This window comes from Schistocerca gregaria, chromosome 1 (genome assembly GCF_023897955.1).
Source record: "Schistocerca gregaria isolate iqSchGreg1 chromosome 1, iqSchGreg1.2, whole genome shotgun sequence".
Classification (NCBI taxonomy): domain Eukaryota; kingdom Metazoa; phylum Arthropoda; class Insecta; order Orthoptera; family Acrididae; genus Schistocerca; species Schistocerca gregaria.
The window spans coordinates 578,825,162-579,085,441 of record NC_064920.1 but is presented as its reverse complement, the minus strand read 5'-3'; the positions used below and the strand labels follow the sequence as shown (position 1 = coordinate 579,085,441).

Genomic DNA, 260,280 nt, shown 5'->3' with positions numbered 1-260,280 from the left:
CGACTTTTTACCTATTTGCTCCTCTGCTGCCTTCACTATTTCATCCCTCAAAGATACCCATTCTTCTTCTACTGTATTTCTTTCCCCCATTCCTGTGAATTGTTCTCTTATGCTCTCCCTGAAACTCTGTAAATCTCTGATTCTTTCAGTTTATCCAGGTCCCATCTCCTTAAATTCCCACCTTTTTGCAGTTTATTAAGTTATAATCTACAGTTCATAACCAATAGATCGTGCTCAGAGTCCAAATCTGCCCCTGAAAATGTCTTACAATTTAAAACCTGGTTCCTAAATCTCTGTCTTACTATTATATAATCTATCTGATACCTTTTAGTATCTCCAGGGTTCTTCCATGTATACAACCTTCCTTCATGATTCTTGAACCAAGTGTTAGCAGTGATTAAGTTATGCTCTGCACAAAATTCTACCAAGCGACTTCCTCTTTCATTTCTTCTCCCCAATCCGTATTCACCTACTACGTTTCCTTCTCTCCCTTTTCCTACTACCGAATTCCAGTCACCCACGACTACTAAATTCTCGTTTCCCTTCACTATCTGAATAATTTCTTTTATTTCATCATACATTTCTTTAATTTCTTCGTCATCTGCAGAGGTAGTTGGCATATAAACTTGTACTACTGTAGTAGGTGTAGGCTTTGTGTCTATCTTGGTCACAATAATGCGTTCACTATGCTGTTTGTAGTAGCTTACCCACACTCCTATTTTTTATTCATTATTAAACCTACTCCTCCATTACCCCTATTTGATTTTGTGTTTATAACCCTGTATTCACCTGACCAAAAGTCTTGTTCCTCCTGCCACCGAACTTCACTAATTCCCACTATATCTAACTTTAACCTATCCATTTCCCTTTTTAAATTTTCTAACTTACCTGCCTGATTAAGGTGTCTGACATTCCACGGTCTGATCCATAGAACGCCAGTTTTTTTTCTCCTGATAACGACGTCCTCTTGAGTAGTACCCACCCGGAGATCCAAATGGAGGACTATTTTACCTCCGGAATATTTTACCCAAGAGGACGCCATCATCATTTAATCATACAGTAAAGCTGCATGCCCTCGGGAAAAATTGCGGCTATAGTTTACCCTTGCTTTCAGCCATTTGCAGTACCAGAACAGCAAGGCCATTTTGGTTAGTGTTACAAGGCCAGATCTGACAATCGTCCAGACTATTGCCTCTGCAACTGCTGAAAAGGCTGCTGCCCCTCTTAAGGAACCACACGTTTGTCTGGCCTCTCAACAGATACCCCTCCGTTGTGGCTGCACCTATGGTTCGGCTATCTGTATCGTTCAGGCAAACAAGCCTCCCCACCAACAGAAAGGTCCATGATTCATGGGGGGAGGGGTCCATGGTTCTTGGGGGGAGGTACATATAGCCCTGCAGAGGTTGATAATATTTGATCTGAGGCTTTTCTGGCGTATATGCTGTTTGAAGGGTTATCGGGTGTACAGCCGTGTACGATCGTCGAATGTCCATGATATTTTGGTGAATAACCATTCTGATTCTGCCTTCATCAGATGGTGCTGATGAAATGTTCCATCCGCTCTCTGCCACTACTATTCATCCCTTGCGGGTCCAGGCGTGATTCTGTGCTCTGACGGCACGCGGAGTTTTTGGTGGTGGGGGAAGTGCAGGCTGTGGTGGTAGGGACAACAGTACCTCTTCAGTGGCTGTGGTGGATGATCACGTGTCTGCTTGCAGCTCTTTGACAGAGCTTAGTATTAGTTCCACAGCCCTTACTGAGTTGGTGAACAGTGTCCCCAGTGACGAGTTTGTCTGCTACGCGAATTTCTATGGCCTCTTTGAAGGAGCACGTATGATCTCAGATGAACAGAACCTATCGATGGAACTCAGATACCTGGAGACTGTGTTTTGCAAGAATGGATATGACAACCACCAAATCCCAAGGGCCTTCTACATTTACATATTCGTGATTTCTCTGCTATTCACAGTAAAGTGCCTGGCAGACGGTTGAATGACCACCTTCAATCTGTCTCTCTACCGTTCCACTCTCGAACGCCGGCCGGGAAAAACGAGAACTCAAATTTTTCTGTGTGGGCCCTTATTTTATCATTATGATAATTTCTCCGTATGTAGGTTAGGTGGCTGCCAACAGAATGTTTTCGCAGTTGGAGGAGAAAACTGGTGATTGAAATTTCATGAGAAGATTCCATCGTATCGAAAAACACCTTTGTTTTAATGATTGCCACTCCAATTGACGTATCATGTCTGTGGCACTATCTCCCCTACTTCGCTATAATACAAAACGAGCTGCCTTTCTTTGTACTTTTTCGATGTCATCTGTCAGTTCCATCTGATGCGGATTTCACACCGCACAGCAATATTCCAGAACTGGGCGGACAAGCGTAGTGTACGCAGTCTCTTTAGTAGGCCTTAGTAGACCTGTTGCACCTTCTAAGTGTTCTGTCAATGAATCACAGTCTTTGGTTGGCTCTACCCACAACATTATCTACGTGATCGTTCCAATTTAGTGTATTTGTAATTGTAATTCCTAAGTATTTAGTTGAATTTACAGCCTTCAGATTTGTGTAACTTATCGCGTAAGCGAAATTTAGCCGATTTCTCTTAGGACTCATGTGAATAACTTCACACTTTTCTTTACTCAGGGCCAACTGCCACTTTTCGCACCATAAAGATATCTTATCTCAAGCACTTTGCAAGTCGTTTTGGTCATCTGATGACTTTATGAGAGCATCATCTGCAAACAATTTAAGACGGCTGCTGATTTTGTCTCCTATGTTGTTAATATAGATCAGGAACAATAGAGGGCCTACAAAACGTCCTTAGGGAACACGAGATATTATTCTTCTGACAACAGAAGCACAGGAGGGCGCAAGATTAGGAACAAATGGAAAAAGAGAAAAAGAGAAAAAAGGCCTGGCATTTCCACCTGCTGCAGGCAATATGTTGTCCAAAGTAGGAAGACTATTGAGGCAACACAAGATCGATACTGTCTTCTGCGCAGTGGCTAAGACACGCACCTTACTAGGTACAGTGGAAGACGCTATACGCCTCAAGAAAGTGAACATATAAAAAATTCCATGCAGCTGTCACACCAAAAAAATCATATGGTGGAGGCCAAACAATTCATATGGTGGAGGTTTGATGCAAAGAACACCAACGCTACAACCGCCTGGGCCAACAGAGCCAATCTGCCCTTGCATAACATTGTATAACCTCTCGGCACACAGGGAATTATGATGAGACAAAAGTATTAGTCTCCACAAATAACTACTGTGACTGCAGCTTCAAAGAGACTATAGAAATTAGCGTAATAGACAAATTCATTAACAGGAACACGGGTTACCAATTCAGTAAGCCCTGGGAATCAGTATTAAACTATATCAAGGAGTGACAATGCAAGCAGACACGAGATCATTCCGCCATGGCCGCAGAAGAGATACTGCGCCCCCTCTCCCTCAACCCAACCACCTACCGCAGTCTACGCTCCCCTCACCACTGGACGCGCTACACGTTGTTGGAGCATGTAATCGCACCTGGATCCGCGAAGGATAAATACTAGCGGCACAGAGCGGATGGACCATTTGACGTTGGCAGAACGGTTATTTGCCAAAATATAGTGGGCATTCGACGATCGTATCCAGCTGGACACCTGAGAACCATTCAAACAACAAACTTTATCTTGCCAAGAGATTTTGAAATTGCTATAGGGAAGGAAAGTAATGATCTATTCCTCTAGAATCTAGCTACAGACCGGTAACGATAAATGGTAAAACTTGGCTCCATTGCGTCTTCCTCTGATGTGCTCATTTGTGCATTTAAGTAAATTTCCTTTTCAGTTTTGTTTCAGTATTTCCTTATATTGTTGCTTTCCAAATTTCCTTCTGGGCTATTGTTAGTGTTCTTTTCTGACTATCTTGTATCATGCAACAAAGAAAATTTACATCAGTGTTGTATGAACACTGAAGTTCTTCACAATGGTATGAACAATAGCAGTTATAACGTCCGATTGGCACAGTCCCTGTGAGGTCGCCAGTCTAATGAACAAAAAACATATTGATGTCATCGTATTCTAGTGGCACCAGAGTTTAAGATAGGAAAGTTAGATTTGGTGCAACATTTCTGAGCACACAAGTTACAGCCAGGCGTGGGCCAGTTGACAGTAAGTTATGCTGACCAGCAGTTGCGAAGTAGAATGGAGGCTAGAGAGCCGTTGAACTGAAGAAAACAGTAAATGCAGGGGTATGCATGGCGCAAGTTACAGACAGAAGGGACCCACTGGCGCAACCCAGATGTGGTGAGTATGTGACACGGAGTGGTGTGTTACCAAAACAGGGGCGCACAGCAAAGTATAAATATGTGCCATTTTGTAACGAGAGTCAATCAAATGTGGCAGCTCTCCTTGATGGTAGGACGTGATCTCAGTCAGCGAGGTAGGATGCAGTGGACCGGTCGGTGGCCCCCAACCGAGCATTGCTGAGTCAATGGGGAAGAAGACAGCTGATCCGGCTGCTGACGCAGCCCTAATGACGCGGTCCTATGAGGCGGACACACAGCAGTGCATTGCACTGGTTCGTTGGGGTGGTGGCCTCAGCACTGCAGGACCCTGTGACTTAGACCAAGGTGTATGGGGCACTGTGGTGGAAACAAATAAATCACGTGGAAAGTTCTTGGACGAGTCTCAATATGGTGCCTTCCACCTCATTCCGCTACATTTGGTGTCAGAATAGCGGATGTCGTCTGTACAGTACGATGTTCGAGCATACCGCCTGCATTACATTCACAAGATGTGGTGAGTTTTGACCAGTTTTCTTCTGAGTATTGGACGTTTTCTTGCCTTTTTTTTTTTGTTTTTTCGAGTATGGGTCCTGGCAAGCCACATTTTAGATGTTTTGCTTGGGCATAGCATTTTTTGTTGTCAAAGTAAGTGTTAGTGTATTTGGGGCAGTAAATTTTTTTGTGGCATTTAATTACTTTTGTGTTGGTTTGAGTATGATGTTACCGAGTGTGATGACATGGCGCTGTAGGAAGTCAGGTTGTTCTTGTACTTAAATGTATTTTTTTCGGAACTAACTGGGAATGAAAGCAACACAAGATGTGTCTCAACCACAAGCAGTATGGATTTTGTTGGAAAAAGTAGCACAATTGACAGCAGACAATATGCAGTTGAGAAATGAATTAACATCTGGAAGTGAGCGGGAAACTGCAACTGATCAGTCGTTGTTGCCTAGGGTGCAGGAGATTGATCCAGCTGCTGCGAGTTTGATTATTCCGTTTTCTGGCAAAACATCTGAGGAAGTGCGTTCGTTTGTGGAGGACTTGGAAATTTCAGCTGTGATGAATGGTTGGTGTGATGAACAGTTGTTACGAAAAGCCAAGATTAGATTAACAGGTGAAGCGAAAACGTATGTAAGAGGTAAGGTGTTCTGAGGAATTAAGGAAAGCACGACAGTTTAAGCAGTTAAACGAAGGGCTTTTACAAAAGTACAAGAAACAGAATAGCGCTCAATACTTTAGAGAGAGGATAAGTACAGTGACAAAGAGACAGGGGGAGACAATGGAGAAATTTGCGGACAGGATAAGGGAAATTAACGAGTATACTTACGAGTTGGGTCAGAGCGCTGAGGCTAATGGTATTCTGTTGCAGTAGGCCGAGCAAAGGGTACTTAATGTATTTTGGAGGGGGTTACCGATCCATATGTCACGGAAAGTGCGTGAAGGGACTCCAAATGATTTGTATTCGGCCATTCAGCTAGCAATTCAATGTGAGTAAATGTGGGTACATGGTGGTCAAACAGTGTTTACAGTAGGTATAAAATGTTATAAGTGTGGTTGTACGGGACATGTGCAGAGGCAATGTAGCCAGTCACCAAGGAGTAGAGGAAGGGGTGGAAATCAGCAGCGGGGAGGATGGAGAAGTGGAGATAGGAGAGGTGGACAAGCGTAAAGCGGCAGAGGGGGCCCAAGACCAACCTAAGGGAGCTCCCATTTCAATGCTACGAATACATATGCAGAGGTGGAATGTTCAGTGGTTGGATCCATAGGAACTAAAAAGTTGAAGATTTTGTTGGACACAGGGGCGAAAGTGCCAGTGACTACTAGCAATATAACGGGACGAAGAAAGCTAGAACCAGCACGTTATAGGTTGCGTGGAGTGGGGCATAAGGAGGTCACGCCTTTGGGGTCGGTGACAGCTGACTTACGAATACAGAAAGTCCGATTTAATGCATGCATGGAGGTAGTACTATGGGTAAGCGAGGGCTACGAATGATCTTAGGAGTAGATTTCTTCCATCATCATGCCAAAAATTGACCTTGGATAACGAACTGTGGAACTTGGTGGAATGTTATTTCAGCTAGGGGAAACTGTTGTCAGTGCAGAGCTGTCGTGAGGGGCGTTCAACGTAATGAACTAACCAAGTGAACCGCGTAAATTAGCATTAAGGCTTAATTCGCATGAGTGTGTGTCTAGTGGCACCAGGAAGTCGCTTTGGGTAAGTATGGAGTCGAATCTACCTGTGGGTACATTATGTGTTATTGAACCATTGGAAGATAATGAAGTTTTGGGTCCACTGGGTTGTTTTGTGAAAGGTAGTGTTGTACGTGTACAGGAGGGGAACAACGGGTGAATAGTTCCCTTGGACGTGGATAATTTTAGCGCTGTAGACGCAAATTTGAGGAAAGGAATTTTAGAAGCAAATTTAGATGTTCCAGATGACGAAAACTGGTGTTCGAGAGGTAGGCGAAGCGAACAACCACTAACTGCCGATAGAACTGCATTGCGTGACAAAATTAAGCATTTGAAAGGATGAGAAAGAGAGTATATTGAAGAATTATTGTGGGAATTTAAGGTATTGCTTTTTCCTCAAGCGCTGTTGCCAGCAACTCCATTAATTCAACATAGGATACCTACCAACAGGGAATGAAGCCTCTGTTTACAGTAAACCATACGGAATACCTAGGTATTTGCAGCCGATTGTGGAGGATTTCATTGATCAGCAGCTTGTGGACTGTGTTATAGAGCATAGTAATAGTTGCTCGCGAGCGGGCATTGCGTTGTGCCTAAAAAATCGACGGATGGAACTAAGAAATAAAGGTTCTGTTGTGGCTACTGATACCTCAATAATAAGACGGTAAAGGACGCATACCCCATTCCAAACATATCAGAAACTTTGGATCACTTAGGACAGTGCCAGTACTTTTCTACGACGGATTTGACAAGTGGTTATCATCAGTTATGGGTGGCTCCAGAGGATCGTCCAAAAACTGCTTTCTCTACACCTGGAGGCCGTTACCATTACATTAGAATACCATTCGGTTTGAAAAACGTTCCAGCAACATTTCAGAGGTTGCTGGACAGTATCTTGAAGGGTTTGAAACCACGGCAGTGTCTGGTCTATTTCGATGACATTATAGTGTTTTCAAGTAGTATGGAGCAACATAGACAGTTCCTGAAGTATTTTGAATATTTCGCACAGTCGTCGACGCGATTGTTACAGAAGGATGTGAAATTTGAGTGGACAGAAGAGTGTCAGAAAGCGTTTGACAAACTGAAAGAAGTGTTAACATCAAGTCCGGTTCTTGTGTTTCCAGATTTTGAAAAGAAGTTTATATTAGCATGCGATGCATTGAATCAAGCATTAGGGTGTGTTCTTAGTCAGGAAATTGATGGGAAAGAACATCCTGTAGCCTAAGCGTCTAGTCAGTTGAATGCAGCAGAGAGGAATTACTCAACAATGGAGAGGGAGATGCTTAGCGTAATCTATGGAATCACCTATTTTAAATGTTATTCATATGGGAGAAGATTTCGAGTAGTGACAGACTGTGCTACGTTGAAGTGATTGTTGGGGTTGAAGTATTCGTCCACTAGACTCGCTCGATGGGCTGTGAGGCTTAGTGAGTTCGACTACGAGGTGGTGCACAAGCCTGGGAAGAAGGACGGTAATGCGGATGCACTAAGTAGGAAGGTAGCAAAAGTAGAAATCATAGGTTATGACCAAGCAGTATGGCAAGAATTACAGGACGCGGACAACGGTTGTAAATTGTATCGGACTCAGCCACTTTAATATGTACGACAGTCTTCTGTGCAGGTAAACGAAGTGAGGGCAAAGGGTAGCAGTGCCAGCGAAGTTGAGAGATGAGGTTTTAAAGGAAGCACATGATCATGTGTTATCTGGTCATGGAGGGTGCAGAGTGACGAATAGGAGAGTGGCGGAGAGGTATTGGTGGAGAGGTAGGAAATGAGATGTGAATCAGTATGTCAAGAGTTGTATACCATGTGCGCAGAGAGCAGATTTGAGTCGGAAACAGATACAGCTACAACGATTACAGGAAGCGACATGTCCACTGTCTTTGTTGGGGACTGATGTCTTGGGACCTCTTAGGCGAACACCATTGGGGAACAGTTTCGTTCCAACAATAATAGACCATTTCCGAGACATGTGGAGATGGCAGCTATACCAAATCAGAAGGCAGCAATGCTCGTGCAAGCGTTTGTAAACAACTGCATTTTGAAGTTTGGTGTACCAGAGACAATAATTACTGACCAAGGGACCAATTTCATGCCAGATTTAATGAAGGAACTGTGTAAATTGTTGAATGTAAAGAAGTTGAGGATGAGGCCATTGCATCCACTGGCTGAATGGAAGGACAGAACAGGCACACAGAACAATCGGGATGATGCTGAGATTTTATGTGGATTCTCATCACCATCAGTGGGACGAGTATTTGAGGCATATTATATGCGCATACAATGCAAAAGTCCATACAAATACTGTTTTGTCTTCATATGAGGTAGTGTATGGGCGAAAAATGCCGTCATCGTTTGATTTAGTGAGGCTACAGAAAGGAAGGGCTGGTGAATCTGTACGTCAATTTGCAAGGATAATTCGGGATGTTTGTAAACGGGTACGAAAGGCGAATGCAAAGGCTCTGGAAAGGCAGGAAGATGCAGTAAAGCGGAAAAGAAGTTTACTGCAGTATAGAGTGGGGCAATAGGTAATGCTGTCCAGCCCCTATACCGTACGCAAAAGGGGAAAACGAAAAAGTTCCTCACGAGATACCAAGGATTGCAGGCGTGTCACAGAAAGGAAAGAGGAAGAGAGACTGAAGAGAGGTGCTAAGCACAGAGAAAACCAGGAAGATAGGGTATAGCATGAAGTACCGTATGCTTTACGATCCAGAAAGTAGTAGAGTGTTTGTAGTTTTTGTTGTTTTTCTGGTTATATATCATTGGGTTTGCATAGATTAATAAGGCATTGTATTTTATATGTGTTTTCGAGTATTGTGAGGCTGCTAGGGGCAGCCGTCTATTTGAAGAGGGAGGGAGGGTGATGGTCATGCCTGTCCTCAGGTCACTGAAAAGGGAAGTGTAGCGTCTGACATATGTGGAGTGTTGTTAGAGGAGAAATCAAACGCATTTCTGTAGAGATAAATGTTTCGGAGTAAATTTTGCTGCAAACCCGTAATAAATACGTTTGAACGATGTCAGAGTCGTACGATTTCCTGTTTAAATTTTTAGTTATCGACGATGCTGCGTCAGGAAAGTCATGTTTATTGCACCAGTTCAAATAATGTAATTTAAGGATGAAAGTAGTCACACAATCGGTGTTGTGTTTGGATAAAAAATAGTGAATGTTGGAAAACCTGTGAAGCTACAAATACGGAACACGTGCACGGTGCAGTTATTTTTATCCAGGGGGAAAGGAATAGACTGTCCAAGGGACATCGTGAAACCAAAATTGAGCTTGCAACAGGTCGGGATGCATTGGATCTTCTCCACCTATGAGAATTTGTTAGTAGTAGCAAATTGTTTTGAGTGGGGAGTATGCGGAAGCAAAACGTATAGAGCTCGATGGGAGCAGAATTTTAATCAATGGAATTAAGTGTAACATAATAGGACCAACCTTCCATCTGCCAGCATCAATTTGAAGAGTCACACAATTGAATGTTACACGGCCACAGTTGTACTGGCCAGAAGCAACTTTAGAGGTTTTGCCAAGACAGAAATTGAACTTGTTAAATCAAACTCTGGAGTCAGGTCTGTTGAGATCCATAAACCAGTTCATTTTAGAGTAAGAGTAGGAGGGGTTTGTGCAACATGTAGCTCAGTATAGGGAAAGGCAACGCCAAATAACGATCATTTTGAGGACATCTGTGCCAAGTGTCATTGCAGCCTTAAGGGGTTGATCGAGCAGTGGTCATGCAGTAAGATATTTTTACGTTTTGTTTCATGTCATGGTTTCAAGGGGCACTAGACCACATTTAAGTTTTCTAATAGTAAGGAAATATACCATAGGTGCTGACCCAAATAAATTAAGAGCTAGTTAAGGGTCGAACCGGGGACCGGGTCGGGGGGGATAATGTAGCGGAACCACAGTTTAAGATAGGAAAGTTAGATTCGGTGCAACATTTCTGAGCACACAAGTTACAGCTAGGTGTGGGGCACTTGACATTAAGTTGCGCTGACCAGCAGTTGTGAAGTAGAATGGAGGCTACAGGGCCATTGATCCGCTGAAACGACTAACTGCAGTGGTATGCATCGCGCAAGTTACAGACAGAAAGGGCCCACTGGCACAACCCAAGGGTGGTGAGTACGTGACTGAGAGTGGCGTGTTACCAAAACAGAGGTGCACAGCTGAGTATAAATAGGTGTTGTTTTCTAACGAGAGTCAATCAAGTGTGGCAGCTCTCCTGGATGGTGAGGCTTGTCACACCACCAGCTACACGGACCAGCACATGGGGCACCAGCCTTCCAGTCCATGGCAGGTTGCTGCTTCGACCCTATGAGGCCAATGCGGGGTCCGTAGCCAGCCAGCCAGCCAGTGGTGGGTCACTCCATGGCTCGCTACTGCCGGCAGGTGTCCTGGCTTCCAACACACGCCGGAAGCATCCCTAGGTAAGGGCCAAAGATTCGGATGCCGGATCGCAGGCACTTGTGGTCGCCACGATCTCAGCTACGCCATCGAGGAAGAACGCAATGGGCAGTTCCGCTGCTCCCAGCAGAGCAGCGCTGAGTCAACGGGGCAGAAGACCGCTGACCCAGCTGCTGGCGCAGCTCTGACTATGTGGTCCTACAAGGCTGACACACAGCAGCGCGTTGCACAAGGTCGCTGGGGTGGTCCCATCAGCATTGTGGGACCCTGTGAGGCGGACCGAGGTGAAGGGGGCACTGCGGTGGAAACAAATAAATCATGTGGAAAGTTCTAGCTGAGTTTTAATATGGCACATCCTGACAACCAACCACTACAATAATAGAAAGTGAAAGAAATATTTGGTACAAGTTTATACAATGACATTTTCTAGAGAAAATGTTAACATATGTGTATTTTCCTCCCCCCATGAACCATGGACCTTGCCGTTGGTGGAGAGGCTTGCGTGCCTCTTCGATACAGATAGCCGTGCCATAGGTGCAACCACAACGGATGGGTATCTGTTGAGAGGCCAGACAAACGTGTGGTTTGTGAAGAGGGGCAGCAGCCTTTTCAGTAGTTTCAGGGTCAACAGTCTGGATGATTGACTGATCTGGCCTTGTAACATTAACCAAAACAGCCTTGCTGCGCTGGTACTGCGAACGGCTGAAAGCAAGGGGAAACTACAGCCGTAATTTTTCCCGGGGCATGCAGCTTTACTTTATGATTAAATGATGTTGGCGTCCTCTTGGGTCAAATATTCCGGAGGTAAAATAGTCCCCCATTCGGATCTCTGGGCGGGGAGTACTCAAGAGGATGTTAATATCAGGAGAAAGAAAACTGGCGTTCTATCGATCGGAGTGTGGAATGTCAGATCCATTAATCGGGAAGGTAGGTTAGAAAATTTAAAAAGGGAAATGGATAGGTTAAAAGTAGATATAGTGGGAATTAGTGAAGTTCGGTGGCAGGAGGAACAAGACTTTTGGTCAGGTGAGTACAGGGTTCTAAACACAAAATCAAATAGGGGTAATGCAGGAGTAGGTTTAATAATGAATAGGAAAATAGGAATGCGGGTAAGCTACTACAAACAGCATAGTGAACGCATTATTGTGGCCAAGATAGATACGAAGCCCACACCTACTACAGTAGTACAAGTTTATATGCCAACTAGCTCTGCAGATGACGAAGAAATTGAAGAAATGTATGTTGAAATACAAGAAATTATTCAGATAGTGAAGGGAGACCAAGATTTAATAGTCATGGGTAACTGGAATTCGGTAGTAGGTAAAGGGAGAGAAGGAAACATAGGTGAATATGGACTGGGAGAAAGAAATGAAAGAGGAAGCCGCCTGGTATAATTTTGCACAGAGCACAAATTAATCATAGCTAACACTTGGTCCAAGAATCATAAAAGAAGGCTGTATACATGGAATAAGCCTGGAGGTACTAAAAGATATCAGATAGATTATATAATGATAAGAGAGAGATTTAGGAACCAGGTTTTAAATTGTAAGACATTTCGAGGGGCAGATGTGGACTCTGACCACAATCTATTGGTTGTGACCTGTAGGTTAAAACTGAAGAAACTGCAAAAAGGTGGGAGTTTAAGGAGATAGGACATGGATAAACTGAAAGAACCAGAGGTTGTACAAAGTTTCAAGGAGAGCATAAGAGAACAAATGACAGGAATGGGGGAAAGAAATGCAGTAGAAAAAGAATGGGTAGCTTTGAGGGATGAAGTAGTGAAGGCAGCAGAGGATCAAGTAGGTAAAAAGACGAGGGCTAGTAGAAATCCTTGGGTAATAGAAGAAATATTGAATTTAATTGATGAAAGGAGAAAATATAAAAATGCAGTAAATGAAGCAGGCGAAAAGGAATACAGACATCTCAAAAATGAGATCGACCGGAAGTGCAAAATGGCTAAGCAGGGATGGCTAGAGGTCAAATGTAAGGATGTGGAGGCTTATCTCACTAGGGGTAATATAGATACTACCTACAAGAAAATTAAAGAGACCTTTGGAGATAAGGGAACCATTTGTATGAACATCAAGAGCTCAGATGGAAACCCAGTTCTAAGCAAAGAAGGGAAAGCAGAAAGGTGGAAGGAGTATATAGAGGGCCTACACAAGGGGGATGTACTTGAGGACAATATTATGGAAATGGAAGAGGATGTAGATGAAGAGGAAATGGGAGATACGATACTGCGTGTAGAGTTTGACAGAGCACTGAAAGACCTGAGTCGAAACAAGGCCCCCGGAGTAGACAACATTCCATTGGAACTACTGACGGCCTTGGGAGAGCCAGTCCTGACAAAACTTTACCATCTGGTGAGCAAGATGTATGAGACAGGCGAAATACCCTCAGACTTCAAGAAGAATATAATTATTCCAATCCCAAAGAAAGCAGGTGTTGACAGATGTGAAAATTGCCGAACTATCAGTTTAATAAGTCACAGCTGCAAAATATTAACGTGAATTCTTTACAGACGAATGGAAAAACTAGTAGAAGCCGACCTCGGGGAAAATCAATTTGGATTCCGTAGAAATGTTGGAACACGTGAGGCAATACTGACCCTACGACTTATCTTAGAAGCTAGATTAAGGAAGGGCAAACCTACGTTTCTAGCATTTGTAGACTTAGAGAAAGCTTTTGACAATGTTGACTGGAATACTCTCTTACAAATTATAAAGGTGGCAGGGGTAAAATACAGGGAGCGAAAGGCTACTTACAATTTGTACAGAAACCAAATGGCAGTAATAAGAGTCGAGGGACATGAAAGGGAAGCAATGGTTGGGAAGGGAGTGAGACAGGATTGTAACCTCTCCCTGATGTTATTCAATCTGTATATTGAGCAAGCAACAAAGGAAACAAAAGAAAAATTTGGAGTAGGTATTAAAATCCATGGAGAAGAAATAAAAACTTTGAGGTTCGCCGATGTCATCGTAATTCTGTCAGAGACAGCAAAGGACTTGGAAGAGCAGTTGAATGGCATGGATAGTGTCTTGAAAAGAGGATATAAGATGAACATCAAAAAAGCAAAACAAGGATAATGGAATGTAGTCGAATTAAGTCGGGTGATGCTGAGGGATTAGATTAGGAAATGAGACACTTAAAGTAGTAAAGGATTTTTGCTATTTGGGGGGCAAAATAACTGATGATGGTCGAAGTAGAGAGGATATAAAATGTAGACTGGCAATGGCAAGGAAAGCGTTTCTGAAGAAGAGAAATTTGTTAACATTGAGTATAGATTTAAGTGTCAGGAATTCATTTCTGAAAGTATTTGTATGGAGTGTAGCCATGTATGGAAGTGAAACGTGGACGATAAATAGTTTGGACAAGAAGAGAATAGAAGCTTTCGAAATGTGGTGCTACAGAAGAATGCTTAAGATTAGATGGGTAGATCACATAACTAATGAGGAAGTATTGAATAGGATTGGGGAGAAGAGAAGTTTGTGGCACAACTTGACCAGATGAAGGGATCGGTTGGTAGGACATGTTCTGAGGCATCAAGGAATCACCAATGTAGTATTGGAGGGCACCGTAGAGGTAAAAAATCGTAGAGGGAGACCAAGAGATGACTACACTAAGCATATTCAGAAGGATGTGTGTTGCAGTGGGTACTGAGAGATGAAGAAGCTTGCACAGGATAGAGTAGCATGGAGAGCTGCATCAAATCAGTCTCAGGACTGAAGACTGCAACAACAACAACATGTGTGTTTTGTCTTTTCTTGATAAATTTTGGTTAAGATTGGCTTTTACCTCAACATTTTGTAGTATCTTGGTTCCTGTATATTAGCTGTGGTCCGCCCAACACATCTAATATTGTTTTCATGTAGCCTGGATAAAGCAGTTGGAAGTGATTTTGTGTTCTGCTTTCCTTTGGCTTTTGTACACCAATAATTCTTCCTTCATATTTTCAAAGAGAAATAAAAATGCTTTTGCTTTCAAAAATGTTGCCGATTATATTTTGCACTTAAGCATGGCAGTACAAAAGTTGTGCACTGAGAGTGCATAGCACATAAACAGTCCAAAGAGATCACAGTCAAAGATAGGGTGCTCTATGCCAGAGTAGCCACAGAGCCCCCCCTCCCCCCCCCTCCCCCCCTCCCCCCCCCTCCCCCCAGAAGTGTATAACATTGCGGAGGGAAGCTACCTCACACGAACTCATGCCACTGCGGCGGTTGAAGATGGCGGCTGGCGCAAGAAGTAGGAGCATTGAAAACTGTGTTGCAAGAGTCCCATGCTGCTGCGTAGGCGGTGGGATGTCACTAAAAGTCAAACCCGCAGCATCAGGAGACAGAGTGGCAGCAAAAGCAGGCAGATCATAAGTGTTGGAATGCAGGTTGGAGAGGGACCATGCCGACTTCAAGTGGTTAACAGATGCAGTCTGTGGTCGTCCATTTAGATGAATTATGAATGTATTCACCCCTCGAAATAACATGCGGTGAAGGCCCGAATAAAGTGGTTGCAAGGATGGTCTCACGGAGTTGTCATGCAGCAGCACAAATTCACATGATGCAAGGTCCTTGCGGACAGACACCAGTGGGGCGGAACGAGGGTGTGGTTGGGGGGGGGGGGGGCAGGGGTGCACAGGTGTGTGACTTGCATATGAACTCATTCAAGGGCCAGAATATCCACAGTATCATATGATGGTGTGTCCTCCACGAACTCTGCTGGAAGGAGGAGGAGCTCTCCATATAGGATGTCAGCCAGTGATGCATTCAAGTCTTCTTTATGGGCTGCCCGGATGCCAAGCAAGACCGATAAGAGGGCCTTGGACCATAACCCACTGTGGCACATCAGCGCGGCCTTGAGGGTTCTGTGCCACCATTCTACAAGGCTGTCCACCTGTGGGTCGTAGACAGTGGCGTGGAATTCAGCGACACCGCAGAGCTCACACAGTTGAGCACAGATTCGAACTGTTATCCCTGATCAGTCGTGAGGGAAGGGGACAGCCGAACCGCACGATCCATACAGATAGGAAAGAGTGAGCAATGCTCTCGACTGTTATGCCAACGAGAGGGACCACCTAGACCCCGCAGGTCACGTGGTCGATGATTGATAATATGTATCTGTACCCCTCAGAAGGGGCAAGCAGACCAACCCCATTGATGTGGATGTGCCGAAGGCGACCTCTTGGAATGCTGACCTTTCCTAATGAAGGTTGGCCATGGGATGCACATGCTGGTCCAAGTGCGGCAATCGTGCTTCACGCCGGAGCAGACAAAGTGTTCAGTAACCAGTCTCACCGTGACCTGTGTTCCTGGGTCGGTCAAGTTGTGCAAAGCATTAAAGACCCCATGCCAAAGACCCGAAGGTACCAAGGGGTGGGGAGTGGCCATAGAGATGTCCCAAAGGACCTGGTCATCGATCTGAGCAGGACATGAGATTGCACAGTGAGCAATGACTCGTTGTCTGAAACAAATCACTGTATATCGATGTCTTCGGTCTGAAGTCAGGCGAGCTTAATCAAGTTCAATGGTGCGGTTAGCATGCAGATGCAAATAGGTAGTCTGTCCAACATTCTCCATGCTGCAGATATAGCATGCATCAGAAGAGTGTTAACAGATGTAGTCCTTATGGCGGAAACATCTAGGTAGAAGGTCCTTAGATTATGAATGGCATCCCCAAGAGGCTTGTGATCAGAGTAGATGATTGAAGGTTGCCCCTCAAGATCACTATGGATGTGTTTAATCGCCTTGTACACTATGAGAAGTTTGAATTCGAAAGTCGACCACTTACACTGGCTCTTAGTCAGTTTCTTGGAAAAGAAATGGAGCAGTAGGGTGGAGTAGGCGGTGTGCTACTGTAAAACAGCACTCACAGCTGAGTCACTGGCATCAGTCGTGATCGAAACACGGGCCTCAGGGTCAGGGTGGGAGAGAGTAACGGCTTTGGCGAGTGCAATTTTAACGATACCAAATGTGTCGAGCATGAGTTTGGTCCAGTCCAACTTCTGTTTCTCCATGGTGTTTTTGCTGGAGAGGGCGTCGGTGAGGGCCAATTAAACGGAGGCAGCCTGAGGGATATGGCGGCGGTCAAAGTTTGCCATAACCAGAAAACTATGGGGTTAAGCATAGGCTTCATGAAGAGGGAGATTAAGTATGGTTCCGACACGAGAATACGTCGGTCGGAAGGCCATCAGCAGAGACAGTATGGCCTAGGAACATAACTGATGTGGAACAGAGTTGAAATTTATAATGGTTGATCACCACGCCATTGGCAACGAGGGCCGAGCAGACTGCACTGAAGTGGGCTTGATGCTCCTCAGCAGAGGAGGAAAAGATCAGTATGTCATCTAAGTAAGCATAAGCAAATGGCAGAGGTAGCAAAATGGAATGATGAACCACTGCCACATCTGTGCAGCATTTTTCAATCTATAAGGCATGTAACAGTATTCAAACAGGCCAAAGGGTGCGATGATGGCCATATTCAAAATATCCAGCGGATGCATAGGGAAATGATGGTACACCTTCGAACAATCTAAAACAGAGAAGAACTGAGAACATGTAGTCATTGCTTGAAATCTTAGATATGAGGAAAGGGATAGTTATTGATAATTGTACAAGCATTAAGTGACCTGTAGTTCCTGCACATGCATAAGGAGCCATTCTTTTTAGGAACAAGGTGGATAGGTGAAGACCAGTTGCTATCGGAGGGGCAGAGCATGCTTGAAGCTAACAAATCCTGAACAATTTCTTTTGTGCACAGAAGTTTGGGAGCGTTAAGGTGCCCAGCCTTATAATGTACAGGTGGACTGTCTGTGGTGCGAATCCTATGACGAGTGCCATTACTGATGGCAGATACCTGTGGAGGGAGACCAGCAAGAGGGGGAGGAGCGGGGTTAGGAGGAGTCCACATGCAATGACGGTACACTGACCTTGCTGGGGTGGGGCAGCATGGGTCGGGCGTCAGCTGTAGTCAATGAAGGAAGGCGTGGCGCAGTAGCCACGTGGTGCAAGGAATCCTGAGTAGTGTGAACAGGTGTGTCTTGGACATTTGTGTGCGGCGATGTGGAAATGATAGCAGTCAGTGGAATGCTCAATGCAGGAGCAATGTGGTGAGGAGACGCAGTAGAAGCATGTGTTGGTTCACCTTGCTGCAGTTCTGCAGATACACAATGTATTGTACACCATGTGTGTGACAATTCAGCAGAGGCAGAGGCATTGTGGGTATGTAATACATCGTTCTGGGTGCGGAGTTCGTCGATTTGTGTGCGAACGTCCAACAAATTAGAGAGCTGTGTAGTAATATGCTCAAGCAGAGAAGCACATGTGGAAAACATAAGCAAGGAGGCATAGAGCAAAGTCAGGCTGCACTCGTTCGAGCATGGAACAGTAGAACCAGATGTGTGGCAGAGCATGGCGGCCTGCAGGTCTGGTGAAAGTTCATAATGGTGTAGAAAGTCCAACCCAGTCACAGGTTTATCCACGTCAGTGATGTGGAAAGTCTAAGGCAAGGTGTGGACTGATGATAGGCGAAGTGCCATCTTGATGGAGCCAAGGACCACGATAGGAGAACGATTAGCAGCGATCGAAGCGAGGTTAGGAGGTGAAAGCATGTTGCCTGCGTGCTTGGCCAGGATAACACTGACGTCGGCGCCAGAGTCAACGAGAAAGGGAATGCCCGATGACCAGTCAGTGATGTAGAGGTTTCGCACCACTGGAGCGAGTGGTGCAGCATCAGACAGTAGGTTCCGTGAAGGAGTGTGATGGGACGTGGTGCTTAAATGTGACCACCAGAATCGTTTTGGTAGGTGCAAGGCAGCAGACAGTTGTGTGCAGCATCCCCGTAAGTAGCATGGTACCAGCATAGCAGTTAAGCTTGGAGGCGAGGTGATGTGGAGTGAGCGGGGGCCGCAGCTGGCTGTGTCATTGCTGGTGGCTGCTCAGGCATTTGTTCAGGTGAGGTCAGCTGCTGTCAGGAGACTACATTCACTACCTCCTGTAGGCCACTAAATGGCAGCTCCTGACGTGCAGCTGAAGTGCTGAGGCGGGTGCACTAGTCTCTGCATGCAGAGAGCAGAACCAAAGGTGCAGGCGTGCTAACTGAGGGTGGTGGTGATGTCCATGACAGGCGGTGTCAGTGACGAATTAAAGAGTAACCTCGGTAGGGCATGTGTAAGTGAACCTTGAGAGGGTCAGCAACGTGTGATAGCAGGTGAAGTTGTAGATCCGAAGTCAGTTTGGCCATCCACTTGTGTGAAGCAGGCAGTAAGAGGAGCAGATCGCTGATGAGGTCGGGATGAGCATGGATGTGACTCACCAGGTAGAAGGAATGTGCGTCGTCATATGAAATACCGTGGATATCCAGTAGGTGATCCAATAACGCGAACCAAGTGTTTGGGTTATTTTTTTGCGAAGCAGGCAGCCTAGGAAACCTGCTGGGTAACACATGTTGATGGAGCACTGGCAGATGTAGATCCATGTGTGCTGCACAGGAAGTCCCTGACACCAAAAGTGCAGTAGCAGTGGACGGTGCATTGCCCAAGGTCTGTGTCGGTGGGTGGCTGCATGTCGAACACGGTGTGGTGGCGGCAGGTACAAAAGTTGGCACGGTGTGTCCCAACTGCAGGCCCAACGATGAACACAATGCTGGTGAAACAGCCGGTGCCGTTGCAACAGTGGGCTAAATGCAGTCGCGGTGCATCCACGGATGGCTGACCCAGTAACCGGCGCGAGCGGAATGGCTGGTGCCGTTACCAAAGCGGGCAGTAGGTGATCATGGTGTAACCACAGAACGATGGTCGCGGAAACAGGCGTGGTCGATGCGACCAGCGTCTCCAAGATGACGTGTAGGGGGTTTCCACACTAAGTATATAAGAAGGCGCAACACTGTGCATAGGAATGCTGGAATCACAGTTCTGGAACTTCGTCGGCACATCAAACCAAACCGAAGGTGACTGCGTAGGTGAGGGGTAAACCACAATGTCCTTAACTGGATCATGGTCCACGACGTCATTAGGCTGCGTGCACTGTCCATGTTGTGGCTATTGTTGAGCTGCTACACTTGAAAGTGGCCATGTTGAGCCGGTTAAGGTTAGGTGACTGGGCGTAAATAATTGTTCACTTTTAACCAAACCCGCAGTACGTACATGTGTATATACGCAAGCACAGTTAATAGGGTGCACGGCACTAGCACAGAAAGACACTGGCAGATCCATTGTTCCAAAGACAATGTGGGCTGGCACAGGAAGTCCATTAATGATGAAAAGAAGAACAAAATAACTCGCGATCATAAGACGACGATGTCGGGGTCACGCTGTTGTTATCACGTATCGCAGGTCGGTAATAACACACTGTAGATACCGTAAATGCATTTATTAGACACTGAAGCTAGCGTGGATACACATAGCAGTACAAAAGTTGCACGCCGGGAGATCATAGCACACAAGCTGTCCAAACAGATCATATTCAAAGATAGGGCGCTCTACGTCAGAGGCGCCACAAGTTTACCACTGTTATTTTCTCGGTTCCGATACTATAGTATGAATTTTTGTATCGCGCAAGTTAACACATAACTTCATTTTCACCTTTCGGTAGTGGGCAGTGGTCTCTGAGCTATAGAGGTCACTGGTACTGGGTTAAATGAATCGATGTGACGTGACGCTGCGCTACTGTCGTTTGAAGTGACAACCACTGTTAGCTGGGCTTAAAGTCTTCTCCACTGATGACAGTACGGCAACTTACATGCTAGTGTACTTATGTTGCCCTTAAAGTTTTCGGCTACATCTGAGATTATCAGTGGTCGTTAGAGTTGAGATTCCATTCCGTTAAAGGTCTGTTTGAATGTCGCTATTTTCAGTGTAACGTTGAATGTTTTGATGTACCCTTCACGTCGAGTGTAAATCGACCTAAATAGTCCACCTGCTAGAATAGTCCTTCACTGTATAGTCTTCACTAATGCTGAAGATCTTTGTATTGAGGCAAAGTGCCCTCATATTGTTCAAAATGTAAATATGTGTGTTGACGTGCGAAAATCGTTGCAAATAATAACTTATAAAATGTAACAAAAACAAATTATTAACTTCTTCTGTCGCCTGCTGCTTGGCGTGTTAAAAAATAACAGTGCAGAATCATATGGAAACTGACTAATTCTCATTTTAAAAACTGAATTATAGTGCTGTAAATATGACTTCAGTTTTTCGGAAACTCGCTGCTGTTAAGATAAAAAATGGGACATTTAATAAAGTTGGCGTTCAGAAAGTCAGCACGTGGTCACCCCTTGCTACAGCTTTCAACAGTAGACCAGCAAGAAAATTAAACTTCAGCATTTCACAAGATGATGTGGTGAGTGTTATGCTTTCTGTTTACCTTTCTGTTTATAGCTGTGCCATTAGTTGAAGATGTCATGTCACACCGAAATATGGATCTCGAGAACAAGATTAGACTAATTACAGCGCACACAGAGACGTATAAACAATCATTTTTCCCGCTCACCGTACGTGAATGGAAGCTTTTAATATCTGATACACTAAGAGCACCGTCTGCCATGCAGTTCGCAATGGTTTGCACAGTATGGGTGTATAAGTAACTGTATATTCTGCAACCATGTGTTGACTAATTCGCAGCACACTTTTGGTTAAATCGGCTTTGTTCATACATCGAATATTTCCTTTTTACCAAAGTGCCAATACACGGCTTCCAAGTCTCGTTTTTCGAACCAACTGTTTTCAATGCCACATTAACGAATCATTGTAAAAAGTACTATGATGTCGGTAAGTTTGTAAACAACGTCAGATTTAGTAGCACAGAACTATTTTATTTGCTACCACACTCACATTCGTTAGCTTCGACAACTCGCAACCAAACTGTTAGCTTTCAACCTAAACGAGACACAATCAAGATTTCAGAACGCAGGGGGAGGGATGTCATTCCAGTTCCATACTCTAACCTCGTCCTGTGTGTATTTGACGCCAGTATTAAACGCTTCTTCGAATATACCTCTTGCCATTCATAAACATATGATTAAAAATTCACACAACTTATTTCTTAATTTTTGTAACACAAAAAAATGGGTGGTTTTGTCAGTATAACAGGATGTCGAGCCGTAAACTTTTTATTTCCAAGGTATATCTTTTTTGTAAGACTTGTAGCTATGGAGTTCTTCAGAACGGTTATTTTATTTTTAAGTTATTATTTATAAAGCAGATTCTACCAGACACTTTCTTTACTCCATGATTCTGTAGAATAGAAGACCCATCCCCACCGAAATTTTGGTAGGTCCTCTATTTACTGTAACTTCTCAAGTCTAGTGATGAATAGTTTGATGTTATCTAGTTCCATTTCTCTGTGTTTTCCTACTTATGCCGACTTGATGCAGCCTGATACAGAAGGATCAGTCATGTCATCATGCTCCATAATATTTTACTCTTATAGAATTTAATACAGGTGCCGAAGTAGCTAGGAATGCTTTTCGTTTCAGACATACTGATCAAATTTAGCTGCTGCAGAATGCTTTCAGTAAGGCTGATATATTGACAGCCCACTACCTCTCACATCACAGTAGGGCACCTGACTGACTAAAAGTGTGGTATACAAACCTACCAATGAATGTATAGCTAGTACTAAATCTTGGCAAGCAGTGCTCAAACATGTCACAGGGCCTTCTCTGACTGTTTCATTGTGACAGAGCTCAGTGCCTACACAGACAATTGACATGCGGAATATATACCAGAATGATATTGTGTGATTATGGTTAGTGACTGTATCAGTTTTCATGTGTAGAGCACCTGCACAGCTAATTGACATGTTGAATAGCTATCAGAATGAGATTGTGTGATTATATTTAGTGAATATGCCAATTTTCATTTCTAGAAGGTAACACGCTCTTCCCAGAAGATTGCAGACGTTTGACTTTGTACTATGTCCAATTCTTTAAGGAGAGTGCCTCTTTCATATTGAAAGGATAATGGATTGACCTGGTAATGACATTGTTGCATAGGTAATTTGTAATTTGATACCAGAGATGACAAAGGATGCAATCAAATGGAGCTAATCACAAATCCAGTTTTATTGAATAAGGTAATTTTAGCATAAAGTAAAACTAATAAACAAAAATATGAAAGATGACATTATAAGTTCATTACATGGCAAGTGATGAAGAGAAGGATAGATAGAATGGTACTCAATAACAGAAGAATTATTAAATAGGCTATTGGTGAAAAGAAGAAGAACAACGGAAATACGGAAGCGTCCGATCCCGCCCGTCTGCTTTCACACATGACGTCACAAATATGGCGGAAACGACCATAAACCACGATTCCAATATAACACATATAAAGTAATTACGTACACATTATGAGGACGAAGATATATCGAAAAACGAACCCACACACTTTCCACAAAGTGCCTAATGACACTAACGGGACAAGCGCGGGAAATCGGGTGTATTTGGATGGGGGGCAAACTAAATATAAACAAATTTAGACACCCACCCCCATACAAAATCACACAAAACGACGAAAAAACCAACATCACAAAACTCCCCAAATACCACCAAACTATCATCTGGAATTGGACACTTCCCTTTGACCTATATAGCTCAACAGCAGCTCCCGATCCCATAAATTAGGATCAAACACTTCCCTTGGCCTACATAGCTCAAAAACATATACCGATACCAATACCAACATACACAGCCACACATTGGGATCAAACACTTCCCTTGCTTGCACACTTGTTTTTGTTCAGGAATGGATATGACGGATAAAATTAACAACCGATTAATTTTACTAAAATTACCACATTATGTACAGCGAACAACACTAAATTAACCTTCACACAAAATCGTTAAAACTCACTGAAACGAATTCCACTATAAACACAGCCGACACTAACAATTCTGGATAATGAGCAAAAGCAAACTGAGACCATTACACCACACAAACGAAAACCCTGAACATACCACCAGAGAGCACAACAAACCACAACACGATGACATCTACAAACATGCCACACTCACAAACCAAACTCCGCGCCGTCATGGCGTCACACACAACACCCTTACGTCACGGGTCAAAGCCGATGCTTGGGGTCGGAAGCTTCTGTCGAGCCGAACAACCACATCTTAAAATCGATATTTTTATGCTGTATAATGATTTTCAATTGGTCAGCTAAGATCTTGGATTGAACCATCAAGACCAGCTATGTGTCATAAAAACTGCCTAAAATATTTCTTATAAGTTCTTAATAGATGATGAAACAAAATGCAAAGGCAACTGAGGGCGAGAATAGATGCAGCCATGAAATACATACATCCATTTAACATGTACAAAAAGGAAATACACTTGTAATTGATGTGTTACCAATAAATAATGGAGGTGATAAAAAGTGACTGCTTACCATATAATTGAGGTGCTGACTAATCGAGAGGCAGGCAAATAAGACTGAGAATGTTGGTAATGTTTTGTATGGATACCTCCTCACAGCTAATAGAAAACCTCCACCTTCTCAGAACAGTATACTCATGTGTACGCTGGCATGGTTTTAATTGTGCAAGTGTGCTTGTTCGAATTACCTCTGAAGAAGGATCGGTCTGAAAGCCTAGGATTATTCCGTCTTACAAAATTGTTGAGGCTTTTGTGACTGACTGTTGACTTATTGCCGGTTGGCTTTTGTCTTGTGATCTTCAACTGTCATTTATTTAATGATATTTCTGGTGTTTTGTCACTGTGACATCTAGAGATTACATGTACCTGTTGTGCTAGTGTCTTGAGATCTTTCCCTTGGTCATTACCATTGTGGTTCTCCTCGTTGTCATCTGCAACATGTGGAAAAGTGTATGTTGGAATGACCGGACACTCCATCAGTATAACTGAACATAATGTTATTAGATATTGGCACAGCTGGGGAAATTAGTCATTGTGGAACAAGCACTGTGTTCGGGTGACTATTTGATAAAATTCACTGACACGCAGCTTCTTACCGTGGAGAAGAGCGATCTTGGCTGTTTGTTCAGGGAGGCCATTGAAATTCATAAACAATGCCACAGTTTTAAGAAGAAAGACTCAACCCAAACGGGTCCTGGATTCTCGTGCGGCAGTGAGTGATTGTTACAGGTAACAAGGGGCGAACCAAAATGTCCAGGGGAAGGATCCCAGATGTGGTGTGGCACATCCATAACCTTTAACTATATGCTCACCCCTAGTCTGTTACCAGCGATGTGGTGCCAAACATCAGTCAAAGATCATGAGACGAAAGCCAACAGCCAGTATGAGAGGGTGCCCAAAAGAAACCAAACTTTTTTATATTATTTATTAAGATTTTAAGCACAAACCTTCAGTCCCTGTCAAGTACTCCGCACTTGCAGTTTTTACTATTTTTTAAACATTGTTTAAATTCGTTTTTTGCATTCCTTAACAGTGCCTCCACAATTTTTTTCTTCTCCTCAGTAATATCAGCAAAATGCTTTTCCATTATGTGTCTTTATCATTCTTGGAAACAAAAAAAAAAAGTTGGACAGGGCAAGATCGGGTAAGTATGGGGGGTGAAGAACAGAGGTCATACCATTTTTGGTGAATAATTGTACAGACAGAGCTGTGTGAGTGGGGACATTGCCATGTTAGAAAAATCAGTCACCTGACTGCTACAAATCAGGCCACTTCCGTTGCACATTGTTGCACAATCTTTACAAACCTTCAAAGTGGAAGACCTGGTTATCTGCCAGACCTTTTAGTAGAAACTATTGATAGCCTTTGCACATTGAAAAAACAAATAAGCACTTTTAATGTTTGATTTCACCTTTTGAGCATTCTTGGGGCGAGGGGAATTTGACGTCTTCCACCGGCTTGACTATTGCTTTGGTTCAGGATTGTAAGAATGGCATCAGTTTCATCATCTGTGATAATTTTTGGATCATTTCAGAGCACAGAGAGCTTCCATGTTTTTTTTGCCAATCATGGCACAGATTTGCAACCAGCCTTTTCATTCCCAAAGGGTGTGTCACAATTTCCTGCACTGAACTGCTTGTCACTACCTACAGCTCCATAATTACAGTAGTCTATATTCGCTCTTTGTTGGTGATTGCATGAATGTTTCCAACACTTCCGAACACTTGACCTGTGCCCAGATCATTGTCTTTATAAGCCGTTTTTAAAATTCCAAGAGTTTCTGTTCCACTTTTTCGAAGCAAAAAGCAAAAGTTCACTGCCACACACCGTTAATGAAAATCAGCCTTTACAAAAACAGTTGTCACTGTAAACTCTGTCGAAACTAATCCTGACCTCTTTCAGTGACGACACGTGGCTTACTGACTCTGAAATGTGTGCTGTATGTGCCTCTAGTGGCCAATCAAGGTACTACAAAAAATTAGTTCAGTTCCTTTTGGGTACACCCTCCCCCCCCCCCCCCCCCCACTTCCATTATTTATAATCCACCAAGAATTTTAGTTAAAGTTTATAACAGTGGAGATGAATGATGAAATTGAAACTTTCAGAATTATTTACAGGTTTCCTATGTATGAAATCATAGCTGAATAATTCCTACAAGGTAATAATAATTTTGATTTAAAAGTTAGGGCACAAAGAAAATTTAAGGAACTGTAAAAGCCCATTCCCCATGAATGTTACTGCGATGGAGTGGTTTGCATGCCTCAACTATACAAATAGCTGTACTGTAGGTGCAAGCACATTGGAAAGGTATCTGTGAGAGGTCAGACTAAGAGGAGGCAACAACCTAATGAGTAGATACAGCGGTAATTGACTGATGTGGCCTTGGAACTTAAGCCTGTTGGTCTTGTTGTGCTGGTACTGTGAATAGCTGAGAAGAATGGGAAACTACAGCTGTTGTTTTCCCAAGGGCATGCAGCTATACTGTATGGCTTGATGATGGTGATGGTGTCCTCTTGGGTAAAATATTGCAAGGGTTTTGTGGAGGGGGCAGGGGAAAAAGAAATGGCATTCTAAGAGTTAGAATGTGCAATGCTAGGCCTCTTAATTGGGACAGGCAGTTACAGAATTTAAAAAGAAATGTATGTAAGTTGAAGAAGTTATAGTGAGGATTAATGAAGTGCAGTGGCAGAATGTTAAGCAGACAAATGTAAACAGATGTCTAAAAAAAGTGAGGCTGACAAAAAGAAATGGGAAAGCAGAAATAGTTATTGGAGAAATGCAAAGCTGTAGAAGCAGACATGGGCATGGGAAAGGGGAAAGATAAAATAGATACCACCTATACAAAAATTAAAGAACCCTTTGGAGAAAAGAAGTATCTATATGAAAGTTAAGACTTCAGCTGGCAAGCCAATGCCAAGCAAAGAAGGAAAGGTCAAAAGACAGAAGGAAAATATATAAAGGCACTACAAGGAAAATTAAATTGGAGTCAGTATTATAGACTAGCAAGATGGAGTAATTAAGATGACATGGACAATATACTGTGCAAAGAATTTGACAGATGACTGCAAGACTTAATCCAACATAAGGCCTGTGGACTGGATAGCATTCTCTTAGAACTATTGTCGTTCTTGGGAGAGCTAGTCTTGACAAAACTATTCCACCTGATGTAAGAGACAGTAAAAAGTACCACCTGTCTTCAAGCAGAATTTAATAATTCCAGCCCCCACCCCAAAAGAGGTCCTGACAGTTACGAGTATTAGTGAACCACGATGTTAATAAGTCATTGCAAAATATTAAAATGAATTATTTATAGATGAATGGGAAGACTAGGAGTTGCTGACCTTGGGGAAGGTCAGTCTGGGTTTTGGAGAAATGTAGGAACACATGATGCAATGTTGACCATGTGGCTTACTATAGAAGACAGGAGGAAGGAAGGCCAACCTATGTTACATCATTTATGGATTTAGAGAAAGCTTTGGACAATATTGACTCAAATACACCCTTTGAAATCCTGAAAGTAGCAGGAATAAAATACAGGTAGCAGAATGTTATCTACAGGTTTTAACCAGGTGGTAGTTGTAGGAGTCAAAGTACATGAAAGGGGGGCAGTAGTTGAGAAAGGAATGGCACAGAGTTGTACCCTATTTGTTGTGAATGTTGAGAAAACTTTGAAAGAAGCAAAGAATAAATTAGGAAAGGGAATTAACGTTCATGGAGGAGATGTTACAATTTTGAGGCTTGCTAATGACATTGGAATTCTGTCAAAGATGGTAAAAGATGTAGAACAGCAGTTGGATGGAATGAACAGTGTCTTGAAAAGAGGTTTTAAGATGAATGTTATCATAAATAAAACAAGGGTAGCAGAATAAAATCAAATCAAATCGGCCAATTCCAAGGGCCATGCAAAGACTGCCAAGCAAAGCAGATGGTATTGTTTTCAGGAGAATGGCTCAGAATATGACATTTGTGGACAACATACACTGTGTGATCAAAAGTTTTTCATATTAGGTGCATTGTGCATCACCTACTGCCAGGTACTCCATATCAGTGACCTCAGTAAGCATTAGAATTTGTGAGAGAGCAGAACGGGGCACTCCGCAGAACTCACGGACTTCGAACGTGGTAAGGTGATTGGGCGTCACTTGTGTCATACTCCTATATGTGAGATTTCTGCACTCCTAAAAATTCCTAGGTTCACTGTTTTCGATGTGATAGTGAAGTGGAAACGTGAAGGAAGACATACAGCACAAATATGTACAGACTGATTGCATCTATTAATTGACAGAGACCGCATAGAGTTGAAGAGGGCCATTATGTGTAATAGGCAGACATCTATTCACACCATCACACAGGAATTCCAAACTGCATCAGGATCCACTGCAACTACTGTGACAGCTAGGCGGGAGGTGAGAAAACTTGAATTTCATGGTCGAGCAGCTGCTCATAAGCCACACATCACGCTGGTAAATGACAAACTACACCTCGCTGGGTGTAAGGAGCGTAAACATTGGACGATTGAACAGTGGAAAAATGTTGTGTGGAGTGACGAATTGTGGTACACAATGTGGTGATCCGATGTCAGAGTGTGGGTATGGCAAATGCCCGGTGAATGTTATCTGCCAGTGTGTGTACTGACAACAGTAAAATTCAGAGGTGGTGGTGTTCTGGCATGATCGTGTTTTTCATGGAGGGGGCTTGCACCCCTTGTTGTTTTGCATTGAACTATCACAGCACAGGCCTAAATTGATGTTTCAAGCACCTTCTTGCTTCCCACTGCTGAAGAGCAATTCGGGGATGGCGACTGCATCTTTCAACACTATCGAGCACCTGTTCGTAATCCATGGCCTGTGGCGGAGTGGTTGCATGATGATAACATCCCTGTAATGGACTGGCCTGTGTAGAGTCCTGATCTGAATCCTATAGAACACCTTTGGGATGTTTTGGAATGCCAGGCCTCACCGACTAACATCGATACCTCTCCTCAGTGCAGCACTCCTTGAAGCATGGGATGACATTCCCCAAAAAACCTTCCAGCACCTGATTGAACATATGCCTGCAAGAGTGGAAGCTGTCATCAAGGCTAAGGGTGGGCCAACACTGTAATGAATTCCAGCATTACCGATGGAGGTCTCCATGAACTTGTAAGTCATTTTCAGCCAGGTGTCCGATTGCTTTTTATCACGTAGTGTAACATGCTTGGGTGAAATAGTGTGTATTTGCTGGAAAACTATGTAGTTTTTCAAATGTGAAGTAGCTGTACTTGGCCTGGTCATACGTAAGGGAAAAAAAATGCAAAATATATGGTCAATGCCAGAAAAAATCAAGGTGGATAGGTGCTGACCAGTTTGAAGGGTCTTAAAGAGTTGACCACTTCAAGCATTTGAGAGGAATAGTTATTGAAGATAATATGGTATCATCAGAGATAAAGGCAGGAAGCTGTAGGTAACAGGTGCTGTTACAGCTTCTTCAACTCATTGAACTCCTTTAAAATTTCAAGATAGTTGAAGATGCCAGTTTACGAAATAATTATTAAACCAATTGTAATGTATGTATCCGAAATGTGGACCATAACACAGCAGGTCAGAAATGCCTTGGATGGGTGGGGACAGAAAGTACAGTGCAAGATATATGAGACAGTATTTGAAACTGGTATCTGGAGAATTATTACCTGTGCAGAACTATACGAAATCTAAAAAAATCCACTGTCACCATAGATGTAAAGGCACAGCGATTACTGTGGTTTGGGCACGTGCAAAGAATGGAAGAACAGCAAGTGCCAAAGAAAGTGCTAACGGCAAAGCCAGAGGGTAGCCACTCAATGGGGAGACCTAGATTGTGATGGCTGGATGACATAGAAATGAATGTGAGAAAGTTGGGAATACATAACAGGAGAAGCCTGCTAAAGTATAGAGAAGACTGGAGGAGACTGGTGGTTGACAAAGCATCGGCCCTTCATGGACAGTAGTGGTTGGAAAAGGAGGAGGAGGATGTTCTGAAGGTATGACATTAGGAAAAGAAGAAATAAAACTGAACTGGGCAGCAAAATACATCTACATCTACATTTATACTCCGCAAGCCACCCAACGGTGTGTGGCGGAGGGCACGTTACATGCCACTGCCATTACCTCCCTTTCCTGTTCCAGTCGCGTATGGTTCGCGGGAAGAACGACTGACTGAAAGCCTCCATGCGCGCTCTAATCTCTCTAATTTAACAATCGTAATTTCCTCGGGAGGTATAAGTAGGGGGAAGCAATATATTCGATACCTCATCCAGAAACGCACCCTCTCGAAACCTGGCGAGCAAGCTACACCGCAATGCAGAGTGCCTCTCTTGCAGAGTCTGCCACTTGAGTTTGCTAAACATCTCCGTAACGCTATCACGGTTACCAAATAACCCTGTGACGAAACACGCTGCTCTTCTTTGGATCTTCTCTATCTCCTCCGTCAACCCGATCTGGTACGGATCCCACACTGACGAGCAATACTCAAGTATAGGTCGAACGAGTGTTTTGTAAGCCACCTCCTTTGATGGACTACAGTTTCTAAGGACTCTTCCAATGAATCTCAACCTGGTACCCACCTTACCAACAATTAATTTTATACGATCATTCAAATTCAAATCGTTCCGCACGCATACTCCCAGATATTTTACAGAAGTAACTGCTACCAGTGTTTGTTCCGCTATCATGTAATCATACAATAAAGGATGTATTCGCAATACATTACATTTGTCTATGTTAAGGGTCTGTTGCCACTCCCTGCACCAAGTGCCTATCCGCTGCAGATCTTCCTGCATTTCGTTGCAATTTTCTAATGCTGCAACTTCTCTGTATACTACAGCATCATCCGCTAAAAGCCACATGGATCTTCCGACACTAACTACTAGGTCATTTATATATATTGTGAAAGGTAATGGTCCCATAACACTCCCCTGTGGCACGCCAGAGGTTACTTTAACGTCTGTAGACGTCTCTCCATTGATAACAACATGCTGTGTTCTGTGTGCTAACAACTCTTCAATCCAGCCACACAGCTGGTCTGATATTCCGTAGGCTCTTACTTTGTTTATCAGGCGACAGTGCGGAACTGTATCGAACGCCTTCCGGAAGTCAAGGAAAATAGCATCTACCTGGGAGCCTGTATCTAATATTTTCTGGGTCTCATGAACAAATAAAGCGAGTTGGGTCTCACACGATCGCTGTTTCCGGAATCCATGCTGATTCCTACAGAGTAGATTCCGGGTTTCCAAAAACGACATGATACTCGAGCAAAAAACATGTTCTAAAATTCTACAACAGATCGACGTCAGAGATATAGGTCTATAGTTTTGCGCATCTGCTCGACGACCCTTCTTGAAGGCTGGGACTACCTGTGCTCTTTTCCAATCATTTGAAACCTTCTGTTCCTCTAGAGACTTGTTGTACACGGCTGTTAGAGGGGGGGGGGGGGCAAATTCTTTCGCGTACTCTGCGTAGAATCGAATTGGTATCCCATCAGGTCCAGTGGACTTTCCTCTGTTGAGTGATTCCAGTTGCTTTTCTATTCCTTGGTCACTTATTTCGATGTCACCCATTTTTTCGTTTGTGCAAGGATTTAGAGAAGGAATTGCAGTGCGGTCTTCCTCTGTGAAACAGCTTTGGAAAAAGGTGTTAAGTATTTCAGCTTTACACGTGTCATCCTCTGTTTCAATGCCATTATCATCCCGGAGTGTCTGGATACGCTGTTTCGAGCCACTTACTGATTTAACTTGAGACCAGAACTTCCTACGATTTTCTGTCCATTCGGTACATAGAATTTTACTTTCGAATTCACTGAATGCTTCATGCATAGCTCTCCTTACGCTAACTTTGACATTGTTATGCTTCTGTTTGTCTGAGAGGTTTTGGCTGCGTTTAAACTTGAAGTGAAGCTCTCTTTGCTTTCGCAGTAGTTTCCTAACTTTGTTGTTGTACCACGGTGGGTTTTTCCCAACCCTCACAGTTTTACTCGGCACATACCTGTCTAAAACGCATTTTACGATTGCCTTGAACTTTTTCCATAAACACTCAACATTGTCAGTGTTGGAACAGAAATTCGTTTTGAATTGTTAGGTAGTCTGAAATCTGCATTCTATTACTCTTGCTAAACAGATAAACCTTCCTCCCTTTATTTATATACCTGTTAACTTCCATATTCAGCGATTCTGCAACGGCCTTATGATCACTGATTCCCTGTTCTGCACATACAGAGTCAAAAAGTTCGGGTCTGTTTGTTATCAGTAGGTCCAAGATGTTATCTCCACGAATCGGTTCTCTGTTTAATTGCTCGAGGTAATTTTCGGATAGTGCACTCAGTATAATGTCACTCGATGCTCTGTCCCTACCACCCATCCTAAACATTTGAGTGTCGCAGTTGTTACATTACAGAACATATTGGGACATATTGAAGTATTCGATACTGTAGACTTTTAGGGGATGTCGATACAGATTTGCAAAATGTAAAGGGAAACTTTGGTGATGTTTAAATTTTGTACTGTGTCAATATTAGGACTTTTTCACAGAAAGAACAAAAATAGAATTAATGTAAATATATGTTAGTGTTAGTAACCTATTTTCATTCAATTTTGTAATTATATTTCATTTTGTAAAAGAAAGACTCACTGTTTGCTGTAGCTCTGATTAATTGTATAAATTATCAGTTTTGAGCTAAATTATTTCGTATAATATGGACAAGATACTTTTAAAAACTCACCAGCTAAAGAGAAAGTCTGTAAATGAACGTTTAATGCACACTTCTGGAACTTTCTATGGAGAAATTCTATATTATGGTCGCGAAAATATGAAAACTTGTGAAAACTGTTTCATGGCCTAGTTTTGAAAGACGATTTGTATCAAGAAATATTGCTAAAAAGATTTATTTATGTTTTGAAACACGATTTAAATCATTTTACATATAAATAGTTGTTCTAAATCACTCAAGAAATATCCAGAATCAAATGTCAAGATATTTCTGGAAACATCGGTACAAATCTGGTGAAGGTTATCCAGAAGCTGGTAGAAAAATGTTATAAAATCTATTTGGAAATTATGCTTGTAAGAATTTATATGTACTGATCCTTTCACTTACTTTAATCTGTACTAAAATTCTGTAATGTCTAATTTGGTTTTAAGCCGTGAATTGCTGTCGTATTGTAAGCAAAACATTGTCAAAGACTCTCATTGTTTGGAAAGATATTAATACACCTAGGAGTTGTCAGTTGCCAGTTGGGATATGCAGTGCGGTTAGCTCGGAGAGTCAGTTGTTGAGTCTGTGAAGTCTGTCAGCTCTGTTTGTAAATAAACGTCTGTAATGAAGAATTACTTGTTGTCGTCAGTATGAACTCAAGACCTTTTGCACGAAGCAGACACCTCCTAATGCAACATTTTATTTGGTTGAGGAAGCTGGGATCACTATAAGTGCAAACAAATTGAAGTGGAACGTTTTAATTTTGTGTTGAGGAGCTGAAATGTTAGAGTCTATATCTGGTAAATTGAAATCTCCACCTATGACTATAACATGCTGAGAAAATTTATGTGAAATGTATTCCAGATTTTCTCTCAGTTGTTCTGCCACTAATGCTGCTGAGTCGGGAGGTCGGTAAAAGGAGCCAATTATTAACCTAGTTCGGTTGTTGAGTGTAACCTCCACCCATAATAATTCACAGGAACTATCCACTTCTACTTCACTACAGGATAAACTACTACTAACAGCGACGAACACTCCACCACCGGTTGCATGCAATCTATCCTTTCTAAACACCGTCTGTACCTTTGTAAAAATTTTGGCAGAATTTATCTCTGGCTTCAGCCAGCTTTCTGTACCTATAACGATTTCAGTTTCGGTGCTTTCTATCAGCGCTTGAAGTTCCGGTACTTTTTCAATGCAGCTTCGACAATTTACAATTACAATACTGATTGCTGCTTGGCCCCCGCATGTCCTGACTTTGCCCCGCACCATTTGAGGCTGTTGCCCTTTCTGTACTTGCCCGAGGCCATCTAACCTAAAAACCGCCCAGCCCATGCCACACAACCCCTGCTACCCGTGTAGCTGCTTACTGCGTGTAGTGGACTCCTGACCTATCCAGCGGAACCCGAAACCCCACCACCCTATGGCGCAAGTCGAGGAATCTGCAGCCCACATGGTCGCAGAACCGTCTCAGCCTCTGATTCAGACCCTCCACTCGGCTCTGTACCAAAGGTCCACAGTCAGTCCTGTCGACGGTGCTGCAGATGGTGAGCTCTGCTTTGATCCCGCTAGCGAGACTGGCAGTCTTCACCAAATCAGATAGCCGCCGGAAGCCAGAGAGGATTTCCTCCGATACATACCGACACACATCATTGGTGCCGACACGAGCGACCACCTGCAGATGGGTGCACCCTGTATCCCTATCAAATAATTGATGATGGTTGAAGTATAGACTATGTAAAATGTGGACCGGCAAGAAAAGAATTTATGAAAAACAGGAATTTGTGAACATTGTACATTAGTGGTTCCCTTTCTTAGGCCATTAGCCCTGAGTGCAATCAGACATTAGCTAGTACCCCAGGCCCCCTCCCCCGCATTATCACTTAACTAAACTGTAGATTGAAAGACTTTTCTTGGAACACTTTTATTTTTAAAAGAATTAAAGATGAATGATATTTAATTTTTGTGTGTGTGTTTTTTTTAGAATGAATGATGGAGGAATTCATGGTGCATCGAAACTGCTGCCCACAAGTCCTCCTCAGAAAAGAAAGCTAACTGTGCATAGTGAGGGTAAACAAGTTCAGATGTGTGCACTACACGTACTGTTTGTAAATCACTTCTTTGCCATACTCCTTACTTCTGGACTGGCAGAAACTGGACAACTTCAGTCTGTTAATGCTTTGTGCCTAACCACTCATATAATAATAATAATAATAATAATAATAATAATAATAATAAAACTGTGTACAGCACTATAGTAGCCCTTATGTAGATAGTGCTGTGTTGTACTGCTCATTAATTCATTTATCTGAATCAATTTCTGGACTATTGTAGGTACTACCTACAACTTCGAAAAGACATTTTCTGGAAATATTTAGCATTTGTTATGTATATGTCTCACTTTTATTATCAGCAATGTATGGGACAAAGCTCAACATATGTGTGTAGTGGCTGAACTATGTGAGGAATCTATAACCTCCACCTCATTAATGTTACTAATTGAGAAAAAGTAATTATTTATAATGTATATAATCAATATTAGTCTTACAGAATTGTGAAAATCGGGGGGTAATTACCCCCAGGTTGGGAACCACTGTTGTACATGAATATAAGTAATGGAATATTTTGGATAGAATAACAACATAATGGAAAGAATAGGACCCCTAACGTAGTATATGAATTATAATAACTGATGATGGCAGAATTAGAGATGATATGAGATGCACACTAGCTATAGCAAGAAAAGCATTTCTGAAAAAAAGAGGATTTTTTAACAACAGTACTACAAAAAATGTAGATTGCTAATCACCAAGTAGAAGAGATGTTGAGTTGCGGACAGGCACAGAAAAAGATTGCTGTACATGTGAGCTTTTGGCCAAACGACCTACTTCTAACATAGAGAACACACATGCACATTCACGTCAGCACAACTCACCCACACATGACCAATGTTTCTGCCCACAGAGGCCAAAATTAAGAATCAGACGAAGACTAAGGTTAAAGTATAATATTACAGCTCTGCTGATGGCAATAATCAAAATGTTGTAATAAATGAAAATATATTAGGCTAAGTGATCTAGATGGCTTTGTTCTCAAAAGTCCACAAATATTGTAGACTCTTTTAAGGAATTTATTTCTTTTATTAATAATTGCTGCATATTGACATTAATAATATGCGCGTCCTGAATGAGGGGCTTGGTGGCCTTTGAATAGCACAGCAAGGCTGCATACTTAAGATGTGATAAGGGGCAGGAGGGTATAGTCCAATATAGCAAAGACAAGCTTGATCCTTACAAAAAATTTATACAAATAGAGAAACACAAGGATTGCAGAGATCAGCTTTCAGTTCCAATAAGCCTCAGCTTGTGTTTCAACTTTTTAATTTTGTGATAGTTTGTTTCCAAGTTATACATACAGTATTTACTGCTGATCTCATTTACAGCTACTACACTTCGCTTAAAACAACACTGTGATTGGCATTTCAGTGAGCCAGGTGAAAGAGGTCTGGTGCCAGTCAACTGCAGCTCTATTGCAGACTGTATGATGCACTAGCTATTTTTTTTTTAAAGCGATGAGCCTTGCCAAGTTAGGCAGTTACATAGGGTGGATGGGAAGACCCAAATATACTGTAATTAGTAATAGTTGTAGACCACATGGTTTGCTGCTAATGCTGGGAAACACTGCCACCTACTACTTACATCTACCAGTTACATAGTTATTTTATTTAAGCTACACTGCTGTTTCTTTAACAGCATGTAGCTGCACAGGATGTGACACTCCTTTAGAGCTTTATGATTGAGATAGTTCCATATGAAACAAATGTGTAGCAAACAGAACGTGTTCTATGTAATTTCATCTGTATTGTCATGTTGCTTTTCTATGACGTTGTACCACTGCTTTCAACTAAATGTTTTTATCTGAATGCTTATTTTCCTTTTCTGAAAGGGTCTGTTTGGACTGCCAGAACTACGAACCTATGACGGGTTTTATTCCATGAAAGAGAATGCTGTTTTGGAAACAGACAAACTAATAGCTGAGTCATGTGATCCAAACAGGTAAATATATTTTGAAGTATATTATGTAGGTGTGGAGAATACTTTTTATGAATGTATACAGAGTTTCAGGAAGAAAGGTACTTGCTTTGAGGGATGATAATCTTGGTGGATCTAAACAAAAAACATAATATAGACATGTGCCCTCTTCTGAATGGTTTCTGAGATAGAACACCTTTAATGTCAGTTTTGTACGTTTATCTAACTTAAAAACTGCAACCTGCAGTGAGAACCTGTCACTGCACAAATTTAAAGTACCATAAATTTCGTATAAAAAAGACCCATTCATTTTTTTCTCTAGGGCTAATAGTTTGAGGTAGTTTCCTGACTTAATAGACCACAAGTAACCTATATCAAATTGTTCATTTTGAATTTGTTCACACTACTGTGGTACATTGTAAACAGTGATAATGTGCTGGATAGCGTAGAAAGTAAATAACAATGTCCATTAAACTTGTTCTATCTTGGAAACCATTCAGAACAGGGCATATGTCTATATGAAGTTTTGGTGTTCAGAATCACCGATACTGTCATCCCTGAAAGTATGTAGCCTTCCTTCTGACCATTGTGTATGAAACTGCTCAGCATTTTTTATTGGAAATTTAAAATTTAAGTTATAAATTCATACTGAAATTAGTAATTCAGAATTGTATGAACCAAGGGCACCTGTATATGACAATTTGGGGACGGGTCGGGGAGGCAAGACCTAGGGTTAGGGGCATTTTTAATATTTTGGAATACAAATGATGACTTGTAAGTACACATAAAAATATCCCCTTTCTGACGCTATTAAAAACCTGCGTAATATCAACTTTTAAATCATTTTCTTGACATAATAACACCTGACTGTACCATATTTCCTTCTTTTCCACGAGAGGTGTGGCGGGAGTGGGGTGTATGGACTCCCTTGCCCCTCCGGTATGGGCACCTTCGATATCTACATTTTTTGTATGACATGTAGTTTATGGATTGGTTAGTTCTGTAAGTAAAACAAAAGTTTTCTGTTTTAGCGTTGCTGTGTCTAATTAAAGGGGTGTTATGTCATAAACTGCAGTAGTAACTATACATTCGTTTAAATTATGGGCATTCTTTAAAATAGTAAGAGGGTTGTATATTCAAACATCGATGCCACATAAAATGAGCATGAAATGCACAACCATAAAACTGTGAGTACGGAGTAAGGATGTATAGACTCAATCAGTTTATAAGTTTTTAGTAATTTCCCTGAATTACATCTTGTAAATGCTGAGTTGGTTTCTCTACTGAGATGACATCTTAAGTTACTGGTGCACCTTAAGTGACGTGACTATTAACAGGATGCTGGTAACACTGCAGTAAAATTTTATTTTGTGTAGAATGTTTTTAAGCCAAGTTTTTGCTTGTATCACAAAATGATAATTCTTATGGACTTACTATTTAAACAAACATCTTTGGTGTGAAATGTGGCTTGACTATGCATGGGGGAAATGCTAGCGAATTTATATAGACTCAATTTCCTTGTATAAACTACTACATTATTGATTTGTAGAGCATGGCTATCTGGGAGTCAAAGACAAGGATCATATTTTGAATCAAGCTGCCATAGTCACTTGTCACATTTCAAGCCGGAGCAAATGATATTTATAGCAGATGACTTGTTGAGAGCTTGAGGGTATTGAACATTCATTTCAGCAGACATCTCAGAAATGTCTGTAACCTTAAATTATTGTTTGGAGAGTGCTATTATTTCTTATGTTTATAACTTAGCATCACAGTATTAAAACATAAAAGAAACTGTTGTCCCAGAATGAAGCAAGAAAAGTGGTTCACCATTTTGTAGTAGTAAGTGACAATGGTATTCTCCTGAAGTAATAAGTCTTGAATACAGTAAAATCTGCCTTAATCAGATTATGTAATTTTCTCAAATCCAACACATTAATATGGTTTCTAACATTGAGCAGTAAGTAATAAAAGTACTAAAACACCTGAGTGGGCTGGAAATGCAGTGAATGGACAAAAATATGGAAATGCCAAAAATACAACACATTACCTAATATGGTATAGCAAAACTATTGGCATTCGAAACAGGTTTCAGTTGTCTTGAAATGGGTAACTACAAGTCTGGTATGGTTTTCAATGGAATCTTATACATTCTTCCTGAAAAATAGTGGCAAGTTCTGGTAATGGATGATGGAGGTGGATAACAATCGCACACGCTTCTCTCCAAAGTAGACTGCAGAGACTCCATAATATTGAGATCTTGTGACTGTCGTGACAAGGGAAGGTGGCACAATTCATCCTTGTACTCGCAAAACCAGTTTTGGATGATGCATGCTATGTGAAGAGGGGCATGTTGCCTTGGAACACAGTATCACTATTGGGGAACAAACACATCACCATGGGGTGGATTTGATCAGCCAAAATAGTCACATAATTTTTGGTGGTAATGTGACCTTGCAGAGTAGCCATGGGCCCAAGGAATACCATGATATGACTGCCCGAATCATAAGTAAATCACCAAATCTCCACAGTATTTCACTCTTGGGGTGTATATTCAGCTAGATGTTGATTACAGTGACTTTCTTCACTTGCACCATAGGTTTTGTGGTTTCAGCACCACATTTTCCTGTTCAGGCATTTGCATCACTGATGAGTAGTTTTGGAATCTAGCTTGCCTTTAGTTCCCAGTTTGGAGAGCCCCCTTTGTTTTGTTTTAGTGCAGACAGCACCCACAAGTGTGACACTCAGTTCTGCAGTGACCTTCACAGCTCTTGTCACAATCCTTTTCAGTGACTACGTGTCATAATCACTCAACACACACTTTTGTCCATGATGTGACTTAGAGGCTAATGTATTTCTGCTTTCTCTGTATGTGGTAAAAATCTTTGATATGCTGGTTCTTGAAACACCAAACACTTCTGCTACCTTGGTAGAAAGACCGAGAGTGCCAAGCACCGGCTAGTGAGATACAACTCAGGAGACTTGGTATGAATTTTTACACCTGTGCAGAACGTGGTAGTACTGGTTGGAAAAGTTACCAAAGTGCTACTGTGGGCTGTATTGTATCCATTTTCACTTGTTGAACAGCAAATGCAAAGTCATGACATATGGCATTTCACAAAGAAGAAAAAAGAATATTCCACATATGAAGCCCTACTACAATCCTGAGATGCCAATTGACAATGTGGGCTTCTTGTTCCACAAAACTGAAACCTGCTCAATTGCAAGGGGCTACCTTCGATAGTCGCCATAACAAAGATGATGTGACTAACACAGCCAGAATGTCAGGACCCACCTGTACTGCCATAAAGTCTGCCATTGACAAGATTTGGATCAGGGATGACTAAGAATTTTGCATGTGTGCGGAGTTCTGTCTCCTGGCTGTACACTTCCCCCGATTTCACGCTGTGCTGTCTGTGTGGGCACAGGGCTAAACTGTGAATGTGGCATCATTTAGAAGGCAGTGCAACTTCACAAGAAATACTTAATGTCTCGTAAGATGCTTGATTTCGTATTTCATAATAATGTGTATCACGAACACTAAATTTTCAGTATTATGTAATTATTTTTAGCATACTGAAGACATAAAATTTATATCTCATACAATCTGTCTTCATACTAACAGTTTATCACTAAGGTTGCCATGTAATTTTGACTCAATTAGTTTCATAGTCAAAAATAGCCTTCTGCATACATTTGTTGACCAAAACATTGTACCATGTTTGCAACGTCATTATGGAAATGATGGAAATGTGGACGCTCCTTCTGAGGAAAACAATGTAGAACTCCTAGGCAGTTTTATTGGAAAAGAATTGCTGTTTTAAACAGCAATTGCATTGCAGATCGATCGGTTCCATCTGTGCTCGTATAGGTCCACTTTCAACCAAAACACTACCTAAAACAGCTGGGAAATAGATATGAGGCAGCAGCCAGCTGAGACAGATGCAGCAACAGGGAGGTAACCGATTTTGTTAATTTTATGGGTTCCTAACAAGGAGTAAATTTCATAATATCATCTATGTGCTTTAGTTTCTCTAGTTTCTGCATGTCAATTTAATATCTAATAGGCAAAGTTTTCACATTTTCTTTTGCATCAGAAAAGTAAACTAATTTTGTGACATATTACAAGTTCGTAATCAAGGGCGAATTATTTAGTTTCACCTGAGTGCTTCAGTACTTAGGTTTTTCAATCTCTCCGTATTAATCTAATTTATTAGACACAGCTCCTGGGTTTGCGCTAGTGTCTAGAGTTCCACAGCAGATGCAGATAGTCCGCTTATCTGGATAGTTTAGTTTTCCAAATGATTTAGTATGGGCAGGGACTGTGATTGTTGTGTGCAGATGCGAGCCGAGTTGGTAAAACTTTGCTCTCAACTCCGGTTATGATGGCATTGGTTAAGCAGCTTGAGGCTGCAGTGGATGGGCACCATTGTTGTGGGCCGGCCATGGGCATCCAGTGGATGTCCAGCACGTCTTGAGTTCTCCAACCGGTCCTCACTGGTGGACAGCCCAGTTACTACTCCCATTGAGATTGACCCCTCACCTGTGGTCGAGTGGGAGGTTGCCCTGGGGCACAGCAGGGAGCGAAAGACTTCCAGGTGGCCACATGTAGGGCTCCCCGGTTTGTCTTAGAAACAGGTTCCAGGTGGTGTCTGTGGCCGACATTGTCGCTGAGCCAAATGCCGTCCCCTATCCTGGTTCAGAGGAAACCTTTCAGCCTGCAAGATCCGGATAGTCACAGAGGGTGGGATTATTGGTAGTTGGGAACCCCAAAGTTAGGCGCCTTATGGGGCACCTTAGGGACATGGCTGCCAAAAAGGGAAAGGAAACCAATTTACACTCTCTGTGCATACTGATGGAATCATTCCATGAAGAGCACAGGATACAGCATAGTCGACAGGACCGATTGCGGACCTCTGGTACAGAGCAGAGTGGAGGGTTTGAATCAGAGGCTCAGACAGTTCTATGACCGTGTAGGCTGCAGGGTGGCTGGGTTTTGGGTTCTGCTGAGTAGGTCAGGCGTCCACTATATGCAAGAGGCAGCTACACAGGTAGCAGAGGCTGTGTGGTGTGGACTGGGCGGTTTTTTAGATTATCGGGTTTCGGGAAAACACAAGAAGGGCTTCAGTCACAAAGGGTGCAGGCCGAACACAGGAAGAACGTAGATACAGGAACCATTGGTATAACAGTTGTAAATTGTCGTAGCTGTGTTGAGAATGTACCAGAGCTTCAAGTGCTAATAGAAAGCACTGATGCTTGTATTGTTATAGGCACTGAAAGCTGGTTAAAGCCAGAGATAAGCTCAGCTGAAATTTTTGTGAAGAACCTAATGGTGTTTCGAAAGGATGGGCTAAACACAGTTGGCAGTGATGTGTGCTGTTAGGAGTAGTTTATCTTGTTGCGAAATTGAAGCAGATAGTTCCTGTGAGTTAGTATGGGCAGAGGTCATTGTTGGCAACCAGAATAAAATAATAATTGGATCCTTTTACAGGCCTCCCAATTCAGATGATACAATTGCTGAAAGGTTCAAAGAACTATGAGTTTGATTTCAAACACATACTGCTTATACGGTTATAGTTGGTGGTGACTTTAATTTACCCTCGATATGCTGGTGAAAATACATGTTTAATTCTGGAGGTATTCATAAAACATCATCCAAAATTGTGCTAAACATATTTTCTGAAAATTATTTCGAGCAGTTAGTTCATGAGCCCATGTGAATAGTAAATGGCTGTGAAAACATGCTTGATCTCTTAGTAATAAATCATCCCAAGTTAATAACTAGCCTCAATATGAATACAGGGATTAGTGAACAAGGAGTTGTAGTGAGACTGAATATTGTAACCCCCAAATCCTCCAAAAATAAATGAAAAATATACCTATTCGAAATAACAGATAAAAATTCACTTGATTCCTTCCTGAGAGACAATCTCCACCCCTTCCAAATTAGTAATATAAGTGTGGACCAGCTGTGGTTTGAATTTAAAGAAATAGTGTCAGCAGCAATTGAGAGATTTGTACCAAATAAATTAACAAACGACAGAGCTGATCCTCCTTGGTACACAAAATGAGTGAGAATACTGTTGCAGTGACAATGAAACAAAAATGCCAAATTTAAATAGACGCAAAATCCCCGAGATTGGCCACCTTTTCCTGAAGCTCAAAATTTAGTGCGGACTTCAATGTGAGATGCTTATAATAGTTTCCACAGCGGAACTTTGTCTCAAAACTGGCAAAAAATCCAGAGAGATTATGGTTGTATGTGAAGTATGTCAGTAGCAAGAAACAATCGATGCCTTCTCTGCGTGATAAGAGCTGCCAAAGCAGTGTTACAAAACACAGCCTTCCGAAATGCCTTCACAAAAGAAGACAAAGAATTTGATTCCACATGAGTAACATAGAAGTAAATATCCTCGGAGTAGTGAAGCAACTTAAATCACTTGATAAAGGCAATCTCCTGGTCCATACTGTATACGAATTACGTTCCTTTCAGAGTATGCTGATGCATGAACTCCATAATTAACAATCATATATAACCGTTCACTTGATGAAAGATCCATACCCAAAGACTGGAAAGTTGCACAGGTCACAACAATATTCAAGAAAGATAGTAGGTGTAATCCACTAAATTACAGGCCCATATCATTATCGTTGATATGCATTGATATTGTGTTTGAACATTATGAATTACCTCAAGGAAAATGGACTATTGACACAAAGTCAACGTGGATTTAGAAAACATTGTTCTTGTGAGACACAGCTAGCTCTTTATTTGCATGAAGTGTTGAGTGCTATTGACAAGGGATTTCAGATTGATTCTGTATTCCTGGATTTCCGGAAGGGTTTTGTCACTGTACCACACAAGTTGCTTGTAGTGAAATTGCATGCTTATGGAATGTTGTCTCAGTTATGTGACTGGATTTGGATTTCCTGTTAGAAAGGTCGCAGTTCGTAATAATTGATGGAAAGTCATTGAGTAAAACAGAAACGATATCTGATGTTCCCCAAGGTAGTGTTACAGGCCCTTTGCTGTTCTTTATTTATATAAACGATTTTGTAGACAATCTAAGCAGCTGTCTTAGGTTGTGTGCAGATGATGCTGTTGTTTATCGACTAATAAAGTCATCAGAAGATCAAAACAAATTGCAGAAAGATTTAGAAAAGATGTCTGCGTGGTGTGAAAATTGGCAGTTGATCCTAAAAACAGAAAGTGTCAGGTCATTCACATGAGTGCTAAAAGGAGTATGTTAAACTTCAGTTACACAATAAATCAGTCAACTCTAAAGGCCGTAATTTCAACTAAATACCTAGGAACTACAATTATGAACAAATTAAATTGGAAGGAACACACAAAAAATGTTGTGGGGAAGGGTAACCAAAGGCTGTGTTTTATTGGCAGGACACTAAGAAAATGTAACAGTTCTACTAAGGAGACTGCCTAGACTACGCTTGTCCATCATCTTTTAGAATGTTGCTGCACGGTGTGGGATCCGTACCAGGTAGGATTGATGGAGAACACTGAAAAAGTTCAAAGAATAGCAGCATGTTTTGTATTACTGCGAAATTTGGAAGAGGGTGTCAGTGAAATAATACGGGATTTGGGCTGGGCATCATTAAAACAAAGGCGTTTTTCATTGCGACAGAATCTTCTCACGAAATTCCAATCACCAGCTTCCTCCTCCTGAATGCGAAATATTTTGTTGACACCAACCTACATAGGGAGGAACGATCACCACGATAAAATAATGGAAATCAGAGCTCGTACGGAAAGATATAGGTGTTCGTTCTTTCGGTGCGTTATAAAAGATTGGATAATTGTGAAGGTAGTTCGAGGAACCCTCTGCCAGGCACTTCAATGTGATTTGCATAGTATCCATGTATATGTAGATGAGATTGGCAGTGTGTTCAAAACGTTTAGAAAATTATTCCTCTAATTCTTTCAACGTGACAATGAATTCTTTAAGATTTGTGTTTCATTCAATGCCAGTGAGCACAGGGAAATGAATGGTTTGTTTGTCAGTAGTTTCCCCTTTCACAATGTGATTGCGTTAATGCATCCCCACCAAATAAGAAATGAGATCTTTCTCAACTTGCAAGGTCTTACTGTGGATCGTGTGCACTCAAGTGCACTTGAAGTGAGATGTCTGCAATCCATTCTGGATGTTCTAATTTCCAGTCCTGCTATCCTCTTTCCTTTAGAAACTCATCAGTTGAGGATCTAAAATCGAAAAATCATTAAAGGCATTCCCCTTGACTTAACCAGCATTCTTTACAGTAGTATAAAATGTCACCATACCCTTCACTCATTTCCATCAAAAACTGTTGCAACTGACTATGTAAAATTTACTGTTTGCACCACCATTTTCATCACGCTCTCTGTACCTGCTAATTTAGTATGAAATGCTTATTGATGTACAGACGAATGAATCTCATACAAATCATCTGTTGATTGTTGTAATGTTTTGCTCTTTTATTGTCTACTAAATCTTTGAATTCCTCCTGCATAGTGTTGTAATGTGTTGCATAGTGAATTTGTGGCATCCGTCGATTGTGTGACTGCGTAATAGATATTGAGAATCCTCATTCTTCCCTTCTGTGATTTCCATTCATATTAAAAGTTGGGATGATGATTTACTAGAATGCCTATTTTGTGCAAAAAACCACTGGACCTGTGAATGTCTTTTACATCACAAATAAATAGCCAAGGATAAACAGTGCTGACACCATGATTCTGCAGAAGTGAAGAAAGTCATGCCAACTGCAAAATGCCACACCAAATGCTGGAAGAAACAAGTGCTGCATTGCGCTGCTAAATGAAGTATTGTGCTGTACTGAGTAGTTCAGAGGACTGAGCTAGATGTGTTGGGTGGATGTGTGGTGTAGCAGTTAACGTCTCTAGCTGGCATGCTTAGAGTTACCAGTTCAAATCCAACCACCAGCAATTATTTGTTATTTCGTATTTATTGTCTCTGGAATATTTTGAAACATGGGGCTAATGCAGGAGTAGGTTTAATAATGAATAGGAAAATAGGAGTGCGTGTAAGCTACTACAAACAGCATAGTGAACGCATTATTATGGCCAAGATAGATACAAAGCCCACACCTACTACAGTAGTACAAGTTTATATGCCAACTAGCTCTGCAGATGATGAAGAAATTGAAGAAATGTATGATTAAATAAAAGAAATTATTCAGATAGTGAAGGGAGACGAAAATTTAATAGTCGTGGGTGACTGGAATTCGGTAGTAGGAAAAGGGAGAGCAGGAAACATAGTAGGTGAATATGGACTGGGGCAAAGAAATGAAAGAGGAAGCCGCCTGGTAGAATTTTGCACAGAGCACAACTTAATCATAGCTAACACTTGGTTCAAGAATCATAAAAGAAGGCCGTGTACATGGAAGAAGCCTGGAGATACTAAAAGGTATCAGATAGATTATATAATGGTAAGACAGAGATTTAGGAACCAGGTTTTAAATTGTAAGACACTTCCAGGGGCAGATGTGAACTCTGACCTGCAGATTAAAACTGAAGAAACTGCAAAAAGGTGGGAATTTAAGGAGATGGGGCTTGGATAAACTAAAAGAACCAGCAGTTGTACAGAGTTTCAGGGAGAGCATAAGGGAGCAATTGACAGGAATGGGGGAAAGAAATGCAGTAGAAAAAGAATGGGTAGCTTTGAGGGATGAAGTAGTGAAGGCAGCAGAGGATCAAGTAGGTAAAAAGACGAGGGCTAGTAGAAATCCTTGGGTAACAGAAGAAATATTGAATTTAATTGATGAAAGGTGAAAATATAAAAATGCAGTAAATGAAGCAGGCAAAAAGGAATACAGACGTCTCAAAAATGAGATCAACAGGAACTGAAAATGGCTAAGCAGGCATGGCTAGAGGAGAAATGTAAGGATGCAAAGGCTTATCTCATGAAGGGCAAGATAGATACTGCCTACAGGAAAATTAAAGAGACCTTTGGAGATAAGAGAACCACTTGTATGAACATCAAGAGCTCTGATGGAAACCCAGTTCTAAGCAAAGAAGGGAAAGCAGAAAGGTGGAAGGAGTATATAGAGGGTCTATACAAGGCCGATGTACTTGAGGACAATATTATAGAAATGGAAGAGGATGTAAATGAAGATGAAATGGGAGATATGATACTGCTTGTAGAGTTTGACAGAGCACTGAAAGACCTGAGTCGAAACAAGGCCCCCGGAGTAGACAACATTCCATTGGAACTACTGACGGCCTTGGGAGAGCCAGTCCTGACAAAACTTTACCATCTGGTGAGCAAGATGTATGAGACAGGCGAAATACCCTCAGACTTTAAGCAGAATATAATTATTACAATCCCAAAGAAAGCAGGTGTTGACAGATGTGAAAATTACCGAACTATTAGTTTAATAAGTCACAGCTGCAAAATACTATCACGAATTCTTTACAGTCGAATGGAAAAACTAGTAGAAGCTGACCTCGCTGAAGATCAGTTTGGATTCCGTAGAAAGGTTGGAACACGTGAGGCAATACTGACCCTACGACTTATCTTTGAAGCTAGATTAAGGACAGGCAAACCTACATTTCTAACATTTGTAGACTTAGAGAAAGCTTTAGACAATGTTGACTGGAATACTCTTTCAAATTCTGAAGGTGGCAGGGGTAAAATACAGGGAGCGAAAGGCTATTTACAATTTGTACAGAAACTAGATGGCAGTTATAAGAGTTGAGGGACATGAAAGGGAAGCAGTGGTAGGTAAGGGAGTGACACAGGGTTGTAGTCTATCCCCGATGTTATTCAATCTGTATATTGAGCAAGCAGTGAAGGAAACAAAAGAAAAATTTGGAGTAGGTATTAAAATCCATGGAGAAGAAATAAATACTATGAGGTTTGCCGATGACATTGTAATTCTGTCAGAGACAGCAAAGGACTTGGAAGAGCAGTTGAATGGAATGGACAGTGTCTTGAAAGGAGGATATAAGATGAACATAAACATAAGGAAAACGAGGATAATGGAATGCAGTCGAATTAAGTCGGGTGATGCTGAGGGAATTAGATTAGGAAATGAGACACTTAAAGTAGTAAAGGAGTTTTGGTATTTGGGGAGCAAAATAACTGATGATGGCCGAAATAGAGAGGATATAAAATGTAGACTGGCAATGGCAAGAAAAGTGTTTCTGAAGAAGAGAAATTTGTTAACACTAAGTATAGATTTAAGTGCAAGGAAGTCGTTTCTGAAAGTATTTGTATGGAGTGTAGCCATGTATGGAAGTCTACATCTACATCTACATGACTACTCTGCAATTCACATTTAAGTGCTTGGCAGACTCTCTCTACTATTCCACTCCCGAATAGCGAGGGGGAAAAACGAACACCTAAACCTTTCTGTTTGAGCTCTGATTTCTCTTATTTTATTTTGATGATCATTCCTACCTATGTAGGTTGTGCTCAACAAAATATTTTCGCATTCGGAAGAGAAAGTTGGTGACTGAAATTTCGTAAAAAGGTCTCACCGCGCCGAAAAACGTCTATGCTTTAAAGACTTCCATCCCAACTCATGTATCATATCTGCCACACTCTCTCCCTTATAACGTAATAATACAAAACGAGCTGCCCTTTTTTGCACCCTTTCGATGTCCTCCGTCAATCCCACCTGGTAAGGATCCCACACTGCGCAGCAATATTCTAACAGAGGACGAACGGTGTAGTGTAAGCTGTCTCTTTAGTGGACTTGTCGCATCTTCTAAGTGTCCTGCCAATGAAACGCAACCTTTGGCTCGCCTTCCCGACAATATTATCTATGTGGTCCTTCCAACTGAAGTTGTTCGTAATTTTAACACCCAGGTACTTAGTTGAATTGACAGTCTTGAGAATTGTACTATTTATCGAGTAATCGAATTCCAACGGATTTCTTTTGGAACTCATGTGGATCATCTTTCACTTTTCGTTATTTAGCGTCAACTGCCACCTGACACACCATACAGCAATCTTTTCTAAATCGCTTTACAACTGATACTGGTCTTCGGATGACGTTACTAGACGGTAAATTACAGCATCATCTGCGAACAATCTAAGAGAACTGCTCAGATTGTCACCCAGGTCATTTACATAGATCAGGAACAGCAGAGGTCCCAGGACGCTTCCCTGGGGAACACCTGATATCACTTCAGTTTTACTCAATGATTTGCCATCTATTACTACGAACTGCAACCTTCCTGACAGGAAATCACGAATCCAGTCGCACAAGTGAGACGATACCCCATAGCTCCGCAGCATGATTAGAAGTCGCTTATGAGGAACGGTGTCAAAAGCTTTCCGGAAATCTAGAAATACGGAATCAACTTGAGATCCCCTGTCGATAGCGGCCATTACTTCGTGCGTTGCACAAGAGCGATGTTTTCTGAAGCCATGCTGATTGTCAATAGATCGTTCCCTTCGAGGTGATTCATAATGTTTGAATACAGTATATGCTCCAAAACCCTACTGCAAACCAACGTCAATGATATAGGTCTGTAGTTAATGGATTACTCCTACTACCCTTCTTGAACACTGGTGTGACCTGCGCTATTTTCCAATCTGTAGGTACAGATCTATCGGTGAGCGAGCGGTTGTATATGAGTGCTAAGTAGGGAGCTATAGTACCAGCGTAATCTGAAAGGAACCTAATCGGTATACAATCTGGACCTGAAGACTTGCCCGTATCAAGCGATTTGAGTTGCTTCGCAACCCCTAAGGTATCTACTTCTAAGAAACTCATGCTAGCAGATGTTCGTGTTTCAAATTCTGGAATATTCCATTCGTCTTCCCTGGTGAAGGAATTTCGGAAAACTGCGTTCAATAACTCCGCTTAAGCGGCACAGTCGTCGGTAACAGTACCATCGGCACTGTGCAGCGAAGGTATTGTTTTTTCCGTTGCCTCTGCAACAGCGTTCGGACCTTTTTTGTGTACCACGGGGGATCCGTTGCATCTCTTACCAATTTATGAGGTATGAATATCTCAATTGCTGTTGCTACTATATCTTTGAATTTGAGCCACATCTCGTCTACATTCGCATAGTCAGTTCGGAAGGAATGGAGTTTGTCTCTTAGGAAGGCTTCTAGTGACACTTTATCCGCTTTATTAAATAAAATTATTTTGCGTTTGTTTCTGATGGATTTGGAAGAAATGGTATTGAGCCTAGCTACAACGACCTTGTGATCACTAATCCCTGTATCAGTCATGATGCTCTCTATCAGCTCTGGATTGTTTGTGGCTAAGAGGTCAAGTGTGTTTTCGCAACCATTTACAATTCGCGTGGGTTCGTGGACTAACCGCTCGAAATAATTCTTGGAGAAAGCGTTTAGGACAATCTCGGAAGACGTTTTCTGCCTACCACCGGTTTTCAACAATTATTTTTGCCAACATACCGAGGGTAGGTTGAAGTCCCCACCAAGTATAACCGTATGAGTGGGGTATTTATTTGTTACGAGACTCAAACTTTCTCTGAACTGTTCCGCAGCTGTATCATCGGAGTCTGGGGGTCGGTAGAAGGAGCCAATTATTAACTTAATTCGGCTGTTAAGTATAACCTCCACCCATACCAATTCGCACGGAGTATCTACTTCGAATTCACTACAAGATAAACCACTACTGACAGACACAAACACTCCACCACCAATTCTGCCTAATCTATCTTTCCTGAACGCCATCTGAGACTTCGTAAAAATTCCTGCAGAACTTATTTCAGGCTTTAGCCAGCTTTCTGAACCTATAACGATATCAGCTTCTGTGCTTTCTATTAGCGCTTGAAGCTCAGGGACTTTTCCAGTGCAACTACAACAATTTACAACTATAATTCCGACTGTTCCTTGATCCAAGCACGTCCTGTAATTGCCATGCACCCTTTGACATTGCAGTCCACCCCGTACTTTCCCGAGGCCTTCTAACCTAAAAAACCGCCCAGTCCACGCCACACAGCCTCTGCTACCCGTGTAGCCGCCAGTTGAGTGTAGTGAACTCCTGACCTATTCAGCGGAACCCGAAACCCCACCACTCTATGGCGCAAGTCAAGGAATCTGCATCCAACACGGTCGCAAAACCGTCTGAGCCTCTGATTCAGACCCTCCACCCGGCTCTGCACCAAAGGTCCGCAGTCGGTTCTGTCAACGATGCTGCAGATGGTGAGCTCTGCCTTCATCTCGTAAGCAAGACCGGCAGCCTTCACCAAATCAGATAGCCGCTGGAATCCAGAGAGAATTTCCTCAGATCCAAAGCGACACATGTCATTAGTGCCGACATGTGCCACCAGCTGCAGCTGGCTGCACCCTGTGCTCTTCATGGCATCCGGAGGGACCCTTTCCACATGAGGAATGACTCCTCCCGGAATGAACACGGAGTGCACACTGGATTTCTTCCCCTCCTTAGCCGCCGTATCCCTAAGGGGCCCCATTCCGCGCCTAACATTGGAGCTCCCAACTACCAGTAGGCCCACCCTCTGCGATTGCCCGGACCTTGAAGGCTGAGAATGATCCTCGGAAACAGGGCAGGCAGCTGCATCTGGCTCAGCCAGGGACAGTGCCTGAAACCGGTTTGTCAGACGCACCGGGGAGGCTTTCTGATCAGCCTCCGGGGACGCCTTTCGCTGCCTGCCACACCTTGGAACGACCTCCCAATCAACCACAGGCGAGGGCTCAGCCCCACTGCGGGCAGCAACCGAGGCAACCACAGCGGCAGACCGATCTGGGGACAGACGGGACGAGGTTTACATCCCCGTGATACCCAAGTCCGGCTCCCCACAGTGGTGCCCATTGGCAACAGCCTCAAGCTGCGCGACCGAAGTCAGCGCCGATTGCAGCTGTGAGCGAAGGGATGCCAAGTCAGCCCTCATCCGAACACAGCAATCGCAGTCCCTGTCCATTCTAATCGATGTTGAACAACAGTTACCGAAACACGAGTCCGTGCCTAGATAACGCAAGCGAAACACGCAAAGAATGTATCAACTAACCTGTACAAATGCCTAACGACTGCACTACAATCTGCTGAATTTACGATTACTGTAACTAAAACTCGAAATTGCACCTCCTATACGAAACTCACACGCAATTTAAATAAGTATCTACGAAGTAAACACTAAAGCGCTATGCTACAACTGTCAAATACTATAATACGCCCGAAATATATGAATTAAACAATGCAAGTACCCCAAAACACGCAAAGAAATTAATTAAACTATCTAACAAACAAGTAGGCTAGGGTTATACAACTTGCTGCTGCAGCTGCTTATCCAACGGCGGCAGGGAGCACATGGACGATAAATAGTTTGGACAGGAAGAGAATAGAAGCTTTCGAAATGTGGTGCTACAGAAGAATGCTGAAGATTTGATGGGTAGATCACATAACTAATCAGGTGGTATTGAATAGGATTGTGGAGTAGAGAAATTTGTGGCACAACTTGACCAGAAGAAGGGATCGGTTGGTAGGACATGTTCTGAGGCATCAAGGGATCACCAGTTTAGTATTGGAGGGCAGCGTGGAGGGTAAAAATCGTAGAGGGAGACCAAGAGATGAATACACTAAGCAGATTCAGAAGGATGTAGGTTGCAGTAGGTACTGGGAGATGAAGAAGCTTGCACAGGATAGAGTAGCATGGAGAGCTGCATCAAACCAGTTTCAGGACTGAGGACCACAACAACAACAACAACATTATATTTGTAATGTTTGATTATTCTCAAACATTTGATGTTTTGTGTAAATAGCAGCAGTCTCCATTCAGGAGATCTGTTCTGTTCTGGGCGTTAGCTGGTGATCGTAATAAACATGCTTTCAGTGTTAAGTGTTGTATTTAATTGCCATTTGATTTTCACTACTATATGACACTGTCGTAAGCCTTTTTGAAATTTACACTGAATTCCCACACTTTCTCAGTAATGTGTCTGAGGGGGGACAAATGATCTAATGTGTCTCTGTGTCTGTGGAAATTGCTTAGGTAGTCCTCATGTAGTTCTTGAGGTATGGAGATCAGCCTGTTCAATAGGCACATTGATACCATTCCTCAGATGTCTCCATCCAGAATTGAATCTTCATGTAACTTTTGCATAAAGCACAATAATTCAAGCAAAGATTTGCTTTTCTTCAGGAGTCTCCATGTGCTTTCTACCTCTATTTGTTCTTTTGAACCAGTCAGGTTTTGTCACGTTATTTTCCATTTATTTGTAATTTTTTCTTTTACTTCTTCCACCAGATTTCCTAAGTTGTATCTAGTAATTTCAGCCTCTTTTCTGTTTAATTTCCATTTGAATTTTATTTTCATTTTTGGTATTATTAAGAAATGAAATAAGTACTTATGGCCGTAATCAGTAACTGTTTATTTCTGCTTGTGATATTCTATGGATGCTCTCTGTATTTTACATTAACATTTATTTCCTTTATGTGTGTAGAGTTGACATGTAGTTTATAATTAATTTATATTTCTTTTTTGTGAAATGCATGTGGTCATTCAACTGAACCACCTGTTCTTAGCATATATTCAGACACACAGGAATGGTTCATGTGAAGTACTGCATCTATCGTATGTAGAAGCATTCATGAGGCAGTATGTCCTAATTGTAGTGAGAAACAAATTTAGGTAGTTGTAATCCACACAGACAGTGAATGCATTGTTCTGATCAGATGTTATGAAATATGATATGTACCATAATAATAACACAAAAGATTAACAAGCATATATTTAGAAAGGGGGAATGGACTCCTAGCAGCGAATAGTATTTTGTTTTTCCTTTCAGGAGGCTGGTGAAAGTCGAGTGCCAAAATGCTCAGTAGCTCTTATTATTTTAATCTAACTAGCTGTGTGTGGTGTTATTAGATGCTTAATGAGGATGTATTTAAGGACTGTAATCTTCATGTAATTTGTGAAAAAGCACAATAATACATACAAAGAAAGAGAGAATTTCCATTCCTGGAAGCTTTCAGTCCAAAAATTTTACTATTATTTTGGCTGCCAATAGAAACTATTGAATTTATCACTTGGAATGAAGGTGAAACTTAACTTGGTGAAACAGTTTTTCAAAACACAAAGTGCAAATCATGAAAATATCCCTTTGCATTCATAAATTGCAAAAGACTAGATATCTTCTTTAAGTTCATAATGTACTGTCTTATGTTTTTTGTGTGTTTCAGAGGATTGTTGACTATAATTATTACTCAGATTTATCTAGCATTGTTGTATCATATGTTTTTCTTTTTTATATGAAGGTCACGAAAGATGGTTGAAGTTTTTGACGAACTGTCAGATACGTTGTGCAAAGTCGCAGATCTGGCTGAGTTCATTAGAATTGCTCATCCAAAAGCAGCATACTCACAAGCAGCAGAAGATGCATGTGTTAGCATCAGTGGAATAGTTGAAAAGTAAGTTTGGATGGCTGTTATCTTTGTTAGGAACTGCATGAGCATAATGTTGTTGTGATGTGTAGAGAATTTGAATACTATTTAGACCTAGAATTTGTTTCTGGCACTTGAAGTTCTGTGTTTGTGGATAATGCCAGTGTTTCACTGTAATTTGGATTCCACATTAAACCCAACTACTTCTTGATTAATGACTGACTGTGCAGGTTCAAGCATCGTGCAATGTTGTTGCAGGTTTTGGTATATCACTGTAGGTATACCATTGAGGTCCCCTCCCACCATAAACTCCTTTTACTCCCTACATATCTATTCAGTGCTTGCACAACTATTTTTCTAAACTTTACCCACAGTACCTTTATGTGCTCCTACATGTTTCGAATTCCTCATTTCTCTTTGTCTAGTTTATTGAACATACGAATATTTCTACTTTTTTAGTTGCTGTTTGTACTTTGGTAATCATTGTGTCACCACACTAACCAGAGTGGGAGATGTGAGTCAGAGATACTGAGTGACTACTGCTCTGTAAGTTCTGACTCTACCATAATCCAGCACAACTGAAGAGTGTGTGAATGAATTAATCTGCATTCTCCAGGGTTATATGCACACAATTATAATTACCTGTCTCTAAAATAGCAGCAATGAGGTGAAAGGTTAAGCGAATATATGGACCAGATTATATAATTTAATGTAATTGGATAGATAAAATATCTATTCACCAAGTGGCGACAGAACCTGCACATAAAAGGAGGTTATAATTAAGCAAGCTTTTGGAGCTAGTGTCTCCTTCTTCGGGCTCAAAGATTGAAGGGGAAGGAAGAGGGGCAAAGGAAAAGTCACCCAGAATAGCAAGTCTGGGGAGACTGTGTGGTAAGTCTCCCTGGGACATAGTTCTGGATGACTTTTCCAGAATCCATCCTGTCACCTAGCTCTCTCCAGTAATTTTCCTTTGCTCCTCTTCCTTCCTCTTCAATCCTTGTGCCGGAAGGAGAAGGCACTGGCTCCGAAAGCTTGCATAACTATAACCACCTTTTTTATGTGTGTTCTGCTGCCACTTGATGAATAGATTTTTTTATCTATCCAATTACATTATATTGTCAAAAATGATTGTTTTCATTGTTAGACTATATAATTTAGCTGATAGATGTATTGGTGTAAATTTTAATTAGAGTTTATTCTATTAAACCTGAATCAGTTTGACCTTTCAAAACCAGGGAACATAGACTTCTTGTTCATGCAACCAGGAGCGTGATAAAATGCCAATGATCAATTCTGCTGAATATTAAAGTTCACTTAATACAATTGCGCCATTACTCTGTGGAAATTCTAATAAAGTTTCATTATTGTTCATAGTAGTAATTCAGTATTCAGCATAACGTGCAATTTTTATGAAGTCCCACATGAAACTAAACCCAAAAATTTATAAGTATAAAAAATTTAGAATATAAATGATTGGTTGCCTGATTTCTGCAGGGAGACAAAACAACAGTGGTCTTAGCCCACTGTTACACATACTTAAGCTGAGTTTACTGTATGGTTTCTTTCCCTGTAAGCGCAGTAGCAGGAGGCCTTTTACACAGGGACAGTTTCTTCAGGAATTAATGAGCAAATATTCTGTTTCATTTGGTCTCCAATTCTTCACATTGGAAGGTAAAATGTGGCGCAGTTTTAAACCCCTTACAACACAGTGTGCACTTAGAGATTTCTTTCTCTATGCCCATCATTGGTGTTTCTCAAAGTTTCCATGGCTGGTCATCAGTCCTACCATGAGTTTAATCTGTCTCTTGTTCAAAATCAGGATTTCAGAACTTCTCTAGAAACATTGCTGTGGCATCATTAGTTTGCTGTGTTTGTTTTTGGTATCTTAGTCCAGTTTTTTGTGTGCTGCCTCCTAATCCAGCTACACAGTTTTCATCTTACCACCACCTTAGTGATGGTTAGAACAGGTTCCACTCCAACAAATGGAGTCATTGTACCTGTCTTAGGTAGCTTATCAGCTTGTTCATTGTCACTGATTCCTAAGTGACCAGGGGCCCACAGCATATTTACCGTGTTGCTTTATCCTTGGTTCACTCGGGTTTCATGGCATTTGGCAGCAATATTTGGTCTTGTTGCAGTGGCTCATAGAGATTTTGGAGCTGCTTGTTAATTAATGTAGATGGCATTATTCTTGTCACACCTATGCAGATTATCTTCCATGCATGGTAAATATTTGCGACTGGAATATTGTGGTCAGCTACCCTAAAGAGATTACTCTCTCTAGTGTAGGCTGCATCCCATAAACCCCAGACCCAGCACTTTAATATGTTTTTGATCCTTCAGTAAACTAGGCTATATCAGTATTGAGGTTTGTTCTTCCACTGCTCACTACTTCAAGTTGTTATCTTGAAAGGTTTATTGAAGCAGCTGAAAGTTATTCTATAGCTGACAGACATATCCCTGACCACTCTTTTATTCACCACACACACTGTTTGGTGTGGGATTCTGGCTTTCCTAAAGCTTTTAGTTATTTCCAGTTGTTAATCTGCCACCTCAATTGTTACCCAAAGGTGCAATGGGGGATGTCCAGCATGGTTTCCATCCCAACAGTGGCCGTGCTGCTAATTTCCATCTGTTAACCAAGCAGGCCAATCTTTGTACCTCTCCAGGCTCTTTAGTAGCCACCTTCCATTGTTCTTTGTTCTACCATATGATAGCCCCATAACTTATCCAGGCTCTTTAGTAACCACCTTCCATTGTTCTTTGTTCCGCCATATGATAGCCCCATAACTTATCGTTCCATGGCAACAAACAACCCTTACTAAGCTGGCGATCCGTCTTGGCATGTAGGTCAGAAAGCATTTTACTTAAACATTGCATGAGAATATTGAAAGGAAAAATTAGAAATAACATAAAGATTTGAAATACCAATTAGACTGGCTGAGTGACCTACACAATTTCTTCCCCTTTCATTTGTAGTGGGGCTGACCTGTTTTGAGGGCTTACCTGTGTAGCTGGGGATAACAAAGTCCTACCCTGCTATATTTGCCAGTTGGCTTTATTTACTGGCTTACACTATGGTCAGATGATGCAGTGCTGGTGGCTGAATGGTGGCCAAACATTTAACAGCACAACAACAGATACAGTTAATCATATGCGACAGTTATGTGACTAATATTAGAGGTGGCCCTGAGGAAAATGTTACAAATTAATATGGCTTTTGGATACTGGGGCTGAACATTGTAAGCAATAGTTTCTTTTAATTCTTTCAGTTAACGTTGATCAAAATTCCAAGTATTAAAGGTGACACAAAACAAAATCAAAAAGTGAATATCAACACTTCCAAAAATTAGAATACTATTAGAAGGTGGCTGAATTTTCAAGATTAGTTCCCATTGTTTAATCCATAGTACTTTTATGTAAGAAAAAGACTTTTTAGTAAAACTTGCCCACCTGTTGCCAAGATTGTTTTGACTATATTGCAGAAGTTTCGCCCAGAAACCCTTACCCATCCTCAGTGCAGTCTCAATCTCTCCCCATGCAATTTCCGTAGTTTTGGAGCCCTCAAGAAAGACATATGTAACGACTGGGTAGCTTTGAACGAACAGGTGCGTGTGTGGGTACAATCATGAATGTTTTTGCTACAATTTCTGTTGTCGATTAAGCGATTGGGAACAAGATGAAGAAACATGAGACTTGATGAATGGTCAATAATATGTACTTATTTTCCTGCTTTGTTTGTGGAAGTGTTTGTTGGATATCCAAATTAATATTTCCAAGGGCATTGAAGCTTCGGGCAGTGTTTGCAGCAGAATTTCAGGCTTAGTCTGTTGTGGACGCTATACACAAGGAATACATGTGTGTGTGTAATCTTCTATATCTATCATGCCATTGACCTTTCCCCCAATATTTAGCTTCCACATCAGCATTTTTTGCACACTATAGCAAGCTAGAACATGTAATATTTCTACAATTTCCTCGTAAATTCTAGAACCATTTGCCCTTCCACTGTCTCAAACACGATATTTTAGATGTGAGTGGGAGAGAGGAACCCTCTCTACTGCGCGTCACGTGTCTGTGTGTGCAGGTGTGAAGTCAGTTATGAGCAAAAGGTTGACGCAGCGGTTGAACAGCACCGACAAGTACTTGTCAGGTGATCCATGGAAGTCGTACTGAAAGCACACCGAAGAACCAAGTAACTTCTGTGTTATTCTGTGTTTGTAATTGTGGCTATTGTTAGTGAAAAAAAGAACAGTTGGGATTCGGAATTGTGAATAAACTCTTATCTTGGGCTTGCTGGAGGCAAGACGTATTTTACGATTTGTTTGTAATAGAGTTATGGTTGTTAATTCAACCCTTTGTTAAATGAACTTAAATCTGTTTCTAATGTGGGATGATATGAGTGACTTACAAGAAGTGCGAAGTGTGAATTTGGTTCATTATGTAGCTCAAATATACTGATAGTTGTTGAAAAGTATTCTTCAAGTATCTAATTTTTTGCAAGTGGAGAGAGAGAGTCTTTAAGGTTCCTGTAACTAGCATCTTCTTCGGAGAAGAAGTTAATAGAAATTCCAGAAGCTAGCTGTCGAGAGAAGAAGATCGGCTGTGTACACCAAGTAAGTCGACTCATATAAGAGAAGTGGGAAGTTTGCACATACACTTCACACACTCTGTCGTCAAAACGCTAGAAATGCTGTCATGACAATGCACAATTATATATTGCTGAATTGCTTTAGGTATCACCAGTCGGTTTCCTTGCAAGGCTTTACCATATGAAATGCCTCTTCAGACACAAATTCTGGCAGGGAAGCAAGTTGCTAGCATTGCTCATCTTTACCCTGTGCCTCTTCGAATTCACCTGCTAGCATTTTATCTGCTTGCAACACACTGACTTTCCTGCTTAGCACATTGACATTTTAATGAAGTTTTCCTGGACTTAACGTCGGACTTCATAACCATACTCGCTAAGTTTTAGAGCCCCTATGTGATTCAACTACAGTATAACCCTCCTTTAACGTTCCTAGAATTAGCGTTTCCCTGCCGTTTACATTTGGTATTGGTCCTGTCAAATTTCCTATGGCCACAATGTTAATTCACACCTGATTTTGCATCATCATATTTATAATTTTCCTGCAATTTATGCAATATGAAAAAATGTTTGTGGAGAAAAAATGATGTTGGCTGTGCAGTAGTGTTTACAAATATTATGTGGTTAAGTTTCTGGACATCAGGGCACATTTTTTGTTTAAACACAGTATCGGTTAGATACTTTATTCATGCTGAGCAAAATGTGTTTCGATAATTTATTCTCATTGTCAAGTGCGGTATTTGTGTACGTATTTTTTGTGATGCTACACAAACAATGTGAGTGATAGTCAAGTGCACGCACTTGTGTGTGTGTGTGTGTGTGTGTGTGTGTGTGTGTGTGTGTGTGTGTGTGTGTGGGGGGGGGGGGGGGGGTTCTACATTACTGATGAGGCACAGTGCATGATAACCTCAAAAAGACGACTACAGTGCAAGAGATGCAGAATAACACACATTCAAACACCAGACAAAGTACTTATTTACATATTTACACTTGACAATGAGAAAAAATTCTCGAAACGCGTCATGCTATGCATGAACAAATATGTGACTAGTGCAGAACTTCATTATTTAAATAATGAATAACAGCTACAGGCTTTCAAAAACATCGATTATGATATACAAAATTGAGTCAAACGTTCCTACTTCCCAGACAGTTGTCAGTTCCACTTACATCAGTGGTTTTTATTGGACAATAAACAGGTCCGTGACAAGTCTTTTGATGGCTGTTATGTACATAATCATACATAAAATGCAAGTGATTATGCTATACACAACTTTTACAGCTTAAAACATTATTTCCCACATTTTACATTTTCCCGCATTTTACACCGTTTTTTTGAAGTCCCTTGAAAAGTGTAAAAGTGGGGTTTCACTGTATTTGTAGATTTAGAAGCCATAATAGTGCGGTATGGTCACTGATTACTGTAAAACATCTGCCCTTAAAGATAGCACTTAAAATAATTTACAATGGATACCAGAGGTTAGCTCCTTTTGATAGTACTGTACTTAACTTATTAACCTGTGAGGTCACATGTCTAATTGATTTCTTGACACCGTCTTATTCCTGACATTGAACAGAGTAAGTAGCACAATCATTGGTGTCTCATGACAGAATAAATGGTTTTTAAAGGTCTGAATAAGCTTATAGAGGGGTTGTATCAAAACACATTTAATTTGCTATATTACCACATCACATTCTGTGGTTCAGTGGAGAGGTACTACCTTTTTCAGTAATTTAGTAAAAGACTTCATGACCATGGTGTAAACTTGCATGAATCTGCAATAACAGTTTGCATGACCTAGAAATGATTACTGTTCTCTTACATTTTTCGGAGCAGGAAAGTCATTAACGGCTTCCATGAGATGTGTATTAGGTTTAATATGTGCAGAATTTATAATGATTTGGCCAAGGTGTTGCATTTGAGACTTTGCAGAAGAACACTTCTCTAGTTTTAAGATCAGGTTTGCATGCGATAGTATGCTCCTTAGTAGTGCCTCTATTCACAGAAAAAGACAGTGATATTGTTGATGTACACCAAACGAATAGTGGGCTTCAGTCCACATAACAGGAAATTTCCAAACTGCTAACAAGTAGCTGGCACATTTCTTAAGTCTGAAAAGTATTCTGAGGAATTCATATCGCTCTGTAGGATGACAAATGCCATCTAGGGTCTATTGTGAGGGTCTGTGACTATCTGATGTAACTTGACCTCATATCTGATTGGTAAAATACTTGCAATTTCCCAAGTGGTTGAGTGTTTTGTTGACTGGGAGGACTTGATAAGTGTCAGGTGTCGTAACTCAATTTAGTGGTCATGTATCAACACAGAGGTGTAAGTTTATTCTCCGTTGAAGCTCTTTTTAGGTACTTTGACAATGGGCAATGATCAAGGACTGGAGGAAGGCTGAGTTATACCCACATCAACTGTGGTTTAATGCTTTTTCTATGACATAATGCAAATGATAGAGCATTTGATAAGGCTTCTGAGCTATTGATTGTGCATCCTCAGTTGGAACTTTGATCTTTGTTAAATCCATTACTGGTAAATACTGTCTTTCATCGAACAGCTTTGTGAATTCCTCTAACGCGGGGTACTAAAAGTTTCTGTCTTGCTGTGACAAATGCTTTAATTTACCTCTCAAGTGATTTTTGACGGTTGACATTGTTGCATATACTGCTCTGTTCAGCAATGTTTTCTGTTTCTTCATGAATAATTTTTTTACGTAATGATGGGTCCTCGAAGTTTCCCGACACCGTATTTTTTCCATCTTAAAATGTTCAACATTTACTGCTTCTATTTCTGGTCCATTGGCCAATAATGTTCCATCTGGATAAACAAAGTTGATGTGACTTACCAAACAAAAGTGCTGGCAGGTCGATAGATACACAAACATACACACAAAATTCAAGCTTTCACTACCAACGGTTGCTTCTTCAGGAAAGAGGGAAGGAGAGAGAAAAACGAAAGGATGTGGTTTTTAAGGGAGAGGGTAAGGAGTCATTCCAATCCCGGTAGCGGAAAGACTTACCTTAAGGGGAAAAAAGGACAGGTATACACTACCTTTAAATATGTCTGCTTCTGTCTGTATATGTATGGATGGATGTGTGCGCGCGAATATATACCTATCCTTTTTTCCCCCTAAGGTAAGTCTTTCTGCTCCCGGGATTGGAATGACTCCTTACCCTCTCCCTTAAAACCCACATCCTTTCGTCTTTCCCTCTCCTTCCCTCTTTCCTGAAGAAGCAACAGTTGGTTGCGAAAGCTAGGAATTTTGTGTGTGAGTTTGTGTGTTATTTTGTTGTGCCTGTCTACTGGCGCTTTCCCGCTTGGTAAGTCTTGGAATCTTTGTTTTTAATATATTTTTCCCATGTGGAAGTTTCTTTCTATTTTATTTACATCATTAATTTGAACCCAACAATTATGTTTGTTATTGTCTCTGTTGCATTTCGAAATCTTTTCTATCATCTTACTTTCTCTTTTTCTTTGTACCAGTAGTTTCACTTTGTATTCATCTTCCCTATGTCCGTTATCTACCATACATTTTATCCTACCTAATTATAATAATACGTAATTTACTTCCAAACCATAACCTAAAAACTTTAACGCTTTCAACATTACCGCTGCTATAAAATCCACTGTTCCAAATTTACAAACATTTTGTGTAAACTTGTGAATACTATTTCACAGCTTCAGTTCTTTCACCCATTAAACAACCATCTCAGCTATTTCCAACAACTTTCGTTTTATTTCCATTCCCGTTTTTCCCACATAACCGATCATTTTTTAGCAGCTCCCCACAGGTTCAAACGTTATTATTTCTTCGTCAAACAATTGTTAGCCTCATTTTCATAACCTGCCTGTACATAACCAGTCCTTTAAATACATTTACACTCATTTTTTCGAAATTTTCCTGAATTTCCCCACCCTTTAACGTGTTTTGGAGACAACACAACTAGCTAACCTTTGCACCCATTGTTGTTCACCAACCTAAGTTCAGCACAGGATCAACAAAGCTCATCTCAAACCAACACTTTTTCGACTTTTTTCGCACCTTTGTCTCTCCCTATATATATATATATATATAATTTATTTTCACTTTAACCTCATGTTACCCTTTCCACCTTCTAATACCATGTCAACCTCACAACATCCCTACAACGACCACATTAAATTTTATTTACATTCCCTCCGCAAACATGCCTTCACCCTAGCCAGATTATGCTCCCATATTTTATTTACTCAGGCTTGTCTGACATTTGGCATTACCCCCAAAGGCCTCACACTTAAATTTCCCATCTCTGGCTGCAATCCTTCTTTCCATCAGTCCTTATACCAGTTCCAAACAGCACAATCCATAGCCCTCACCCTCCTAATCCTTCACCTATACATCGACTCGGCCAATGAACACACCCGTCAACTCCTATCCCAAATCAAAGTCCTCAATCTTTCCTCTCCCACATCCACACCGGCTGTTCATAGCATCCTCCTACAGGCCAACCGCAAATTAGAACAGCATGCCACCCTCCACCTCAAAAAACTATCCAATCTCCTGGTTTCCCACCTCCGGAAAGGCAACTCACTCACCCTTCACAACCTTTCCAACAAACCTCAACCGCCTCTCATTGCACACAGACCCATCTACTCAATGTCCCATCTACTCAATGTCCCACTTCCAGCTCCACTCCCCCCAACACCTCAAAATTCTAGTCAACACAATCTGGAACTACAACACCCCAATTCAGTAGTTAACCTTTCCTCCAAACCTCTCTCCCAATCCGAAACCTCTGTCCTATCCAAAGGCCTCACTTTCAGCCCCACTCCCAGATTCAACCAAACTGCCCTTGTCAAAGATTTACTGTCCTACACTCGTAGTCTCTGCTGGAAATATCACTTAGCCACGAAGGAAAATAATCCTGATCCCACTCCTAATGATCCAACTCCCCAAGACACTATCCAAATTGAACCCTGCCTGGAACAGTTCTGTCCTCCATCACAGTGGGACCCACCTCCTCTTCCTCAAAATCACCCTCTCCAAACCTTCCAGGAATTTCTCGCTTCCAGCCTTGCCTCTCAATCTTTCTTGAAAAACCTTAATCCTACTCCCAACATCACCACAGCCAAAGCCCAGGCTACCCGTGATCTGAAAGCTGACAGACCCATCATCATTCTTCCGGCTGACAAGGGTTCAACGACCGTGGTACTTGATCGTCGGGAGTATGTGGCTGAGGGACTGCGTCAGCTTTCAGACAACTCTACATACAAATTTTGCCAAGGTAATCCCATTCCTGATGTCCAGGCGGAGCTTCAAGGAATCCTCAGAACCTTAGGCGTCCTACAAAACCTTTCACCTGACTCCATCAAACTCCTGACCCCACCGACACCTCGCACTCCTACCTTCTACCTACTTCCTAAAATTCACAAACCCAAACATCCTGGCCGCCCCATTGTAGCTGGTTACCAAGCCCCCACAGAACGTATCTCTGCCTACGTAGATCAACACCTTCAACCCATTACATGCAGTCTCCCATCCTTCATCAAAGACACCAACCACTTTCTCGAACACCTGGAATCCGTACCCAGTCTGTTACCCTCGGAAACCATCCTTGTAACCATTGATGCCACTTCCCTATACACAAATATCCCGCACGTCCATGGCCTCGCTGCAATGGAGCACTTCCTTTCACGCCGATCACCTGCCACCCTACCTAAAAGTCTTTCCTCATCACCTTAGCCAGCTTCATCCTGACCCACAACTTCTTCACTTTTGAAGGCCAGACATATCAGCAATTAAAGGGAACAGCCATGGGTACCAGGATGGCCCCCTCGTATGCCAACCTATTTATGGGTCGCTTAGAGGAAGCCTTCTTGGTTACCCAGGCCTGCCAACCCAAAGTTTGGCACAGATTTATTGATGACATCTTCATGATCTGGACTCACAGTGAACAACAACTCCAGAATTTCCTCTCCAACCTCAACTCCTTTGGTTCCATCAGATTCACCTGGTCCTACTCCAAATCCCATGCCACTTTCCTTGACGTTGACCTCCATCTGTCCAATGGCCAGCTTCACACATCCGTCCACATCAAACCCACCAACAAGCAACAGTACCTCCATTATGACAGCTGCCACCCATTCCATATCAAACGGTCCCTTCCCTATAGCCTAGGCCTTCGTGGCAAACGAATCTGCTCCAGTCCTGTTTCCTTGGACCATTACACCAACAACCTGAAAACAGCTTTTGCATCCCGCATCTACCCTCCCGACCTGGTGAAAGCTTTCCCCTCCCGGGATTGGAATGACTCCTTACCCTCTCCCTTAAAACCCACATCCTTTCATCTTTCCTTTTCCTTCCCTCTTTCCTGACGAAGCAGCCGCCGGTTGCGAAAGCTTGAAATTTTTTTTGTGTGTGTGTGTTTTTGTGTGTTATTTTATTGTGCCTGTCTACCGGCACTTTCCCTCTTGGTAAGTCTTGGAATCTTTGTTTTTAATATATTTATCCCATGTGGAAGTTTCTTTCTATTTTATATATATTTTACTAAATTGTCTAAGCAAGTAGGAACAAATGTTTTTCTGGTAATAATTTTGGTTCTGAAAATACATGTACTTGGAGATGGTCTAGAACTTTGTGGTGAGCAGATTGACCAGAAAGATAGTTCCTGCGGGATCTTGCATCTCGGCTGTTATTCAGATAACTCTTACCATTCCACTATTAATGAGTTCAGGGCTGTGCTCCCTCAACATTAGGATACATGGTTTATTGTGACCTTGAGGATTAGACCTTTTTCTGGATTACTCTGACCTTTCCAATGCTATTGCTGCCAAATCTATGCTCCATCACTGAGTCGGACAATTTGTGAAAGTGGTGTTGGAAATTATTCCCAAGAATAACATCAAAGTCCTATCTTCTTTTCCTAAGGTCTTCCTGATCAAATTTATATTTCTCTTCATCAATCTCCACCTCAACTCTCATGTCCCCAATGGACTAATAGTTTCTGTCTCCAGTTCACTGATGGAGCAGCCTAGAAACTTTAATGGTGTTTATCACTAGGGGATGAAAGTAATATGGTCATCTGATTACCCATGTCTATTAAAGTTCCTACCAGTATATTACCTTTGTCACCTCGGTTACTCCTTAAAACTAATAGAAATAAAAGATTCTAATGAGAGCTCAGGATGATAGCTACACTGTCTCCTATCCCATTCCCATATCCTCTGCTGCCTTTGTACCCTTGGAATCCTCTGCAGTTTCTGCTTCAATTATTCTATGAATGGTCACAGTTGGCACTTAAGTGATCAATCTCTCCACAGTTAACACAGCAAGGGGCACAATACATTTCGGCTGGGTGCAACAACACCTACAGTATGTCTCTGTAATGAATACATGACAAGAATCATTACCAACAGAGGGAGATAAGGCAAAACATTTAGCTTCTTCTGTAATTGATGTAAGGTGCACAGGTTCTTGTAAAGACAAAAGTGATCCTACAATAATTTCTCCATTTGCAGATTTATCCCCTTGTTATACTCATTCATGGCTCTCACCTTTGCCTCTTCAAGGAGCACATCACTTTTCCCTCTGTCCAACCACAGGATAGTACAACTTCAAACTGGTCAGCTTTAGTCGACAAAATCCTCAAAATCTTCCCTGATGTGCTGGTGGTGGGTGGAGAGCTTGTCATGAAAAAAACTTATTCCCTTTTTGTCATTGTATTGGTCAGATATCCTCTTGGTCAAAGCTACACTTACACCCTTTGTGTCAGTGAATTGGACAGATAACCTCTTGGTCAAAGCTACGGGCATTCCATAATGATTCAACAAAGTCTTCATAGCAGTTTGCGTCTTCGACCCTCTTTAGACACACTATACAAGTGTTAACACGAAACTCGTCAGGCCAAGGATGTATTCTGCAGTGGTGTTTGCTGACATCTTCTCCAAGATCAGAGGTATGAAATTAACAGTAGGAAAACTGCCTTTGGGGGGGAGGGGGGGGGGGGGGGGGGGGGAGGCGGTGGACTATGATACAAGAGAAGGAATTTCAGAGTGTGTAATGGATTTCTCATGAGTTGCCTGATTGTTTACATCTACTTTTTGATAAAAAGGTGACTCTAGTTTTTCTTGCAGCTTTTCCTGCAATTACAGATTCCTAAGGACAAGGGCCACTATCTGATCTTGCAAAGCTTTAAGCGGATCACTAAAACCTGTCTGTGGAGCATGTTAAATTTGTGAGTGAGTAATAGATATTTCATCCACTAAAGCTAGTGCCAATTTAGAGGGTATGAGATTTTCACTATATAGTTGGTAAGGACTTCAAAAAGGAAACCATGTGTTTAAAAGGAAAATTCTGTACTAGCTTGATATATAAATGAACAAGCGTGCATAGTTCTGAATTGTGGTACAGTTGAGTAAAAAAAATCATTTTGAGAATTAGTATCTTTATTATGGATGGAGGTTTGCTATGGAGGACATTCCCTCGTAGTTGTATTTATTTGCATGGAAATTTTGTGGTGATGAGAATTGGAGCACTGTGCTTGATGTAATCGCAAGCACAGCAGTCTGCTGCACTGTGGATGGCTCCAAGGAGTATCAGTGACTCAAGTAATGTCAACACGTATAGAATCTTTTTGAAATAGCATCTTTTATTACAGTGAAACCCCTATTTTACATTTTTGTGCAGTCCAGACTTTAAAAAACGCAAAATTAAGGAAAATCTTAAAACTCGTAGAATGTGAGCAAAAACGCATCTAATTGGCATATATGATTAAAAATTGCAGTCCTTTCCAATAGTTTGTGTAAAATCTGTCTAAAGAAGGAAATTAAATGTGCAAGTCTGTTTGTACAATAATTTTTGGTAATGAATTTCATCAGTTCTTAAAAAATCACGGATGAGTAACAGCAAATGAAAACTCCTCAAAAATTTTAAATTAGTATCTGGGTACAAGGCAATAGAGCTCTTTATCTGATATGCTGTGACTGCAAATTATTTGTTCAGAACACTTGTTTTTGAGAGCTCATCATTTGTACTCAGCAAAAAGAAAAAAAAAAGATGATCATATTGAATTAAAAAAAAAATTTCACAATAGCTAAGTGGTTAAACCATAATCTTAACTGCGGACATCTGCTTAATGACCAACTGTCACCATTTATGTTTTTGTTTAATGATTTCCTTATGAGCCACACTTATGCTCACAACCATTAAAGTATTATTTTAGGCTTGATAAGAAAAACAGAGAAGTGAAAAATGATTTTATACTTCCCCAGTTGACATTACAAGCTTATTAGAAGTCAGCTCAATGAATTTCTGTACACTGTGTAAAAGTAAATTTGAAAGAAAGCTCAGGTGCTACTGTTACACTTCATGCCCTCTATCACTCCTGCCACTCTTGAAGATATACAGTGTGCAATGTGTGTTGTGCAAAGTATGTACATAAGCAGTTTATGTAGTTGTTGCAACTGTATCATTACAGATTTGAATACAAAAGTCTTTAAAATGTGCGAATACAAAACCCTTGTTCTATTTCCATGTGACATCGCAGACATAACACATTGCCTGCACGAAAAGTATATATTCAGCACTTCACAAAATGTTTTCACCCCTACCTGCACTCCCGTTGCTGAAGGGACACTCCCCCTCTCCACACATCCAGTAGGTGAGCTCATTTTACATGTGTGGTGTGGTGGCTGCACAGGCTATTGGGTGACTAAAGTCACGAGCCAATAACAGTTCACTAGCTGGAAATGGGCGACTTTTTCTCGATATGAAAGAGAATATTCTTCAAGACGGAGTGTTTAAATTTAAGAGGTTGATGATTGATATTATTGCTGAATACAGTACATCGGAAATACATGCAAAAATATGAAAGTGAGTTATAAGTGGCACAAAAAAAGGTGCCTGGGCCCCTTCATCACTTGTTGGCTCAGTCTGAGTGTTGACTGTCTTGTTTTTCCATTACCACTGCAACTTAACAGTAGTTGTATCATAATTGCACTGTGAAGCTAATGTTGCAAGTTGTGTTTGTAACACCGATCGTGGATTATGTCAGCATTTCCTCTCTCACATTTCCCTTCTCCACAATGGCGTAAAATATTACCTTAATTCTCCCACCACCTGTGGTGCAAACCATCTGTCTTTTGAGCCACTTATATTTTGTTCAGTCACATCAAATGTAAATGGGAAGAAAATTGGATGAAGTCAAGTGAGATGTCGAGTAAGAACTTATGATTGAGGTAAACTTTATTAGGAAGAAATGTAAAATTGGGGAATTTTTAGCATTGGTCTTATGGGTTTTTCACGTGGGTTATGAATTTATGGTGTACAACCGAAGTTCCGCTGTAATTGGTTGAATGGCATAATCTCAATTGGATATCTGTCTAACATAAAGACGCATGCTAATCTCTTGTCTGGTGGAAAGTCAGTGTGTAATGAAGTCTAATTTTAACTTGTAAGTTGTTGGAATAGCCTACTGATTTAGTAGAAATTGGTGTCATTTCAAGATTTAAGAGTATTTCATCTAGTCGGGAGTTCAATGACTATCACAGGGTAGGTATTTATCAATAACACACACACATTGACTGAACTATAGCACGTGGTGACATCAGTGTACACAATACCTGAAGTAAAGTTTAAATACCAACCCTTTTACAGAGAACTCACTATAAAATACGTCCTCACTATTATTCCCTACTGGTAGCAACTTTAGACTATTGCTCCACACTGATGGATTGTACCTATGTACAATGATACAGAATCATATGTAAATAATTATAAGCTTTTTATTAGACAAACTGTCCTCTAAGAGTGATATAAGTTCTGAGAAAATACTTCTTAATACCATGAATTTTGAGAAATGTGATTCCTGCTACTTACTATTCCCTCGCTCAGTTACAAATGGCCTCAAATCTTGACTGTAATACAGGTTTTTATCTCTCCTGTTCCTGGGTCAGAAAATACTACTGCTTTTGGGTACTAAAAATGACCTTTCATACAATGGATAAAATTAAAAATAAATTTTTAATTAAAAGTAAATTCCAATCTAGCACTGTATTGGGATACCTTTCTCCTACTCTTTGTTCCTTTTCTCTGCCTCCCTTGTTAGCAATTCATTGATATTATACTGGTTGAATGTTAGCATTCTCTTGTGGCCTTTCAACCAAAGAATTTGGATTCCTACTAGTCACCATCCAACTGTTTCTGCTGGAGACACTTTTGTGACAGAATGTGATTGCTCATTCAATAAATTTTCAAATTCTACTTCTTACCATCTGCCTCGAATGTCTGTGTGCACAATAGGTCCAGCATAATTAGTCCAGCTCGTGCATGAATTCTTTCAGAAGGATTGCTTTGCAGATGGCATCTCGAAATTAAAATATGATTTATGTTTTCCCCTGTTAGAAATTCTGTGAATTATTTGGTTGTGAAACACATTCCATTGCTGGATAGTAGGTTCTTAGGTTTACCAACATTTTTAAAAGAATGGTCTCTTAAAATCATTTTCACAGTATTAGTCATTGCTCGTTTAAGTGGATATAGTTTAATCAACTTAGACCAGCACTCTAAAACAACAAAGATGTATCACATTCCTCCTTGCCCTTGAGGTAGTGGACCGTAGGTGTCCACTGCTGATAACTCCTGTAGCTTGCTTAGAATACATGTAAATGGATACAGCGTCATGTGTACTCCAGCAGTTTACACTTTAACTTTTTGACAAGTCTTGCAAGATTTTAATATTTTCATTGCATGTCATTGTTGTTGTGGTCTTCAGTCCTGAGACTAGTTTGATGCAGCTCTCCATGCTACTCTATCCTGTGCAAGCTTCTTCATCTGCCAGTAACTACTGCAACCTACATCCTTCTGAATCTGCTTAGTGTATTCATCTCTTGGTCTCTCTCTACGGTTATTACCCTCCACGCTGTCCTCCAATACTAAATTGGTGATCCCTTGATGCCTCAGAACATGTCGTACCAACCGATCCCTTCTTCTAGTGCAGTTGTGCCACAAATTTCTCTTCTCCCCAATCCTATTAAATACCTCCTGATTAGTTATGTGATCTACCCATCTAATCTTCAGCATTCTTCTGTAGCACCACGTTTCAAAAGATTCTATTCTCTTCCTGTCCAAACTATTTATTGTCCATGTTTCACTTCCATACATGGCTACACTCCATACAAATACTTTAAGAAACGACTTCCTGACACTTAAATTTATACTGGATGTTAACAAATTTCTCTTCTTCAGAAACGCTTTCATTGCCATTGCCAGTCTACATTTTATATCCTCTCTACTTCGACCATCATCAGTTATTTTGCTCCCCAAATAGCAAAACTCCTTTACTACTTTAAGTGTCTCATTTCCTAATCTAATTCCCTCAGCATCATCCAACTTAATTCGACTGCATTCCATGATCCTCATTTTGCTTTTGTTGATGTTCATCTTATATCCTCCTCTCAAGACACTATTCATTCCGCTTTTCCAAGTCCTTTGCTGTCTCTGACAGAATTACAATGTCATCGGCGAACCTCAAAGTATTTATTTCTTCTCCATGGATTTTAGTACCTACTCCGAATTTTTCTTTTGTTTCCTTCACTGGTTGCTCAATATACAGATTGAATAACATCGGGGAGAGACTACAACCCTGTGTCACTCCCTTACCCACCACTGCTTCCCTTTCATGTCCCTCGACTCTTATAACTGCCATCTGGTTTCTGTACAAATTGTAAATAGCCTTTCGCTCCCTGTATTTTACCCCTGCTACCTTCAGAATTTGAAAGAGAGTATTCCAGTCAACATTGTCAAAAGCTTTCTCTAAGTCTACAAATGCTAGAAACGTAGGTTTGCCTGTCCTTAATCTAGCTTCTAAGATAAGTCGTAGGGTCAGTATTGCCTCACGTGTTCCAATATTTCTATGGAATCCAAACTGATCTTCCCCAAGGTCGGCTTCTACTAGTTTTTCCATTCGTCTGTAAAGAATTTGTGTTAGTATTTTGCAGCTGTGGCTTATTAAACTGATAGTTTGGTAATTTTCACATCTGTCAACACCTGCTTTCTTTGGGATTGGAATAATTATATTCTTCTTGAAGTCTGAGGGTATTTCGCCTGTCTCATATATCTTGCTCACCAGATGGTAGAGTTTTGTCAGGACTGGCTCTCCCAACGTTGTCAGTAGTTCTAATGGAATGTTGTCTACTCCCGGGGCCTTTTTTCGACTTGGGTCTTTCAGAGCTCTGTCAAACTCTTCACGCAGTATCATATCTCCCATTTCATCTTCATTTACATCCTCTTCCATTTCCATAATATTGTCCTCAAGTACATCCTCTTGTATAGACCCTCTATATACTCCTTCCACCTTCCACCTTTCTGCTTTCCCTTCCTTGCTTAGAACTGGGTTTCCATCAGAGCTCTTGATATTCATACAAGTGGTTCTCTTTTCTCCAAAGGTCTCTTTAATTTTCCTGTAGGCAGTATCTATCTTACCCCTTGTGAGATAAGCCTCTACATCCTTACATTTGTCCTCTAGCCATCCCTGCTTAGCCATTTTGCTCTTCCTGTTGATCTCATTTTTGAGACGTTTGTATTCCTATTTGCCTGCTTCATTTACTGCATTTTTATATTTTCTCCTTTCATCAATTAAATTCAGTATCTCTTCTGTTACCCAAGGATTTCTACTAGCCCTCATCTTTTTACCTACTGTATTCTCTGCTGCCTTCACTGCTTCATCCCTCAAAGCTACCCATTCTTCTTCTACTGTATTTCTTTCCTCCATTCCGGTCATTTGTTCCCTTACGCTTTCCTTGAAACTTTGTGCAACCTCTGGTTCTTTCAGTTTATCCTGGTCCCATCTCCTTAAATTCCCACCATTTTGCAGTTTCTTCAGTTTTAATCTACAGTTCATGACCAATAGATTGTGGTCAGAGTCCACCTCTGCCCCTGGAAATGTCTTACAATTTAAAACCTGGTTCCTAAATCTCTGTCTTACCATTGTATAATCTATCCGATACCTTCTAGTATCTCCAGGATTCTTCCATGTATACAACCTTCTTTTATGATTCTTGAATCAAGTATTAGGTATGATTAAGTTGTGCTCTGTGCAAAATTCTACCAAGCGGGTTCCTCTTTCATTTCTTCTCCCCAATCCATATTCACTTACTACGTTTCCTTCTCTCCCTTTTCCTTCTACTGAATTCCAGTCACCCATGACTATTAAATTTTCGTCTCCCTTCACTATCTGAATAATTTCTTTTATTTCATCATATATCTCTTCAGTTTCTTCGTCATCTGCAGAGCTAGTTGGCATATAAACCTGTACTACTGTGGTAGGCATGGGCTTCGTGTCTATCTTGGCCATAATAATGCGTTCACTATGCTGTTTGTAGTAGCTTACCCGCACTCCTATTTTTTTATTCATTATTAAACCTACTCCTGCATTACCCCTATTTGATTTTGTATTTATAACCCTTTATTCACCTGACCAAAAGTCTTGTTCCTCCTGCCACCGAACTTCACTAATTCCCACTATATCTAACTTTAACCTATCCATTTCCCTTTTTAAATTTTCTAACCTACCTGTCTGATTAAGGGATCTGACATTCCACACTCTGATCCGTAGAACGCCAGTTTTCTTTCTCCTGATAACAATGTTGTCCTGAGTAGTCCCCGCCCGGAGATCCAAATGGGGGACTATTTTACCTCCGGAATATTTTACCCAAGAGGACGCCATCATCATTTAACCATACAGTAAAGCTGCATGTCCTCGGGAAAAATTACAACCGTAGTTTCCCCTTGCTTTCAGCCGTTCGCAGTACCAGCACAGCAAGGCTGTTTTGGTTAGTGTTACAAGGCCAAATCAGTCAATCATGCAGACTGTTACCCCTGCAACTACTGAAAAGGCTGCTGCCCCTCTTCAGGAACCACACGTTTGTCTGGCCTCTCAACAGATACCCCTCCGTTGTGGTTACACCTACGTTATGGCTACCTGTATCGCTGAGGCACCCGAGCCTCCCCACCGACGGCAAGGTCCATGGTTGTATGGTGACTCATATTTCTAAAATAATAGTATTTATTTACATGCATGATAGTAAGTAGTAAGTAAGTTAGTTTTACTTGCAGAATAAGATACCCTTGTGCAGTGTCCACTGGTCACTGGTATTTGCATTGTTTTGTTGTAAGTTATCAATTTGAGTTCTTAAATGTACATCTTGCCTTTTTCTGTTTCTAAATTGTAACAGAAAGTTCGTATGTATTACCCTTTAAAAAGTAAAGTACAAAGTTCCCTTCCTGTTACATATTGATTTGACTGAAGGCCTACAGGTAGTCTATATAGTGCACCTGATTGCTTGTGTCTGTGTGTGTTCGAGTGTATACCTGTCCTTTTTTCCCCCTAAGGTAAGTCTTTCCACTCCCGGGATTGGAATGACTCCTTACCCTCTCCCTTAAAACCCACATCCTTTCGTCTTACCCTCTCCTTCCCTCTTTCCTGATGAAGCAACCATTGGTTGCGAAAGCTTGAACTTTGTGTGTATATTTGTGTCTGTTTGTGCGTTTATCGACCTGCCAGCACTTTTGTTTGGTAAGTCACATCGTCTTTGTTTTTAGATATATTTTTCCCACATGGAATGTTTCCCTCTATTATATCCTAAATCTAAACTCCTGTAGAAATGAGCCTGTCTTGTGAGTCTATCATGTTGTAGTTTGCTTTTCAATACAAATGTTAATGCACTATGAGTAGTGTGTATTATTGTTTCGTTTCCTTTGACTAGATATTTAAATTTCTTAAACTCCCATACTACAAATATAGTTTCTTTTTCTACTGCAGTGTGATTCTATTTGTGTTGTGTAAGTATTCTGCTAACAAAAGCTATTGGTCTGTGTACTGTTGTATTGTGTATTATATATCCGAAATGTGTGACATGCCAATTTGTAGTCTGATGCGTCCACTACTGGATGGAAAAATAGACTGAAATTTGGGCGAATTAATAATTACTAGTTTGTGAAAGTTTCTTTTATATTGTTAAATTCCTTTTCGAAGCTTATATTCCAGTTCAGTGTTGTGTATTGTTTCAATACTTTCATTATATTAGATGCATTAAGCACTGCATTTGCAAGACATTTTCTGCAAAATCCTATCATTTGTAGATAAGATTTAAATTTTTTTATTATAATGTTCTTGTCAGAGTTTAATTGCATCTAATTGTGTGGTCAGGTTTAATTCTTATTGTATTGATAGTGTGTTCCAAAAATTTAACTTCATTTCTTTGGAATTGTGATTGCGTATCTTGGGAACTTAATCCGAGGAAAAACATTAGGTGTTGTTAACATATTGTGAACACTACTACTATAGCACCCACCTGTAACAACACTTGATCCCTTAATTCATTACCTATCTATCGCCTTATCAAGCACATTGATGACTACAGATACAGAAATATTTAGACCAAAAAGGGGGGGGGGGTAGTCATTGAATTAGTATTATCATCCTTTTCAAACAAAAATGCAAAAATGCTTTGTATTTTCTTTAACCATTGTGTAGTGTGACTTACCAATATACGGCCATTAAATCTGCTGTGTTAATTTATCTTGCCCCTGACAACTTTGTTAACATTTCTTCTATTATTAGTGGTCTCTCTCTTTCTGGTCCAGTTATTTTATTGACAGTGCATGCATCTAATATCTGTCAAACAGTTCCTTTTTTTTAACTACTAAAGGATTGTTGTAACAGCTATCAGATGCCTCAGTTATATTCCACTGTAATATTGTATTAATTTCCTTTTGTACCAATGGCTTTGTAGAATATTGTCTTATGTAGAATGGACTGGGTTTTAATCTTTAAAGTACATACAAAATCTTTCATGATCTCTGGTTTCATTGAAAAGACATTTATGTATTTCCATAATAAAGTAAACATGCCCTTTTCATTCATGTTAAGGTTTTTTTGATTTATTTGTACTGATTATATCATTTTGGTCTACCTCTAAATTGTAGTAACATGCTTGACATTTTGTCCTAGTTCAGCTTCTGTAATAAGAGATAAACCCAGTCTGTGTGTAGTTATTTGCTCAAAGTATTTCGTAAACATTCCTTCTTGCTGTCCATAAGGAAATGTTGTTCCATTGTGGAAATTTAATAACACTTCCTGTTCTGATAGCCAGTCTGTGCCTAGGATTACAGATACATTTAAACCTGCAAGAACGAACATTGATTGCTGAATTGTGTAACTATTTAATGTGAATATAATGAATAACTCCTCATGTACTGGTTTACCCATTACTCCTGTTAATGGTAATTGTGGCAATACATCCAGAAAGTTATGTTGTTCCAAGAAATAGTGATCAATCACTGAAATTTTGCTACCAAAATCTGAAATTAGTCCTACTTTTACATTGCCCACTATGTCTTTAAATTTTGGTTTTATATATTCTTTTATTGGTTGTATATTCTCTTGTAATAATTCTTCTGTTACTGTAGTGTCATGGTCATACTTGATCTGCTTTGCAGCAAATTCTTGCGGCTCATTTTGCATTGCCTCAGAGAACCGACCCCTCCCTCGGCCCAGGATTTTATCAGTTTTCCATTTCTGTTTTCCATGTTCATGCTTTTGCCAAATGCACTATTCTCATACTTTCTGTTATTTTTGCCATTTCTGTATCTACTTCTAGATCAAATATGATCCTGACCACTGTGTCCTCCGTTTCCCACTTCTTTGGTGTCTTGTCTTTTCCCCCATTCCATTCAGTACCTCCTCAATAATTATGTGATCTACCCATCTCATCTCTGGCATTCTTCTGTAGCACCACATTTCGAAAGCTTCTATTCTCTTCTTGTCTAAACTATTTATCGTCCATGTTTCACTTCCATACATGGCTACACTCCATACAAATACTTTCAGAAAAGACTTCCTGGCACTTACATCTATACTCAGTGTTAACAATTTTCTTTTCTTCAGAAATGCTTTCCTTGCCATTGTGAGTCTACATTTTATATTCTCACTACATCGACCATTGTCAGTTATTTTGCTTCCCAAATAGCAAAACTCATTTACTACTTTAAGTGTCTCATTACAATGCCATCGGCAAACCTTAAAGTTTTTATTTCTTCTCCATGGATTTTAATAATTCCTACTCCAAATTTTTCTTTTGTTTCCTTTAGTGCTTGCTCAATATACAGATTGAATAACATTGGGGATAGGCTAGAACCCTGTCTCACTTCCTTCCCAAACTGCTGCTTCCCTTTCGTGCCCCCTTGACTCTTATTACTGCCATCTGATTTCTATACAAATTGTAAATAGCCTTTTCCTTCCTGTATTTTACCCCTGCCACCATCAGAATTTGAAAGAGAGTATTCCATACAACATTGTCAAAAGTTTTCTCTAAGTGTACAAATGCTAGAAACGTAGGTTTGCCTTTCCTTAACCTATCTTCTAAGGCAAATCAAAGTGTCAGTATCGCCTCATGTGTTCCACCATTTCTACGGAATCCAAACTGATATTCCCCGAGGTAGACTTCTACTAGTTTTTCCATTCATCTGTAAAGAACTCATGTTAGTATTTTGCAGCCGTGACTTATTAAACTGATAGTTTGGTAATTTTCACACCTGTCAACACCTGCTTTCTTTGGGATTGGAATTATTATATTTTTCTTGAAGTCTGAGGGTATTTCGCCTGTCTCATACATCTTGCTCACCAGATGGTAGAGTTTTTTCAGTGCTGGCTCTCCCAAGGCTATCAGTAGATCTAATGGAATGTTGCCTGCTCTTGGGGCCTTGTTTTGACTTAGCTCTTTCAGTGCTCTGTCGAACTCTTCATGCAGTATCATATCTCCCGTTTCATCTTCATCTATATCCTCTTCCATTCCCATAATATTGCCCTCAAGTACATTGCCCTTGTATAGACCCTCTATATACTCCTTCCACCTATCTGCTTTCCCTTCTTTTCTTAGAACTGGGTTTCCATCTGAGCTCTTGATATTCATACAAGTGGTTCTCTTATCTCCAAAGGTCTCTTTAATTTTCCTGTAGGCAATATCTATCTTACCCCTCATGAGATAAGCCTCTACATCCTTACATTTCTCCTCTAGCCATGCCTGCTTAGCCATTTTGGACTTCCTGTCGATCTCATTTTTGAGACGTTTGTATTCCTTTTTGCTTGCTTCACTTGCTACATTTTTGTATTTTCTCCTTTCATCAGTTAAATTCAGTGTCTCTTCTGTTACTCAAGGATTTCTACTAGCCCTCGTCTTCTTACCTACTTGATCCTCTGCTGCCTTCACTATTTCATCTCCCAAAGCTACCTATTCTTCTTCTGCTGTATTTCTTTCCCCTGTTCTTGTCAATCATTCCTTAATGTTCTCTCTGAAACTCTCTACAACCTCTGGTTCTTTCAGTTTATCCAGGTCCCATCTCCTTCAATTCCCACCTTTTTGCAGTTCCTTCAGTTGTAATCTACAGTTTAGCCCCTGAAAAAGTCTTACAATTTAAAATCTGGTTCCTAAATCTATTTCTAACCATTATATAATCTATCTGAAACTTTCCGGTGTCTCCAGGCATCTTCCATGTATACAACCATCTTTCATGATTCTTATGTTTTCACTATGATTAAGTTATGCTCTGTGCGAAATTCTACCAGACGGCTTCCTCTTTCATTCCTTACTCCCTTCCGTATTCATGTATAACTTTTCCTTCTCTTCATTTTCCTACTACCAAATTCCAGTCTCCTGTGACTATTAAATTTTCCTCTCCCTTCACTATCTTAATAATTTCTTTTATCTCATCATAGATTTCTTCAATCTCTTCACCTGCAGAGCTAGATGGCATATAAACTTGTACTACTGTGATAGATGTGAGCTTCGTATCTATCTTGGCTATGCGTTGACTATGCCGTTTGTAGTAACTTACCTGTGCTCCTGCTTTTTTTATTCATTATTAAAGCTACTTCTATGTTACGCGTATTTGATTTTGTATTTGTAACCCTATATTCACCTGACCAGAAGTCTTGTTCCTCCTGCCACTGAACTTCTCTAATTCCCGCTATATCTAGCTTTAACCTATCCATTTCCCTTTTTTAAATTTTCCAACCTACCTTCCCAATTAAGGCATCTGACATTCCACACTCTGATCCGATAGAGTGCCAATTTTCTTTCTCCTGACGACGTCCTCTTGAGTAGGCCCCACCTGGAGATCCGAATGGGGGACCATTTTACCTTCGGAATATTTTACCCAAGAGGATGCCATCATCATTTGGCCATACAGTAGAGCTGCATGCCCTCAGGAAAAATTACGGTTGTAGTTTCCCCTTGTTTTTAGCCATTCACAATACCAGCACAGCAGGGCAGTTTTGGTTAATGTTAAAAGGCCAGATCAGTTAATCATCCAAACTGTTGCCCCTGCAACTACTGAAAAGGCTGCTGCCCCTCTTCAGGAACCACACGTTTGTCTGGCCTCTCAACAGTTACCCCTCTGTTGTGGTTTCACCTACGGTACGGCTATCTGTATCACTGAGACACACAAGCCTCCCCACCAACAGCAAGGTTCGTGGTTCACAGGGTGCATGATACTGTATGTATGATTTTTTTTTTTTTTTAAGAAATGGCATGATTGAGATAAACTTTTAATACTTCCTCTGCGTGAAACACATTATTGTATTTTACATTAGTCTATGTGGGCTAAATTGTTTCGCTTAATGAGTGTTTTGCACTACGAGTAAGATTTTGGAACAAATTATGTTCACTAGGCAAGGTTCTGCTGTACAAGTAAGAGACGAGAAATAGATTTATCTAGTTTTTAAAGGTTAAAATGATAATCGTATAGTAGCTAAGAATAGCCACTCTAGTAGGATGGTCTTGTTTTACAGATTAAGGATGATAGTAATTTTGCTACAGAACCAGTCTAGAGCAAGGCCCAAGGGTCTGCGTCTTCTCTGTGGAGGGAGTGGGGTGGGTAGTGTAGTGACGCTACCCAGTCTTTTAGCAAAGATAATAAGAAGTAGTGAGAAAGCCATGAGGAAGTATTGCATTAATAGTTGCAGTGTAGCAACATGTGGGTCAGAATAATGTGCACGTAAGGGGATTGCGAGATGAGATTAACTGCACTCAGTGCAAAAACCACACTGCAAAGTGGTAATAATCATAGCAGGTGGGTCGATGTCAACACACTAGGACAAGTCTTTTGTTATTGGTACGTGTCTAGGTGCCAGGTTTTAGTGAAAAAAATTCACCTTGGAGTGATACAAATGGGTCTGAATTTTGAGGCAGAAGCATTCTGATCACCAGAGCCCAGCAGCAACACCGTGATGCCAGGGTCATGCCAGACAGTGAGACGATAGGGCATTGCCAGGAGCATCCTTGTGTTTGGGATTGGGCTGCACCTGTCACTGCCAGAACTAAATTCCTCAGTGCCACATCACTGTCATCCTTCCATCCACACATGCTGTTACCAGCACTGAGTTCCATCCTGGGACACAGCTCCAGCCACTGGCCGACTTTTGCCAGAGAGCAGTGGGTCGAATCCTGCATGCAGAAGTCTCCGTGCTGCCACAATGAACACTTGCAGAGAAATGAACCATATGACATCAAGCAATTATGCAGAGATTTTGTTAAAGCAAATGGATTGCGTATATTTTGACCCTTACACCTCCTCCTTGAAGTGCTTTGTTCAGACTTTATGTACATATAAGGAACACAATACTACATATTAGTGCTTTACTGTGATTGAAATATGAAAAATTGACAAGTTGGTGTTGATATACTCTGTTTACAAGAACAGTGGTACAGAAACAATAGGCTCCCACATTTTCTTGGGAGTATCTTACAATTACTGCCTGTGATTAGGCAGTTTGTGGCATCGTCATGAAGACTAGGAAATTCACTGTGGGTAAGTTGGCATAGCTATGCGACAAGCATATGGCGACAATTGAAATGAAGGACACACAGACGAAGAGGATTGTAGTAATCATATACAATACAGTGTTCATATCCTGTAGGATATTTTCTAGGTAACCTCAAGGTGGTAGCTCTATGCAGATGAGGTCCATGTTTCCTTGTGGCAACAGATGCAAATGCAAAATCTACACTGTGATGCTGTAGGCAAACTGATGAATGAGGTAATATAGTAGAGGATGCTGTATAAGAACTAGACTTCATTGTTTTATATCTAGAGCATCATCTGAGTACATTCAAGGAACGAGCAGTGTTGCTAGTCACGTAAATGTCACTTTAGGAAACCATGTACCAGCATCTAAGGTTAATTGCTGACATAAGCTGCAATACTTGATGTTCAGTGATTGTAATGCAATTGTCAGGAACCCAGTTAGTAGCTGTGCACCATGTCTACCAGAAGCAATTACGTTGGGAATGCTGCAGTTTAGACAGTTAAAACCATCCCAACCTGTTTTCCTGATTTCCAAGACAATCACAGTTTCCTCTATCTGCAACAACAAAGATAGAGGAACTGTGATTGTCTTGGAAATCAGGAAAACAGTTGGGATGGTTTAATTGTCTAAACTGCAACATTTCCAATGGAATTGCTTCTGGCAGACATAGTGCACAGCTACTAACTGAGCTCCTGCAAAGAATAAAGGACATTTATATCCATAATAAAAAGAGAAATTATCAGCTTATAATCCTGTGGAGGCCAGAATATTCCATGCTGAGGTGAAAGTAAAAATCAAGAAACAGCTGACCAGAGCATGCTGGAAGGCTCCATGAATACAGGCTAGTTAAGATGTACTATAAAACACTGCTTTAGTAAATTGAAAGAATACACTGAGAGAAGTATCTTCAAAGGCAACTGTAATTTGACATTTGGGGAAGACCATATACACTGAGGTGGCAAAAGTCTGGGATACCTCCTAATAACCTGTTGGACTTTCTTTTGTCTGGTACAGTGTAGCAGCTCAATGTGGCATGGAGTCGACAAGTTGTTGGAAGCTTCCTACACAAGTACAGAGCCATGCTGCCATTATAGCCATCCATAATTGCAAAGGTGTTACTGGTGCAAGATTTTTTTTTGCGTGAACTGACTCTTTGATTATGATGCATAAGTATTTGATGAGTGGCCAAGCCAGATCATTTGCTCGAACTGTCCATAATGTCTTCAAACCAATTCGTGAACAGCTGTGGCCAGGTGACATGGCGCATTGTCATCCATAAAAATTCCATTATTATTTGTGAACATGAAGTCTATGAATAGCTGCAAACTGTCTCCAAGTAGCTAAACGTAAACATTTCCAGTCACTGATCAGTTCAGTTGGATTGTGCTCCCTGCCGCCGTTGGATAAGCAGCTGCAGCAGCAAGTTGTATAACCCTAGCTTACTTATTTGTTAGATAGTTTAATTAATTTCTTTGCGTGTTTTTGGGTACTTGCATTGTTTACTTCATATATTTTGGGTGTATTATACTATTTGACAGTTGTAGCATCTCCCTTTAGTGTTTACTTGGTAGATTCTTATTTAAATTGCGTGTGAGTTTCGTATAGGAGGTGCAATTTCGAGTTTTAGTTACTGTAATCGTAAATTCAGCAGATTGTAGCGCAGTCGTTTAGCCATTTGTACAGGTTAGTTGATACATTCTTTGCGTGTTTCGCTTGTGTTATCTAGGCACGGACTCGTGTTTCAGTAACTGTTGTTCAACAGCGATTAGAATGGACAGGGACTGCGATTGCTGTGTTCGGATGAGGGCTGACTTGGCATCCCTTCGCTCACAGCTGCAATCGGTGCTGACTTCGGTCGCGCAGCTTGAGGCTGTTGCCAATGGGCACCACTGTGGGGAGCCGGACTTGGGTATCACGGGGATGTCAACCTCGTCCCATCTGTCTCCAGATCGGTCTGCCGCTGTGATTGCCCCGGTTGCTGTCCACAGTGGGGCTGAGCCCTCGCCTGTGGTTGATTGGGAGGTCGTTCCAAGGCGTGGCAGGCAGCGAAAGGCGTCCCCGGAGGCTGATCAGAAAGCCTCCCCGGTGCGTCTGACAAACCGGTTTCAGGCACTGTCCCTGGCTGAGCCAGATGCAGCTGCCTGCACTGTTTCAGAGGATCATTCTCAGCCTTCAAGGTCCGGGCAATCGCAGAGGGTGGGCTTACTGGTAGTTGGGAGCTCCAATGTTAGGTGCGTAATGGGGCCCCTTAGGGATACGGCGGCTAAGGAGGGGAAGAAATCCAGTGTGCACTCCGTGTGCATTCCGGGAGGAGTCATTCCTGATGTGGAAAGGGTCCCTCCGGATGCCATGAAGAGCACAGGGTGCAGCCAGCTGCAGGTGGTGGCACATGTCGGCACTAATGACATGTGTCGCTTTGGATCTGAGGAAATTCTCTCTGGATTCCAGCGGCTATCTGATTTGGTGAAGGCTGCCGGTCTTGCTTACGAGATGAAGGCAGAGCTCACCATCTGCAGCATCGTTGACAGAACCGACTGCGGACCTTTGGTGCAGAGCCGGGTGGAGGGTCTGAATCAGAGGCTCAGACAGTTTTGCGACCGTGTTGGATGCAGATTCCTTGACTTGCACCATAGAGTGGTGGGGTTTTGGGTTCCGCTGAATAGGTCAGGAGTTCACTACACTCAGCTGGCGGCTACACGGGTAGCAGAGGCTGTGTGGCGTGGACTGGGCGGTTTTTTAGGTTAGAAGGCCTCGGGAAAGTACGGGGTGGACTGCAATGTCAAAGGGTGCATGGCAATTACAGGACGTGCTTGGATCAAGGAACAGTCGGAATTATAGTTGTAAATTGTTGTAGTTGCACTGGAAAAGTCCCTGAGCTTCAAGCGCTAATAGAAAGCACAGAAGCTGATATCGTTATAGGTTCAGAAAGCTGGCTAAAGCCTGAAATAAGTTCTGCAGGAATTTTTACGAAGTCTCAGATGGCGTTCAGGAAAGATAGATTAGGCAGAATTGGTGGTGGAGTGTTTGTGTCTGTCAGTAGTGGTTTATCTTGTAGTGAAGTCGAAGTAGATACTCCGTGCGAATTGGTATGGGTGGAGGTTATACTTAACAGCCGAATTAAGTTAATAATTGGCTCCTTCTACCGACCCCCAGACTCCGATGATACAGCTGCGGAACAGTTCAGAGAAAGTTTGAGTCTCGTAACAAATAAATACCCCACTCATACGGTTATACTTGGTGGGGACTTCAACCTACCCTCGGTATGTTGGCAAAAATAATTGTTGAAAACCGGTGGTAGGCAGAAAACGTCTTCCGAGATTGTCCTAAACGCTTTCTCCAAAAATTATTTCGAGCGGTTAGTCCACGAACCCACGCGAATTGTAAATGGTTGCGAAAACACACTTGACCTCTTAGCCACAAACAATCCAGAGCTGATAGAGAGCATCATGACTGATACAGGGATTAGTGATCACAAGGTCGTTGTAGCTAGGCTCAATACCATTTCTTCCAAATCCATCAGAAACAAACGCAAAATAATTTTATTTAAAAAAGCGGATAAAGTGTCACTAGAAGCCTTCCTAAGAGACAAACTCCATTCCTTCCGAACTGACTATGCGAATGTAGACGAGATGTGGTTTAAATTCAAAGATATAGTAGCAACAGCAATTGAGATATTCATACCTCATAAATTGGTAAGAGATGGAACGGATCCCCCGTGGTAAACAAAAAAGGTCCGAACGCTGTTGCAGAGGCAACGGAAAAAACATGCGAAGTTCAGAAGAACGCGAAATCCCGAAGATGGGCTAAAATTTACAGACGCGCGAAATTTGGCATGTACTTCGATGCGAGATGCCTTTAATAGATTCCACAACGAAACATTGTCTCGAAATTTGGTAGAAAATCCGAAGAAATTCTGGTCGTATGTAAAGTACACAAGCGGCAAGACGCAGTCAATACCTTCGCTGCGCAGTGCCGATGGTACTGTTACCGACGACTGTGCCGCTAAAGTGGAGTTATTGAACGCAGTTTTCCAAAATTCCTTCACCAGGGAAGACGAATGGAATATTCCAGAATTTGAAACACGAACATCTGCTAGCATGAGTTTCTTAGAAGTAGATACCTTAGGGGTTGCGAAGCAACTCAAATCGCTTGATACGGGCAAGTCTTCAGGTCCAGATTGTATACCGATTAGGTTCCTTTCAGATTACGCTGATACTATAGCTCTCCCTACTTAGCACTCATATACAACCACTCGCTCACCTATAGATCTGTACCTACAGATTGGAAAATAGCGCAGGTCGCACCAGTGTTCAAGAAGGGTAGTAGGAGTAATCCATTTAACTACAGACCTATATCATTGACGTCGGTTTGCAGTAGGGCTTTGGAGTATATACTGTATTCAAACATTATGAATCACCTCGAAGGGAACGATCTATTGACACTTAATTAGCATGGCTTCAGAAAACATCGCTCTTGTGCAACGCAGCTAGGTCTTTATTCGCACGAAGTAATGGCCGCTATCGACAGGGGATCTCAAGTTGATCCCGTATTTCTAGATTTCCGGAAAGCTTTTGACACCGTTCCTCATAAGCGACTTCTAATCAAGCTACGGAGCTATGGTGTATCCTCTCAGTTGTGCGACTGGATTCGTAATTTCCTGTCAGGAAGGTCGCAGTTAGTAGTAATAGATGGCAAATCATTGAGTAAAACTGAAGTGATATCAGGTGTTCCCCAGGGAAGCGTCCTGGGACCTCTGCTGTTCATGATCTATGTAAATGACCTGGGTGACAATCTGAGCAGTTCTGTTAGATTGTTCGCAGATGATGCTGTAATTTACCATCTAGTAACGTCATCCAAAGACCAGTATCAGTTGTAAAGCGATTTAGAAAAGATTGCTGTATGGTGTGTCAGGTGGCTGTCAGGTGGCAGTTGACGCTAAATAACGAAAAGTGTGAGATGATCCACATGAGTTCCAAAAGAAATCCGTTGGAATTCGATTACTCGATAAATAATACAATTCTCAAGGCTGTCAATTCAACAAAGTACCTGGGTGTTAAAATTACGAACAACTTCAGTTGGAAGGAACACATAGGTAATATTGTCGGGAAGGCGAGCCAAAGGTTGCGTTTCATTGGCAGGACACTTAGAAGATGCAACAAGTCCACTAAAGAGACAGCTTACACTACACCGTTCGTCCTCTGTTAGAATATTGCTGCGCGGTGTGGGATCCTTACCAGGTGGGATTGACGGAGGACATCGAAAGGGTGCAAAAAACGGCAGCTCGTTTTGTATTATCACGTTATAGGGGAGAGAGTGTGGCAGATACGATACACGAGTTGGGATGGAAGTCATTACAGCATAGACGTTTTTCGTCGCGGCGAGACCTTTTTACGAAATTTCAGTCACCAACTTTCTCTTCCGAATGCGAAAATATTTTGTTGACCCCAACCTACAGAGGTAGGAATGATCATCAAAATAAAATAAGAGAAATCAGAGCTCGAATAGAAAGGTTTAGGTGTTCGTTTTTCCCGCTCGCTGTTCGGGAGTGGAATAATAGAGAGATAGTGTGATTGTGGTTCGATGAACCCTCTGCCAAGCACTTAAATGTGAATTGCAGAGTAGTCGTGTAGATGTAGATGTCATGTAGATGTAGATCAGACAGAGGACATAGTCCATTCCATTTAAACACAGCCCACACCATTATTGAGCCACCACCAGCATGCACAATGCATTGTTGTCTACTTGGCTACATTATTTCGTGGGGTCTGTGCCACAATGTAACCTACCATCAGCTTTTTCTCTCTCCCAGTCTAGGGTGCACTCGGTATGGTGATAAGTCCAGGAGACATGCTGCAGGTGATGCCGTTCTCTTAGGGAGGGTACTCACAGTAGTTGTCTGCTGCCATAGCCTATTAATGCCACATTTTGACACAGTCACCTAATCGATACATTTATCGTATGTTCGACATTGATTTCTGTGATTATTTTATGCTGTATTACTTGTCTGTTAGTACTGACAAGCAAATGCTGCTGCTCTCGGTCATTAAGTAAAAGCCATCGGCGAGTGCGTTGTCCTTCGTGAGAGATAATACCACACTATTGACACTGTAGATCTCAGAATATTGAATTCCCTAATGATATTCAAAACAGAACATCCCATGTGTCTAGCTCCAACTACCATTCCTTGTTCAGAGTCTGTTAATTTCTGTTGTGTGGCCATTATCAAATCGCGAACCTTTTCACATGAATCACCTTAGTACAAATGACAGCTCTGCCAATGCACTGTACTTTTATACCATGCGTATGTGATACCATCACAATTTGTACACAATGTGATCAAAAGTATCCGGACACGTGGCTGAAAATGATTTACAAGTTCGTGGCACCATCCATCGGTAATGCTCGAATTCAGTATGGTGTCGGCTCACTCTTAGCCTCGATGACAGCTTCCACTCTCGCAGGCATACGTTCAATCAGGTGCTGGAAGGTTTCTTTGTGAATGGGAGACTATTCCTCATGGAGTGGTGCACTGAGGAGAGGTATTGATGTCAGTAGGTGAGGCCTGGCACGAAGTCTGCATTCCAAAACATCCCAAAGGTGTTCTATACAATTCAGGTCAGGAATCTGTGCGGACCAGTCCATTACAGGGATGTTATTGTTGTGTAACCACTCCACCACAGGCCGTGGATTGCGAACAGGTGCTCGATTGTGTTGAAAGTTGCAATCGCCATCCCCATATTGGTCTTCAATACTGGGAAGCAAAAAGGTGCTTAAAACTTCAATGTAGGCCTGTGCCGTGATAGTGCCACACAAAACAACAAGGGGTGCAAGCTCCTCCGTGAAAAATGCGACCACACCAAAACACTATTGCCTCTGAATTTTGCTGTTGGCACGACAACACTGGCAGATGATGTTCGGCGGGCATTTGCCACACCCACACCCTGCCATTGGATCGCCACATTGTGTAGCGTGATTAGTCACTCCACACAACCGTATTTCGCTGTTCAATCATCCAATGTTTACGCTCCTTACATCAAACGAGGTGTTGTTTGGAATTTACCGGCGTGATGTGTGATTTATGAGCAGCCGCTTGACCATGAAGTCAAAGTTTTCTCACGTCCCGCCTGACTGTCATAGTACATGCAGTGGATCCTGATGCAGTTTGGAATTCCTGTGTGATGGTGTGGATAGATATCTACCTATTACACAGTACGACCCTCTTCAACTATCGGCGGTCTCTGACAGATCGGCCTGTACGCTTTTGTGCTGTACATGTCCCTTCACGCTTCCACTTCACTATTATGTTGGAAACAATGGACCTAGGAATGTTTAGGAGCGTGGAAATCCTGCGTGCAGACCTATGACACAAGTGACCCCCAATCATCTGACTACATTTGAAGCCCGTGAGTTCTACGGAGTGCTCCATTCTGCTCTGACAATGTCTAATGACTACTGAGATTGCTGATATGGAATACCTGGCAGTACGTGGCAGCGCAGTGCACCTAATATGAAGCATGTATGTTTTTTGGGGGTGTCCGGATACTTGTGATCACATAGTGTATGTGTACATACCATTACCCCATGATTTTTATGAGTCTAGTGTAAGTTGTAAGTTTGTAGAGAAGATGGCTGAATGATGGTTAGGTGGAGTGAGTCAGCTGAACACCTGCTAACTGCCATAGTTCCTGATGGTAACACAAACAAAGATTCTGAAATAAATGCACATCTTCGAAGAAAACTAGGTAATGGCTACAACCACCAGATGTAGGAGTTACCTCATGCTCAGGAAGGAGCTGCTTTTTCAATTTCCAAATTCAAAACTGGAAAGGCACCAGTTCGGGGTGGCGTTAAACCTGAGGTAATACAGATGATAAGTCCACCAGCAGTGCCTTATTTGATACTATTACTGAATTCGGCATTGCAAATAAAATTGGTTGGATACTGTCAATTTAGAAAACATTTCAGGCACTAGTGATTAAAAAGAGAAAGGATAAAAAAAACCAGCATCACTCTAAAGTTACAAATCCCTTTACTTATTAAATGTCTGTGCCTAAGTTCAGGAACTCTTGCTTTGTGACTCTTTGCAGGTGCACACAAAACTCTTGGGTGTGAATCAGTGCCAGTATAGATTCCGAAAAGAGACGTAAATAGATTATGCAGTAAAAGAGCTATTCTGACTGCAGAAAATGTGAGTCCGAAATATGCAAATGCACTTACGATTGAAATTGTAGGATCATTGAATAATCTGTGGTAGTTTGCAGTGTTCACAAGCCCAAGAGATCTTGGGGTGTCGAAATTTCTGTACAAGAATTTTATCGATTGTTTTAGTGGACATAGCATCCAGTGGCTCTCAGGGCAGAGTAGGGTAATCAAAAAGATTACCAAATGCTGCCCTCAAAAAGGTTTCCAAGAGCTGTCCTCAAGGCTCCATGAATGGTCCACTGTTCTGGGATGCTAGTACTGAACCCCTGTTACTTCTGCTATGTGAGGCAGATATGTTGAAGGTGTTGTTGCAGAGGCGGATGACTTCCTAGTAGTTATGTTGGGAGACTAAAGATGAGACTTGAGGAAAAGATGAATGTTGTGCTTGTTCAGGTGCAATTGTAATGCATCTGTAAAGAGCTGGCTATAGCTGTCCATAAAACCACTTACATACTACTGAAGAGAAGGCTTTCTCTTCCCAGGAATTCTGAAATGAGGCTCGATATAATCCCTGTAAAATGCAGCACCGTTTGCATGTATCTAGAAATTCTGTTTGATGAGAAAAAGAACTTTCTTGAACCTGTAAATCCACTACTCAGAAGGCGGTTAAAAATTATTCACAAGATTGCCTGTGCTGACATTGTCAGCTATAAATTACCGTTGTATGTTGTTTGGTCATTTCGTGAAGTTATCTTCAACATCATTATGGGATTCACTACCACCATCACGACACATTGCCTTTGACTAGAGAGCTACAGAACAATACTGTAATGGATACAGCAGAGTGTTCGCCTCAAGCTCACTGGTAGCTTTCACAGCATACCTGTCGAGGGTACTGGCGATTCTCATATTATATCCAGTGGAGATCATAGTATGTTACAGGGAACCATTGTATTGGTTGGGGCATGAACTGTCAGAGTGTACAGGACTGCAGGAGCTCATATTTCTAACAAAAGACACTTACAAACCTGGAAGTTAGATGGATGTCAAGCTGATTGGGACACAAGGGTATACTGCATATTCCCAAGCATTAAGAATGGATTCGGTATGCATGACATTCGCCTTACCTAAGATATGATGCACCTATTAACAGATTGTGGTCCACATCCCAAACATCTATATCGAGTGGGATTTACGAACACAACACTCTGTGAATGTAGATAGGATGGTTTCCTCTTGTCATGTCATTTTCACTTGCCCCTATTCTTAGGTAGGGAGTTAATACAGGCAACTGAATGTTGATTTGCAAACAATTGTAAAATTCAGGTATAAAAGTTAATATTATTGCACATCAAATACCAAAAAAATGAACGTCTCAACTTTAAGTCTTCAGGATTAAGTAGGTGCTCTAAATATCAAGATAAAGTCAACAGATCAGAGGAACAAAGCAGAAGACTAACAAAAATTGCTGCCTCTATAACAGAGAATGATAGACATGAATAAAACATAATTAAGAGAAACTGTCAAGTAATAAAATGTACAGTGGCTACCCACATGGGTGTGCATAGAGACGAGTATTGTGGAGGCATGCAGATTCCTGGAGAAGGGGGCCAGCCAGCAATAGTTATAAGGGTAAGTACAGTTGTAATTAGTTGGCAAACATCAAGTTTTTCCAAAGCTGCCAAAAACTGGTGTAATAATATAAGCTGGAAGTTATTCATGTAATTAAATTCCTTTTATTTATTGTTTTTAATTAATTACATTTTCAGTGGTGTTTTATTTCTACATTAATTAACAGCAACAGCATTAACAGCACAATAGTTGCTCCCCTTGTAACTCCCTATTGTAACTACACTACTCAAGACAATTAGAGGGACAAGCATTTGATTGAATGTACCATGTACATAATCCCTTATTAAGATATATACTGTTGCTTTTAGTCTTCAGATGTGTTGTAATAATGAGAGCAGTCCTCCACAATACATTTGAAAGCCGTGACTAAGTGGAAGTATTCAAATTTATCATGCTACGCGTAAGAGTGAAATGGATGAGCAATTTTTCACTCTGCCACCTATTGAGTGTAAGTAAAAGTGTGTCTCTATACTCTTTGTGTAGATTTCAGCAGTCAACATGAGGCATCTGACAGAGGCAGGACATGTCCGGGCAGTGACATTACTGCAGGAAGGTTGGACTATTCGTGCATTATTTGTACGACAGGGGAGAAAACAGAAAACATCGGCCAGAGATGACTGATATTTGGTTAATTGTTCTCTCCACGAATGCACTGCAACTGCTCAGGACCAGTGACCAAACGATATGCAACAGAGTCCGAGATGCTGGTTTAAGACCGACAAGACCTCATCACATCCCCTTGATTAACTGCTCAGCACATGGAAGATCAACTTTGGTTCGTTGAGGAACATAGGCAGTGGTAGCTGTGTCACTGGTACAGTGTATTATTTACAGATGAGTCCTGCTTTCATGCAACATGGAGCGATGGATGTATACCTGTAGGTTGTTGTTGTGATGAACACTGTGATGTCAGCTGTGGCTCAGACATGGCAAGGAGTGGCATCATAGTGGATGGCTAGTCGGGCTTTCAGATGCTCAGAGGCCAACTTAATGCTCAAAGGTACATCCTTGAAGTAGTAGTGGGTGATGTTATGCCCATTACAGTGTAATGGGTCCCCAGTGTATCCTGCAACAAGACAATGAGAGAGTGCCTTGAGCAGCAGCCACCATGGAAATGTTACAGGATCTTGGTATTCAAACATTAGGATGCCCTGATCTGAGTCCTGGCCTCAGTCCTATTGAGCACTTATTGGCTATGCTAGACAGACAACTTTGGGTCTATCCTGTAGCACCTCAGACTCTTGAACAACTTGTAGAGGTCCTTATTGAAAAAGGGAAAAAATTTCACAAGCAAATGTTCGCAGACTTGTCAGGAGCTTGCCTTGAAGATGGTGCATAGAGGGCCTACATACTTTGGCGGCTTATGACACTGTATTATATTTCTGGTCTAAGCACCAACATATGTTGTAAGAAGAGAACAGGATATATATGTTTGTGTTAAATAAAGGTTTCATTTTTCAGAACGAAATTCTGGCACCAAACAATCATGAAAAAATAAAGCAGATGTTTAAAATGTTGTCTCTCTGACTTTTTATAGCGGCATATATATATATATATAATACAAAGCACTGTGTATAGTGTTTGTTGAGCGTGTACAATCTGCTGAGAGTTTCCAGGTAATGGGTCTAAAATTTATCACAAAGAATTGAATTGACTTGGACTGCATTGCGTTGAATTGAATGTGTACATATCAGTATTTTATGCTCAGTCCATAGTGCGATGCATTCAGTCATTGTATCTTGTCCCTTACACCAGTGTCCCCCTCTAACATGATGATTTTAAGATACATCTTGTAAGTTGTTCAGTGCAGTTTCCACTAGTGTTCATAAACAGCCTGTGTTATGGTACTGAAGAGAATAGTGAATCAAGTTGTAATGACATTCATTTTTCTGTTGTGTGAAGTTACTTAGGCCGACTGAAATGAGTCATTTTCTGTGTGTTCAAATGGTAAAAAAAATTGAGAAGTGTACTTACCTAGAATTATAACCTTGAGTATATTAGTAAATAATATAACAGAGTTTGTAAATGTGGTCATGTCTACTAGGATTGAGATGAAGTGATTCACATTTGCTGCATTATTCGCACTACTTGTAAAGGACACAGTGATAAATGTCCAATTCATTTTGAGAATTGTTTTCTTTCCAATTTGCTGTGCCGGCCGCGGTGGTCTAGTGGTTCTAGGCACGCAGTCCGGAACCGCGCGACTGCTACGGTCTCAGGTTCGAATCCTGCCTCGGGCTTGGATGTGTGTGATGTCCTTAGGTTAGCTAGGTTTAAGTAGTTCTAGGTTCTAGGGGACTGATGACCACAGATGTTAAGTCCCATAGTGCTCAGAGCCATTTGAACAAATTTGCTGTATGTCAGTAACATGTTGTGAAATCTCATTTTTCATGTTCATTCCATTATTTTTACTTCAAGGATAATAATATAATTTTTGTTTGTTTGTTTACTTGTATATGTAAAACTTAACTGTAACTTGCTTATTTATTAGGTTAAACACCCACCGAGAACTGTATTCAGCTCTAAGAAATGTTGCAGAAAACAAGGATAAATTTGAAACTACGCCAGTGGATGAACATGTAGCACAACTGTTCCTCTTTGACTTTGAGCAGTGTGGTATACACCTTCCAGAAAGTGACCGGTGTCGTGTTGTGGAGCTCAATGACTATATTCTGCAACTCGGCCAGAGATTTATGGCTGGTGCTGTAAGCCCCCGTGCTATTCCGAAAGAAGTTCTGCCAAAGAACATCAGACATTTGTGAGTAACTTCTTTGTATTTATATTGTCAGTGGAAATATGTATTTTATTTGTGTACAGCAGAGAATAATTATTATGATAGAAATAGGAAGAAATGTTCTTGCCAGATTGATATATGGCAACAGGGCAGTGAATGCAGGTAAATCAGTGCAACACATTTATATTGTGTACTGTCTAATTTTTTTGGTGTCTTGTTCATCTTCAGATTCACTATCGATGGTGACCAGGTGCTAGTGACTGGTCTTTATGCTGACTCTCCAAATGCAGCTGCACGTGAGGCAGCATACAGGATATTTCTTTATCCAGATGGACACCAAGAATATTTACTGGAAGAAATGTTGAAGGCTCGACATGAACTTGCCAAACTTTGTGGATTTCCAACATACAGCCATAGGTATTGTATAACTGTAGCAAGAGAAAATGTATTACATTGATCATAACATAATTTTTTAAACTTTTTGGGTCTGATGTAGATATTATTCTGACTTAACTGTGTATGTAGTCAAACTGGTTTCTGCCTTACAAAGAAACCTGTAGTGCAGAGATTTATGGAATTATTTTTCTCTCGATAAAACGAGTAGTGCATCATAATAGTCGCTTATGACACTGAAGATTCTTTGTATACAGTTTGATAAGTAGGCAACCTTTACACACTCAACACATAATCCTTTGTAGAATCATAATCAGGAGAATGAACAATTCAAGTGTACCAATTGATGTGGAGCAGTGGTGAAGAAAATGGACTTATCTTAAGGAGGAGTGGATCTAAAATCTCTGATCATCCAGATTAATTTTTCACAGCCACAAATACAAATGGCAGGATTCTTCTTTCTAGAAGGCTGCAACCACTTTTCTTCCCTGTCCTCATCAGCAGCACTAATGCTCCATTGTTAATGATTTTTTTATGTTTATATTAAATTAAGCTTTCTTCCTTGCTTGTAGTTTAGTATGAAACATGACTGTGATCCCAGGTAGTATATTGGCATCGATGAGAATTGGGTTGGTTTGGCTGAGGTGACATCTACTAAGCAGCCACATAGGGCCGCAACTTCGATGTTAGCTGGGATTTTGTTTAGTAATTTGGCATTGAGCAGCAGATAGGTGAAATACAGTGCAAAAAATTGCTCACAAATAAATAAATAAAATCATATGATGAGTTTAATTACACTGTTAAACAATGGACATGATAAATAAATAATTTCAGTTGATTCATATTTATTTTATCTGCCATATCTGAAAATGAAGTCAGAAGTGTTCCATCAGCCACCAGCTTTTTGTAATATATAAAAAAGAACTGTTATCATGTATATTAGTATAGAGCGCTAAACACAGTTAGTAAAATAATATGATTTTATTTAGCTCAGTCATCAGTTGACATATTTGTTTTGGGTGATGTGACTTCAGCAAAGCCAACAATGTTCACCGATGGATTTCCCACTCAGGTGAACGTTTGTAGCAACAACAGATAAGGAAGAAGACTTGGTAAAGAGAGAAAGTGTCCTTTTTGATTGCCAGAGACGTAAAAGATTTATTTAAAGAAAGAAGCTAATCTCGTGTGTTCTTCAGCTGTGAACTGACAAATGTAGTGTTGCATAATAGTGTGCTTTCTTAAGCATTGCATTTTAGAGTGAGGAACATGTCTCAAAAAAGTGTAAATGATAAAAACAATACTTGTTGCGTTTGTGTCGATTTCACTTTAAAAGCACAGAGGCAAAATTTGTCTCCCCAAATTAAAAGAGCTTACACATGTTATTTTAACAATAAAATAGATTAGATTAAGTTTTCTACTCCAGAAACATGTTTCACCAAATGAGTAACATTATTAACTGGCCGGTAAAAGGATCTTGACATATGCCTTTTGCAGTTTCTATAATGTGGCAGAACTTTTAACAGACTGCTACTTGTGCTTGTCAAATATTTTTGCAATTAATTCAAAGTCCAAACATACTGTTAATTATACAGCAATTCGACCAATGCCCCATGGATCGTCTCCAGCAGATGACCAAAAATGTGACTGGAGATTTTGAAACTGTGGATGGCAGTGAATTACAACAGAATGGTCCAGATTTTGTGGAAGGAATTATTACCAATGCACCTCACTTTCTAACACAGGGGGATTTAAATGATCTGGTTTGTTATCTTGTGTTACCTAAAAGCAAAGCAAAATTATTTGCTAGGCTGAAAAGCTGATACTGATACCTCCTGCAGGATTGCACGAAAGTAAGTTCTTTTTGTGAATACCAAAAGCAGTTTGAACATTTATTTTCTAAACAGGAGAACCTATTTTTCTACAACAATGTTGATTCTTTGATAGTCACTGTCTATTGAACTGAAAGCTGAAGATGGGTGTGTGTTCATTGGCTCCTCGAAAACTAGGCTGAAAGGAGTTTTGCTATATAATGGAAACAAGTTTCCATCCATGACTTTAGCTCATGCAGTTGGTATGACATAAACATGCATCTTTTGCTATTTATTATCTGATATGATCATTCATGGCAGATTATGAAGTGAGACCTTTTCTACTAGGACTAGTGTGTGTGTGTGTGTGTGTGTGTGTGTGTGTGTGTGTGTGTGTGTGTGTGTGTGTGAGAGAGAGAGAGAGAGAGAGAGAGAGAGAGAGAGAGAGAGAGAGAGAGAGAGAGAGAGAGCCATCATTGTATTACAAAAGGCTGCCCAGATTATTATTCTGTGCAGGACAGGCAGATATTGATGACCAGCTACTTGTAAGTGGTACAAAATCTGGTGGCTGGTGGATTGAGGATGCAGAGGAATGTCGCACGATACTATTCAAACAATCAGAAGTTCCCAAATTGCTGTATTATGGCGCCCTGCCATGGTTTGATAGAGGAAGCAGGTTTGTGGCTGAGGCATCCAGCAGCGTCCTGTGTGTTGCCCCCTAGTAATGCTGACAAAGTGCAACATTGGCTGCGCAGCAGCTCGTGACGCAGCTGCCTCTGTCAGGGGCCACTTTGGTCCTGGTGGCCTCAGCCAACTACGGCTGTGAGAGTGATGGTGTGACTCCTGCCCCAGCACTGTCCAGCAGGTGGCAAGCAGGTGACATAACAGCAGTGACCCCACTACCCTGCGTAGATGGCCGGCAGACTGCTTCCCAGGGCCGGTGCTGGTCCAGTGTGATGGCGAATCCAGCTTTCATTGTTTCAAAGCGAACTGCCCTGTCACAGAACTGAACTGTGGTTCCGCCTTCTGCTTAGGTACTGCTGTGTAACCTGTTTCCACATCTCACTGGGCTGTCTTGCCTCTCAATGTTGTAACAACGATGATATATTTTATGAAGCACAACACCTGCACTCGCCAGCTGCTGGCATTGCTGCAATCTACTTCCTGCTCAGTGCATTTTTGATCAGATATGGTTGGTGCACTAAGTTGCCCTCCACTTTAATAAGACCTGGTCCCAAGGATCAGCTTAAGCTAGGTTATCCTTATGCAAAACTAGTGACAAATTCAGTGGCAGCTGGTGGAGTTGGCTCTGGTCCACTTCTTGCTCAAGATTACTTTTGTCACTATGTTCTCTTATGCACTGCTTGTTAAAGTTCTGTCAGTTCCTTTCTAGTTTAACATAGTTATAATTTCATACCTCCAGTTCATTGAGTTTGTCTATGGATTGAATTAACAAGGGTGCTAAAGTATGATTCAATGGAGTCAGATTCACAACTGATAACACTTCTGTAGCTCTCTCTGGCTAATACAGTTGAGGCTGCGTGGTGCTCAGATGTGTTATTCCCAAAATTGTGGCAGGTAGACAGAAAGTAGGTCCCACTGTTTCCATCGTGTCCCATTTATCAGTAATCCAATTCCATCTAGCTCTAACCTTTTTGCTGTTGTGAGCTTTCCCTTTGTGAAACAACTGCCTACTATTATCACTTTATTGAAGTTAGAGGTACAAGCAGTGCCTCTACCAGCTTTAAGCACAACTCGGGTCTGATCATTTCTTTCTTGCAGTCCTTTTCTGTTTTCCAATCCATCAGTAACTTCACTGTGCAGGAGTTCTGACCTCCTTTCATTACCCTGTTCAGACAAACCGTAACATCACCACATACTCTTTGCCTTCCTAATAATATTTTTAAGCACTTCACAATTCTGTTTGTAATAGGCTACTTCCAACATTTTGATATAATTCCTGCTTTGTTCTACGTTTTATCCTTATCCCACTAGTCCACCACCCAGGGTGCCTTATACTGCTAGTACCTGGTTTAGAACGTTCTAATGAAAAGCAACTCTCAAAGAACATGAGAAATATGTTAAGGGAAGCATTACATTTGTCATCTATGTTATCGGCACTATAAACATCCTGCCACTTTTGTTCCTTGACGAGCTTTAAAAAATTCTCTATTACCGAAGGATTAGCTTTCCTACATAATTTGTAATTATATGTGACATTTGTTTGAGTACAAAAGCCTTTTAGTATTAAAATTTGTGCATCATGTTCTGAAAGGCCATACGCCCTTTTACTAACAGAATGCCCTTTTATGGGTACGTGTGTGGTGCGCATGGGGCCTCGAGCTATTGCAGTCTCCTTCCTTTTTCCAGATTGCATCAGCATCCCTGTTCCTCTCCTTCCCTGTCCTTGCTCCTTTCTCCCTGCCCCCTCCTTTCCCTCTTGGTGGACTTCTTTAGATCGACCTGCTATCCTTCTGGCTTTGTTTTGGTATGTGCTATTGTTTAGTCTGCTCTTTCCATCCCCTTTTGGCGTTTTTGGTCCACTTGGGGTTTGACCTCCATTTCCAACATTTTCCATTCAGTGTGAGCTACTTGGGGATGAACTTCCAATCTAGTTTCCATGGTGCAGGCTCCTCTCCCCCTCCCCTCCCTTTTCCCCTTCAACCCTGGCCCCCTTCCTGCTAGGTCACCAGTATGGTAGCCAGTCCATGTGGTGGGGCTGTTAAGTACACCCCCCCCCCCCCCCGTCCGCCCCCCTCCCCCTTGCCGGAGGAGCACTGCCCTTCTTCAGCAGCTGCTGGTACTGGAACTCCCTCCTGGGATTCCTCTTCCTGGCACCCCCCTGAAAGGCCATCTGCAGCAATACATTGACCACTTGATCCGTGGCCAACAGGCGCCAGGATTCCCAAGTGTAATTTCGTGCCCAACCTCGCTTCAGTCTGCCAAGAACAAGGGCAAGGCCCCTCCGGTACCCCCTGTGGTGCCGTCTTACCCTCCTTCAGCCAATGAACCAACAGAGTCTGACCCCATCTATATGGACAGTACCCCATCCTTACCGGTGATGTGATTTGGCCGCATGAGCAGCTTCGGTCCATCATGGGCGCTACAGAATGCTGTCTACAGGGGGCAATCTACCAGGCACAATCTTGGGCTGTCTCCCATGGCTTTCAGTTTTCAGTGGCCAAGTCTTGTGTCTGTTCCCCGATGGCCAATCCCTCGAGGTGGTTGACACCCACTGCTTCTTAGGTCTGGTCTTCGATACCTGGTTGACGTGGCTCCCTCCTCTTTGCCAGCTGAAGAGAATGTGCTGGTTACATCTCAATGTTCTTAGATGACTGTGCAATACCACCTGGGGTGCAGACCGCTCTATTCTTCTGCGATTGTACAAAGCGCTGGTCCTGTCTCGTTTGGACTACAGGAGTCCTGTCTATGACTCTGCGTCACCTTCGACATTGCAGATACTAGACCCTATTCACCATTGTGGGGTACGATTGTGACTGGTGCCTTCCGGACTAGCCCCGTGATTAGCTTTCTCACTGAGGCGGGGATTCCACCGCTGTGAGTTTTGTGCCAACAACAGCTGATATCTTTTGCGCTCCACATTCGCTGCACCACAAAGCACCCTAATTACGGTCTCCTTTATCCAGTCATGGAGATCAACCTCCCGCGGCGGTGGCCACCATTTGGGCTTACTGTGGCTGCCTGCATTCAGTTGCTCTTTTCTTAGCTCCAGCACCTCCCTTTAACACCTCTTTTCTCCACTTACGCACATACCCCTTCGTGGTGCATTTCTCAGCCACAGCTCTGTCTTGATCTCTCCATCAGTTCAAAGGATTCTGTCCCTCCTGAGGCCCTTCACCACCAATTCTACTGTCTCCTCAGTTCATTCCAGGCTTCAGAAGTTATTTATGCTGATGGCTCCTTGGTTACTGGTCACACTGGTTATGCTTACATCTATGCGAGGCACACAGAACTTCTTTCCTTGCAAGATGGCTGTAGTGTTTTTACTGCAATATTGGTAGCCATCTTGTGCACACTGGACCATGTCCATTTCTTCTCAGGACTGTACTTCACTATCTGTAGTGACTCCTTGAGCAGTTTGCAAGCTATTGGCCAGTGCTTCCCTCGTCACCTGTTGGGAAATACACCTTCGCTCGGCATTACGTCGTCAGGTTTTGGGACTTGGGAATGCAGAATGACACACTCTTTCTTTGCCAAATGAGCTCAGGGTGATAAAGGATTCTACAACTATGTGGCGGTCCTCCTTACGGGCCTCTCGTAAAGCCTCTGTCATCCTTTGCCAGCTCCGCATCGGCTATACTAGGCTGACTCACGGTTATCTCCTCCATCGTGAGTACCCCCCTCTCTGTCGTTGTGGATCAATGTTGACTGTGGTTCACCTATTACTGGACTGTCCTGACTTAGCCGCCCTGCAACAAACTTTTAGCTTTACTAACTCGCTACCCCTGGCGTTAGCTGATAGCGCCTCAGTGGCTGATCTCGTTTTACAATTTCTTCGTGATGGGGGTTCTTATTGCTTTATTTAAGGGTGGAACCTTCAACCTTGTTGGTGGGTGCAGGTTATGGCAGGCTGTCTTGCTCCTCCCTTTGCCCCGATTGGGCTGGTTTCGACTGGGCTTTGTGGTTCACTCCCACCCTCTGCGCTCCTACCCCTTTCTTTATGGGGTCTGTTTTATCTTGAGTATCTATTTTGTCTACGTATGCTTCCTCCTTCATGCCCCTATCATTAGTCACTTTCTTTTTCTCCTCTCTTCCGCCTTTTTCCTTCCTTCTCTGTCAATAATTTGTAATTTTATGGCCATTGTAGTTCCCTCTTATAGTGTGAGGTTTTATCGGTTTTAATTATTCCAAGGTCGGAGGGACTGATGAGCACGTAGTTTGATCCCTGCACAACATTCAAATATCTGTTCAGTGGAGTGCCGTGATATGTCTATGGACTCGAACAGAATACTGTTTTTTTTTTTATGTACATGGCCATTACCCCCACTCTGAAGGGAACTCCTTGAAAAACGGCCAGCTAATCTGTATCCTGGTAAAGGAAGGCTCTGAATTAACAAATTATTTAAGTGGTGCTCCAATATACCAGTAATTTCAGAGTCAACATCTGTAAGCAGTTCACTAACTTTATCTCTAGTACCTCTTATATTGATGAAATATGCTATCTCCTTCTCTACTTGGAAACATGACGTCCTCTGGAGGTGATTGCTTAGTTAGGGGGACTTCCTTTAAGTGGGTGTACCTATCAGCTGACTTCAATCTAAAAATAGGTGCCGCTCTAACACCAACTACTACAGGAATTTTTGCATGAGTGATCCCACCACCACCCACTACACTGTCGCCTGTAAGCTTTGACAGTCTCCCCTTCCCACACCTATTGAGGTGTAGACCATGCCTAGTGAAACCTGATCTACTTATAGACTTAACTGGCACCACTGCAATGTGGCCAATGCCCTCTGCCATCAGTGCCTTCTCCAGCACCATGTTAACACACCTAACAGCTGCATTAAGATGAGGCCGATCATGACGCCAAAACAGTAGCATGAAATTCACATTAGTGCAACCAGTTTTAGTAGCTATCTTTACTAGGTCACCATCTACATCATATTCCCAGTCCCTATCAAGACCATTCCCTGCTCCACCCACTATCACCACCTGATCACCCTCTGTAAAATTCCTACATAACTCCCCTATGCTGTCAGTCACTTGAGCCAACCCTGCACTAGGCTTCACAATGCTGCTGACCGGGCACTCGCTCCCCAGCACTTCCTGCAACTGTTGCCCCACACCTCTACAGTGTGAATTACGTAACAGCAGAACCTTCTTCTTTCTGTTTGACTTTGCAACTGACTTAGGCCTCCCAACTGTTGAGGTTTCCTACACCTACAGCTACAAGAGGCTCCTCTCTACTCAACCCTGACAGTTGGTCAAATCTATTGTGTGTACGCAACGTACGACTGTCTGAATACCACCACCTCCTCCTCCTCCTCCTCCTCCTCTTCCTCCTCTTCCTCCTCTTCCTCCTCTTCCTCCTCTTCCTCCTCCTCCTCCTCCTCCTAGCTGCCCTCTTGCTGACTGCCAGTTCCCATTCCCCAACTTTGTCATAGTTCGTATAGTTTACAGAACACACATTTCCTCTGTAATATACATCTTACATATATCAAGGGCATTTAGATAAGCATGAGTTTCATTTACATTTTTTCATTTTCGTCATGTTTTGACATGCATTACCATTTTTACAAAGCTGGTCATTTTATTTCTCTTCAGGTATATGGAACTGTACTTGAAGAAATAGGAAAAACATCAATAAATATTACAACATCATTATTTTTGACTGTGTCCCACTTATCAGTGTTGGAAATACTGCAACTAGGAAACTCAAAGAAAAGGGAAGGAAAGTTTCTTGGACTAACGAATCATTTTTGATGCTAGGGTATAAGGTGGAGAATATTTCAGCCAGTATGATGCTGTTTAGGAAATTGGAATATGGCAATATTAACATGGATTAAATGTCTACCATTGCCCCTTACAGATGTAGTGTACAGTGTCTCAGTTGTAGGGTTGTTATATCATGGAAGCATGATATCCACAGATTGTCTGGTATCCGTGTGGTGAACGAAGTGACAGTACAGACACATTGCAATATATTGCAACACTGGGAGAATTTTTCCAAAATTTGTTCAATGCACTACTCCATCCCTCTTTCCCCTCCTCGACACACACACACACACACACACACACACACACACACACACACACACACACACACCCAAATCTAAGGCCATTATGAGCTCTTCACAAACTAGTGACTAAATATGATAAAACTCACAATGTAGGTTTGTAGAGTGACCTAAACAAACGAATTTTAAATTTAGGAATACCTGCAGCTATATGTTTTAAGCCTGTAATATTTTATCTCTTTCAGTAATCTCAAAGAAAGCAATATCTTCTGCAGGGAAAATGATGTACAAGAACAATATTCACAACAATCAAAATATGCTATCCGATCAAAAATATCTGGACATGCATTAGTGGACATTAATATGGGATGTGTCCACCCTTCACCTTTACAGTGATATGAACTCTGCTGAGGACACTTTCTGAGTGTCACCAGAGGAATGGTTGACAATAGAGAATTAATGATGTTGGGCACTGGGACACGGAGCAAAGTCAATGTTCTAACACATCCCAAAGGTGTTTCATTTGTTAGGTTGTTGGTATTCTGGGCAAGCCAGTCTGTTTCAGGAATGTTATCATCTGCTTACCATTTACTTAAAGATACTACTTCATCACAGGGTGTCATTTTCATGCTGATACAGTCAGTAATCTCCAAACTGTTTCTGTACTGTACTGTACTGTAAGCAGCACACAATGCTGTAAAATGTGAGCATATCCTTCCAAATTTTGCATCATCTTAAGGCAATAAGGGGAAAATACCCTAACCAAGGAAAACACCATCTGCTTCATACTTCACTGTTGGCATTAGACTTGGCACCAGGTAATATTCTCCAGGCACTTGCCAATCCCAAACTCTTCCATTGTATTGCTACAGGTTACAGTGTAATTCGTCAATGCAATGACTCATTTCCAGTTATCCACTCTTCAGGGGCCTCACTTTCTACACCATCTCAAGTGTTACTTAGCATTGATTACAGAAACTTGTGGCTTATGCAGAGCTGCTTGCGTGTTGTGCCAGATTCTTGTTAAATCCCTATGCTCAATCGTCGAGCTAGCTGAACTGCCAGTAGCACTTGTGAACTCACGAGTGGTCCCTTCCACTGATTGTATGTGACTTCTTACAACCACCCTCTGCACTGATACTCCATGGTCACTGTCTGTCAGTATGTGAAGTCTACCTGATTTTAGTGTAAATAATTAATGGAAAATCTCATATAAAGATGTGAAACAAATACTAACAAAGAGATAGAAGGGCTGGCCAGTACTTACCTCAGTTCAATACAGCCGATAGATACACAAAAAACAACCGAAAATGTACGTTCCTAAGTAAAGAGGTGTATAGTATAATATAGTATAAAGTATATACTTCTATATACCTCTTTACTTCTGTATGCATCCTCTTTGGTTTGAAGCTGGCGCAATACTTACAGTAGAATATCTTAGGCTTCCCTCTGACAACCATGCCTCCATCCTTGCTACTCTCCCTGTTTTCCTTTCCCTGTTGCTTCATAGCCTGGGTTGTGAGTAACTAAATCCACTTTCCCTTCTTCCCTTTCTTTCCCCTCTCTCCTCCCTGATGAAGGAACATTTATTCCGAAAGCTAGGAACGTAAATTTTCGGTTGTTTTTTGTGTATCTATTGGCTGTACTAAGCTGAGGTAAGTACTGGCCAGCCCCTCTAGCTCTTTGTTAGTATTTGATTTTAGTGTAACTATGATTATTCTTTGGCATTTACACTTTACAATCACATCACCAGCAGTTGAGTCGGTGACTTTAGAAGGGTTGAAATGTCCCTCATGGCTTTACTACTCAGCTGGCATCTAGTGCGTAGTCCACGCTCAGTCGCCAAACAATCTTGATTGGCTGATTCTACTTTCACAGCTTCTCTACTGACCACACAATATCCCCCCCCCCCCCCCCCCCTTCCTTTTATATTGACAGGTCCACTTATAGCGACATCTAATGGTGAATTCTTCATTACTTTAGTATGTCTGGATACTTTTGATCAAATAATATTATATTTACAACCAGCACAGCAATTTGCCAGTCAAATGACAGTCAAATGAATACGGAAGCTATCGAGTAGGATCGTTATCCTATGAATTTTACCTAGAAAGGTGGCACAGTAGTTAAGACACTGGACTGGTTTTGGGAGGTGGCAGGTCAGATTTAGGACGTTATTTTCATAATGTGCTTAAGGCTAATGATAGGATGGTTCCTTTGTAAAGGGTGTGATTGTTTTTCTTCCCATCGTTAACACAGTCATTTGTCACGTCATTGACAACTCCATGTTAAACCCTAATCTTCCTTCTTTCTTTTTTATGATCTTCCAGGTATACACTTTTCCTGAATGAAATACTATAGAATAAAATATTGCAAACTCCAGTATTATCTGCCTCCACAGCTGAGGTCGGTAATGGACACTTGTGCAGTGGTGCTTGATCTGGTGGTAAGGCAGTCCAAACACTGGTGGTGGCAAACATTTTCACTGTTAATATTTGGCCAGCAAGACACACACACACACACACACACACACACACACACACACACACACACACAATACATACATTCAGTATTACAAATATGTGTAATGGAGCATGTTGTAAATAAACAAGCAAAGTAAGTGCAGTTTTTCAATTACAGTTTATTAAATGAAAAAAACGTTGAATTTTGTACTAAACAAAAATAACCAATTAACATCTATGAAGTCAGATGGTAATAACAAAGGGTTATATATTTAAAAAGCTATAAAGTAATCAGTAGATGTAGTAGTAGGAAAAGTTGCCAATGAATTAAGAAACAAAGTTTTAACATTTGGTTACAAAGAAGTGAAGGTGTAATCTTAGTTTAAAAAATCCTTGTATCAAGTGTCTCTTGAATAACATCATTTCAACCAACCATGCAGTTTTTAATGGGAAAAAGAAACAAAAAACTATGGGAAACATAGAAAATAATATTCACGGACATCAAAAGAAAGTCCATGAACATCAAAAGGTAGTTAATTTTTCTCTAAAACCCTGAGGAGAACTAAAAAGGACATATATTGAATAGTGACACAGAGTACAATTGGAAAAGAAATTCAGAATTTTTTGTGCTATTAAAATATTCATGAAAGCAGAAGAATTCAAATGCAGAAAAAATGCATGCTATTAATATGGAAAAGCCAGCAACAGTATCAAAAGCCTTAAAATGTTATAAGGTCTTTGAAAGCTACAGTGTCAGACATGATGATCGTACATGTCTCATTCCAAGAGTGAACAAAAACTTTGATAGTCAGAATAAGCAAATGCCAAAGAGGACTCAGAATTAGCAAATACCAAAGAGGGCTATCACAAAGAACCAAAAAGTTAATATTACTCAAACTGATGGCTTAACTCTGAAACTATCCTAGACATGCTTTTTCTGCAGTCTCATCATTACATAAACAGAAAATCAGCAGCTGAGTGGAAACCTCACTTGCAATTTTCCTGTTGATTAGCAACCATTAACACATTGGAGGAATGGCAGCATTGATTAAAGAAGAAGAAGAAGAAGAAGAAGAAAAGCCTTTGAACACATCCTTCCATTGTACACCATCGTTGTATAACCATAATTCTTCAGAATTGGTTATGCTGGAATGACATATATGTGGAAGAAACTTCATTCTGAATACAATATTGCCAATTGCCCCAACAACTGTTGTCACTTGATGACGGTTCGAGAACTCTTTAATTTTTTTTTTTCCAAAACTGTATTCAGTAGTCAGCTGAAATATTTTATTGCGCATGACAGGTTTCAACAGATTAATCTGTCTTCTTGACAAGTCTTTTAGGACTTAGGAAAATATAAATCGTTAGAACATGGCCATACATGTATACAAAGTATGAGAAGTGTGTCAAAAGAAAAAAAAAATTACTCAACAGACATCAATACCTTTCAGTGAAAGGTAAACATTCCACGCGGAAAAATATATATAAAAAACAAAGATGCTGTAATTTACCAAACGAGAAAGTGCTGGTAGATAGACACAATAAAAAACACACGCACAAATTTCAAGCTTTCGCAACCCAAGGTTGCTTCATCAGGAAAGAGGGGTTGCTTCATCAGGAAAGAGGGGAGGAGAAGGAAAGATGAAAAATATATCCATCCGCACATATACAGACACAGGCAGACCCACAACCTTTCATCTTTCCCTCTCCTTCCCTCTTTCCTGGTGAAGCAACCTTGGGTTGCGAAAGCTTGAAATTTGTGTGTGTTTTTGTGTGTTTTTTTATTGTATCTATCTACCAGTGCTTTCTCGTTTATATAACTTTTACATGTTTTGTGATGCATTTAGATAAAAAGTAATCATTTTATTTAATTTATTTTTAAATACCACTGTTGTTTTGTGTTCTAGGGCCCTTAAAGCTAGCATTGTTGAAATGCCCAGTGTTGTAAATGAGTTTTTGGACATTTTAACTGAACAGTTGTGGGATAGAGCAGCAGCTGATTTCCATACTATGATGAGAATGAAATGTGAAGAAGATCCTCTGTCACAAGTAAGTTTAATAACAGCATATAATCTTATATAATCTTACGTATTTTGATGAGTGAAGACAGTAAACAAGTTTTGTTTTATGTCTGAAATGTGTACTACCTAAATGTGTTCCCCTGTTTTGTAATTTACATTGAGTGCATTAACATTTTCTACTTCCAAAATGAGGTTTTAAATTATTTTACTCAGTTCATTGCTTGTAAACAATGATTTAAGTAGCTTTTCCATAGTATGCCAAACTGTTATCTGGCACTGTGTGCTAATTATTGAAAGGAGGTTGCAACAGGAGGATTTAACAACAAATAACAGTTGTTTGTTGGTGCCCAGTAGAAGAGTATGTAAACCATTTAAGCTCTTCTTCTTCTTCTTCTTCTTCTTCTTCTTATTTATCTTTTTTATCGTTCTTCTTTTTTTAAACAAGAACAAGGATGGGGGTGCTCCATAAATTCTTCCGATAATTGTCAGGCATATTGGTCTAGTGGTAAAGACCGTGGCTGAAAACTGGAAGGCCATGGCTCAGTTTCTGGGTGGGGTATGGAATATTTCAGTTTGCCTTTAACTGAGCCTTCACCTTTCAGTGAGGTTAGCTTTCATTAGGAGCAACACATTTTTCAGATTCCACTTTTAAACTGCAAGTTTTCTTTCCTCTACAGGATCATTGGAGTAGGTTAGTTGCCAAAGTGGTGTTCAATTCAAAGACTTGCACAAGGCCTTTGAGCAACATGGCATTATTATTATTGTTTGTTATTATTATTATTATTATTATTATTATTATTATTATAGTTGGAAGTTGGTACCAACTATTAAGACTATAAAGCTCATCATCATATTTCATTTATTAATTTTGCATCTGTTGGATTCGACTATGGGAACTTTACGGAGGGAGTATGCTTCAATACTAAATGAACTTAACTGTCTCTCTTGTACTTTGTGAGTATCAAAGTTTCTCAGTTATAAAATGGAAAAATGACACTTTAAAATAACATTACAGATGATATTACTTTGTTTCATTGACCTTTAGGCATGTAACACATTCCGTAACAGTGGCTAGACTCATCCACACTTTTCTTAACATTCAGTATTGCCAAAGATAATTTCTGATATTATTATGGAGTATGAATTATAACTACTTTGAACATATTTCCAAAGCTAAACAATTACTGTGCTTCAAATGTGTCCCGTCTCCAACCATCATGATTTAGGTTTTCCGTGATTTCCCTACATCGTTTCAGGCAAATGCCGGGATGGTTCCTTTGAAAGGGCACGGCCTATTTCCTTCCCAATCCTCCCCTAACCCGAGCTTGCGCTCCATCTCTAATGACCTCATTGTCGACGGGACGTTAAATGCTACCAACCTACCTACCTTCAGATGTGCGCTATACATATGCATTGGTCAGGATATCCAAACAAAATCTCTACTTTCATGACAATTATGTAGGTGACTCTGTAAGAGTGAGCAAAAATTTAACATGATGTAGAGAATTTGATGTAGGGAAACTGGGTCGGCAAAGCCAGTTTAAGGAACTAATAGGAATAAAATCACATTACTTTGTACTTTTAATTTACATTAGTTACATTTAACTGCAATTACTATCATTGACACAATGATCATACCATTTGTACTGTATCTTACAAAATGTGCTGAAACTGATAGGCATCAAACTCAATGGCAGCATGACATCAGTGAACAAGATTCTGATGCTCCCTGACAAATATCCCTGGTGTGTTTTGAATCACATCAAGGGCAGCTACAATTCTGGCAACTAATTCCATCTCCATACTCACTGGGATCTCATACTCAAGTGTCATTAGATATCACCATGAAAATAATCAAGGGGATTCGGGTCAGATGACCTCACAGGCCATGGAATAGAACCTCCCCTTCCAATCCAGCAACCAGGAAATATAGCATTGAGATTGCTGCAGACTTCCACACTGAAGTGAGACAGTGCTCCATTGTATTGTATCCACATCCTCTCACGAAAAGCCAAGGGTACCTTCTGCTACAACTCAAGTAGATCTCTTTGCACGACTCTCAAGTACAGGTGGCCATTTAGACAGCCAAGTAGAAGATTTGGCCCAATGAGATTGTCACCTACAATGCTGGCCCAGATATTCACAGCAAAACGTACTTTATGGTGTGATTCTACAACAGTGTAAGGGTTTTCCTCATTCCACACATGGCTGTTCTTGCTGTTCAAAATACCATCATGATCAAATGAGGCGTCATCATAAATCAGCATGAGTTGCAGGAAATCTTGTCAATCAATCCCTTCTTAGAGCAGCCACTGACACAGTGTGAACCTTGGTGCGAAGTCAGTCACAAGCATTGCATTGAGTCGCCTTGGGTGGTATAGGTGTAATTGTTGTTTGTGGAGTACTTGCCACACGCTAGTGTGTGCAGCTCCCATTTCATGTGCAAAATGATGAGTACTTGTAGTGGGGTCTGCTGCAACACATTCCAGCACCTCCTTTTGAGAATCAGATCTGCAAGTGGTCCTCATGTTGTGAGGTCCTTCGTTTCTTCTTTCCAATGAACCAGTCTTCTGCATTCGTTGATCAAGAGAAATAAACACTCATCGTGACGGATGATGCCTGTTAGGAAATGGTTCACTGTACAGACTTTCTGCAGTGAGAGCATTGTAATATACTTCCCCATAGACAAGGTGCATGTTAGTGAGTTCTGCGAAACTGTAGTGGTACTGCTCTATTGTATTGTACTGTATGTCTCTGAGTAGCACTGAGTAATGAATGGGTCTGCCATTGATTCATAGCACATTCTGTCATGGGACAACATACATATGATACAACGGAGCCACCTTATGGACGGCGTTCTACATTGAAGCAAGCAGAGGAAACATACACTTTCATCAAACTCGAAAGCTAATTAGTTATCAACTGGTTGCTTAAGGTTGTCAAACACCGTAAGCCTATATAAAAAATAGAGCATAAATTTTCAGGTGGAAAATGAGATCAGTTTACCATGGTTATGCCAATATAGGAAAACTCTAAAAACAAAACAAAAAACAAAACTATGTGCCATGCTTCTAACCATGGAGAAGAAAGTTTTACTTTGTTTCACTGACCTTTTGCGTATATATAGACACACACACACACACACACACACACACACACACACACACGTGCAAAAGCAAAATTGAAAAGTGAAAATAATTATACCTCAAGGGTAAACAGTGTGACGTAAATGTATACAGTGTGACCTTAGTTCAAATAAATTAGCTAGTGTAAAATATTTGTAGCAGAAAAAGTTGAAAAACATAAGAACTAAAAAAAAAAAAAAAGAAAAAAATCCTTACAAGCACACGCACAATCAACATCTTAACTTTACCGCACATCTTGTAACTGATTTTGTTGTTTACTACTGCTGAGAATTCCTGGGATGGTGTGCCTGTTTGCATGTTGAAGCACTGATTATCTCATTGTGGCAGCAAGCTGCTGGCGTGCTCGGTAGTGGCATGCCATTTCGGCTCTGCCTGTTCCGCTTCACGCAGGTCTGCATGTTTATGATTGAACTTAACTGCTTGCTACCCTGTCATTTGATTCTTCCTGTGTCACTGTCTGTAATTAAGTGAGCAGTAATCATTTAATCTCACACACATTTGTGGTGGTAATTATGTCTGCTTTTGCTTCCTTCACCAGTGTTTCCTCTCACCTCTCCTCTCTTCCAGTTGGTGGAGATACTTGTCATATCTGCTCTTCAGTTTCAATTTTTGTGCCAAACAGATGCCTACAGACTTCACATGGCAGCCATTGCACCATCCAGCATACCATGTGACATTCCTCATATGGTGCTTCGTAATACTGATCTCTCTCTGATCCCTTTTCCAAAAATTCAGAGTATGTTCAGTCATACCTCTGGTTGTATGGGTGGTTGCAAATTGAATTTAAAATCTTGTCTTCTTTGCTTTGAGATCCATATTTTGTCAGGAACATTGTCTCTAACACATTTTTTTTTTCCTAAGCATGTTCCCGAATTATGAGCCTCATGTTCCATCTCATTTACAATGTAAACAGTTTTGGCCATCTAGTTTTCAATTTCTGACACTAAACTGCAGAAATTGCATGTATGAGATGGCACTGTTACAGGAGAAATGTGTCTGCATTAAATTTTGTGTGATACTCAAGAAAATCTTTACAGAGAAACACTAAATGATGCAGTAAGACTACAGTGATGAGTGCTTAAGCTGTAGTTGGTGTTCTGAATGGTTCACATAGTTGAAAAATGGCCAGATGGAAGTTAAAGATGACACTTGTTCGGGAAGCTCTTTGACGACTACTGACAGTGCTCATGTAAGGAGTGGAAACGGAATTGTGTGTGCCAATCGAAGACTGAATGTCTGAAAGATTGCAAAAGAATATATCATTTCAGTTGGATCAAGTCATGAAATCTGTACACAGCATCTTGGAATGCATCGTGTTGCCATCAAGTTCGTCCCTTGGCTCAGAAGTCGAGCCCAGAAAGACCTTCGCCTCGAATCTGTGAAGAACTTTTGGATTGCACAAATGGGAACAAGATGTTCCTTAAGAGAGTCATAACTGTTGATGATACATGGTCTATGATTGTGATGTTGAGTCCAAGGTTCAATCATCACAATGGGCCAGGAAAAGTTCTCAAAGACCAAAAACAGCTTGTCAGGTCAGGTCAGGTGTCAAAGCCATGCTGATAGTTTTCTTTGACTTTGAAGGATTAGTTCATCGTGAATCCGTCTCACAGGAACAAACTGTTATGGTATAATTTGGATGTGTTGCGATGCCTGTGAGAAAATGTGAGAAGGAAACAGCCTGAAATGTGGCAGGACAATTCATGACTCTTGTTTCATGATAATGCACCCGCACATTGAACTCTGTTTGTGCATGACTATTGCAGTAGAAACAAAATCACTATGCTTTCTCATCTTCTTATTCTCCAGATCTGATCTCTGTGGACATTTTTTTATTTCCAAAGTTGAAAACCCTGTTGTAAGGACTAAGATTTGCAATGATAGATGAGATAAAAGAAAATTCACAGACAGAGCTTTGCATGATCCAGCGAGAGATGTACCAAGACTACTTCCGGAAGAGGAAACAGTATTGTAAATGGTGTATCAATTGTGGAGGGGAGTATTTCAAAGGTAAGCATAGAAAAATTTTGTGGACAAAGTTCTAGAATTTTTTGAATGGACCTTGTATGCACAATTGAATGTAGTTTGCCTCTTGGATAAATTTTACTGAATTTGCGGCTGGTTACCAGATTCCACTTGTGGGTCTCCTTTCACCCTGATTTTTGATATGACTTGCAACACACTGCTCTTCATTCCTCATCCTCTTGCTAATTGTTTGCTTAGCATGACAGTCAGTATTCTGTTTTATATTTTTTACTACTATGTGTAGGGTATCTACGCTTTTTATGTCATCTTTTAACCATATAACTACTTTTTCCTGCCCTTTCAAATGTACTTCCATTACTTCTCTTTGTACAAACCTTTCGGCATGTTTTTTCCATGTCTTTTTCTACCACACTTAAATCCTTATTATGTGTCTTTTTGACATCTGCGACCTTTCCCCGTTTGGCAGTGTATTGCACTTCTGCTTCCATGAGTTCCACAATTACCTTGTCCTTCTTATCTCAAAAATCTACAATTAACTTCTCTTGACTTTTTTTAAACAGTTAACATTCTATCTTGGCTGTTTCCTGTCAGTCTTTTACTTCCGTTGCAGTTTCCTCTTGACTTTCCTTTTGTACTTTCTCGATTTTCCTTAGATTCTTTTGTTCTTTCTTTTATAGCATTGAAACGTGCTGCTGTATCCAACTGACTGATACTTGGAGGTTGCTGATGCTTGGTTTTGCTACTAAGTGAGGTCTTCTGTAGCTCTTCTCGCTTTTGTATTTGTGGCACTGAAGTTTTACTTGCACTAGATTTCACCATTAGTTTCATATAACAGATTCTTTAAATCCAGGACTGTCATTGTCTTCCGCGTTACTGAGCTGAGCTTTCACAACACTATTTACTGGTGTTTATTCTTTTACTGACAACATTCTTATACTTGGAAGTCAAAAGTATAAAACACAAGCCTAACTGATTTCATTTATGCACAAATGTCAGTATGTTCTGTCTATGGAAATTACAACCAAAAATCATGTTGTTTCACCCACAAATTTCATAAATGATTCTACTACTACTACTACTACTACTACTACACACACACACACACACACACACACACACACACACACTTGCCTCTGACCAGAAGCATTTGGACCGTGGTGACTATAAATAGCAAGACAATGCCCCTGCCAGAGCAAATACATTTCTGAACTTTAGAAGTCTTAGAAACCTGTGATTTGTAAGGAGCAAAATATACTCTGTTGTAACATCATACATAACAGTACTACTTAAGAGGTGAATAGTATGTGGGGACTGTTTGATACATTTATGGAAGACAGTGTATAACAGTTAGAAAACTATTTTTTTGTTTTGTTTTAATAACTAGATGGTAAATGCAGTATTTTAGTATCATGGCAATCTATTATTATTTTGCAACTACCCAATATCTTTTTTTATTTCTTTTTATTTCTTAATTACCGCAGAGAAGTGTTACTTTATGACAGTACTATCTTCACAATGTAGCATGCAATGTATGGACTACATCTGGAAGCTTGCTGTGCACCATTGGGTGGGATAATATCATAATTGTTAGGAACGGTATTTTTTATTTTGTTCTGTGGTATGAACTGTGGAAACTTTGAGTCGTGGAACATACTATGTATATTTAGCAGTGTTCTCCAACTGATACAGGTACCGTTCTTTATCACTTAATGCACCCGCACATTCAACCTTGTTGGTGCATGATTATTGCACAAAAAACAAAATCACTATGCTTTATCATCTTCTGTGCCCTCCAGATCTAATCCCTATGGATTTTTTATACTTCCAAACTTGAAAACCTTGTTGAAACGACTAAGATTTGCAACGATAGTTGAGATAAAAGAAAATTTGGAGATGGCGCTTCGCATGATCCAGCAAGAAGTGTACTGAGACTGCTTTTAGATGTGGAAATGGCATTGGGAGTGGTGCTTTCGATGTGCAGTTTTCACAGAGTGTATTTGTAGTCAGGGGCTTATGTTTTTAGCCAATAAACTGATTGTAATAATAATACTTAGAAAGTGTATTTTTTTAACAATGCAGGAAAAGCTGACACGCTCGTGGGGTATGGAGAGTGTACGAAAAATGCAGTTCATTCTTGTACAGTGTGTGGGGCAAGATGTCCCAATAAACTTCAATCATCCCAGCAATTATTTATCAACCTCTTCAACTGGTTACATGAACACGGTAGTGTAATATGTAGACAGCGTAACAGGAGACTGCGGCAACGCGGTTCCTTCCATCCCTTGACGGACGAACCTGCACCTACATGTGAACATTGTCTCAGCAGATCATCAGTAGGGAAGGCGAGCGAAAACCTACTGTACTTTGACGTGAACCAGGCTGCAATTAAAGTCACTAATCTACGTTTCGAGAGAAAGTTTTCACACGAAATGAAAGGTTGGAAATTTTGTCCTTAATTAAAATATTCTGAAACTTGGGTGAACAAGTATCACTGCCAAGCCCGTGCTAGTCTTAACACGGTCACTCACAATCTCTTTTACTCACATTAGCAAGTTTATGGGGTTTCATTTCCTGAAAACATAATAGCTACAAAAATATGGATTGTTTTTGATTGAGAATGCTCGACAAATATTAAGTCTGTCGGTACCCAATGCAGTCACAGTTTGTAGCCACTGACCTGCTCAATACGCCAAGCGGAATTTGTCTTTTCTCATCACAAAATTCACTTAAAAATTCCAAAATTTCTACACACCCATCGGAATAATTATGCTGTCACTTTACAACACTTTTGATGTATGAAACACTGCTAGATCCGGCAACTTATCATTTCCATCGAAACTACTACTACTACTACTACTACTACTACTACTACTACTACTACTACACGCGTCAAAACTGTTTCATGGCTAGGCTCCGACTCCTCTCTAGAATACTCTCTGTCTTCCCTACCAGCAGAGAAAGGCACATGAAGAATATTGCTTTACCTTTGGTTAGTTTACTCAACAGCCAATAGCAAAACAACATTCTCCCGCGTCAGTCCGCACTTTTCATCAATAACCAATCGCAAAATAGTAAACCTAAAGACTGCACTGTTTACCGACGTAATTATTTAATATGCTGAAGTTTTGTTTGTGCATAAAGTTATTTACTATTGTTATTTATACCTGAATTAACTTTCCCTCTAGCATAAACTTACTTTACAAATCTGTTCTACTAAAATCCCCTTTGTCCACATCCATACCTCTTCGAAATGTTCCCACACAAAATCCCACTACATAACTTGTTAAACAATTATCTTCATATTAACCTTAAACCACAGTCATGCATAATTCATACTGCTAAAACACATTTATAACATTTTACATACACAAAAAGACATAATAACACTTTATGAAAATACTAGAACAGTTTATGAAAAACATTCTATTACTTTAGTGCACTCTAGTGGGCACAATCGAAACTAAATCACAGTCATCTATCGGCTGATACATAAACTATGTGCGTGTCCAGTCTCGCGTTACCATCTGTCACGATCCAGCTCTGAGACACATCCCCCACTTAACCATCTCCAAGGCAGGATCGGTATATGGCACTACGCTTCAAGACAAGTGATGACAGAAGAGGGGGACATTAATGTTCTTGCTGCCGTTGCAGTTGATCAACTCGTTAGCTCCCATGCAATCACATGAGGATGAAACAGGCAAATATCCTATGCATTTTTCATCAACATAGATAACATCCCTATCAAATGTCTCTCCATCAAGAGCTGCAGTTATGAGGATTGTGTTAACTTCTGTACATGGGCATTAATATAGGATACTCCAGATACATCATGTGTCCTGTTTAGTGATGAAGCCACTTGTGCCAATCATGGCCTGTTATACTGCTGAAACATGCATTATTTGTCTATTGACAATCCCCATTGGCTTTGCCAGGTGGATCATCAGCATGTATGGAGTGCAAACGCGTGCTGTGGAACACGGTTGGTCTGTTGACAATGCCGTCAGCATCCATGGAGTGTAAATGTTTAGTGTGGGGTAGTGAAGAATCAGCTCATAGGCCTATATTTCATAGGTGGAGCACTGAACACATACAAGTATTGCAGCCTCCTAATAGACCATCTTCCATAAATGCTAGAAGACATTCCTCTCCTGAGTGAAGGGATGTGTGGTACCAACATGATGGCTGTCCAGTCCAAAGTGTACAAAGTACTACAGCATATCTTCACGAATTGTTTCCAAATTGTTGGACTGGACACTGAGGACCTGTAACTTGGCTGGCCCTTTCCCCAGAATTGATGCCTGTAGACTTTTTGTCTATAGGGAAAGCTGAAAGAAGATGCTTTCTACAAGATATACCAATCACACTCAATGATATGCGATGACATATTGTGCAGCCTGCTCGGACATCTCTGCTGAAATACTAGCAAATATACATCAGTCATTCCATACCAGACTGGAACTGTGCATTGCCTTTGCCGATGGTCAGTTTGAACTGATGAGAATACACATTACTAGTGTATGCACTTGTGTTTTCCTTTAGTGTTTGCTACCACAGGTATTGTATTAAGTTTTGGTGTGGGAACTTTTCAAAATATGGTATAATTCAAAATGCAATGTCTTGTAATTGACTAGCACTAGAATCCTGCAACAAACACCACTAATGTTCTAATTTGCCCGGATTTGTTTCTTAATGACAATAGGAATTGTTCCATTAAAAGAATTGTATGTTTGAACAAAAAAATACACTTTCTAAGCATTATTACAGTCTGTTTATTGGCTAGCAATATGAGCCTCTGACTACCAGACCATTTTGTGACAACCACACATCAGTAGCGCTTTCTGTATCTGCAATATTTGCAGTGAAAGTTTGGAAAAATGGAAATGCAGTCCCATGTCTCTTGACAGAGTGTAAGGGAATAATGTGGGAGACCCACACCACCATACTAGGCAAGATCCTAGTGGAAGTGGTTTGCCATTACCTCCCTCCAACTGTAATGGGGATTAAAAATGTAAATGTTGTGTGACTAGGGCGTCCTGTCCGGTAGACTGTTCGCCTGTGGCAAGTCTTTCGATTTGACGCCACTTTGGTGACTTGTGCATCGATGGGGATGAAATGATGATGATTAGGACAACACAACACCCAGACCCTGAGTGGAGAAAATCTCCGACCCAGCCGGGAATTGAACCAGGGCCCTTAGGATTGACATTCTGTATGGCTGACCACTCAGCTACTGGGGGCGGACTGTAATGGGGATGAATTGTGACGATGAAGAAGATGACAAAACACCAGTCAGTCATCTCGGGGCAGGTGAAAATCCCTGACGCTGCTGGGAATCGAAGCTGGGACCCCATGCTCGAGAAGCGAGAAGGCTACCGCGAGACCACGAGCTGCAGACGAAGGAAAAGTTAGAGGACAAAAATATGTTAGCAAAGTTAAAATCTACAAAAGTGCCACTCCTCTTCAAAGTTTTTTTTATCTCACATATAACATACTAGTATTGAGACAATTAAAAGAAAAATTAACAATTTCTCAATCAGTCATAAATCAAGAAAATGAACCGCACATTCAGGAATCATAAAATACTGTCAACTTCTTTCTTCTCAAAGAAGTAGTAAGCTTTGCAGAAATAGTTTGGTGTATTCAGACACTGATAACTCACAAGTCTATGCACTCAACTGGAAAAGAAATATAATTATTTAAAAAATCTTTGACATTAGTGAAGTAGCTAGAAGGATGGAACTGCAGTGTACTAAAATTGTGCACTCAATTCATTATGGGACTGCTCCTTATTACAAAGATAGACTGAGGGAATCTGTTACTTCTTGTAATCATTTTGCTATAGGATTTGGTGAATCACTCAATAAAGTTTGTCAGGAAACTCAAATGCACGTAAATATCTGATTTTGGATCAATGAAAAAATTGAAGTTTGTGCAAAATTCTTAACATATACTTTTCTTCGCCGTATGTGGGCTTCTGATCTTCTTCTGTCATTCAAGGAAATCCTTCTTCCTTTTATATGCCTTAATAAAATTTCAAAATCTTGCTAGCTGTATCAAATGTTAATCATAAATTTTTCAGAGATCTGAAATCAAAACTGCAGACTGCTAAAGCAATCGGTGATTCAATGATTCTTGATATGAGCAGTTGCAGTTTTCATATCATGCATGGTGCCTTTAAACATGGAATTGAAGCCACTGATTGGAACATTGTTCAGTTTTTAAGGCCAGTTTACTTCCTGTTTAAAGACATATCAACTTACCGCCTTCAATTAACAGAGTATTCAGGATAAAATGTTTATCCTAAAAAAATCTGAGTCCATTGGGTAAAAAAACGAAAGTGTTGCTGCTCGTGCTGTTAAAATTATTTGGAATCCTTAAAAAATGGCGCAGGATTTATAGTGTGACAAAAAAGACTAGACAAGCACCAGCTACAAAATTGTAAGAGGAGCTCTTTCAGATCCTTTGCTGCCAGTGAAATTAGCATTTTTTTCAGTCATTAGCAAGAATCATAACCATTCCTACAAGAATATCAAACTAATACTCCTGTGGCACTATTTCCGAATAACTCATCAGTGACTCATATTCAAAATATAATGTGTAGGCATATCAAAGCAGTTGTATTGGAGTTCGCTGATTTCTTATCAAGTATACACTTAATTGATAAAAGCAATTGGCTTCTGTACAGTCAAATACACTTCAGATTTGTTGTTAGAATGCTGTCAAAGAATTAATAAAATAACAAAAAAGTCACCAATCTTATGACTTTAAAATTTAGAAAAGATGCCGAACTGATTTCATAATACCCTAACTTTGTATGATTACTGAAGCAGTCTCTTGTTTTGAGCCAGGTCTTGCACATTTTCCTAAAGTCATAAGTGAGGGACTGAAAAGTCTACTCACTATTTTGAATGATGATAATTGGGGATCAGTGTTATTGCAGCTGATGAATTTATTCAAGATTTCAATGATTTATGCTCTCAGACTTCAGCTAGATGATTAGAATGAATTAATTGTTGTGCATACAAGTCCACAATCATTAGTAAAACTGTTAAAGATAGTTATTATTTTATCTCTTGGCAATCCTAATATTGGTCTTTCCTCCTCATCCTGTTTGGTAAGTCTACTCTGAACCCTGGGTTCCATGCAATGTTTCTGAATGCTACCTCTTTTTCGTAAACCCTGCCAGTCCTTATCCTTCATCGCTCTTCCTTCTGCTTCAACCTTTCTGCCAGAAGAAAGAGCCACTGGGTCCCAAAGCTTGAAGACCGAAATACCTCTTATATGTGTGTTCTCCCACTGCCAATTGGTGAGTAAAATTTTTATCTATGCAATTGCATTATATTTTCAGAAATTGATTATTTTCATTGATATATTAGCTTGTGTGGCCATCGTTCCTTCTTATGTATCCCTACTTTCAGTCTTTGTTGTCATCTGTCTTGTTCAATCTGTCATCTCTTTTCTACCTTATGTGTCAGTCCACTCAGTTATTTATCTGTACCACCTAGATTAACCAACATTTTGCCTCTTCTGACCACCAGCGCCCTGTTGTTGCCCAAACTTGAATTATTCATTTTTGAAGTAAATTACTGATATTTGGGTGGTTGGTCACATTTCAGTGCTTGCTACACTGAGACACCGATACACTGCGGTGAGAGATAATGCCGATTGAATTTAAATAACCAGTTTTATTAATAATATCCACCTTTTTTGTTACTCTACTTTGTTGTGAGTTGAAGGCTCATTATCAATTTCCTTTCTTTGGTTTAATTTCATATGATTGTTTAGAGATGATTGGGTTGCTTCAAATGAAATCATGTAAGCACTGGTGAACTCTCTGGTAAATAAGACATATATTTTCAGTCATTTCACTTTACAATACAATTCAATTTAGCACACACAACTTGTACTCCATCCTCACACATTTAACACATACAACCAACTACACAAAAAACAAAGATTTACCTCTAACAACATGTACCAAAGAAATTATCATATATCGATCTATTTATGCAGAATCATATTATGGGACATATATTTCATAATAAAATGTAGCTAATTGTTTATCATTTTTTGAGAAGTCCATAATCTTGATGTAATTACATTAAGTGTGTAGAAAAGTAGCAGTTGAAGATTTTCGCTTAGCTAGGTAGTAGTGGGTATTTGATTTTTATGTTTCCAATATGGTATCAGTTGTTTCATATGATACAAGATCTATTAGTACATTTACCTCACCATAACCAGTTTTATTACGCTCTGCATCTTTTCTAGTACTGATTTACGTGCACATAAATGGGTCCATTGTTATTTACGAATTTGCATGTAATGATTTATTTATGGTTCACTACACAGCAGGACCTTCTCCCAATTCTCTCTCACCAATTTATTTGCAAATTTGACAGCTGTTTTCTTTCCCACTCTTCATTTACCTTGCTTACATGGAATTCTTTCGTGTTTTTGGCCTTAGTTTTTTTCCAAACCATTCTGATCGACTTTTACTCGTTTCCTACATTACTTTATTTGCCATTCACAATAGATTATATTTTCTCCAAAGATTTCCTCTTTCTTTTTGCCAGATTTTTTAAATTTTGTCTGTTTTCACAACTTTCCCTAACAATTTTTTTCTTTTCCAATCATTTATTCATATCCTATAGGCCACTTTTCCGACAAGAAATTCTCGCCCACTCGTTACCTCTTGTTAACCGTTGTAAATTCTCATGATTTCTTGTATGAATTTTTCTGACTTTCCTAATAATTTTCCCTGCTTTTTTCAGTTTTTCTATCTTTTTCCACCTTCTGATTCTCTTTTTTGCCACTCCCATAGTCCCTAACATTCCAAACCCTCCTCCATTGCTGTGACGAATTCTGTCACATATTACATCGATTCCTTTCTAAAACATACTTTTGCACTGTCGAAACTAATGTCCTGCATTCTGTTTCTTGAAACTTGCTTTTCCCTTGGAGTTACTCCCAAAGGCCTAACAGTGAAAGGTGCTGTTTCAGGATGTAATCCTTCTCTACACCAGCCTGTTTTACAGTTTCAAATACAGCAACCTCTTCCATTCCACTTCCCTGTTAATATATTATATATTTGCCTCATCTGCCAATTTCCACTCCACCAGAACTCTCTCCTTCTACAAAATCCTGCAGTTATCTGCCCCTCTTGTTTTCTTGAATGGTACCATCCAACAAGTCAATTTCAAATTGCAACAACATGCCAAACTTTACCTCAGAAAGCTCTCACACTGTCTTGTAAATTACCCCAACAGTGGTGTTTCTCTTCCTGCCCCTCTGCAGCTCTCTAAACAGCCACACCATCAACCATTGCTCCCCTACAAATCGAGCTTGGCCCACCTCCTTAATGCCCCCAGCTTTCACCACTGTGTCTCAGACCAATAATAACTCAATCACAAGAATCAGTCACAACAGTACAGTGTTCTCAACCTCTCTTCTAAAGCACACCCCTCCTGAATTATATGTGTTATCCAACGGTCTCACTATCAGCCCTAAACCAGCATTTAATCATGGTGCTTTGGTGAAAGACCTACTTTCCTTTTCATGTAATGTCAACTGAAAATATCACTCTGCAACCCAGTCCCAAAAACTTCCCAACATCAAACCTGGCACTGAACCCAGGTCTTTCCCTCTCATCCCATCTGGTAAGTCTCCTCTGACTGGGGGCTCTGGGCAACTTTTCTGAACTCTGCCTTTTTTTCTAAACCGCGCCAGTACTTTTCTTTCATGTCTTCAGTGCTTCTGCCAGAAGAAGGAGCCACTGGCTCCAGAAGCTTGCAACTGTAATAGCTTTTATGTGTGTTTCTCGTGTCGCCACTTGCCGAGTAGGTTTTTAATCCATCCCATTACATTGTATTTTCAAAAATTCATTATTTTCCCTAATATTTAAAGAGGTTTTCCATTCAATTCTGAAAGCTTTGTTGAGAATTTGAAAAATTAAATTTTAATTGTTCACCGATTAATATATGACTATATCCTAAATGAATCAAATGGAGATGTTTCAACTCTTAATGTATAAAAATCTTTAGTTCAACGTCACTGGAAATCGCTTTGAAAATTGTCAAAAGAAATTGAACACCAGAAAAAAGAAGCTACAATAACTGAATCGAAAAGAAAATGTATTGCAAATAAAAAGATTTGGTGTCAAGAAAAGCTAAACTTATAGATTAGTCAGTAGTATTGATGAGCATGTAAAAATCTTCTATAATTCGATCTACCAAATATTAGAATTTTAATTTGTGTACTACTTCATACAACAAGTTATTAGCTTATTTTTGTGTTACTCATTTTAAATTAAGTTCATTTTATAGGACTGTCAAATTACCTATAAAATACCAACTACGGAAATGTACTAAAAAGAATAAAATAAAAACTAACTATTTAAATGAACATCAAACATGCCATCTTAATTTTGGTGAGATTTGTACCACGTTTAATTACCAGCAGAAAACAATCACACATTTAATTGTGTAATGAAAATAAAATTTGAAAATTGTGGAAAACATTACTGGAAAACCCAGAAGTATCAGTGAATTTTTGAATCATTCCTTTGTGTCCATCCTGTCTCATTTCTCCTCTTTGGATGACACTTCCCCTCCATATTGTGATACCTATCACATACTTGTAGCAATTTATCCCTACTGCTTACTGTATATACTCTGTTATTCTCCTAATGCATACACAAACTTTACACTTTTAAAAAATTACAGATGTGGAATTAATCTATTATTGTATGTGAGATATACGGAAAAGAAAATTGAATGAAATTGTACACCATGCGAATAGCAGTTTCCTGGAACTAATAAATGTGAAGAATGTTGTATGGTAGGCTTTGTTGTCAGTTTGACAAGGTCATATAGAAATTGAAAGTGTTGAAATGTATGTGCTGTATAAAGTACCAAAATTGGTGTTAGTATTTGAAACTAGGCAATAAATCTGTGAAACAATCAAAAATCCAGGATGGCCTGTAACAATATTATGAAAGAGATAGTTGCTACTCACCATATAGCGGAGATGCTGAGTCTCAGATAGGCACAACAAAAAGCCTGTTACAAAGTGAAATTTCATGCAAAAAGGCTTCATCAAAATTAGACAGCCAAACACACACACACACACACACACACACACACACACACACACACACACACACACACGGAACTCACTCACACATGACCTCAGTCTGTGGCAGCTGAAGTCACACTACGAGTAGTAGCAGCATTTCATGATAGGAGAGGCGACTGGGTGGAGGTAAGAAGGAGGCTGGGGCAGGCAGGGGGGCAAATAGCAGGGTAGGTATGGGGGATAGTTAAGAGCTGCCAGGCAGCTTGCAGGGACGAGGTGGAGAGAGGGTAGGGCAGCTAGGTGCAGTCGGCAGGTTAAACGGAAGGTGGGGGAAAAGTGGGAGGGTGTGGGGGCGGAGTTAGTTGAAAAGGAGAGAAGTAAAAAGAAAGTTGAGGCCAGGAGGGTAGCCGACACACACACTCACGTACGCATGCACACACTTACGCAAACGCAATTCACGCACACAAGACCACAGTCTGTGGCAGCTGAAGCCACACTACGAGTAGTAGCAGCAGTAAGTATACAAAACCATTAGTATCTCTTGCTGTATTTCATTTTAAGGTAGAACAAGGTACAGAAGAATTAAATGTTCATCAGTTACTCCTGTGCCATCAATAAACACTTGAGACATAGTATGCGGTTCTTATTCTGCGACAGTGAAGAAAAATCTCAGTGTATTATAGTTTAATATTTGTAGTATGTATCTGAATGGAACAATGCATTCAAATGTGATGAAATCTATATGGACCCAAAATGAACTGAAAGAAAATTTGAAAGAGAACACTATGTTTGGTGAGAGTTGTCTATCACATCTTAGTGCTGTAAATGTAAAACAAAAATTGAAAAATAATAGCAAATTTTTTTATGTAAAAATGATATTGCTGTAATATTCGTCCGTTTTTTTTCCTTTATCCACTTCTAGTAAAGACATTCATATGAAAGGAAATAGATGTCTTGTGCAATATTTTGAAAGATAGCAAGGAGAAGAAAATTATTTTGTAGTATGGAAAACGTGGCTGTTAAAATTTTTAAATGATTTCACTCCATTTGTATTTGCCAGCTTTTTGTTTATTTGTTGCACTGTCGTACAGTTCTGTCCTTGGACCTTTTCCAACACTCATGTTGGTCATCAAGATGATAATGTCAACAAATAAGTGTACAACAGTAAATCCCAATTCTTTAAATAACTGAACTCCCGTTTATAAAACAGCTTTAGAGTTCTGATTACTTTAGGAGAGAGTTAGTGTGTTAGTTATTTGACATTAAGCATATAAGAATGAAGAAGTTTATAAAAGATTTGATATAAAATGCTCTCGCTATCGTACACTAGTTGAGTCTAGTCTGGGTACTTGATGCTCTGTTTTAATCAGAAACTGGTTTTTTACATATCTCAATATTTGACATTGTAGCTCTTGAACTTTACAGGTACTTTCAGTGGTATATGTGGATACTGTCTCCAAATTGTGTTGCAAATAAAGTCGACAGTAAGGAAATAGTGAATTACATTGTCATTTCTAATGCTCAAGTTTTACTGCATGAACAGCAAAAATGTAATAAGTAACAAAATTTTTTCCTCTCATGATCTTGTGTGTGCATGTAGGGGGGGCTGTCAATGAGGAAAACGGTTCGTAGAGGTCTGAAAGTATGTTTAAAGTTTGTTGCAAGTCAGTAAGTCCCTCATTCTCAAATAGCGAATCTATATAGTCTGGGTATTTACGCGTGGTGAGTTATGCTGCCTCAAGACATGTACACAGTTTCTAATTGTAATACTCAGCTTAATGTGTTAAAGCTGTGACATAAGATTATACTTCTTAATGAGTGTATTATGAAAGTATATTATATTTAAATTTCATCATTCATGCGAAAAACTGAAAGTAAAACTTTTGTTTCCCTTGGAAGCTGTTAGCAAGGCAACCTAGAACTGGGATTGTGAACTAGGAACTGAGATAGCCTTTTATTAATATAGATATCTGAAATTGATCGAAGGCCAAAATTGTGCAGTAGTACAGAAAATAAATTAAAAACAGACAGTTGCAGGCAAAATGGAATCATTTAAAATTTTTATAGGAACCATGGACCCACGTTCAAAGAAAATCATGACAATTGAAGTTAATGTACTCCAGCACTCTATTTCTCCAATTGGATCCCATAGATGTATATTACTTTGAAATGCATATAGATATAGTAGAACACACAGGTATAGTGGAAGTACTAAGAATGCCATAGTAATAGCAGATTGAGTCAACAACAAGTAAATAAATTAATTTGGGAATAGTGCATCAAATTCATGAGAACTGCAGTTCGTATCTACCATATAACTGAATTATATCTAAAAACAAAGATGATGTAACTTACCAAACGAAAGTGTTGGTATGTTGGTAGACACACTAACAAACACAGACAGACACACAAAATTCAAGCTTTCGCAACCCACAGTTGCTTCATCAGGAAAGAGGGAAGGAGAGGGAAAGATGAAAGGATGTGGGTTTTAAGGGAGAGGGTAAGGAATCATTCCAATCCCCGGAGTGGAAAGACTTACCTTAAGCAGGAGAAAGGGACAGGTATACACACACACACACACACACACACACACACACACACACACACACACACACACACAGAGCAGACATATGTAAAGGTCCAACTGAATTAATTTGACAATTCTCTTACAGCAAAATTTAGCTCCATGGGACACTCCATATTTTACCCAGAAAGTGAAACGTGATTGGCTCCAGGTTGGAAGCTCAGAATTTTCACCATATCTTTCCCTGGGAGCATGTATGGAGGGTCTGAATACATTGACGAATAGTCTTTATAACATTAGCTTAGTGAATGATGAAGTACGTCCAGGAGAAGTTTGGTCTCCTGATGTCTACAAGCTTGCAGGTAAAGTAATGCCAATAAATTGTAGTCTTGTGTGTGTTATTAGAACAACTGAGGCAATAAAAATATGATAACAGAAAGTTCGAAGCTTAAATAATTGGAGTAAAGGTAACAACTCACTGAGTAGATGAGGCCCTAAATTGTGGATAGACATAAACAAGCCTGAGAATTTTACTACCTTTGAACAGACCCTGTGTGTGTGAGACTCAGTACTTCAAACAGTTGGTGAGTTGATACCTGCCCTTACGCTATTTAGTACCACTGATGTCATTATAGTTCTTAATTGAGATTTATTTCTGTAAAACATATGTAATTACAAATGCTGAAAAAACTCTGGATGGAATACGAACAATGGAAGAAGTTAAGATAACAACTCACCGTATAGTAGAGGTGCTGAACTGTTGATAGCTACATAAACAAGAATTTTACACATTCTTTGACTTTTCTATATCGATTTGAGTGACACTAGAGTATAATCTTTACCCCTTCTTGCACCTGAGGAAAGTTTACTTGAATTTGTGATGTATTTTGTTTTATTTTCAGCACAAAGAAGGGATATTGTCTATATTTTCTCAAATTTAATGATAAGTCTTTTACATTACGGCACTTTTATGTACACCAGAAAATGTTTTTGACAGATTTACATTGACTGCCCTTACAGGTGTAAAACTTTCACATTTTTTAAATTTTTTTAATTTGTTCCATAGTGGTACACAAAGATGAAGGACTTCTGGGACATATATATTGTGACTTTTATGAAAGACCAGGAAAACCAAATCAGGACTGCCATTTCACTATTCGAGGTGGAAAGGAGTTACCTGATGGATCTTACCAGGTAAATATAGATCCCTGTGGCTAAGAACAGTTTAATGTAGACATTTGGTTACTTCATATTTTATACTGAAGATAACATGAGTGAGTAATTAATTGTTGTTATGTATCTAATGCTGTGCTCACCTCTGCTTACTGTAATATATTGAGTCACTCTTATCTTGTAATCAGGTGTTGGTAATCATATTTTGATGTGGCCAGCTATGCTGGCAATCTCAGTATGGAACTGATAGATGTATTAGTTAAGCAAATGTGCCATTCCATGAATTGCAAGTAATGCTCAGTAGGTTTATTTTGTTAGCCAATTTGTGAACAGTGCATGCTGCTTCAGCTCTGTGCTGTGGCCCATCCTGATCTTGTCCAGCAGAAAAGAAAACATTGCTGACTGCAGGGTATCACGATAAAATGTGTGTCCCTCGCAGTATGTGAATTCACCTAGCTATCATTGTTACAGTAGGAACTTGGTGCATTCGCAAAAACATGGGATTGAAGTATTAAATTTTACAAAATGGGAGCATTAAAGCTGAATTAAATTGTTTGTTTTAATTATAATCATAATTTGTAAGAATTGAATACTACAAATATTATAAACACAAGTCTCCTTTGATGGCTGATCACAGGATAGGCAGCTGCACACGCACGTGCTGATGATTGGTGCTGCCACTGGCACAGTTTGCCCAGCTTCAGATACCAATTTTTCAGAGTTGCCACAAGTTCTGGAAATCAGGGAAATCAAGGAATATCAGGGAATTTCAAACATGTCAGGAAATTTCAGGGAAATTTGAAAAAAAAAAAAAAACCACTGGGAAAATCTCATTTTTGTCTCAGCAGATGAAATGATTTGTTTGTGATGTCATGCAGCATCGCTTGCTGGGTGCTGCTTCCCTACCTCCTCATTCTTACTGTTTCTCCCCTTCCTACCAATCCTCTCAGCTTGCAGTCAGTACTGCCACCACTACTTGTCGCTAGCCTAGCAGCTGCCAATGAGAGGCAGGGATTCATGAGGAGTGGTTTGTTTGGATCCAGTTCACAGAGTGTGTTGATGCAGCAGGCAGTATATCAAATAAGACTTTCATAGCAGTGTGTTCAATTAACAATATAAATATTGCAAACTTTAGGGAAAGCCTACAGCACCTAGACTGGGATGAAGTGTATAAGGAACCCGATGCAAACTTGAAATATAACTTATTTCACGATACATTTTTAAGGGTATTTGAAAATTGTTTTCCCAAGAAAATAGTTAAACATAATTTCAAGAAAACATATAAAAACCTTGGCTAACTAAAGGAATAAGAATATCTTGCGACCATAAAAGAGAACTGCATCTAACAGCAAGAGGGAGTACTGACCCCAAAATTGTTCAATATTATAAAAACTATTGTGTGGTGGTAAGAACAGCTATTAAAAAATCCAGAAGCATGTGTATCATGTCTGAGATCAGTAACTCTGATAATAAAATTAAAGCAATTTGGAATATTATTGAAAGGGAAACAGGGCAACCAAGAGCACAATGACAAGTGTACTAATAAACAATCAGAAATTGAAAATATTTTTAATAATCATTTTTTAAATGTTGTGGAGAAAATAGGATCTAGATCTTCACTAGAAGAGGCAAGGCTACTAATAGAAGAGGCCATACCTGTGCAGTTTGAAACAACTGTAATTCCACCAACCTCTCCCTCTGAAATTAGTAAAATAATAAACTCACTGAAAAGTGAAAGCTCTTACGGAATTGATGGCATTTCCAGCCAGGTACTTAAAGCTTGTTCCCCACAGATAAGTAGGATTCTCAGCCACATATGTAATAGCTCTTTGGAGCAGGGTGTTTTCCCCGATAGACTGAAATATGCCATTGTAAAACCAATGCATAAAAAGGGGGACATGTTGGATGTCAACAACTACCACCCAATCTCTCTTCTGACAGCTCTATCAAAAATTTTTGAGACAGTAATGTATTCAAGAGTAGCCTCCCATATTCGTAAAAATAAAGTACTAACAAAATGTCTGTTTGGTTTTCAGAAAGGCTTTTCAACAGAATACGCTATATACGCTTTCACTGATCAAATATTAAATGCTCTGAATAACCGGACATCACCCATTGGTATTTTTTTGTGATCTCTCAAAGGCCTTTGATTGTGTAAATCATGGAATTCTTTTAGATAAGCTAAATCATTATGGTTTGAGGGGGGCAGTGCACAAATGGTTTAATTTATACTTAACTGGAAGAATGCAGAAAGTTGAAATAAGTGGTTCATGTAATGTTAAAACAACAGCTGCTTCCTGAAACTGAGAGGCTATCAAGTACGGGGTTCCACAGGGTTCGGTCTTAGGTCCTTTACTGTTTTTGATATACAGTAGAACCCCTCTAATCCGTCACCTTCGGGACCGGGACCATGGTTGGAACAAAAAAAAGGTCAGATTATCTGAAAAATCTAATATTTATTGGAAAAAATATAAAAAGACATTAAGTACAAAAAATTAAACGATTTAAGAACTGAAAGATGTCTACAGTACTATAAAAAAAATTTTTACGCAGTGCTAAACAATGTATTAACTAAAAAAGGCTACACACACTGTAATATGTATTGTTTTTAAAAGAAAAAACGACAAACAAATTATAGTACTGTACTGTACTTAATAACGTATAAACTAAACTAAAAAATGTTTATACCACTGCGTATATAAAAAAGGATTTTCATACAAAGAAATAAACTACTGTATGTATAAACTAAGAATGATTATACTGTATGCATTGTTTTGACAGTAAAAATGAAAACAAATTACTTGGAAAAAAAGTCAGTGATACATTTTTGTTCAGCAGATGTTATTCTAGATTTATCTACAGTGTCCTTCCATTTTTTTATCCACAAAAAGTCCATTGGAGTTGAAGTTGGATTCTGTTCGATGTATTGAAGGCCGATGTCAAAAGCGTTTTTTGCGTCGTCGTGTGAAATCCTGGGGGGGGGGGGGTTTGTAGTCTTTGCCGTCAGAGTCCTCATTCACAGTTTCCTGGCTAACAGCAGCAACAATCTGGTCGTCATTGAGCTCTGTAGAAGTGTCACAGTCTTTGTCACATTTGTTGATCCACTCTTCAACTTCGTCGGCAGGGACGTTCGGCTCCAGGGTTTGTAGATCTTCAATGATTTCCAGTGTGTCGTTGTTTTGCTCATCTTCGGTATGCTTATTTTCAGTCATAACTTGTGGCCAAAGCTTACGCCACGATGTCCGCAGTGTGTCAGATTTCAGTTCATCAGCGATTGTGTAGATAGGATCTTCAATGTTCAGGGATTTTTTCGCCTCAAATAAGTTATGACCTCCTTCAGATTTTTTCGAGATTGAGCTGATATACTTTCTGCGATAACGCCTTTTTAACTATCCGATAACGCCCTGATTCATTGGTTGGATGAGTGAGGTCACATTAGGAGGCAGAAAGAGAGCTTTTATTTCCCCTTTCACCAAATCTTCCTCAGATGGATGTGATGGTGCGTTATCTAAAAGCAGTAGAGCACGAACAGGCAAATCTTTTTGCTTCGTCTTTTTCGACCGATGGTACAAACTCTTTGGAAAACCAGGATTTAAAAAGTTTGCAGTCCATCCAAGCAGATTTTTGATTGCGGTAATAAACTGGCAAGGAAGATACGTTTATATTTTTGAATGCCCTTGGCTTCTTAGATTTGCCAATGACGAACAAGGGGAGCTTGTGGGTACCATCTTCTGCGTTGCTAAAAGGAATGACAATGTTAAATCAGGGGATTTTGGAGTACAGAGACGTGTACTGATAAGTCTGCCTTCAGAGAACACTTTGGTGATGTGGATCATATATTGGTTGGATGTGTGAGGACTTGCTTCATCTTATTGGAATACTGCATACAGCTTCCTACATATGTAAACATGCGTAAAAAGATTCAAAGATCTCGAGATATCGGGCACTGTTTAAGGTTTAATGGAAAAATATGGGCCAATAATGTGAATTCCAGACAACTGAATGGAGAGGTTCTTCATGCAGAATATGTGGGTTGTCCTACAATCAGTAGCTGCAATTCTTGGAATTTACATAACCTGACAAATGAAACCAGGCCACGTCTGACACAATGTAAAGCAAGGGGTCCAAGTAATCGCAAGCAATTGATGTTAACAGCCAGTTAGAATAATGAAGTTTTTTCCAGCAAATTTCAACTCTGGAACGCACTCACAAGACAGGCTTTTAATTTCATATCTTTTAGTACACGATGACATGATGTATGAGATACACCAGCCTGCTGCAGTAACCACCTCACTGGCTTGTGAGGACTTTTCATAATGTTTGTGCGAATTCTGTCTGTAGTTCCAAGGGTACTCACTGTCAGTTGCCTATGCCTCTGCACATACTGGACAGTTCCTACGGCCCTCCATTCCTTGTACAAATCTTGAATAACCCAGGTTGTGAGGAGTTGCCTAAGTTGCCTACAGGATACTTCAGTTGAAATATTTCTTTACATTTCTCGATGGAGCCTGTCTGTATGTAAAACTTAACAATATCAGTTCACTGTTCTAATGCAAACAGTCCCATGAGGTACTCTGTATCTGTTCATCAATAAAAAGTCCAACAATAACCATTTAAGTACCATAAGTGTACTAAAACTTAGTACTGTATGTTTCCCCAAATGCTTTGTATGTGCTTTAGCACATTAACCTGCCTTACCCACAGTGCTGTAGATGTGCCGTTGCTCAGATACCTGTGTACTGTGGACGTATTAACACTCACAGATGTATTTTTGTTCTGACCTCCAAGTAGCTGTTTAAAATTCAGGTTGTGTTGAAGTATTTGGTATGAAACTGGAAGATTAAGACTGTGTGCTGGACTGTGACTCAAACTCAGGACCTTTGCATTTTGTGAGCAAGTGATCTACTGAACGATCTACCCAAGCACTATTCATGACCCACCCTCACAGCTTTACTTTTGCCAGTACCTTGTCTAATACCTTACAAACTTCACAAAAGTTCTCCTGTGAAACTTGCAAAACTAGCACTCCTAGAAGAAAGGATATTGCGGAGACATGACTTGGCGACAACTTGAGTATGTTCCCAGAATGAATTAAGCTGTGAGGATAGGTTGTGAATCATGCTTGGGTACCCAGTCAGTTGAGCACTTGCCCATGAAGGTCCCAAGTTTGAATCTCACCCTGGTACGCTGTTTTAATCTGCCAACAAGTTTCTTACCAGTGCACACTGTGCTGCAGAATGAAAATGTCATTCTGAACATTTGCTAGTCTGAACCATGACTGACATTACTTAAAACAGTTGTACTGTCTCATAATAACTGAACTTGATGTTACAAGCAATTACAGCTGTCCATGTGCTATCAGTTGTACTTCATATGTTTGATGAGCTATTAAATAGGGTGAGAGAATGTGTGTCATTGTGACTTGTTTTACATGTTGAATACCTTACAGATAATTAATATGCTCACTTTGCTACAGTCTAAGGAAGAAATAGTCACTTAACTCTTCCAAACAGGCCTTTTTCAGCAAAGTGAAAAATTGTGTTTACTGTTTGCAATAATTGCTGATGTGATAGAACTCTAATGCTCTTGATTAACTCCTTTATTGTGCAGTATGGAAGACATTACTTGAACACTGACACAATCAAAATAATAGCCACGACTGTGACAAGCAAGGTCATCAAATGATCAACTTTAACAAGTTCACAAGGAAGATTCATCTATGTCTGTAATACAAAACTGAGAATCATCATTGAAATCTTTGTGCACATATTCGAGAAAGAAACCAACATCAGTCCAATAATGAAAGCCAGTCTGACATATGATATAACACAAACATAAACAGAGCAGTGTTATAGTGCTATGACATTGACCCATATATGCTAGCTATGGATTACAGTGTTTGCCAGTGAGACCTAATTCCTGGAGCATGGTATCACCAGCAGTCATTTGTGATTTCTCTAGCTGTAGCAGTGACTATGCTGTCATCACTGACTGTGTTGAGCCACTCTTGGCATGTTGCAGTAGGCAGTCTATCGACCATTCTACATGGGAAGAGCAGTATTACAGATGGGTAGTGTATCATGCAAGTAGAATGTTAAATGATGCTGTACACAACAAAACATAGTAAAGTAAACTTTGTTACGGATTATTCCCAGTCCCAGCAAACATAAAAAATTGTAAAATTTGCACCTTATCAAACACTGGCCTCAGATGATAAATCTAAAATTATCTGCTTCATAATTGACAGATTTATTCATTATTAGTTAGTACCATGAGGAATATCAGGTAATATGTTTGGGTTGCAAAGAAGTGACAGATAACAGATTAAATGAAGTGAAAGTAGTACTTCATTTTTGTTAGAAGCTTGAAAAATAATTTCAAAAACTGCCAGTAAGTGCATTATTATGAATCTCGAAAACAATTTTTGCACTTCTGCGAGTTATGCAATACAATAACTTGTTTATTATGAACATCAAAGTCATAAATTAACTATTTGAGTAATGTTTATGGTCACAGTACTTATTTTGCCTTGGACAACAAGACTTGCTAGATCTTCAGACATACTCAACATCGACCAAAGCAGGCTGCTCAAGTAACTTTGCAGCAGGTAGAAGCCCAAATTCAAATCGTTCAGAGCAGATTAGACCATAGTTGCTTAGCACTTTATACAGTATCCAATAAGTTTGTCTGCAGCAATTAAAGGATTAATGTGTATTTCCTTTCCTGACATACAGGGTGTTTCAAAAATGACCGGTATATTTGAAACGGCAATACAAACTAAACGAGCAGCGATAGAAATACACCGTTTGTTGCAATATGCTTGGGACAACAGTACATTTTCAGGCAGACAAACTTTCGAAATTACAGTAGTTACATTTGTCAACAACAGATGGCGCTGCGGTCTGGGAAACTCTATAGTACGATATTTTCCACATATCCACCATGCGTAGCAATAATATGGCGTAGTCTCTGAATGAAATTACCCGAAACCTTTGACAACGTGTCTGGCGGAATGGTTTCACATGCAGATGAGATGTACTGCTTCAGCTGTTCAATTGTTTCTGGATTCTGGCGGTACACCTGGTCTTTCAAGTGTCCCCACAGAAAGAAGTCACAGGGGTTCATGTCTGGCGAATAGGGAGGCCAATCGACGCCACCTCCTGTATGTTTCGGATAGCCCAAAGCAATCACACGATCATCGAAATATTCATTCAGGAAATTAAAGACGTCGGCCGTGCAATGTGGCCGGGCACCATCTTGCATAAACCACGAGGTGTTCGCAGTGTCGTTTAAGGCAGTTTGTACCGCCACAAATTCACGAAGAATGTCCAGATAGCGTGATGCAGTAATCGTTTCGGATCTGAAAAATAGGCCAATGATTCCTTTGGAAGAAATGGCGGCCCAGACCAGTACTTTTTGAGGTTCCCCATATGCGCCAGTTCTGTTTATTGATGAAGCCGTCCAGGTAAAAATAAGCTTCGTCAGTAAACCAAATGCTGCCCACATGCATATCACCGTCATCAATCCTGTGCACTATATCGTTAGCGAATGTCTCTCGTGCAGCAATGGTAGCGGCGCTGAGGGGTTGCCGCGTTTGAATTTTGTATGGATAGAGGTTTAAACTCTGGCGCATGAGACGATACGTGGACGTTGGCGTCATTTGGACCGCAGCTGCAACACGGCGAACGGAAACCCGAGGCCGCTGTTGGATCACCTGCTGCACTAGCTGCGCGTTGCCCTCTGTGGTTGCAGTACGCGGACGCCCTACCTTTCCAGCACGTTCATCCGTCACGTTCCCAGTCCGTTGAAATTTTTCAAACAGATCCTTTATTGTATTGCTTTTCGGTCCTTTGGTTACATTAAACCTCCGTTGAAAACGTCGTCTTGTTGCAACAACACTGTGTTCTAGGCGGTGGAATTGCAACACCAGAAAAATCATCTGTTCTAAGGAATAAACCATGTTGTCCACAGCACACTTGCACATTGTGAACAGCACACACTTACAGCAGAAAGACGACGTACAGAATGGCGCACCCACAGACTGCATTGTCTTCTATATCTTTCACATCACTTGCAGCGCCATCTGTTGTTGAAACTTTTAACTACTGTAATTTTGAAAGTTTGTCCGCCTGAAAATGTACTGTTGTCCCAAGCATATTTGCAACAAACGGTGTATTTCTATCGCTGCTCGTTTAGTTTTTATTGCCGTTTCAAATATACGGGTCATTTTTGAAACACCCTGTAGGTGCTTCACCAACATCTCTCAAGCCTGTCTGCTTTTGACATATTTGACCCTGCATTAACATCTGGTTGCATAAATTGCGATTTCAGTTCATCATACACTTTTACTGGGTCAGTTTCTAGTTCTCCCAAATCCATTTTTGTTTAATTTTTGCTATATGCTGTGATGCCTACTTGTTGTTTGTTCTGCCTCATCTTAGCAGTTTCCTTCGATATTGTCTCTTGTAATACCTTTATGGGCTCTTTTTTCTCTTTTGATTGCAAATAGCAACATGGTTAAGTGGAAAATGTAATAATCAAATTAATTGAATGTTTAACTTATCCTGATCGTAAGACCTATCAGTTAATTGCTTTAGTGCCCGTACTTTCGGCAAGCTGCAGTGCCACTACAACTTAGTTGGCTGGGACAGTAGCTGTGCAGGTGTATGGGTGTTCTGTGTTATTTATCACTAAATAAGGACATCATTTGAGAACTTAGCTATGTTTTCAGTCTTTACGTGGCTATCAAACGCTTACTTCAACTATATGGCTCATTGTTACCTTTACTTCTTCCATTGTAGAATTATTGGTTGGTTGGTTGGTTTGTGGGATTGAAGGAACCATAGAATTATTGTTCATTAACATATGAAATAACTCAGTATCCATGAAATGTATTTATAGTTGTGAATGTAGACAATGATCAGCGGTGTAATTGAATGATGACAATGAAAATTTGAGCTGGACGGGACTCAAACCAGGATTTTCCACTTATCGCAATTAGTTGCCTTACCATTACACTATCATTGCACGCTTCATCACCAGACCCAAACTTCCACATGTCATCAACTGTGTGTCTGTATCCTGCAGTGGCACATCTATTACTTATATTCATGTACAGGTGAGACATTTTTATTAAAGGTCACTTGCCTGGTGTTGGCAGATAGATATGATATTGCAGGGCCTATGTTGTTCAGAAGTATGATGCAATGCTACTTTGGAAATGCATGCATGTCTGAAGGAGCAGGCACTGCAGTGACTGCAGTTGTTTTGACACACAGGAAATGTATTCACAGTTGCGAATGTGGACAATAACCAGCTGTGTAACGGAACAATGACAATGGAAAAGTTGCCGCCGACTGGGACTCGAACCTTGATTTCCCACTTATTCTTTCATATGTTGTTAACCATGTGTCTATAACCTGTACTTGTACATCCATTATGTTTATTTCTGTACAGGGGAAACATTTTAATTGAAAGTTGCTGACCTGGTGTTACCAAATAAACACGATATTGCAGTGCCTGTGTTGTTTAGGAGTATGATGCGATGTTCCTTTGGATATGCAAGCATAACGAGTATTTATGCGGACTTGGCCCTACATTGTTTTGCCACAGCAGTTGTTTCTGTTGAATAAGTCACAACAAAACCATATTTTGAATGTGAAGTAAACAGGTCATCGATGCTGCAGTGGCCCCATCTTTCTGCTAGGTTTCTGGTATTCCAACTCTGGTTCCTCAGGTGTCCATTAATGTTGTTCTTGCGTGGTGATGTAGCTGCAGTTCTTGTCATATCAGCTGGTATTACCTGATGTAACAATGTTCTGGTCTGACCTCATCCATAGCTTGTCATGTGAGCCATAGCAGCACTCAGTTGTGCCCAGTACATTATTTTGCCATGCAACAATATTTTGTTTTTAAAAATTAATATGTTCTCAAATTTATCACCTTTACAGAATCCTGTTGTTGTACTGATGCTGAACTTACCTACTCCACGATGGTCAAGCCCCAGCTTGTTGACACCTAGCATGGTTGATAATTTGTTCCATGAGATGGGACATGCCATGCACTCAATGCTTGCTCGTACAAAGTATCAGCACGTTACTGGAACTCGCTGCAGTACTGACTTTGCTGAAGTTCCTTCTGTATTGATGGAATATTTTGCTGCAGATCCTAGGGTTTGTACATTTTCGGTTTATTATGATTTCCACTCTGTGAGTATTATAATTTTTCTCAATATACAGTTGGTATGTGTGATGTATTCTGCTGCTGAAAAATTGTAATTTTACTTTGTTATGAGCTTATGCATTAGAGTAAACTATGTTTGGGTAGTGGCTGCAACTAACAGTGTGTAAACAGGCAGATACTACAGGGATGATATGTGCTGTTCGCTCATTGTTTGAATTGTAATGAATAAGATCAAACATTAAACAACATTAGACAGACATCTACATATAACGTCTTTCTGATAATTTCTGAGAATTGTCTCATTGGACAAAATACACACTGGACATAGAGTGGAAAAAAAATATTGTTCTACAAGTACAGGATAGTGTGCACTGAGTTTGGCAGCCTAAGATTTTTTCATACTACTAATATTGTTTTCAGGCATATGCTGTGATGTGTTTTTTTTATTGAGTATCCACTTAAACACTTTTACACTGGAATATATAAACACATTCTCATAATACAAGTCGTAGTCAAATTATTTACTGCTGATTTGTTATTTTAGATACCATTGAAGTACAGAAAACCTTTTATTCTTTAGCATTGGTTTACAGTACAGTTCATAAGTGTTCTGCCACAGAAACATTATTTCATTGTTTAGAACAGAGCTTTGTTTTAAATGCCATATATTGGGTTTATAGGAAATTAAACTATTACCTGAAGTAGTGACTTGTGCTTAATAACAAAGTCCTGTTATGTAGGGAGCCTATGCAGAAAGAGAGAGAGAGAGAGGGGGGGGGGGGAGAGGGGGGGGGGCAATGATCCGTGGATACAGATAATGCTGTCAAGTGGCCACCATGTATTTTCCAGAATTCATGTGGAATTGCTGTACCTGTTGACTATCACAAGACATGTATTTGACATGTGGCAGGTCAGCGGAACATGTAGCTTGTTGTTAGTATATGGCTACTAAATGTTCAATATTGGGTAAATTAAAGTGTGGTGCGATGCAGTGTACAAGCCTTTTCTTACAGGGTTCTGAAAAAATAGGAATCAACCAACAAAAAATGAGTTTCATTTATATTATTTCAGAAGCTCTGAAGTGACTTTATATTTTCTTGCTTGGATATTCATTGTTGACATTAGTAGCCTTTAAGCTTTATATATATTTTTCCCCTCTCAGCATATTTGCTGTTTCGATGAGATCATTGTGGATGTTCAGTGAGATCATTGTGGATAAAAATTATGATTCAGTATTTGTTAATTGACATATCCTACTACTAAAATAACTGTATAAAGACTATTTGGTAGTAAAAATGTCACTTTTCTTTTGGTTTTTCTGCTAGCACCATACAAATTTTACATCCCAAACATTGACAGTGCTTTGAAGAACAATTGATACTACAAAATATTAACATCAGACCACCAAGTACATACTTCACACAGAAAAGAATAAATCATCGTTTTCCACAACTTGCCTTTACGATTCACCCCTTCCTGCTTAACATTCAGTGACCACTGTTTCTGTCTTGTAAATACCAGCATCATGAAGCCAAGTTCACTTTGGATTTTATAATCATAGTGGCATGAAATGGCATTGCTATTGATTGTCCATCATAAAGAGGCAAATAAGTTTAGCTATATTTAGTAAATTCCCCTCAATCAACATTTTATCTACAAAAACTGGTGTGTAAAGCCAACTTGATACTTATTGCTGCAGATACGTCTTACAGTTTGACCTTTTTTTAATCAATATTAAATTGCATTAACTGAACTGACAAAGCACATGCAGAAGTGTACCAATACTTACCGTATTTCTGTCTGAAAATCTTGGGAACATCATAATTTAGTTCAGAATAGTACCGCGCACACTACGACAACAGAAGTAATCACAAGACAGGAAAAAAACATGGTGTTGTGAGCTCTCAGCCAATCCGTGTTGCACTGACCTCTCTCCCTCTTTCTCTTTTTCCACCCTCCCCCTTGCCCCTCCCATCCCTCTCACCCCTCCCCTTCCCCCTTCTCTCCCTCCCCCTCCCCCACTGTCCTCTCTCTCTCTCTCTCTCTCTCTCTCTCTCTCTCTCTCTCTCTCTCTCTCTCTCCCCCTTTCCCCCTTTCCACCTCTCCACCCTCTCCCCTCACTCACCCCCTCTCCCCCTCCCTCTCCTACTCACCCCCTCCCCCTCTCCCTCTCTCTGTGCAGGTCCAGGGGTTAGAATAGGCCTGAGGTATTCCTGCCTGTCATAAGAGTCGACTAAAGGGAGTCTATCACATTTGAGCCTTTATGTCATGGTCCTCTGTAGAGTTTGACGGCCATTTCTCAAAATTTTGCCCGAAGAGCAAGCCAATTGGGGAAAAGTGCCTTCCATGGTGCATAGTGTCCATCATGTGCTGAGACCTCTTGCCTCCTTCGTTGACATGGATCTGCACTTCCGCTCATTCTCCAGCTGCTGGGTGAGGCCACCCCCCTGTGATGTAAAGCCATACATCCCTCCCCCTATGCGGTGATTTAAGTGCTGGAAGTTCAGTCATATGTCTTCATGCTGTACTTCCAGCATCACCTGTCGGGATTGGGGACGTCCTTCACATCCCAATACTCCCTGTGTCTCACCTCTCACGTGTGTCAAGTTCAGAGAGCACCATTTGTCTTGCCAGACTGATTCTCCAGAAAGAAAGAAAAATAATGGAATATGAGACCCTGGACCGACTGGCCTACACTGAGGTTAAAAGAAAGTTTGAAAGGTTACATCCTGTGCATATGACGTCAACCTACACTGCTGCTACGACAACGGTTCTATCATTGTCCATTCCACCACGTACAGTTGGCTTTCAGAGCCACAGGCTCCACCTACTTCAGGAGCAACACCCCCCAACCATCGGGGACGATAGTCCCCACTTCTCAGCTGGAGAAGCGTAAGTCTTCTTTGGCTTCTCTCACCAGGAAGGGATCCCTTGGGTTACTCCCTTCCCAGGTTCCTACGAGTGGCAAAGCTGACACTTGGCAGTGTCTGAAGCAATGACAGGTAGCTTGTCATCAGGCTTCACGGTCCTCCTCAGTCCCTGAGACTGAATCAGTGAAGCCCTTCCACCCAGACAAACCTAAGGAGCAGAGAGAGAAATCTAAAAAGAAAAAAAACCCCGAGTACCAAGGCACTGTGGTGGCACACACACCACCACTACCTACATGCTCTGTGTCTGAGGATGAGGTGGAGATTCTGGCATCCGCTGAGGGCCTAGATCTCGCTGGGCCCTGAGGCACAATGGATGTCGATTGCACAGGTACTCATCTGGTGGCATCAGGTGACCCTGAGGCGCAGACTGCCTCATTGAGTGTTTCATGCCTTCCCAGTCTCATGGTCACGTAATCGTCCAGTGGAATTGCGGCAGTTTTTTCCATCACCTGGCTGAGCTACAGCAGCTGTGAAGCTTTACACCTGCTTTTCGCATTGCCCTCCAGGAAACATGGTTCCCGCGGCTATAAGGGAAATTACAGGAGCCGTAGTGACTATAATAGAGTGTCAGGTGGAGTTTGTGTCTATGTAGTGAATCTCTGCCCCTTCTAATTCCCCTTGAAGCTGTGGCTGTCAGGATGAGTATGGCACAGGAAATAACTGTTTTCCTCCAGATGGTTTGGTGCAATACCCCTGAACGTATCGGCTGCACTGATTGATCAACTCCCTAAACCTTTACTACTTTTGGGAGATTTTAACGCTCGTAACCCCTTGTGGGGTGGTGCCATGCTTAGTGGCTGAGGTAGGGAGGTTGAAAATTTACTGTCACAATTTGACCTCTGCCTCTTAAATACAGGTGCCTCCAAATATTTCAGTGTGACCAATGGCACATATTCAGCCATTGATTTCTCGGTTTGCAGTCGTGGTCTTCTCCCATCTATCCACTGGAGAGCACGTGATGATGTGTGGTAGTGACCTCTTGCTCATCTTCCTGTCACTCCCCTCGGACGCCTGCCCAGATGAGTTTTAAACAAAGCAGACTGGGAAGCCTTCACCTCTGCCATCACCACTGAATCTCCCCAACATGGTGCCATCGATTTTGTCGTTGAGCAGGTCAATACAACGATCATTTCTACGGTGGAAAACACAATCCCTTGTTCTTTAGGGTGCCCCTGGCGAAAGACAGTCCCTTGGTGGTCACCGGAAGTCACTGAGGCAATTAAAGAGCGCCGGTGAGCTCTACAGCGACACAAGCGGCGCCCTTCCCTATAGCACCTCGGCTCCGCGCCCACATTCGCCAGCTTATAAAACGACGCAAACAGAAGTGTTGGGAGAGGTACGTGTCGACCATTGGGTGCCATACATCACCTTTCCAAGCTTGGACGAAGATCAGAGATCTTTTTGGGTACCAGACCCCAACAGGTGTCCCTGGCATTAACATCAATGAAGTGTTATCTACTGACTCAAATGCGATTGACGAGCACTTTGCTGAGCATTATGCTCGAGCCTCTGAGTTGGAGAATTACCCCCCAGCCTTTCGCACCCTCAAACGGTGGATGGAAAGGAAAGTCCTCACATTCATTACGTGCCACAGTGAACCCTATAACGCGCCACTTACAGAGTGGGAGCTCCTTGCACCCTTGCAGGTTGCTGTGACACAGCTATTGGGCCGGATCGGATCCACAGTCAGATGATTAAACATCTCTCATCTGACTACAAGCGACATCTCCTTGTCACCTTCTACCAGATCTCATGCTATGGCATCTTTCCATCGCAGTGGCGGGAGAGCACCATTAATCTGGTGCTCAAACCCGGTCAAAACCCGCTTGGTGTGGATAGCTACCAGCCCATCAACCTCACCATCTTCCTTTGTAAGCTGCCGGAACGTATCGTGTGTCATCGGTTGGGTTGTGTCCTGGCGTCGCGTGGCCTACTGGCTCCATGTCACGGCGGATACCACCAGGGTTGCTCTACCATTGATAATCTTGTGTCCCTTGTGTCTGCCATCTGAACAGCCTTTTACAGACGCCAACATCTGGTTGCCATCTTTTTTTCACTAGCATAAAGCATATGACATGACCTGGCGACATCATATCCTTGCCACATTGTATGAGTGGGATATCCAGGGCCTGCTCCCAGTTTTTATCCAAAACTTCCTGTCGCCCCGTACTTTCCGTGTCCAAGTCGGTGCCTCCCATTGTTGCCCCTGTATTCAGGAGAATACAGGGGCAACAGTTCCGTATTGAGTTTCTCTTTATTTTTAGTGGTTATTAATGGTCTAGCTGCAGTTGTAGGGTCGTCGGTATCACCTTCTCTGTATTCGGATGACTTCTGCATTTTGTACTGCTCCTCCAGCACTGGTGTTGCTGAGTGGTACCCACAGGGAGCCATTCACAAGGTGCAGTCATGGGCTCTAGCCCACGGCTTCCAGTTTTCAGCCGCAAAGTCGTGTGCCATACATTTCTGTTGGTGTCACACTGTTCATCCAGAACCAGAACTTAACCGTAATGACGATCCACTCACTGTAGTGGAGACATATCGATCCTTAGGACTGGTTTTCGATGCCTGATTGACTTCGCTACCTCACCTTTGTCAGCTTAAGCGGAAGTGCTGGCAGCACCTCAATGCCCTCTGCTGCCTAAGGAACCCCAACTGGGTTGCAGATCTCTCTACGTTGCTGCAGCTCTACAGAGCCTTTGTTCAATCCTGCCTTGAGTACGGGAGTCTCATTTATGGTTCGGTGGCACCCTCAGCATTGCATTTACTTGACCCAGTGCACCACTGTGGTGTTCGCCTAGTGACGGGAGCATTTAGAATGAGTCCGGTGCAGTGTCCTGGTGGAGGCCGGAGTCCTTCCCTTGAAGGTGAGCCAGCCATGGTAATCTGCTCTCTTGTTTTGATCTCTTCTACATGTTTCTTGGGTCTCTCTGTGATTTTCTTGTCCGATTTTGTCCATTTTAGTGTTTATTTGATCTTCTGTCATTCTTGTGGTTTTCTCCTATCTTCCAGCTGTGTTTTGTATGTCTGAGTTATTTTACACCCAACGTTGTGGAATTATTTTAAGGGGAACAAGGGACTGATGATCTAGTAGTTTGGTCCCTCTTCCCTCTTTTAACCCAACCAACCAACCAACCAATCAATCCTCCCGCTCCCTCCCCTCCCCATCCCTATCCCTCCTCTTCCCTCCCCTCCCCTTCCCTGTCGCTCCCCATCCCTATCCCTCCCATCCCCTTCTCCCTCCCTCCCTCCCCCCCCTCTCTCTCCCCCCCTCTCTCTCTCTCTCCCTCTCCCTCTCCCTCTCCCTCCCCCTCCCTCCCTCCCTCCCCTTCTCTCCCTCCCCCTCCCTCCCTCCCTCCCCTTCTCTCCCTCTCCCTCCCTCCCTCCCTCCCCTTCTCTCCCTCTCCCTCCCTCCCTCCCTCCCTCCCCTTCTCTCCCTCTCTCTCTTTGTCTGTAATTGGTTCTCTAATGTGCTGTACATGGAAATATTGCATATTGGGTTTAAAGCAAATGACTGCCAGAAGTGCTGCTATTGAATTGATACCAAAATTGACTGCATATAAGTGATAAACAAGCATGAATCTTTGAACTTCTGCAACTGTTGAAAGCTCCATAGGCAGTGCGGACATGAACTACTGTAATAGTCCATCATGTATGAAGCATAGAGGTCTTCAACTTCTCTGAAAGAGCTCTGCAATCAAAGTGTTAATTATTACAGTTCAGTTAGGTGGATTACTTTCAGATAGGAGATTTACTCTGGAATTATCAGTATCTTTTCTTTCACAGTCTCTTTAACTTAGACGCATATTTGTTTACATAATTTCACATCCTTTTAATAATGATAATTGTTCACAGTAACATTTGCCTTGCGCAGTCCAGAACCGTGAGACTACTACGGTTGCAGGTTCGAATCCTGCCTCGGGCATGGATGTGTGTGATGTTCCTAGGTTAGTTAGGTTTAAGTAGTTCTAAGTTCTAGGGGACTAATGACCACAGCAGTTGAGTCCCATAGTGCTCAGAGCCATTTGAACCATTTGAACATTTGCCTTGGGCACAAACTTCTGTAAGAAACTGCAGTGAGGTGTTGAAATTTCAGTAGTTATCTGGGTACATTGTTAATCAGAGAATACTTTTTAAATAACTTGTCAGTTTGAATGGGAGTTTGATTTTGGTGGAAATTGAAAGTATTTGAATTTAATTGTTGTATATTCTCCACTTCAAAAGTTCCAGTGCATTCATAAGTTACCAGTAGAAAAATTAAGAAAATAAAAGACGAGGAGGATCATTCACAGTATAACCTTGTCTCTGATGATCTAATAGGAGAGAAGTATATTGCTGATTGTGGTGTAATTTAATTGGATAAATAAGAAATCTACTCACCACTCAACTGCAGAACAACCACATAAAAGAAGGTTGTAATTAGGCAAGCTTTCATAGCCAGTGGCTCTGTGTGCAGGCAGTAGGGTTGAAGGGCAAGGAAGAGTGACGAAGAAAAAGCACTGGAGAGGTCTAACAAAAGGGGTACATTTTGCGAAAATCACCCAGAACTGCGGGTCAGGGGAAACAGGCTGCACGGGATGAGAAGGAAAGACTGGTTATTGGAGATTGCATTGGACAATATTTGAAAACCTGAGACCTTAGAGGTGGAAGACAGGACAGAGATTACTGTTTAAATGGCATGCATGAGTTAATAAGAGTGAAAAGCTAAGTGCATCATACATAACAGAGGTGGGAGGAGGGCGGCAGTGAAATATAGACAGGTAATAAGACAATGAAAGCTGTAGGAAACTAAAATAGAGTGAAGAAAAGAGTAGTTACTGTGAAGAAATGCCAAGATGGAAGAAATTAATGTAAATTAAGGCCAGGTGGGTGGCAAGAATCAAGGTAATTGTGTAGCGCTGGTATATGACGTGTCGTTTCACAGGAGGCTCCCCGTCCTCCATGAAATGACGCATGTTATGTTAACACTGTTCGGCCTTTTACATTGGCATGACTACCACCAAATTATCAATTAGGATAAATGGGCAAATGCAGAGGGTGTACAGTGGCAACACACAATATCCTGTTGCGGAGCACGTTCTACAACATGTCACTCATGGCCTCGGTGCCTGTTTCACCACATGCACCATCTAGATTCTTCCGACAGACACCAGTTTCTCAGAACTCTGAAGTTGGGAACTAGCGCTACAACATTACCTTCCACCCATCTGGCCTTCATTTACATTAATTTCTTCAGTTTCATCATTTGTTCACAGTAACTATTCTTTTCTTCACTCCATTTTAGTTTTCTACAGCTTTCATTGTCTTATCCTTCTATTTTTCACTGCCCCCTCCCACCTCTGTTACATACAATGCCATTGGCTTTTCACGATTATTAACTCATGCATGATGTTTCGACAGTAATCTCTGTCCTGCATATTACCTTTAAGCTCTAAGGTTTTCAAATCTCTTCTGATGCAGCCTCCAACAAACAGTCTTTCCTTCTCATCCCGTGCAGTAAGTCTCCTCTGACATGCGGTTCTTGGTGACTTTCCTGAAATCTAACGTTTTTCCTAAACCTCTCCAGTCCTTTTCCTTCACCCCTCTTCCTTCCCCTTCAACCTTTCTGCCAAGAAGGAGCCACTTGCTTCAAGAGCTTGCCTAATTACAACCTTCTTTTATGTGTGTGTTCTACTGCTGATTAGTGAGTAGATTTTTTTTATCCGCCCAGTTAAATAATTCTATCAAAAACTGATTGTTTTCATTGTTTAGACACTCATGTGTAAGAAACACGAGTGTCTAAAATGAAGAAGGGTCTTTGTAAGTGGAGAATGTGAAAAAGTAGTGAACCTTTAATATCTGGATTGAGAGACAGTTCATTTGCAATTTTCACTTTTTTCTGAGGGTCTTAGGCAAGACCATGCAGGTACATGCAACGTTAGTTGAATGTGGGCATGGGAACTGGGTTAGGACCATGGAATTAGAGAAAAATAGTGCTTTTAATTTTCTGCAATATAATTATGCAGCAGTCCAGACACAAGCACAGAATGTGAGTAGTCCATTTCAGACTTTCTACAGTGCTTTATGATATTTATGAGTTACTAGATGCAGTTTTCTACCACATTCTCATGACATTAATGACATGTGCATTGAAAATTCAAATTTTGTGCCAATATTCTTCATCAATTTATCTTTATTATGCTTTGTTTTTGATCACAGGTTGTACAGACTTTTGCCAGACATTTTCAGACTCAAGAGAAAATGCCAGAAGACATGCTCATTCGTTTATGTGCATCAAAGCATTTGTTTGCTGCATCAGAAATGCAATTACAAGTGTTTTATTCAGCACTTGACCAATGCTATCACAGTCACCACCCATTGCAGGGCTCAACAACAGATGTTCTAGCACAGCTTCAAAATAAATACTATGGAATCCCATGTGTTGCCAATACAGTAAGTAATTCCTTTGTTCTAAGTACATTTGCTCTTACAACTGTAGTATGGAATCAGGGGTTGTAATTAATATTGGTTCCTAAAATAGAAGAATTCAATTTGAAATGCAGTGAGAACTTCGGTACTATGGTAGAGATTGATGTTGGCATGAGTTAGAGCTATGAACAAGCTTAAAAAATTCTAGCAATTTATGAATAGGTGTTCTCTTGTTGGAATGTCGTAGTAGCACTTAATTGAAGTAAAGCCATGATTTTCTGTATAAAACTCTTCTGAGATGACTGCAGGCTCGCAGCAGCAGCAGCACTACTACTTAACACTGGAACCCAGGCTTACACATTTCGTATTTTGTGACACTTCAGAATATATGCTAGAACATATTATCTTCATCGAGGCACAGTAAGTGAGTGAGTAGAGGACTATGTAGAATAGCAGCAAGTTGTGACGTCAGATGAAGCCCACCATAACTTGGGTTAATACAGTGGTCGTCTTGCTGGTGACAGAAAAGTCTGATGAGATGAGCTGCCAGCTTATGCCATTGCCAGCCTTAGCTGGTATCATTTAGTGGTACTCTCAACAGTACCCCAACCACAAGCAAATTGTGGGTGGTGAATTCATATGCGCACTCAAAAAGAAACAAAATAGAGAACCCTGTATCATATCTACTTTCTGTAGTCTCATTCTGGAAAATCTAAGAATGTTTTACTAAAACCTTAAACATGTGTTGCCGAGAATCTTGAGAAATCATTCACAGTATCTTGACACACACACTGTTTCTTCCTTTTGCCTCCTGAGTTGTAAGGTTATGTCCATGGTTGACCATATGTAATAGTTGTCACTTGGTGTGGTCCATCATTCTTTATCAGAGGACTGCTAACCTGCCTCCACAGCCGGATCACCAGTCTTCACCAATACCCTGCACTACATTCCAAACACTTCTTCAGTGCATAGTGAAGTGAGGGGATGTGTCAGTATTGTTGCTGATATGTCCGTCTGAAGGGGACGTTAAGTATGTGAGCACCCCCTCCTCCTTCCTGCCCCCCCCCCCCCCCCCACACACAAATTCCAGGCATTTACACTTAACAGATACACATATGCGTGCAGGCAAGTCTCTTACTTTGCAAAGGAAAGACGCCTGCAGGCACAAAGGACAGTGAAAACCTTTCCAGTTAGGTGGCTAAACCTTCCTTTCAGGATCTCCCAGCCATTCATGCCATAAGCCTGAGTACTGGACCATTGTGTCCTGTAAAAGTAACACTTGTCCGTTGCTAGACTCATAAATCATGTTGAGTCCATAAAACGATGAGTAGAAGATTAAATACCAGTGTCTGAAGACATTAAAAGAAAACAGATTTGGTTCTGGCATTTGCCAGTAATAGACTGAAACTTTAATTTATTTAACTGTATCAACATTTTTGGTAGAAAGATTTTGCCTTTGCTAACTGAAGGGTGATCTGTGCATCAAAGCTGAAATTAAATTGATGAGTATTTGCTTTACGATATTTCATTTCCCTTTTCCGGACTTTCAGTACCAACAACCATGTTATGTATTTTAGTGACTACGGTGTTAAAAATGTAAATGTGAAATGTAGGAATGGGAGGAAAAGGAGAGGAATGTGGTGGAAATGTGATGGCTAGCCACGCTGGGCATTACAGTAAGGCAATAGTGAAAGCTGAAAATCAGTGCTGGATTGGTATCCAAACCTGGATTTACCACTTATTACGAGTCATGGCCTAACTGCTTTGGCCAGCTGGGCATGGTCCATGACCGACTCAAATTTCCAACTTACTGCACAATGCATTGTAGTGTCTCTCACCCATTAAACTCGGTACTCACAAATCCTGATTAATGCAGGTATTTGGACAATATTTGTGCATTCGCACTGAAACAAATTTCAAGGAGCTGTCACCTTCTTTTTTCAAAAATGTATGTATCTGAGTGGTACCTGTTCTGTCAGACATGTCCGACATTACAGACGTCCTTGATGACACGACTGGTACATACATGTAAACATGAAATGTAGGACCAGCTGCATAGTCATGAGTGAGGCCTGTTCTGTCGGACACAGATACATACATTTATGTTAATAACGTTTAAAGTTCAAATCATGAAGCAATAGGCAACTTCTAGATGCATCAATTAAGTGTTGGTCTGACTTCCAATCAGTGCTGATTCCCTATCATTGTAAACCTAACACGTGACTTACAGACCACTGAATCACAGCACTCCCACGTCTCTTTTTTTAAAAAATCCATCAACTCAATTTACAAATTATATTTTCCTGGAGACATATTGAGTCTCAACTTTATCTTCGATAATGTGAGAAGATGAAGTAATAAATTAAAATTTGTGCCAAGGCTGGACTTGGACACAGTTCTCCTGCTTACTAGGCAGATGTGTAATCCACTTCAATCACTCTGGCGTTGTGGCTGACGCAGCTTCATGGGCTACCCTTGTCCAATGCCCTCCCTAACACAAATGTCAGTTCACACCTCAGCCCATCTTGATTTTCTCCTTCTTAAAGTGTCAGTATTGCCTATGTAAAGTGGTGGAAAACACATCTGCCTAGTAAGCAGGGACCCGAGTTCAAATCCAGGCCTTGGCATAAATTTTAATTCCTTACTTCAGCTTCTGTCCTTACTGAAGATAAAGTTGAGACTCAGTCTGCAGGAAAATTAATTACATCTGGTCAGTAGCTCACCTATATCTGAGGTACAGGCAGCGTTTCCCCATTACGTACAAAGCTGTGGTGGTATTCCTATATCGGAGGGCCTCAGCAGTACTTACAATTTAAGGAAAATTAATTAAAATTCAAGTTTGTGTTAGTGAGCAGTTGTATCAGCTGCAATGCCAGGGTGGTGTCATGGATTACACATCTGCTTAGTAAGCAGGAGATCCGGTTCGAAGTCCCAGCCTTGGCTCCAATTTTTATTTGTTACTTCAGATTCTATCCTTATCACTTTAGAAAGTAAGCTGTTGGTCCAATCTTCAGCTTTATAATGGAATTCAAAATGATCCCAAGAGCCTTCATTTCTTTTTATGTTATGAAGTTGCTTAGCCTTAATCATTGTAACATAATGTTTCCATGTGTAATGACATAGTTTGAATTAGGAAACTTCTCACAGATTCAGTCTTCTTCACTTAGTCGCTGTGTGAAATGTGATTCTGAACATTAGAGTCAAAATTAAAATGATGAATATTTGCTTTTCAGTGTTTCTCTTCATCTTTCCTAATTTTCAATACTCATGTAATATCCATCTATCTCCCCCTCCCATTCTCCCCAATTGCTACAGCTTCACTTTTCAGCCTTGCCAATATAAAATCCAGCACAATAGTGATTTAGTGTTTCCTTATATTTCTGACTTTTATTGAATAAAATAATTCTGTTCTGGAATGTCGATAAACATTTGTTACAGACGTGTGAATACAAACATTTCATGTGACCAGTATCTAGGCTCATACTAACTAATGCCTTTACATAAATTCTTATCTTTTTCTTCACTAGCATTGTTGAGTCTTATTTCAATGGAAGCACATAGGAATACTCTTAAGATCCTCCGTGGTGCTCTGTACAGCTCTGGTAACTCCATGCAACATCTGCTGTGATGTAGGAATTCCTGCTGTTTAATATCACCCACCACTGAAGGAGAACGTCAAAGAAGTAATAAAAATACAAAACAAATATCTGAACAGATATAATGGTGTGTTTATAAGGGCAATAAAAATTACATATTGCTGACAATATATTGTAGGGATGTTGATGAGCTTCATTGCCAACCACTTCAGCTAAATGTTCAGCAACATTGCCTACCATTTTTCTCCAACAGTGTTTGCAGCAATACATATGAGATTTGAAGAGTTTACACGGGCCACACTATGACTGTGAAATGAATGAAAGCTGGCTAGTAGAAGTGGGTGTGGCTTTCCTGCTTATGCATTCCACAAAGAAAAATCAAAGTGGAAACTCCAGGTAGAAATCTCAGCAATGTAGGAAAAGATAGATTGCTAATTTCTGTAAACAAGACATGTCAATTTGCAGACAGGCATGATTAAAAGACATTCACGTATAACTTTTAGCCATAGATTTTGTCAGTAAAGCGCGCGCGCGCTCTCGCCCACACGCACACACACACACACACACACACACACACACACACACACACACACACACACACACACACAAGACCGCCAACTCCAGCATCTTGTGCCAGAAATCAACATCATGTGGGAAGCAAGCAGCAAACTGGAGGGGGTGGGGAAGGGATAGTAGTGTGCAGGTGGGGAGTGAGACGGACACTATCTGGTGGAGTGTGCAGCAATTAGACTGCCAACAGGTGCAGTTTCAGGAGTTTGTGGGGCTGAGAGGCGGGGAAGAAAGGAACAAAAAAGGAGAGGAGTGGGAAAGATGGATCGGTGCATTGGCAAAGGGCTACAGTTAAACAGGGCAGGAGATGAGAATGGAAAGCATGTGATAGGACAGAGGGTGTGGAAACTGTTGGGTGAAGGGTGTGGGGACAAGATATTACCCTAGGTTGATGCCAGGATAATTATGGAAGTGGAGGACATGGTGTAAGGATAACTCCATCTGTGCAGTTCGTAAAAGTTGGTGATGGAGGAAAAGAGCCAGATGGCTCAGGTAGTGAAACAGCCATTGAAATTAAGTGTGTTATTTTCAGTTGTGTGTTGTGCCACAGGGTGGCCTACTTTGCTCTTGGCTAGCCGGCCAGAGTGGCCGAGCGGTTCTAGGCACTACAGTCTGGAACCGTGTGACTGCTATGGTCACAAGTTTGAATCCTGCCTTGGGCATGGATGTGTGTGATGTCCTTAGGTTAGTTAGGTTTAAGTAGTTCTAAGTTCTAGGGGACTGATGACCACAGCAGTTAAGTCCCATAGTGCTCAGAGTCATTTGAACCATTTTTTTGCTCTTGGCTATAGTTTGATGGTGGCCTTTCATCCTGGTGGACAGCTGGTTGGTAGTCATATCAATATAAAAAGTTGTGGAGTGATTGCAGCAGAGCTGGTAAATGACATAGCAGCTTTCACAGGTAGATCAGCCTCTGATGGGGTAGGATAAATCTGTGAAAGGACTGGAATAGGAAATGTTGCTGGGTGGATTGGGCAAGTTTTGCACCTGGGTCTTCCTCAGGGATATGATCCTTGTGGCGATGGGTTGGATTGAGAGTGGCATAGGTATGGACTAGGATCTTGTGGAGGTTGGGTGGGTGACTGAACACCACTTTAGGAGGGGTGGGTAGTGTCTCGGGCAGGATGTCCCTCATTGCAGAGCGCGTTGATAAGTAATCTTTACCTGTCATTACGTATCATTGATTACCTATCGTCTTGCAGCATTGTGTGAAAAACTGCAGAAATCAATGTGGGACATACAACAAACATATCCGTTGGGACAGTGTGGCAAAATTTGGTGTTAATGGGCTGTGGCGGCAGATGACTGATGCACGTGCCTTTGCTAACAACATGACATCTTGTGCAGTGCCTGTCCTGTGCTCGTGACCATATTGGTTGTACCCTAGGTGACTGGAAAAACGTGCCTCGTCAGATGAGTCCCGATTTCATTAGGAGTTATCCCATGGCTTGTGTTGCCTCAGTGTAGAAGGCTGTACAATAATTGCAGCACAGCACTGCTGTTGTAATAGAAGTATTGTTAGTGTGTTTGATATGAATAGGGAATACTGTTATCTGAATAATCATGACATTTCCACATAATTGTTTGTGGATTTAACCTTCAGCAACGAAATGTCGGAATGTAGTTCATCATAAGGAGTAGGGAGTAGGTAGTAGGTCTGGTATGTAGAGGACACTGGACAAATATGATCTGAGCATTGGGGATGTTGATGTACAGCAATGTGGATTCCACAGTGACAAATAAGGAGTCTGATGGTAATGGGAGAGAACTGTGGATGTGTGGTGGTGGAAGCAGTTAGTGTGTTGGATGTGTGAATGGACATTCCAGACAGTTGGTTGGAGGTGCTGGTTTATGAAGACAGAGAATCTTTTTATGGGAGCATTTTAACAAGTTACAATGGCACCATTCAATGCTAACTTTTTTTATCTACGTCTATACTCTGCAAATCACCATGAGGGTTTATGGTAGAAGGCATATCCCATCTTACTAGATATTAGGGTTTCTTCCTGTTCCATTCACGTATGGAGTGCTGGAAGAATGATTAATCAAATGCCTGTGTGTGTGTGTGTGTGTGTGTGTGTGTGTGTGTGTGTGTGTGTGTGTGTGTGTGCAGTAATTATCCTGATCTTATCCTCATGGTCTCCATGTGATCAATATGTAGGTGGTTGTAGAATATCCCTAGACTAATCATTTAAAGCCGGTTCTCGAAACTTTGTTGTTCGATTTTCTTGGGATAGTTTACGTCTGTCTTCAAGAGTCTTCCAGTTCAGTTCCTTCAGTATCTCTACAACACTCTCCCATGTATTAAACAAACCTGTGACCATTTGTGTTGTACTTCTCTATATACGTTCAATATCCTGTGTTAGTCCTATCTGGCATGGGTCCCACACACCCTTAGCAATATTTTAGAACCATTTGCATGAGTGATTTTTAAGCAGTCTCGTTTGTAGAAAGATTGCACTTCTCCAGTATTCCACCAATAAACCGAAGCCTACCACTTGCTGCTTTACCCACACTGAACCTATGTGATCATTCTATTTCATAACCCTGAAAAGTATTACTCCCAGGTATTTGCATGAGTCGGCCAATTCCAACAGTGCCTCATTGACTTCTTTTGTTTTGTGAACATTTAGAGTGAGTAGCCAATCTCTGCACCACATTGATTGAATATTTACGCAGCCTCTCTGAGATAGTACTTCATTAAAGCCTGATTTTACTATTAATATGTCTGCAATATGAAAAGGAAAGGTCCCAACACACTTCCCTGGGGCACACCCGAAATTACAAGGGTTGTTGATAAATTAAGGTCTACATTGCTTTTTCACATAGTAAACATCATTTTATTGCAAAACCAATTACAGTTATATAGCTAATTTTTATTGTAGGCCCTGTCATGACTGATGAATTTTTGGAGATGCTCTGGAAACTTTTTCATACCCATCTTGTACCACTCTCCCGCCAACTTGTGAAGGAAGGAATGGACAGCTGCCTTCAGCTCTTCGTCACTTGACAATTTTGTTCCTCCCAAACGTTGTTTCAAGTTGGGGAACAAATAGTGAATAGTAGTCACAGGGAGACAAGTCAGGGCTGTATGGAGGATGGTCAATTGATTTCCCACTTGAATTTGATGATGAGATCTGTCGTGGTGTTGGTGAGGTTAGGGCAGTCGTTGTCATGGTGCAAACGAACTCCCTCTGTCAGCCAAACCCTCCTTTTGTTCTGTATGGTCCAGTGTAGCTTTGTCAGTGCCTCACAGTACCTTGCCACATTGATTTTTGTGCCTCTTTCCAGGTAGTTGACCAGGAGAACACCGTTCCTATCCCAGAATACCGAAGTCATCACCTTCCCCACTGATGGCATTTGCTTGAACTTCTTGACATTTGGAGAACCGGAATGATGCCATTGTTTTGATTGTTCCTTAGTCTCTGGCATGAAGTAGTCGACCCAAGTCTCATCCCCAGTTGTCCATCAAAATTATTTCCATGGTAGTCTTAGCGTTCAACAATCTCTCACATGATCACTTGCTGGTCTGTAAGCAAAACTTCTTTGACTTTCGTCACTGTCTTGTCCGAAACTGATGGACACCCACTGCCAGCCTTGTCTTGCTCTTTTGTACGGTCATCCGCAAACTTCCTACACCACTTATGCACATTTTTTTACATCCACACACTTTCCTCCGTACACATTGGTCAACTGGTGATAGATTTCAATACGGTTTGACCCCTTATGTCATTAGCAGCTGATACCCTAAGAATGCGCAGAGAGGTGGGGAATGGCAAGAACAGTGGTGCGTGAAGCAAGGAACCCCGCTGTTGTCTGATTTAGGCTAGCTCATTCCGTCTTGATGAGAGCTTGTTGGAGACCTTACTTTAAGGACGAACCTCATATTGTACATCTGGCGATGATTCTTCATCCAAGAAAACATGCCATATCCTCCCTACAAAAAGTTCTCATTCCAGTCACAAATTTCACTTGATAGCCCATATGATCGTACTTTTGACAATAAGTATACTTGCAGTATTGACTCGAATGCTTTTTGGAAATCAAGAAACATTGCTTCTATGTGATTGCCTTGATCCTAAGCTTTCAATATGTAATGTGAGAAAAGTGCGGTTGTGTTTCACGTAATTGATGTTTTCGAAATCCATGCTGGTTGGCATAGTGGAGGTTGTTTTGTTCAAGATACCTCATTATGTTTGAGCTCAGAGTATGTTCTGAGATTTTACAAGAAGTCGACATCACTTAGAGGAATTCATCCTACATGCTCAATATCTAAAACCCATTTTTTGGTTTGAATTCATTGACATCATCATATGATCTGACCCATGATAAGGAAAATGCTCTCCCTTCCATAGCTCAACATCTGTTCTCAAATTCATTTGACCTTGTCCTTCTATACTCAATGGGCTATCTGCCATCTGTGGGTGCCACATCTCTTTTACAAAGCAGGAGTTAATCAAATAAACTGTTACTCTTGTCAGATCGTTCCCAGACAAATGATATTGTGCACAGCTAGCATAGAAACAAATTTCACATGTCACCTTTTCCAATGGCATTAACACAGATATTCACTGTAAATCAATGACTGGGCAGTATTCCCATCACTATGTCACAAAGGAATTAAAAAGTAAACACAATTGCCAGGGGTTCTGCTATTGTTGTGCTCTGATATGAAGGATGTCCTACCCAAACTAATACGCTCATCAGTTAGTGTAGTGTTATATTAAAATTATCGTGAGGTAGAGAAGTTGGCCAGTACTTACCTTCAGGCAACAAAATTTCTAGTAATGCTGATGAAAAAACACCTAAATAGAAAAATAATAATCAAAGCTTTTGGAACTATATGGTCATTCTTCATGGAGGAAAAATAACTTGGTTGGTAAGTGGTGATAAGTAATATGTGTGCGCAGGCACATTATATTCCATCTGTGCTCTATGAGGTGTTTCGGGTGAGAATGATAAAACAAATGTACACATGCCTGAATGGCCACTGCCAAAATGTGGCTAACTGCAGTCTTGATCAGCCAACTGCTGATAATTCAGCTCTCCTCATCACATTGATGTCAATAAATGCTTCCATACCTCTTCCATTTACATGTTAACTCCCATTCTGAGAAAAAAAAGAGCACCAGCTCCTCTGAACTTTTTGGAATTTTCACTCCATTCTTGACCAGTCCTGCACGAGTCCCCTTCCCATTATTTTACTCAAAATTTCCCTTCACATCAACCCCTTCTCTCTCTCTCTCTCTCTCTCTCTCTCTCTCTCTCTCTCTCTCTCTCTCTCTCTCAACAGTATGTGAATGTTGCCATTTCAGTCGTCACTCAACTACTTCTGTTGCGAGAAATAGGTCTTCCCCTCTATGGAGCCTCCCTTTACCTCCCTGCTACCTCTCCCCCTAAATTTTACCCATCGCAGCTGCTATATCTTTCTTCCTCTCTGACTTCTGGTAGCCTACCCAACCACTGATCAACAATAACTGTTGTCATAATCACCAGTAGGGGTATTTGGGTGTCTGGTTGTGTGTGAGAAAGAATGTGTGCTTCCACCAGGAAAAGAGCAGCCTCTTTGAAAGCCAACCATCTGTAATGAGAGGTATGTATATCATGACAAATCAGTCAGCTAAAGATGAGTGGTAGCCTTTTCTCATTTGTGTTTATTGTTTCAATCCTGGTGTATCTGCTAATTTACTTGATTTTCTCTTTTCTTAGGCATGGCAGTTACGATTTTCTCACCTGGTTGGCTACGGTGCTAAGTATTACTCGTATCTACTGTCAAGAGCATTGGCCTCCTGGATATGGCAGGAATACTTCGAGGCAAATCCTTTAAGTTCATCTGCAGGTGAAAAATATAGGCGTGAATGCTTGGCACACGGAGGAGGAAAGCCAGCAAAAGAGCTTGTATCCCAGTTTCTGCAAAGAGATGTGACACCAGTGAACCTTGCACACAGTCTTATTACTGAAATAGACAATAAGAGAGAGCATATAAATAATGTAAAAAGAACATCTTCCTGTCAAGCTTAAAGTGTTATATTGTACAGAACTGTAAATTTATAAATATTGCGATTGTTTATTTATTAAAATATAATTTTCTTGTTAATTTGGTTTCTTTTTAATCAATTTCCTGTATTATTAGAGGAAAATGAAGCCGTCATTACATTTGGTTGCACTTTGGTAGCTACATCCTATTTCATAAATTTGGGAATTTACATTAATAGAATGTCACAAAATTTCAGTGTCAGTTATGTAAGAGTATCATTCAAAATACAGATTCACGTTTTATTGACGTTTGAAGAAGTAGTGTAAAGGAATTGTGTAATAGTCATTTATATTACAAAGATTTAACAGACAGGTCCTTTTTAACCAGGAAATTTTGGTTTATGATAGTTTCTGAGGAATGCTCAGAATGCTTTGATAGAGTCAATTTTCTAAACCATCACTTTTACAGCTATATGTTGTAGGTTTCATTTACTGTTGAATTCCAAACTTAATGTTGTGTTACTCAGACTTACATAAAATATAGTAAGATGTGGAATATTCTTCTAGAAATTGAAAGATATTGTATCACCAAATGAAGATGCCTTTTTTCTTAAAAGCTTTACTGTCCAGTTTTCATATCTTCTCTGTCTGATAGTTTGTGTTGAGTGAAGTGGACTTCCAATTCATATTAAATTCTTCATTGCAGGTAGGTGCCATTTTGTTGTTGGATTACAGAAACATAGACTCGCTTTCACCATGAGGGCCATTATGGCTTTGATGAATCACATGATATTTCCTAGTTGGATTGTTAACATCAAGGTATTACAACTAAGTGATAGTGTTAATGATAGGTCTTAGTAGAGACAGTTTAATAATAGTGTAAAAACAGAAAGAAATTGTAGTGCAGCATGTAAAGAATACAGGCTCTTATCCTATCAGAGATTTCTAGATATTTGACTACAACTACATGAAAAGAATAATTACAGTTTCTTAACTTGAACATTACACTAAAAACTTAAATAAAAAGTCAGCAGTTTGCATCTCTGGAGATTTATCCGCATGATGTCTTTTTGTGTGCATCTTTTCACATATAATTTGATACTTAAAACAGAATGTGAAGTATATGTTTCCGAGCATGCATCTTGTGTCAAAGACAAAGAAGTGTGTCAAGACACATGGCCTCCCATCATGGGTGAAATTCCAGTGTGCTACCTGACCATCTATTTCTTCATTTGTATGTTGTATGTTATTCCCTAGGACCAAATTGAGGAGCAAGTCTCCGTGGTCATGGAATGAGTCATTATATGACATTATAACAGAAGAGAAATACAGGATGTATACGCTCCCGGGAAAAACCCAGGAATTTTTTCATCTGGGAGAAAACTGGGAAAAAACACAGGATTTTTTTTAAATTCTGTGAATTTTTCATTGTTTCAGTCTTCAGTTAAATTTTTGTAATTTTGGCTGGTAAGAACTGATAGTCTAACAAAGAATTTTACTGTATCTCACTACTGCAGAATAATACTGCAGCAATGAAACATAAATGAGAGAATAAAACCAAAATAAGTTTTAAGTTGCAAAGAAAATGCACCATTTACAACAACAAAGCACAGTGCACAACAAGCACATGCCAAATGCAAGATGTGTCAAAGGCTTTAGGCAAAGGCTGTGGAATACTTCATAACAGCAAACTGCTCCTGATGAGTGTGCTGTCACAACTGTTTACATTAAGTTCATTTTGAGCAGTTGCCAGTGGGCTCAGGCACTTGCGCAGTTGAGTTGCTTATGAGCAGTGTCTTCTCTCGCTTCTGGCTACCTGAAGTGTGGGTGCGGCAGTAGCAAGAAGCAGTCATGCTACCCACAAAAATTTTCTGGCGTGCCCAAGCTGCCAGTTTCGCGCATGTGCAGAGCAGTCTGGATTGTAGTGGTAAGGGGGATAGTGGCCCAAGTTTAGGTTTAGTGATTTTGCTGTTTCCTCTTAGTTCACACATCGAATGAAAACAAAATGGATTTCTGTGGCTAGGAGCTATCAAGTGAATTAAAATACATTCACATAATTATGGAAGGCTGAAATATGTTATTAGTTTCAGTTTTCTGATTTTATTTTATTTCCACATTTTTTGCAGTCAAACAGTAATCACCTTGCACAATAATGAAGTTATTTTTGTGATTTGCTAAATAAATGTTTCTTTTATTAACCTTTTCTGTAGATGCAGTCAGTTTATAAGAAATGAAGTGTTTCATTCCACACTATTGGATAGTTTTGATTGTACACTGAATTTCTAGTGCACATTTTCATCTTCTAGCACATATAGCATCGTGCCATGATAAAGAACCAAACATGAGACAATACAGTAGTGGTACTCCAAGAAGGATCAAACCTGAACCAAAGGCTGAGCAGTCTCGTGCATTACCATCTAAGCTATGAGAACAATTGACACTAATTTTACCTGGCTGGCTGCTTGACTCTGCATGTGTAATGGCCCTCAGTGTTAATGAACTTGGAACTGGCTCGATTTATTGAACTTTTCTCTTCACAATGTGTCTTCTCAACACAACATACCATGTAACACCCATACAAGCTTTTCAGACTGTTTCTGACCACCACGTGCTTTCGTCCAGCTATTCTTGTTTCCTGATGTAATATGTTATGTTGAGACTATAATAATTTTATTTAACTGTGATGACGTATATTTTAGCGTGCGTGGTGAAATGCACAGTGTCATTCATACTTTTACGATATTGTAGTGTGTGGGTTATTATCATTTCCTTTGGAAAAGCAGTCATACACAAAGTAACAGGCACTGCAGTGCCTACAGCCATTATGAAATACATTAAAGATATTCGCAATTGCGATGTGAACAACCATCAACTGCATAATGGAATGACGATAGTGAAAATTTGTGCTGCATTGGGACTCGGGACTCATCATGTATCACTTAACATAAAATGGTTTTTGCTATGAAATTACCTTATTCTTATTCACTACTACTACTACTTCTTCTTCTTCTTCTTCTGCTGCTGCTGCTGCTGCTGCTGCTGCTGCTGCTGCTGCCGCCATGTTTGTCATCTCGATTCATCATCTGCAAGGCGGCTGCAAATTGTAATTCTCTGGGCAAGGCATCTTGTTTATAGCAGTTGGCTGTGATGATTGGCTGCTCCTGTACTCAATGGCTGCTTCCATAGAACCCGGTCGCTGATTGGCTGCTGTCATACTTTAGCCATGAAACACAAGTGCTGACTGGCTATTGCACTTCCTTCGTTTGTTCTTGAGTTTACTATTCAAAGTTCGCAAATTCTAGTTTATTGTGCCCACATGCAGTATTTTTCATCTGGGGCACCATATGTGATGTTTGCCTCTTTTATTTCTTCATTGATTGTCCTTGGTATCAACATACAGCATTGCTGTACTGGCTGAAAAATAGGGGGTGGGGGTGAGGGGGAGGGGGTGGAAGTTCAACACTGACTACCATAAATGATTTAGCCGATAGGTGCACAGTTGTGTTTCATAGTTCTTTACTTTCACTGTTCACGGTCCCCCAATATTACTAGTTATATGGCCAGTGCAGTTGTTTAACTTCTGATAAGTCTCATCAATAGGTTGCAAGCAAACATATTTGTATTTGTATTTATATTTTTTTATTGGTCCTGTAAATCGTGTTTAGGTACATATTTTGCACAAACGATGTAGGACAAGTCACATTGGTACAGTATATACAACATCACACTCATTGTTATTTTGGAAAGATAAATAATTAAAAATTATTCTATACATGTTGAATATTGCTGACAAAATTAATATAATGAAATAAAATGATAGATTGGTTAAGAATATTTGAGCAGTCACATTATACTTTTCTGGTACTCTAAAAACTCGGAAACAGAATAGAAGCAGTGCTCAAGCAAGTACTCTTTCAGTTTCACTATAAACTTTTGTAAATTTTGCATCTGTTTCAAATAGGATGGCATGTGATTGTACAGCATTGTGCCAGTATGATACACTCCTCTCTTACAAATGTTTGTGCTTACTGTATTGACATGAAAATAATGCTTCTGCCTAGTATCATGAGGGTGGAAATCACAGTTATACTTGAGGATATTTCCATCTTTTAAAATACTTCCTTTTGTGAAATTTAGTGTTTCATACATATATAAGCAAGGAAGAGGCAGTATATTGATATTTTTAACTATTGGTCTACAGGAGTCTCTGTTCTTAGCATGGTTTATTATTCTAACAATCTTTTTCTGTAGCCTAAATGTTTTGTTTGTACCTACGGAGTTCCCCCAAAAGATAATGGTGTACATCAGCAGTGACTGAATACTGCCATGATACATTGTGATCACTGACTGCACGCGTTGTATTTTGTGAGAGGATTCTTACTGCATGTGTAAGTGTGTTTAACTTTTTATTTACATGATTAAGACGTGTCTCCCATTTTAGGTTTTGCTGAATATGTGTACCTAAAAATTTTGTGTAGCTCACAAATGAGACAGTTTTTCCATCAATTGTGAAAATCGGTCTTGCAGGATGTAGTTTCTGTGATTTGTGGAAATTGACTGTCACTGTGTTTTCATTATTTATTATTAGCTTGTTTGTTCTGAACCATTGTGTTAAATTTTGTATTATACCTGTAGCTGTTTTTAGGCTTTCCTCATCACATGATTTGATTAGGATATTTGTGTCATCTGCAAAAAGTACTATTGTCCCTTTAGTTATTTTTCTGAACAATCATTAACATAAAGAATGAAAAGAATTGGCCCAAGGATTGACCCTTGAGGAACTCCAAATGTAATGTTTTGTGCATTACTGTAAAAGTTACAAATTTTTTGTGTTTTTGTCTTTGTATTATATTTGAGTGATCTGTTGATGGCCATGAAGGTAGGAATGTATCCACTTGTTTGGCAGGCCTCGTATTCCATAATTACGTAGCTTGTGCAACACAGTATTATGATCAATTACATCAAAGGCTTTATTAAGGTCAAGAAATATGCCAGGCACACGTTGTTTATTATCTACTGCAGTTAGAATTTCATTTAAGAAGGTATAAATAGCTTGCTGTGTTGATCTGCCAGTTCTGAATCTGTGTTGCGCATCACTTATTATGTTTACTTTAGTTAGAAAGGATGTCAGCCTTGTAAGAAATACACTCCTGGAAATTGAAATAAGAACACCGTGAATTCATTGTCCCAGAAAGGGGAAACTTTATTGACACATTCCTGGGGTCAGATACATCACATGATCACACTGACAGAACCACAGGCACATAGACACAGGCAACAGAGCATGCACAATGTCGGCACTAGTACAGTGTATATCCACCTTTCGCAGCAATGCAGGCTGCTATTCTCCCATGGAGACGATCGTAGAGATGCTGGATGTAGTCCTGTGGAACGGCTTGCCATGCCATTTCCACCTGGCGCCTCAGCTGGACCAGCGTTCGTGCTGGACGTGCAGACCGCGTGAGACGACGCTTCATCCAGTCCCAAACATGCTCAATGCGGGACGGATCCGGAGATCTTGCTGGCCAGGGTAGTTGACTTACACCTTCTAGAGCACGTTGGGTGGCATGGGATACATGCGGACGTGCATTGTCCTGTTGGAACAGCAAGTTCCCTTGCCGGTCTAGGAATGGTAGAACGATTGGTTCGATGACGGTTTGGATGTACCGTGCACTATTCAGTGTCCCCTCGACGATCACCAGAGGTGTACGGCCAGTGTAGGAGATCGCTCCCCACACCATGATGCCGGGTGTTGGCCCTGTGTGCCTCGGTCGTATACAGTCCTGATTGTGGCGCTCACCTGCACGGCACCAAACACGCATACGACCATCATTGGCACCAAGGCAGAAGCGACTCTCATCGCTGAAGACGACACGTCTCCATTCGTCCCTCCATTCACGCCTGTCGCGACACCACTGGAGGCGTGCAGATGTTGGGGCGTGAGCGGAAGACGGCCTAACGGTGTGCGGGACCGTAGCCCAGATTCATGGAGACGGTTTCGAACGGTCCTCGCCGATACCACAGGAGCAACAGTGTCCCTAATTTGCTGGGAAGTGGCGGTGCGGTCCCCTACGGCACGGCGTAGGATCCTACGGTCTTGGCGTGCATCCGTGCGTCGCTGCGGTCTGGTCCCAGGTCGACGGGCACGTGCACCTTCCGCTAACCACTGGCGACAACATCGATGTACTGTGGAGACCTCACGCCCCACGTGTTGAGCAATTCGGCGGTACGTCCACCCGGCCTTCTGCATGCCCACTATACGCCCTCGCTCAAAGTCCGTCAACTGCACATACGGTTCACCTCCACGCTGTCGCGGCATGCTACCAGTGTTAAAGACTGCGATGGAGCTCCGTATGCCACGGCAAACTGGCTGACACTGACGGCGGCGGTGCACAAATGCTGCGCAGCTAGCGCCATTCGACGGCCAACACCGCGGTTCCTGGTGTGTCCGCTGTGCCGTGCGTGTGATCATTGTTTGTACAGCCCTCTCGCAGTGTCCGGAGCAAGTATGGTGGGTCTGACACACCGGTGTCAATGTGTTCTTTTTTCCATTTCCAGGAGTGTAGTCCTTCAAGAATTTTGCCAAAGCCTGACAATACTGATATAGGTCTATAGTTTGCAGCTTCATGTTTGTCCCCTTTCTTCTACAGTGGTGTCACTTTTGCCATTTTCAGATTTTTCGCGAATATGAATGATGAATCGAAAATATCCGTTAATGCTTCTACAATAGAGGTTGCACTTGCTTTGATCATAATATCTAGTATTTCATCAGTACCTGCTGAATACATATTGGGCAAGCTTTTTATGACGACGAATAATTCCTCAGGTATTGTAGGAGACATAAATGGGTTCTTGTAAGAATTTTTGTATCTGACTGGAGTATATTGCTGTCTGGTTGTGCCACTACTGTGCGGTTGATTATTTTATTGTTGTTTTAATGAAGTTCTATAGTTTTGTGGGCTAATGATGTAGTACTTGTTTCTCTTTTTATGATACTCCAGGTTGCTTTAATCTTATTCCTGGAATTTTTTATTTGACAAACTGCTTATTTGCTTCTGTCTCGGGTTCTTCGGCCGACGTTCGTGTGATGATTTTGCTGACGTTTCGCCAGCACGAGTGGCTGGCATTGTCAAAGCTTCACCCTCCATTGCCGGAGGAGTTCACCTCCGGCAATGGAGGGTGAAGCTTTGACAATGCCAGCCACTCGTGCTGGCGAAACGTCAGCAAAATCATCACACGAACGTCGGCCGAAGAACCCGAGACAGAAGCAAATAAGCAGTTTGTCAACAAGTGGCCACGAAAGTCTTAACAATTTTGTAATTTTTTATTTGTTTGTCATTTTCCACATTATTTGATTTTTTTTATAACTTGTCTAAGTATTTATATTGTTTAAAGTAGTTGATAAATACAGGATTTGTGGTTTGCTTTGAGTATTCATATAAGTTTCTTTAATTCTGGCATGATATTTTTAATCCTGTTGTGATCCATTTATTTGGTTTGTGTACAGAATTTATAAGTGACATTTGTTTAGGAAAGGCTATTTAAAAAAAAAAAAAAAAAAAAAAAAAGTTTGTATTTCTCCATAAATTTATAAAACCTGTCATCTGTGTTGTTTTAACTGTAAACATCAGTCCAAATTTCTCTTCTCAAGAGAGAAAAAAGTAATCTATGTTTTCATTATTAAACTTCCTGACAATAGCTCTAGTTTTCTGGGGTTTTGTGTTTCCTGAAATAGCGATTGTTAGTATTTGGGCATTGTGATCACTAAAACTAGTGTTGGCAGTCTATGTGTTGCAGGTATATTTATCTGCATTTACAAACACCTGATCTATGGTTGTTGCAGAAGTACTGATTATACGAGTTGGTTTAGTTATAATTGGTTGTAGGTTGTAACATTACAGGGCATATTGGGACATATTGAAGTATTCGATACTGTAGACTTTTAGGGGATGTCGATACAGATGTGCAAAATGTAAAGGGAAACTTTGGTGATGTTTAAATATTGTACTGTGTCAATATTAGGACATTTTGCACAGAAAGAACAAAAATAGAATTAATGTAAATATATATTAGTGTTAGTAACCTATTTTCATTCAATTTTGTAATTATATTTCATTTTGTAAAAGAAAGACTCACTGTTTGCTGTAGCTCTGATTAATTGTATAAATTATCAGTTTTGAGTTAAATTATTTCGTATAATATGGACAAGATACTTTTAAAAACTCACCAGCTAAAGAGAAAGTCTGTAAATGAACGTTTAATGCACACTTCTGGAACTTTCTATGGAGAAATTCTATATGATCGCAAAAATACGAAAACTGTTTCATGGCCTAGTTTCGAAAGATGATTTGTATAAAAAAATATTGCTGAAAAGATTTATTTACGTTTTGAAACGCGATTTAAGTCGTTTTACATATAAATAGTTGTTCTGGATCACTCGAGAAATATCCAGAATCAAATGTCAAGATATTTCTGGAAACATCGGTGCAAATCTGGTGAAGGTTATCCAGAAGCTGGTAGAGGAATGTTATAAAATCTATTTGGAAATTATGCTTGTAAGAATTTATATGTACTGATCCTTTTACTTACTTTAATCTGTACTAAAATTCTGTAATGTCTAATTTGGTTTTAAGCCGTGAATTGCTGTCGTATTGTAAGCAAAACATTGTCAAAGACTCTCATTGTTTGGAAAGATATTAATACACCTAGGAGTTGTCAGTTGCCAGTTGGGATATGCAGTGCGGTTAGCTCGAAGAGTCAGTTGTTGAGTCTGTGAAGTCTGTCAGTTCTGTTTTGTAAATAAACGTCTGTAATGAAGAATAACTTGCTGTCGTCAATATGAACTCAAGACCTTTTGCACGAAGCAGACACCTCCTAATGCAACGTTTTAATTTGGTTGAGAAAGCTGGGATCGCCATAAGTGCAAACAAATTGAAGTGGAACGTTTTAATTTGGTGTTGAGGAGCTGAAATGTTATAATTTGGTGGAGGAAGCAGAGGATATGACGACCACCCAGTGATTCTTCAAAATAAAATACGTCTCTTCTGGGATCACAAGAAGAAAATACGTCTGTTTTGGGACCACAAGAAGAGGATATACGACGGACCAGTCATTCTTCAGAAGTAAATACGTCGATTCTGGGGTCACAAGAAGAGGAGTGAATCAACCGAGCGAAACCATCCTGGAATTGAAGAAATTTCGCAAAACACGGACACCAACGACCGCCGACGGACACTAAGATAAGTATCTGCTTCCTAAAATAATGGAAAAAGACGCAGATTTCAGTATTGACAGCGGTGTAGCGAGTACACCTATTAGGGAAAGTGCTTCTGACAGTGTAGGAATGTTGGGAATGTTAAAACAAATGTTTTCAGAGTTAAACTCGAAGTTGGATAACATAAACTCGAAGATGGACGATTCTCGTGCCGAATTACGTCAACAAATTGAACTGACACAACAACAGATGCACAGGTCGGTTTCGAAGGCTGTGTGAGATTTAAAATCAGAAATAAATTCAAATATAGAACAGATTGCTCACACTAATCAGGTTCTCGAAGAATGGCGAATTACTTTTGAGTTAAACCAAAAAGAACTTAGTTGTCATGTGGACACGGTTGAGAGCAAAATTTCTGTCTTTGAAATTGATTTAAGTAACAAAATTTCAAATAACCAGTCAAAACTTTAAAAAGTTGTTGATTTTGTAAATGTGGAAAATTCTCAATTGAGAAATGAATTTGACCAGTCACAGAAATTTCTAGTAGAGTAGGTAATGTCGAAAAAACTGTAGACAGAAAATTTGTAGAAATGCAAGAAACTATGTTGCAAAAAGGTTTTAATAATAGTTGTAATGGGGTATGGGGAAATTTTCTCATTAAAACTTATCCCAGTGACAAGAATGTACACCCAAAAGACTTCATGCAATTCTGCAAGGAGCAGTTCACGTCCATAATGACAGATAGTGTTAAGATAAAATTTGTAAAGAAATTACTTGATGGTGAGGCGCTTTCGTGGGCCAATCAGAATTGTTCCGCGGAAATGTCCTTTGAAGATTTCGAAAAATGTTTTCTAACCAAATTTTGGTCTGAAACTGAGCAAGCTCGAATCAAAAGTGAATTCTTGAATGGTCCTAGTTACAGAGAATCTGATGGGTCAATGAAAGCCTATTGTGAGAAACAGTTGCAAAAATTAGTGCATGTGGATAAGCCATTTGATGAGCTAACTCAAATTGATGCACTAAAACAGAGACTTCCGAAAAGAGTACAATGGGGTTTAGTATATGGTCCAGATGAGTCCATAGAACAATCCTTGAAATATGTGGACAGACTTGATAGAGCCTTTGAACAAAACAACAGATTCAACGACTTTGTAGGTTCATCACACAGAGGGTGGGAACCGAACCGTGGAAATAATAACAATAATAGTGAACGAAGAAACTTTAACAACAACAGGGATAATTACAATAGCAATGACAGAAGAAATTTTGGTAGGAATGATCAGCACTTTAATTCAAACAGAGAATGGGAAAATCGAAACAGGTCCTGGGGTAATGACATGAGAGAAGGTAACCCGAGGCAGGGAAACGACAGACATAGGCCTTTAAACGACTAAATGCTCCACTGGGAGTCTGTCAGTTTGGGGCAAGGAATTTTCAAAATCAGGCTAATTTCACCCGAAACAGACAGCACTATAATCAGAGACCTAACCAGTATAGACAGTATGCTTATGATCGATCTGTAGATAGAGGTAATGAAAAAATTAAATTTGACAGGAAATTTAGGAATGTCATCAGAGAAAATACTAGAAACAACTGTAATAGGAACCAGGCTACCTTTGATGAAGTAGGCTTAGAATATGATATAATTGCAAATTTATGTAATCAAGAAGAAGCACCTAATGCTGAAATGAAAGGTAAGGATAACTTTGATAATTTTGGATTGTACAAACTTATGTGTGGTGATGTTTTAGATGTAAGTTGTCATAATGATGTTCGTACTGAAGTTTCTGGAAAGTCTGATATTCATGTGGATGTGGTTGGTGAAGATGGTGTTGTGAGTAATGTTGGTGATACTAGTAGTGTTTGTAGTGTAAGCTCAGGCAATGATGATGATAATATTGATGTTAAGGCTAATGGTGATTATGTACTAGAAGATTTTGATGGTGAATTGGATGGAATAGTTTATGTTGAAGTTAAAGAGGATGTTATAAGCAATAGTGTTGAGAATAGTTGTGCCAGGAACTCTAACTACATTCCACATGAGAATCAGATTGTGCCAGTTCAGCTTAGTAATACATCAGGAGACAGGGGGGTTGATTGTGCTGATGCATCTGAGATTATTTTGAAATCTGTTTGGGACAAATTTAATGATTACAGTGATGACAATGATGTTAAGATCAAATTAAGGGAAATTTGTGAACCAGTTTCTGCTTTTAAGCCTAATGAAATCATCAAACGGGGTACTAGTCAGGATGTGTGTGAGGTAAATAGTAATCCAGACATTCCAGTAAATTCCAGTAGACCTAGAAGTTTGAAGAAAGTATTGCCTAATAAAGAAAACCTAAATATGGAACAGAGGTATGATGAGATAGCAGAAGATCTTTTGTATGAAGAACAGGAAGAAAGGGAAAACACCACTATTGGTAGTCCATACATAAAAATTGAAGCTGCAGGTTGGGAAGGGTATTGTTTGATTGACACAGGGAGTCCAATTAGTGCCATTTCAAGCAAATTAAGAGATATAATTAAGCATGATCCTGACTTTGTTGAATTACCAGTTGTTGGAATAAAAATTAGAGGCATTACCGGCAAACTGAGCAAAATTGTTAATAGACAGGTGTTTTTGTCCTTCAGTATAAATGATGTACAGTTTACTCAAGGATGTCTTGTAATAAGTAACCTAAATGAGAATGTACTGTTGGGTATGGACTGGATATTAAAAGCTAATGCAGCATTTGATTGGGAAAAGAGTTTGTTTACCTTTATTGATCCTAAGACGAGAGTATGTTCCAGTACTGACATGTCGGTTCAAAACTGTGCTGATAAGGGAATTGAAATTAGGGACGTTACATTTTCTAAAGACAGTGGTTATTGTGTAGAGGAAATTACTGAGGATTATGATGGAGAATATGGGGATATAGTTCAAGAAAAATTACGGGAATCAGATAATTTGAACCAAGAACAGAAGGTAGAGTTAGAAAGATTATTGTGGAATTACTGTGATGTTTTTGATGATAGACCTGGCAGAGTAAAGAATTATCAATGTAAACTCAGATTAAAACCACAATGAGAACTGTAAACTGGTCAAAAGTTATTTAGGGAAAAAGGGACATGAAAAAGTGGGAGATTATTACAAAATCTACAAGGGGATTCTATTCAAGAGAAACAGTGTAGATAGTGATGTATGGAAATTATGTTGGCCTGAACAGTACATCAATGTACTCATCAAGTACATTCATGAAAGTTTTGGTCATTGTGGGATTCAAAAGTGTATCCAGAAAATCCAAGAAAATGTGTACTTTAACAACATAGCCAGGAGGGTTAGAAAAATTTTGACGGGTTGTGACAGGTGCCAAAGAGTAAAAGTATCCAACCAAACATGTCGAGGATTGATGCAAAACATCTTACCAAAAAACAACACGAATTAGTCGCTGTTGACTTATATGGACCATTACCAAAGACCAGAGGAGGCTATTGCTACATTTTTGTTATGGTTGATGTTTTTTCAAAATTCATTAAGTTATACCCTCTTTGCAAGGCAAACAGTAAGAGCATTATTTCAAAAATCAGCGGAGACTATTTTGGCAGGGTTGGAAAACCTCAGAAAATCTTATCAGACAATGGGACTCAATTTACTTCTGGAGTATGGAAAGCTTTTGTTGAAGATGAAAATATAAGTCACATTCTTATTTCAGCTTATCATCCGCCAGGAAACGCTTCGGAGAGATACATGAGGGAAATTGGGCGATTCTTTAGAACCTACTCCAATATTGATCATGCTAGTTGGATTGACTATGTTGAGAAATTCGAAGATGTTGTGAACAGCCTACAGCATTCCTCAACAGGGTTTTCGCCTTATGAAATACAGTATAATAGCAAACCACCACATTCAATTAGTGATTTCATTGATTTTCCAGTCTGCAAACCATTAACTACTCAAGAGAGAGAGGAAATAGTGAGAAAGACCATGAAATCTCAAGGTGATAAGAGGAAATGTAGACATGACAAAAGATTGAAGCCTACTCAATTTAAAATTGAAGACTTGGTCCTTATTAAAACACAAGAGAAGTCTAAAGCCATCAGTGGTGAATTAAAAAAGTTTTTTGACATATACATTGGACCTTTCAAGATTCAGGACAATCCTCAACCGAATGCTTACCGTCTAGTCTACCCAAATTCTGGCAGACTGTTTGGCCTACGAAACGTGACCGAACTGAAATTGTATAAAAAAATGTAAAAAAGTATTTTAGATAATAGATGTTTATAGACTTTTATATGTAATCTTACCAGGATATTTTTGTATACTTTGTTATGTTGTATTTATCTGATTCCTCAGGGGAGCATACATTCTTTGTGTGCTAAGTGTTTGGCGAGCACTGGGTCCCCTAGCTATGCAATTGTCGTATTTCATTTTTGTATTCTGGCATTGCATCTTACACTTATTCTGTGATCCTGTATAATCAATTTTCTCCATCTGTCAGTCTATCCTCTCTTAGCTTTAAGAAATTATTTAGAGTAAATTTTCTTGAGTAATTATACTTTAGAGAATTCAAATTTCTGTGTCCTTAAAAACCGGTCCACCGACTATTAAATGCTTTTGCTAATGTTTAACTGGGTTTGACCACTGTATGCTGTATATTCATAGCGGACTGTGCTATTGCAGCCTGTGATAGCCTGCAGTGTATATGGAAACCATACGGACTGTGAAGATGAGACTGAAATACAGTGTGTGGCATTGAGGTATACCGACCTTTAAGGAAGAAGATCACCGACCTTCAAGAAAGAAGATCACCGGTCTTCAAGAAAGAAGACACTAAAGATATGTGTAAAACTTTTCTGTTTTGTAATGTAAGGACGTCAACCCTTCCGTGTTTCACGTGGAAGTGCTGATGGGGGGGGGGTTGTGTAACATTACAGGACATATTGGGACATATTGAAGTATTCGATACTGTAGACTTTTAGGGGATGTCGATACAGATATGCAAAATGTAAAGGGAAACTTTGGTGATGTTTAAATATTGTACTGTGACAATATTAGGACATTTTGCACAGAAAGAACAAAAATAGAATTAATGTAAATATATATTAGTGTTAGTAACCTATTTTCATTCAATTTTGTAATTATATTTCATTTTGTAAAAGAAAGACTCACTGTTTGCTGTAGCTCTGATTAATTGTATAAATTATCAGTTTTGAGTTAAATTATTTCGTATAATATGGACAAGATACTTTTAAAAACTCACCAGCTAAAGAGAAAGTCTGTAAATGAACGTTTAATGCACACTTCTGGAACTTTCTATGGAGAAATTCTATATGATCGCAAAAATACGAAAACTGTTTCATGGCCTAGTTTCGAAAGATGATTTGTATAAAAAAATATTGCTGAAAAGATTTATTTACGTTTTGAAACGCGATTTAAGTCGTTTTACATATAAATAGTTGTTCTGGATCACTCGAGAAATATCCAGAATCAAATGTCAAGATATTTCTGGAAACATCGGTGCAAATCTGGTGAAGGTTATCCAGAAGCTGGTAGAGGAATGTTATAAAATCTATTTGGAAATTATGCTTGTAAGAATTTATATGTACTGATCCTTTTACTTACTTTAATCTGTACTAAAATTCTGTAATGTCTAATTTGGTTTTAAGCCGTGAATTGCTGTCGTATTGTAAGCAAAACATTGTCAAAGACTCTCATTGTTTGGAAAGATATTAATACACCTAGGAGTTGTCAGTTGCCAGTTGGGATATGCAGTGCGGTTAGCTCGAAGAGTCAGTTGTTGAGTCTGTGAAGTCTGTCAGTTCTGTTTTGTAAATAAACGTCTGTAATGAAGAATAACTTGCTGTCGTCAATATGAACTCAAGACCTTTTGCACGAAGCAGACACCTCCTAATGCAACGTTTTAATTTGGTTGAGGAAGCTGGGATCGCTATAAGTGCAAACAAATTGAAGTGGAACGTTTTAATTTGGTGTTGAGGAGCTGAAATGTTATAAGGTTAAAGGACTTTAGTAAATCTTTGATTTCATCTTTAAATTTACTGGGTTTGGAGAAATCAACATTGAAATTTCCACATATGATAATTTTTTTATCACCATCTGCTGAGGTTTATACACAGATGATTATAGAATTCCTAGTTGGCAGTTCTACTATTGAGAGTTCTATGTGTCTTTCTTTAGATAAGCTGCTACGATAGTTTACTGTTGAACATCTACGAGCAGTAAAAACCTAAGCACACAGTTCTTGTTGCATAATATGGTACATATTGAACAGATACTGTCATTGTTTTAGCATACATCCTATTACACTTATTTCACATTTAATGCATTCTTGTTGTTCGAACCAATACAGGTTTCTCACCTGAAACTTGGACGTAAACTGACTATCTTGGGACCAAAAATCGGGCCCTTATATATCATCACAATAACAGGCACTGAAACTACACATTGTTTGATGTTTAATTTACAGAAATTACAATTAAAACTTAACTCATTAAATTAACTGAATCTTCTGCTGCAAGAGTTAGAACGAATTATTTGTTTAAATGATGAAATATACAGATATAATTACACAAACAATACTTTGGGAAAACATGGTAATTAATTTGGAATTAATTAAGGGGTGTCTTTGCTAACGTGTTATTGAATAGAGCCAAATAAATACTTTAAGAATCCTATTAGTTGTTCTTCCAAATGTTTATAATTAGTACAGAACTTATATCTGTTTATAAGTCAACAATAGAATTTAAGTTACCAAACAATTACTGATTTCAACCTATAACAAAAGTATTAACCAGGAATAGTAGAAATAAATTAGAAAATCAATTACATTCACAATACTAAGCACAAAATTAGATCTGATGTTATATTCTTTAAAACTGAGGGCCATCCTTTCTCTTTTATGGAAATGCAGATTATACTCACGTTTGTTAATGGTAATAAGTTAAAAGTGAAAAAACAAATCTAAGGTGGCAAATGGCAAAACAAGAGGGACAGTAAAAATATGTGGCATTGATAGGTCACATCGACCGTGTAAAGCATGATCCTTGAACTCTGAACTGCTCTGACGAGCTGCTGTGTTAATGTTCCAGTCAGCATTTGTACCTTGTACAATGTACACATGTATCTTTGTTTGTGCTGAAATATATGTATGTATAGACATTTATGGGAACAGTTTGAGGGATATACAGTTATCCATATTCCAGTTTCCCATATTGGTGACCCCAAAGTTCTAAGTCTTCTGTGACTTCCGTGCCAGCTGTGTGGAATCAACAGGTTTTACGTTCGACACCATGGCTGCGTCACCCAATGTTTTATATGAGGGTCTGGAGGCTCAGCTACCACTACCTGGCCATTCCAATCCCCTGTCAACAGTTGTTTCGCCGCTAATGGACAGTGATTCATGATCGTGAAGTTAACTTCAAACTTTGCAGCTCTACAACATCTTTACCTCAAACAATGGACTCAGGTTTTGTGTCACCGGACTGTGCATGCCAACATGTGAAAAATGAAGTGGACGATTTCCAGAATAGTGTACTGATTGTTCGCTCGTGTAGTGTTAAAAGGGACCCAAATTCGCTCACCTGCTTTGATCCTCTACACACCAGAATATTGGTAACAGTAGTGCCATGTGCAATGCCACCATTTGTGCAAAATGCACACATGGTCAACTGCTATCAAGCTATGCCAGTTTTGCCTTCCTTTCAATTTAATAACATACACTTTTATACATCAAGTTCTCCAGACTCAACTACCAGATCTGTTGTCCAGTTTCTCGACCATGTGGGTTCGAGCACACCTGATAGTGCTTTGCCATCCAGGAACATTGTATCACGGACCACGACAATGTGACCGTCAGCAGGTTTCACCAGTGATTTATGGTCCTACCACATGGGGTGCATTTGCGATGTGCACAGAAAACTCTCGCTGTTGCCACACCAAGTACCAAACCACCCCTTCTACACCCCCCCCCCCCCCCCCACTTAACAGGGGGCCCCAATTTCGACCTACAGCCAGACACTCTTTCCGTAGTACCTTCTGCGCCTGCTGCACCGGCCTCCCATGTCATTTCCGAGGTGGACTATTTAAGTGTCATGCCTTTAACCTCCGGTCCAGTTTACGGGCCTACCTCACGCGGCGCTCATCCGTTTGTCTCCATGGTACCGACCGTACTTGCAGCGTCATGCTTCTGTGACTCATCAGGGGCATCGCTATTGTCTGTTGTTCGGGACGTGTTTGCTAGTAACATGTCCACACCAGTAGTGCCAGTTTACAGGACAGCCTATGCTACCACCGGACAGCAGGCCTTCCAAGATATGGTGAAGCGCCCCCCCCCCCCCCCCCCCCCGGCCATCTGCCGAAGATACCTCCTTTATAAGAGGCCAAACCCGTTACATGGTTCGTGCTTGTGGAGCACCTTTTCAAGTTACATCAGGTGACCGACGACTGCTCTAAATTTCTATGTCTTGTCACTCACGTTCATGAGCACTCAAATTTAATTTGTGACCTCCTCCTTTCACCACTGCCGCCGCTAAAATACGAGTTCGCCGAGAAGACAATATTGGACCAACTGGCCTGCTCACCACAGGAATTGATAATCAAGATCCTGTACGAGAAACACCTGGGAAACGGCACTCCGTCACAAGTCTGGCGTCGCCTTCGGCTACTTGTGAACACACGATGCTGGACGTTCCCTGTTGACGGTACTGTCTGCCAAGTTACCTAACGACCTGCAGATACACCTGCTACCGCACTCCTTCGCGTCTATCGGCTCTCGCCTTCACATCACAGATCAGCTGTATGCAATATTGCGACAAAAACAACTAGCCCACCTCTCACCTCTGGTTGGCACTACTCCGCCTGTTTACTGGCTGTCAGCAGGCAGAGGCAGGGCTCGTTCCGCCTCCACGCCATCTAAACCACTGGGCAGTACTCGTTCCCTCTCTCCTCTTTCTGAGCACTCAAGAATCGCACATGCACCATACGTCCTGGTTTACATTCCGGAACAGATCAATGAGGACCAACCTCCTCTACTGTCACAATCACCACCACCGCCACATCTGGCTCATCCGTACTGTTGGTACCACAAGATTTTTGGGGATGAGGCCTAGAAGTGCAGATTACCTTGCCAGCACCCAAACACTGACCGCAGGATCTAAAAGACGCCAAGTCCTGTGGGGAACTTCACAGGCGTCCTGAAACACTCCTCTCAACCGAGCGGTCTTTTATATGTGACCGACATTTCGTTGTGGTTTGTTTTCCTATTCGACACAGGCGCTGATGTGTCCATCATACCTACATCGTTGGCTCCTCCCATTTTTTCACCAACGAAGTCGCTTGTACTCACTGTCAACAAATCAACATTACAAACTGTCAGCTCTGCTATAGTTATGGTGCATCTATCTCCTTCTCTACGTTTTCCGTGGACTTTTTACATCGTCGACGTTGACGAACCAATTCTCGGTATGAATTTCTTGTCCCATTACAAACTCTCCCCAAGGTTCAGTGCTACACCACCCTTCTGATACCCAGATACCGTGTACAGGCACTTATGCTCATCGTTCCGTTTTCGTTGCGGCATGTGATTTGGTTCGTGAGTTCTCCACGCTCGTGGACAAAATTGTGATCTGCGTCAGTAATCTATTGTCAGAGTACGATGCAACAGCGCAGCTCCGTTCCCAAAACGACGAGTTGAAACCAAGCATTGCTCACACTTTTGACAAGTTCATCGCAGCTCATACCTTGCTGCTGCAACTACAATCCACAGTTCCTTCACCTGATCGACCTTCATCAGCAGACACCAGCATGGACACTCATCAGGTTAGTTCAAAAACATTCATTGCGTGTCATAATTCGTGTTCAGTGATCTCTGCACTCGCCACACGCTTGCTATGTGCTGTGCCATGTGTTTTAAAAAGTGCTTCTAATGACAGTCGCACGCGTGATGCAAACATGCTCACTGTTTACGCAACCCGCCCCGCATGTTTGTAAAGATTCTCCCTCTCTCGCCTGCACTGGTTACTCAAGGCAAAGCTGATAACAGACAGTCGCTGCACACACCCTGTCGCACTCTGTGCTGCGCGCACAGCTGACCTCTCCAAACAAGTTGTTGCCGCACTCACATAATAGACACGTGACTTTCGTGCTGCCTTTTCCCACTCGTGCTAACGCCTACGCCTCATCGCGCCTCACTCGTCCCAGAACTTCACGTCAGGATTTTACTCAGCCTCGTGTGCAGTTCACAGTCTCTTCCGTCACTGACGGAACGACACACAAGATAATTACCAGTGCCGGCTCCCCTATTACGCACAAGGTTAGATGCCTCAACCCCATTAAGTTGCACGTGGCCTAGCAGCAAATTAACGAACTTCTGGAGGCATGCCATTCAGTTTAAAGAATGAGGCACAAACGTCGCAAGGTTTCATTGACTCAATCTTACGACAGCTCCAGTTCTGTTTTGCATACCTGGGTGGCATCCTCATTTTCAGCAAGTTGACTGAGGACCACGAAGATCATTTACTCCAGATCCTCCAGACCTTGAACTCCAACAGTATCGAAGTCAGCAAAGATAAATTCCAATGGCACCAGTCTTATGTGACATTTTTGGTTATGCCATCTCCACACACAGAATACAGCCTCCCAAATCCCGCGTGCAAGCTATCATGTCATTGCTACCCCTGGATACGTACAAAGATTTCCGACGTTTCCTGTGTACTATAAATTACTAATGCCGACATCTATCTTCTGCCGCCGCCGTGCAGGTCCCTGTGACAGACTCGCCGTCCGGCAAACAGACTTCGTGCCTTAAGCTAGTCCATTGAACTGAACATATGCTAGAGGTTTCAGGGCTCTAAAGACAGCATCAGCTCACGCCGTCGTACTCGCCCACCCCGATCCGTCTGATGAGTTGTTCATCACTACGGATGCCAGCGACATTGCAGTTAGAGCAGTATTACAACAAAGCAAAGGCGACACGGTTTCACCCCTTCATTTCTTCTCTAAAAAACTGTCTACAGAATAGAAGAAACATTCTGCTTTTGATAGAGAACTTCTGGCAGTCTATGAAGCTGTCAGACATTTTCACCCTGACATCCTTACCTACCACAAACCACTGGTGGATGCCTTCTGCAACCCTCCCAAGGACCCACCACCTCGGCGTTCCGCCACTTCGACCTGGTCTCTCAATTTACTATGGACGTGCACTACAACAAAGGCGTGGAAAACATCCCTGCCGATTTCTTTTCACAGATCAATACTGTCTCACGCATCGTTGATTTATCTGACCTCGCCGCTCTCCAGGCATCAGACGAGGAATCTCAAGCTCTTCTCACAGATCCTCAGACATCACTTGTGTTCACCAAAACCAAGTTCACCGGCGTTTCGGACGAAGTGTGATGCTAATCTTCTACTGGCACACTGTGGCTGTTGCTCCCTCCCACGTTGCGCCGACAAACCTTTGAGGATTTGCTTAATCTCGCCCACCCTGGCGTCCGCACCACCACACGCCTTGTCATCGAGTGTTTAGTTTGGAAAAATGTTAAGCAGGGCTGTCAAACCTGGGCACGCAGCTGCATTTCCTGCCAATGCAACAAAATCGGATGCCACACCTTCCCCCCCCTCCCTTTGGCAAGTTTGACATTCTGCAAGGACGTTTTCGTCATGTACATATCGACCTCATAGGCCCTCTGCCACTGTCACAGAGCCACAGAGATATCCTCTACACAATTGACCACGTGTCTCTTTGGGTGGAAGCTGTTCCTTTACTTAACATCACAGCAGAAACTGTAGCCAAGGGATTCGTCTCATCATGGATCGCTAGGTTCCGTTGCCCGTTCACCGTCACCACTGACCAGGGTCGACAATTCGAGTCTGCACTTTTCACAATTCCATGTAACCTTCGCGGCATTAAAAAAATTCATTCAACAGCCTACCACCCGCAAAGCAACGGTTTAGTGGAACAATGACACCGCACCCTTAAAACAGTACTCACGTGCCATTACTGCCTCTGGTCTGAGGCGCTTCCTTGGGTGTTACTCAGTCTCCATTCGACCTTTAAACCTTACTTAGAAGGAACCATCTCCGAATTCGTTTTCAGCAACAACCCGGCTCTACCTGGGGAACTTGTCCTGCCTCAAGCACTCGAGGATTTCCCCACCTCCCCAGACTTTGAGTACAATGTATACCCACTTTAGACATGCACGGCTACACCTACCTGTCAGTCATTCCCTGCCTGACACTTAGGTGCTCCCACGTTGTGCTCAGGGACGATTCCGTTAGACAAACCCCATACCTCGGCCCCTTTGAAGTACTCTGGAGATGCGAGATGACATTCGACATTACGGTTAAAGATCAACCACAGACTATTTCGCTACACAGGCTCATACCTGCTTTCGTAGACTCCAACGCCTCCCTGCCATCCCACTCAGACCATCCGGTCGAATTTTCCATTGCCGAGTCTGATAATGAGTTAGCTCATCCCCTGGTAGGGTCTCCTCCTTCTGATGATTCATCACCGCAGTTTGCGAGTTTCCCATGCATGTCGTCATCAACCCCATGCGCAGGTTTTGATGACGTCTTATCCACTGGAGAGACTTGCTCCCCGACTTTCAACTTGCGCTGCAATGTACCATATAACCGAGTCGATGACGTGTCGATTGTCGCTTTCGACGACCATGTACTTGTGCTCCTTACAGACACTGCAGACTCGACACTCAACGAGGAACTAAATGTCAAGCAGTGCATAGCCTGTCTCTTCCCCAAGAGTGCGATCCATCGAGAGTTCGCGAGTTCATCTCCTCGGACGGCTCGATGGCACGCCTCCCCACACCTCTACTCCCAGGCCGGCCGAAGCATCGTCCACTCGCACTGTCTGTCTACTTACGACGTGGACCTGCAGCCCGCGACCGCGCCTTCACACGCCGCCCTGACTGAGGAGGAGCTTTCAGCCTCGCACTACTCACTCAGACGCCAACGCCCACACGACCTCCCCTCAGGCCATACTCCGTACATCGTGTCAACTTTTGGATGTCACACCTCTCCCTAGTCCTGAATCGGTATAAGGCAGTAAACGTCGGAAGGCTTTGGTAGGCACGCAGTTTAGGCTGCTTCCAACATTACGTAGCTGACTGTTGTACAAGGTAGCCATTGTCTGCTTCGTTATTGTTTTGCGCTGTACTGTTCTGCGTGTTTTTATTGTGCAGGTGTGCTAAACATGATCAAAATGAGTGAAGAGGCAGTTGCTGGCCCATCTCAGGAGTCGCCAACAACCCCTACTGGTAGGCCTACGGTTAGAAGGAAACCAGTATTACGTAGCGATGCTCGCAAAATTATATTGCATCTGACTGAATGCAGCGAAAGGGAAAGGGAGCAGAAAAAATTGCTTCACCCCATTTACAAATCTTCAGTGAGAGCTGCTACATACACAGGACAAAGCATGCTTAGCATTGGAAGATTCAAACAGTTTTCCAAGAATCATCCTGGCGCATCACCACAAACGCCTGGCAAGAAAAGGTGAGTTTCCATTTCAGATATTTTGTTTGCGATCACTTTGAAGGAGCCCTCTATTTCTTCCAAATTACCTTATATTTCATTTTTCCTATCTACTGTATTGCCTTGTATGGAAACACCACTGGTTACTGTATTATTTCGAAACACATTCATATTACAGTATATTTCCAAATAAAAAAAAAGTACAAGCAGTGCAGAAGGCATTTTCTTATAAATCTTTCTCTCTTTTAACTTAGGAAAAGAAGTGGAGAAATCGAAGTAATGATCAATGATTTCAACCAGCGTGTCATTCGCAACACGATAGCAAAATTTTATTCAGTGTGGAAGATTGTGCCGAGCCTGCGAACCAGTTCAGAGAACAACTCACCAAAGTTTCATTGCAATCGGTGACAATTTCAGTTTCGTTTACAAACAACATTTAAAACGAGTTTTACATCCAAGCCTTTCGTCTGCTTTCGTGTAAGCATGACGCGCAATTTGTAGTGCCAGCACTGCAACTGGTAGGTGTGCTTCCCCCCCCCCCCCCCCCCCGCCAACGGCTCCTCTCCTCCTCTTCCTCCTCTCCCCGCACTCCCCTCACAACTCGGCCGTCTTACAGTTAACACACTGTACTGTAGGAGGGGGGGGGGGGTGGCGTCGTTACGTCACATCGACCACATAAAGCATGCTCTGTTAACGTTCCAGTCAGCTTTTGTCCCTTGTACAGTGTAAAAATGTATCTTTCTTTGTGCTGAAATATATGTACGCATAGACATTTTTAGGAACAGTTTGTTGTGTATATAGTTATCCGTATTCCCATTTCTCATAAATATCCCAGCTTGTTTCGTCACAAACGGTCACTGGTACTTGCTGTAGGACTTGTGACAGTTTGTGGATAAATACTGCCAGGTTGTGGTTTGTTCATTGTAGCCTGTGTATTATTTACACACATATTTCGAGATGCGGTAATATTTTCTTCTAAAAGACTGCAGATCCTACCTTCCACGGCTTGTAGGTTAATGTTTACCTTGTTCACTATTTCATTTTCTTTTTTCTGAATAGCTTTTTCTGCTACAGCTGTGTATAACTTACAATCGGTTACTAACTTCTCCCCAACGGTAAATACCTGCTTCGGCTTGGCTAATGATATCCATTGATCTTCTCTCTCCCCTTCTTAGCACACACTAAGTCAACATCTAATGTTGACACCCTTAAAGTAAGCTCTTCTACAGCAAGAGGTACACCTTCATAGTCTTTGTTTAGTTTATTAACGACAGTGCTTACCTTTTTTACTGTCGAACACAACTGGTTCTGCGTGGCTTCAGTGTTTGTGTTTGCGTCTGAGATTTTCTTTACCTGTTGCTCTACTAGATCATGATGGTCGTTAAAATAATCTACCTTCTGTTTTAACTCCATAATGTTAAACTTCAGAAAGTACTTCATGCTTTCAAAATCAGATTTTCACTCTGCAGCGGAGTGTGCGCTGATGTGAAACTTTGGAAGGTAGGAGACGGATACTGAGAGAAGTAAAGCTGTGGATACCGGGCTTGAGTTGTGCTTCGCTAGCTCAGATGGTAGAGCACTTGCCCGCGAAAGGCAAAGGTCTCGAGTTCGAGTCTTGGTCGGGCACACAGTTTTAATGTGCCAGGAAGTTTCACTTCATGCTTTACTTGTTTTTTCATATCATTCAATTTTTCGTCAATTTCAGTGCACAAATTTTTGGCTAAGTCACTGTGAGACCATGTCTTGCAAATACTTCAATACTTGTTTTTGTTCTTGTTTCGTCATATTTAGATATTGTCTAACAGTGTTCTGTTGCTATTTTATGGTGTTCATATCTTGTGTGACGGTGTTCAGATTCTGTGTCAAATAATCAATTTTGGTATTAATATCTTGTTTCATATCACTGAAATTAGTGTTCATACACTCCTGGAAATGGAAAAAAGAACACATTGACACTGGTGTGTCAGACCCACCATACTTGCTCCGGACACTGCTAGAGGGCTGTACAAGCAATGATCACACGCACGGCATGGCGGACACACCAGGAACCGCGGTGTTGGCCATCGAATGGCGCTAGCTGCGCAGCATTTGTGCACCGCCGCCGTCAGTGTCAGCCAGTTTACCGTGGCATACGGAGCTCCATCACAGTCTTTAACACTGGTAGCATGCCGCGACAGCGTGGACGTGAACCGTATGTTCAGTTGACGGACTTTGACCGAGGGCGTATTGTGGGCATGCGGGAGGCCAGGTGGACGTACCGCTGAATTGCTCAACACGTGGGGCGTGAGGTCTCCACAGTACATCGATGTTGTCGCCAGTGGTCGGCAGAAGGTGCACGTGCCCGTCGACCTGGGACCGGACCGCAGCAATGCACGGATGCACGCCAAGACCGTAGGATCCTACGCAGTGCCGTAGGGGACCGCACCGCCACTTCCCAGCAAATTAGGGACACTGTTGCTCCTGGGGTATCGGCGAGGACCATTCGCAACCATCTCCATGAAGCTGGGCTACGGTCCCGCACACCGTTAGGCCGTCTTCCGCTCACGCCCCAACATCGTGCAGCCCGCCTCCAGTGGTGTCGCGAGAGGCGTGAATGGAGGGACGAATGGAGACGTGTTGCCTTCAGCGATGAGAGTCGCTTCTGCCTTGGTGCTAATGATGGTCATATGCGTGTTTGGCGCCGTGCAGATGAGCGCCACAATCAGGACTGCATACGACTGAGGCACACAGGGCCAACACCCGGCATCATGGTGTGGGGAGCGATCTCCTACACTGGCCGTACACCTCTGGTGATCGTCGAGGGGATACTGAATAGTGCACGGTACATCCAAACCGTCATCGAACCCATCGTTCTACCATTCCTAGACCGGCAAGGGAACTTGCTGTTCCAACAGGACAATGCACGCCCGCATGTATCCCGTGCCACCCAACGTGCTCTAGAAGGTGTAAGTCAACTACCCTGGCCAGCAAGATCTCCGCATCTGTCCCCCATTGAGCATGTTTGGGACTGGATGAAGCGTCGTCTCACGCGGTCTGCACGTCCAGCACGAACGCTGGTCCAACTGAGGCGCCAGGTGGAAATGGCATGGCAAGCCGTTCCACAGGACTACATCCAGCATCTCTACGATCGTCTCCATGGGAGAATAACAGCCTGCATTGCTGCGAAAGGTGGATATACACTGTACTAGTGCCGACATTGTGCATTCTCTGTTGCCTGTGTCTATGTGCCTGTGGTTCTGTCAGTGTGATCATGTGATGTATCTGACCCCAGGAATGTGTCAATAAAGTTTCCCCTTCCTGGGACAATGAATTCACGGTGTTCTTATTTCATTTTCCAGGAGTGTATTATCTAATTTCATGTTTAAGTTAGATAAACTGCCACAGCAGTGCATCAGTTGTATTACTGTGGCTGCTCTCAACTTTAGGGGACTGATGACCATAGATGTTAAGTCCCATAGTGCTCAGAGCCATTTGAACCATTTTTTGCTTTTAGCTTTACTTTCCAAGTTAATGTTTGTTTTGTGAACAAGTGGTGTTAGTAATGTGCTGTCAAGATTCATATTTGTACCGGTTTCCAATGTTTCACATAAGAGTGGTATATCACTCTGGGTGATGCGTGACATTGTCTCATCAATTGTTAACTTCGTGTTATCAAAGTTATTCTGCTGTGGAGCGTTGTGGTCATCTGTCTCAACTGCGACACTCATCTGTGACCTACTTAAACTTTCTGCTGTAGGCATACATGGCGCCTGAAATTAATATTGTTCAAACGCGCAGCTCTACGCCTTCTTGGCTGATTGCGTTTTTGCTATTGCTATCAACAATGGACATATATTTTTCTGCCATGTTGTTTGTATTTGAAAAAATAAAAATTTAAGAAATAATGGAAAAATTTCGTATGCTAATTAATACACTTGATAATTGTAATTTATGCGATATCAAAGCCCATTTTATGTCTACAATGCAGACTATTGTGTTGAAACTCTTTATGTTTTACTGACAATGCGTATCACACTGAAAGATTTATGTAGATTTTCCACAATAAAATTTAAGGAAGGAATAACGAGGAAAAGGTTTCTAAGTACATTAAAAGAGTCACTACCAAGCCGTGCTATCTTTGCTGTGCCTAACAAAACTGTTTACTATGGAAAATTTTACGTAACCTGGACCAATTCTTATTTCCTTCCACACATTTCTCCTCAATTTTCAGCTTTTTGTTTTACTTGCCCCCCGTTGTGATTCATGCAAACAGAAAATACAGACAATTAGTTTTTATGGCTCATAACAATATCATAGAAATTTCTTACTATAACAATAATTAACAAACCCTACTTGCAACAGGTGTCCTGAAGTCGTGGCAATTAGGTCGCCAGTTGTATAATAATAATAATAATAATAATAATAATAATAATAATAATAATAAAATCGATGGATATATAGATAATTAAAATGGAAAAATTAAAGGATAGTAAAATTGCATTATTATTAACTGTTCTGCATGTACGAAAGTGTGCTATTGTTCATACACTTTATGTTGTGTCGTTTCTCTTTTTTCTGTGTCCCTCACTATATATTTTTTAATTCTATTTTTAGATTTTTCGTCTTCTAAAAGCTTCTCCTCGTTAATCTATCGAAAATATGACCGTGGGCTTCCTTTGCTACATTTCAATTGTAGATGCAGGCAGCCGACTCAGGGGAACACCAGTGCCTCTCAAGGTGATATAAAACATGAAGGAATTCCTCCCAACTTGGTTCCACTCCACTTCAATACAAACTTAATACTGTTATTAAGCCTTCTCTTAGTCAGAATCACATATAAATCAAAACACTTGTAGTACATTATATTCCGAGCAATACATCTTAACCATCTTTCAACATACGAGAGAGGGTGAAACAAAATCATGTAAAAAGTGAATGATGATTTTTGTTCATTTGTGTGCACCTTGCTGTGCATTCATATTTAATATCTTTGCCAACACTTATGATCGATCTTTGATTCTGTCGCTATCGCTGTTTAATTTTTTAATAAATTTTAACTCTATCATATACAAGGGTCTTTCACCATGTACCTACAAAATGTGCAGTGGAAAACAGGATTTGTCAAAATGTATCAATAACCTTACCATAGCCTTTACTGACAGACTGTATCCTACCCATCTCATCCATAAACAAATCTCTCATGCAGTCTGCTCCTCGGATACCAGTGAGTCTGTTAATCAGCCACTGACTAGCACTCCTCTGATCACCAGTATCACCCTGGCCTTGGAAGCTCAGCCATGTCCTATGCTATTCCAATACCACGCCCAATTCTGTGCCTGATTGGTCATTCCATTGTGGTCCTCGCTGGTGCAAGAATTGTTCCATACACCCACCAATTATCTCCTACCACAGTCCAGTCATCGGCATTTCATATCTAGTAGAAGACAGGGCCATGTTTGAAAGCAGCCATTTTATATATCAGCTATGCTGCAATTACTCTATAGCATTCAATGGGGACATAACATATAAACATGTAACCAACTGTCTACTTGTATGAAGGGCCATTGCCAAACTGGAGCAAACTGCAGATTTGACCATCCATGCACTGAATTTTCTGCACACCACAACACAAATGATTTCAACAGCTGCTTCGCCAGTGGTCGATTTGGACGCTCATTTCCAGCAGAAGTTTCTCTGAACTATGCAGATGGGAGTAATGCCTCCAACACGTCCTGAACTCTCAGAATCGCACTGGCCTAAAGCTCCGCTAACCTGTTTCTGCTTACATTTTCGCTTCACTCTTCTATTCACACCACTACTTCACCATCTAGATTGTGCACTGCCTTCTCCCACCAGTGTTTCTCCCTCTCCTCATCTTCAGTCTCTCTTTCTCGTCCGAACCCTTCCTCTTTCCTCTACTTCTCTCTCCCTCTCCCACTTCCCTCCCTCTTCTGCAGCTCCTCTTCCTTCTCTTTCCTCTCCATTTTCCTCTCTTCATCTTCCCCTTTTACTCCCGTTTTCTTCCCCAGTATCCCCCTTTTTCCTATTCCTACATATGTTTTTTGTTGTATCCTCTGTACTCTTTATGTCTTCTTGTGTAGCTGTGGAGTCATCTGTGCAAGGACCTGCATCTTCCTGCAACTACCTCCTTGCATCCTTTCCTATCCCCTCCACACCTTACTCTGTTCAGACAACTATTTCAGTAATTGAGTATCAGTAATTAGTCCTGCTGTGGTCACGGGAGTGCACATTTGGGTGTCCGTGTGATCGTGTGTGTGAATGTGTTCTTTTGCTGCAAAAAGAGATGGTGCTCAAAAACTAGTGTGAATGCTGATAATATTCTTCTCGGGTGAGCAGCCGGATCATAGCATCATCTTGACACAATATTTCAGCGGTCAAACTGGCCGCCATCTTCAGGTGAGGTGCTGGTACACGATCTCGCTGGAACTGACCGCTCAGAGCAAGTGGCTGCAGAAGGCCCACAACGCGTGTGCGAGGAGGTGCCGTAACTGCCCTCTAGCGCAAGTAAACATACAGCGCCCCAGTGGTGCAAACAGGCGAAATCGAGATATCGCTATCAAAAATTAAAAATTATACCAACGATCGAAACACACACTGTTGTTTTTTAATGTTTGATAACACTGGGTTCCAAGTCTTACTTAAAAGGTACCCTTGTCTCTATTAATAACATTATCAGATAATCAAATCTCTATGGATTCTTTTAAAACACAGTCTCAATAACGAGACCATTTGTGTCTCGTCACACAGCATTCTATGTCCCTCGATGAGACAGTTCTCCGCCACTGCAGATTTCTCAGGCTGAAACAACCGTGCGTGCCACTGGTGCTCAATACATCGGTCCTGAATGGTCTGGATAGTCTGAGCAATATAAGCCTTCCCACAGTGGCAAGGGATCTTGTACACACTGGGCTTCCTCAAACCCAGGTCATCCTTAATTGAACCAAGAAACACTCTAATCTTGGCTGGTGAACGAAAAATACATTTGATATGATATCTTTTTAGAATTCTTCCTATTTTCGGGGAAATGATCCAAGCAAAAGGTAGAAAACCCACCGATTTGCAGGTATCTTCTGCTGGTACAGGTGGAGGTCCAAACTGGAAAGCACGAAGGATCTGTTCATCTGTGTAGCCATTCTGCTTGAACACAACCTTGAGATGATCCACTTCTTGTGTCAAGCTTTCTCCTTCTGAAATGGTATATGCTCTTGTCGCCAACGTCCACAGGAGCCCCGTACGTTGGAACGATGCATGACAGCTAGAAGCATGCAGGTAACCGACCATGTGCCTAGGCTTTCGAAAAACACTGTGTCCCAGTGTCCCATCATCCTTTCTGTACACCAGAACATCCAGAAACAGAAGCTTTCCATCACATTCCATCTCCAAAGTAAACTTGATGCTAGGATGCCCCTATATAGGGGCCACCGCTTGCACTGAGTGGTCAGTTCCGGCGAGATCGTGTACCAGCACTCTCACCCGAAGATGGCGGCCAGTTAGACCGCTGAAATATTGTGTCAAGATGGCGTTATGAACCGGGTGCACACCCGAGAAGAATATTATCAATTATTACGCCGGGAAAGACTCGTAGACACATTACCGTGAATGCTGTTTTCTGCTATATGTTTCTGTGCTCCAAGTGTTGATCGACTACATATGAGTGGTTGCTTTTTCCTTATTTTTTGTATTCCTCCATGCAGGACTTTCCATTGTTGTGTGTAAGTAGTTGGTGTTGTTGTGTTACAGACTGACATCTGCAAAAGCGTGGCAAGACCACGAGTGAGGCTTGCGCAGGAGACACACCACGCATTTGGCCAACGTCACGAGACCTGTCCATTGCTGCTGCAACCATTTGCAGTTGCTTAACTTTCACCCCCTGCCGCTGAAACACTTGCTGCTTGAAATGTGCATCAGGCAGCCTACTGTCGTGTAGTGCCATTCTTTGCACACTGAAGTTTTGTTTTCATTTCTTACTTTTTCAGGGGCAATAATTTCTGTTTTAGCTTTTTTTTTATTGACTTCAGGCAAAGCCCAGTGCACCTAGCACTGTTATTTCACGTAATGAAACAACAGGACATTCGGTCTTCCATTACAAAATATAAAACGTGATTGAGCCGATTCGCACTCGACAGAACGTTATGTCATGTCAAAACATTCCACAGCACTTTTCAAATGGCGTCATTCACACAGGCCATCAGTATCCCAGAATCTCAAGAATTCCAAAAACAGAACTACTTAATGAAAGGACCCAAGACCTAGGTTAGTGATGTAAACAAAGATTTCAAGGATGATGTGGGAGAGATAATAGTTCATCTCAGTCAACCAGACAATTGCCAACCCTTGAGTAGCCTAGTAGTGAAAGATCATGACAAAACAGTTAGAGATATTAAATTACCAGTAAATTTTGCGAAGAAGAGTATGAATAGACATCGTGTTTCCAAGATGAAACTCGTGGAGAAACTGAAGAAAAATGTGCTGTGTCTTTATTTTGCACAGAAGAAATGCTAGCAAAATATGAATGCTCCTAGTGTTGATATGGAAACAATGGCAGGAGAACAAACAGTATGGATACTGATAGAACGGGAAATATGCACACTGACTGAAACCAAAATATGTAATCTACAGGTGGACAAAAGGTGTAGAAGCACTGGCGCAATGAAGAGCGATATTCAAGTAACAGAAGTGCATAAAGAGGTCGCCGGAAAAAAAGGTTATTTGACGCAGGCGGACAGAAGTTTTCTGACTCGGGTGGACAGAAATATCTATCTGGTGCAAAACAGGAAACATCGTAAATATGGGGGTTATAAGTTCAGTTATGATGATGACAAGGGAAGAAGTGGCAGCATCACTCGCTGCAATGCTAAGAGTGAGGCGTCAGAGGAGAATGAAGTGGATGAGGCGGAAAAAAAATGTAAACAATGAATTTCGTGTGCCGCAATGCAATCAACACGAGGAAAGCAAACGTCTGTGCTCAAAGCGTCTAGAATTCATTCAAATGGTTTGACATGCCTGCACACACAACAGAGGTTTTCGTTGGCAGTTGCAGCTTGATGTTCACAGGTGGTGTCGTATCTACGAGTCGATACAGTTCTGATACCAGATCAGGAATTTCTTTGTTTTACCCTTAGGTACATAAGGGATTCATGAATCAAATCGCTTGTCGAACTCTATACAGAGGTAATTTACTGACAATGCTGTCTTGTCTGTTCCTGTCACTCAAGTGCTTTCATATTTGCTTTTTATATCCTCTTCCTAAAATTGCGCAACAGTTTTTCAATTTTTCTCTTTCTTTTTTTAATGAATTTCGATTTTTCCCCATTCTAGGCATTACTATGATACTTCATAGGGTGAGAGTCCAGTATTGTTGTATACTTTTAGAGTTATTTGTAGACTTGCCAGATAGAAAATACACATCCCAATCATTGTGATGGGTATTTATTTATATAGCTCAATATCTTGGAAATTGTACAATAAATACGTTCCATTCAATTGAGAATGGAAAGAGCTAGCCCGAAACTTACGAGTATGAGATAGATGACATAGCTATTTCCTCAGATTATACATAATATTTATGCCATATCAAGTAGTAGCCAATTGACCACCATGATCTGAGCCACTGTATTTGCCTGGTGATTTGGGATTGCAACCATTGTGACATAATGTGAAAAGTGACTCATCGTTCTATTTGAAACAGTAACTGATCAGCCGGCCGAGGTGGCCGAGCGGTTCTAGGCGCTACAGTCTGGAACCGCGCGACCACTATAGTCGCAGCTTCGAATCCTGCCTCCGGCATGGATTTGTGTGATGTCCTTAGGTTAGTTAGTTTTAAGTAGTTCTAAGTTCTAGGGGACTGATGATCTTAGAAGTTCAGTCCCATAGTGCTCAGAGCCATTTGAACCATTTGTGACTGATCAATTTTTGAGCGATCAGAAAGTAAAGTTCTAGGATTACACAGCACCTCTCGCTGACATGTGGCAACATTTCCATGTGGTCCTGAAATCTTATTCCTATGCTGAAACTGAGCAGTGTTGTGCCCAATAATAAAACACATAATCTGTGTCATGGAACATTAATCTCTTCCTACTTAAGAGGTTCAGACTATTGACTAACACACGAGCCCCTGTGTTCACTAAAAATTTATGTTCTGTTCCATTTACCATGCCCAACAATCAACATTTCATCTGTGCATATATTTTTGTAGTATTTCATTTTACTGGGAATGCTGACCAACAGTTGAGGCAATCCCTTTGTCGTTTAACGAACGATTGCCTGTTCTGGTTCTTACTTCAAGAATGAAGCACTCAGTGCCCTACTTCCTTGCATTTCCAACATTGACAGTAGTGCCATTCCTTCTTAGTGTGGTCCCTGTGCCCACGTGTCAGAGGAAAACTCACTTCAGTCATTTCATTCTCAGCACATGTCAACCCTAATAGCAGTAGCTAAATCTCATGTGTTTTTCATCTTGACCCTTCTCGATATTTCACAAGCTGTGACATGGTCATGAACATAGCATTCCAGAGAGTGGGGAATAAATTGCTTTTATTTCTGTCTGTGTCACAAAAGTGTTAGGTCCTTAGGTCACCAGTCACATCTAGGAGTGAGTGGGAAACTGCATCTGATCAGTTGTTGTTGCCTAGGATGCTGCAGCAGGAGATTGATCCAGCTGCTGTGGGTCTGATTATTCCATTTTCTGGCAAGGCATCTGAGGATGTGCGTTTGTTTGTGGAGGACTTGGAAACTTGAGCTGTGATGAATGGTTGGTAAGATGGACAGTTGTTACACGTAGCCAAGATTAGATTAACGGGTGAAGCGAATACGTATGTGAGGTATTCCGAGGCCTTAAGGAAGGCAGGACAGTTTAAGCAGTTAAAGAAGGGGCTTTTACAAAGGTGCAAGAAACAGACTAGCGCTCGGTACTTTAGGGAGGGGTTGAGTACAATTTCGAAGAGACAGGGGGAGATGGTACAGAAATTTGCAGACAGGATAAGGGAAATTAACGAGTACACTTACGAGTTGGGTCAGAGCGATGAAGTGAATGGTGTTCTGTTGCAGGAGGCCGAGCAAAGAGCGCCTGATGTATTTTTGACGGGGTTACTGGAGCATATATCACGGAAAGTGCGTGAAGGGACTCCGAAAGATTTGTATTCAGCCATTCAGCTGGCAAAGCAAAGTGAGGAAATAGACGTGGCAAAAGGTTACATGAAAGACAAACAGTGTTTACAGCGGGTATAAAATGTTATAAGTGTGGCCGTATGGAACATGTGGATAGGCAATGTACCCAACTACCGAGGAATAGAGGAAGGGATGTAAATCAGCAGTGTGGAGGATCGAGAAGTGGAGTGAGTAGGGGTGGTCAATCGTTAAACGGCAGAGGGGGCCCAAAACCCACCTAAGGGAGCTCCCGTTTATTTTCAATGCTACAAATACGTATGCAGAGGTGGAATGTTAAGTGGTAGGATCTGTAGGAACTAAAAAGTTTAAGATATTGTTGGACACAGGGGCGCAAGTGTCAGTGGATACTAAGAGTTTAATGGCACGAAGGAAGTTAGACCCACCACGTTGTAGGTTGCATGGAGTGGGGGATAAGGAGGTCACACCTTTGGGGTCAGTGACAGTTGACTTTCGCATAGGAAAAGTCCGATTTGATGCATGCAAGGAGGTAGTACCATGGATAACCGAGGGCTACGACATGATCCTAGGAGTAGATTTCTTGCCTCAACGTCATGCCAAAATTGACCTTAGACAACGAACTGTGAAACTTGGAGGACTGTTATTTCAGCTAGGGGAAACTGTTGTCGATGCAGAGCTGTCGTGAGGGGCGTTCAACGTAATGAACAAACCAACTGAACCACGTACATTAGCATTAAGGCTTAATTCGCATGAGTGTGTGTCTGGTGGCACCAGGAAGTCGCTTTGGGTACAGTATGTCTTATTGAACCATTGGAGGATAATGAAGTTTTGGGTCTATTGGGTTGTTTTGCGAAACGTATTATTGTTACGCGTACAGGAGGGGAATGATGGGCGAGTAGTTTCCGTGAACGTGCATAATTTTAGCGCTGTAGACGCGAATTTGAGAAAAGGAGTTTCAGTAGCGAATTTGGATGTGCCAGATGACGAAAACTGGTGTTCGAGAGGTAGGCGAAGCAATCAACCACTACCTGCCGATAGAACTGCATTGCGTGACAAAATTAATCATTTGAAAGAAGGAGAAAGAGAATATGTGGAAGACTTATTGTGGGAATTTAAGGATTTGTTTTTACTGCAACGGCCGTTGCCAGCAATTCCATTAGTTCAACATAGGATACCATCAGGGAATGAAGCACCTTCCTACCATAAACCAATAACAAGTTATTTGCAACCGATTGTGAAGGATTTCATTGATCAGCAGCTTGTGGATGGTATTATAAACCATAATAATAGCTGCTTGGGGGCAGGCATTCTCGCTGTGCCTAAAAAACCTATGGATGGAACTAAAAAATGCAGGTTCTATTGTGACTACCGATACCTCAATAATAAGACAGTAACGGACGCACACCCCATTCTAGATATGTCGGAGACTTTGGATCATTTAAGACAGTGCCAGTATTTTCCTACAATGGACTTGACAAGTGGTTATCATCAGTTAGAGGCGGCTTCAGAGGATCGTCAAAAAACTGCGTCCCCTACTCCTGGAGGCCATTAAAAGTACATTAGAATGCCATTCGGTTTGAAAAACGCTCCGGCAACGTTTCAGAGGTTGCTAGACAGTGTCTTGAGGGGTTTGAAACCACAGCAGTGTCTTGTCTATTTGGATGACATTACAGTGTTTTCTAGTAGTATGGAGCAACATAGACAGCGGTTAAGGGAAGTCATTATGAGGTTAACAGCAGCTCGTTTACGTTAGCCTGTAGAAGTGTCATTTTGCATTAGAAGAAGTAAAATATTTGGGTCATATTATCGGTAAGAACGGAGTAAGAACACATCTGATGTTGATACAGGCTGTAAGGGATTTTCGGGAGCCGAAAACAGTTAATGAACTGCAATCATTCGTCAGAATTTGCAATTTCTATCGAAAGTTCGTGAAGGGTTTTGCAGATTTAGCACAGCCATTGACGCGATTGTCGCGGAAGGGTGTGAAATTTGAGTGGACAGAAGAGTGTCGGAAAGCGTTTGACAGACTGAAAGAAGTGTTAACATCAAGTCCAGTTCTTATTTTTCCAGATTTTGAAAAGGAATTTATACTAGCATGCAATGCATCAAATCAAGCATTACGGTGTGCTCTTAGTCAGGAAATTCCCGGGGAAGAACATCCTGTAGTCTATGCGTCTGAGCAGTTGAATGCATTAGAGAGGAATTACTCAACAACAGAGAGGCAGATGCTTAGCGTAATCTACGGAATCACATATTTTAAGTGTTATTTATATGGGAGAAGATTTCGGGTAGTGACAGATAATGCTGCGTTGAAGTGGTTGCTGGGGTTTAAGGATGCATCCACTAGGCTCACTACGTGGGCTGTGAGGCTTAGTGAATTCGGTTAGGAGGTGGTGCACAAGCCTGGGAAGAAACATGGTAATGCGGATGCATTGAGTAGAAAGGTGGCAAAAGTAGAAGTCATAGGTTATGACCTAGTGGTACGGTCGAATTACAGGACAAGGACAATGATTGTAAATTGTATAGGACGCAGCCACAATTTAATATGTACGATAGTCTTCTGTGCAGGGAAACGAAGTTAGCGCCAAGGGTAGTAGTACCAGTGAAGCTGAGGGATGAGGTTTTAAAGTAAGCACATGATCATGTGTTATCTGCTCATGGAGGGTGTAGAGCGACGAATAGGAGAGTGGCGGAGAGTTATTGCTAGAGAGGTAGGAAAGAAGATGTGGATCAGTATGTCAAGAATCACCATCAGTGGGACGAGTATTTGAAGCATACTGTATGCGCTTACAATGGAAAGTCCATACAAATACCGGTTTGTCTCCATATGAGGTGGTGTACGAGCAAAAAATGCCATCACCCTTTGATTTAGTGAAGCTACAGAAAGGAAGGACCGGTGAATTGGTACATCAATTCGCGAGAACAATTCGCGATGTTTGGAAACGAGTACAAAAGGCGAATATGAAGGCTTTGGAAAGGCAGGAAGACGCAGTGAAGTGCAAAAGGAAGTTTACTGCAGTATAGAGTGGTCAATGTGTACTGCTGTCCATCCCCTATACGCAAAAAGGGAAAACGAAGAAGTTCCTCACGAGGTATTAAGGGCCATACCAAGTTGTTGAAACCACATCCCCCGTTCATTTTAAGCTTCAGCTTCCAACTAGAACAACGATAGTACACATTGGGCAGTTACAGCCATTTAAGGATTGCCCAGATGTGATTCCAGGCGTGTCACAGGAAGGAAAGGGAAAGAAAGAGAGACTGAAGAGAGGTGCTAAGCACAGAGAAAACCAGAAAGATAGAGTACGGCATGAAGTACCGTATGCTTTGCAATCCAGAAAGTAGTAGAGTATTTGTAGTTTTTTTTGTTTGTTTTCTTGTCATGTATCACTGGGTTTGCTTAGAGTAATTAGGCATTGTATTTTCATATGTTGTATGTATTTTTGAATATAGCCTGCTGCGGACAGCAGTCCTTTTGTAGAGGAAGGAAGGGTGATGGTGATCCCTGTACTCAGGTCACTGAAAAGGGGAGCGTTGAGCAAGTGGGTAGAAGTAAAAAGCTGAGGAGGTATTGCTGATCTCGGCAGTTAACAGCCAGTACGGCGAGATGAAAAGGGAGGAATTACGGAGTAGCCATAGAGGGAAAGTAACGGTATGTCCAGCCTGGAAGGTAAGCACCAATCCGTACACATGCTCGTTGCAGTTGCTTTCAGCCTAGAGGGAAGAAATAGACTGTCCAAGGAACATCATGGAGCCAAAATTGAGCTTGCAACGGGTCGGGATTCATGGGATCTTCTTCACCTACGAAAATTTGATAGTAGTAGCAAGTTGTTTTGAACAGGGAGTATTTGCAGAAGCGAAACGTATAGAGCTCGAGGGGAACGGAATTTTTATCAGCGGAACTAAGTGTAATATAATAGGACCAGCCTTCCATCTGGCAGAGTCAATTTTAGCAGCCACACAATCGAATGTTACACAGCCACAGCTGTATTGGCCAGAAGCAAATTTAGAGCTTTTGCCAAGGCAGAATCTGACCTTGTTAAATCAAACTGTGTAATCAGGTCTGTTGAGATCCGTAAACCAGTTTATTTTAGAGCAAGAGGGGCGTATATCAGCCGAATAGCTTGTGCATGTCGCTCAGTATAGCGAAAGGCAGTGGCAAATAATGATCATTTTGAGCACCTCTGTGCCAAGTGTCTTCGCAGTCTTAACGTTGTTATGTGTTGTTTTCATACTGATCAGGCAGAGAGCCATTTCCAGGAGGGAACCAAGGGTAGTCCAAGTCCCAGAGGATTGGATACCGAGGGCGTGAGACAAGTAGGTAAGGGGGTTGATCGAGCACTGGTCGTCCAGTAAGGAATTTTTGCGTTTTGTTTCATGTCATGTGTTTTAAGGGGCACAAGACCACATTTAAGTTTTCTGGAAGTAAGGAAATACATCATAGGTGCCAACCCAAACAAGTTAAGAGTTAGTTAAAGGTCTACCCGGGGACCATGTCTTTCCAAAGGGGGGAATAATGTAGCAGCACCACCGTTTAAGATAGGAAAAGGTTAGATTAGGTGCAATATTCTAGAGTGCACAAGTTGGGGCCATGTGCGAGCCTGCTTACAGTGAGTTACGCTCACCAGCAGTTGCAAAGTAAAATAGAGGCCATAGGGACGTAGAACTGCCGGAAAAAGTACACGCAGCGGTTTGCATGGTGCAAGTCACAGGCAGAAGGGCCCACTGGCCAACCTAAGCGTTATGAGTAAATGACACAGAGCGACCTGTTTTGCAAATCAGAGGTGCACAGCCGCATGTAAATAAGTGCTGGTTCACTAACAAAGCATTCAAGTGTGGCAGCTCTCCTGGACGGTGGGTTGTGTTACACCAGTGGCTACACACAGCAGCAGATAGGGCGCCAGCGTTCCAGTCCACGGCAGGTAGCTGTTTCTACCCTCTGAGGCTAACACAGGGTCTGCAGCCCGCCAGCTGCGGGCCACGCCATGACTCGCTACCGTGGGCAAACTTGTTGGCTCCTAACACACGCTAAAGGCATCCTGAGGTGAAGGCCGAAGATTCGGACATCGGATCGCAGGCGCTTGTTGTTGCCCGCGATCTGAACCACGATGGTGCAGAAGCATGCAACGGGCCGCCTGCAGCTCCCAGTGAGTGGCACTGAGGTGGCAGGGGTGAAGACTGCTGCGTCGGCTGCGGGCTCACGCTGACGCCGATGCAACTCTGCGGCTGTACAAGGCCGATACACAGGTCACTGAGTCAGCCATTATGCGCCAAGCCATTTCGTAGACAGTGAAGTGGTGACCTCAGCATTGTGGGACGCAGTGATGCAGACCAAGCGAAATGGGGGCACTGAAGCTGGAAATAATAAATCACTTGGGAAACTCAGACAAGTCTTAATATGGTGCCTCATACCTCATCCCTCTACATTTGGTGTTGCAGTTACATTTGATGACTGAAGTTGCCACTACAGATGTTTTTTTTTTTGCTGTTTTTGGCCTAAGGAGAATTTAAAACTGATTTTACCCATCCGACCTGTTATGACCTTGCCATGGTGGATTGGCTTGCTTAACTAACAGTATCACACCTGTAAACCCATCCTCACAGAGTAGTACAGTTTGTTTGAAATCAAATGTACAGATTAGGGCATTATTGTATGATTCATTTGTCATTGGTAGTCAACCACTATTAAATGATGATGGTTATAACGCCATCAATTGCTACAATTGATAACTATTTGTTTTCCTTTTGCTACACATATCCCCCCTTCTCCGATGATATTCTGTTGCAATTTCACGTCATTCCTGACCAGTGGTGTTATTTGTACAGTCGTTTGAAAGTTTAATTATACTCACCCTGTATATCAAACACAAATGTGACAGTAAAATTTTAAGTAATACCATAAATGGTTGGTCTCTCTGGCCCGAAATTTTTCATAGTGGCTGATTCTTAGCGTTAAGTTTTGAAAGAGAGTCTAACGTTTCAAGATTTAAGAAATTCATAGCACATTGTCACATGTAACATAATTAATCTTGTGTAAAAGGAAATTAACTTTGAAAGTAATGCTTCTCAAACCACCATTTCCAGTATACTCCACTGACCTGATAGAAATGTAAACAGTTGTGACGTCACGCTCATCAAAACGAGACCTACGAGAAAGACATACTGAAAGCAGTTTGTTGTTACGAAGTACTGCATGGTCTTTTACACGTTTTGCTTATTTTGGTGGTATTAACAAGAAATACTAGTTCAGTCTCTTACAATTTACTCCTGCGTAAGCTAAATTATTGACAGTAGCCCCCCTGGATAGTGCAGAGGATAATTGCCGAGGATGAGTGGTTCAGACTAGTGGAGCTGTAGGAGTATTGGCATATCACTGGTTTTAGTTGCAGAGTATCTTTGAGGGCGGCAGAAACTGGAGACGTTCAAACGAGACAAGTGTAAACTTAGGTCTGAACTGTCCATCGTTGACATGTAGTAAACATCACTGCATGATAACAAACAGTTAAAGGAAGATATTATGGGACAGAAAGAAGATATTAAGCGATCGGTAGAGCGTGAGAACAAACAATTAAGGGAAGATATTATGTGCCAGAAGGAAGATGTTAAGAGATCGGTAGTGGAGGTAAATGGGCGACTCAGTAAAAAGATCGACGAGACTAATGAATCTCTAAAGGAGATGGCTGGGTCAAGTCATCAAAGGATAGATGAACTTACAGTTTGGTTTGAGGAGGGCGTTGCAGCAAATACTAAACGTTTTGAAAAGGTAGAATCGGATGTCAAAGAAGTGAAGGAAGAACTTACTAAAAAGGTTGAGGTTTACGGTGACCATTTCGAACAACTGGATGAGGAAGTGAAATACTGTAAATACAGGATATCAGCTGTTGCGCTAAACCAGGATGCTTATGCATGGCAAGTGGAAGAGGTGTATAGCGAGGCAGGCAAGACTAAGGAACAGGTCGGTCAGCAGCTGAAGAGCAAAGTGAAATCACTGTTACGTGATGGAAGCATTGCGAGAGGTAGCTTCGAACCAGATGGAAGATGGCATTCCAGAGATTTCCTAGATCAATTTAAGGGTGTGTTACTTGAATTATGGGGCGAGCAGAGAAAGGTACACTTCGATGCAGCAAGATTGGAAGGTGAAGCTGGAACCTGGTGTATGAGAATAGGACATTAGTGTAAAATCTTTGCTGATTCTGAAAAGGAATTTTTGAAGCAATATTGGTCGCAACGGAAGCAAAATGAAGTACATAACAGTCTATACCAAGGTAAAAGGCCTGAGAGAGGGCGTGAGCAGAACTTGAAGATATTTTTTCAAGATTTTTATGAGAGGAACTTGTATTTAGATGAACCAATGACGACAGAAGCAATAGTGTCCCAGATCATAAGTAACCACCAACTGGAGATTAGCATAAATTGCTAGCAATCCCTAGAGATGATGTAAAGGCAATGAAGTAAGTTTAGGACAATTAGACACATTGTCTGAGTCACGGGGAACAGGAGCAGGAGAAGAAGATGAGAGAAGAGTATCAGGGAACAACGAACCCAATACAGATATCTATTGAAACCATAACAACAGACCAAATGATGACACTGGAATAATAATAATGGCAGGTGACATGACTGTGGTTTCCGTGGCCATGTGGTCACGGAGGACACCATGGCAGCTACGGATATCAGAACTCAGGGCACGATGCTTCGGATGACCAGTTGCGAAACTGGAAACATAGCAAGTGGAAAGAGTATATAACATATTTTAAGGACATAATCAATAGCCTACCTCATGACTTGTGTGAATCAGTATATATACACTCCCGGAAATGGAAAAAAGAACACATTGACACCGGTGTGTCAGACCCACCATACTTGCTCCGGACACTGCGAGAGGGCTGTACAAGCAATGATCACACGCACGGTACAGCGGACACACCAGGAACCGCGGTGTTGGCCGTCGAATGGCGCTAGCTGCGCAGCATTTGTGCACCGCCGCCGTCAGTGTCAGCCAGTTTGCCGTGGCATACGGAGCTCCATCGCAGTCTTTAATAGTGGTAGCATGCCGCGACAGCGTGGACGTGAACCGTGTGTGCAGTTGACGGACTTTGAGCGAGGGCGTATAGTGGGCATGCGGGAGGCCGGGTGGACGTACCGCCGAATTGCTCAACACGTGGGGCGTGAGGTCTCCACAGTACATCGATGTTGTCGCCAGTGGTCGGCGGAAGGTGCACGTCCCCGTCGACCGGGGACCGGACCGCAGCGACGCACGGATGCACGCCAAGACCGTAGGATCCTACGCAGTGCCGTAGGGGACCGCACCGCCACTTTCCAGCGAATTAGGGACACTGTTGCTCCTGGGGTATCGGCGAGGACCATTCGCAACCGTCTCCATGAAGCTGGGCTACGGTCCCGCACACCGTTAGGCTGTCTTCCGCTCACGCCCCAACATCGTGCAGCCCGCCTCCAGTGGTGTCGCGACAGGCGTGAATGGAGGGACGAATGGAGACGTGTCGTCTTCAGCGATGAGAGTCGCTTCTGCCTTGGTGCCAATGATGGTCGTATGCGTGTTTGGCGCCGTGCAGGTGAGCGCCACAATCAGGACTGCATACGACCGAGGCACACAGGGCCAACACCCGGCATCATGGTGTGGGGAGCGATCTCCTACACTGGCCGTACACCTCTGGTGATCGTCGAGGGGACACTGAATAGTGCACGGTACATCCAAATCGTCATCGAACCCATCGTTCTACCATTCCTAGACCGGCAAGGGAACTTGCTGTTCCAACAGGACAATGCCCGTCCGCATGTATCCCGTGCCACCAAACGTGCTCTAGAAGGTGTAAGTCAACTACCCTGGCCAGCAAGATCTCCGGATCTGTCCCCCATTGAGCGTGTTTGGGACTGGATGAAGCGTCGTCTTACGCGGTCTGCATGTCCAGCACGAACGCTGGTCCATCTGAGGCGCCAGGTGGAAATGGCATGGCAAGCCGTTCCACAGGACTACATCCAGCATCTCTACGATCGTCTCCATGGGAGAATAGCAGCTTGCATTGCTGCGAAAGGTGGATATACACTGTACTAGTGCCGACATTGTGCATGCTCTGTTGCCTGTGTCTATGTGCCTGTGGTTCTGTCAGTGTGATCATGTGATGTATCTGACCCCAGGAATGTGTCAATAAAGTTTCCCCTTCCTGGGACAATGAATTCACGGTGTTCTTATTTCAATTTCCAGGAGTGTATATATCAGCTGATTGTCCTCAAATACAAACATTCATTTCTGCTTATGTATAAGGTTTTATGAGGACACTCGAATCGAGTGATATTTAACTAGGACGTGTTACCACCATATGCAATGTTATAATTTTTTTCTCTTTCTGTCTTTTCAATCTGGATTATATGTATTATGTTTCTTCCTTCCCAGACAGAGATATGGTTTGAGTGATTACTAGCGTCTACAAGTTTCATTTAAAAAGTCCTTATTACTCCTGCTTAATGATTATGTACCTGTTATATTTTTGTATTATTCACTTAGTAACTGAATTTATCCTAGAGGAGTTTCATTTATTTTTTATTTTTATTAGCCTACGTGTTCATTATATCAGATAGAACATTGTAATGTCCACTGTAGTAGTAACAAACTGTGAGTATGTTCAATAGGCACTGTTACGACAACACTGAGAGAGTCATTAACCTGTTTAATGTACGCCAATGGACGGATTACAGCAAGGCGAGAGTGGCGAGCAGCCGATTATACTGCACATCTGTCGAGCTGTGCAACAGAACCACTTCCCACCCCTCTTTCAGTGCAGAGAACACACGCGTGTGATGCAGTGTTGAGAGTAGTGAAATAATTATTTTGCTGGATTTTGATGGCCTAGTGCTGGTGGAGATTCTCTAGTTTTTTATACCTAATTGTGTCATCAGTGATACTGTCTACCTGGACTAGCAGTGAACACGTGTGTTTTTCTAATATTTATTTTATCTCCTCTCAGACACCTGTATATCATATGTAACCTCTTGTATTTGTAAACCTTTCTATTTCAGAGACTTAATATTCTTGTCTCTTATTGTGTTAACTCTTTTTTTGTCCACTGTATTGTAACTGTATTTTGCTATACAGGTTGCACAGTGGGTAGGGTTCTTTTGCTACGTATTTTTTCTCTATTTGACATCTGTTTACTTACTATTCTTTATGTTTCTACTATTGTGAATAACTCATGTCTCATCCACAATGAGGCAATGGTCTATACCCGTGGGATGGGGCAATATACCCCCTCCCCCACACCATCTCTTTAACTCCCTCTGAGAAACAATTATCTAGATTTCGATCTTCTCTTCGACAATTCAAAAACTTTTTCGTGCGAGAATGTAAGTGTATTGTCACATCGCTGGTTTTGGTTCCGGAGTATCTTTGCAAGTGGCTGCTATTGCAGAATCGAGCGTGGTACACGCAGCTGTAATGTTGTGCTTTGTGTAGCTCTAAATGTGAAAGGCATATTTATGGAAGTTCAAGTGTTGCTTCAAGTACTATTACAGTGAATTGATAAGATATGTAAGTGGATTCAGAGAAAAGTGTGTAAAGAAGTAATTAAATATGAGCAGTGCCACCGATAACGTGTTTGAGTATCCACCCATTGCATGGTGTACCATACAGCATCAATCATCCGTGTGTGTTCGGCCTACCATAATAAAATAATGCGAATCAGTAAAAATAGTTACCACAAAAGAGTTCAAGTGCCAGTGTCTTGTAACGAGCGTGATAACGTGTGTTTGGTCATAGCATTCCTCATCAAGAATCAGCCGTGTTACAACGGTTACGCTTATGCTCATACAAGTGAGATGTGAGAACTGTAAATTAACTTTATGAACAGTGTTATGTTATTACAAGTGTCAAGGAACTGGTACCAGATATCTGTGTGTGCGCGACGAGCGCAGGAACTTTCGTTCGATCATTCTGCTTCCACATCATCAACAAGCACCCGCATTGTGTCGGTCACGCGTACACTGTTCCAAGTGATATTGTGGACAGATAATCATCATCAATGTTAATTGACATCAACACTTACGATTTAGAGTGTAAACAGTGCAACTTGCGATTTTCTTATCGTCTCAGAATATAGTTGTTCATACCAGACATAGGACAGTGTTGTTTTTAATATTAAGTGCCTCCTCTAAACCAGCAAGCCAGCAGCAGTGTAACAGTACAATATGACTGCTGCGGGAGTATCAGGTACGTGGTGTGGACTAGGTGCTCGGTCGAAGTGAAACCAGTTTAAGGACCCCAACCATTTGTACCCATGGGCATGTTACAGTGCGTTTCGCCTGCAGTGCCGACGTTCCAACACAAAATGGATAACGGTGGTATTTTGATGAATTAATTAAGGTCTTCACTACGGAAGCTGTGCATTTGACATCAGTGTTGATGGTTCGGTATTGGTGATTTATTTGACTAATTTAAATCCTAACTTGTGTGTCGTTTTGCATCACATACGTGGCAATGGTTGCTGGACATACAACGTGGACAGGATTAAATCTGAATGAATATTCTAAGTGGAAGAGAAACATATAATCTGTCGGACTAAATCTTATGGGCGTTGATATTTTTCATTTGGCTATGGTACCAGTAAAACGTCAAACGCTGCGAACGGTCACGCGTACACAGGTGAAAATAATTGGTAATACCACTAGGATAGATTAATGTTAATTGTAGTAACTGTGCCACACTTCTGGACTTACAATAATCTATTTCAGCCATGAATTTTACTAGACTAACTGAATGTTTAACACTTCAACAATAAACTTTATTATACTTACAACAGATTATGAGGCCTACGAGGCAGCAAAGTTTTATCTGATGAATATAATCGTAAGTTATTTGTTGTGAACAGTGCAGACAAACTATCAGAATTTACGGATACACTGGCATGCAGAAGTTAAGGAAGAAAATAACTTCTCAAATGTGTGTCACTGCCAAATAATATAGATCTTTGAAACTTGGACCATACATCGTAAGAGCTTCTCCAGTATAATGCAAAAGGTAACTGAAAGCAATATGAAATGAGATGAACAGTCCGCAGCTGGTGGTCGTGCGGTAGCGTTCTCGCTTCCCGCGCGCGGGTTCCCGGGTTCGATTCCTGGCGGGGTTAGGGATTTTCTCTACCTCGTGATGACTGGGTGTTGTGTGATGTTCTTGGGTTAGTTAGGTTTAAGTAGATCTAAGTTCTAGGGGACTGATGACCATAGATGTTAAGTCCCATAGTGCTCAGAGCCATTTGAACCATTTTTTTAGACCAGAAACAATGGTAACTGCACTGAAGTTAATACAAAATGGAGTGGATCACAGTTAATAGCAAAATGGTTACACTGATGAAAATATACAATAACAAATAAAAATTGTTGGACTAATCGAGGGTACATGAACAAGCCGTTTGCTAGATAACTGCGAACTTTGGTTACTAGCCCCATAGATTTCAGTATGAATTATTGTCCTGTAGTTGAGACGGTGAAAGAGGCCACCTCACAGATCATAACTGGGAGGGCAGCCTTCGTTCTGCCCCACTCTCCTTTGTTGCCATATGCATCCAAGATGTGAGCGATGACTCATTCAAGGTGGCACAACAGCACATCACATCAACCAAGATGGCGAATTTTGGCGGGAAGATAGGTCAATTGGGCTACCTCCATTAACCTAGCTCTCCCTCCCCTCCCTTCCCCAGAAAATGGCGGGAAGTTCAAATTCCATAAGGACAATGCAACACACCTCTACTAACCTAAGAAAATGGCAGGAAAAAAGTCATTTGGGCTACCTCCACTAGCCTAAGAAATCCGACCGCCACCTCTTCCTAGAAACTGGTGGGAAGCTTGAATTTTTGAGGGAAGATCTGTCAATTGGGCTATCTCTACTAACCTAAGAAAATGTCAGGAAAGAAAGGGCAGTTGCGCTACCTCCACTAACCTAAGTCATCCGACCGCCACTTCTTCCTAGGGATTGGTGGGAAGAGGGCTCGGAATGTGCTGAACACAAGTCTTTATTTTGCATGCACTATTCATTTAAACAATTAGAGGTGGTACAACCATCAAGTGTAGTCGCCATGGGGACCGGAGTCCAAATGACCTAGTACACAGTACTGCCACCAGAGGGCGCTGTCGCCCATTCCATTATGTAATCCAAGATGGTGTGGGAAATGGAGGGAAACAGTGTGGTCGCCATGGGGTCCAGAGTCCAACTGATCTAGTACACAGTATTGCCACTAGAGGGCGCTGTCGCCCATTCTGTGACGTAATCCACGATATCGGGGAAATAGAGGGAAACAGTGTGATTGCCATGGGGTCTGGAGTCCAACTGACCTAGTACACAGTACCGCCACCAGAGGGCACTGTCACCCATTCCGTGACATAACCCAAGACGGATGTCTGGAGGGGAAAATGACTGAGCCTGGGCTTGGCTGCTGGAGAGAGGAAGGAGTGTACTTTATTTATTTTGAAACAATTTATTTAGGGATGGATTTTAGATAGTATATTTATCACAATGATACAAAACTTACAGACCTGTAAACTACTCCTAAATAAAGCTTTGCAGACATGCAAACAACAACTAAATTACCAAAATAATTTCAGTACACAGAAATGCAAACTCCTCCTAAATAATGCAGTACACTGATGCGCAGACACGAAATCAACTTGTAAACTGTCGAAATAATGCATAACACAGCCTGAAGACCTGCTCGCATATCAATTCAACAGACATGCAAACATCGTGTGCATGCATCATCCACCACTCCCGCTCCACGGGACCACACAGGAGACTACCCCTCATGCTCCCAGAAGTCGTGATGCAGCGACAGCCCCCATGAAGTTATGTGGCTGTCAGCTGCCAAGCCACACACGGGTGCCCGTTCAGGCCCTTAGGCATGTGGCGGCGCCATCCCTTTCATACTTGACACCTGAGAAATTCATCTCAAAACAGGCGATCACCTAGGCACCTTCGCTGACGCAACCGGACAGGACCGAAGACCTATTTGCAGAACACAGATACTCCAAAGTCATGCACGTGTCGGTGCCACCATGACCTGCCATCGGATGCAGCTCAGTGTGAGCCATTGCTCTCATGCAGCTGCTGCCTACAGCGAGAAGGTGAAAGTTGGCTTTATTTTCAGGTGTACAGTTAGAGTTCTTGGAGTGTTGTACTGATATCACAAAACTTGAATGCGCATTCATGATGCTCCCATATGAGAGATGCCTCTGGGCAGCACGTGTTTACCATTATTGATGCGATACCTATGGATACCGATGTCACAGAATAGCACAGGGTGCATTGTTCCTAACGATCCTAACGGAACATGCGAGCTGCATCTATCTGTGCACGTGTGCCCAGCATGGCTGACACATCGCACGAAATGTTCGTCCTGCCATCAATATACATCTCAGGAACGTTAAACGATCTCACTGCTAAAAGCCTGTGCACGCTCTCGAAAACACCGTTAATCATAAAAGCATTCTCTTTGTTTGGTAAGAGAGCACTCTCTAAGCACAGACGGGACGGGGGGGGGGGGGGGGGGGTTATCAGAACAATTATGCTAACAGAATTCGACGCACTGTCTTACAGAAGAGAAAAAAAAGCTATCCAACACATACTTAGTATTAGTTCGCTATTCAGTCGTCTAGAGGACAATACGGTTAAGTCATCTACATTACTACACTTCAAAAGGCCTCTCCATTCTGACAGCTCCTACAGTTAATGGGAAACGTGAATCATCCCCACACAGGCCACCGGCGCTGCACGATGAGCATGTACAGGTAGAATCATCATCGGTCACATGTATATTTTATCCCTCTACTTACAACTAAACGTTATGATTTCGGTCTCTGTTGAAATACATTCGACAATGAGCGAAGTACCCCCGCATGGTATATTGTGGATCCACATCCCAACATTACTCCGGATGTGAAGCACTGCAGATGCACACTCGAGTCTACTGTGGTTCCTGGAAGCCTTCTGCGACACATGGATATACGCAGACATCCAGAAAACAGTGCAATCTCTCTCCAAATGTGGATGTGACTGGATACAATTGAGTACAGTTCTATACTACGCCTCCCAATAAGTGCATTTGGGATAGGTGGTGGCAGATGTAATACATTTACAAGCAATTTTAGAACACGGAACAAGAGGCTATGTCATGATTGCATGGATGGAACTGAAATTAAAAAAAAATCGATAGAATTGCGAAAAATTATGTGGGCATAGGTATAAATTGACTAAATATACACGGAAATGCAGGGAAATTGAAGAAGTACTTGCGTATCCTCTGATTTGCACAGCACAATTTGTACATTGGAACAAGTATGCGGCAGCAAGAGGAATCCGAAAAAACGTCGACATGGATGTGAAGGGAATCAGGGAAGCAGTCAGTTTTTTTCCCTCGAGGCAGCATTATACTGTATGTCTACTGAGGTACCAGTGATACATATGAGTTGATTACTGTATTTGACACTTTTCAGGAAGGCAGAGAACCATCCGCTTCTAAACTTACATGCATCTGCGTTAAAGGATGACAGAGAGTGTACTGGGTGATCGATTGAAATGGAGGTGTAGGTACTATTTAATGGTAGACTGTTGATGCATTCTAGAGATGGGGGGGGGGGGGGGGGAGTTGCTGTAGGTCAATTTTTCCACTGCTCTGTCTGGATGCATCAGTCGCGTGACATAGCCTGCGTTCGACTCGTATACACCCACGTTATCTGTATGTGATTTAAAGCACTGTCTACTTGCCATCGTTAACGGTAAACCTGTCGGTCATCAGAGGACTTCCATCTCATGTGTGATGAAACGTTGACAAATTCCTCTAAACGAACTATGATTTTTGCGATGTACTCCATCCCCCTGTCGCATGTTAAGTGCACAATCGGTACTTCAGTTTCATAACTAAGTTAGCCATAGGAGTTTGTGAGACACTGCAATCCCCTGAGTATACATCTGCTTGACAGATGCGCTATTTACAGAGTTAGTGGCCGAATGACTTGTAATTTTCACCTGTCGGACGCTGCTGCTATGCGTTTATCCGTTTCCTTGTAAGATGTATTCCCCGTTACTAATCATAATTTTATATAGGGCTGATGAAGGCATAATATAATTTCTGAAGCGTGTTCGGATGTGAACAGTGGATGCTATATATCTCTGGAAAGGTATATTGTGCTTAATGTCTTAAGGAGGTAGTTTTTTGCCGGTTGGTGTAGCCGAGCAGTTCTAGGTGCTTCAGTCTGGAAGTCCCATAGTGCTCAGAGCCATTTCAACCATTCTGAACTACTCGCACAAGCTAAACAGAAATATTTTTCTACGTTCTTTAACATTTCTTTTAATACCAGTAGTCACTAACAGAGTAACAATCCTATAGTTGTTGATTTACGTCAACTGAATCCAAAAGTTCATGTTTGCCTGACATCGGTAAACCTAAAAAATCTCTAGCTAGTTCAAATGGCTCTGAGCTCTATGGGACTTAACATCTGAGGTCATCAGTCCACTAGACTTAGAACTACTTAAACCTAACTAACCTTAGGACATCACACACATCTATGCCCGAGGCAGGATTCGATCCTGCGTCCGTAGCAGCAGTGCGGTTTCGGACTGAAGCGCCTAGAACTGCTCGGTCACACAGACCGGCTCTAGCGTGTTGCTCTGCGTAATTTCCCTCCTTTCATTTGACAGTGTTGCTGCTTCTTTGGTTCTGGAGTTCTTTATTTGGGCTCACGAGACTGTTGAGTACATTATAGGCAGTCTCTTTCTCTCCTTCTCCTCCATTTTTAAATGGCAGTCGAATCTCGCGTCTCCGCGTTAACAGCGAGTGATGACAGCAACTAGTCCACAAAAGTGATACAGGTAGTATTAGGGTATTCCAGATCTGAAAGACATAAAAAATAAAACGAATGAAAGAATGGTTTGTTGACTTCAGTGTATCTTGAAAGTTACTGGCGGATTAATGCTGTTTGTGTATCACGAAACGAACCCAAAATATTGCCTTGTTCCGACCATGCTGTTATCGACTGCGCTGTCAATGCACCGCTCACGTGCTCTCTCACAGACCCAGCCGCACAGGGAAGCCACCTGGTGTGAGGCCCTTGCCACAGTCCGTGCGGCTCCCCCCGTCGGAGGTTCCAGTCCTCCCTCGGACATGGCTGTGTGTTGTCCATAGCGTAAGTTATTTTAAGTTAGATTAAGTAGTGTGAAGGCTTAGCCAGCCGAAGTGGTCGTGTGCTTCTAGGCGCTGCAGTCTGGAACCGCGATACCGCTACGGTCGCAGGTTCGAATCCTGCCTTGGGCATGGATGTGTGTGATGTCCTTAGGTTGGTTAGGTTTAACTAGTTCTAAGTTCTAGGGGACTAAGGACCTCAGAAGTTGAGTCCCATAGTGCTCGGAGCCATTTGAGCCATTTTTTTTGTGTAGGCTTAGGGACCGATGACGTAAGTAGTTTGGTCCCTTAAGACCTTACCACAAATTTCCATTTTTCACAGCCCCACTTCCGCAAGCACCTCCTACCATCAAACTTCACAGAAGTTGTTCTGCTTACTATGCAGGACTAGAACTCCCGGGAGAGAGGATACGGCGGAGAAATGGTTTAGGCCGGATTTCACTAACAAATTTTGTTTGAGAAAATTGCTTTGTCAAATATATTTGACGTTTGTAAGTGTTGCCTTTCGTCAAATTTATTTGATCAAATCAATGCCTCGCCATAGATTTGATCGAAGAAAGCGATCGTCTTCTGTTTAATGAAAGCGGTTGGGTTGTGTAAAGGACTGCGAAACTATTGTGTGTATGGAGCTGATAAGCACATTAAAAATGCAAAGTAGGTCGTATTTTGGAGCTTATTGTGCCGCTATAAATACATAAATATGTTTTTTAATCTGGGATGAAAGAAAATGTTTTACCTTTTTACCTAGTCATGGACATGAAAACTCAGTTTCTTTCTTCAATGAAAAATTTTAATAGCCTGCACTGACATTTGTATAAGAAGTCTAAATTAGGAAGGATGTAAGGCAAGTTTGTAAGGTATCAGGCAAATCCAACATCTTCCATGAAAACCCTGACATGATAAGCAAATCCAGTAGTATGTCAGATAGCTCCGAATAAATCGTGACATTAAATTAACCAAAGCAATACAAGTAACGAGTGAGCAAATGGAATACCACAGACTAACACAAGAATGCCTAAATGCATGTCATACCTTCCCACCGTGAGACAGACGCAGTTCCGAGGGGAGAAACGAGAACAGAAGCCGAGAGCAGAACCGTGTTAAGCTAGAAGGCCCTACGAAAAGGAACGGACTGGACACCCATGTCGCCAGCTAACCACTAGGACAACGCCAGCTGCAAGTTTTAGCGTGAGACTTTTTCGCGTCTCTGTTATGTTGCAAACTTTAAAAACATTGCCCCACCATGAAAAGTATAACGTTTCTCATTGGATAGATAGAATTTTTGTAGACGGAGCTTAAGGTTAACATTGAGACCCTGATTGGTCAGATGAAAACACAGCCAGATAGTTTCTTTTAAACCAACTTCGGTAAATTGTAGTAAGGAGAAGTTAGGAGAAGTTAGTTAGTTCCGAGACGGCGAGCTGGATGGCTGCTGCGCCGGCCGCTGCCCCCCTGAAGCTGCCTAACCAACGACAAGGCAATGAACGCACGCGATGCTGCATAACAGCGTATAAAGCTTCACTTACACCTGCAGAAGTTTCATCTGTTACACCCCCTTTTTGCGTAATACTAGTGTAGATCGTAAATTAAAGCTCATTGTGTTCACATTTGCCACTTGAAGTAAAAATCTGAAATGCGATGATTTTTCTGTTATATAGTTACTGAGAAGCCACATCAGCCACTGTAACTAACGACAAGCTAGATAAGTAATGAAAGATAATTGAGGGTCACTGTAGACCATTTTGATAGTTTTCTCTTTTGTGAAACTTAATTTAAACCTAGATTATAGATGTGATATGGCATAGGTCATCCTTCGATCCATTGTAGAACTTGGAAACCCATTCAGGGAATATTCGTTCACATTTTTGTTGAACGCAGTTGGTTTTTACCATCCTGTATTAAAACACTTCCTTTTATCAATAGTGCAATTTATAAACAATGTTTTGTGAGTAGAATAAAATTTCCAATGGTAAACTTAACTGCTTTTTCGACGTTATTTTACCAGCTAACTAAAAATAGGAAAGCCTTGAACCCCTTCCACTAAATTTAGTTAGTATTAAGATTCTTTTACAGGGAGTGCAGTGGAGCTGACGCTCAAATCATTAAGTATCATCGCTAGTCTCACTGAAATCTTCTGAATTCTACATGTCATGTGTGGTCTGACGTCTCCTTACCAGCAATAGGTCCCAGGTTCAAACTTGTCAATTCCCTAAAAAACACGCTCAGAGCGTCGTTGCGCGAAAGTGGTAGGGAGACACGACTTAGAACCGACAGACACCACCCAGAATGTTAGAAGTTTATTGTCATCAATGACGTTTATTTGTTCATTGAAAACGGAATTAAAGATCTGTTGTTGTTTGTTAAGCACAGAAAATTAGCACAGCACGACACACTGATGATGTAGCAATGGTAGCAAAGTGAATATGAAATGAGTTTTGTGGTAAATGTAATGGAACATGTCCTAGCTGTAGGTTAAAATATGTGAATAAGGAAGAAATCTTCATAGGTGGACATGCTAGAGGACTACATGTTACAGTCAGGAAAGAGAAACATGTGAGGTGCATAGAAGGCATAGAAACAAGGACAAAATCAAAAGGTGTTTCATAAAGGTAAACAGCAGTTAATGTGCAAGAACGTAAATATCGTGCCTAGATTTGAATATACTAAAATGAGTCCGAAATCAGTTAAGAATTTCGTGAAACGTTCTATAATGGGCGTAAAGCACCAGAAAATACTTGGAAAGCAGTTGGGTATATTCATAATCAGTTGTTCCTTCTGAACTTGAACATAAAAGGTCACAATTCATTTCTTATGTTAAAGGATTTTCGATGATACGCTTACGATTCGGCTACTGTGAACTGCACAAGTTACGCTGGAGCAGGAGGTGCGATATCAGTTCAATTACATTTAGTAGTCTTGTCACAAAAAATCACTGCCCTGCTTAGTGACTGGGAATTATGAAACTAAAAGTATTAAAAACTGCAATTTCTTAGTTCTTCTGTTATTACGAGGTGCATTCAAGTTCTAAGGACTCCGATTTTTTTTCGAATTAACTACTCACCCGAAATCGATGAAACTGGCGTTACTTCTCGACGTAATCGCCCTGCAGACGTACACATTTTTCACAACGCTGACGCCATGATTCCATGGCAGCGGCGAAGGCTTCTTTAGGAGTCTGTTTTGACCACTGGAAAATCGTTGAGGCAATAGCAGCACGGCTGGTGAATGTGCGGCCACGGAGAGTATCTTTCATTGTTTGAAAAAGCCAAAAGTCACTAGGAGTTAGGTCAGGTGAGTAGGGAGCATGAGGAATCACATCAAAGTTGTTATCACGAAGAAACTGTGGCGTAACGTTAGCTCGATGTGCGGGTGCGTTGTCTTGGTGAAACAGCACACGCGCAGCTCTTCCCGGGCGTTTTTGTTGCAGTGCAGGAAGGAATTTATTCTTCAAAACATTTTCGTAGGATGCACCTGTTACCGTAGTGACCTTTGGAACGCAATGAGTAACGATTACGCCCTCGCTGTCCAAGAACATGGACACCATCATTTTTTCAGCACTGGCGGTTACCCGAAATTTTTTTGGTAGCGGCGAATCTGTGTGCTTCAATTGAGCTGATTAGCGCTTTGTTTCTGGATTGAAAAATGGCATCCACGTCTCATCCATTGTCACAACCGACGAAAAGAAAGTCCCATTCATGCTGTCGTTGCGCGTCAACATTGCTTGGCAACATGCCACATGGGCAGCCATGTGGTCGTCCGTCAGCATTCGTGGCACCCACCTGGATGACACTTTTCGCATTTTCAGGTCGTCATGCAGGATTGTGTGCACAGAACCCACAGAAATGCCAACTCTGGAGGCGATCTGTTCAACAGTCATTCGGCGATCCCCCAAAACAATTCTCTCCACTTTCTCGATCATGTCGTCAGACCGGCTTGTGTGAGCCCGAGGTTGTTTCGGTTTGTTGTCACACGATGTTCTGCCTTCATTAAACTGTCGTACCCACGAACGCACTTTCGACACATCCATAACTCCATCACTACATGTCTCCTTCAACTGTCGATGAATTTCAATTGGTTTCACACCACGCAAATTCAGAAAACGAATGATTGCACGCTGTTCAAGTAAGGGAAACGTCGCCATTTTAAGTATTTATAACAGTTCTCATTCTCGCCGCTGGCGGTAAAATTCCATCTGGCGTACGGTGCTGCCATCTCTGGGACGTATTGACAATGAACGCGGTCTCATTTTAAAACAATGCTGTTTCTATCTATTTCCAGTCTGGAGAAAAAAAATCGGTGGCCTTAGAACTTGAATGCACCTCGTACATGCCGACCATTATGAAGGAACTGTGACGAAATATTAGATGACAGTCTAATACCCCTTTTGAGCCACGTCAAAGATGTTTCCAAAGACGTATGATGAATATTTAATAAAATTTTTCGTTGAAGAAATTTGATAGTGTGCACTGAGGTGGCATAAGTCATCGCATAGTGATTGCACAAATACAAATTGCGTTAGTATGACGTACATGAGGCAGAAAAGGACAATGAATTGGCGGAGCGCTCATCTGTACTCAGGTGTTTCATGTGAACTGGCTGTAACACCTATATCAATTAGAAGTAGGTTTACAGAATGCCACTGTGTATCTGTGATTGTGAAGTGTTTGCTCTTTGTTACTTAAGGTCGTTGATTTGTAACAGAAAATTTAAAGTTTTTATGGAAACAACTAAATAATGTTTAACATAATGAAATTTTATAATATATATATGTTTATAAAGAAAGATTGTATATTGGAAGCTGGTTCATGCTTAGGACACTTGTACTGTACAATGTAAAAGATGTAGGGAACTCCCTCCGTAACGCAAGTGGCTTGGAGTAATGTAAAAGGAGGTTTTGGCGGTCGACCTGTCGCACGGTATTAGCCGAACGGTCGGGGGCGCTGCAGTCATGGACTGTGCAGCTGATCCTGGCGGAGGTTCGTGTCACCCTCGGGCATGGGTGTGTGTGTTTGTACTTAGGATAATTTAGGCTAAGTTGTGTGTAAGCTTAAGGACTGATGCCCTTAGCAGTTAAGTCCCATAAGATTTCACACACATTTGAAAATTTTTTGCGGTCGGACTGGGCGGCTCCTTGGTGGGAACGGTAGGCAGTCAGTGGCTAGTCGTTGCACGGTACACATCGAGGGTGCCAAGGGAGGCAATTGGAAGGCGTTTTGCAAGGAATTTTGCCTCGGATGTGGATTTGGCTGTTGCATGGTACTCTAGTAAAAGAGGAATGGCTCTAACACGTTAAAAATACGTCGCCAAGAAGAAATTGGAAAGAGCATACAAATATTAAGAGCGAGTACAGTTAACCCCCACGTCGTTTGCCACCACTACGTCGCCACTGCTCCACCAACTTCATGCATACAGATATGTATCAGAGCATGGACCAGTTAATTTGTGTGAGTGACTTAATAATAACCCAAGTGCTATAAACCTGTGTTGAGACCAGTATCTTTTATCCTAATCATGAACCTATGCAGGATCCCCTCTTAAGTGTTCAGAAAACCGAGTATCCTGTTTCAAACAAACTAGTGATGTATTTCAGTGTATTAAATGTGTAAAATTTCAGTGACAGACAGTGTAAATGTTGCTTTTTAAAATACCTGCTTCAAAGGTGATGAAAAAGGCACGTAAGTTAAACTTACTTGAAACATAATTTAGCCTTGATTGCTATCATGAACGATTTTTTGAGCCACTCGAACTCAGAGTTGGGTAATTTGTCTTGAAAAGAGTAAGACCATAAATTATTCCAAGTGAAGTTAAGAATTAAATTTAGATGAATTGAATTTTGCTGCTGAAATAATCATAGAGTTTGACTAGTGACAGTATCAGTTAATGGGTCTCCAATGTATCCTTCTCATATTAGAAATATAATTGGAACGTTATTGCTACTAAGGAAATCTGATATACAGGGTGAGTCACATAACATTAGCGCTGGATATACTTCGTAAACCACATCAAATACTGACGAATCGATTCCACAGACCGAACGTGAGGAGAGGGGCTAGTGTAATTGGTTAATACAAACCATAAAAAAAATGCACGAAATGATGTTTTTTAACACAAACCTACGTTTGTTTAATGGAATCCCGTTAGTTTTTGTTAGCACATCTGAACATATAAACAAATACGTAATCAGTGCTGTTTGTTGCATTGTAAAATGTTATTTACATCCGGAGATATTGTAATCTCAAGTTGACGCTTGTGTACCACTCCTCCGCTGTTCGATCGTGTGTATCGGAGAGCACCGAATTACGTAGGGATCCAAAGGGAACGGTGATGGACCTTAGGTACAGAAGAGACTGGAACAGCACATTATGTCCACATGCTAACACCTTTTTATTGGTCTTTTTCACTGACGCACATGTACATTACCATGAGGGGTGAGGTACACGTACACACGTGGTTTCCGTGTTCAATTACGGAGTGGAATAGAGTGTGTCCCGACATGTCAGGCCAATAGATGTTCAATGTGGTGGCCATCATTTGCTGCACACAATTGCAAATCTCTGGCGTAATGAATGTCGTACACGCCGCAGTACATTTGGTGTAACGTCGCCGCAGGCTGCCACAATACGTTGTTTCATATCCTCTGGGGTTGTAGGCACATCACGGTACACGTTCTCCTTTAACGTACCCCACAGAAAGAAGTCCAAGGTGTAAGATCAGGAGAACGGGCTCACCAATTTATGCGTCCTCCACGTCCTATGAAACGCCCGTCGAACATCCTGTCAAGGGTCAGCCTAGTGTTAATTGCGGAATGTGCACGTGCACCATCATGCTGATACCACATACGTCCACGCGTTTCCAGTTGGACATTTTCGAGCAACGTTGGCAGATCATTCTGTAGAAACGCGATGTATGTTGCAGCTGTTTGTTACAACACGCAACTGAACGTCGGAGGTTTCAAGCGTCAACTTTAGGTTACAATATCTCCGGATGTAATTAACATTTTACAATGCAACAAACGGCACTGATTACGTATTTGTTTATATGTTCAGATGTGCTAACAAAACTAACGGGGTTCGATTTAAAAAAAAAACGTAGGTTTGTGTTAAAAAACATACTTCCGTGCATTTTTTTATGGTTTGTATTAACCAATTACACTAGCCCCTCTCCTCACGTTCGGTCTGTGGAATCGGTTCGTCAGTATTTGATGTGGTTTACGAAATATATCCAGCGGTAACGTTAGGTGACTCACCCTGTATTTCTATAAATGGGAGTATAAACAGTGTGATTGTGGTATTATTTATTTCAACTGTGGTATCTGTGTGTCAGTGAAGCCAGAAGTCTGTCCTGGCCAATTTCAGTTCTGCACTATTTGCGGGAATAATTCAGTAATGATCCAAGTAACAATCTTGAGTGTGAGTTTGGTACAATTTTGATTTCTCTGATTATTAGTATGTGTATAACTGGTAACTACTGCTACACACAGCTCATAGTGCCCTGTGTCCGTTTTGTATCGTGTGTACTATTCAATGGGGAATATTAATGAAAGTAACTTCAATACCTAATATTTAATTTTCTTAAACATATATTTCCAAATTCATGTGCCTAATTGGGCTAGCAACCTTCATTTTTTTATATGTATACGAAATTTACTACTTTCATTAAACCCCAAAGTTTAAAGCCTGTTCAGTTTCTTTCTATTAAATTGAAATATATTCAAAATTACAGTTCGATACGCTTATCCGTTAGACAAACACGCGGTCAAAATTCCAAAATCCTTTCAGAAGGTAACATTACCTTATGTCACGGTAGGCTAGTGTTATACGTGGCTTTTCTCGTGACGGGACTTGAGATGAGGTTGTTATGGAAGAGTGACATATAACGAAGCTAGTGTTATAAGGCTTCCGACATTATGATTATGGCCGCACGACGGGGATTAGCAGACTCTGAACGCGAAACTGTAGTTGAAGCTAGACGCATGGGACATATGTGTTTAGGAAATCGCTAGTGAATTCAGTATTCCAAGATCTATAGCGTCAAGAATGACACAGAATACGAAATTTCAGACATGGACAACGCATTGGCCGACGGCCTTCACTTAATGACCGAGAGCAGCGGCATTTGCGTAGAGGTGTCAGTGCTAACAGACAAGCAGCACTGCGTGAAATAACCTACGACGAAAGTATCTATTAGCGCAGTGCGGCGAAATCTGGCGTTAATGGACTACGGTGGCTGACGACCAACGCAAGTGCCTTTCCTAACAGCACGACATCGTCTGCAGCGCCTTTCTTGGGCTCGAAACCATTTGGGCTGGATCCTAGACGACTGGAAAACGGTGGCCTGTTCAGGTGAGTCCCAGTTTCAGCTGGTAAGAGCTGATAGTAGGTTTCGAGTGTGGCACAGACCTCACGAAGCCATGGGCTCAAGTTGACAACAAGACACTGTGCAGGCTAGTGGTGGCTCAATAATGGTGTGGGCTGTGTTTACATGGAATCTACTGGGTCCTCTGGCCCAACTGAACCCATCGTTGAATGGAAATCGTTAAGTTCGGCTACTTGGAGACGATTTGCAGCTATTCATGGATTTCATGTTCCAGAACAACGATGGAATTTTTATGGATGACAATAAGCTATGACACCCGGCCTCAATTATTCGCGACTGGTTTGAAGAATTTTCTGGACAGTTCGAGCGAATGGTTTTGGCACCCAGATCGCCTGACAAGAATGCCATCGAACATTTTGGGACATAATTGAGAGGTCAGTTCGTGCACAGAATCCTGCACTGGCAACATTTTCGCATTTATTGACGGCTATAGAGGCAGAATGGCTCAATATTTCTGCAGGGGGCTTCCAACGACTTGTTGGATCTATGTAAAGTCGAGATGCTGCGACATAATTGAGAGGTCAGTTCGTGCACAGAATCCTGCACTGGCAACATTTTCGCATTTATTGACGGCTATAGAGGCAGAATGGCTCAATATTTCTGCAGGGGGCTTCCAACGACTTGTTGGATCTATGTAAAGTCGAGATGCTGCACTCTTTGTCACCTCAGTGTAATACTGGCTTAGCCACAGGATAGGGGATTGTTTCCGGAATGTATCTGTAACTCTGCAGCGAGTTTGCGCTGTTTTGGAAAGTGTTGGCGGAATAAAACTTCGTCGGAACCGATAAAAACATTCCCAGCGAAGACGAGGTCTGGGTTAGAGTCCCCTTGGGCGCACAGTTTTAATCCACCAGGAAGTTTCAAGAGAGTACACACTCCGCTCTAGAGTGAAAGATATATTCGGGAAATCTGCACATGTTCTTGAAAATATATGGCTAATTTCATTTGTTTATTAACTAAAAAGTCATCTAAAGACTAGACAGGCTGATACTTACCGATTAACTCTCATCTCGTTTGTGGTTAACATTGCCTTAAACAGCAGAGGTGAACGCTCTGAAGGGGGCACGTTCGCCAGACATTCCGTACATGCTACGTGTGTTCGGTTCACTTAATTGTTTCCCTTGTTAAGAGAGTTCCGTTAAATGTCATTTGGACTCTCGGAAGTGCTGGTCCAGGAACCGGTTCCGCAGAGCGCTGGGCCACCCCGGAAACCGGCGTCGAGGCCGTTCACGGACTTATCTTTGTTTTGTTCACATCCACACCGTCTCCGTGTGGTACAGTACGATACATCACATCGCGAGCCTACCACAGGGTCTGTTACACCGTCTTAAGGCTCTCAGCCATCTTGATTTTTCCGTACAGTTCCTGTGTTTAATACAACGCTCTCCTTGTCCCTTATTTTCGTCTTTTCGGTTAACTAATCATCTGTCTCGCCAGCGATCTGACTTCCAAACTAATGGAACAGTTTCCCCTAAGTTGCTTGAAACGTTTCTTGAATTTGAGTAATATTGCGATTATGCTAAGTTGTATAGAAAAACTGAATCATTTCGTTTAAAATACTATAAATAGTCACGCCGGCCGGTGTAGGCCGGCCGGTGTGGCCGAGCGGTTCTAGGCGGTTCAGTCTGGAACCGCGCGATCGCTACGGTCGCAGGTTCGAACCCTGCCTCGGGCATGGATGTGTGTGATGTCCTTAGGTTAGGTAGGTTCAAGTAGTTCTAAGTTCTAGGGGACTGATGACCTCAGATGTTAAGTCCCATAGTGCTCAGAGCCACTTGAACTATAAATAGTCACTCAAAATCTGTGCCTTTCCTTGAATACGCCTGGGGATTAAAAAGTTCTCTAAGCACTATGGGACTTGACATCTGAGGTCATCCGTCCCCTACACTTACAACTACTTAAATCTAACTAACCTAAGGACATCACACACATGCATGCCCGAGGCAGGATTCGAACCTGCGACCGTAGCACCAGCGCGGTTCCGGACTGAAGCGCCTAGTACCGCTCGGCCACACCGGCCGGCCAAAAAGTAACAATTTAATGATATTTCAGTAGAAACAGCCATGTTAGCTATTTGACACACTAAATTGATTTTACGTTTCAAGTACAGAGATGCCACTTTTTCTGTCCTTTTTACACGTCCACACAGTTACATGGAAAAAAAGTAAGTCGGTACTTGTTTGCTGGATGTTTTTCGCAATCGAAACTGCACTGAAGGAAAAAAAATCGCGTCACCAACACGGAATTGTGTAAAATAAGAGAAATTTGGTAGGCTTGTTTCTACAACTCACAGACGACGTCTTTTCCAATCTCGTACAGTCGCATAAGAGTGGCGGTAGTAGCGCCACTACGAGGATACAAATCAGGTTTGCTTTGAAGAGTCGCGAGCGTTAGTTAGCTTTGCGGTTGAACGTATTGAGCTGATGTTAGTAAAGAATACCTTTAAAGCGGCAAACTCACTGAGTCTGAACGATTTCGTGTAAAAGGACAACAAGAAGGTGGGAGAAAGACCAGTCAGGAATGTAGCCAATGTAGGTGATTACTCGCAGCGATGATCACGAGAAAGTGCGGTAGCACGAAGACTGGACTCCGGATGGCCACGTGCCACTGCCGAGAGGAAAGATCATCCTGTTCAACGTATGGTGGTGCATGGTACCCCATCTGCAGCAGCAATTGCACCACGGTGACACAACTAACTGTTACAAATCGGTTACTTTGAGGACAACTCCGAGCTAGATGTGCTATAGCGTGCATTCCACTGATCCCAAACTAATTCCATTTGCGACTTCAGTGCTTTCAAGCAAGAGCTTATTGGAGGGCAGAGCAGAGGCCTATTGTGTTTTCTGATGAAAGTTGGTTTTGCCTCGGTGCCATTAATGGCCATGTGTTGGCTAAGAGGAGGGTCTGCAACCAACCTGTCCATGTGGTAGACCCACTGGACCTGCATCTAGAGTTATCATCTGGTGTCCGATTTCGTATACTACACTGGCTGTAAATTTGTACATCAGTTTGATGATTCGACCTATTGTGCTGCCATTCATGAACAGCAATCCCAGGTGTTTTCCAACAGGATAACGCTCGTCCAATAACCTCTGTTGTAATCCAACATGCAATGCAGAATATCGAAATGTTGCCTTGGCCTGCTCGATCACCAGATCTACATGTACATGTATTCTCTGATAACTACTGTGAGGCGTATGGAAGAGGATACATTCCATTATTCTAGTTATTTTGGTTTCTTCCCTTTCCATTCACGTATGGCGCGCAGGAAGAATGATTGTTTGGATTGCTCTGCGCATGCAGTAATTATCCTCACGATTCCTATTTCGGTGATGTGTAGGGGACTGTACCATATTGCTGGAGTCATCATTTAAAGCCTGTTCTTGAAACTTTGTTAATAGACTTTCTCAGGATAGTTTATGTCTATCTTTAAGAGTCTTCCAGTTCCTTCAGTATGTCAGTGACACTCTCAAACAAAACTAAGAAACCGGTGACCACCTGTGGTGCACTTCTCCGTGTACATGGAGTATCGCCTGTTACTCTTATTTGTTATGAGTCCCACAGTTTTGAGCAGTATTCTAGAACTGGTCGCACAAGCGATTTGCAAGCAATCTCTTTTGTAGCTTGATTGCACTTCCCCAGTATTCTACCAATAAACCAAAGTCTACCATCTCCTTTACCCATGACTGAGCCAATGTGACCATTCCACTTCAAATTCCTGAAAAGTGCTACATCCAGGTATTTGCATGAGTCGTCGAATCCAACAGTGACTCATTGACATTATAGTCATAGGACACTACGTTTTTCCTTTTTGTAAAGTGCACAAGTTCAGTTTCTGAACATTTAAAGCAAGTTGCCAGTCTCTGCACCACTTTGAAAGTTTATCAGGATCTACTTAATATTTATGTAGCTTATTTTAGATAGTACTTCATCATAGATAACTACAGCTGCAAAAAACCTGTTGTTGCTATTAATATACTTTACAAGGTCGTTAATATACAACATCAACAACAAGGGTCCCAACACAGTTCCCTGGGGAACACTTGAAGTTACTTTTGCATTTGATGATGGCTCCTCATTCAAGATAACTGGCTGCATCCACCCTACCAACAAGTCCTCAGTCCAGTTACAAATTTCACTTGATACCCCATATGATCATATTTTTCACAAAAGCGTAGGTGTGGTACTGAGTCAAACGCTTTTCGAAAATAAAAAAAAAATTGCGTCTACCTGACTGCCTTGATCCAAAGCTCTCAGTATCTCATGTGAAAAAGTCCAAGTTTGGTTTCATATGATCAACGCTTTCGGAATCCGTGCTGGTTGCCATTGATGGCATTCAAGATATCTCATTATGTTTGAGATTAGAATGTGTTCTAAGGTTCTATAACAAATCGATGTCAAGAATATTGGGCGATAGTTTTGTGGATCACTTCTACAAGCTTTCTTGTAGATGGGTGTGACCTGTGCCTTTTTCCAAAAACTGGGAATGTTCCTTTGTTCGAGGGATTTACGACAGATTATAGTTATAAGAGTGTCCAACTCAGCCCCAAATTCAGTACAGAATCTGACACGGATTCCATCGGGCCCTGAAGCTTTCTTCAATCTTAAGATTTCAGCTGTTTCTTGCCGCTACTGACAATAACTTATTTCTTTCATCTTTTCAGTGGTACGAGGATTTTTTTGGGGACAATGCTTCTGGATTTCCTTTGTAAAGGAACATTTGAAAACGGAGTTAAGCATTTTAGGTTTTGCTTTGCTGACCTCAATTTCAGTTCCTGTCTCATTCACTAGGAACTGGACACTAACTTTGGTTCCACTAACAGCCTTTACGCACAGCCAGAATTTCTTTGGGTTCTGTGAAAGATCAGTTGACAATATTCTGCTATTGTAATCATTGAAGGCATCAGGCATTGCTCTCTTGACAGCCAAACGCATTTCATTCACCATCTGTCTATAGTCATACGCTTTGTTTTATACCAATTATGCAGTAGTCTTTGTTTCTTTACAGTGACTGTAAAGCATGGAGGTTCCCTCCCATTATGAAGAGTCCTCATTGAGATAAGACATCACTGATTTTTGTATCTAGATTACTGAACATCTATGTCCTTTTGCTTGTTTTAGTTGTCCTCTGTAGTTTGGTAGTTATTGTTACTATAACCATGTCATGGATACTGATATGGACATCCTCAAAGGGGTCAGGTCTATTTATTATCATTAGATGCAATACATTTCCATCATGAGTGGGGTTCAGAACTATCTGTTCTAAATAGGCTTCAGAGAAGGGCTGGCTCTGAGCACTATGGGACTCAACTGCTGTGGTCATCAGTCCCCTAGAACTTAGAACTACTTAAACTTAACTAACCTAAGGACATCACGCACATCCATGCCCGAGGCAGGATTCGAACCTGCGACCGTAGCTGTCACACGGTTCCGGACTGCGCGCCTAGAACCACGAAAACACCGCGGCCGGCTCAGAGAAGGGATTTAGTAATGTTACACAGGATATCTTATAGCCTCTACCACTAACAAAACTTTAATTTTCTCAATTAATCGTTGGATGACTAAAGTGTCTGCTGATGATTACAGTATGATGGGGAACTTACATACAAGTGAATTGAGATTTCCTCCAAGGTTTTCAGTTACATCAGGAGATGAGTGTGCTGGGCGATAGAAGGATCCCGTTACCATTTTATGCCCATCCCTGATACTGAGTCTCGCACAGGGAGTTTCACATGCAGCTTCAATTTCTATCTCGGTGGATTTGATTTGCTTGTCTATTGCGACAAATACACCACATACATTTTCAATTTGCCTATCCTTTCTATGAACACTTAAATTTTCTCCAAAAATCTCAGTGCTATCAGGGTTCAATCAGCTTTCTTAATGTAGTATTATGTGAGCTTCACAACTTTTCATGAGTGCTTCAAACTCTGGCACTTTGTTACGAATTTTTTGGAATTTTACCATTAGGATTTTAATATTTTCACCTATGGGGGACACGCTTTCGATCTTACATTGAAACTTCCGGGTTTCCTACAGCTATCGTTATCTGGATTGGATGGAGACTCGCCTAGTCTAAAAAAAAAAAAAATAAAAAAAAGACCTTTGTGTGCATTTCACACACAGTCAGCTATCTCACTAGCAGCGTGTGATGTGTAGTGCACACCTAACCCATTTATGGGGACCCTACAGTACTCTACCCTATCCCACAAGTCCAGGAAATCGCATCCTAGCTTGTCACAGAACCTTCGAAGTCTCTGGTTCAGTTCTTCCACTCGACTCAGAACTAAAGGGCCAGGTTCAGTTTTGGGGACAACGCTGCAAATTGTCAGGGTCAGTTCTGGGGACAATGTTGCAAATTGTGAGCTTCGTTGGAACCCCATGCACAAGATTAATCTTCTCAACTTTCTCTGATGGCCGCTGGAATGACCAAGTATGGCCTCGGAACACAGACGACAGACACCATTTACTCCAACGTGCGCCACAATCTGCAGTTGGTTCCAACCTGTTCTCTCAATGGCTACTGGAAAGACCTCTTCAACACGATGACTGGGGCTTCCAGGCATACACACTGAGCGCACTTGGTACTCTTTCCTATCACTTGCTGCCATTTTCCTGAGGGGTACCATCACGCCATATGTCTGAACTGCTGAAGATTAATAGACGCCTACCCTTTTGCGTTTGCCTCCTCTCGATACCGGACAAAACAAGTTTCACCAATTTAGGTGAATGACTCAGTTTCAGTTTTAGAGAAACACAGCACCTCATATTTGGTGGTTAGGGGGATCGGTACAAAAACCTGAACCCTTCCTGCTCCCCATCCACCCCATACAGGACTCCTAGAGCTACCACTGACACACCACTCGCAGTCAAGTGGACGAGTAATGACAGATCCTGTGCTTTCTGCAGAGGAGACAGGACCCACAGGAGATGACAGTACTTGGGGTACTTCTAGTAGCGGCATCATAGGTACACAACTCTAGGGAGCTCTTCCAACACACGAATTCGCAGCAGCTGCCAATCGTTTGACAGAAGTCAGGACGATTTCCAGATCTGTCTCCAATTGAACACATACAGGATTACATCGGACGACAACTCCAGCGTCATTCACAAATAGCGTTAACCGTCCGTATATTGGCCCGGTCAAGTGAAGCAGGCGGGGGACTCCATACCACAAAACGACATGTGACACTTCTAAAAGACAGCACATGCAATTTTGCATATTTGCATGCAACATGCTGGTGGTTACACTAGTTATTAATGTACCAGTATTTCACATTTGCAACGGCTTATCTTGCAATTACATTAACCTGCAATCTTGCAGTGTTATTCACTTAAATATGATAAATGTATTCAAAAATTTTATTGCTCAAGATTAATTATTTTCAGTGATGCGATTTTTTTCTGTCAGTGTATTTTATTATCTCTTAACAGGAATCAGCTACACGGGTAAAACGCAATAGAGTTATGTAACCGGTTGAAACAGGAACGTAGCAAAAAAGGGAAGACCTCACTAATGAGAAGATAAGCTCATTTTTTTATGACCACCATTGGGTTTCCCGAATTCGATGTATGGTACCAATTTCTCCGTTTCCTGTGTGTTCAGTCTTTGAAGGAGTTGAGCAGCTCGTCTTGATAATATTATGGCTTGTTGACGGGTATAGTATGTGGCACATAACATGGCACCAAACACTGAGGATGTGATATTGCAGTGCCTGTGTTATTCTGTACACGATGCAGAGTTCCTTTGGACACGCACAGGGCAGGGGCGACTAGATTCGTTATAAGATAAATTAAATGTGTTCGCAACCGCGAATATGCACAATCTTCAGCTGCAGAATGGAAAATTTATGCCGTATTGGGACTCGAACCCGGATTTCCCCGTTATTGCGAGCGGCAGCCTTACCTTTTGGGTATCCGTGCACGACTCACGTCCACTTCCAAACTTGCACATGTCGTCAACCATGCATCTACAAACTGTACTCATACATTCAGTGTGTATATTCCTGTAAAGGTAAAAATTTTACTTGGAAGTCGGTTCTCCGCTGTCGGAAGATAAATACGATATTGCATGCATGACCTAAGTAACAGGAACAGCGGTCACTACAGCCATACTGAAACACAATAAACGGATTCGCAGTTGCCAAAATGCACAACCATCAGCTGCAGTATGAAACGGCGATAGTAAAAATTTGTCTCAGACGGGGCTCGCACCCGCCGGGCTATGTGGCCGAGCGGTTCTAGGTGCTTCAGTCTGGAATCGCGCGACCGCCACGGTCGCAGTTTCGAATCCTGCCTAGGTATACGTAGTTCTAAGTGCTAGGGGACTGGTGACCTCAAATGTTAAGTCCCGTAGTGCTCAGAGCCAGTTTTTGGGACTCGCACCTGGATTTCCCGCTTATCGCTAGCGGTCGCCTTCCCATTTGATTTCCGTGCACAAATTGTCATTCTTATCTTCAGTTCCACAGCTGATGGTCGCGCATATTCACAATTGAGAATACATTTAATGTATCGTCATTTTTATGTTCTCCGTCTTTTCCCCAGCTGCTTTAAATTCCTGGAGGTGTATTCTGTTTACGCAACTAACTGAAGACAGTTTGTTTATTGCCATACGCGTTTCGCTTCTTTTATGTGGGAAGCATCATCAGTGGCGAGTTCCAGCGCTGTTAACTCATGTGCGTGGTCCTGGAGATGTATTCGTTAGTTTCCATACTCCAGCTGGCCGATTTCCGGCGTTCTTCCACCCACATTTGTCACATCGCGAATGTGGGTGAAAGAACGCCAGAAATCGGGCAGCTGGAGTATGGAAACTAACGACCACACCGCCACTGATGATGCTTCCGAAATGAAAGAAGTGAAATGCGTATGTCAATAAACAAAAAGCCTTCAATTAGTTGCATAGACGGTACATACCTCCACGGCATTTAATGTAGGCCTATTTCATAACGGCTATAGTCGCCGCAATGCCTGTTCCTTTGAGCATGCATGCATGTCCAAGGGATCTTTGCATCGCATTCAGAATAACACAGCCACTGCAATATCGTGTTTATCTGGCGACACGGCGCAAGCGATTTTCAAGTAAAATGTCTCCCCCTTACAGGAATATATATAATGGATTTTGATTTTTCTCGCCGTGGCTTTTCCTGTCTGGTTTTGGAAGATCAGACAACAGACAAATAATAATAATTATTAATAACAGTATGTGATCAGTTTATACAAACTTTGCGCGATTGACAATGGCTTTTTGCCTAATGTCCGTTCATTGTAAGTTTGACAATGTGTGATTCTTTGCCGGACTTCGTAAATTGAATAATTCCCAAGCTTTAGTTCGTACTGGAGCTTTGAGACAATTTGTAACACGGAACCTTTAGTTTTGCCAAGACGCCGTTTAAATGGAACAAATGAAACACAAGATTAATTAATATCACTGTAATCACAAAATATTATACTAAACTGAATAACACAGACACATACATTAATCTTGTTGCTGTGTGCCTAACGAGATTGCGTCTCAGTATCTCTGGTAATGGTGGTGTGCCAAATAATTATCTGCAGCGATGGCATATATGCGTCCGATCAGGACGGCTTCCAGAACAAAAAGAGGTGCCGTCTTCTAGGCAAGACAACTGAACTGCGTAATTATTTTAATATTTCAGCGGTTGCGCGCCACAATCGATACGACCGCTTATACTAATCGATCCTATATACTAATACTTTTACTAATTACGTATCTTATATAATTCTTTATTTACACTCTGAACTTATATCTACGTTTTTTTTCTATATATCCACGCCCATCCTACAAATGTGCCTTTAAAGGTTGTACGAGTACAGGTTGTAGACCAGTTTTTCCCAACCTTTCTTCGAGCAGTACTCCTGAGTGCAATTAGACATCAACTAGTATCCCAACCCTCTCCCCTACCCTGCCGTCTATTTCCCCCTACCCTCCCCTCTCTCCCGCACATTATCACCAATTTTAGCACCCAAATAGTCTGTAGTATGAAAGACTTTTAATGGATTTTCTTGGAACACGTTTATTTTTAAAATGAAGAAAGCGGAGAGATATTTAGTTTGTTTGTGTGTGTGTGTGAGTGAGAAAGGGAGAGAGAGAGCGAGAGAGAGAGCGAGAGAGAGAGAGAGAGAGAGAGAGAATTTGAATGAGGAAGGAATTGGTGTTGCATCACAAGTACTAACACAACTTCTTCAACAGCTTGGGTAGCTCAGATGGTAGAGCACTTGCCCGCAAAAGGCAAGGGTCCCGAGTTCGAGTCTCGGTGCGGCACACAGTTTTAATCTGCCAGGACATTCAGGGTAAACACTTGTTACAAAACATACTTCCTCAACATTAATCCTCTCCACTGCTACACTTGCTTGAACTCCACACTGCAACCTCATTTAAAATGTGTGCACTATACGCACTGTTAGTAAATCACTTGATTGCTGCATTCTTTACTTCAGAACAGACAGGAATTGAAAGACTTCAGGCCACAGTAATAATAATAATAATAATAATAATAATAATAATAATAATTTGTACAGCACTATAACAGCCTTCATGTAGTTATTGCTGTGCTGTGCTCTCAATTAATTCGTTCATCTACACTCCTGGAAATGGAAAAAAGAACACATTGACACCGGTGTGTCAGACCCACCATACTTGCTCCGGACACTGCGAGAGGGCTGTACAAACAATGATCACACGCACGGCACAGCGGACACACCAGGAACCGCGGTGTTGGCCGTCGAATGGCGCTAGCTGCGCAGCATTTGTACACCGCCGCCGTCAGTGTCAGCCAGTTTGCCGTGGCATACGGAGCTCCATCGCAGTCTTTAACAGTGGTAGCATGCCGCGACAGCGTGGACGTGAACCGTGTGTGCAGTTGACGGACTTTGAGCGAGGGCGTATAGTGGGCATGCGGGAGGCCGGGTGGACGTACCGCCGAATTGCTCAACACGTGGGGCGTGAGGTCTCCACAGTACATCGATGTTGTCGCCAGTGGTCGGCGGAAGGTGCACGTCCCCGTCGACCTGGGACCGGACCGCAGCGACGCACGGATGCACGCCAAGACCGTAGGATCCTACGCAGTGCCGTAGGGGACCGCACCGCCACTTCCCAGCAAATTAGGGACACTGTTGCTCCTGGGGTATCGGCGAGGACCATTCGCAACCGTCTCCATGAAGCTGGGCTACGGTGCCGCACACCGTTAGGCCGTCTTCCGCTCACGCCCCAACATCGTGCAGCCCGCCTCCAGTGGTGTCGCGACAGGCGTGAATGGAGGGACGGATGGAGACGTGTCGTCTTTAGCGATGAGAGTCGCTTCTGCCTTGGTGCTAATGATGGTCGTATGCGTGTTTGGCGCCGTGCAGGTGAGCTCCACAATCAGGACTGCATACGACCGAGGCACACAGGGCCAACACCCGGCATCATGGTGTGGGGAGCGATCTCCTACACTGGCCGTACACCTCTGGTGATCGTCGAGGGGGCACTGAATAGTGCACTGTACATCCAATCCGTCATCGAACCCATCGTTCTACCATTCCTAGACCGGCAAGGGAACTTGCTGTTCCAACAGGACAATGCACGTCCGCATGTATCCCGTGCCACCCAACGTGCTCTAGAAGGTGTAAGTCAACTACCCTGGCCAGCAAGATCTCCGGATCTGTCCCCCATTGAGCATGTTTGGGACTGGATGAAGCGTCGTCTCTCGCGGTCTGCATCCAGCACGAACGCTGGTCCAACAGAGCCGCCAGGTGGAAATGGCATGACAAGCCGTTCCACAGGACTACATCCAGCATCTCTACGATCGTCTCCATGGGAGAATAGCAGCCTGCATTGCTGCGAAAGGTGGATATACACTGTACTAGTGCCGACATTGTGCATGCTCTGTTGCCTGTGTCTATTTGCCTGTGGTTCTGGCAGTGTGATCATGTGATGTATCTGACCCCAGGAATGTGTCAATAAAGTTTCCCCTTCCTGGGACAATGAATTCACGGTGTTCTTATTTCAATTTCCAGGAGTGTATTTCGAAGCGAGTAAAGAAGCGATTTCTGGACTACTGTAATTACTATCTACAATTTGGAGAAGATATTTTCTTGAGATATTTAGCATTTGTTACGTATGTGTCTCACTTTCATCATCAGCGACGTACAAGGCTAAGTACAACATGTGTGTGTAGTGGGTGACTATAAGAGGTATCTGTAAGCTCCACTGCACCGCGCTAGATTAGCCGAGCGGTCTAGAGCGCTGCAGTCATGGACTGTGCGGCCAATCCCGGCGGAGGTTCGAGTCCTCCCTCGAGTATGGGTGTGTGTGTTTGTCCTTAGGATAATTTAGGTTAAGTAGTATGTAAGCTTAAGGACTGATGACCTTAGCAGTTAAGTCCCATAAGATTTCACGCACAACTGAACATTGAAGCTCCACTGCATTAATGCTACTAATTGAGTAAAAGTAATCATTGATAACTTATATAACCAATTAGCCTCACAACTTCTTAATTGCTCACAACTAAATACGAGATTCCTCAGGTTACAACCAGACCACAGAAATGAAACTTTACTACCGCCAGTTCAAGAAGAAATTTAGTCACAGTAAAAAAGTCAAAAATGATAAGTCATCCGTAGAAGATGGAATTGTAGCTGAGGTACTAAAGAACCTTGATCCATATTCCTTAAAAAAGATCACTCAAATCATTAAGAAATTTGTCTGACAAAAGATATTCCAGTGGACTGAAAATGTGCACTAATTCATCCATTGCACAAAAAGGAAGACAGATCAGATGCAAACAAATAGAGAGGCATTTCAGTTTTGTCGGTTATTTACAAAATTTTATCCGCATATCTCCTAAAGAGGGCTCAAGAATAACTAGATCGTACAATTTCAGATTACCGAACAACCTTTCGACCTAACAGATCTTAAAACTAGTCTGCGCATTCGTTTATTTTAAAAAAGCATACAATTCTATAGATAGGCTATCTTTATGCATTATTCTAGAAGAACGCGGACTAAACACCGAAAACCGAAAACTGATAGAACAGGGACTGACAGACACCAAATCGAAAATTAAATTCGTGGATGAAATTTGGGGATCAGTCTTAGTTAAAACGGGAGTAAGAGAACGAGATGGGATCCCGCTACTATTATTCAACATAATTTTAGACAAAGTAATGAAAGAATGGAAAATGGAATTAAGAAAACAAAACTTCTGGAAGCCAATCGAACTAGGAAGAGGTCAGGGAAAATTGAACGTTCCATATTTAGCGTTCGCAGATGACTTAGTAATCTAGCCAACAGTGAAGAAACAGCAGTAAAACAAATCGAGACCTTCAAAGAATGTGCAGAGAAGTTTGGCCTGCAGGTCTCCTTTGGGAAGACTGAATTCATCTATTCCAAATGAGATATTCCGAAACTTAAAGTAAATTATGTTGAAATCAACAGCGCGCAGTCCGGAATCGTGCGACTGCTACGGTCGCAGGTTCGAATCCTGCCTCGGGCATGGATGTGTGTGATGTCCTTAGGTTAGTTAGGTTTAAGTAGTTCTAAGTTCTAGGGGACTGATGACCACAGCAGTTGAGTCCCATAGTGCTCAGAGCCATTTGAACCATTTTTTTTTGAAATCAACAGAGTCAAACACTTTAAGTATCTCGATGAAATCGTTCAATCAACAGTACTTGAAAAAGTAGCACAAAAAAAATGCAGGAAATCAAGAAGGCGCCTGGACCTGTTCAAAATTTGTATTACAAAAATGCCTGTCAAAAGGCACCAAAGTCGGATACTACAACGTAGCAAACAAACCGACAGTCACATATGCAAGTGAAACACTCTCATTGAATCGAAAACTAGATGCACAAGAAATTAAAAAAGTGGAGAGAAAGATTATTAGAAAAATTCTGGGGCCGCGATACACACAAGATGGATACAAACTGCAAACCACCGAGACAACAGAAAAAGTATCTAACATCGAAACTGACATTAGAAAGAGACGAATGAATTTCTATGGACACCTAGACAGATTACCTAGAAACAGACTAAATAAACGTTTACAGGACTGTGTGATATCACTCAAAGTACCCATAGCCAGCGTAATTGAAGTTAAAAAGGATTTGGCAAAAGTAAAAATTGACATAACAAACACACCAGACAGGGATACATTGAGAAACAAAAATGACAATAGGAAGTTTAGTGCAGAGAGGGAACCAGAACCATACCGACCAAAGTGGGCCGAAGAAACAAAGGTCTTCGTGGAGAAAATGAACAAAAGTTGGGAAAATAAGGAGAGCCTTAATAAAGATTGAAAATCACCTGGTTATCGTTCTCCAATAGGGACAGTCATGGATAATAATAATAATAATAATAATAATATTCAATCAGTATTTTACAAAATTGTGATAATAGCAATGATCTTTTGAAAATAATTTAGTTTAGTGACTGAAACAGAATCGGATCGTTTAGTTTTTATCCCTCAGAAAATTTCATTTTGTCCCTCAGAGGGTAATTACCCCCAGGTTTGGGAGCCACTGTTGTAGACGCATGGTTGATGACATGTGGAAATTTGGATCTGGCCGTGAATGGTACACGGATAGCCAAGCCGACCGCTCACGATATATACGAAATCCGTTTTCGAGTCCGGTCCGGCACAAATTTTCATTGTTGTCATTCTATTCTACAGCTGAGGGCCGTGCATACTCACAATTGCGAATACAGTTTTATTTCATAACGGCTGCAGTCGCCGCACTGCCTGTTCCTCTGGACATGCATCGGTTTCAGAAATGAAATGATAGTGTGGCACTGATGGCCGGGAGAGTTCGGCCGAGGAGTTGCAAGTCTTGTTTCAGGTGACGCCTGGGCGGCGATGACGAAATGATGATGACAACACAACACCCAGCCCACGAGCGGAGAAAATCTCCAACCCGGCCGGCAATCGAACTCGGACCCGCTGCATGGTAGGCAAACACGTCACCACTCAGCTAAGCAGGCGGACATAGTATTCTGAGCAACAAAGGCACTGCAATGTTACATTTATGCGCCGACACCGAGGAAGCGACTGTCAAGTAAACTGTGTCACATGTACGGGAATATACACAACGAATGTATGAGTGCAGTTTTTAGGAGTTTGGGTTGGGCGTGAGATGTGCACAGATAGCCAAATGGTAAGGCGGTCGCTCGCGATAAGCGAAAAATCTGGATTCGAGTCTCGGTCCTGCACACATTTTCATTGTCCTCATTCCATTCTGCAGCTGATGGTTGCGCATATTCGCAGTTGCGAATACGTCTAAAACACTGAGGACGACCCTACGTAAGAACTCATACGACGTGAAACTAGAATAAAGTTGACCTTTGAAATGAATCTTTGAGAACTGAAATTCATAACTAGTTTTCTGTGGAAACGATTAAAAGGGACAGAACAATAACTTGCACTACATGAAATTACACTCGTAAATGTGACGGTTCCAGGCGCTTCAATCCGGAACCGCGCTGCTGCTACGGTCGCAGGTTAGAATCCTCCGTCGGGCATGGATGTGTGTGATGTCCTTAGGTTAGTTAGGTTTACGTGGTTCTAAGTCTAGGGGCTGATGACCTCAGATGTTAAGCCCCATAGTGCTTAGAGCCATTTGAACAATTTTTTAACAAGAAGCTCTCATACTATGAAATTAAAATGAAATAAATGATCATGACTGTGTTATTGCTGTTTTCCATGGAATACCTAATCGAGATTCTTAAAGAAACATGGTTAACTTAAGTGGTAATTTCAATCATGCAGAGTAGTTTCTTGGTTTGACGAATTTTTGGCTGGCGGAAATCAATGGCTGTCCAGCTACTGGAAAGAAATTAACGGTGGATGACTGGATGTTGCTCAAATGAGCTATATGAGGTTGTTAACACATTTACCAGGTAGTGTCTGCGGCATTTCTGAGTGATCGCAGATGACGACGATGTGTACAGGAAAATACCGTCGCTGAGTGTGTAACACGCCCGGGAGTACAAAAGGGTCGGCTACCTTAAACTAGTTGTCGTTTCTGCTGTTCTAGACCGTGTGCCCTGTCCACACCACGTACCTGATAATCCTGCGGCGGTCGTATTGTTCTGGTCCACACTGCTGCTGGCTTGCCTGAAATTATCTACAGAAATATGCAAGCGGGTTTAGGGGAAGCACTCAACGTTAAAACACAACACTGTTCGACGTCTGCTATGAACAACTATATTTCGAGACGATTAATGAAAATCGCAGGTTGCACTGTTTACATTCTAATGCAGAAGTGTTTATCCCAATTAATGGATGATTACCAGTCCTCAATATCACTCAGACGAGCGTACGCGTAACCGACACGACGCTGAAGATTGTGGATGATGTGGAAGCCGAATGATCGCACGAAAGTTCTTACGCTCGTCACGCGTACACGGATATTTGGTACCAGTCCTCCTTGACACTAGTAAATAATTTTAACACTGTTAAATTTACAGTTCACAGTTCTCATTTGTACGAACGTGCGCGTAACCGTCGCGGCGCGGTTGATTGTTGATGATGCGGAACGCGATGATCGAGCGCACGTTCTCACGCTCGCTACAGGACACTGGCACTTGACCGCACTCTTTTATGGTAACTAATTTTTACTGATTCACATTGGTTCATTCTGGGAGACAGAACACGGTTCGGATGATTGATGCTGTGCGACACGCAACGAGAGGAAACATAAATTCTTTATCGACGGCACTGCTCATTTTTAATTTACTTCTTGATTCACTTTCCTCTGAATCATTTGCTTATTTTATCACTTTACTGTAATAGCATTTATAGCAACACTTCAACTTCCATAGTAACAATGCCTCTCACATGCAGACCTACACACAACAGAACAGTTCCGTCTCCCGCGCTCGGCTCTACAGACGCGGCCGCCCGCAAAGATACTCCACAACCAAGCCAGCGATATGAGAATACGCTTACAAGCGACCAAGGAAACGCAGAACGACTTGGTATTTTCACTTGCTGAATGGAATTTTTTGCTTTCTTACATGTGGATAAATGAATAATAATGAGCACGAATAACAAAAAATCTGGAACGAACATGCGGAACCAGTAGTAGCGAAGGTGAAAGGAAGGAAATGATTTAGTTGGGAGGACTATGTGGAAGTGCTGTCTGTCTGCATACAAAACTATAGTATTTTCGAGCACTGCTTCAGTGTTTGGGACAGTATCAAGTCGTTCTAACGGAAGACGCCGAAAGAGTTGTGTTGATAGCATCGTAGCAGATTAGTATAGCCCATATAAACTTGTGACGGAAATGCTCCTTCAACTCGAATGAAAATCGTTGGAAGGGTAGCAGTGTTGTCCTGTCGATACTCTGTTAAGTAAATTTTGGAAACCGCTATTCGACGGGGGCATATGGGCAGTCCTTTTTCTCCTCTCTCCCTTGATTAAGACAGGAAATGACTTATACTGCTACTTGTCAAGGGCTGTACAATAACTGGCAGATACATTGCGCAAACATGTTAAAATAAGCGTACTCCTGCATGTCGGACAGACTACAGACAGTGTGTTTCTACTGTCTTGTGTCGTAAATCTTAATTGCGAAGAACTAGAGTATTTTCAGCGACTAAAGAAGAAAGATTCGACCTTTGCTGAGCATGTTTCAGCAGAGAACCATCCAAATGATGCAGAATGTGAACTTCTACATTCTGTCAAAAAAGCAGATAGATGATCCAACTGGAAATAATGGAAATCGACAAACACATGTCACAGAATGCCAGCGCACTATTAAATGATCACACTCAGTTTTCATTTGCTCCCTTGTTAAATTAAATTTTCGTTACAAATACTAGATTCAAACTGTAAATTCATTTTGTCTCTCATCATTCGTTCTATGAATTTCCATATACAAATTTTGTTTAACATTTTCTAGATAATGCAATTATTATAATATTTTTCTTATGTGTCCTATGTAAACAATTTCTCAATTTTGTATATTCTGTACAATTATTATCTGTGTAAGTCGCACGTCATGTTTATCTGTGTTTGCGGCATTCATTTGTCACCTGAAATGGTCTGAGAAGTCGAAAACCGGTTCGTGGCAAAATAAATATAATTTTGCAGAACATTAGGAGGCGTTTTTCCTTTTTAATATTATTATCGTTATTTTCTGCCAAACATCGAAGGAAAATTCGATAAATGTTATTCTTATTTTGCTATGTTTCTCTCAGAATTATCATTTTGTCTTCTCACATCCTTTACTTGACAGTTTCAAACAGCTTTTCGTAATTCAGCATATTATACACGTTCATACTATACTTTACTTCGAACTGCCGCCTTCCTTTTAATAGACACCTTGTTCAATTTGAGAGTTTCTTTGTTTTTTCTTTGAATGTCGACTTTCCTGGTAGGTACTGCTTACGAAATCTTCCCTTGCTTGCATTCGAAGATGGTGGTCAGAAGATGATGAGAGTGACATTGTTTCCTTTTGCTTAACTGTAATATCTTTCACCATTTGTATTACTAGTTTTGTTAAATAATCGCCTCTTGTGTCTATGTAGAATCTCCAACTTGTAAGCTGCAAAGTAGTTGCTTATTTTAGTTTTCGATACGTTGCTATTCTTACATAAATAGTCATAATCTACATTTCTAACTTTTTGCTCTCTGAGAGTTTCTTTTCAGCCTTGTATCTAGTTTCACTCTGCATATTATGAATCAATGAGTTCTAAAATGGTTTAGGACTATCACATCCCATACATATTAATGTGACCGCCGCCCACGTTCGACGTCGACGTGCTAGAACCACTCACAGACGGCATAGGTGGCGGCACTAGCAGCAGAGGAAAACGCGAAAGACACTGCATTCATTGTCATTCTGACATCCAAAAGGGCAGCACGAACATCGACTTTCGGGTCAAGGCTGGAAGCATTTCCGAAACGACCAAGTCTGTAAACTGTTCACTTGCCGCAGTGGTTAAAGTATACCGCACATGGCAAAATGGAGTTGTCCAAAATCTGTGCCGAGGGCGCTGTGTTGCACCACGGGCCATAGATGGTAGGGGTGAGCGACGGCTGTGGAGAGGCGTACGGACGAGTACATGTGCAACTGTTAAGCAGCTGACCGCCCACATGAACCCAGAGGCTACCAACAGTATCCCCTCAACGACCGTTGAGAGAGCGTTGTTGTGTATGTGCCTTCACCGCAGGCGCCTGGTTTGTGCACCCTTGCTGACTGTTGTTCATCGGCGACGAAGGCTGGAATGTACACTCCAGTACCGAAACTGGACGTCCAAAGAGTGGCGACGGGTGGCGTTTTCAGATGTATCACGTTTTATGCTCCATCGGATAGATGGAGTGAACGGCCCTGCAAGAACCGCTGGAAGGGTCCAGGACCGGAGTAGAGAACGTTATGATCTTGGGAATGTTTTCGAGGTATCCCTTGGATCAACTCTTCCTACTGGAAGACACAATGGATCACCACAAGTATGAATCTATCGTTGGGACTATGTCCACTCATACATACAGTTTTTCTTTCCTCGGCACAATGGCATCTACCAGCTGGACAATCCAATGTGTCACACAACTCGCAGCGTAAGCGCGTGCTTAGGAAAGCACCACAATGAGTTTACCGTACTTCCCTGGCCACCTAACTCCCCGGATTAAAACCCAATCGAGAATCTGTGGGGCCATATCGATCGGGCTGTACGTGTCGTGGATCCTTAACCGAGAAACCTAGGGCAACTGGTCACGGCCTTGGAGTCGGAATGGCTACACATTCCTGTCGGTAGTTCCAGAATCTAACTGCCTCTCTTCCTGCATGTCGCACAAAGGTCTGCGCTGCAATAGGTGGTCATTAAGGCTTTTGAAAAATGGTCACATTAACATGACAGGACAGCGTACTAATGTAAGATTTGTGCAACGTTTTCCACTCAAGATTAATTTATCATTGTCCTACCTCTACAATAATATAGCACATTGTCATCATCTTGCAGTGGGACGTGCTGTCATTAGTTTCGTAGACATTGTCTGACTCACCATAACATGAGCACATTGGTGCCAAGGCTGGAGTTATTTCCATAGAGTCCATGTATAACATACATATTAAATAGTATACAGCAGAGTGGAGATGATGACTGTATCGGCTTAACAATGGACCACGTAATAAAGCAGCATCTGTTAGGCAATGGTTCGTGGAAAATAACAGCTCTGAAATGAATTGGCTTGCCTGGAGTCCCTAGTGGAACTCAATGGAACGCATTTTGGATAAATTAGGACGTAGACTTTGCTCTGGACCAGAGCGTACAACATCACTACCTTCTCTGATTTCGGCTCTTGGAGAAGACATTCAGACAACTCACTGAAAGTGACCCCAGCAGAGCTCAAGTCGTCAAAAATGCGAAGATCAGACTGTGTGCATATGTTGGATGAATGGTTAGGGAGAATGCAATTAGGCGAATGTAACTGAATGGATGCAAACTTCAGTAGAATTTAAATAAGAAGCGAGGGTGCCATATACAGTACGGCGATTACTCAGTGTCAAGGGATAGAAAAAGAGAGACTAGGTGTTTACTAAGTTGTTTCCATAGAAAGTGGAATCAGTGTAGAAATTAATAGTTTGACTAAAATTTGGGACAGAAGCCACCCCGACGGCAAGTACCACAACCCGATTTCCCAGTAACTTCGCTCTGTGAAAGAAGAGTCGAAATGAGCGAGTTATTGTGTGGGCTTATCCGTAGATACTCGACCCTTTCTGAGAGAACGACGGCCAAAGTTTTCGAGGAATTTTATGTGCCTCTTACGAGTAAACCATTCAGCTGTAGCGATGGCACACTGACTACATCGCGGTTTCATACTTTTGCTCCCCGTGTTCAAAACCTGATTATTATTATTGCTTTTGTTTACCAATCCATGCCGTGGAGGATTGGTGCACGAATGTTTTCCAACGTATATTTAAATAACGTTGTCCTTGTGCATCTATCAGTTGTATGTCTGGTGAATGAATTTAAAAGAATAAATGAATGGGAAACTTTTTTGAAATTGTTTTAGAGGATTTCCTGTTGTGTATCTTGGTTTATAATGAATCGCAAGCGCCGGTTTTCGATAAAGCGGTCCATAATACGTGGTTTGCCGCCAAATTATTACCAACGCCTGATATCTTCAGCAGTGATAACGATATTTATTTTCCGAGTGAGATTCATACGAAGAAATTTCACTGTGGCAAACGTGCCTTCTCGTGATGCTCGTGGTGTCGGTAGTTTCAAATTTCCAAAATTTCTGAAATCGCTATCATCCAAGGAAATGTACCAGGAACAATAAACATAGAATTAATATAAGAATCGATGAAAGAATAAAATATGAGAATCTAAAAATCTTGTAACTTCCGAAAATATCACATACACATTCTAGTATTTATATAATAAATATGACACTTCCAGAATGAGATTTTCACTCTGTAGTGGAGTGTACGCTGATATGAAATATCCTGGCAGATCAAAACTGTGTGGCGGACCGAGACTAGAACTCGGGACCTTCGCCTTTCGTGGGCAAGTGCTCTACCAACTCAGCTACCCAAGCACGACTCAGGCCCCCTCCTTACAGCTCTACTTCCGCTTGCACGTCGTCTCCTACCTTCCAAACTTTACAGAAACTCTCCTGCGAACCTTGCAGGACCAGCACTCCTGAAAGAAATGATATTGCGGAGGCATGGCTTAGCCACAGCCTGGGGGATGTTTCCAGAATGAGATTTTTACTCTGCAGCGGAGTGTGCGCTGATATGAAACTTCCTGGCAGATAAAAACTGTGTGCCGGACCGAGACTCGAACTCAGGACCTTCGCCTTTCGCGAGCAAGTGCTCTACCAATTGAGCTACCTAAGCACGGGGTTGGGTTGTTTGGGGGAAGAGACCAAACATCGAGGTCATCGTTCTCATCGGATTAGGGAAGGAAGTTGGCCGTGCCCTTTCAAAGGAACTACCCAACCACGACTCACGCCCCGTCCTCACAACTTTAATTCTGTCAGTACCTCGGGGCGTGAGTCGTGCTTGGGTAGCTCAGTTGGTAGAGCACTTGCCCGCGAAAGGCAAAGGTCCCGAATTTGAGTCTCGGTCCGGCACACAGTTTTAATCTGCCAGGAAGTTTCAATATGACAGTTATTGTGAAACCCAGTTGCTTATTTGCTTATTTTGTTTCCTCTTCCAGTGAGGTTTCTGGGAAATCGGATTAAGGTACCTGCTCTGTTCACCTCATGAGTGTAGGGAAGAGGGGGGGATATCTTTTGAAGTGTTTGTGAGATGTTTTGGAGAGAATGGATTCAACGACCTTCCTGAATACGAAGGTAACACGAATAGATCAATAGGAAGAAGTATCACTAGCAGTTTGGTTTTGGATTTTAGGAAGAGTAAGAGCCGGCCGGAGTGACCGAGCGGTTCTAGGCGCTACAGTCTGGAACAGCGCGACCGCTAAGGTCGCAGTTTCGAATCCTACCTCGGGCATGGATGTGTGTGATGTCCTTAAGTTAGTCAGGTTTAAGTAGTTCTAAGTTCTACTAGGAGACTGGTGGCCACAGCAGTTAAGTACCATAGTGCTCAGAGCCATTTGGACCATTTTGAAGAGTAAGAACTTTGTGTTACAAGAGTTCCATCACCGGTATAAGAAATACAGTGGAGGAAGAGAAAAATCACTCGTTTCGTAACGAGTAGGTGGCAACATAGTTATCGCTGGAGGCAGGCAGAGATAAACAGTCGTGTAACTTTATAATGAGGCGAAACTAACACTTTCTCAAAGAACTCTGTAGCGCCGCCAAATCGTTCAGACTGAAAGGAGACAGAAACTACACCAGTGTACCCTGCATTGTTTGCTGGAACATTATGATGAGATACACTGAGATGACAAAAGTCATGGGAAATGGTGTCCTACCTCCTTTTGCCCGGCGTAGCTCAAAATGGTTCAAATGGCTCTGAGCACTATGGGACTCAACTGCTGTGGTCATCAGTCCCCTAGAACTTAGAACTACTTAAACCTAACTAACATACGGACATCACACACATCCATGCCCGAGGCAGGATTCGAACCTGCGACCGTAGCAGCAGCGCGGTTCCGGACTGCGCCCCTAGAACCGCGAGACCACCGCGGCCGGCCCCGGCGTAGCCCAATAGCTCGACGTGGCATGGACTCAACAAGCCGTTGGAAGCCCACTGCAAATATGAATTGAGATATGTTGTCTCTACAGGGGTCTGCAACTGCGAAAATATTGTCAGTGTAGGATTTTGTGCATAAAGTGACCTCTCGATTATGTACCATAAATGTACAGTGGGACACATGTCGGGCAGTCTAGGAGGCCAAACCGTTCGCTCAGAATTGTCCAGAATATTCTTCAAACAGATCGCAACAATTGTGGCCCATGCTCCATCGTTGTTTGGAACATGAAGTCCATGAAAGGCGGCAGATGATCTCCAAGTAGCCGAACATAGCCATTTGCAGTCAATGATCGCTGCAGTTGAAGCAGCGGACCCTGTCCAGTCCATGTAAACACAGCCGACACCATTATAGAGCCACCACCAACTTGCACAGCACCTTGATAACTACTTGGGACCATGGCTTCGTGGTGTCTGCCACACACTCGAACCCCAGCATCACCTCTTACCAGCAGAAAGCGGGACTCATCTGGCCAGGCCACATTTTTCCAATCGTGTAGGGTCCAACTGATATGGTCACGAACCCAGGAGACGTGCTGCAGGCGATGTCGTCTGTTAGGGAAGGCACTCGCGTCGGTCGTCTGCTGCCATAGCCCATTAAAGCCAAATTTCGCCACACTGTCCTAACGGATACGTTCGTCTTATGTCCCACATTGATTTATGCGGTTATTTCACGCAGTGCTGTGTTAGCACTGACAACCTTAAGCAAACGCCGACGCTCTCGGTCGTTAAGTGAAGGCCGTCAGCCACTACTTTATTTTCGGTGAAAGGTACTGACTGAAATTTGATATTCTCGACTCCCTCTTGACGAAATGGCTCTCAGAATATTGAATTCCCTAACGATTTCGTAAATGGAATGTCCCCTGCGTCTAGTTCCGCCATTCCGCGTTCAAAATATGTCAATTCCCGTCGTGCGACCATAATCACGTCGAAAACCTTTTCACATAAATCACCTGAGTACGACTGACTGAACCGCCAATGCACTGTCCTTCTATGCTTTGTGTACACGATATTACCGCCATTTGTCCACTACTGGGCATTAAAATTACTACACCAAGAAGAAATGCAGATGATCAACGGGTATTCACTGGACAAATATATTATACTAGAACTGACATGTCATTACATTTTCACGCAATTTGGGTGCATAGATCCTGAGAAATCAGTACCCAGAACAACCACCTCTGGTCGTAATAACGGCCTTGATACGTCTGGGCACTGAATCAAACAGAGCTTTGATGGCGTGTACAGGTACAGCTGCCTATGTCTATGCCTATACCACAGTTCATCAAGAATAGTGACTGGCGTAATGGGACGAGCCAGTTGCACGGCCACCATTGACCAGACATTTTCAACTGATGAGAGATCTGTAGAATGTGCTGCCCAGAGCAGCAGTCGAACACTTTCTGTATCCAGAAAGGCCCGTGCAGGACCTACAATGCAACATGCGGTCGTGCATTATCATGCTGAAATGTAGGGTTTAGCAGGGATCGAATGAAGGGTAGAGCCACGGGTCGTAACACATCTGAAATGTAACGTCCATTGTTCAAAGTGCCGTCAATGGGAACAAGAGGTGACCGAGACGTGTAACCAATGGCACCCGATACCATCACGCCGGGTGATACGCCAGTACGGCGATGACGAATACACGCTTCCAATGTGCGTTCACCGCGTTGTCGCCACACATGGCATGATGCTGTAAACATAACCTGGATTAATCCGAAAAAATGACGTTCTGCCATTCGTGCACCCAGGTTCGTCGATGAGTACACCATCGCAGGCGCTCCTGTCTGTCATGCAGCGTCAAGGGTAACCGCAGCCATGGTCTCCGAGCTGATAGTCTATGCTGCTGCAAACGTCGTCGAACTGTTCGTGCAGATGGTTGTTGTCTTGTAAACGTCCCCATCTGTTGACTGAGACATCGAGACGTGGCTGCACGATGTGTTATAGCCTGTCATCTCGACTGCTAGTGATACGAGGCCGTTGGGATCCAGCACGGCGTTCCGTGTTACCCTCCTGAACCCACCGTTTCCATATTCTGCTAACAGTCATTGGATCTCGATCAACGAGAGCAGCAATGTCGCAATATGATAAACCGCAATCGTGATACGCTACAATCCTACCTTTATCAAAGTCGGAAACGTGATGGTACGCATTTCTCCTCCTTGCACGCACGAGGCATCACAACAACTTTTCACCAGGCAACGCCGGTCAACTGCTGTTTGTGTTTGAGAAATCGGTTGGAAACTTTCCTCGTGTCAGCACGTTGTTGGTGTCGCCACTAGCGCCAACCTTATGTGAATGCTCTGAAAAGCTAATCATTTGCATATCACAGCATCTTCTTCCTGTCGGTTAAATTTCCCGTCTGTAGCACGTCATCTTCGCGGTGTAGCAATTTTAATGGGCAGTAGTGTACTTTGGAAGACAAACTGTGATTTATAAGTAGGCTTAAAAACTTCAGGTTCCAACTCTGCAAAATACCTGAGTACCTACTTTTAAATCATTTCCTTGAAAGCAGAACACCTGACTACACTATATTTTTGCTTTCCGTGAGGGCTAGTTGGGGCTTGGAGGGATGCACCCCCCCTTGCCTCCAGTTATCGACACCTTTACTCCTGCACCTATTCTTTCTTCAGAACACACACTCTAATGGGGTGTAAATAGGAGTCGGTTAAACTAGTACAATCACCTCATGTCTAAAGTATTTTTTGACCTATCAGAACACACAGCTGCCTTTCGTTTTTACTAAACACGGTCAACTGCTGATTGTGTACGAGAAATCGGTTGGAAACTTTCCTCATGTCAGCACGTTGTAGGTGTCACCACAGGGGCCAACCTTGTGTGAATGCTCTGAAAAGCTGATCATTTGCACATCACAGCATCTTCTTCCTGTCGGTTAAATTTCGAGTCTGTAGCACGTCATCTTCGTGGTATAGCAATTTTAATGGTCAGTAGTGTATATGCGCATATCGCTATCTCATGACTTTTGTCGCCTCTGTATAACTACACCAGCTATCGCGATGAAGGGAACGGGTGAATAGGTGTGGCAGAGGCAGAGGGAGGGTCGCAGTGTCGGCGGTAGGTCTTTGTCGCGTCCCGGCAGCGGTGGCAGGGCCACAAACAGGTTTCGCCGCGGCTCCTGCTGCTGTTTAATTACTGGCCTGCTCGGTCGCCCGGCCTGGCTGTACGGCCGTTGCACCTCTAAACGGCGCTCATTCCCACGACCTGCATTTCCTCGCACTGTCAATTGCTCGGAAGATTAATTGCTGTACACTGCAGTTTTTACTCGAGCGACGTCTATTTTGATAGACACGGCTTTTATTCTTCCTCATTTGACTAGGTATTTGTGATACCTATTCGTCCATTACACATCGTCGGTCGCCTGTAGCGCATAGGTACGATTGATAACCATTCTGTGTGATCCTTTAGGCCTATTCGCTTTTTAAATACCGTCCTTGGTGCTTTTTGTTCTTTTGAAAGGGATGCAATGAACTGGGTGAGAACGGAACCTTTCGCACGGCAATATTGTACAGGGTGTCTCTCATGAAACCGAAACGCTTCACACCCGAGATTCAAGTAACAATGAACTAGCTAAACAAGAATAGATAACAGTAACATTTAAAAAAACGTGTAGTTACCAGTTTATAAGGGATGCTAAAAGTGATGGCCGTGAGCTTTCAGGCATCACTGACTTCGTGTGATGACTTTACCAGCAACACACTGTAATATTGTTGTTGATTTCTCTAGTAATGTTCTATTTAAAATTGTCTTTTGTGCGAGGATTGTCAGTATACACTTTGCTTTTTAGTGTGACCCATAAATAAAAATCACACGATGTTAATGCAGGGGACCTTGGGGGCCAGAGGCCTCTACTGACAAATGTGTCTTCAGATAACACATTGGTGGTGTGGGCCATATCTTGGCTGGACAGGTGAGCAGTTGCTCCATCCTGTTGGAATACAGCATACAGCTTCTCTGCATCTGTTAATCGAGCACAGAAAGGGTCAAAGATCTCTAGATATCTAGCACTGTTTAAGACGTAATTGAAAAATGTGGGCCAATAACGCGCGCGCCGGACAACGCTCACCAAACACCCAACGTCTATGAGTGGAGAAGTTCTTTGGGTTGTCTTGCGACTAGTATCTGCTGTTCTGGGATTTAATATAACTTGACAAATGAAAGCAGGCCTCATCTGACGTGAATTAATGCAAGGCGTCCACGTAACAGTTAGCAATTACTGTTAACAACCAGTTACAATAATGAATTCTTTTTTCCTGGTCCTCAAATTTAAATCCACACGATAAGCTTTTAATTTCATCTTTTTTAGTACACAATGTAAGACATACGTCATCCTGCTGTGACAGCCTCCTTACCGATATGCGAGGACTTCTATCTATAGTTTCAGGTGTCATCACTGTCGGTCGCCTATTTCTCCGCACATTCTGAATGGATCCTTCAGCTCTCCATTTCTTGTACAGATCTCGCTGGTCGTGGGGAATTTCCTACCAAGATACTTCGCCTGAAATATTTCTCTACATTTCTTGACGGAGGCTCTCTTTATGTAACACTCCACGACAGCAGTTCGCTGCTCTAATGCAAACGGTCGTATTTCTGTGACAACTCACAATAAGAGCTTCTCACAACTGACGAACGAACACGCAGCGGCAGTCAACTTTCGCATAAAATGCAGTGTAGCCAATTTTCGAGGCAATGTTGCCACTTCACACCCAATTCGACTACAGATAATTGACTGGTTTGTGAGGCATCCTGGTTTTATGTGAGAGACCCTATAGAAAACATTTTCCGACCTTCTAAGAGAAAAAGATGCTACGCCCTGTTAAGGACAGTCTAGGGCTCAGGATGCCTGGGATTTACAACCTCTCTCGTGAGTGCTGAAGCAGTTACATAGGTCAGTCCATCCGTACCGTTTCTAACCGCTGTGCAGAACATCAACGGAATATTAAAAATCGAGAATGGAAGATATCTGATGTTGTTGAGTGCAGTCTTACACACAAACACAAAATATTGTTTGACGAAACCAAAGTTTGGTCTCAGGCTCCTGTATACTGGGATTCTGTAATTAAAGATGCTGCAGAAATAAGAGTGCATCAGAGAAACTTCAATCGTGACACCGGATATAATCTTAGCGGAGCATGAAGCGAGCTCTCGATGCAGGGCAGTGCCAGAGATATTCGTCCGAACATTTACGATACGGCGGGGGCGGTGTAGCCACCTCGCAGACGTTGACACCATCTGTGACAGCATGATGTGATTACCGATCAATCACAAGCCGTGTATAGCCTTAATAACGCCGCCACAGCAGCAGTTTTGAGAGTCAATTACTCCTGACGAATACGATAGAGTTAATCGTCGACAGCTCCACGTTTGCCATGAATTGATACGGCAAGAAGCCCAACAATATTTTATACAATGAACAGGGTATCCCATGTAAGGAGAAGTCTTCGTACACGATATAAAATATTCAATATACCTAAGCAAATTTTTCGAGAAGTGGCGTACACGAAAGGAGTAACAGAGGTGTGGTTCGAGGTGATGCAGTGATTAGCACACTGGACCTTCATTCGGGAAGACGACGGTTCGATCCCGGATATCCAGACGTAGGTTTTCGGTGATTTCATAAATCGCTCCTGCCAAATGCCGAGATGGTTCCTTTGAAAGGGCACGGCCGTTTTGTTTTCCTGTCATTGACACTCTCTAATGACCTCGACGTTGACGGGACGTTAAACCTAATTTACCTTCCTTAATACCAAGCCGAATAACTGTTGCATAACGGCCAGAGGTGGAGCAATGCGTTATTGACTTGCTCAGTTTGTGAAGCTCTTTCTGTTGTACAAATCATACATTTTTTCTGTAATTACAATCATTCGTTTGTCTGTACATGTACATCACATCTGCTGATTTCTGTCCCATTTGGATAACTCCTTCGCGGTATTTTATTATTTTTTAAATTTATACTGATAATACCCAACCTTCCTATGAGCTTACCCTATCCTACTACCAACGAATGTCTCCACGCGTTAACACATTAATATTTAGAAAACTAACCAAGAATGTCTAGCTCCTCCCCACTGGACAAAATCTGCGATACAGGAGAAAACAATGGTACCTTCAAAGTTCTATCATTATTCAAAACTATACACCAATAATGGACATGAACCAAAACTACACTAGTTTTAAGTTCACACATTGGTTAAGTGCCTCTTTATCTCAGGAGAACACCAAAAGTATTAGCGTCACCGCCTCAGTACAATCAGAACACTACATTATATGAGTAGGCTATCGATATATGATAAATCTTCTCAGCATTTTGGCATTGCCCGCGAAGTTAGCTGTAGCAAGTTCTCCCTAAACTTAGCGATGGCAGCAGATGCAGATAGTCTTAATTTAAGAACTGTAAAACGGACGCCCAGTCGAAAGGCTCGATAGTTCGATGTGTAATGTCGTGCAATAATGCTGAAGACTTGTACCACCAGGTGCGGATCAAGGATTCGGTTTCGGTGAAGGGTGACATTTTGTTGAATATTTCGGATGATTTTCAAAATGTGTTTCACCTTCAGCGTTTCCTTTGGGGGAACGAGGCTGAGAGAGATGCCAAAATACCTTCCAGGGATTTCTGTAGTCCGATATGAAGGCTACTTTCACTGTAGATCATCCATGTGCACATATCCCTTGTTTTCAACTTTCAGCATGCCACATACGATATAAAATCGAAACTTACGTTCACAGTTATCAGTATCTCCTTTACCATTACGTTTGTGAAGACAGGTCTTACAGCTGTGGCTACGTAAGCTTCTAAATGGTCAGAATGCTGCTTATTTCAGTTGCTTCCGTCTGCGTTTGGGCACGCCAGTCAATCTGTTACAATAATTTCGTAGTTGAAGATCTTCCCCTTCCTTCTTGCCCTACTCAACTTCCTCCGACTTACGAACATGTCGTATTTGTTGCTGACAGCAATTCTTTTAGCTATCTGGGCTGTTTTCTGCATCCAGGATGATCGAAAGCCCATCCACGTGAGCTAGGCGTCAGGAAAGTAACTAAAATGGGAATTTTTCTCTGTTATCGAGGCCCTTAGGTTTTATTCTATACTTTGTTTATCATAAGAAGAAAACCCGATGTAAACAAACACAAACGCGATGATTGGCCAGCAGCTGTAGCACAAGTACACCTGTGTTGTTTCGCACTTAGAAGTAGTTCCAACTTATAAATTAGATATCTTGCTATTATGTATCTGTAAAAGAAAATTTAAGATATTCCAATGTATTAACAGCCATCAACGTTTTTCTTAATCATATTTTAACTATGTAATTTTTATTTGAAAGAACGTGTACAGGCGCAGTCTCTGTAAACGCTACTTGTCCTCTGATTGTGAAAATGGATGACACTGCTCCCTGCTTCGGAGTGAAGAAGGTGCGCGGAATGCTGGTAAAAATGGCGAGAAACACATTGTCTTAACGATTATCACTAGATTACGAAGAAGATCGGCTTTCAAGTTGTTCGAGAAACACTATTTATTAAATATAAGGACACCTTGTGAAGGAATTGCGTGGCGCAAACGTAGCATTGCTGTCTGTAATCGAGCAGTCTACAGGATGGCTGTTCGTAACTAGCACTGGTCATTAAATTTTTTCATTCAGTTTGAATACCTAAATCATTTAAATATGAAATCCATCAGATAAATGCTGATAAACACATAATTAACCATCATCTTTCATGAAAAATGCACATCTTCTTGTTTCTAATTATACACACATTAAAAAATGTTTTGCATCACCTCGGTTCCCAGAACTCCTGAACATAGACGTTGACTGTGGGTATTGTATCACAGACACACTCCCTTTGACTGTTCAAAGATGTCACTAAACCTGCTCAAGATGTAAACAAACATGCATAAGCAGCGCCTGTTAGACGGAGGGGGTCCGACAGCCGATCAGTTCCAGTCATTCCACCAGAAAGGAGGTACAAGGCTCGTGTTGTCTGTAGTTCAACCTTGCCTAGACGGTCAATACCACGGTTCGATGGCGTACATATTGGTACTTTGTGCCAGGAAGGGCTCTCAACAAGGGGAGTGTCCAGGCGTCTTGGAGTGAACCAAAGCGGTGTTGCTCGGTCATGGAGGAGATACAGAGAGACAGGAACTGTCGATGACATGCCGCGCTCAGTCTGCCCAAGGACTACTACTGCAGTGGATGACCGCTACCTTCGCATTATGGCTCGGAGGAACCCTGACAGAAACGCCACCATGTTGAATAATGCTTTTCGTGCACAGGACGTCGTGTTACGACTCAAACTGTGCAATAGGCTGCATGATGCGCAACTTTACTCCCGACGTCCACGGCGAGGTCCATCTTTGCAACCACGACACAATGCAGCGAAGTAGAGATGGGCCCAACAACATGCCGAATGGGCCGCTCAGGAGTGGCATCACGTTTTCTTCACTGATGAGTGTCGCACATGTCTTCAACCAGACAATCATCGGAGACGTTTGTCGAGGCAACCCGGTCAGGCTGAACGCCTTAAACACACTGTCCAGCGAACGCAGCAAGGTAGAGGTTCCCTGCTGTTTTGGGGTGGCATTATGTGGGGCCTACGTACGCCGCTGGTGGTCGTGGAAGGCGCCGTGACGGCTGTGCGATACGTGAATGCCATCCTCCAACCGATAGTGCAACCATGTCGGCAGCATATCGGCGAGGCATTCGTCTTCATGGAAGACAATTCGCGCCCCCATCGTGCACATCTTGCAAAAAACTTCCTTCAGGATAACGACAGAGTGGCCAGCATGTTTTCCAGACATGAACCCTGTCGAACATGCCTGGGATAGACTGAAAAGGGCTGTTTATGGACGTCCACCAACTACTCTGAGGGATCTATACCCAATTGCCGTTGGGGAGTGGGACAATCTGGACCAACAGTGCCTTGATGAACTTGTGGATAGTATGCCACGACGAATACAGGCATGCATCAATGCAAAGGGACATGCTATTATGTATTAGAGGTACCGTTGTGTACAGCAATCTGGATCACGACCTATGAAGGTCACGCTGTATGGTGGTACAACATGCAATGTGTGATTTTCACGAGCAATAAGAACGGCTGAAATGATGTTTATATTGATCTCTATTCCAATTTTCTGTACAGATTCCGAAACTCTCGGAACCGAGGTGATGCAAAACTTTTTTTGATATGTGTATCATAAGCAAATTTCCAGTTTTCATTGCAAATGTAATTCTTAATTATTGATGTTTTATGAAAGGTTGTTAAAGATTAAGTTAAAACGTTATAAATAGCCAAGTTAAGGTTTTTGTTGCGAGAAATAAATTGAAATTTAAGCTGCCAGATGTACTGGAACTAATGCAGGAAGCCTTGTCACAGGTCACTGCCGAACGCTGGCGAAATGCAGAACAGCATGTCATAAAAGAGGAATGGATGGCTTCGGGGATTCTGTTGTTGATCGTTTAATTCTGAACGAAGCGGACGACAGATCCAGTACTGAAATATATTACCCGGTGTCAGATAGGGAAAGAATTCAGACATTACCAGACGACTGACTGTAATACCTTCAGTGGCTTCAATATATAACCATATGGTGAAACCCAAGGACCGCGCTTTTACATCGCGCATAGTTCACGCAGAAAAATTACCCTTGTTTAGGTCGGGAATTTTCATCACTCTTGTTTTTAATTGCAAAGCCATGCTATATTAGCTAAGATCGAGAGCACGTTATGTTTTCCGTTTGATTACCTAAGAGGTGTACTGCCGAAGATTTGCTATATATAATTTCATCCTATTTAAAAATTAAAAAACATTCTATGTCTGTCTCTTTTTACATCCTGACTGCAACTGTTCACATCACTGCAGGTTAGGTGGATCATTTGCCTGACCAATGCTGTCCAAACAAGTGCGGCGGTGAAGCACTCCCACTATCATCGCTCAGTCGATGTACGGGTAACGCACAGCACAAAATGAGTCATCGTTGTTGTACTTGACTGTCCTCGCGCAACGGAATCCATTGTGGTCCCAACAGACACGAAATAATATGTAATGAAATGTTTACATAAGTTTTATTCTTACGATGAATGTAATATAGTTTTTTCTCTATAACTTCACTACAAAGACTGGAAATTTATATATGCAAAATAGGAATTATTTTAATAAATAGTTCTTTGGAAGTGGGTATGACCCTCCCCTTGGAGCCGCGTCTGTGTACCGCAACATATTACAGCACTGTTACGCCAATTAAGGTGCATTTTTCTCAACGAGTACGTTAATTTAGAGAGCGTATTCTTACCCTGTGTAGCCCAGAAGTGGCTGGAAGTCAGACAATCTCAGAGCTGCAACCAACAGATCAATCATGTACGTGTGTGTGTGTGTGTGTTGGTGTGTGTATAAGAGTGAGATGACGAGCGGGAGAGGAGGGAGGGGGTATTGATGACCGGAGAGAGTGTGGAAGGTAGAGGCACGACAAGGGCAGAGAAAGGAAGGTGGGACCAGGGAAGGAAATAAATGTGAAGAGAGGAAGAGTGGTGGCTGAGAGATAGGAGGGAAACGGAGAAAAAGAAACGTACCGCCATGGTTAAAAATACTCACTCACCCAGTCCAGTCAAAATACTCGTTTTTGTAACAAAATTGCGCAAGTTTTTTTTTGTCATCTGTTCTATATGTTTTTGGCGCGCTGAATTCAAATTTCATGTTTGCTTCCTTGTAGGATGTCTGTTACACAAAGAAAAACACTAAAAACCTCAACATTTTTGCACTTTTTGTCAGTTTTCCTCTTATATCTCGAATATGACCACTTCATACAAAACGAAATTTCCTACAAAACGCACTAGTCAGGTTGATTTTATGAAGAGTGGTACTGTCACTAGAGCGCGCTGAAAGGCACTGACTGTATGATTATTCTGCGAAAACGTCAAAAATGTCGTCACCAGCCCCCTACAATTCGAAAAGTATACATTTTATTAGCAAGAAACCTCTACAGCACGTGAAAGTACATTAAATTTTCTCCAAGTGGCGTCTGTGACATTTGAATTTTCTCATAACGGGGAAAGAAAAAAAACGAAAATTACGAAAAATATCTTCTGCGACGTTCAGCCAAACGAACCCTCCCACCTCCCGATCCCTCATTGGCGCTATACCTTCGATGTATTACGCTTAAAAGAGTCTGTTTTGAATGAATTGGTGGCAAAACATGTTTGATGAAAACATTAAGCCGGAAGGTGTGGCAGAGAGGTTCTAGGCGCTTCAGTCTGGAACCGCGCGACCGCTACGGTCGCAGTTTCGAATCCTGCCTCGGGCATGGATGTGTGTGATGTCCTTAGGTCACCATGATTTAATAGTTCTAAGTTCTAGGAGACTGATGACCTCAGATGTTAAGTCCCATAGTGCTCAGAGCCATTTGAACCATTTTTGAAAACATAAAATAAATTATATTTCCAACGATTAGGTACATAACACTGAATAGAAAGTTGAATATGAGACATGTATGTGTAGTATTGTACATCTGTCATGAAAAGGCGATTGTCGAGCCCAGGAATGTGTCATCACTTCGAGCAGATTCTTCATTTGGAAAAGAAAGGAGGCATTTAGTGACAAAATACACTCCTGGAAATGGAAAAAAGAACACATTGACACCGGTGTGTCAGACCCCTCATACTTGCTCCGGACACTGCTAGAGGGCTGTACAAGCAATGATCACACGCACGGCACAGCGGACACACCAGGAACCGCGGTGTTGGCCGTCGAATGGCGCTAGCTGCGCAGCATTTGTGCACCGCCGCCGTCAGTGTCAGCCAGTTTGCCGTGGCATACGGAGCTCCATCGCAGTCTTTAACACTAGTAGCATGCCGCGACAGCGTGGACGTGAACCGTATGTGCTGTTGACGGACTTTGAGCGAGGGCGTATAGTGGGCATGCGGCAGGCCGGGTGGACGTACCGTTGAATTGCTCAACACGTGGGGCGTGAGGTCTCCACAGTACATCGATGTTGTCTCCAGTGGTCGGCGGAAGGTGCACGTGCCCGTCGACCTGGGACCGGACCGCAGCGACGCACGGATGCATGCCAAGACCGTAGGATCCTACGCAGTGCCGTAGGGGACCGCACCGCCACTTCCCAGCAAATTAGGGACACTGTTGCTCCTGGGGTATCGGCGAGGACCATTCGCAACCGTCTCCATGAAGCTGGCTACGGTCCCGCACACCATTAGGCCGTCTTCCGCTCACGCCCCAACATCGTGCAGCCCGCCTCCAGTGGTGTCGCGACAGGCGTGAATGGAGGGACGAATGGAGACGTGTCGTCTTCAGCGATGAGAGTCGCTTCTGCCTTGGTGCCAGTGATGGTCGTATGCGTGTTTGGCGCCGTACATGTGAGCGCCACAATCAGGACTGCATACGACCGAGGCACACAGGGCCAACACCCGGCATCATGGTGTGGGGAGCGATCTCCTACACTGGCCGTACACCTCTGGTGATCGTCGAGGGGACACTGAATAGTGCACGGTACATCCAAACCGTCATCGAACCCATCGTTCTACCATTCCTAGACCGGCAAGGGAACTTGCTGTTCCAACAGGACAATGCACGTCCGCATGTATCCCGTGCCACCCAACGTGCTCTAGAAGGTGTAAGTCAACTACCCTGGCCAGCAAGATGTCCGGATCTGTCCCCCATTGAGCATGTTTGGGACTGGATGAAGCGTCGTCTCACGCGGTCTGCACGTCCAGCACGAACGCTGGTCCAACTGAGGCACCAGGTGGAAATGGCATGGCAAGCCGTTCCACAGGACTACATCCAGCATCTCTACGATCGTCTCCATGGGAGAATAGCAGCCTGCATTGCTGCGAAAGGTGGATATACACTGTACTAGTGCCGACATTGTGCATGCTCTGTTGCCTGTGTCTATGTGCCTGTGGTTCTGTCAGTGTGATCATGTGATGTATCTGACCCCAGGAATCTGTCAATAAAGTTTCCCCTTCCTGGGACAATGAATTCACGGTGTTCTTATTTCAATTTCCAGGAGTGTATGATTTCAAAAGAAGGTAAGTTGCATAATGAACTATCGATGTATGAAGAAATACTTGTACTACCGTCATGTGCCCGGTTTTTTTATTTGTTTTCGCATGGGTCTTGATGGACCAGGAAATGTTTCTTGGGCACTAGACGGTTCAGGCGAAGGACCTTGGACAGCGGAAGCTCCAGGAAACGCGTCAGCAGCTGTGGAGTGTCCAGCCTGAACGGTGAGTTGTTCTTCAACTGAAAAAAAACTGTAAATGAATAATTAATGCTGTGACCCCCATGAACCATGGACCTTGCCGTTGGTGGGGAGGCATCCGTGCCTCAGCGATACAGATGGCCGTACCGTAGGTGCAACCACAACGGAGGGGTATCTGTTGAGAGGCCAGACAAACGTGTGGTTCCTGAAGAGGGGCAGCAGCCTTTTCAGTAGTTGCAGGGGCAACAGTCTGGCTGATTGACCGATCTGGCCTTGCAACACTAACCAAAACGGCCTTGCTGTGCTGGTACAGCGAACGGCTGAAAGCAAGGGGAAACTACAGCCGTAATTTTTCCCGAGGACATGCAGCTTTACTGTATGATTAAATGATGATAGTGTCCTCTTGGGTAAAATATTCCGGAGGTAAAATAGTCCCCCATTCGGATCTCCGGGCGGGGACTATTCAAGAGGACGTCGTTATCAGGAGAAAGAAAAATGGCGTTCTACGGATCGGAGCGTGGAATGTCAGATCCCTTAATCGGGCAGGAAGGTTAGAAAATTTAAAAAGGGAAATGGATAGGTTGAAGTTAGATATCGTGGCAATTAGTGAAGTTCAGTGGCAGGAGGAACAAGACTTTTGGTCAGGTGACTACAGGGTTATAAATACAAAATCAAATAGGTGTAATGCAGGAGTAGGTTTAATAATGAATAAAAAAAATAGGAGTGCGGGTAAGCAACTACCAACAGCATAGTGAACGCATTATTGTGGCCAAGATAGACACGAAGCCCATACCTACTTCAGTAGTACAAGTTTATATGCCAACTAGCTCTGCAGATGGTGAAGAAATTGATGAAATGTATGATGAGAAATTATTCAGGTAGTGAAGGGAGACGAAAATTTAATAGTCACGGGTGACTGGAATTCGAGAGTAGGAAAAGGCATAGAAGGAAACATAGTGGGTGAATATGGATTGGGGGAGAGAAATGAAGGAGGAAGCCGTCTGGTAGAATTTTGCAAAGAGCATAACTTAATTATAACTAACACTTGGTTCAAGAATCATAAAAGAAGGTTGTATACATCGAAGAATCCTGGAGATACAAGAAGGTATCAGATAGATTATATAATGGTAAGACAGAGATTTTGGAACCAGGTTTTAAATTCTAAGACATTTCCAGGGGCAGATGAACTGTAGATTAAAACTGAAGAAACTGGAAAAAGGTGGGAATTTAAGGGGATGGGACCTGGATGAACTGACTTAACCAGAGGTTGTACAGAGTTTCAGGGAGAGCATAAGGGAACAAATGACAGGAATGGGGGAAAGAAATTCAGTAAAGGAGAATGGGTAGCTCTGAGAGATGAAGTAGTGAAGGCAGCAGAGGATCAAGTAGGTAAAAAGACGAGGGCTAGTAGAAATCCTTGGGTAACACAAGAAATATTGAATTTAATTGATGAAAGGAGAAAATATAAAAACGCAGTAAATGAAGCAGGCAAGAGGGCATACAAACGTCTCAAAAATGAGATCGACAGGAAGTGCAAAATGGCTACGCAGGGATGGTTAAAGGACAAATGTACGGATGTAGAGGCTTATCTCACTAGGGGTAAGATAGATACTGCCTACAGGAAAATTGACGAGACCTTTGGAGAAAAGAGGGCCACTTGTATGAATATCAAGAGCTCAGATGGAAACCCAGTTCTAAGCAAAGAAGGGAAAGCAGAAAGGTGGAAGGAGTATATAGAGGGTCTATACAAGGCCGATGTACTTGAGGACAATATTATGGAAATTGAAGAGGATGTAGATGAAGATGAAATGGGAGATACGATACTGCGTGAAGAGTTCGACAGAACACTGAGAGACCTGAGTCGAAACAAGGCACCGGGAGTAGACAACATTCCATTGGAACTGCTGACGGCCTTGGGAGAGCCAGTCCTGACAAAACTCTACCATCTGGTGAGCAAGATGTATGAGAGAGGCGAAATACCCTCTGACTTCAAGAAGAATATAACAAATCTAATCCCAAAGAAAGCAGATGTTGACAGATGTGAAAATTACCACACTATCAGTTTAATAAGTCACCGCTGCAAAATGCTAACGCGAATTCTTTACAGACGAATGGAAAAACTGGTAGAAGCCGACCTCGGCAAAGATGAGTTTGGATTCCGTAGATATGTTGGAACACGTGAGGCAATACTGACCCTCCGACTTATCTTAGAAGCTAGATTGACGAAGGGCAAACCTACATTTGTAGCATTTGTAGATTTAGAGAAAGCTTTTGACAATGTTGACTGGAATACTCTCTTTCAAATTCTAAAGTTGGGAGCGGTAAAACAAGGGAGCGAAAGGATATTTACAATTTGTACAGAAACCAGATGGCAGTAATAAGAGTCGAGGGGCATGAAAGGGAAGTAGCGGTTGTGAATGGAGTGAGACAGGGTTGTAGCCTGTCGCCGACGTTATTCAATCTGTATATTGAGCAAGCAGTAAAGGAAACAAAAGAAAAATTCGGAGTAGGTATTCAAGTCCATGGAGAAGAAATAAAAACGTTGAGGTTCGCCGATGACATTGTAATTCTGTCAGAGACAGCAAAGGACTTGGAAGAGCAGTTGAACGGAATTGGCAGTGTGTTGAAAGGACGATATAAGATGAACATCAACAAATGCAAAACGAGGATAATGGAATGTAGTCGAATTCAGTCGGGTAATGCTGAGGGAATTAGATTAGGAAATGAGACACTTAAAGTAGTAAAGGAATTTTGCTATTTGGGGAGCAAAATAACTGATGATGGTCAAAGTAGAGAGGATATAAAACGTAGACTGGCAATGGCAAGGAAAGCGTTTCTGAAGAAGAGAAATTTGTTAACATCGAGTATAGATTTAAGTGTCAGGAAGTTGTTTCTTAAAGTATTTGTATGGAGTGTAGCTATGTATGGAAGTGAAACATGGACGATAAATAGTTTGGACAAGAAGAGAATAGAAGCTTTCGAAATGTGGTGCTACAGAAGAATGATGAAGATTAGATGGGTAGATCACATAACTAATGATGAGGTATTGAACTGAATTGGGGAGAAGAGGAGTTTGTGGCACAACTTGACAAGAAGAAGGGATCGGTTGGTAGGACATGTTCTGAGGCATCAAGGGATCACAAATTTAGCATTGGAGGGCAGCGTGGAGGGTAAAAACCGTAGAGGGAGACCAAGAGATGAATACACTAAGCAGATTCAGAAGGACGTAGGTTGCAGTAAGTACTGGGAGATGAAGAAGCTTGCACAGGATAGAGTAGCATGGAGAGCTGCATCAAACGAGTCTCAGGACTGAAGACAACAACAACAACAACAACAACAACATGCTGTGACAAAGAAGAACTGATTAGCAAAGATGTATAATTCTTCAAAATATTATGTAGTTAATACCTTCTGCAGTCTCAGCAGCTTCAGACAATGGTACTGCCAAGGACTCGTCCAGTCGTGTTTATGTTCTATATTCAAATTGTTCATGTAAGAGCGCAACCTTCCACATTGATAACACAGTTTCGTACAGAACAGTCACTTTCGCCTACACTCACACCGGCCTTGGCATTCTGTCTTCCATTTCCAAGATACAAATTGAAGACCTTCCACCATCACTGCTCTGGATCTAAGCGATACAGTATTGTTGCAGAGGTTTGTATGATCGAGTGAGCATAGTTCTGAACAAATTTGCGACTCATATATCCATTATATACGAAGTATTTCCGGTCAAAGTGCGACAGTTGTGCTCGACGGATATTCGCACGGACAGATTCTGTGGAAGTTGACAAAAATGAGTTTGCTCCCATTACTACATGGAGACTCTCGGCTCTAGTGACGCTTCTTCTGCTTGTATCTTGAAAATGCAACACAGATTGACAATGTCGGTGTGGGTGTAGTCGGGCAGTAGTGTTCTGTACGAAACAGTGCTAGCAATGGTAAGAGTCGTGCTCCAACATTGGCAACTTGGATATGGAAGACTAAGACGACCTGGATGAGCGCCTTGTGTTGCGACTAAGTGAAGCACTGAGGCGACAAAACGTATTAATTCAGTAATATTTTGCAGCATTATTCATCTTTACTACTGAATTTTTCTCCATAACAACATTAATCATCCATTTATAGTTTTTTCAGTTTAAAGACAGCAACTACTTGCTGTTCAACCTGGGCTGTCTGCATCCTCTGACGCTCTGCCCGACATTCCATTGCCCAACCTTTACCTAGACCTTCTAGTAGCCAATAAACATTGCATGGCCCACCAACAGCCAAACGAAGAGAAATAAAAAAAAGTGCACATTAGATCAGCACAAGTATTTCTTCATACATCGACAGTTCGCAATACAGCTTATAAGTCTTCTCAAACCATATTGTGTCAATAAATGCCTTCAGCACAAGTAGCTTTTCATACATCGACAGTTTGCAATACAGCTTATCAGTCTTCTCAAACCATATTCTGTCACTAAATGCCTTCTTTCTTTTCGAGATGGAGAACCTAATCGAAGTGATGACCCGGTCCTGGGCTCGACATTCTATTATTTCACAACACATTTACGTTACTATATAGAGATCTCATATTCATCTTTCTGTTCGGTGTCATGTTCCAAATACACTGATGGAAGAAAATTGCAGAATCAGGAAGTTCTGTAACGTAAACTAAAGTTGGCAGGCATCTTTCTACATCTGAAACATGATGTACATTCAAATTTCATGCCAGTCGCATAAGAGTGACGCCAGTACTGCCACCATGAGGATACAAATCAGTTTGGCTCTAAAAACACGCTGTAACGGTCGTGACCGATAGTCACCTTTGAGACTGGATGTGATGAGTTGGTGTTAATCAAGAATCTTTTTTAAGGTGACAAAGACACCATCATCGGCGCCATCCTGAGTTTCAACAAGGTCGTGTAATAGGGCTATGAGAAGCTAGATGTACCTTCTGCTACACTGCAGAAAGACTTGGTAGGAATGTAGTCACTTCACATGATTGCTGGCAGGGATGGTTACTAGAATGTACGGTCGCAAGAAGACTCGGGTCCCGGCGGCAAAGTGGCACTGCCGAGAGGGAAGGCCGTGGTGTTCGGCGTATGGCTCGGCAATCCGTGCACCAGGTGGCAGCACACTGACACACCTGACTGTTATAAATTGGTTACTTCGGACACCCTAGCAAGATGCCCTCTAACGTGCATCCACTGACCGCTAACCAGCGCCATTTGTGACTTCCTTGGTGTCAAGCAAGAGCTCAGTGAAGGGCAAAAAAATGGTTCAAATGGCTCTGAGCACTATGGGACTTAACATCTGAGGACATCAGTCCCCTAGAACTTAGAACTACTTAAACCTAACTGACCTAAGGACATCACACACATCCATGCCCGAGGCAGGTTTCGGACCTGCGACCGTAGCAGTCGCGTGGTTCCGGACTGCAGCGCCTAGAACCACGTGGTCACCGCGGTCGGCTTAGTGAAGGGCAGGGTGAAGGTCTGTTGTATTTTCTGGCGACGGCTGATTCTGCTTCGCGGCCAGTGATAGCCGTGTGCTGGACAGAATTACACCAGGAGGTATTGCCTGGCCTGCGATTTCGTATGACAGCAGGAGCATACTCGTGGTTATCCCGAGCACCTTGACTGCAAATTTGTACGTCAGGCTGGTGATTCGACCCGTTTTGTTGACATTAATGAACAGTAGTCCATGGGGTGTATTCCAACAGGATAACGCTTGCCCACATACCGCTGTTTTAACTGAACATGCTCTACAGAGTGTCTACATGTTGCCTTGGCCTAATCGATCACCAGATCTGTTACAACCGAGCACATATGGGACATCATCAGACGACAACTCCAGCGCATCCACAAACAGCATTAACCGACCAATTGCAACAAGCATGTAGCTCCATTCAGTAAACTGACATTCCGCACCTGTACAACACAATACATTCACTTTTGCTGTTGCAGTTTTTTTGTGTCAATGTATGTTGTAAATATAATTCATTAACGTTTTCATCAAACATGCTTTTTCAGGAATTCATTCAAAACAGCCTATTTTAAGCGTAATACACCGAAGGTATGGCGCCGTTGAGGGATAGACGCAGAAGGTATTTTTCGTAATTTTTGGCGTTGATCCCTTCCCCCTTTCGAGAAAATTGAATGCTACAGACCTGTATTGCAGGAAATTATATGTACTTTCATGTGGTGTAGGGGTTTTGTTGGTAACATGTATATTTTTCGAATTTTAGTTGGAGGGGATTGCTCGTTTTTGACGTTTCATCAGCGCGCTGTAGCGCCGACACCACTCGTCATAAAATCAAACACGACTAGCGCATTTTGTAGCATATTTTATCTACTTTAATTTTGTACAAAGCGATCATCTTCGAAAAGCGCATAGTTTTCGAGGTATAAGCAAAAAACTGTAAAAAGTGCGAAAATGTTGATGTTTTAGTCTTTTTCGTTATGAAATAGATCTTTTGCAATGCAGCAAACATGAAATTCGGGTTCAACATCGCAAAAAAGACATGTAGAACTGCTGAGAAAAAAACTTCCACCATTTTGTCACGGGGAAACAACCATTTGAGGAGGCTAACAGTTTTTCTACGGTACTCGTAACCCTTTAAAAAGTATTTACAGTCTCGCTTTCTTTATAGGTGATGATTATAAGTGAATAAATCATCCAGTTTTTCTGAAATTATAATAATTTGTTTGTCACTACATATACATCGTGTCTACCAATTTCCATTGCATTCGGATAATTCCTTCGCGATACGTCGCTTTTTTGTCTTAGATTGTATGTAATGAAGGAAATACGAATTCGTGTATGGCTGTGTATGGTGTGTCGAATGTAGGGATAGAATAGAACAATTAGTTAAGAGGATAGAGAACAAGAGATCTATTGTGGTTTAAAGTGACACACGGATGAGAACGAACGATGGAGGAGGCCAGATGCAGTCCAATACTAAGGCAGCATGTCGTGCCCTTACAGCCAAATAACGGTGCTCTCTTTCTGATTTCATACGTGGTCGGCCTCGCCACGGTCTTCGGGAAACAGTTTCGATCTCTATAAACTGTCGCAGCAATAGAACGATTCACTTTCAGTCATCGGGCCACATCAGTTTGCGACGGTCCTGCTTCCATTCTTCCTGCGGCCGTCCACTGCAAAGTGACTGGCAGGCGTCTTCTCTGTGCCATACTGTACCTTCTGTGACAGACCACACAGCGATTGTGGTTGTGGAACTACCTGGCAAACACTTCCCCGTTTGATAGGTGCCCTGACGTCATTGTTGGTGTGGTTGTCCGTTGACCGTACCATCTTTCTTGCAGAACACGATCCTACGGACGTCTGTTGACAGTTAGTATGGCTATATGGTGAATTACAAAGAGGACGGGGAAACTGCGGTTTGTTGCCTCAGTTCTGGACAACAGTGTATACGTATATAGGCGGAGTAACTGAGATAAGCCACGCCCGCATCTCGTGGTCGTGCGATAGCGTTCTCGCTTCCCACGCCTGGGTTCCCGGGTTCGATTCCCGGCGGGGTCAGGGATTTTCTCTGCCTCGTGATGGCTGGGTGTTGTGTGATGTCGTGAGGTTAGTTAGGTTTAAGTACTTCTAAGTTCTAGGGGACTGATGACCATAGATGTTGAGTCCCATAGTGCTCAGAGCCATTTGAACCATTTTTAGATAAGCCACAATGGATATCAGGAATTAAAGGATGCGGCTGCAAATGATGAGGACTTTAGCTGAAAAAAGATGCGTAACTGATGAATAGTTAGGAAGGTGATTCACGATTTAGGAATGGAGGGGCTGATTTTTTTGACCACGTTGGGTAATTGCACAGCGCATAAACGCAAGAGCTTTGTGGAGATTTTTAAAACTATTTTGTAAAATTCTAAACGAGAATGCTTCCGTTCAGCTTAATCTTTATTTTACCTTCAAGTTTTGGCTATGATTATGTTAACGATTGTACAAGAGTATAATTTTGTTCGTAGAGTGCTGTGTAAAATCAGGAAGCTGGTTTCGAAGACGTAGTTTCATACGCATTGGATCCCGTATAGTTGCTAAAATCGAGAAGAACAAACCAAGTGTGGTGGCGCACTGGTTAGCTCACTGAATTCGGGAGGACGACGGTTCAAATCCCCAACTGACCATCCAGGTAAGGTTTTCCATGATTTTTGCAAATCTCTCCGGGCAAATGGCGGGATGGCACTTTGAAGAGGGTGCGATCGATTTCCTTCCCCACACTTTCGTAGCCCGAGCTTGCGGTCCGTCTCTAACGACCTCGCTGTCGACGGAACGTTAATTCTAATGTTCTATTCTTCCTTCGAAAAGAA

The 260,280-nt window shown here is 41.7% G+C and overlaps 1 protein-coding gene across 2 annotated transcripts; it reads left to right on the top strand.

Annotated features, from left to right (window-relative positions):
- The first annotated feature begins 20,317 nt into the window (after positions 1–20,317).
- On the top strand, positions 20,318–156,330 carry LOC126356844 (mitochondrial intermediate peptidase). 2 transcript variants are annotated; one of them, XM_050007401.1, is made up of 12 exons: positions 20,318–21,197; positions 36,887–36,996; positions 54,187–54,339; positions 73,685–73,915; positions 93,018–93,284; positions 93,489–93,677; positions 106,532–106,673; positions 125,526–125,739; positions 126,444–126,571; positions 136,501–136,722; positions 145,858–146,091; positions 155,943–156,330. In XM_050007401.1, the coding sequence occupies exons 1-12, from the start codon at positions 21,039–21,041 to the stop codon at positions 156,252–156,254; spliced, it is 2,361 nt and encodes a 786-aa protein (XP_049863358.1). In that variant the 5' UTR covers positions 20,318–21,038; the 3' UTR covers positions 156,255–156,330. The 2 variants fall into 2 exon arrangements, with proteins under 2 accessions (XP_049863358.1, XP_049863359.1); XM_050007402.1 differs by lacking the exon at positions 73,685–73,915 and having other exon boundaries at positions 20,367–21,197.
- Positions 156,331–260,280: the final 103,950 nt, after the last annotated feature.

Bases quoted from the DNA above. Each gene is read 5' to 3' on its own strand.
- LOC126356844 (XM_050007401.1), top strand. From the start codon at position 21,039: ATGACTTCAGTTTTTCGGAAACTCGCTGCTGTTAAGATAAAAAATGGG. The intron at 54,340-73,684 runs GTAAGTTTGGAT...CCTTGCTTTCAG, and splicing joins ATCAGTGGAATAGTTGAAAA to CCGTTCGCAGTACCAGCACA. The intron at 146,092-155,942 runs GTAAGTAATTCC...CTCTTTTCTTAG, and splicing joins TCCCATGTGTTGCCAATACA to GCATGGCAGTTACGATTTTC.